The sequence below is a fragment of the Seriola aureovittata genome, chromosome 8 (assembly GCF_021018895.1).
Source record: "Seriola aureovittata isolate HTS-2021-v1 ecotype China chromosome 8, ASM2101889v1, whole genome shotgun sequence".
Classification (NCBI taxonomy): domain Eukaryota; kingdom Metazoa; phylum Chordata; class Actinopteri; order Carangiformes; family Carangidae; genus Seriola; species Seriola aureovittata.
This window is the reverse complement of record NC_079371.1, coordinates 8079243-8315949: the sequence shown is the minus strand read 5'-3', so window position 1 is coordinate 8315949 and position 236707 is coordinate 8079243. Positions and strand designations below refer to the sequence as shown.

The following is a 236707-nucleotide window of genomic DNA, read 5'->3' as shown; positions in this document are numbered from 1 at the left end:
GTATTTGCTCAGGTGAATGGATGAATTCTTGTTTCCTCAGTCTGTAACCTTTCCCCCAGAACACTGACAGTGTTTCTATCAGGAACACCAGCTTGTGATCTGTCCTAGCATGCCTCTGTGTCTGTCTGTCTGTCCTCCCTTCACTGAGCTGTTACAGTTAATACGTTTTGTTGACATGCTGTTAGCCCGCCCACCTAGAGATACAATCTGTTGAAATTAAGTTAGGAACTTAGCCAGTAAGGGCAGAGGAGAAGTATAAAATATGGTGGCAGTTGGAGCTGAAACAATTAGTTGATTAGCTCCTAACTATTTTGAGAACTGATTGTCATTTTCAAGCAAAAACTGTGGGAAAAAAAGTCAAATATTTGAAGGTTTCAGCTTCTAAAAAGAGAAGACTTGCTGCTATTCTATGTCTTATATCACTGTAAGCTGAATATTTAGGTTTTTTGGACAATTTTATTATTTAAATTTTATAATTTTAAATAATCGATTGTTTACTCGATAATGTCAATAATTGTTAGTTGCCGCCTTAGTGACGACACAGAACAAGTTTAGGTCAGTAAAACATCAGGAGGAGGATTTTTCCACTTTAGTCAATCATCTATTACCTGAATTAATCACAAGATAAGTTGCGACGCAATGTACAGTTACTGAAGTATTTGAGAGTAACCTGAGGCGCTGAGCCTCCTGTCTGGAGTGTCTTTTAGTTGAGTCTTGTCTGTATTTACAGATAATTCCCCTGAAGAACGTATTATCAGTCAAAGTAAAGGACAGGGCTTTTTGCAGTTAGAGAGAAATAAAACATTATTTATTGAATATAAAGTCAAGTCAAGTCAGTTTTATTTATATAGCACATTTCATAAGGCAAACTCAATGTGCTTTATAATAAAGGTTCATTGCTGACATGAGAAATGGTTGTTTGGTTTGGAAATCTTGAAAGTAGAGCTTGATCAACAAAAAAAATTAATATTTTCTATGAATGGATGGTGGATCTGCTTTTCAGAGAGCTTCCTTTTCATGTTGATAGAACAAGAGCACTTCAGCCTGCTGCTGCCTGTACGATCGTTATCACCCAGCAGGGGCAGGCATTAAGTGAGGTGGGGGCAAACACTGTAAATCAAAGTTATCCCAATAGGGGTTACCTCACAGCCTCAGGGAGGAGTGGGGGAGGTTACCAGAATACTGCAGAAACATTTCATTCACTACATTTTCTGTTAAATTTTTAAAACTAAGTTTCACTTTATATTGCCTTATTTGCTTTTGATATGTGGTGTTTTTAAATACAGTAAATGCAATATATTTTGCAAATGTACCTGCTCAAATTAGGCAGCTACATGTCCGTTTCTGTTTATCAGTGCATTTCATCTTAGTTTATTTGGATAGTGACAAAATCTAGAAGCGGAATCATAAGAGGACTAAACTCATGTACCATGAATGTACCGATATGCTGTTGTTTGGAGGAATTCAGGCTAACGTCGCTCTGATCTCTATCAGTGGGCATCTCATGGGAGTTAACAGTTGAATTGTCACAGGAACTAAAATAAACTGTGCACGAATCTGCAGGAATCACTTGCCACCGAAACTGTCAACATAAACTCCTGAAGGGAAAGTGGAGAAATGTCTTTATGACTGAAGATGACATCATTTACTTTGTGTAATTAAAGAAGCCACTTAGCCAACACTTTGACCCATGTGGTTCAATGATGTATGAACTGCAGTCAACATTTTTTGTCAAACAGTTTAGACTTTGTACCTATTTTCTCTCCTCACCTCTGTCCTTCTACCGACCCCCAAATTCCTCGTCACCTCTGTCAGGACAGAGCGAGTGAAGAAGTGAACTTGTTGACAGACACATTGACACATGTTGAGAAAGGTCAGCTGAGGACCATTCAAGGCCCTGCAGCCTCGATCCATTACTGCACCTGCAAACTGGTTTGGCCGACATGTGGCGACAGTTTTCCTTTCACTATCCGTCCATCTGGAGGCGACAGGGTGGAACATGAACAGGACGTAGCTGAACCGATGAACTGAGAGCTGACCCTGCATTGCTCTGGGTTGCTCTATTCTGACTGTCAGGGGCGAGCACAGGGACTCCAGTTGCATTTTTTCAAATGGTCCAGTCATTTAAAGTAACATCTTTTGCTCCTTTTAAATCGTTTTTCATAACATTACAAATGAACTAATTACCATAGCTTGATATTGAGTATCAAGTACTTTGCCTAATGAGAAACACAAATCACTAGGACTTCCCCCGACCAAAGATTTTCGTGGTCGACTGGTAGTCGTTAGCTCAAGCCATAAGTCAACTAGTCGTTGCATGTTTATGATATTCATTTAATTATTTAAATATTTATTATTCTTATTATTCTCATTATTATTTAATAGCATCAGGGAATGTATTCAGTCCTGAGAAAGAATGTGGTAAGTAACATTGCAAACACTTTGCTACATTATAAAGAAATGCAACCCAGACCAGAAGAACATAAAAACACATAGGAAACAGCACGTTCAAGTAAATCCAGATTACTTTTCTCATCTTAATTGTTGTGCATTTCTCCCGATGTAGTTATATATAATTCATACGGATAGAAATATGAAAGCAAAACACTCCAACCAAGTTAATTACAATAACAATGAATTATAAATTCCTCCAAATCTCTTTATACATGAGCTTAATTTTCACATTATCAACTTTTTTTTCTTATGTTGTTTTCAACAGCTGTTGGAAGTAAAACACATGTAGGAAAAACACATGTACATTTATAACATAGACACAGTTGTGACTGAAGGCAATACAGAATCTTAATAGAGTCAGAAGAGTCACCACACTACCAAAACACATAATTGATTTCAATACTTCAACTAACTCTATATGAGGAAATTCTGTTTGTATGAAGGTTTACAGATCTGCCCTCCATGTGGTGCATGCTTGTAGGAAATGATTGAAAGGACAAAATTAAAACAAATCACGCTCCATTGCTTGACAAAATTAAAGCACCTGTACAGACTCAACCCTCTACATTTTAAAAATATTGAATGATGGATTTATGATTTTGATATTTTTCTCTTCCAAAATAGAGGTGTAAAATTTTGAAAATAAACACAGTACATTGTGCAAATCGAGTCTTCAAGAATTGATTTATGTAGAGAAGACATATAGATTAAGTTATTATCCCTGACAAAATCTGTAATAAGTTAGTTGATATTTAAACTCTACTTTGTCAAATTACATGCCTCCTGGGATTTATGTACATGTTTTTCCTAACATGTCACGGCAGCTCAGATAGTAACGATAACTTTCCTGGGTCAAGAAAGATGATAAAAATGCTTTATTCTTCTAATCCTATACTGCAATAGTTGGCCAATTCCCTAACAATTTCCTCTAACGTCCTCGATAAATACAGGCCATAGTCCATTTCCTTTGCCTGTGGACATAGCAGTTGGTCTGTTTCCTCTTCTCTGATGGATTTATCCTTGTACGACTGTTGAATATTAAAAACCAGTAATTGGTCTTTGATTCTTAGGGACAAACACCAAAATCTGACATTTACTCATGGACATCTTAAACTGCTGAGACATTTTGTTCTACTGCAAGTCGGTCAGGACAGAAGCGTCGGCTGAATGACCCTGGTGTAAATGTAAATGTTGAGCGGTATGGATTGGACAGCATGAGACATCAGCAGTGGGTTACATAAGGTGGATTTTAGCTTTCATTTCCTCCAGGCTCTCCTGCTCTTTGCTCAGGTTCACCTGCTGCCGGTGGCTTCATGCCCACCTTCTGTTGGTGTTTATTTCTGGACCAGACCTCCTCCCTCCTTTTTTTTGCTCTCTCCGTTCATCTGTTTCCCTCTCTCTTACTCCATTTTATCTTCTCCACCTCTATGTCCATCTCTTTGCACCTTATTTTTGGATTAATTTCACTGTCTCGTTTTACTTCCATGCATCCTCCAGCTACTCTCACTCCCCTTTCTTTCCATGTTCACCTTTGCCTCCTTTCTGTTTTTCCTTTCCTTTGTAACACCTTGCATCCATTTCTCAGTCACTCTTTCTTCATCAACATTGGTTTCATTTGTTTACCTTCATCATCCTCCTTTTTCTTCTCATCTCTCTTTTCTATCACCACCCTCCCCTGTAATCCTCCCTTTTTTTCTTTTCCCCTCTATTGCTTTCTACCTCTTTACCCTTCTCTTTATTTTCATTTATCTTTATTTTCATTTATCTTCTCTCTCCCTGCTTTTTAACTCCCCCCCATCCACCTGCTCTTTTCCACTGGTCCATGTGTTCTCTCTCTCTCTCTCTCTCTCTCTCTCTCTCTCTCTCTCTCTCTCTCTCTCTCTCTCTCTCTCTGTATCATAGGTCTCTCTACCTTGGCCTTGAAATACTGGACATGGAGCCTCAGGGAAGCATCTGCTCACCTTCTGTTCTGGCTTTAAAGGGACATTACAATATTTTATTCAGCCAAAAGTTTAATGTATGACATCTAATTTCTGTTTTCTACTTCTCCTTCATTTAGTGATTTCCTACATTTCCCAGAATACCTTTGACCCCCTTAGAGAAGCGTGAACTTGTTACCCTAGCTTGTAGTTTTCTGCTTGTATGAAAAGTGTAATTCACTGACACACATCACTGGTTAAATGCTTTTTGTAATAACAGAAGTTAATCAGTGTGTGTGTTTTGGAGTAAAGAAGGAGAAGGGAGAAAAAGCTGTGTTGTCATGTCTCCAGCAGTGGAGAACAACAAAGCCATTGTAATCCAAAACACTGTTCGTGTGCAGAACTGTGGAGAGAAGTTATTTTCTTTGCCCCACTAGAGTTGGCTGAAGCTTTGAAAATAAAATAGAAAAGGCTTTATTGTCATTACACATTTCCAATACAGCAAAATGGCTTTTGCAACACCTGGAACTGTAGATACGATTATTGAAAGTCCTGCAGTGCGTATTGGTCTGTCAAGCCATTTGATTTGATCTGTGCTGGAGTTTTGTGCTCCACTCCACTATTGTTAGTCACCTGTCTTGCAAATGATGAAGTTAATAATGAAATCCAAATTATTCGTCCACCCCCAACATTACCCTACATGATCAGCTGCAGAAGTGCTTTGTATAATCCAAGGCAGACCCTTAGAGCAGGAATACCTTGGGTGTTACTTACAGATTATGTATATAGAACAGAATAGATCTTTATCTTTTTTGCTACGTCCCAGCATGCTATTAATTATCTTTAACAACTTAGCTGCTGCAGGTGATGTGACATTGACTGTATTTCCAAATCCCAGTTGGTTTCTTTTTCCAAAATCATTCATTCATTCCCTGTTGTCTACTCATCATACAAGGAACTCAGTCCAGGAATGTATAATGTGTCTGATGGCAAAATCAAATTATACACAGCATCTGTGGCAGGTTTTTTTTGGATTTTGTTCAGGCTCACACACATGGCTCTCACAAAAAACCACAGACTAGTGTTGGATTTTGTTCTCAGACACAATAACTTAATTATTCTTATATTTATCATGATGATGAATTACCTTGTTATTATACTTTTTTGCTGGATCCCTACTCTAATCTTATGTCTTAACTTAAACAATAATCAATTGTAACTTTTAGATTTTTGCTACTTATAGGCTAACTGCAGTTCACTGCTCTTTAAATTTAGATAAGACAGAAATTACTTAATGCGTCTTTATTCAGTCACGTACTATAGATTAGATGCCACTACCACCACCCACATTATTCTCCCCCCTTGTTCTTAACCACATTCATGGCCCAGGGCCAGGAGTCGGGGAGCCGTATGCAGTGAGTTTGTTTCCAGTGTTTACACAACAGCAACATAAAGCCTGTTGAGTTTCTGCTGCAAAAAAACCCATCACAGCTAATTACCTGTCTCCATTAGGCTGCGATGGTTAGTTGCTGCTGAGTCAGATGGTTACACCCAGACTGGACAGTAAAAAACAAGGAAAGGGTTATCATCAATTAAACCCACAGTTAGTTAATTGATTAATTAAAAGTCTACATACTGTAAATGTGTTTTTGTTAGAGCTGAAATGATTAGTCAATGAACTGATTAATTGATTATCAAGCAAAAATGTCAGAGCCTTTCAAGTATGAGAATTGTGTTTCTTTTTTTCATATCATTGAAATTTGAATATCTTTTTTTTTTTTTTTTTTTTGCAGTTTGCAGTTTGGAGTCTTTCCTGCTCGTGAGTCTGACCTTTAATTTCACTCCTTAACTTAATTTACTGTTTATAAAAAAATACCTTAAACATAAAATAATTATATATTATAAACCCCCCCTCACGATAATATCATATAATACGATATTCGGGGCTGGACTGTATCAACATATTACATTTTGGATATTGATCAAGCCGAGTTGTAGCCCTACTTTTCATGGTTCCCCACTGCTGACAGAAAACAGTTCCCAACGAATTGCATAGCTCTCAATGAATGAACAGTCCAGGATGAATTATGTGGATTATGTATATTAACAGGAACATTATCTCTGGCACAGGAGTAGCCTCAATCAGAGAGTCAGGCCCGTCACAAAAGGAGCCTAAATTTTTATTTCAATGAAAAAGAAGGATTTTCACAGTTTATAAAAAGTACTAATGAATTGAAATGACTTTGGTCTTGTTGGCCGTTAGTTTTCAGTTTCTGCTGTTGAACCTTCTAAACTCAGTGCCCTGTTAGTGTCACTCATAATAACCGGAGAAGAGAAAGAGCTCATTAACTTGACAGTAGCTTTAATGTTTCAGCAGTTGGAAAATGCCAAAGTTGTAGCATAAGTTTTCATAAACGGCACCAAAAATAAAATTCTATCTGCATCCATTGTATTGAGGAAACATCAGATGTCTCAGTAGCAGATATCTCAAAAAAATCAGCCAAAGAGAAAGAGATGATCAGTTTTCTCTGTGTATAGAAAGATAAATACATTTTCACTTTTCCACCTTTTGCTGTAGTGAATCATTGAACACTGTTGGTCAGCAATGTACTTCCCATGGTCATTAATTAAAAAACTTTTTTCTCCTGTTTTCACACTAACTTATTAAGTATTTTCAGATCATTGTTCATATTTGTGAATGATTTGTTTGTGTGTTTATGTTTGCTATCAGCTTTACTCAAATAGTCCCTTGAGGGGCAAATAAACAGTTTTTTAACTGAAATGGAGAGAAAGAATTATCTGTATTTCCAGATGCTTCCAGTGGTAAGTGGGTATTTTGTCTCTAATTTGGTTGAACTGACCCTTTTTAGTGTTTTGTTTTTTTGCTGCAGCTGTTCTGTCCATACATGTCCCTTTAAGAATTTTGTTTGTTAATTTGTTATTTCCAGTAAATGTGGATATGGGGTTTGTGGCTGTAGTGTCAAGAGAGTTTCACAATAATTCACCATTTAATTATTTGATTGAATATAAAAGAAAGTTCAGAGTTGCTAATTTGAGACCTTTGTGAGGAGATTTTATTATTAAATGAATATACTGTCGTTATTTCCCCAGACTACTGCATCATATGAGGCCATAAGCAAAGCTGTACAATTGTATGCGAAACTTTGGGTCCCCCTGGGGAAATTACATAACATTTTTGATTATATTGTGGAAAGAACAGACATTAAAATTATCCTTTCTTCAAATTTTAATGCTCTGTTACTTTTTATGCCATGAATTTAAAAAACATAAAAAAACAGTAATGGTGGTGTGTGCAGAAGGACAGGGTTCAGGTTGAGGCACCATACTAAGTCTGTGCTTATTACTTATTACTATTACTATACTACTATATTATTATTATTACTTATTACTTATTGAGGATAGAAAAATATTCTGCTTTTGGGTTAGTGTGGCAGCGAGTGCAGAAAAAAACACTGCACAGACAGAGGCAAGAATGAATTCAACTAGATGAATATCAGCAGATTCTGGAGGCAGACGTTCTGCAGTCAGTCAAAAAAGGGTAAAGGCTGGTTTCTACAAAAGGACAATGATCTTAAATCTAGCATGAACCACTTCAGTAAACACAAGCTGAGGCTTTTGGCCCTCACAGCTCTCTGATCTGGACATCACTGAAAACCTGTGGGCAGATCGTCAACCTGCTGTGTGAGCAGGAAAACCTAAAATATCTCAGAACCTGAAGTGATCTTCCAAAGGGGGGGGGGGGCAAGCACTTACTTAGTAGGGATCCCAAATTTTATACATGCCACTGTTTAATTCTTTTTTAATGAAATAAACAGTAATAAAGTATTAACATTTGAAGAAGGGTTCATTTTTAATGTCTGTTGGCTGCAGTGTTCGCATTAGCATTCAGTACTTTTCATTTAAAAGAAATATGTAATATTATATGTAATATTATAATATTGCCCAGGGGTGCATACGACTCTCATCAACTTCTGTTTGTGTGTGTGTGTGTGTGTGTGTGTGTGTGTGTGTGAGAGATGTGGTTTGTTTTGTTTTTATATAAACATTTTGTTTTTAAATTATTTATTGTGCATAGTGGCACTTCTGAATCAAATCAGACCAAAATTGATTTAACATATTGCAGAGACACCACACACACACACACACACACACACACACACACACACACACACACACACACACACACACACACACACACACACACACACACACACACACCCCCTAGGAGCACAGTGCTGGCCAAGGCCCAAAGGTTTGATCCCACAGGCAAGAGCGGGGGAGCACAGCCCACAATCTGGGCACATAGAAGGTGTGTGTGTGTGTGTGTCACAGAAAGAGAGGAGGGACAGTGTGAGAAGTGGGTGGAGATGTGACTCCTGAGGGAGTGTTGAAGTGTCTCAGCAGCACTTTGGTTCAGAGCCTTTGAAGGCGCTGAAGTTGAAGTTAGCGGCAGTCGAAACACATTCCTACAACTTTGTGTGTATGTGTTTTTACTGTTTCTTTTCTTTTTCATCGACTTTACAACAGACCGTTATGGGAGTACACCGGCTGTCACCATCCTGTCAAAGGATTTTTAAAGTTCCTGAAGCGTGAGGGGAGAAAAAGACAGATATTCCTGGAAGAGTCACCTAGCTGGACCTCAGGTAAGCTTTCCCAGTCGCTCACCATGCATGCTGCTTCACTCCACTTCACACCGCTGTTTATTGTGGAGAATGACACCACTATTTAGTATTACAATATTACTAAACATTGCCCTGAAGAATATATAAACAGAGTAGAAGCGCCTCAGAAGGAAGAACTAAACTTTCTTTGCAACACATAAATCAGGCAAGTTCTGGAAGATATTTTTTGCACACGATGCATCTTTTATCATTTAACTTGTATTTATAATCGTGCACTTACACTGTGTAACTGAGGTTCTCATGATACTTTATAATGTGTTTTAAGTGTCAACTGTTGACGAAAAGATATTTAAAATTTAAGAGTGTGTCAATCAAGAATTTACCTTACTCAGAGAGAAGAAAGTGTTTGTTAGCGCAAAAGTACGTGCATGAGTTTTGTAAAGGATTTTTAAGCCTTTATTTGTGACAGTTTTTGCTTGGAGCATTTGCATGGGAGGAGAGGTAAAGAGCTGCAGTAGAGGCACATGTCAACACATGCAGCCCAGCTTTTAACGTTTGAAAGCTCTGGCCAAAGAGTCCCTCCCTTCTTTTTACTTCTTCTTCTAGAGCTGGTTTCTTCTGCGTGGAATTAAATTGCTCAATCATATTTCTGCAGCAGTGATGGTGCATGTACATGGATGTTTTGCAATGGAGTGACAGGAAAAGAAAAGATGCTGAGTGAGTATTGTTGTGTTTAAATGACTCAGGTCAGGAGATGGTTTTTCTCTCCTGCTGAAATTGTAACTTCTCAGTAAGGGTGGCTTGCACAGTGCGCATTTTGAAGTGGATGATGGCATTTGTGATGGATAGATGCCAAGATAACCTCAAAGGAATCACCACTTTATTTCTTTAAAGGTGACTTTCCATAATGGAAAGCAACACATAGGTGCTGAAAGAAAACAACTCACTGATTTTAGTGAACCTCATTTGACCTGAAAGTTGCTTGAGGTTATATTGTGTTTAGATTTTACTTTCAGTTAATGGTTTAATTTTAAGGCATGTAGGCAAATAATTGGTTTTTATGACCCTGGAGAAATGCCATAGCATAATTTGTTAAAGTAGGATTAAGTCGGTTTAGTTTTCCTGTAAAGTTTTTAGAAGAGTAAAGTTTCTGCAGAAATATTGCCGCCAAATTGGTGCAGATCATTCAATTTGGACTGAGAGCTTTTTGAATTATCTGTTGGGTAATTTGGCAAAAGGTGAGCCTCATTAATGACGGTGCTGATAACACAGCTGTTTGGAGTCATTGAGATAAAGTCTAGACTTAGCTGGAAGGATGGATGGAACTGCCTGCCATAAAGCAGAGATGGATATTACCCTTGTGCAATTAGGCTGGCCTGTTGGCCTCTTCAGCTCACTGTCTCATTGTCTGAGTTGCTGAGCGTGAGGTGCAGAAAATCACCAAGCAAAGTAATGAAATTAGCCAGGAAAAGGCTGAAAAATAGAAAACACCATCAAAGATAGTGTGATGTGAGTGGAAAATTGGATTAAATGCCACTGAATCCAAGCAAACACACACTCAAAGACATTTACACCCATGACTCATCCCATACAGTCAGGTCCAAACGAACTGTCGGACCACCTGAGTGAATGACAGGCTGGGCTTGCTAACAGGGAATGCTGCTGAGGCATTTCTGACCCTCCCTGTAATTATGGTATTTGCTGTGAGGCCTGAGTGACCCTTTGGGTGTGGGTGGGTGTATGTGAGTATGTGTGGAGGGGCAGTTTTTATTTGAAAGGACACCCCCGACCCCCGACACTCCTCCTTCCACCCCTCACATGACATGACCTAACCCTGCAGACAGCAGCTCTGAGAGGAAAGGCTCAGGCTGAAGTGTTGTACAGTATGGTGGTACAGAGAGGAAAGAAAATTCTAACAGTGTATTTGTGTAATCTGGTTTTGGCAGCTTATTTTACTAAATGCTCTACTTTTATAGCCCCAAATTAACATGAAGGGGATAAACAAATGTCAAAGCTGAATGCAGTTTTATTATCAAAGTATTCCCCACAGTCACTTTAAATCTCACCCCCAGAACGTTTCCGTGACTTCATACAGAATTTTTATGACTGCCTGCAGCTTTGCACAACCACAACTTTTACAGATGCTCTGACAGTAAAATTTTATCTTATTGTTGAGTAGAGATTAAAGAATTATCCAGTCTGTCTTTAAAAACAAGTTGTAGGCAGTGGGTGTGTGATGTGGTGGTTGTGGGGGAGCTAGTTTAATGAGATGAAAGGGTTCAGTTGACATCAGTCAATTAACTTTTTTTTTATTATTGGTTGATGACCCAGACTTGGAAAAACAGTGTATTGCTGTACAAACCTGCTGCATTGTTACATATTGTATATCATAATAACATAGTGTTGATTATACAGTATATTAGGTCTGCTATATTGTGTTAAGCTACAATATTGTAAAGAGCAGTGTGATACTGTAGCATATTTATGAGCATGGATCTATACTATGGGCCAGTTGTACATGGGGTTTGGTTACATGACAGTAGATACTGTGATTGGATAAATATTTGCCTACCATCAGAGATTTTTCTATACTTTTTATGCCAGGGTCTCTGCTTCTAGGAGGCAATTGTGGCCAGTGTTGCAGTATTGTTAAAGTAATTTTGTATTTTTATGTGATTTTCCAACAATATGATGCAGTACCTGAGATATTTAAGTGCCTGCATTAAGCAAAAACAGATTCCTTGTCTGGTTGTTTTACACATTAAGAGTCTTGAATGGTTTTCCAGAAAATTTGCATTACTACAATATGAGAATATTGCAGTATAAAATTATATATGTCATAATAGAGGGTTTTTATGCTTACCATCCATCCCCGGATATCGCCCCTGTACTCCAGCATGCTGTGGCTTGATGTGTAGAATTGTATAGCAGAGTTTATCACCACAGTATTGAATAGAACTTAGTGAAATCTGCTGAGATAAAGAAATAAGTCAATAACAGTCAAACCTCAAACATAAGATTTAATGCGATGACACTCACATATTTTGTTCCAGCTGCTGTACACTGAAGTCTTGATTTGTATTAATTTAAGAGAGACAATTCCAGTTCTGTGTTTTCAAAGTGTCTGAGTTTTGTCAGAGCTTCTCTGGTGTCCTGACAGGGTTAACTGCCTCCGAACTAGAGCAGCACAGTGCTGTTAACTCATCCCAACATAACCACAAAGCTCCAGTTAAAGGCCTCCATGTCCCGACTTCGTGCTGTGGGTGTGAGAGAGGTTGGTTCGGAGGCCGCGCCCTTCCCAACCCTTGAACCCTTCCAGACTGGGGGTTAGCATCGTAACCCCACCCTAACATAATCCTGGACGTCTGATCTGAAATTACACTCCTGTAAAGGCATTAGCTGTGAAAGTTTCAGCAGATGGCATTTTGACTGAATTAAAAGTTTAGTTTGCAGTCATGTTTTTATGCAGTACAATTTACAAACAAGCTTTACTTCTCAGGATTAGATTAGATTAGATTAAATTAGATTAGACAAACTTTTGTATTAGGGAGGGCTGGGCAGACAGGTGGCTTTTGCAGAACATGTTAAAGACAGTCTGTACTGTTGTAAAACTCAAACCTAAAACTGTGACACTAATGCTGCATGAAATGTAGAAATAATGTCCCATGAATAATGTATTGTAACACTAGGGTATGAATGAGAACAAAATGATTTTGACTGCTGGCTGGAGCCGGTTGTGCAGAGGTCAAAGGTCAGAGCCATCAGGCGCTGATAACAGTCATGCAGGAAAAAAGTAATAAAATGAGAGCAGAGCAGAGAGCTTGGAGGCAGTTTCTATAAATGAGAACAAGTCAGAGTGAGGAGAGGACAATGAAGGATTCTCGTCCAGGTTATCTGGTCCCACCTCTGACAGCGCCCTCCCCAACCCTGCCACTGCCTGATTCTAATTGGTACCTGGATGCGGGCATAACTATCTGGGAGAAGAGAGACTTTTTTATCCTTATTTTTTCAGTTCATATCACAGGTTGTAAACGGTTGTAAACACCCCTCCTAACATCAGAGGGAATAATTTAATGAGCTATATAATGTTAGGGTTATTATGCTTCAGTGAACACAAGCAGTGCTGACCACCTCTGCTAACCAGTTAGCTTGGGGTAACCCTGCAACATTAACCCTTCATACACCTGGCTAGATGAACACAGCAGGGCTGTTGTTGGACTCTAATCTTCTTAAACCAGCATTAATGGTTTTTCTGGCCACTTCGGGGCAGTGCTACAAGGTTTTAAAATAACACTGATTATAAGTTTAGGCAATATCCATATTTCGGCAATGTATTTTTTTTTAAATTTTTTTGCAAGGTGGAGTTGTTTATGATACTACTATACTACTAATTTTATCTTTCATTATGAACAATATTGCATATGGTTGGAAATATCAGGAAATTCAATAGCCTAAGAGATTATGTCATCCCTATGCCTGGGAATCCTAAGCGATCTCATTTTGGATTCTTGGTGTCACAATTTGATTTGATTCATAATTTTTTCAAGTCAGTAAACTGAAAGGCAGGCACTATTTTCAGGCTCTTACGCTAATGAAATCCAATATGAAACATAACTTGCAGTCAGAATAACTGGCCTTGATGAAGGTCACCCAACAGGAAAGATAATAAGAAAAGTGAGTGCAGCTTTTTTCAAGTTAACTACATTCATTTGGAAACATTATATGCTCCTCTGCCTGTGTTGGAATGATGATACGAGCTGTTTATTGGTTAAATGTTTTTTTGTAAAAACCAGTAAATGGTTTGTGTGGTCTGGAGTAAGGAGGAGAAAGTGGAGCACTCCTCTGTACTGTTACTAAAGTGATGTCTGGAGAAATGGAGAAATGCCTCCCTGCTGTAATGTTAGTTCAGGGGAAAGCTGTTGTTTTCCAAATTGCTGTATGGGCGCAAAAACAAAAACAGACTGTGGATCAAGTTATTTTCTTCACCCTGACCAGAACTGGCCACAAATTCGTAAAATGCTGCAGCACTAACATTAGTGAGCCACGACAGTGAAGTTGCAAACTGGAAAACAAAAAAAAATGCTGTAACATTCAGTAGAGCTCCAAGAGGAATTGATGGTCTTTTTTTTTCAGGTTTAATTTTCTCCTAATCAATTCATGAATAATTCTGAGGCAAAAAAACGGCCATGCATAGTTTTATATCTGAGTATCAGTAGTAGCTCCAAGTCACATCATCATGTGTACAGCCCCTGATTGTTTGGTCCAATACAAATCAATACAGCTCAGTGAATTATCAGTGGATGTGCTCCAGATTTGAGTCAACAATATAAAAATGAATCTCCCCCAAGAATAAGGGACATGTATACTTGAATGGTAAATGTAATCTGTTGCAGTGTGTTGTCTGGCATCATCATATTGTATCCCACAGGGGATGTGTATGGGAGAAAAAAATGACATCAGGATATCAAGACTTCACATTGTGCTGAGGACAACAGAAGATGTTGTACAGACAGCAGGCGATTCAAATAACTTCTGACAATTTACTGAAACCTTGCAGCTAATATAGGGATTAGTGGGGATTAGAGTGAAGCCTTGAGGCCAATTCATACAAACTGTATGTCATATGAAACTGATTTAAGCTGTAAGTCATCAGGGTCTTTGTCTGACAAAAGCTTGTTTTTAATTATCAATTCCTGACTATAATGATAGCTGTGATGACTTAAATTAAAAGGTCACATTTATACTTAACCTTTTCCTTAACATTCAGAAACTGTAACCGTCTTAATTTGCTATTTTACCAATTTAGTTTTCTACAACCTGCTATGGCCCTCTGATCTGCTGCTGAACACTTTCCCAGACACCTGAAAACTTAAACCAGGCTTGAAATGTTAAAGACCCGCACGTCTCACCAAGTGCCTTCAGAAATAACCTTTTATCTGAATGGGACCAGCTGCTGTGACTCCACGTTGTAGCACTTAATTGTCAAATTTGACATTTTCAGGTTATTTCACTCAGTAAATCTTAAAGGAGGAGCGAGACATCACTCGTGCTTTGTTGTCAACAATTCTCTGGTGTTTTTTTTTTCACCATAATACAAGAGTAAACACTTAATAGACTGACAGCGGGTGAAGCCTCCCCATCCATCATGGCTTAATGCTGCAGCACAAACTCATTACCGTGTTAGATTGAACCAAGGTACAAGCTATGGATGTTGTTTTTTTTTTTTAATGGGTAGGCAGGATTTTGAACTAGTTGATTATGCAAATGAGAGAGTGTCTGAAAGTAAGTTTAGTTGCATGTGGAGGAAAACATGTTTGCACCGTCACGAAGAAGGGGCAACAATTTAACTTAACCCCCCCCCCATTTAGCATTTACAGGCATGATATAAACACTTAATACATTGTTTACTATTGTTTTTTACATCCTATAATGTTGTTGTAAGCGACCACAATGACATGTATTTGTGTAAATGGTTAATGAACGACTGATAACACAGGATACAGAATAACAGCTGTAATATTAAAAAGTTTAACTCGTGAAGACATGTTGCGCTTGAATGGTCATTCTTGATCTTAGAAGTAATAGTTTCAGAAAGAGCTTTCAGGTGCATCTTATGGCCTTCATCAGTAGGTGGAGTTTGGCTGGTTGTAATGCAAAGTGTAAAGTATTTACAAATCCATTGTTCAATAATAAATATAATTATAATACATAATTATTTAATACAAGTAAATAATGTATCATAATATTATAAACTATCTTGTTAATTGTACAAATAAAAATGAACTAAACTAAAAATGACAAGTAATGAACACAATGTGTCAGAAAGCATTTATGAGTTCTTTATATACTACTCATAAATGTTAAATATACCAGTTAAGATAATGTGTTACCAAGTAGGATGCAGTGTAGGTATGGAGAGGTGAACAGGGCACAACTAATGTCTTCCACTCAAGTTACTGCAAAGATGTGTAGTATTAAAAAAGCTTTTTAACACTTCATTGAAGCTGTATTTTCATTTACGGAAATGTTCTTCAGTCCTTATGGTTTTTAGTGATTCCTTTTAAACTCCCACATTCAGACCAGCACTTTGATGTGCTCACTGGTATCACAGACTACAGATGTGATTACTTGGATATTATATTTCAGCTGAATCCCAGCACTGCTCTCTTCTCTCCTTTCTTTTTAAGAATGGGGCTAAAATTTCTGAACAAAAACCAGGAAGCAGGTTGATGGGATGAATGCAGTTGGAGAAGGAGCAGGAGGAGAAATAATGGCGTATAGTTTTCAGCGACAAAGGGAAAATCTTAAAATCCTTTAATTCCCTGACAAGACCACGCTCTACCATTAGTCCTGTACCACAATTTACTGGTGGAGCACCTTTGTACAAACATATGGAGATAATTACCTGTATGCCACTGGGCCTGGCAGGGCCTGCTGTGTGCTGCTCCCTGCCCTCCTATTATAAAACACCCCTGGGTTTACAAAGCCAGATTGGCAGCTATATGGATCCATGATCCAACTTGTCTGTGTTGCAAAAGTCATCATACAGGAAATGGATGTGTGCTATGAGTAAGTGGATAAGTCATTGTGAAAAATGATAAGACCAAGAATGGACACATTGTTGACCGATGATTAATTAAGTTCATTCTTTTGGTTCATCTCATCCTTATGGACAAATATGTATCATAATTGACCAAGTTAATATTTGTTGCAACTGAAAAACAACAGGAGGATATTTAAATTACGTATTTGACAGAGGGAAGAGCAAGCAAATCTTATAAGAAACTTTAAAACTTCTCTATTATATAAAAATTCACCCACCGTACAGAAGTTGGAAATTAGCTATAGAGACCAAAACCATTTTTTGTAGCAGGCTGTAAACATGTTTATTTCTGCTGTAAAGTTGGGCATTTTAACACGGGAGTCTTTGGGGATTGACTCGCTTTTGGAGCTGGAAATGCTCCATGGAGAGGTGATGAGCAGCAGCTATTGCATGTCTTCATTTTGTAGCAGAGTGCTGGTAAACAGAAAACCCTCCCTGAGTTGTGTTTAAAACTTTGTGGGTCTTCAGTCGATTTCAACACTGTCAAGCTTCCAACAGAGAGTGACGACCCAGTCAGCTTCACCCTGACAGACAGAGGTGTAGTGACGAGGAATGAAAAAAAAGCTGCAGATAGTGTTCTCTGTCTGTACTGGGAGCCATAGGGGCGGTGGTGAAATGTGATCCAGGAAGCTGGAGCTTAACATGTGGCTGCAGGTTGCTACCTGGAGCACACTGCGTGTGTGACTGTGAGTGTGAGATCATGCAGGTGTGATTGTGAAGTTGTGTGTGAGCATGTCAGAGCTGACCTCCGTAGCAGCAGTCATGGCCTGAGGTTTCTGCCCTGCAGCATTGGATGTTTGGATGAAAACATAAATTTTTTTCTTTCAGTCTCAATTTCAGGTTCAGTCGAGTTTACTGACAAACTGAGTGACAAGTCTGTTTGGAGCAGTCACTAAAAGCTTTTCGCCAAACACTGTCTGACTTGGTAGAAACTCAGCTTTTTCACAATTTGGAAAAGAAAATCAATCGCTCTTACTTTTATTTTAAATGTAGCACAAGTCCAGAGTGCAACACAAAGGCGCGCTTCCACAACAAGTACCTGCGTGTGTGCACCATGAGTATTAACGAGTCTGATGTTGAGGCAGGTAATGCTGATTTGTGGGATTCATTACATGTCTGGCACAGCGGTCATTATATTGAAATGGAATTCATTATATTTCTGTGTTTTCAATCAGAGTGTAATCCATCCTCATCTCTAACTTTAATCAGCCTCCTCTACTCGCTCACTGAAGATTTAAGCCACTGATTTACCTTTATCACGGCCTCACAGGAAACACTACGGGAGTAAATATTTACAGAGTATTTCTCCTTTGACTTATGATGCTGTTAGATTGTGTTCAATCCTCTGTATCTTTAACAAATTACAAAAAGTTTGGGGTCACCTGTGATTTCTTCCAATAAGACAAATGTTTTCAGGTTATTTACTTACATTTTTTATGGCTGATCCACATATACAGAACATTTAATGCTTGTTACAGATTTATCAGTAACAGGTTTGGTGTACAACTTACATCTTGACATAAAGCTTCTTTTTCTAACAGAGTAAATGTGAAACAGGTATTTGGGTTAAAATTGTATCAGAATCAAGTCATATTGCCATATTATACAAACTTATTATGTGACTCATTTCTACATTGCTTTTACCTGAGAACAGATCATTTTACTTCTAATGAATCTGATAAAATAGTTTTAGTTTTTAAAATCGTGTATTAGCTTTGTATCATCCTCCTCCTGTTTTTCCATGTAAAAGTCCTTGTTCACTTTCTACAAAAGATGTAGGTGTGAGGTGAATGACAGTTGGAGCTCCTCAAGGCTTGGATGGACTGAGTGGGTCATCAGTAAAACAGATAAACAACTGAGTGATAAAATATCAAATTCTTTAATGGAAAAACTCAAAGGTACAAGTCTGCGGGCATAAAAACACGAGTAAATAGATTAACTACGACTCCCACGGTGCCTTTTTCTGTAAGAACCACTATCTACAGAAATTACAGCAAGACACATTATTTCTCAGAGTAAAAGCTGAAATAATTAAAACTGCTGGCCTCTTTTAAACCAACAGTATTTTGGTATACTCCTGTATTTCAATGTTTAAGAAGATTGAGTTTAATTTCACCCAAACCACAGAAGGATTTCTGCGCTGACGCCTAGCGACGAACCAGCTGTGCAGCAAGTTCTATTTTGTTTGCTGATGTGCCAAGAAAAATATGTTTTTTAATTTGGGTGCACTGACCCTTTATGAAAAACCTGGATTGCAGTGCTAATTCCTGCTTGAGCCAGATTTGTTCTGTCTACAGGGATGAGCATGTTAAAGTGTTATTCAAAGACAAAGTCCCTCTTAAACCTGTAATTATTACACTGAGGATTACTTTATACCTCATTATGCCAATCCTGTAGATCCATATCCTTGAGAGTGAGTCCTGTGAAATTTGATGGACCGTATATGCACATATTATAAAATAGGAGCCAGACACATTGCCAGATAATGTAACTATTTCAATGTTGCAAGCATTTATTCAGTGAGACCTGCACTGTATGGATTATTTTATTCATATTTTAGTACCTCATATGAAATGTCTTGGACCTAAAATAGGCCCATAGACTATATCATGCTTAAACCTATTTTAATCCGGCCTCGGTGATGTGAAAGATAGAAAAATCTGGAAAGATCACAAGATGCCCTAATTCTCTCCAGAACCCAAACAGTGGGCCTGGCCATTGTAATCTGATTATCTGTCACCAAGTGAGTGGAGATAAAACCCCACATACCTGTCACCCTCCAGTGAAACCTCCAGCGCCAGTAAACCTGGAGACGGAGACCTGAATGTTCAGTACATCGTATACCTGGGGAGATCTGTTTCATAAACCCATATAAATCATCAGACAATGTATGACACTGGTATTCATAACTTTGTGGCACAATATGAAGACATCTTTTGTCTTGCCTCTTTGTACGTTTGCATTTAACTAGACACCAGGACTGTTTATGGACTAACAATGGGGTTAAATGGTTTAGATTTTCTTTCATAATACCATCTGAACAACCTTATTTTTGCAGCGGAGCGAAAGGAGGGGGGGGAATGTGACACATCTTTTCAACTCTGATCTCAGGGAACGGTATTTCTGCCCTGCAGATTGTTCTATGCTGATTGCTTTTAGCTGTGGATGGGCTGTCAGAGAGGCAGTGAAGGGCAAAGTGTTCTGCCCTCCAGTTCTCTCTGCTGTCAGTTGTAGCGAAATTCAAGCTGGCATGGTTTGGCCGTGCATCAGCTGGGCTCAACGTTACCTCATGTATTTCCATTTTTGTTGTGCACATTTGGGTTTGTGTGGTTTCAGTTGAAGAGCGTGAAATACCCATGCAAATGATGCACCTTGAAGCATGTGTTAAATCTGAGACTGTCTTTCATTTAGTTTCCTCAAAAAACAAAAACAAATGAATTGCAAAAAAGGAGCTTGAATGTATAAAATATCTTCAATTTCACTTACAAAATTACAATTTACAATTTTCTCTTGCATGCTGTTTTTTTTCACTTGAGGTCGATCCATCAGTCCAAAACAGAAAAAGCAGCAAATCTTTACAATTTGTAGCTAAAACCAGAGAATGTTTGATATTTTTTGCTGAAAAATTACTGAAAAGATTAATCAATTACCAAATAGTTTCCAAAACATGGCTAATTGATTATCCAACTAATCGTTACAGCTCTAAAATGAATTATTTTAGTTTATTAATCCATCCTTGCATTAATGATAACTTATAATAACTTTTTTTTATATACTGTTGGAAACCGCTAAAATATGTCGACATCTTCCCTACTGGTTTTCCATCATACATACATTCACATATACTGTCGTATTAAAAAGGTCTTAACCGGCTTAAATTGAACTTGGTGAAATTTTGTGCAATTTTTTATGTTCTGTTTTTTCAGTCCTCCTCATGTACTTAAGTGGAGACAGTGATTATATAGAATTTCATGTACTTTGTCATTTCATTTCTGATAGTTGAAACGTTTGAGCCTCCATGTACTTTACCATGTAGCTACAACAATGAAGTATGACAAACATGGATTAAAATGTAGATTAGGTTCAATGAAAGTTTGTGGGAATGTCATAAAACCATTGAGTCATCTCTGAAAGAAAACGAAAGTGAGATTAAACCAGAAAAATGTATTAAAATTCCACTTAGTGGGTATAGCATTTGTAGTCGACAGAAAAACTCAAATAGATTTTACTCTGATATGAGTTTTTGCATGATTTAAAGTCACATCATCCAGGTTTAGTCCACTGATTCATCTTATTTTATGCATGTTTATAATGTTCTCTAAGAAAATCTAATTTTAAGGAAAAGCTGCCAGCTAATTAGATATTTAAATGCTATTTAAATTTCAAGAAATGTTTTATGAGCAGTTTAAATGTTTTAAATAATCAAGGCTTTGGTTTTCATCCATGCGGCTTCAGCTTTAGCTTGTGATCTAAATTGGTCTCTGTGTTTATTTTATAACAATTTATTGTGCACTTTTGGTCAGGTCTCCCTTGTAAAAGACATATTACAATTCCATCTGTGTGGGATTCTTATCCTTTGTTGATTATGAAAGCTGCAATTTGATGGCTCATGCCTCCAAGGATATTTAATGCACATACAGCAAATACCAGCTCAGACATATAGTACACATGCAACTGTTTATACTCAGATCAGGACTGAACCTCTTACTATCATCAGCATGATACCAAGTCATCAAACAACAAATCCCTCCTCATAGCTGTGCAATGACACAGGCTTAGAAGTAAAACATTTGATGAGCACTTGTTGCTTGTATTTGGCCACTAAAGGAATAATTATGGGGAAGGGTTTAGGCTGCCACCTGTCTGAAAGGGCTCAGAGGCAACTTTCTGTCGCTGAAACAATGTGTTGCTTAACTTTTGCCTTTTTTTCTGGTGAAGGCATGTTGAGACAAGAGTCAGATACCTTGCCACAGACTTCCCTTTGCTGTTGTGTCATTGTGTATTCTGTGTCCATTTTGTATTCTTTGTAGAGCTGGAGCTCGGGGGAAATGATTGGTCTATTTACAAAACAGTGTAGGTACATGATTTATCTCTGTGTTACGTGTTTTTCTGCACATAGACAAGACTGTTTACTCAAGGAAACTCAAGGACAGAAGTTTTTTTTCCAATAAAGGATCAAATGTATATCTCTCTTTCTTTATTTTCACAGGTCTGTGGATGTTCATGTAGGTATTAAAGATGGCAGCTTCAGGAACAACCCTCCTCACTTTAGCAGCAGTGCTCCTGCATGTGGCGAGATGTCAGGGAATCATGGGAAAAGGAAAGGACAGCTCGCCGCTGAGGTTCACACACCATCTCTACAACGCCACCATCAACGAAAACTCGGCCCCGCGGACGTACGTTGAGACACCACTGAAGATGGGTATTGAAGTGACAGATCTGTTCTGGGAAATCACATATAATGTTGTCTCAGGTGACGATGATGGCCTTTTCCAAGCAGAGTCAGTCAAAGTTGGGGATTTCTGCTTCCTCAGGATCAAAACACGCAGCGGTAACTCAGCTCTCCTTAACAGGGAGGTCAGAGACACTTACACTCTCACTGTGGAGGCAACCGAAAGCATCTTTGACTTCCAGGTGAAGACAAAGGTGTTTGTCCAGGTGCTTGACACCAATGACTTAAAGCCTCTTTTCTATCCTGCCTCATACAATGTGGGCATCAGGGAGGATACTCCACTTACGTCAAGTGTGGTCAGGGTTAGCGCTACAGATGCCGACATTGGCAGCAATGCTGAATTTTATTACTCTTTCACCAGCAGAGCTCATCCTTTTGTTGTTGACCCTTTCACAGGCACAGTCAGCCTCATCAAAAAGCTCAATCACACCCGGTCGGAGAGATATGACCTCACTGTTTTAGCTGAAGACAGGACAAAGAAGATATCTGGTGTGCAGAAATTCGGTAATGTTGCCAGAGTCACAGTAAATGTACAAAAGATGTCTATGGGGTCTCCAGTTATCACAACTTCCCCCAAACCCACAGTCTCTACAGATGGCAAAATAACTATCAATGTCCACGTGGAAGCAGGAGTTAAGTCTGTGGAATCCCTTAATATTGTTGAAGGGGATCCTCACAAGTGTTTTGAAATAATCCCCTTAGGTGTGCAGGGCAGTGACTTCCAAGTGATCTCTACAAAGAGGATTATCTGGTCTCAAACTCCTTTTGGGCTGAATCTGTCCCTTCAAGCTAAAGACAGGAGCGCCCCAAATTTAGTCTCTCCAATTGCACAAATCCACATTCCGGCCTATCATTACAGCCCATTGGCATTTTTGGAAGACACCTACATTGTCACACTGAGTGAGTTTTCACCTCCTAAAACTCATGTACTGAAGGTTTCTGTCACCGCAGTACCTTATAATGTTACCTTTAGTATCAAGAATAATCCAGAAAGCTCCAATTTCAAGATAAATCCCAAAACAGGGATTATCATAACAACTGAAAAATTTGATTATGAGAGAAAGGATCGATATGAGTTTGATGTATTGGCCAATCATGGTGAAGCAGAGACTCACATAGTGGTTGAGATAACAGATGAAAATGACAACAGCCCACAGTTCAGCCAGACTTCATATCAGGCCACAGTGGACGAAAACACCCCTGTTGGCAGCAGTGTTTTAAAAGTAGCAGCCACAGACAAAGATAAAGGCAAAAATGGCTTTGTGACGTATGCTATTGCCAACTCAGGCCCCTTACCTTTTACAATAGACCCCTTTACAGGTGTCATCTCAACCTCCGAACACCTGGACTACGAGCTGATGAAAAGGCGGTACCACCTGAGAGTTTGGGCTTCGGACAGCGGTAGCCCCTTCAGTCAGGTCAGCGAATGTCCCGTGACGATAACCCTTAACAACATCAACGATAACATCCCTCTATTTGAGAGGGTGGGCTGCAATACAACTGTACCTCAAGACTTACCTGTGGGGCACACAATCTGCGAGCTGTCAGCCATTGATTTAGATGAGCTGCAGCAGCTGAAGTATGTCATTGAGTCAGGGAATGAGCTCCAAGTGTTTGGTATTGACTCATTGTCAGGAGCCATCACCCTTAAGCAACCAATTCCCCTGCGAGCGGGTTCGTTCACTTTGAGAGTTGTAGCCACGGATGGGAAGCATCACTCGGATGCCTCAGTTGTCAGGATAACTGTCACTAACAGAGGTGACGAAGTAACGCTTCGCTGCCAGGAGACGGGCGTTTTCAAAGAGCTAACGGATAAACTGATTGAGTCAATCAAACCTATTTTAACCAGTCAAGAGGAAGACACGTTCTCTGATATACACATCACCAACCGACACTCTCCCAAGTTTGACCTTAGCATTCCCAGTTCAATTGACCTCATTGAGGACCATCCATTGAATTCCACCATACTTCAGTTCAAAGCAACAGACAATGACACTGGGTTTAACAGTAAGCTGGTCTATGCCATATCAAGCGGGAATGAAGATGGCTGTTTCTCCATTGACACTTTTTCTGGTGACCTTCAGTTAGTTTGCCCACTTGACAGAGAGAGTAAGGAGTTCTACATTTTAAACATCACTGTTTATGACTTGGGAACACCACAAACATCTGCATGGAAATTCATCGCAGTGAACATCATGGACGTCAATGACAGCCCTCCTGTTTTTGATCAGCCCAGATATGTGATACGGGTGCCTGAAAACACAGAAGTTGACTCTATTATTTTTACAGCTCGTGCAATTGATCTGGATGCAGAGACAAGTGGTAATGTTCAATATTCCCTAATGACGTCTACTGACATGTTCAGAATTGATGAATTGACTGGCGAGGTCATTGTGACGCGTCATTTGGATCGAGAAACCTCACCCAGGCATGACCTCCAGATTGAAGCCAGAGACCAGGCCAGAGTGAGCCCGCAGTTGTTCTCCATGATTGACCTTGTGGTTGTTTTGCAAGACATAAATGACAACCCACCCAAATTTGTACCCAAAGTTTACAAAATAAAAGTTCCAGAAGATGTCCCTGTGGGTACCCTTCTTGTCTGGGTGGAGAGCGTCGACTTAGATCTGGGCAGCGGAGGCCTTGTCACTTACAACCTCAAGAACACAGAGAGCGGGATCTTCCACGTCGACTCCTCCACGGGTGCCCTGACCCTTGAGAGGGACTTGGACTTTGAGAGGCGGCCATTTTACAACCTCACAGTCCGGGCCGTCGACCATGGCCTCCCTCGCTCCCTCTCATCCTCCTGCTTTGTGGAGATTCAAGTTCTGGATGTCAATGAGAACCTCTATAGGCCAGTGTTCTCAGAGTTTGTGTATGAAGCCAGAGTGATGGAGGATGCAGCAGTGGGGACATCTGTGGTAACACTTACAGCTGCAGATAAAGATCTGGGCAGAGATGGAGTCGTCAGGTACCTCATCCATGAAGGCTCTGGTCTCGGAGTTTTCACCATCGATGAGGAAACAGGTAATAAACTGTGTTTTTACTATATTTTAATAGTAGTGGGTGGGAGGGATATGACCAAATTCAAACATGTAATTTGTCCAGATTAAATCAAAATCATCCTGTTTAGCCTGATACTATCTATATTATTGAAATGCCTGACTCAATCTGCCTGAATTGAGTGACCAGTAGAGCTCATAGAAGTGGATACAAGCTAATAAAAGACTCAGATTTGTTGTCATGTTGCTGTAATGCAGCTGCATTTTAAAAAGTAGAAAAAGAGCCTTTACTTTATTAATAATTTATGGTATAAATTGCTTCTCAGATGTAGTAGTATTGTGATTATTCATTCAACACAGTTCCCCATTTTACAGAATTTTACAATGTTAAATACAACAGGAGTAGCCTACTTTACCAATAATCAGCAGGTTAGGGTGACCTATGAGCATGCATGTTATGAAAGCACCAGCTGGAGTACTAGACAAACTAATTCAAACCATCTATTGTGCCTCATAGGGTCCATTAGTAGCTGTTCTTGAGCTTTGAAATTTAGATATTCGATTTCCATTTTTCTAAGAATATAAAGACCTCTCATCCATGTTGGCATGCACGTTGAGATTAAGGTTAATACTTGACTTTGGAAACAGCGGTTGATAAAAGAATCTTACCGCAGGATAGAATGTTGAATGGAAGACAAAACGGACATTTCAAGAGCCATAATTTTATACTAGAGACAGCTTTTGAATGAATCCCCCGGCTGTTTGCAAGGTTAAGAGGGATCTTTCAATCCCTACATGGCTTTAATGTTTTCTTGTGTTTAAATAATAGTGCAGATTTTGAATAAATGGCAGCATTATTCACCTCTAGTTAAGTCACAGCTCAGACTCGGGTATATCAATACAATGACATGCCTACACCATACTGTCATAGAAGATCTTCACAGCAATAAATTTTCTCATGTAGGTTTCCTAAAATGAGACACGTGCATGGTTGTATGACATGGTATTTCCTCTGGGGTAGTTAAGGTGGTTTGTCTGTTTTACCATTAGCATATCCTTTGCAGAGGACACCTTGCGACCTCTCTGCATATCATGTCAAATTCCATTATCCTGCTGCTGCACTTAAAGCTAAAGATATAATCAGGGCAAGTAGAGTTCTCTGTCAAAATGAAACCGTGCTGAAATATATCCCTTTTCCTGTGTTGCTGGTTTTTGAGCTCTCCTTCAGGGTATCCATATTTAAACTGTTTCTGAAGGCAAATGTGAAGAAAAGTCGATTTCCCTTGTTTTTACCACAATTACATTGTGGTAGCCTGCTTTGTGTATACCATAAGAACTTGTGTAAGTTTTGGCAACAGAAATATCTCCCAGGTAGATAAGCAGAGAATGTTAAATATGTCCCAACCCACTTTTGGGCACCAATCCAGACTTTTTATTATGCAAACAGGCACTTGAAGCTTGATGACAGCCAAAGTGATTGATATTTCCTCCAGGGTGGTTACAGTTATTAAATATAAAGAATATGATAAGTAATTAATTCCAGAGCCACAACAACAAGTTTGAAACAAGTGAATACTGCTGTGCTGTTCATAAGTAAAATCAATGTTCTATCTGTTTCCCCACGCTTTCATGTGTCTCAGGTGTGATTCGTACAACAGAGACGTTGGACCGTGAGACGATGCCTCACTACTGGCTTTCTGTCTATGCCACCGACCTGGGGACTGAACCTCTGATCTCCTGGACTCACGTCTTCTTGGAGGTCCTGGACATTAACGACAATGCTCCAGAACTTTCCCAGCCGGTATATTTCGCGTCCGTCCAAGAGAACGTGGACATGGTCAAATCTGTCGTCCAGGTGTCGGCCACAGATGTAGACACATCTTCTGAGGGGAAGCTTTCCTTCCAGATGCTGGAATCTCACCGGACGTATTTTGACGTTGATCCCAAAACAGGTAATTGAGAGTGAATGAGCATAAACGTTACTGCTACAAAGTAGTTTCATTAAACATAGGAATCTACAAATTTGCAGTGTTGCCATTACAGCACAAGGCTTTTCATTGTAAAACAGCTAATGCACATACTTTCCACTATTACGCCTTTGCTTGTTTACACTGAACTAAACAATGGTATAATGCCGCCCCATTGTATGATTTTTAGATAGCATGCCGGCATTCTTGAATCAGAGGCATGACTGGTAACACAACAGCTTTAGCTTCCTGTCCCGCCAATGGTCCTGTCTTGCCAGCTCTCCATTTTACGCAGACATGGATCCGACTACCTCCACTGCCAGCATAAAGGCAGAACAACAACGCCCCCCCATTCCTTGTACCTTTTATACAGAACAGCAAGGTGATATATAATGCAAAATTACTCTCATTTTGCCTGATGCTCATCCCCTACTCATCAAACTCTGAATGTAAGCCTGCTCGCCAGTTAAAAAATCTAATATTATATAGGATAATTAATAAAGCCTGCACTGCAAAAAAGACATTGCATGATGATCAACAGGTAACTTGCCTATTCCCGATTAATAGCATAATAATTTAGATTACATTTTGAAATGAAATCATCTAAGCAGCTTCACCTCCACCTATAGATGTTGACATATTCAGCTCAGCCCTGAATCATGTAAATGAAGATTTTATTGAGCTAACATACGGACAGGGACATATACATTAACTCTGGGATACAGGATGTAATTTAATCAGCCGTCACAGTGACATCCTCCCGTTTCACGAGCAGTTTGGACAGAAATACAGGCAACATGCTCCCCTCTGATTGATTTACATTTTGATTCAAACTCCCTTTGTGAATATAAGACATCTGGAGCAGCTCTTTGCTTTGTCTTTCACAAATAGCTTTGACATGTCTCTATATGTTGCCGTGTCCCTGTGGCAGATTTACATTTTGATTCAGGGCTATTACTGCAGCTGTAAAACCTAACAGTGCGTTATTTCTCACAAGGGAAGAGGTTGAAAAATGGTTGATATTTCCTAATGCACTGTTGCAAGTCTGAGTAGAGCAAGTGATGCAGAACCCCGGCAGGTCACAGAGAGCGCAGAGCTGAAAATAAAACTTCATAATGAGAAACTTCTGAAGAGGTCACTCACAAACTCACTCATCCGTTTCCTGATGGATGTGGAGTTAAAAATCTAAAACAGCAGGAAAAAGAAAGGAGAGAAAGATGCCAGTAACCCCCTCAGGTATTTGCATGCTCATCTTTGACAGTTGCAACTGAGTCACCTCCAACAGACTTTGATGTTCAATCAAATGAGCGCTACATGCTGCTACAAGCCCTGTCCTCCTCTTATAATCTCCAGGTTGGTCTAGTGTTTGCCCACGCCCTAAGGCCAGTATACTGAGGGATTACAGAGAGGGAGGGCAAATTGTTTTAATACTGAGACGTCACACAAAGGCAGGCAGGACAGGAGGTGTTGAAACAGCTGGAGAGTGTCACATTAAAACAAGTTTTTTTGTACCAAAGCAGGTGTATTTGATATTCATTTACTCATGCATACAAGCCCAGGATGAAAAGGGATATTGTGTCTGTGTTTACTTTTTACAGTCTGAGGATTTCCTAATGGCAAGTCTCATCTGAAGACTGAGGTCTTTTGAATGTATATGACCTAAATTCTTGTAAAAAAAAAAAAAAAAAAAAAAAACCCAAAAAACTACTGAACTTTTTACTTAATTCTTCACTTACATGGGTTTGCATGGGACAATTAAAACAACACAGAACTGGCAGAAGAAAAAAAGACCTCACTAACCACAGATAAATGTCAGGTAATAATTGAACTTCTTTCACAAAAGAAAGAGTACAAATTACAAAATACACAATAAAACTGAAAACTAAAGTAAACTGATTTAAACTAGATTGTTTCTTGTAAAATTAGGTTGAAATTACATGAAATGCGACTTAAACCACATGCAAGCTCCACGAAGACACTATATGGACAAAGTCATGTGGATACCCGCATCCACATATTTGTGCACTTTTGCTCTGAGGCTGTTTTTCATAGTTGGTCTAATGAAGGGAAATCATACAGCATAAAATAATATTTTAGGCAACAGTGAATGTCCAACTTTTTGGAAAAAGTCTGTTCGTGTCCCTTTCCTGTTTCAACATGACAACACCTAAAGAAATGGATCTCCTAGTTAAGTGTAGAAGAATTTGACTTGCCTTTACAGAGCCCTGACCCGAACCCCATCCAACACCTTTAAGATGAACTGGAATGAGCTCACGCCTTAAAAATCAACATCACTGTTGGACCTCAGTGATGCTCTTGTGGCTGAATTCAGAACAAGGTCCTGCAGCCAGGTCCCAAAATCTGGTTGAAGAGTGGGGGCTGTTATAGCAGCAGATTAATGCCCACGGTTTTCAAATTAGATGTTCAACAGCCAAACGTGAGTGTAATGTTTTAGTAAATAGTTTAAAGTGTCCACATACTTTAGGCCATGTAGTAGGCAGGAAAGGCATTCAGAGGATACGCTGAAAAACTATAGCAACTACTACAGAAAATCAGCAGACACTTAAGATTAGAAAAAAAAACTTGATATCAACATTCACTGGTCAAATAAGTCCATGTCAAGGAAGGATATTGTGTTTTTTTGCACAAATGTTCTGTTGAAACCAGCTCTTTCGAACATGATCCACCTTGTCTTATTTTCACAAATGCACCCACTATTACTAATGTACAGGGTGACTGGTGTAGAAACCTCTCATGCCTCGACAGGATGAAGATGACTCATGACTGTATGAAGGTTTCTGTCGAAGCTTTTTACTCTCCTGAAGCGAGTATTTACTTCATACTGCAGCATAGTCAGTCTGATTCAACCTAGAGGAATTACTTGAAGTAAGTCTCAGGAGGGAAGGATATTTGCTGAGTGACAGAAAGGAAAACTGAATGAAATCTAGTCCGTTCTGAGTTTTTTTTTTCGAGCTGTTGTTGCTTTAAACAAGTTGTTGTCTGACCCTGATAACAGGTTTGTGCAGGGAACAAGGGTGTGCCAAATTACCAAAATGACCGAAATTTGGTGTGTCTTTGGTTATGTAAGTTCAATGATGTGTTATGTTGGTTGTTGGCAAGGCCAGGCAAGCCAGGAATGTTCCCAATTCATTAGCATTTTCAAGATCAAATTCCTCAAATCACTGCACAGACTCTAAGATCCCCAGACTGATATGTCGTGGAGCAATACTGAACAAACGGAGAGCTGGTTATCATGAAAGATTAAGTCTGGTGATATTCCATATTTTTCATATTGTCAGTAAATACACTGAAAAGATCAAAACCAACAATGTATCTGCCGCTGAAAATAGTCCCCAGCAAATGCCTTCCTCCTGTTTTCCTCCTGTATGAATAGCGTTTGATAAAAATGACTATAAATGTATAAGCTAGCAAGTTAGGATAGTCATAAAGTGTTGAGAGACGGACTAATACATTGTATTAATGCGATATGTTGACAATAAGAAAAACACTGAATAACACCAGCATTATCCTTTAAACATTTTTGTTGTTGTCAGTTGACAAAATAGAAATAGTTCTCTCACTTTGATGTTTTTAACTGAAGTCGATGGGTCATTGTGGTCCATATCAAGCAAGTCATTTTATATCACCCTGCGTGCATCTCTCCATGGATGTTTGAAACATAACAAAAACTTGCTGTTTGCTTCTGAATGCACCTTGAGACAGTGTGTCTGTTCAGAATGGCTGCAGCGATCAGATATCATTGTGAGTAATTCCGACAAATGAGGCTGAGTGTTTTCCCATCCCAGATCTCTGATCAGATCAGATAGTTGTGTGATAATGAAGGACTTCTAAAGACCCAGTGTTGGCAGCTTGGCTAGATTAGTTCAAAACTGCCTGCTCCTGCAATTAGTAATGAACTGGGCCGTTTGCTGCTCTTTTCAGGGGCTGGTTTACCCACACAATTTCATTTGCATACATTTGTTATTGACAAAGTGCTACTGCATTTTTAGTTCAAGAAAGAAATTCCCCTTCTAAACCAACTCAACTGAATTTTGACTCTTTCCTTGCAATCTTGATATCTTGAACGGTTTTTCTTTTCCTAGGAGTCTTAGTTTTCCTCCCCCTCCCTCACAGATTTAGTTGCTTGTGAATGCCAGTGTGTAATTTAAGATGTCTCCCTCGAAAATGTGACAGAGCTCACCGAGTGAAATAAAGGCAGCGTTAAAAAAGTTAAAAAAAAAAAAAAGCAATGATGGGAAGGGAGTTGTAGACTGGAAGTGAATCCAGAGAGAAAGACAAGGAAGCAAACAAACCGGGCCTCAGCATTGCCAGACAACACTGTTTATCTTCACGTGGTTTTGACAGCCGTCCAGCATGGCTGAGTGAAAACAGGCGACAAGGGAGAGACGAGGCTTTACCCCTGATTCCCATGTCTACGCTAATGACAAAAACACACTTTCTAATGTGTCCCACCTGTCCTAATGATGCCCTCCCAGCGGGGCTTGTTTGCACTGTTGTAAAAAGGACTCAACGACCCTCAGCAGGGTCTTTCACTCCACTTACGACCCCAAACTCTGTCTACAAAGAACAATTCCTAAATCGCCTCTTGCACAGAGTCCTAACGTCTTAACATTTTCTACTTAAATTCCTCAAAACTTGAGTGACTCCAGTGCTCAGAATATTCTGTAGATAATATGGATGCACACGTTGTATTAATTAAAATTAAGAAAAAAACTTGTTTCCTTTCAACTTATTCCTTTAGTTTATACAGAAATATTCAGTTCTGTTGATCTACCTGGCAGTCTTCATACTTTTTCTGTCAGGCTCTGGCACTGATATTATAATAATACTTATCTTTGAACTACTTGTAATTAAAATTTATGACATAAAGAAGCTCAACATGAAGCTGTAATTATGCTTTCGTGTCCGCATTGCTACGACAGTTCATGTCACAAAAATGTTGTCAATAGTTCGCATCCATGAAGTATATCAGACCCTAACTCTGCAGATGACATGTTTTTCTTTTGGAGGTTCCCTGCTCATCTCTGTTCATCCAAGTACTTCCAGCTACTTATTATAGAGAAAGTTTTCTGGGGGAAATGGTGACCTGTTAGCACCACCTTCATTAAACCTTCACCCTGATCGAAGCCTTTTTGATCAAACTCAATTGTCTTGACAAAATTTGTTGTAGCTACATTTGATGGTGCGGGAAGAAGGCGGGAAGGAAGGAATTACAAAATTACCACGTACCTCTTGGCACAAGAGATAATAGGAATAGGAATAAACAGCCCATAGATAATAAAACATTGTGAATGCAGGAAGCTGTTGTTTGCACCTGGCCAATCACAGCTTGAGGTGGGTCTTACACAGACTTTCCCAGTTCTGACTGGTAAGATATTTGACCAACCTACAAAAACGTCTGAAGAAGCATACTGGCACCTTAAGGACCTGAGTTTGTTTCTAGTGAAGTTATTGTCAGATCGTATAACATTATCTGAAATTGCCTGTTTGAAAAGTTCTTAGTAAATAAAGCTGCCTTGCCTTGACAGTGAGAGACTAATGCTCACCAAAAAAATCAAATGATGATGAAATGATACATTAAATATATTAAAGTCAAAAGAAAAAAATTAAAAAGAAAAATGCTTTATAGTCATTATTTAATCAAAAGTCAAGGTAAACAAGTGCGTTTTAAGATTATATTTAAATATATAAACCGTTTTGCCCGCAATGCAGATGATTTTTCATAATGACCTTGTACAATTTTGATAAAACTTGTGAATATGTACTTTACTTTTCTTACATTTCTTTATGAGGTGACAGTCGATTAAAGCAGATTTTCATGTGTGTGACGGCAGGAAGTTGCACAAAGGCACTATAATGATTCTGTTGCTCCTGTTGTCACTACAAAATCCTCTCAAAATCTGCACAAGCTGAAAAGTGTCAGGTTGTCATAAAACCATGAACAATAGCAGGATCCATAATCATTTCACACACTCCTCCACAGTCTGACCCCCATTATTATCCCCCCAGCAATATTGGCAGCCCTCCCCTGCCAGCGTGTCTCTGCTGTCCCTATTAGAGCTAATAGCAGCCCTAAAACACTTCACTTAATTTATTTAGATTGGGTGAGATGAGGTCAAAAGAAACTCTCATCAGCACAATGGGGAAACTGACTCACTGCTTCTGGAGAAAAAAAGAAAAATGTCGAAGCAAAATTAAACAGAATATGAAAAAGTGGCAGCTTTGAATACTAAGCTTCTGCAGCAGAAAATATTTAATGAATTTATTATTTTTTTTTACTAATCAACTGGTTTATTCTGTCTCCAGTGTTATTCTGCAGTTTTTGCATTAATATATTTAATTATGGCATATTTGTGGATATAATTGTGATGCCAGAGATGCCCATCATTTCCTGCTAATGACCATTGCTCTCCTAATTAAAAACAAAAAAGAAGAAGAAATATATATATTTGTCTACTCGTGAAAATTCTTCAACTAAAGAAGAGCCTAACAGCTGATTGGTCAGTAAATCTAATAGGAATATTGCAATTTACATCAGTGTACAAATCCAGATGTTAAGCAATAAAACATGTTGAATATGTAGAATACATCCAACTCCTAGTTGTTAGCTGCTAGTTTTCAAAATGTTTTAACTTTCTGAGCCTAAAGTGAAATCTGAAAAGTTCAGATTTCCCAGTGAACAGCTCTGCAGCAGCCAAATGTGTCTGGATAACCTGCTGAGCCACATAATTTATGTCTTATAGCAGGAACAAGCAAACTGTTAGAGATACAGACACGAACGCTGAGTCAGCCGCCAATTGAACAGCCTGTATTTATTTTGGTGTGTCAGGCGCTGTGGGCTCTAATAAGCCCGTATCAGTGGCAGATGTGGTCAGTCATAAAGAATCTGTGAATGGCTGTGACGATAATTTCCCCTTATTTCCTCTCCAGGCTTATTTCATCTTATCCCGCTCTCAAGTAAACACCACAGGGACAGTGAGAAGCAAAACTTTAAAATGGCAGTTTTGAACTTTAATCAGACATGTTCCTCATTTTTATTTTATAAAGTAAGAACATTTCAACAGATCCACTAAAGTGTCAAAAATGGTAGTTTATATAGTTTTGTTTGATCAGGAATATGTGGAAATTTATTGACATGATCAAGTCTTCTGAATAGTCGTAATCTGCTGTGTGCTGATATTATCTAGTTTGTAGTATATACAGTTATATTATGAACAGACTCATGAAAACACTGATGTACACACACTCGCACTGTACACACACAGGAGGACGTGCTTTTAAAAGGTGGACATACATAAACACACACAAACAAACCAGCGGAAACAACAATAACAACAGCAGAAACAACATCAACAGACCTAAACGTATTTGCTTAGGTGTGATCAACACTGTTGCTACAGACACACACACACACACACACACACACACACCTACAATAACAGAAGCAGTAACACTTCTGTCTATGTTTATTTGTTTAGGTGTAATTAGCTCTCTCACTTCACACACTAACAGCTTTGATTCTTTCTTTCTGTCCGTGTGTGTGTGCGTGCGTGCGTGTGTGTGTGCATGTGCGTGCGTGTGTGTGTGCGAACAGGTGTTATCAGCACTCTCTCAACCTTGGATCGGGAGGATAAATCTGAGCACAGTATCGAGGTGAGACTCTTATAAACAACATTTCGACTTCCCTTCGGATTGAAGCTAAAACAGGGAAAAACAAATCCTGCTGTTCTATAATGCACCAGGGGCTCAGAGTATCACTAAATCCTTAACAATACACATGTTTCAGGCTGCTAAAGACAAATTGATATGTTTGTGTTTCATACTTTTTTATAACAATAGTTTGAGTTAAAACAAGAATATAGAACATAAAGGAAAAAAGGCTTTAAAGGAACCCTTAAAAACTGCCCTCATTGGGCTATGCAGCAATATTTTGGCAAATAAAATATAAAGTCAGTTTAAATCCCAATGAAAATGACATGAATTTACCATGTAATATTCATCTTGTCTGTGTTGAGAGTAAAGTGCATGAAGGTTTATTCTTGAGTTTTATCTCACACTCTCTAGGTTCACTTAGTAGTTGTTTCCTGATTTTTTTTTCCTCAGTGGATTGAGTTTAAAATTAGTTATTAATTAAAGTATGGACAGAATATCATGACTATGATTTCATTAACGGGTAATCTTAATATTACTAATATAAAATGACCATAAAAATGCTAGAAACATTCAGAAAAAAAGTCATTTACATTTTCTCAGAGCCTGCAGTTGATGTCGACCTACAGTCAAAACACTTAAGAGTTTTAATTTCCTGTCATGTGACAAAGAAAAGCAGCAAATCCTCATATCTGAGAACCTGCAACCAGAGAATATTTGGCCTTTTTGCTTAAAGTGACTGAAATGTTTCGTCTGTTATTAAAATAGTGTCATGGTTTGCTATGGCAGACACCTTTTGTTAGTTTTGTTTGGACTTTTTGCACTTCCTGTTTTATTTTGTAATTGGTTTCCTTGTGTCAGTGTTTTGCTTCCTGTCTTGGTCCTGTGTCTGTGTGGTGATTGTCTGCCCCGCCCTAATGTGTTTCACCTGTGTTCAATCACCCTTGCCTCCCTTGTCCATATAGTCTTTGTGCTTCCCTTTGTCCGTGTCGGTTCGTCTGTTTAGTTCAGGGTTTGTTCACGTCGTCTGTTCATGTCTGTTATTTTGGTTAATAAACCTGTCTGCACCGTTCCCCAAGTTTTGGCTGCATTTGGGTCCTACTTACCTCAAAACCCTTGACAAATAGTTAATGATTAATGTTGTGTCGATCAACTTATTAATTAATGGACTAATCACTGCAGCCCTAATTCCCAGCATTTTGAACCATATATGAATTTGCGTTCACCCCCACTGTTTGCAGATGCAGAAAAAATCTTAACAGAGAATATCTCAAAACATCATTAAACAAAACTTATTATCCTCTTTCCTTAGCAGGAGCAACTTTTGTGTTCTACAGGTAGAGTCGGAAAAACAGCAGTAATTTCTGGGTAAATTACAAGGTTCCAGTCAATCAAATGAATCTTGCCTAAGCAGCAATATGTAGTTTGCCCATTAATACCACAGAAAATCTCTCACAGTCCTTTTTTAATTTATTTTTTCTTAACAGAGAATCTAATTATTATGATATTGACCCTCTTCTTTTGAATTCTCAGGTAATCGTTTCAGATAATGGATCTCCGTCTTTGCGCTCCACCGCCACCGTTGTGATCCGAGTTCTGGACGCCAACGACAAGCGACCAAAGTTCACAGACAAACTTTTCCACGTCAGGCTTCCCGAACAGCACCACCAGGCGGGTAAACAGGAGGTCTGCAGGATGGTCGCCCGTGACGATGATGAGGGCTCAAATGCTGTTGTAACCTACAAGCTCCAAGACAACACGGATGAGCGTTTTGAGATCGACCCAGTGACAGGCGTGGTGACATCACACGGTGATTTCTGGCCTGGGAACTACAGTATTCTCACGGTAGGTGTCTGGAAGTATTGACAGGTAATAGTTGTCTACTTTTTACACTGAGGTCAAGCAAACTGAAGCCAGATCTAATAAACACTTTTGTGCCTTTTGTCTTTCATCAAGAGAGTTTGTATTTCAACACGCTTGAAGTAAATACTTTGTCTGAAGAGTTGTGCTTCATTAACGTGTCTCTGTGGAAGGTGTGGAGACTTTAAAGCCTTGACCGTGCCCACCAACACTGCTAAAGAGGCTAAATTACCCGTGCTTAATGCGCTGAAAGGCACTTCACTAACACCTGCTCTGGGACCAGTGAATATGTTCTCAGTCCTTGTCATCACTCTGTATTGCTGAAGCCAGCAGGTTAATCAGCTACAGAAAGGCTCTGTAGGATTTCAGAAACATCAAAAGACTGTTTTTTTTCTCCTCCTCTGAGAAAGTTTCTTTCTCTCCATGTTGAGCATATTTACAGATAAAGCAGGTGTTTTTCCATGTTTTCTTTGTGAACGAATCCCATGAAAAGAACAAAACCAACAGGGTTTGAGTCCGTCCATCAATACTTTCACACTTCTCCAGTTTGTCTGTGACACTGGTTGGTACTGAAGACGTAAATCAGCAGTGGATTACTCCACATTACTCCATATTTTGGGCAGCAGAACAGTGATCATTGATGTGTTTCTAATAGTTTTTTGGAAACAATGGCGCTCAGAGGAATGAGATATATTAGTTCATAGGATCACTTTATGGGAATTGTGATTTGCCGGCATATCTGAAATAAATATAAAACATAGTAATATATTGCCAACCTTACCCTTTACAGTTTAACAACATCATGAATAATGTGCCGTTATTTTCGTTTTCAGTTTGTAAATAATATCTATAACTCATTATAATTATCATAATAAGACAAATTAGTTTATCCATTTTGATGAATGGGTAAAAATTTTATTTAAAAACTTCTTTGTGTCCGTTTCTTAATTAATCGATTAAACATTTCATCTTTGAAATATCAAAAAGTATTAAAAATGACAATCCTCACTTAACCCAGAATCTAAGGTAACGTCTTCAGATGTAATATTTTACACTTCTACACCTGAAGATATTTCATTTACTGTCATATACATTATGATGAAGAAGAAGCTGGAATCAGAACATGTCTGGCATCTTTGCTTGAAAAATTAAACAACTAATCAATTATCAAAATAGTCTTTTTGATCAACTAATCGATTAATCATTTCAGCTCTTCTCAAAATACATCCATGGTCCAAACAATTATTTTTCAGAAATGTTAATTAAATTTCCATTTGAATTTCCAGATTAAAGCCACAGACCAGGGCAGCCCGTCACAATCATCTACGGCTCGACTCGACATCGAGTGGATGGGCCACCCACCCCCCTCTGCTGAGCCAATCACATTTGACGAGCCCCACTTCACTTTTGCCGTCATGGAAACGGAGCCTGTCACTTACATGGTGGGAATCATCATGACGGAGACTCATCGGCTGAGTTGGTTTGATATCATAGGTGAGGGAAAATACACACACACACACACACACACACACACACACACACACACACACACACACACACACACACACACACACACACACTCCCTGGCGTGTATTGAGCTGAGTATTGATCAGAAGCTGTTTGCTGTGCAGGTGTGGCGAGAAAAACAGAATAAACTTCAAACAAGCATCACACAAATGAGGGTAATGATCTCTGAAAGAAGCGAAGAAGCAAACGATGGATAAAAAATATATTAATATTTATTCCCATAATACGCTCAATTTGACAAGAAAGGGCAGAAAACAAAACAGAAAAATCGACCTAAAATCAGAACTCAGTCGTCACAGAATAATAATTTCTCATAGATCATCTCTGCTTCTGTCTGACTCCTGCAGCCAAGGCAAACAGCACAACATATTAGTAAATGATATCTGACATTTACCATATTGCCACTTACACCAAAGTGCTGACTTGTAAAGCGTCAGCTCACACTGGAGAATACAGCGGGGTTATAACCATCATCCATCCTTATGAGTCTCCATATAAACTGGAGACAAGTTATTTTCTAAAGGTCAGCAAAGTCCTGCAACAGTGAGTGATAATAGAGGCTGAGCAGGGTGGAGATAAACAATATGAGTGTGAGTTAAAGGAAGAAAATGTACTCTCTGATGTTTTTACTGTCACATAGCATCAGTCTGTGAATTTCAGTGTTTCCAGGGGTCTTTCTGTAATGAAGTGCTGCAATTTATTTCTTTGAGCAACTCCACTTTTTGTCAATCAGCCTCTTAAACTTCACTTAGTTGTTTCCTGGAACAGTTTTAACTAGTTTGCTAAAACTTGTGACAAGTGCTGTGTTCCTGGTTCTTTAGATCACCTCACTTTGTGTTTGTTAGCTAAACCTGCTGTTGCCTCCCTGTGCTGCCTGAGAGAATCAGGTCAGGGCTCAAGAAGCCCAATCCTCTGGGCTACAGTGTCAGCTGGCTGGCAATTTGTCTTTTCTAGCTTATTGTTAGAAACAAAACGATGGCGACCATGAGAGAAAATTTGGTGTAAAAAGTTCTGCTTTACAATGGGCTTTGAAATGTTCTGTTGGAATGGTAATGGATCGTTTAATCCATAGAAAAGACAGTTTGCAAGACAGATTTTTGACATAAAGCAGTCTAAGGCTTAACAGAAGCGGGGTGTGACTGTTGACTTTGACTGACCCCATTCACCCTACATATCCAAGTATACCCCCACGTTCATGCACATACATGCACATGAACATAGACAAAAGAAGAAAAAAAGAAAAAACCAAGGACATAAAACAGTGAATAAACTGTTTCCTGATGATTAAAACTTTCACAATTTTGCTTTTATAGTGTATAAATATGTATAATAATCGAATTCTTTGACATATGCTTAGTACGCATAGTATTATATATAATGATAGAAACAAACAAAAGCTAGATAAATAACACAATCATGCCACCACACAGGCTTAAGTGTTCCTGGAGTGATGGATGAAGCGAGGGAAAAGGGGGAGGAGGAGAGGAAAAAAAGGTCTTGGTGTCAGTGGTATCAGCAGGACGTTTTCTCTCTGCGAGGATAAATCAGCAGTGTTCCTCCTCTCATCACCTGCCAGATCACTGCAGGAGGGACAATGGCCATTCCTCCTTCTTCCTCCTCTCCCCTCTTGTCCTCTTTATCCTTTTCCCTCCATTCTTGCTTCTCTCAGCCCTGAACACTATGAGAAAGACTTGTCACTGTCAGAGGGCTCTCTGAAAAATAAAACACATGAAAACGTTTCTGTAACTTAAGTGGAAATCAGCGCTCTGACGCCAGAGGTGTAGTTTGTCTTGTCCCCATTTGAGCCTCGCAGGAAAACACACTGGGGTTTGCCAGGCCGTTTCCTGCCAGGCGGGGCAGCATGTGCAGAGAAAGTCCGAGGTTCCTCCTGTTTGCTTTTCTGTGCCAAGCCTGATCCATGCCAGAACTCAACAGAACACAACAGACTCTCTCTGCATCCCTGAGGGGACGTTCAGTTGTCTCATAGCTGCTGCCACCGGATGTCTGTTGACATTCAGGGTGAAATAAAATGCAGCGAGTACTCGACCAGTCAGAAATGTTCAGCATTGCAGACCACACCTCCCAAAGTTCCTGAACCTTTGGCAAGTACTACCCCCTGACCAGGGACATTTTTGGGGTCGATCAATTACCTCTGAACTAAATTTAGACCCTGGTTCCTGCAGTGGAAACGCACATAGTTCCTTTAAAAGGTTCCTGGTTCCTGGGAAAGTTCCTGCGGTGGAAACACGGTTATGTCACGAAGCGAAGGTTCCTGATTGACCTGAGCAGACAGACGCACTGTTCGTTGTCTTGTCATTGTAAGCATATGCCTCGTAAATAAAGTTTTCAAAATGATTTTAATGTGAAAACATGAGGAGAAAACAGATTGTGGTTGCCGGTCCAAGTAGTTTTCCAAGCAGAGTTACGTAACATTTCAAGATACTATCCAATGTTCTGTCCAAGCAAACTTTATCTGCAGAACAATTAGCAGCTGCAGCCACAGGATAAATGTAGTTAAGTAAAAAAGACGATATGATTTATATTTACAAGTACCTCCAAGCTGTTCTTGCTAAACGTACGTCATCTGTTTCCCCCTCTGTGCGGTGTTATTTATTCCTTGGTTGACAGCTCTGTGTTCAGTCAGTTAGAGCTGAAGTGTTTGTTGTAGTGTCTGATAATTGTGCAGCGTTTTTCTCCCTGTGTGGTCTGCAAGCATAACTTGGTAATTATCACTGATGGCTTGTCAACCTTCAGATCAACCCGTCGTCTTCTTCTCTTCTCTAGACTGTGCTTATGAAAAACCTAAAGCACCAACCTAATTTTTAAGCCTTTTTCACCTTATGAAGAAACTGGAGACAGACGGCCATGTTTTTATTCTATTTTATTCTATTTTCTTCCACCCCGGTCTGCTCCACAGTTGGGTATCACTGACCCTAATCACAGCCTTGGCAGATGAGGGCTGTTGTGTCACAGGACCCCTCTCCCATGCAGATATGATCAGATTTTAGTCATCCTGTTTTACCTCCCCCCCTCTCCAGCAGCACAAACCAGATGCCTATCGACGCTCTTTGTCCATGAGATAACTCAGAGAGACAAATTAAGACTTCCCATGCTGTCAGAATAATTCCAACACCTCCTGTGAATCTGCACAAAAACAACACGCTGCATTGAGAGTGGAAGCACAAAATCAGCGACAGGATATCAAGTAGCAGGCGAGGGCTGCTACTTGATAGCCGTTTGTGGATGGATGCAGCGTCCCTCCGGCTTCACTGGACTGCGATCTCGGATCTGTGTGCTGGAGCGGGTCCCAGCTGGGTGTAATGTGGTCAGGATGAGGGTCAGCACCTGCAGGTCCCAGGCCGCGGCTCTCTGCTGGAGGACGAGGTTTGTCCCCTGCAGGGGATGGTTAAGCATCTGCTCTGAGAAGAGGAGTTCAGGCTCGGGGTCTGAATCCAGCAGGGTTTCCTGATAGCTTGTGATAGATACACAATGAGAATGAAAACTACTTACATGAAAAATATAAAATCTTTTCCTTTTGAGTAAACGGTGGGATTTCAGTTTAAGGTCCAACAGGTGGGCAATATGGTGATAAAGTAACATAATAATATTACTAGGTAAATTCAGGAGGTTTTTCTTTTTTGCGCAAAAGTTCCTCATCTTGGAAATAGTAGTCTGACTGAATTTTGACTTTTTCAGGGCTTTCAACCGCCTGTCATGTCCTTCATTAGCAGAGAAAACTGATAGATTCAGTGATGAATAATGTGAGATTGGGTTGAAAGCTTTTCCTCTTTCTCTTTTTTTCTTTTGGAATACAGGATAGTTTAACTTCTTCAGGCATCTTAAAGTGATTAAAATGACCAGTTTGAAAATGCTCATAGCTCACAAAGATGACCTTGATGAGGAGTCGAGGAGTTGAATTTGGATCATTTTAAAAGGTCGCAAGCCAGAAACATTGAGGACAACTGTTATAATTTGAGAGAAAAAAAAAAATTAAGTTCACTATGACCCAAACCTTTAATCTTATAATTTGCAGCTTTTATCTAAACCAAATTTGATGAGATATAATCCAAAATTTTGACTAAGGCTTTTTTCTGTTGATAGATTGACTGACTGGTTTTGGTATGAATATCCAATGTGCCCATTCAAGAAGTTGGAGTCAGAGAATATTTGATATTTTTCCATAACAGATGATCAATGATTAATCAGTGATTAATCAGTTATCAAAATTGATTGGATAATTTGAGATATCTGACTAATTGGGTCTAGTTCTACTGATGAATAGCTGAAAAGCATTTCTATGGTCCATTTATGGTGGTGGAGCATAAATTGTATTTATAGTTTGTGCTAATTCCAGGAAGTTTGACTGTTTGTCACACTTTGGCAGAAGTTATTGCAGCAACATCGCACAGCAAGAGTCAAAGGAAAGAATCGATCTTCATCTCTGACCCTCACCATGTTGTCACAACCTCTGAGCAGTGACTCAAATAATACATCTGCAGATCGAATCGGAGAAGATGATTCTCTCAGCAGGAAAGTTGACCTCATTCTGCGTGTGCAGGGTGAGGTGAACAGGTGCTCAGGTACTCTTGTACTCCTGAGCACAGCTTCTGAGGCAGGTCCAGTACCTGGAGGGGAGACCCTGAGGCAGACACAGGACAAGTTGAGGAGTTAAAGCTCCTTCTATTATGCCTCCAAGCAATTACTGGCGGAAGTAAAAAAGGACATCTGTTTTGTGGTCGTTTCAGCTTAACCTGCTCGACTTGCCCTGAAGGGGAACGTTTGCTGCCGTCTTAACTGATCAGTTATTCTGATGCACTGCCTGAGTTTGATCCTTTGAGGATCAAGGAACAACACATTGTTTCGATCAGTTCCTGTACTGATCCTCCATAATGGAAAAAGAAAATATAATTCATACAAGCCGAGTCAAGCTTATTTCTGTAGCGCATTATAATGTAGGTCTCACTGGGTTTTACAGCAGCAGTTTCAGCCCAGCCTGGGCTCTTCCAGAAGGCTCAGCAAAACTCCTCATTACAAAATGCATGCTCTTTGTTCCCCAAGTTTTCCCCTTTTACCTATACATTTAAAAAATAGATTCATAAATCCTCAGAGATTTTCATATCAGAGTATTATTTCCGCTGACCTTGTATGCCATCACGCTGCCTCTAAAACTCACTTTGCAGAAAGACATAATAAGAAAGATGGACAAGCCAGTAGTGTTTGTGTCCACCTAATACAACCAGCTCCTCACACCTGACGGATGGATAACAATTTCAGTGAAATTCCCCTTTTCCTGTGTCTCATGATGTCCAGCAGAGCCGGAGATGTGCAATGCTGAAGCCGATTAGGTTGTTTTTGTTCTCATGAAAGGCTTCCTGGGTGCTGACGTGGTTCTTACAGGAAGTCAGTCCAGGGATATGGAAATCTAATCGTTTAAATAGACTTGTCAGTGTGGCTGGTTAGTGTGCAGTGTTACAGCTCAGTCATTAAGGCGTGACTAACAGATATAGACCTCTGGATGACCTGACTATCTATTGATTGGGAACAAACAGAAAAGATGAGAGTGGGTTTGTATTCATGTATAATGTAAGAAAAGGAAAGACAACAAGGGAAAACAACTAGAGGCAGAAAATTAGAGAAATTTGTAAAGCGTCATAGCACTTTTCGAATAAATACTATTTACTAAAAAACCAGTGGCCTCAACCATCACATAATAGAAACATATATATGTGTGTGTTTGTGTGTGTTCGGCCCTTTGCAAGGTGGAAATCTTAATAAACACCATCTGGCTGAGCAGGCATGAGGTTTACCTTTCTCGCGTAATACATGTAACCTGCAGAGAGAGAGAGAGAGAGAGAGAGAGAGAGAAGAGAGAGAGAGAGAGAGAGAGAGAGAGAGAGAGAGAGAGAGAGAGAGAGAGAGAGAGAGAGAGAGAGAGAGAGAGAGAGAGAGAGAGAGAGAGAGAGAGAGAGAGAGAGAGAGAGAGAGAACCAGATGGACTCTAAAGTACAGTATGACTCATTTAGATGTTGATGATTCAATTAGATGATGTAAGGAAGAAAAAAAACCAATCATGATTTCAGTCACTAAATGATCAGATACATCAGGATAAATAGAGTATATTAATAAAATGACTATGAGAACATTAATCCATATAAACAAGACACCCAATGTTGGCAAAAACAAGAAGCTGTAAGCAACAAGGCAACTCAGAGCTCAGTTTTCATTTCATGATTTAGAGGGAATTTTATTCATTTTCTTTCCAGAATACACAGTGAGTACCCTTAAAGTCTTCCATATTTACCATGCGATCGTTGTGACTTATGGATGCCGCCGTGATAAATCGTGATGAAATCCTGCCTGATGAGCCTTTTAAAACATTGATCTAAAAAATAAAATGTAGAAAAAAAAAATGTTTCCGTTTTTGGACTTTTCTCTGTTGCTGGAAAAGTATATTGTGCACTTTGGTCCTGTCATGAATGGATTTCTGGTGTCCTCTAGGCCACTGTTGGCTGTGCATATTTATATGCATGACACAATCATAAAAATTCATTCATTCATTCTGTTAGTTAAACTGGATTTCCTGGATCATATTTCAAGATAGATCAGATCATATTCATTGATTAACATTTATTAATTTCCTCACTTTGTCGTCCACCACTATGTTTGGCACTAGGACAGAAAACAGAAGTCAAGGTTAAACATAAACTTTTGAAATCAGATGGAGAAGTAAACAGTCGGCGGGTGTAGCTGCTATTATGGAGCGTCTGAGTGTCTCAGTTGGTTTCTCAGCTCAGTCTGTAAATAAGAGGCCATCAAAATGTCCTGCTGTGATGGATGGATTCATGTGAAGCAAAGAAAATCTATTTTACTCTCCCTCTCTCTCTTTGTTGTTCTATTTTAATTCAATAACTTTAACAGCATGAATTTATCAGAAAAACTCTTAACATTTTAACAAAATGCACATTTTCAGAAGTCAGTTTCTGTTATTCAAGCCAGAGTGAGATTTTTTATTTGTGAAGTCAGTTTTATTTATTTTACATCACAGGACAGCCTCTGTCCTTAGACCCTTAATTCCAATAAGGAAAAATTAAAAAAACTCCAAAAACCAATTTAACAGGACATTTGCATTTTGCTGCAGTACATATTTATATTTACAAATAACCATAAAGAGTTGAAAAAGCTGGAACATGTAGTCAGAGAAATAATTTAAAGGCATGATCTGTAAATATTTCCTCCACCTGGGACTGACGCTGAAGAAGTTTCGACATTTCAAAGTTAGAAAGTGAATCATTAATAATAGTGCCCCCCACAGGGAAATCACAGTGAGTCTTCATATGCTAGAGGATGATGCCAAGATGCATCATTGCTGCAACCAGTCAAAATCAGGCCTGCAGAGTCTGACATATCATCTGAGATATTACATCTGACAGCTGGACACGGTCGGATCCATAACCCCACATACTGTAGCCTCAGCAGCAGATTGAATGAACTTCTTTTTTTATTTCTACCTACCTGTCTGTTCTCCTCATCTTCTGTGTCTCAGGTGGTGATGAGGAAAAAGACTTTGACATCCAGAGGAATAGTGGAACCATTTCGATTGCCCGCCGGCTCGATGCAGCTCGCCGCTCCAACTACAACCTGACAGTGCGGGTCAGCGACGGACACCACAGCGCCACCACTCAGGTGAGAAAAAAGCATAAAAAAACATATGTACTTGTTAAATCTGACCCTGTAAATAAAGGCCTTTATTTAGACTAACTAACTTTAGACTTCTTGGGTTTGAACCAGACCATCCTTGTTTCCTGATCCTGTATTTACAGTCGGCTTATTGGGGGTGCAGCCTGAACCTGAAGTGAACGAGTGATGACACCTCAAAGTCACTGTCCTAATAAACCCACTGAGCTGAACCAGCTGCATTAAACAGAAAACATCCAACAACTTTATTTATGTTCTCATTTGATTTTGAAAATCTCTGGTTTAGAATCTAATCTTAATTCCTGCAGGCAGCAGCGGATCAGGTGCTACATGTAAAGCAGCTTTGAAGAACCACCTTCCATATTTAATGTCTCTCATGCTGAGCATCTATTTTCTCAAACCCTGTGTGTTCCGTCTCAAAACTGCAGGCCTACATCCGCGTGGTGGACATGAACGAACACCGTCCGGTCTTCCTGAAGCCACTGTACGAGGTGAGAATTGAGGAGAGATCCAGTAGATTGTCATTTGAATACAGAATTTTGAGCAGAGTTTACAGGTGGGTTATTACAGCCAGATTACCTAAGACGACATTCTTTACAGGTAATTAACTGTATGTCAGAGAAGCAGCCAGGTGTGAAAAGCAGCTGAGTACTTTTGTCCCTCTATAATCACAAGAGTGAAAGCCTTAAACAAGCTGCTTGTAGGGGCTATTTACAGCAAAGCTGTCTAAACAAACCAACTTTTCATCAAAGATTATGCCAGGATTTCTCAAAACTTGTCCTTGCCATGTCCCCCAGTGGAAACAAAAAAATAATTTTAACAGTAAACCTGAGAGCAACGTAAGATTTGTCATATTTTAGATGTGGCTTGGACGAGCATCACTTGTTCTTTCTCTCTTTCTTTTCATTAGCTCTATTTGGGGGATAATCCTGATCCATTTCCCACAATTTGCGACCATTGGGAGACGTAAACAGGAAGTAAAACATGACCATGTGGTCAGTGACATAGCCGTTTGCTACAACTTTAGCCTTATGTTTTTTTTTAGCTTATATTTGTTTACATTTTGGCAAGTTGGCAACATTTAAAAGTGCGCTGAATTAGGTATTAGCGGTTCCTGTTTGCAGTGTACACATGGATGTACAAACAGTTCTCACTGCATTCCTTTGATACTGTAGAAAGCTTAAAAACGTGATGACTCTCAGGATTTATGGCAGTGGACTTTGGAGATGATGATATCCTAAAACAGTGTAAATCAAACTGGATCTGAAATTATGTGTATTGTGTCTTTGTGTTCAGATTTAACAGGAGTATGATTTTTGATGCAAATTGTGGGTTCTTAAGGTTTTAAAGTGTCCTGACTGTCTTTTCTTCCCTGACAAAAGTCTGTCCGTCTTATACTTCACACCATCTTACAATACACCATACTACTAAAGTCACGCTGAGTGGTCATAGTGTTGCTCATAATCATTCAATTTAATATGCCCCTCCTGTGATGGCTTTATGCCCCCCAGTTTCAGAAACATACAAGAAACTCTCTCTTTTTGAATTTTACCAGATAAGATTTGGTTATTTTTAATTATTTAAATCTTTAGTATTAAAAATGTTATTTTTCTTAGCCTAGCCACTTGCCTAAAGTCTGTTTGGTTTCTTTAACTTGTATATCAGATAGTTAGACTCTAACTCCTAATCTTGATCCTGTCTGGCTATATTGATAATTCCCATTAAGACTTAATTAGCCATGCTTTATTAATTTCTGGGTGGTACTTGTGGTAACCAAGGAACTAGTTGCAGATTTATTTAAAAAATATATAACTTTAAATGTTGAGAGACTGTTAAAATCTCCTGCCACCATTCTTTACTGTGATTATTAGGATGTCCATCAGACAGTATAAGGCTTCTGCATCACTGTATTTTTTCTTAATCACAATAATCAACAACCTCTTTGGTCTCGTCTCTGCTCTTACAGAACAGTTTCTTGTCCTCAAAATGTTTCTGTCTTCAGTCCAACCACTGTTATGAATAAAAAAAAATTGTCTTCAAATTGAAATGTAAAAGTTAAAAAATTCAGTTTCATATCTATTTCTCAAACCCGGTCGTTTGTTCTGTTTTATTATCCTGTAATAAAACTTTTTAAAACCTATTTCCTCATCTGTTCCTGTGTAATTTAAGGTGAGGGTTCCTGAGGATACCTCCCCGTGGAAGGACATCCTGCAGATCAGCGCTCAGGATGCTGACACCAACAGTAAGCTGGTGTACTCCATCCACAGCAGCCTCCATCCAGACAGCACCAAGTTCTTCCACCTGGACCCAAAGAGTGGAGTCCTGGTGATGACGGAGGAGCTCGACTACGAGATGATCTCCGTTCATACTCTGATCGTGATGGTAACGACACAGTGATGCACAATACAGTAGAACTGAGTCTTATGAAGATACCTGTAATGTACACAAGCAAGTTCTTGTTCTAGTAGCTCTTCAGGAGCTTTCCACCGTATCACATGATCTTCCTCAGTGGATTGAGTTTTTCCAGTTGTCACACAATTGTAGAAATCCAATTTTCATTTCTTTTAGAATTAAAAAATCATAGCAATATATGAAATACAGCTCAAACTGCTTTACAAAATCTTTGTCTTGCATTATTCTGTAGTGATTTATTATAATTACTTATTTATTTAATAGTATAGTTTTTTTTAATTTATCTTATTATATTTTTTTTATTTTTCTGTGAAAGCACTTGGTCAACATTACCATTGCTGTCAACTTTTCATGATGCAAGAAAAATAGCCTTTCTCCTTTTTTTTAATTAAACGGCTTTTAAATGGTTTGTTTATTTATTTAGCTGAAGAAATCTTCACCCTATAAAGAAACATGATATTAAGTCTTATGTCAAGACTGAAGTATACTTGAAAAGTTCAAAATCACGACACTGCTGCATTTAAACGTGCTCTGTAAATAAATTAAACTTTATTTGACCTTAGATTAAATCAATTTACCAGAGAGAACAGACATTAAAAAAACTTTTGATCGTTCATAATGCACCTAAAAAGAGGAGACAAGTCAAAAAGACCAGGAAAAAAGCTTGAGAAATAATCTCTTCACTCATACAGCGTAACAACAAATAAAATGCATGTATCAAAAAGCAATGGTGGTGTATTCATTATTTTATCATATTTTTCATTATTTTTGTCCAGCAGTTGTTACTATAACAGCCCTAACAGTCTCTTACCACCACAGACACAAACACTTTTCCTCACTCCTCCTCAGGTGCGTGACCAGGAGATCCCTGTGAAGAGGAACTTTGTGAAGGTGGTGGTTCATGTGGAGGACTGTAACGACCACTCACCATCTTTCCTCAGCCCTCGGTATGAGGCCAGCATCTCCAACCTGGCTCCTACAGGCTCCGAGGTTGTCCAGGTCAAGGCGCTGGACAAGGACATGGGCAGCAATGCCGACATCAGCTACTCTCTTCACTCCGGTGAGCAGCAAAGGGGTTATTTCTATCTTCTATTTATGCCTGCTCATTTTCAGCTTCACTCTGCTTCACATTCATCCACACAAATATTCACACCTGGGAGCTGCTAACTATTTTCTAATGGTGACCACTGGGATCCGCCACCGACAACCACAGCCTTCTAATGTCAACCTGGCTCCACTGAAGGAGCGGGTTGAAGGGCACGATAATGATACCTGAGAAAGGGCAGAGTTTATCTCAATTACCTTCCCTGCCATGATTTCTGTTTTGGGATTTGAATATCAACCTTGTGGTCCCAGTCCTCCGTTCGCCTCCATCACTTCATTGCCTCTCTCTGCTTCTCACACCGAGCTGAAACATCTTGACCTTCTAAGAGAATGGCTGAGGCATGCAACTTGCATTCTCTTGCAGTAGTGTAGGATTTATCCAGGGGATATTGCTGATCATGTATGATCAAAGCGGTTGGAAAATTGGCGCGTGGTGTGGCAGAGGCGCACAGCACCAGCTGCTCTAGAGGAACACATTATGCCCGCTCAGTGTTTTATACAGCAAAGAACATCCATCTTAATAACTAATGCCGTCTCAGATTCAACCGGTAAGACTTTTCTTTCTTAAAACCAGAGAAAAAATGGTGAATAGTGTGAGATAAATGTAGCTGTTTTCAGAGCTGTGTCTCTTGTTGAAATGCAGTAGACAGAATAAAGCTGATCAAATCAATGGCACTTTTATCTATAAAAATCTTGACACAGATTGATATTGAAAACCAGTGAGTTAGCTGAGAAGATAAATATCATTTTCATTTTTGGTTAAATACAAAGCTGGAGCCAACAGCCAATTTATTTAGCTTCGCACAAATCCCAGAAACAGGGGGAAACGGATAACACCTAAAGCTGACTAATTAATATGTTATATCTCATTTGTTAAATCCATACAAAAACCGAATTATAAAGATGACATGTTGCTGTGGTTTTATGAGCTATTTTGTGAAGGACAATTTTTTTTAGCCGGTAGCAGTGTCTTCCAATCTCTCTCATTCCTGGGCGGCAACTAACACATTTTTTTAATTATCTATTAATCTGTGGATTATTTTCTCGGTTAACTGATGAATTATTTTGTATATAAAACATCACAAAAGAGTGAAAATTACTCATCATTGTATCCTAGAACAGAAGACAATGTCATGAAATGTCTTGTTTTATCTGACCTACAATGTAATGCCAATGAAAGCATTGCATTCCTTAAATTAAATTATTATTAGCCTTAAATTATTTTATTGTTTTATCATAGCCCTATGTAATCCAAAGAATTTCTAATGAAATCTAATGGAAAAGTAGTGGACCCCTGCCTTCGGGATTATGGTTTTTGAGTAGTTAATTTGTGTAACGCATTATTTCCTCCCCTGCAGGTAACATCGACAACATCTTCTCCATAGATCCAGAGGTGGGCTCCATCAGGGTTTCTAAACCTTTGGACCTTCAGCCTCAGGACCAGTTCCACTTGACAGTGAAGGCCACTGATCAGGGCTTCCCTCAGCGCAGTGACATCTGCTCCATCCATGTCCACATCCGCGTTTCCGACCAAACCCCACCTGCCTTCCCTTCGGACGAATACTTAGCAGAGATCAGTGAATTAAGCACCTTCAGAACGCCAGTGGTCACCATCTCAGCTTCCAGTCCTGCTGCACTTCATTATGGGATAGAAAGTGGCGATCCTAACGGGACATTTCACATAAACCCCTATACTGGGCTGATTTCAACACAAAAGCACCTTGATTTTGAGAGCTGTGCCTCCTACAAGCTCAAAGTTACAGCTTCCACCACAGCTGGAGCCTCGTCCAAGACTGTCGTTTACATCTACGTGATTGACGAAAATGACAATGCTCCTGTTTTTCAGCAGAGGGAGTACTTGGGACAAATTAGTGAATCATCTCACATAAACAGCATGGTGATGGGAGAAAGAAACACCCCTCTGGTCATCCAGGCTTCAGATGCAGACAGAGATGCTAATTCTATGTTGGTGTATCAGATCCTTGAACCAGAGGCTCTGAAAGTCTTCAAGATCGACTCAAGTATGGGCACCATCTCTTTAATTTCACCAGTTGACTTTGAGGCCAGGGCCAAATATCACTTCACGGTGCAGGTAAAGGACTCAGGGGAACCATCACTGTATGCAGCAGAGCCTGCCAAGGTCACTGTTCACATCCTGGACCTGAATGACTGCCCGCCACAATTCACCACCCCAGTGTACGAGCCATCCATCATTTTCCCAACTGTCAGAGATACAGAGGTTGTGCGCGTCATGGCCCATGACGCCGACTCGACAGTCTCATACAGCATCACTGAGGGGAATCTTCACAATGCCTTTTCAATTCACCCCAGTACTGGAGTCATTAGCGTGAGCAATGTATCTGAATTTAGGCCATTTTATCAACTGGTTGTCAAAGCCTCTGACGGCCTGTACAAAGACTCAGCTATTGTCATGGTAAATGTAACAAACCTAACAGCAAGTGAGCTTGGATTTGAGCAGAAAGTGTATTCAGCAAGTATTACAGAAAACCTGAAGACAGTCAAAATTTTGGCGGCTCTAAAAGCTACAGGTTGTTATTTAAATGAGCCTCTTTTATATTCTGTGGTAAACCCAATGGAGAGGTTTGCAATTTCCCAGACATCAGGCGTACTTGAAACAACAGGTGTCCCTTTTGACAGAGAGGAAAAGGACCTGTATGATGTAGTGGTGAAGGTACAAGACATGAGAACACCAACCAGAACGGCTACAACTCAGGTCAAGGTTTTTATAGATGATGTCAATGACAATTCTCCCCAGTTTCTAAACTTGCCATTTTCAATGATGATATCTGAAGACTCTGAACCAGGCGATGTTTTGTATCAAGTAACTGCCATCGACAGAGATTTGGGAGAAAATGGATCCATCATGTATTCACTGGAGGAGGACTACGACCTCTTCAGAATAGATCCCGATGTAGGCGACGTGTCTCTTCAGAGGCCTCTTGACTTTGAAGCACTGAACAAGTATGCATTGACGGTCTTGGCTATAGATGAGGGTGAGCCCACTCACAGCACAGTGGCGCAGCTAACTATTCAAGTGAGGAATCGAACCAACCCAGTTTTCCAGACTCTTCTTTATCCGCTGAAAGTCCCTGAAAATGTCCCTCCCTTCACCACCATCTTGCACGTTCAGGCCAGAAATCCAGAAGGCTATCGGCTCATCTACAATCTTGAAGAGGAAAATGCCTCAAAACACTTTCACATTGATTTCAAAACAGGCGTTCTGACCGTCACCAACCCCCTCGACTACGAGAGTCAGACCATGCATGTGTTGACAGTTCGAGCTACTGACTCTGTGACCGGAGCTTTCTCCGAGGCCTCAGTGGAAATAGAAGTGGAGGATGTGAATGATAATCCACCAGTTTTCTCGAAGCTAATGTACAGGGTGAGCATTCCTGAAGGGCTCCCAGTTGGCACGTCAGTGATCCAGCTCTCTGCCTCTGACAGGGACTCTGGCAGAAATAAAGATTTGACCTTCAAGATTGTGAAAACAGAGGGGAATGAGACTGATTTCTTTGAGATTGACCCTCAGAGTGGGTTGATTTTCACAAAACAGGTGCTCGATCATGAAAACACAAAGCACTTTAATTTGAAAATCAAAGCCACTGATAACGGCACTGTTCCTCTTAGTAGTGAAGCCAGTGTCTTTGTAAATGTCACAGATGTTAATGACAACCCACCCGATTTTGTCAGCTCCCAGTATGAAGCCACACTGGATGAAATGGCAAAATGTGGCCACATAGTCATCAAAATCCAAGCTTCAGATCCCGACACTGGCGACCTGAATAACCTCAAGTACAAAATCCTGTCAGGGAACGAAGGCCGTTACTTCAACATCAACGAATCCTCAGGAATCATCTCTTTTTCTAACGTCTGTAAGAGGAATCTGGATCCTTACTATAACCTGACAGTGGCTGTGTCTGATGGGGTGTTTCAGAAAACGGCACCAGTCAATATTGACATGATTAACAGCAACAGGCATAGTCCGTACTTCAAACAGAGCATCTACGAGGCAGAGCTGGCTGAAAATGCAGAAGCAGGAACTCGCGTGATCCGATTAGCTGCCATTGACCCCGATGATGGGCCCTATGGCAGCGTAGACTACACCATCATCAACAAACTTGCTGATGAGAAATTTGCTATCAATAACAATGGGCAGATTGTTACGACACAGCCGTTGGACAGAGAAAACCCAGCCCAGAGAGTCATAGCTATTAAAGTGATGGCAAAAGATGGCGGTGGAAAAGTGGCCTTTTGCACGGTCAAAATTATTCTCACAGACGAGAACGACAACATACCTCAGTTCAAAGCGTCAGAATACCAGGTTTCAATTCAGTCCACTGTAAATAAAGGCTCCCCTGTCATTCAAATCATGGCTTACGATGCAGACGATGGCAAAAATGCCGATGTCACCTACACTGTAGACGAAACCGAAGAAGTCACAGAAGACATCATCGAGATCAACCCTTTCACCGGAGTTGTGAGTGTCAAAGAGAGTCTTGTCGGCATGGAGAACAAGATCTTCAACTTCAAAGTCAAGGCTCGTGACGGTAGCCTCCCGTTCTATAACTCCACAGTCCCAGTCCAAGTCAAAGTGGTTCCTCCTGAGGTCCCTCTTCCGAAGTTCTCAGAGCCCCTCTACACCTTCTCAGCTGCTGAGGACATCCCCATAGGGACGGAGATAGGCTCTGTTAGGGCCGACTCCGACATGCCTCTCATTTACAGCCTGGTGAACGGCAACACAGTTGAAAGCAACAAAGACAAAGTTTTCACCTTGGACAAAGAAAGTGGAACTCTGCTGTTGCAGAAGACCATCGACCATGAAAAGACAAAGTGGTACCAGATAGACGTGATTGCCCAGGGGAACCACAACGGGACCGACGTGGCATCGCTGGTGTCTGTCAGCATCCAGGTCCAGGATGTGAATGATAACCAGCCAGTGTTTGATGCAAGCCCATACAGGGCCTTCCTGGCTGAGAACATGCCCGCTGGAACCACCGTTATTCAGGTGAGGTATCGATTTGGCTAGAGACGGAGTTTAACCGTGTGAGTTATAACGCAAAAGGCTTTTAAAAGAGTCTTTTTCATACACATTGAGGAGGAGTTCTATCTAAATAAAATCCAATATTAACAGTTGATTGATTAATTAGTTGATTCAGTTGATTAAGAAGGGAGCCATTTGCTGTTTTTATCTGCTTTTACTTGTAAACCGCTACATAAATGTAAACATTGCTTGCAAGTCAAAATGCAACCACTAACCGTTGTTTATATTGACCCGCAGGTCACCGCCAACGACCCGGACACAGACACCAATGGTCTTGTAACCTACAGCTTGGAGTCACTGCCTGACGGCACCGCGACCGACATCACCAATGTGTTTTCCATCGATGGCGAGAGCGGCTGGATCACAACAGCACAGGAGACGGACTGCGAGGCAACCAGAGTCTACAGGTTCAGTGTGGTCGCTACAGATCATGGCGGCGACAACAAGCTGTCATCCAGCGTCCTGGTGGAGGTGACGGTGACGGACGAGAACGACAACCCGCCGAAGTTCTCAGACGAAGTGTACCGCGGCTCGGTGGTGGAGAACAGCAGTCCGGGTGAAGTCATCATCTCCATGACGACCACAGATGCTGATGTGTCTCTGGAGAACCGGCTAGTGACATGTTACATCACAGGTGTGTTTGTCTGAATATGTGTTTAGGAGTATGTGCGAGTCAATGGATTTGAGACTGTGAATGTTGTTGTTTTTAAGTCATTTGTGCAGGTCACTAGGTGTGTGTGTGTGTGTGTGTGTGTGTGTGTGTGTGTGTGTGTGTGTGTGTGTGTGTACTCGCCCGTCACCATATTTGCGTGGTCTTATCTGAGAGTGAGCGAGTGTGTCTGTGTTTATCAGCCAAATTACTTTCCCGTTGAAGATTCGCTGCACTGTGGGATTTATCAAGACATTAATGAGGTGACATGAAATATCTGTTAATTGCGCAGTCATAATTTTAGATTACTCAGTCACAGATAAATCACAAAGAAACATAGGTCGACAAGCTGACAAGGCAGGAATACAAACTGGATATCCTGCGGCTAAAAAAACAAAAGAAAAAAAACAAAAACAAAGCCTTGAATTAATGCAAAACTTCTATTTTCCTCCAGTCAGTTAAACTCATACCCTTCTAGAGGAGTTTGCTGTCACAACATTGTTTTTGGAAAGTATAACAGGAATATTGGCATTGGAATTATTAATAAATGGTAGGGTTGGTCTGATGCTAACATTGGCTTGTCAAAAAGAAACAAAAACAGAAGCAAACATTAAAGTTGCCCTTAACCAGAATGATTGATGTGATGATTTTATTTATTCAGGAGTCTGTCTACAATGAGGCTGCCTCACACAACAAAATTCAAAATTCATTGCTGTCATTTTTCATCAGGAACGTTGGCAGGGTTTTAAAAGTACTGAGGTCTGGACTAAATTTCTCCCTTGCAACTCAACCACTTGAGAAAGTTTTGACTAAGCACAAAAATCCCCCATTTCATTGTTCAGTTATATATTCAGGTTTTTTTCTCACAGTTTTCTTACAATGATCTCATTGCTGTTTTAAAGACATCCCCACAATTCACAAAGTAATACAAGAGTCGGCTTTAAAATACCACCATGGGGGGGGGGGGGTAATGTGTTTGAAGTTGTACCATATAAACCCCTCCTCTGATTACAGTTACAAGTCTTGATCTCCTTAGTGGTAGTTTTGATCTACGTTAACATGTCTGTGAATACTACTGTAAACATTTGCCACCGTATTTATGGTAATATTTCCATCATTGTGACATTACCCTGACTTACAATGAACATGTGTTTGAAATTATTGAAAATTTCATCCATTTATCTTAAAATTTTGGCCAAAATCTGAATTTTATTCTGACTGTGAATAAAGTGATCATGCAAGATTTTTTTAAAACAGCAAGAAATTTCAGAACAAACACTAAAACAGTGCAACTTTGTATGAGGGAAAAGTTATATTTTTTTATTTATTTATCCAGTACCGATACCGTAGTGAAATAACCTCAATTTTTGACCTTATTTCTTTTACCTTTTGCTAAAAAGTGTGTATGAAAATGCACCAAACCTTGGATCGACTATAGCCACGTAGATTTTAAACCTTCCATTTATGGAAGTTTTATTTTGATGGTCTAAGTAAAGTTTCAAAGGCTTTTCTACAACGCAAAGAGTAAAAAGTTTGGGGAATCCCTACATCATTGTTATGTGATAGACTCAAGTACAGCTATAGTTCGAAAACTCAGAATTAGCCTTCAAGAGTCTATAGCAGTTAAACTTTAGTGCCTAACATCCCAATCCACTGCAGTAGCCTGTACTAATTCCTTACTTTACTATTCCTTCTAGTGCCGCAGGCTGTTTATGGACAGCAGCACCTAACAAGTGTTATGTCACTGCCAAAGAAAACCCACGCCACAGTTTAACACATTCGTCACAAGACCTGTGTGGCAACTTTTGACAGCTGTCAACTTTCCTTTTTGAGGTTGAAGCATTTATTCAGTGAGCAGAACCGACATGTAGTGGCTCCATCTGCACAGGTCACGTGTCAAACAAGGTGGCTGACTGGCAATGATGCAATCTTCTGTAACATACACACTGATGGGCATATTCAGCAGCCAGCTTCAGCTGTCAACAGTTAAAGTTTTCATTTCAACGATAAAAGTTTGTGAGAAAGGAAAAGAAAACAATGATTGGAAAGTACTCGGGTGAGTCAGTCTAATGTTAAAACATCACCTACAACAGAAAGCAGAAAAATTACTGAATTATTCATCAGGAACAACATGGCTTCAGTACTTGATATCAAAGACTCTTTTGTATCACATAAGCTAAGTGTGAATTAAAAAAAAACACATTATATATACTATATGTACATATACAGTATATATATTACTCAGAATGTAATGTAGTGTTACAAAGACGCTATAACAAAAGCAACAAAGACAAACAACAAATAAGAACTCTGCAGTTTTACTTTTTTGTTTGTTGTTTTTTTGTTCATCTTTCTAGGAAACGATTCGAGGATATTGATTCTATTTTTCACCCACTGGGTGAATTCCTTTTTTTTTTCTTAAAAACTTAAATATGACAAGTACGTACTTAATAACTGTAGCAATTAACACTCTCTCAATTTCCCTTATAATTAGTATCAAGCCAGCATATTTTTAGGAAATTAGAATGATTTTTTCTGGCAAATTATCTAGAAAATCCAGGATTACCTCTCAGTTCTTCATTACTCCTGCAGGTGGGGACCCGTTGGGCCAATTTGCCATCATCCAGGAGGACGAGGGCGAATGGGGATTGATCGTGAAGGAACGTCTGGACCGAGAGACCAAAGACAGATACACACTCAAAGTCACCGCCACTGACGGGAAGTTTGAGGCTCCAGTCACTGTGGATGTCCATGTGCTGGACATCAATGACAACAGTCCACTGTGTGAACAGGTGAGGAGGTTATTTCACCCTTTCGTTCACAGATAAGACTCATCACAGTTACGTTCACTATCACTGTCCAACAACAGCTTGTCAGACACACTCCCATCTGGCAGCAGCTCTGTACAATAGTCCTGTTGGCCACCAGCAACTCTTAAGGGAAATTAAATTCTTGAGCTGTTGCTTTTAATGGAGTAAGCCAAAAAAGGTAGTTTCTTTCTTAATTTATTCATTTATAAGAGTAGTATGTGAAATGTAAGCCCAGCTGAATTATTTTTTTATTTTGTAAAAAAGAATAATAATAATAATAATAATAATTTTAATTTAGAATCTTTTGTAGTTTGTTCCTATTTTACCAAAACTGATCAAGTAATTTCTGTACTTGGTTTAAACAAACTGATACTGTAACACATAAAAAGGCCATAAACTGACTAAAAATGTCAACATGTCATGCTTTCATAGTTTAGGGAACATTAATCTTTGATAAATTATATAGGGACAATGCTGTTGTATGTGGTATTGGTTTATGCCCTATACAGTACCTGTCCCTATACAAATAAACATTGAAATCAAATAGAAATTAATTTGACCAGCAGAGACTTTGTGGTAGATGTGTTGTGGTTAATCTTTGAAGTTCAACTTTAAATTTTATTGTTGTATTTTGCCAAAACATAAAAAATCCTGAAAAATATTTAACATAATTTGGTATAACTGTGAGTATTCATATCTTAATAAATGTTAAAACCTTTTCTGTCTTTTTTTCAGACACCTTTGTCCAATATGACTTTAAAGCTACAGTCATTATTCTGCTCTACCTCTTGATCCACAGCTGCCTAATGCTGCTACTTTGTGGGAACTGTTTTTCTGATGTTGGCTCTATAACAACCATCTGAATTTTAAATTCATCATTCTTTGAAAATAACCTTTGATGTGAAGACTAATCACTTCTAATGTAACTCTAACAACAATGCTGACCACCTCTAAAATGTTTTAATATCACCTTTTCTCCCTTCATTACTGTAAACCCGAGCCCTGTTGCTGGTTTACCGCTCGCAGCTATATATCATTTTATTTATCCAGCTCTCAGTAGCTTCACCTAGAAAAGTGCTATGCAAATGGAGGCCTGATTATTGTTATTATCCTCCTGTTCCAGCTGGTCTACACAGAGGTGGTGATGGAAAACTCGCCCTCCAGCATGTTTGTGCTGAAGGTTTCAGCTTCAGATCCGGACGTGGGAGCTAATGGCCAGATCTCCTACACCCTCCACGGCCCTGACGCAGACAAGTTCCATCTCAACCACAGGACAGGTATGATGGTGTCTGTTTGGGGTCAAAACATGAGCGCACCCTCCAAGTGAACTGCGCTGAGTGTTTGAGTTGGCGATACCATCGGCGCTCTGCAGCAGCTACTCACAGAGGCTCTGTGCTGACAAGAGCAAAAAGCATTTCTTTTGTCATTAGTTATTTCCCCTGTTTTCAGAGGCACCTCACTGACATCCATCACACTTTATTTCTGTCATAACATCTTCGTCTCATTTCCTCAATGCCAGCTGATTACCTGGAGGATATCAGAGAGTTTTAAGCCGCACTAACAGAGAGGTTGTAGAGACGGTAATGTTACTCATTCAGTGGCTCGACACTTTGGTACAAATATCTTGACCGTTATTTGATCCCAAAGGTTGAAGTAACTTTTCAGTCAGCGCCACCAGCCTAACACTTAATGATTGGAAACATGTAAAACTAAAGACTGAATTTATAACAGCCTCACCTTTACTTTGACATTCATGCATATACAGCAAGGAAGCATGCTAAACAACAGCAGTCTACTCATCATTGTTGGTAATGTAGTGACAATTTAATATTTGGTGAACTGGTGAGCTAGCCGCTAACATGATCGCAAACTGTGAACATGGTAAACATGTTAGCTCAGGTGCTAACAAGACAGTAAGTTACCACAGAGTTTATTCAGGAAACACTTCTGTCCCATTTACCTCTGACTCACAGACCATTCATCTTTTGTGGGGCTGTTCTCTGGAAGAGCAGGGTTACATGACATGAAGTCTATGATGCAACACAGCTAACAGGCTATGATAGCATCCGTGACGTCCTTGTTGAATATTGAAAAAATTAAGGAAAATGTTGTTTGGACACATTTTGTACATTAATATTCAGTTCTCTTGTAAGTAAAAGATATTTTGTGTACTTGTATACTCTTCCCGCCTTTCCCCAGGTGAGCTGTTCACTCTGGCTGTGTTGGACCGTGAGAGGGAGGTTGAATACAACCTGGTGGCGAAGGCGACGGACGGTGGCGGGCGGTCCTGTCAGGCAGACATCCTGCTGATGATCCAGGACATGAACGATAATCCGCCTCGCTTCTCCTCCAGCCACTATGAGGTCACTGTGTTTGACAACACGACCATCCGAACGCCCATCGCTGTCATATACGCCAAAGACCCAGACACTGGTAGGCTGCTGTTGAGTTTTACTAACACTAATGTGTTGTAATTATTGCCTGCCCAGGGATTTTAACTCTTAACCCTGGGACTCTTACAGTCTCTCCTACTTATTAGGCACTAAAGGAAAGACCATAAGGTGGATTAATCAAAGTGTTTGTCTTGTTTGTCTTCATGATACCAAGCGAAGTCACGCAGCCTCAGGGTTAGGGCTTCAGTATGCCCCGGACAGCATGCCTGTCAGGTTGTCGACATATCAAGATAGGGCTTCAGTTTTATGTTATTATAAATAATATATATATATATATATATATATATATATATATATATATATATAGATATAGATAGATATATATATATATATATATATTATATATATATATATATATATATATATATATAGATATAGATATATATAGATATAGATATAGATATATATATATATATATATATATATATATAGTATATATATATTATTATTGTTATTATTATTATTATCATGCTGTATTTTTTTTTGTTTCATGTTTCTGCGTGTCCATATTTTATGTTGGTTCGAATGCGTGTGCTTTGGGTTGTGTTTTCATGGTGAGTATGTGAAACAGTGTGTATAATGTGCAAGTTGTTTAATGAACCAAATGGAACCAAACAGACTAATAATAGTAATTATGTTCTTTATTTTTAAAGCATTTTACAAAACTCAAAATGTGCTTCACACAGGGTAGCAAATTAAAAACAAAATCAAGTTACAGCAGGGCAGCAAAATAAGTTCAAAATCATATGATAAAAGACAAAAAAGAAAAACCAACTCCAGTGATGTAAGATAAAAGAAATGATGAAAAGGGGATTAAAACTGAATAAAAACACAAACAAAATAGATTAAAAACTCTGTCAAGGGTTTAAGAAGCTCTGCTCTGGTGGAAAGGTGAAGGCTTGAAAACAAATGTCATGGAAATGTGTCAATTAATTAAGGTCAAGAAAAGAGTTTGAATTAAAGAAATCAGTTTAGGATCACTATTACTTGCATAAAGTTTGTTCAAGTGTTCAGATACAGACTTTAAATTCTCTTCTCACATTAATGGACCAAACTCCTTGTTCAGTTCTGATTCAGTGTTTGTTTCTCTCTTTCATCCTTGTTCATTTATCTTGTGCTCACTCCCTCGTGACTTTTCTTTCTTGTATTTTTCTCTTTCCTGTGATTTATATAAGCCGCATGTTTTGTAGCCCCACTTTTACAAATTTGTCATTTTGAGTCTTTTAGCAGACAATTTGATCTCACTGTCTTTTTAATCACGTCATGTTTTACCACTGAACAAATACAAAACAAATCTGAACCAGTCTCTCATGACTGAAGTGAGCCGGCACAGTGTGGTGCAAATTTCCGCTGCACTGTTTGAATGTTTTATTAATTTGTTGCCTTTGATGGTTGGTTAGTTTTTAAGTGTCGGAATAGTTAAGTCAGATAAAAGTAAAGTAAAACCGAGACTTTCTTCATTGGAAACAAGTTGTAGAGCTCAGGCAGAGTAGGCGTGTGTGGTGTTTGATGTGCCAAAGGATGGTTTTCTCACACACACACACACACACACACACACACACTCACGCACACATACAGTATATTCATTTTAAGTAATTTATACAAACAAACACATGTATTCACACTTGGATAGTCAGAGTTCACACCTAGCTGGATCAATAAAAATGCACAAAGACATCTACGAATACAAATATTCTGCCCATACAAAGACTGGTACACACCTACACAGTAAAGATAGACAAATTCAGACAGGTAGAAATTCACACACACATTAGACTTACACACACACACACACACACACACACACACACACACACACACACACACACACACACACACACACACAGTTGGGTAGGGAAGCATGAGCAGACAGAACAGGTGAGCCACTCCTTCAGATGTGCAGCAGCTTGTCCTCTTTCTTTACACCGGCAACTTTTCCCACAGAGAACAATGACGACTTTTTTTTTCTTTTTCTTGGATGTTTTATTTGCCAAATAAGTTTATCAAGAACATTTTGACACGTTGGAAAAGAAGAGAGTGAAGACACAAAAATACACAAAGTGCGTGTTTGGCAAAAGGTTAACAATCTGTTCATTCAGATGGTTTAAATCTGAAGATTTGAATGTAACACTGAGAAATTTGCTGGTAGATCTGTATGTAATAAGATAGATTTGTATCATTATCATTCTTTCCTCGTTCATTCAGAGTGAAACTTGTCTGAGCAGTTATTGTTTTTCAGAATTAGATTTCTTTTTTGGCGTTTTGCCTCTTGAGCATCAGGAAACATGAGAAAAGAGAGAAACCATCAATAACATGATGCATGAAGTTAAACCACAGCTGCTCTAAAAATCAAAGATTTGAAGTTTTGACCTTTTACTGTAGCGCCATCTTTAGGCCAATTAGTTTGTTAAACTCAGTACAAAACTCCATCACCCCCCCCCCCCCCCCCCCCCCCCCCACGGCTTCTCACTGTCAAACCACCTGTTTGTCGAAGCTTTGTCTGAGTTAAAAATGTTGACCTTTAATCACGGCACTCCAGTGAGTCTGTGTTATTATCCGAAAACAGAAGTTTCCAAACGTTTTATCTTGTAATCACAGAACAAAACCTGACAGACTACATGTTCCTGTGAGCTGCAGGGGCGTGTTTACACTATTTTTAGCAGGGGATCAAGTAAAGGCAATGATTGAGGCAATAATCATTGCTTCATGGTTTTTCTCACCAATAATAATAAAAAGGCAAATTTTTGCATAATCAGAATTTTGGTGAACAGTTTAGGTAATTATCACAGGTTGGAAGAGGTTAAAATATTTACCCCCAAAAAACAAAAACACAAACAATTATGGAAAAGTCAAAACATTTTGTTTAGTTTGCACAGCACATTACTCGAACATTACTTGAATTACCGGCGCAGCGTTTCTAGCCTTTACAACAATGGTCACGTGACGCTACTCAGCCAATGATTGCGACACAAGTCAGTGAGTGAGATACACACACACACACACACACACACACACACACACACACACACACACACACACAGTGCAAGAAGAAGAAGTCGGAGGGATAAGTGTGGAAAGTGGGATAGAAGAGTTGTGTTGTTCTGGCCTCCAGGTTTAAAACTACACTCCCAAAGTAAAGACCATTGGTCTTGTGTTACCAGTTGTGTGTTAACCAGCCTCATGTCGTGTTAGTTAGAACTTTTCTGCAGGGTCGTTATCTAATGGCTCCACCTGTCTCTCTTTCCATCTGTGCAACACTTTAGTCGAGAACAAAACATCCAATCATCTAATGACCAGATTGTCATTAAGTTTGCTCTGAATATTCATGGTCACAGTTGTTCGACTTCTCTCAGTTTTGGTGATCCTGTGACCTTTCATCGAGCACCATGATCAAATTCAGTGGACAGATTGCCTTGAAAATTTCCAGGGCACTTTTATGCTCCAAAAGTAGTAAACCCTTGATTTTGTTGACCTTTGAACTGTATGACTTGTTTTACTCCAACTTTAGAGTGTGCCAGTCAGTCCATCCAAAAAACTTTGGTTTTGTGGAAATAATGAACGTTGCAGCCTCTTTGATACAAATCAACATAGATGAGAAGACAGGATCATACCTTCAAGTTTTGTTAAATTCATGTCTGACATAAACAGTTTTATCTATTGGACATGAATAAAGAGAGCATACATTTCCTTAAATCAAATACTGATGATTATTTCAGTTGAAGTGTCTATCCAGTATTTTTTTAATCAATGTTTTTGGCACACACATGAAAGTTTCTTCAACATCAAGATCTCATGATTGCTGTGTTGAAAGTTGTATGTTGTTTTTGGTTCTTTCCCCAGTGCTTTGACATCATGTCCTGACTTTTAAACATAAACACACCTTGTGGAAATCCAGGTTTGGTTTTGATGACAGTAGCAATTTCTCGGCTGATTTGTTTTCCCTCAGAGATAAGACTCCAGGTGTCACACCGCAGCACGTCTGTCTGTGCCAGTATCCACCTCATACACTGAAACCAAACACAATGACATATTAGAAGTGTTATGTTTGTCCTTTTTGAATAAATATTGAATAATCAAACAGAATCAATCGTCGTTGCTGCTGCTGCTGCTGCTGCTGATCTAATTTTAGATTTGATTTTGTTATTTATTAGTTATTTCTCTCTGTATTCGTTCTCTCCAGGTATAAACTCTGAGGTGAAGTACTCCCTCCTGGCGGGCGACGGTGGTTACTTCTCTCTGGACGAGTTTTCTGGGATCCTGCGGCTGGAGCGACCTCTGACCCCCGACACCCCGCCCACCTTTGAGCTGAAAGTAAAAGCCACTGATCGCGGCCTGCCCCGTCACCTGTACTCCATCGCCACTGTGACGGTGGACGTGGTCTCGCTGGACGACTACCAGCCCGTCTTCCTGAGCTCGGAGTACACCGCCCAGCTCCGAGAATCCTTAGCGGTTGGGTCGGAGGTGCTGAGTGTCTCTGCACTCACCAGAGACGGTGGAGGACCGGATCATGTCGTATATCGCATCATCTCTGGCAATGAGGACGGGCGGTTCCAGCTGGACTCACAAACAGGTTAGAGTAGTTTTACCCATCTTTCTCACACTTTATTTACAGATGTGCACATCTGGTCAAGCTGAAGCATGACATGAAATAAGTGAAATATTCGGTTTTTGGCTCATAGTTGAAATGGACCTAAACATGTGGAGCTACAAGACTTACCATTGCCTTTTTTTTTTTAAATTTAACATTATCTGTCAATAATCCCCTGCCCTACTTATCTCAGTTTGACTTTCTGTCAGTGAAGGAAACACTGGAAGCTTAAGTGAATATATTTGCTTTCTTTCCAAGAGTTGGATGAGAATATTAATCCGACTCTCATGTCTGTAATGCACCTCATATAGTAGAGATGGGAAAGACCTCCATGTGAATTCGATCACATTATCACACTTAAATTTTGGTTTAATTACACCGACTTTAATGGTGGGAATGTCCATGTTAATGTGGCTGAGTATTTATTAAGTATTATTAAACTCCGCGTTGGATAAATTGGAGGCTTCTCAGCAGAGTTACATCTTGAATTCTAATGTGAACATTAATTAGAAGTCAGAAATGTATAACTATGATACCTCTGATATGGCATGAGTGTTTCTTGGCCAGTGGTCAAGTGCATGGCTCCCCGCAGCTTTTCATCATGGTGAAGCTCCACAGAAGAGCTGGGCAGATAAATAAACTTTAGTTTGACAAGAAATATTTGCAAATATTCGCTTTATAATCACAAATAGCTACATTTGTTTCCTGATCAAACAAACTAGATATAATGTGTTTTAAATTAAGTCTTTATGCTAAGCTACGCTAATCGCCCCATGGCTCCAGCTGCTGGACAAACTTAACACACACAAACAGAAGTGGTATCAATCTTCTAATTTCATTCTAAAAAGAGAAGCGATTTAAATTAATAAGATACTGAACTATTTCAGTAATACAGTCTCCGTTTGTGTAGTAACAGTAACAACTATAAAATAAAATAAAATAAAATAAAAAAAACAGATTTCAAAATAGAAATTCATATTTAAAAAAATTCATATAATACCTTTTGTTGCTGGACCTCACAGCTGCAGCTGTTTTTGCTCTTGAAAAGCAGCTGCCTGTTTTCTGCCATAAAGCAGAATTTTTACATCAGTTCTTGTGGTATAAATCCACTTGGACTGATCTAAAACTGGTGGCGATAAAAAGCAATAATGATTTAATCTAGTTTCCCTCCAAGGTGGCTACAGGCTGACAGTCTACTCATCAACTGTCTATAATGTGTGTAATGTCTTTAAAATTAATAACTGCAATGTTTTTTGCATATTAATATGCAACTTCCCAGATGAAGGCCACAGTGTGAAACCCTGTGGGCACAGTTATAAATTATAGATATAATTAACCACATAATTTCAAGATTTTACAGATAATTAGAGGAAGTTCCTGTCTGTTTTCTGTTTAAAAGAGTTCATTTTCTATATCGTAGTTTTGTTTTTTGAGAATGAAAGTTTGATTATTTTCGTTAAAAGTTGAAGTTAGTTAGTAATTGAGCATCTGACCTAAAGTTTGTGCTCTGTCCCCTGCTGGATTTAAAACTTGCAGAGTTTGGGAGTGAACTGCAGTCTGCCCTTTGGACTGTGAGGGACTGTCTCACGGCTTGCTGCCAATAAATCATTAAAGACCAGCTGGTCAGAAGAACCACTCTCATTGATCACTGTCCACTGCATTTGGTCTCATTACTTGGGGAGAGCAGAGGGTTTAAAAGTTTGAACAGCCGGGGTGTGGCAACCAGAACCTCCAGCTGAACCCAGCAGCAAAAGAAAAACTAAGCTGGACTAATACACAGACGTTTGTAGGAATACATTACACATAGCGGGGTTCTTGATATTCTTGGTACATGCTTGGGCAGAAGATTTGTATTTATTCATGAGACACATTGAACTAGAAGTCACAAAGTGGTATGAAAAAGTGTCTGATTGCATGAACGTCCAGACTGAGAAGTCTCTGTAGGGATAAAAACCTCAGGCAACGTTCTGATGTCGGTGCTGGACTGAGACAAGAATCAGAAGTGAAATTGTTTTGGCTCCACTCGGAAACTAACCCCAAACTTGTAGTAATTACAGCAGACTTCAAAGAATTTGTTGTTAAGGTAGTTAAAGTTTTGGTGTTGATTTAAGGGGGTTTATTTAAAGTGAGACCTCCTTGATTTGTTTTGGGAAACTGCTCTGATGACTTTTGAATGTGAAAATCAGGACAGGAAGAGGATAGTACCTTTACAATCTAGGACATTTCCTGTTCAATTGTTTCTGTCTGTCTCTCTCTGCTTCCACTAATCACTATATCCCCAGGTCAATTTACACACACTGCTTTTTTCTTTCTCTTCTTTGTTCATTCACTCACTAACTAACTCAGGTGTTCAGGAATGAAAACCTTTTTTTTTTTTCCACAAGCATCATGGCCAATATAACCAGATTTATTTCACTGCCAATGTGCAGTACATGCACACATTCACAGCAGTTGTGTGTGTGTGTGTGTGTGTGTGTGTGTGTGTGTGTGTGTGTGGTGTGTGTGTGTGTGTGTGTGTGTGTGTGTGTGCGTGCGTGCGTGCGCGCGCGCGCTGATGAAGCGTCAAAAAGCCTGAACTGCAAAGTCAGCATTTGTGCAAAGAAATGTCAGTGATAGGAATGAAAACTCGAACAGATCCCATTATAACCAGCTCACACTACTGCCCTAGAAATCGATTCAAGGCCGTGAACTAGTTCCAGAAGTGGTCTGTCTCAGAACTGTTGTGTTGTTCTCCTGTTTAAACTTTAAAGAACTTTCTCTCAACTTGCATCTAGACTCGATTAATACACCGATCAGTATATATGATTACTGCAGCCAAAATGACTGAAATGGCAACTGCTTTTCTGAAAAAAGATGATGCAGTTTACTGCAGACTACACTATTCATATGCTGACATTTATAACTTTGGCTTTGATAATGGAAGTAGAAGTTACGTTATATTTTTGAGCGTGAACCCAATGAGATCATGAGCATTTAGTCATGAACAGTTGGTAGTTAGCTTAAAGCATCTACTATCAACTATCCCTTTAAGAAAGTTGACTCTCATTCAGGGACTATTTTGTCCCAAATTCACGACATGTTTGCTGTCAGACCACGCACGGCTCCCAACAACCTGGATGAAAAGGTAACCTTAAGACTTAAGGATACAGATGTTGAAGTTTAAATTTAAATTGATGGAGTCAGTTGAGGTGAAAGGCCTGAGAATTAAAGGGGGAAAAAGTCCCACATGGATTAATTTATTTATTGGCTGAGAAGTTGAGGTTTGATTTTATTTGATCTTGGCTCCTAATACTGAAATGAATGATCTGTGACATTTTTAGCCATTCTGCAGAAATTAGATCTTGCAAAGCTTTGACAGAAAAGATCTAAAAGAAATACTGTTAGACTGGTTGAATTTGTGGTCATTCTAATAATCACCAGACTGATCAAGGAACCACATGATGGAGCGTGGTTATAAGAACAGAAATGAAAAACTTGTTTGTGTTTTGTGAAGAGCTCACTCTGTCCCATCTGTATCACTGCTGCTCTCTCATTATCAGAGGCTGAGAGGAATTTGATTCATCACAAAGTTGATTAAAACACAGACAGTAGTACAAAGTTCTCTTTGTTTTTGTTAAAGTTAATTTTTAATTAGCTTTCCTCGTCCTCATGATGAAAAGAGGATGACTCACTGGCTTGTTGAGACCACTGCTGATAATTTATGAGTTTTGTTTTTTGATGTCCACAGAATGATTAAATATTATATAAATAAATTATGGATGTACTGCGTCATCTGGAAACCTCTCTAAGGAAGCCGTTCAGAGTGCAGTTGTAAACAGTATATCTGACACTGGCCCTCAGTCAGAAGGTGTTTTTCAAAACACTTGACACACTGCAGTCGGTGCTGAGACACTAGGTTTACCCAACATGACAGTGTAAGTGTTTCTGTGAATCACAGAGAAGTGTTTCAGTCCACACAAGGTTCGCTGTCAACCCCTCACATCTGAGACACTGATTCACAGGGATGAACAGTGGAACATGCAGCATGGAAAATGTAAAACTTCTCAGTATTATTGTCACTATGAGTACATCAGTATAAACATTACTTTGATGTTTGTGTGTGAATTTTAGCTTGTAAGACTTGTTGTCATCAGTCATATTCACAGTGATGTGCATTCGTGTTCAGATGAAAGTTTTTGGAAAGTCGAGCTGCATTTATAGTTGTTTTTTTAAGGAGCTACGGCACATGCGTGTAGCTGCTGTACAGTATCTTTGAATTTGAATCCTAACTGGAACCATTTTAGACTCAGATTGAAACAGTTTTTTAAAGAGGGATCAGTCGTCTGTTCCTGTTGAGTTTCGTGTATTTTCTAGCTCAGGTTTCAAATGCTGAGGCATGTGGCAGTGGTTAATGCTGTTTCCTTGTCCTTGATAAACAAACAGTGGATTAAAAAATCTAACTACAACAACTGCACTGCAGCAGTTTCCCGATCGGTACTGAGAGACGAGCTGCTGGATAAAGAAATCTCCCCCTTGTCTTACATGAATGTTTGTAATTATTTCAGCTAAGAGAGAAGAAGCAAATGGCATAACTAACAAGAATCATCTGACAAAGAAACAAACACATTACACTTCAGTAAACAAGGCGCACTCCCATGTAAAGAGGAAACACCTGCTGTCTCCTAATAATGGAGAAGTTGAACAAAAAGTTACGTTGAATAGGAATGAGGTTTAAGGTCAGAACTGGGTTTAAGTTCAGGTTAGGGTGGGAGCTGGACTTGGACATATAGCTGTGATGGTCAAGGTTAAACTTAAATGTTACTCTCTGCACCAACAGAGCTGCAATCTGTATTTTATCACCTGCTAACTTCATGTTGTACACGTCCGTGTTTGGTTTCAATAATCAAATCAGAAATTAAGTAGAGACTTAGAGTAGGGAAGAGCAAGGGAATACTTTATGGTAATGAGTATCGTGTGTGTGTGTGTGTGTGTGTGTGTGTGTGTGTGTGTGTGTGTGTGTGTGTGTGTGTGTGTGTGTGTGTGTGTGTGTGTGTGTGTGTGTGTGTGTGTGTGTGTGTGTGTGTGTGTGTGTGTGTGTGTGTGTGTGTGTGTGTGTGTGTGTGTTGTGTGTGTGTGTGTGTGTGTGTGTGTGTGTTGTGTGTGTGTGTGTGTGTGTGTGTGTGTGTGTGTGTGTGTGTGTGTGTGTGTGTGTGTGTGTGTGTGTGTGTGTGTTGTGTGTGTGTGTGTGTGTGTGTGTGTGTGTGTGTGTGTGTGTGTGTGTGTGTGTGTGTGTGTGTGTGTGTGTGTGTGTGTGTGTGTGTGTGTGGTTTGTACTGTGGCCCAGTTACAGTCCAAGAAAAGTTAATGTTGTTTATGTTATTTGAGTTTTAAATTGTTGTCAGTTTGAATCACTTTAAGCATTTAAAAGTCTTGAGTTTGAGTTTCTAAAGCCTGCACTTGGTGTGTGTGTGTGTGTGTGTGTACACAATAAGATATGGGAAAGAGAGTCATTTAAGTTGACAGTGATAAATCACCTGCTCCCAGTTTCTTCTTTCTGAGAAGTTGCTTCACGCTGTGCAGAATGAGCTCAGACTGCTTTGAGCAAAACACAAAACACAGATAGGAACCCTTATTGACAGGAACTTGGGAAGCACGAGCTGCAGCACACTAACCACATCTCCGTGTATATTAAAGACACAACATGCAGGAGCTTAACAGCTATAAGTCACTGCCACAGTAAACCTCACACATTAGCATAATTACCTACAAAATCACGACTTACAAAGAAGAGAGCCAGCCTCTGGTGGTCTCTGCAGTTCACAATGTGACACGTGTGAATGTGGAGGGAAATGTTAAAATGGAAATTATGCCCAGTAATAGTACAAAAGGGCACAGTTTTGTCTTTATAGAACAAAAGGAGCTTTTTGAACTTGCAGCAGTGACAAGTGTTGGAAGGAGGGAAAGGTCGATGGGAAATCGGTGCAGTGACAGTCTCACCTCTTTGTTAAAGAGGGAATGTGTGTCAGAGGGCATTTTGAATTTTTGCAAGGTTCCCAGCTGAGGTTAGCTGGATGGATCTTTACTTTGACTGTGTTTTTATAGGTTGTTTTTTTTATATAGCAGACAATAAAAGAAACAACATGAATACCAACCTCCTCCGCCTTCTCCAGCCGACCACACACAGCCAGAGAGACTCGCACCAATAAAACCCAAAAGCTCAACAAAATTTTGATAGATCAACAAATAAATAGATAAATAGAATAAAAAAAAATTGCCGTCAGCTTCTCCCGGTTATGATTCCTTCCTCCTCTGCTTCTTTCTCTGATGACTTAAAGATCCAGATGTCCGATCACCAAAATTCTTCATCTGGTTAAAATACATAGTTAAAAATGACCAAGATCTAAAAAGTGTATTGTAATAATCTTTAAAAAATCGTCACAAATATATAGATTGAGATTTCTATATATTTTACATTTGGAAAAAGGCTCAATAATTTCCAAAAACAGCAGGTCACCATAGTTTTTAGCAAATGTTGCTCAAACAGGAGGATGTAGCGCATTCGATTGGGGACTATTTACAGCGACGGATTAATCCACACATGGTGCTCTAGTGAGCATTTGGGACAACAGATCAGTGTGTGATCACAATCAAACTACAGTGTGTGTGTGTTCATGGTAATGAAGGAACATGTAGCAGTGTGTCTCACTGAAGTTTTTTTAATCATTTTAGGAAACAGTGGAGCTCTACAGCTCAAAGGAATAAGATACATCAGGCTTTTGATACACACAGTACTTGTTAGTAGGATACATTCATGTTTGTTTTATCAGTCTTCTTAAGGTTGGGGTTAAGATTTAGGGTTTAAACGTGGCGGATACACACCTTTAATTCATGTTACTCTGGGTCAGAGTCTCATAACTATGAGTCAGATGTGACTCAAACGTGATGTGAATGTAGAAACTGTTTATTCATCCTGTCTGCTAGAAGTGTGTGCTCTTAATCAAGCCACTCAAACATTAGCTGGTGTCTAAATATGTAAGAAATAATAAGGAGAGCTGCTCCGTGATAAAAAAAGATTTTGAATGTAGTGGCCAAGTAAGAAATAACAGAAGAGTATGAGTGAGATGCAGAGCATTGATATGAGCTCCAGTTTCTCATTCAGCTGTCTCTCAGCAGAAGGTAGAAAAATAAGCAAATGAATAAATAGCAGCTTGGATCATTCTGACTCAGGCTGGCTGTGCAAATCTCCTTGATCTCAGAAAAATCAATAAAGTCAGATCTGTGCTGTGTGTACGTGGTGCAAATAATTTACTTGTTGAAACCTGGAGGTGTTTAGTTTGTGGGGAATGGTAGATGGTTGTTTTTGTTGGATCCCATTTTGTTTTGTCGTAATGAAGTGTGGTTCAAGAGACTGGCTGGCAGCCCAGGAAAACAGGCTGTGGGTGTTTCATCCACACATTCTGCTGGATACGACGAGCTGCAGCCGACAGATACTCGGGCTTTGTGTGGTACAGTAAGCTCGCTGTCAGAGTCATCCAGTCTTTTCAGAATTTGTTCAGCATAATACTCTAAAGATTGAAACGTTATTAGTCGACCTCCTGCCTCCAAGCAATCGTATCTATAAAAGGTGGCAAGGACAGTTTCACTACGGCACAAATTACATGTTTAGATTTGGTTTGTCGGCAGTTGAGCAATATGTGATTTAGATTGGAGTTTACTAGTGAGTCACGCTTTATTATTAAGGGAAGAAGAGAGGAGCGGGAGGACTGAGAGGGGTACGGAAAGGTGTTAGAGAGATTGTATGAAGAGGGGAAAAGCAACTGAAGCAGGAATTCTGCTGTTGTCATAAATGTAATTTTCTTCATATGTTTGATTCTTTTAATCCAACAAAGGATGAATGAGCATTGTTTACTCTTCTTTCTTAAAGGATAAGGCTGCAGTTATTATTGTCAACAAATCCCCAAAAAAAGACCAAAACCAACAATGCATTAGTCCGTCAACACTTACTGACTTTCCTACTCTGTCTGTGGCTTTCAGCTCCAAACCCATTCGATCCTACTGAGGATGTAACTCTTTACAAATGATTCACAAATATATGGTTTCATTTTATAAAACAATCAGTCATTTCCAAAAACGGCTGCTCACTGGTTTCAGCAAACGTTACTCAAACAGGAGGAAATAGTGGATTTGTTTGGGAATACTTCAGTGGTGGATTAATCCACATTTGATGCTCTAGTGAGTAGCAGCAGATCAGTGCATGTGGTATTGAGTCAAAATAAACTACAGTGTGTGATCGTGATAATGAAAGAAAATGTCACCCAGTGCAGCAGTGTGTCTCACTGTTGTGTTTTTAATCATTTTTGGAAACAATGGAGCTCTGAAGCTCAGAGGAATAAGATACAGTATATCAGGCGTTGGACACACAGACAATAGGGGATTAGTTGATTATATGAAAAATAAATATATATATATAATATATATATATATATATATATATATATATATATAAATATTGCCAGAATTATCCTTTAAAAAAAAAAAAAAGAAACACCTCAGAAGAAGCTTTTCAAGAGAAGACAGCCTTCTTTACACAAATCTACTATCAGCTTTCTGCCTTTGCTCATCAGATTTGTTTCTTTTAGCGAGGTGAACCTCTACGCCAATAATCAGCTGAAATAAAACATGTACCTTATTTTAGTCCGATAAAGGTTTGAAATAATATGTTACATTTTGGAAGAAGAAAACAAGAATGTTACTAGTGGCACTGAAAGTAATCATTTTTTAGTTTTTTATTTCTAATTAATTAATCTGCCAATTACATTTCACAGCTCAATCAGTCAGTTTATCCGTTAATTGTTTGGTCCATAATATTAAAATTAAAATTTGTAATAAAATAAATGAAATACTTGGGGATGTAACTCAGGGTCGGCATTTTTGCTTGGAAATTGGATTAAATGATCAATCAATTATCAAAGTTAATTATTTAATCTGAAGTAAGTAGTTCGACTAATATTTTCCAGATCTAGTAACCAGCAAATTGACCCATTCTTTCCATAGCTTTTCCACTCTTTTATAATAGTATTAATAATAATGTATTAGTCACTCCTCCGGTGCAGAGTCAAGTTATTTATAACCAATAGAAAGCGCACACTCCAAATATCCAGGAACACGGCTGTTGATGAAATGACCAGAGGAGGATGAGAGCAGGAGGTGAAGAGGTGACTCTGTTAAAGTGGAGCAGCTTTACAACAGGTCAGGTGAATGAGGACTTCAGCCCATCTGGACTGAGAGGAGTGATTCAATAACAAACAAAAAAAGTGGACATGACACAGTATATCCCTTTAAGAGCTCTGACGCCTCTTTTATCGCTGCCATAAACTGAGATTAGACTTCACATGTGGATGACAGATAACACATGGAGACGGCAGCCAGCTGTGGAGAGATTTATAGTTCCTGAAAGGTTAAACTCACAGCTTCACTGAGCTGACAAAAGTGAGAGTTCATGCGATATGTCACGTGATCACACACACACACACACACACACACACACACACACACACTGTGTGTTTGACTTATGGTGGATATTATCATTCACAGCGGCTTGCTTGTACCATAAGAACATCCATTTTAAACAGCATATTACGTCTGTCACTACATAATATTCATCCTGCACTCCAAAATGATGGGCATTCAAGCTGAGCAGCGCAACAGTAGTTTACACAGAGGGGGGATGATGACAGTTCGGATGTGCAACTGAAAAGCAGCAGCCGTGAGAGTCGCTGATCTGAATCAGGATTCTTTCAGCTAAAATCTCGTCCTGTACAGACGTTTCCTTTGTGAGTCATTCGGTCATTCTTTGTGTCTGTCTCTTGACTTTTCATGCAGCACAAACAGTTTACACTGATCCAACCCCTTAGTTGTCTCAGCAGCATGTTGAGCTCAGTGCTAAGCTGGAGAAAGGATTAGTCAATTAATTAGCAGATCTGCAGAAAATAATTCATCAGGCGTTTTGATAATAATTAGTTAATGAATCATTTTAGTCATTTATCAAGTACAAAATGTCTCAAATGTGAGGATTTTACGTTTCCTGTGTTTTATCTTGCTAAATCGTGTTTTGGACTTTTGATTAGAAAAATAACAAGAAATTTGAAAACATTATCTTGATCTGTGGGAAATTGTGTTGGACATTTGTGACTTTTTTGTGACAATATTGAGACTAAATGATTAAAAAAATCAACCGATTAATCAACATGAATAATAATTGTCAGTTGCAGCCACTATGCCGGATTACGTGTTAACATGCTTAATTTGAAGCATGTCTACACACTGCAGTACAAGCTACGGCCTAGACTGATGGAAGTTGAGCCGATGCAGAGCCGTGACAGTTTCAGAACATCTCAGTCTCAGCGCCTCCTACCGGCCAAACTTAAAACTCTTTGCCACACAGGTGGTAACTACAGATCTTAATATTGCAAACTTCCCAATTTTGTTATTTTCCCTTTTTCATCCATCCAGTGTGTTTTTCCTGGTGAAAAAAATAGCATTACAGCCTCAGTGTTACTGTTTACCCCTCTAAAAAGTCATGGAAGCTCTGGGAATGTAAACTGAAAGAATAACTTGAACCTCAGATGTTTTATATAGCTGTACCATACTCTGTGTGGTGTTTAATGTGATCCATATCTTCCCACAGTTCAGCCTGAAATATTTGGTAGCCAATAAGAAAAACTTGGGATCTTGACTTGAATTTGAAACAAAGTTGTGTGACTCTGACGAGTGCTCAGCCAAGCAGCATGTATTTGTAATGATGGACCCACCGGTGAATCTGATGAGGGTGAAGAGGTTGTAGAACCACACAGAACGAAACCAAGACCATGCTCATGTGTATTATGAATCCCGCTGTGTTTCTGCTCATAAACTGCTGCAGGCAGCTTGGTGAACTCTGTATGTTTTGTATCAGAGGTGAGTGTTTAAAATTCAAGGATTTTATCACCTGTGACAAATCCTGTAACATTAAATCACAACACTGCACACCAGTGCACTTGTGTTAAGCCACCTGGTCAATAATGCAAAATAAAACCTAAAGTATCTAACAGGCCTGTGAGTTGAACTTCCTCTGATTTAATTTCGATCATGCAGTCGATTTTTCCGTTTCTCATTTAGATTTTGTACAAATAGGTCAAACGAAAACAGCATCTACTTATACTTTTCAGTAAGAATAATTCAGTGTTCACTCTGTGGACTGCAGGTCTTCTGCTCCTCATCGCACCGCTGGATTTTGAAGTTTCCCGGGAGTACTACCTGTCTGTGGAGGGAAGTCGTGGGAAGTCGTCTCTCAGCGACATCACCACTGTTATCATCAACGTGACGGATGTGAATGATAACACACCGGCTTTCGGACGGGGCGACTACAGCACTGAGATATCAGAGGATCTGACGCCTGGAAGCCTGGTGATGAAGGTAGAGATGAAGGCACATACATATGTAGTTACACAAAAAAACACTTGCAGAAATGGACGCCAGTATTTGTAGATATACAGTACATACAAAAATGCTGCACTCGTTGGGATGTGATGGTATGCTGAATTCACAGTTCCACACGTGCCTCAGTTTTGGGGTCACGGTTTGCTGGTTGAGTGTAAAGGTTCGTAGCTCATTGGCCAAATTTCATACAGCTGTTTACTTACCAGTCTAGAAAAAAACGTTGTGAGTTCAGCGTCAAACTTTTACCCCCCCCCCCCCCCCACTCGCTGAGAGCTGTCTCCAGAGGTGGAAAGCAACCCCCTTGTTTTGCTTCTATTTCTATGACTTCTTTTCTTCTGCTGAGGTTAGCATGCTAACCAGCTAACTCCAGCCCTGCCAGCCCATCTCGTCACTGTAGCGTCCAGTCTGAAGAAGTAGCTGCTCAGAGGACGTATTATAACCTCTTGTACTGTAACACAACGATAGCTGAAGATCTTGTCAAAACTGGTAAGTAAACAGCTGTTAATGCTAAGGCCTGATATGTAGCAAAAACAACTGGGGCCTTCGTGTACAAGGCTGATAAAACATTTAGTTAACACAACTACACGAACAGTTTGGGAAGAATACATGTACCGTTACACAGGATGTATACAAGACGTTTTAGGGTAACATTGGTGTTGGACCTAAATGTTGACAATAAGCAGATCATTGAGAAAACTTTACTTCAACACCAGCAACTGAGCAGGTGAGTGACAGTAAACGTCCTCAGAGCACTGCACAGCAAGCAGGGACAGAAAATGTTGAAGTGAAGGTTACATTACATAAATTAATGCACTTTATCATGAATTCTTCAAGTACACACACACACACACACACAGAGCACACGGCGGCACATTCATACATCATAGACACAGAAACGTAAGTAATCTTTAATTGAATCACTGAATTGAATTTTACTTTAGATTAAATATATTTCCAAAGTTCAATTTAAAGGATATTTCTTCATTATCTGTCACTTCAGAACATAATTTTCTGTGCCCCCCCCCCACACACACACACACACACACACACACACACACACACACACATATTTCTATCTTTGTGAGGACACTCATTAACATATTGCATTCCCTAGCCCCTTACCTTAACCTGACAGATAATAAAATAAAAAACAAAGTTCAGGCTAAGGCACTGAATTCAATTCAATGCAAGATAATCACAGAGATTGATAATTCACACCGTAACAATAAGGCAGAATTAGATGAACTGGCAACCTGTCAATGACGTACATACACAAAAAAAACTGGTGAAACACACACACACACACACACACACACACACACACACACACACACAAAGTTATCCGACAACATGTCAGCCATCATGTCAGGCCAGCAGCAGAGATAACACAGCAATAACACAGCTCAGTGGCTCGCTGATGGTCAGACCACGGCTGGATGATGAGTCTGTAATCACATGGTTTCATATTTGACATTTTTTCTTCTCCTCATCCCCTGTTTCTCTTTCTCAGTTTTTACCATTTAACTGCACCATGTCACTGTTTGAAATGTTGAACTGTTTTCCCAAGATTGTTGGAGAGGGTCCTCTGTCTGGAGAAAATTATAGGATTCATTGTTAGGAGTTAAAGAATGAAGAGGAAAACAAGGACAGGATGAGCTCAGACCAAAGTCTTATTGTAAGAGGTCTCCATTTCAGTTAGTCATCTTTCTCTATTTTTAAGCCAAAAGTCTTTTAAACAAATGAAACCGTCTACCATTGAAGATTATTGTGCGAGTTCTGTTTGAAGAATTATCACAAAATAAATACCATCATTTTAAAACAAAACAAGGTGGAGAAATCGCTCTTATTTATAGATTTTTCATTTGTTTTAAGAAAAAAAGACAAGTAAAGGAAAATAAATGTTGATGATTAAATGTTGATCTTTGTGTTGTGGCAAACAGAAAAAAGACAAAAACAACCTAAAACAAAGGGAACAACCCGTTTTTGTTTTAAAGTTAAAGAAAAGAAGAAAAAACAATTTTAACGTAAAGTTAAAAACAAGATTCAAACAAGCCAGTGTTGTCATCAAGACGGATGAGCTAAAACAAGCTAATAATTTTGTCTTGTTGAAACCAAGATTAAAACAGTCTGGTGGTCAAGGTAAAGCTACAGCAAGCAATCATTGTAGTCAAGGTAAAGCATAGGCTGAAACAAACTAATAAAGTCCTTGTGTCAGTGTTTCAGAGAAAAACTAAGCTAATACCTTTTTGTTGTCAAGTTAAAACCAAAGCTTGAACAAGCTTACATAGTTGTTGAATTAAAGTCTAAGTTGAGCAAATATCATCATCCAGTTAAAGCTGATGCTAAAACAAGCTATTATTTTAGTTTAATTTAAAGTTGTGGCTAGAAAGAAAATATTCTAGGTCATAATTAGCTACAGAATAGCACTTTTTCATTTTCACATCCCTCAGAAGGAAGCAAAACAAAAGAGAATTTCTATATCTGGAATATATATATATATATCCCCTGTCTTTTCCTCCAGGTAACAGCCACTGATGAGGATGGTCCGATCAACAATCTGCTGCGTTACTCCATAGTGAGCGGAGACCCTCTGCAGCAGTTCATTATTCACCCTCGCAGCGGAGAAATCACTGTCCGGACTTCAGTGGACAGAGAGGAGGTCAGTGTGTTTCTGTGTGTGTCAAATAAACAGAAATGATCAAAGAAAAATGACAGATATAAAGATTGATTTTATATTGTTTCATTTCACAAACACGAGAAATAAAGGATGATTGATTAAACAGACATAGACAGAAAAAGAAATGCAGAGAAACGAGTCAGAAAGTAAAAGAAAACAAAACCAAATACACTGGGGAAAAAATGTACAAAAAAAGAATAAAAACAACTTCACCTCTGTCTCCTCTCCAGATCACCCATTACTCTCTGACAGTACAGGCAGCCGATGAAGGAGATCCTCCTCTGTCGTCCGCAGTCCTCATCACCATCACCATCACTGACGTTAACGACAACCCGCCGGTCTTCTCCCAGGTCAACCACAGTCTGCTGCTGCAGGTGTGTCACCCTGAACATCTCCACCATGTTTATCTACACGAGTACAGGTCAAACTTGCACGTAACATTCAGATACTGAAAGGTGGACCAGCAACCTTGTTGCCTTTTGACAACTTGACAACAAGTTATTTTTTGGGTCATTGTTGGCTTTGCTACGATAGGGACAGTAAGAGGGAGACAGGAAAGTTAGGGAAGAGATAGAGGGGATGACGTGCAGCAAAGGGCCTGAGTCGGAGTCAATCACAGGCTGCTGCTGCGGTAAGGACTGAGCCTTAATGGTATGTACTCTACCAGGTGAGCCACTGGGCACCCTCAACATTTGCAATTTCTAATGAAAAATATGGCACCCACGTGAAATGTGTAGATCCAAAGATTTAACTTATTGATAAGGAGCCTGTTTGACCACATGTTCAGCTGTTCAGTCCGTAGCACAAACTGTGGTGAGCCCTTTTGTTTTCCGTTAACTTACAAGTTACCTTGTTCAAATCCACTGAACATTAAGCTCGGCATTTGAACATGGTGCAGTCAGACCTTTATTCTTTGGGATTCTATTTCTTTCAGATGGAAGTAATTCATGACTCAAAACATTGTACCCAGTGGCATATCATGAGCGTCAAAACACCCCCGCATTTTGTTTTTCACTGCAAAATCCAACACACAGATGGCATCTGTTGAGCTGTTGTCAAATAGAAAGTGGCAGGGAAGCAGGTACATCATGGATGAGCAGCAAAAACAAGCAAGTGAAAGCTTGGCTCAGGACTAAAGACTGTAAAATATGCAGAGAGTTGAATTACTCTCAACAGGGTGTGAGAGTCTGCTTATGTCTGCTCAACAGGATGGATGTGTTGCCATGGTGCTACAGCCTTTAAAAACTTTGATTTATAAAATCTGAATATGTTTCTTCTCCGTCCATTTTCATCTCAATAGTGCATCAGAATGCTTCATTTACAACTTATAAAAAATGTTTCATCCCATTTGACTTCTGAAAAAAAATCCATCAAATGCGTTCCCCCTGGTGATTAGAAGTACACTTTTTGCCCTTTAATTCTGTCATATTAATTGATTTGACGCCTGTGGGACACCGTAGGCGAGTCTGACAGATTCTTTTCAGTGTGTTCTGGTTGAGAAAAACAGCTTTGTTTTGTGTTCAGACACCAACTCCATTCATAGCCTGGAGCAGTTGAATAAAATGTTGGCACCCCACTGCCTGCGGTAGAAAAAAAAGGCCAACCTCACACAAACCACTGAATCAACAAAAAGTCAACACGCGATATGTAAAATAACAAATTCACCCAGTGTGGCCTGTTCATAAGCTCCCGCAAATAACCCTCGGTGTCCAGAGGGGGGAAGCAGCAGTCGCATTCATGTGTGAAATTTGACAACTCAATTAAAAAATATGAGCAGAGGGGACTCGCTTTGACTAGTTTGTTCACCTTTAGTGACATGAAAAAGAATATACGGTATTCGCCAAATCAATCAGTTGTGCCAAATCATCCTCAAGTAAGGCCGCTAACATCTGCCCACTCTGCTCCTGACTACATCATGAGGGTGAGGGTCAGGTGATAATGAAGACAGATGAATGAGATAATTAAAGAGAAACCACTAAAGATCAGATGTTCTCTATCAATATGTCTGTCTCTCTGTAACATTATAACTTCTCCAACACACTCTGGTGAGAACATGCTGATCTGAAAGTGCCGCCTGATCATGTCTACGGCGCCCAAAGCTCATTAAATCTGTGAGTTCAAGAGTGAAACTCTTCAGAGAGGAAAAGCAGAGCAGTGTTTCTGAACTTCGTGGGGATCAAAGCAGCAGACAGCGGTCATGTTTTGATGCTGTGTGTGTGTGTGTGTGTGTGTGTGTGTGTGTGCGTGCGTGCGTGCGTGCGTGCGTGCGTGTGTGTTGCTTGCAGGACATCAGTGGCACCTTTTCACCTAAAACCTCTAATTACAGGGACAAGTGTGCCGGTGTGGAAAAACTTTTAACAGGCAATTTAACCTCTGCTTCTGTGTGTGAGAGAGATTGTGTCACTGCGTCCTTCAGTGTGAGGTAGTTGCCGTAGGTCAGTGCATACATACGTTTGTCTTCATACATGTGTGTTCATGCCGCTGGCAGGGCGATCACCACACTGTTCCAGCCACACCGGATGTTGCTCACTGACAATTAAAGTCACCATCACTCCACCTGCTGCAGCTCCCCCGGCTCTGAAACTCCCATCCAGCCACAGGGAAAGTTTGTTCACAAGCCATGGCGTCGGCTCTGTGTGGTGATGAATCCAGACTCTGTGATACCGTCCCATCTGCTGATGTCTGCCACAGCCAGCTCGGCCTGATGAAGAAAGCTGCATTAAGCAGATGGATGCTATTCAAACGGGGAAAGGAGCTGTCACTTTTTTTTGCAGGTGCTGCATGTCGGTGGCAGCATCCTCTCTTTGACTATTTGTCACTGTTGGATGCCCTCCTTTATGACTGGCACAACTGTTGCAGGAGCTCCGCATTAGGCTGCAGTCAAATTTTAGTATTTCACTAAAAGCAGCAGATGGACAGGTAATTCGTTCTGTTTGAGAAAGTCCTGAAAGGATCGAGTGATAAATCATGCTGCATCTGTGTTGATACCTTTACTTCTGGAAACGCTGACTGAAGTTTGTCTTCACTCCAGCATCCACCGTGACACATGAATAATCAATGTGAACGTGTTTCACCCCCAAATTTAACTCCACTTAAGTATTCTCTGTGCTGCACTGCATCTGTCACATGTTTCTGTTGAGGAGGATGAATTAGAAAATAATATCATATCACAGATATTTGTTTAACAGAGCAATACTGGAGTATATGAAGGATGCTCTGATGGTAACGGCTCATATTCGCTACAGAGAGGATGTGATACATGACTCTGCCCTTTCCTCAGTACTCTGTCACAGAGCAGTGTCATCCTGTGCTGTTGTTCACCTGTAATCTAAGTAGACATACTAACAATCTTATTAAGTTTGTTCTCGTTTACTATGGACAGTGATAAATACAAAGCTTTAAAACAGAAAGGCAGATTGCTCTCCACAGATGACGGTATGTGCCCTAGACATTAAACTTAAACTTTAGCGTATTTCTCCATGCACAGAAGTTAAGCGGTAAGTGAAAACTCACTGCTCAGACACCGTGTCCAATCCTTAATTTAACATTTATTCTCTCCATGCGGTCACCCCACAGAACGACTCCCTGTTGTATCACACTTACCCCCTAGCACCCACTTTAGTCCCACACTAGGTCCACAGGGAAAACCTGTGCAGGGAAGGTGAATCCCCTTCATCATCAATGCCTTGCTCAGACCACTGACCTGTACAAGGAATCAAACTCCTAACCCTGACACACACACTTTCAGTATTACTGGCCAAAAAGCTGCACCAGTGCTTTCCTCGCACTCTGATCTTTTCTTGACAAAACAGGACTGTGTTTTGTGCTGCATGCTCTAATTGAAAGTTGAAAAACCCCACTGGAGGTGTTGCGTGTTTTAGTCCATTAACTCCAAACTGTGTGTACTTTATTGCTGCCTAACTCCCAAAGCCCGCTGTAAGTTTTTAGATTGATAACCTACATTCCTATTCAGTAGGCCATGAAAATCAACTTCCAGAGCTTTTTAAGATGGCTTTGGGTAGGTAATCCATCACAGTGGACAGATGTTGTGGTAAGAATAATGAATTTCAGTGGGTTTTTATGTTTTTTTTGTCCAGCAGACCACCTTCAGATCTCTGTTGTTGGAGCATTGAATGCACCATGTTTCCTGTCATCCTCGACTGTCAGTAAAGGGTTAAAAATTGCCCTCCTCAAAAAAGAAATTGACAGTAATACAGCTGACTTAATGGCTAAAATATGCCAAACAATAACTGTTAAGTGTATCTGGATACTACAGCAGATTTTTAGTTGTATTTAAAATAAATAACTACAAAAATAATTGAATTTAATGAAAAAGATGAATTAATAAACCTCATCTCCCACAGGAGGGCGAGTCACTCGGTAGCAGCATCCTCCAGCTTGTGGTTACCGACAAGGACACGCCGAAGAATGGCCCGCCTTTCTCCTTCCACATCGTCAGCGGCAACGAGGAACGCCGTTTCCATATCGACCAGGGTGGCCTGCTGTCACTTTCTGCTCCACTCAGGAAGAAAGTCAAACCCTACCATCAGCTCAAGATACAGGTCAGGAAGCTGTGAAAACAGTATATGATTTATACACAAGCTCCTAGTCGTTTGTCTGTCATCGTCCTTCCTACACTGTTTCCACCCAGTGGGAGATAAAAACAATGCAAAGCCATATGTGACAAATCTCAGTATTTCATCTTATGACTATAAAGTGAAAATCTCACAAATTGTCACACTATAAAAACAAAGTGTTTATTGTAATCCTGTTTCAGCGAGAAAGTGCTGATGCAGTGCAGAGTGTCCCTCGTGGCCTCAGTTGCTGCGTTGCTGACACTGCTGCTGCGAACACACTGGCCAACATTAGAGAAAGTGTTTAAATAATTTTCATTGCCAACTGTGGATCAGAAGTCGTCTGGCTGACACAACAATTTGCTGATTAATTACCAATTTGACTGCCAATAATTGCCTTTTCTATTAGTTCTGATAGGAAGTGGAGTCACACCTTCTCAATATTAGCATCACCAAGGACGGGCGTGAAACCGGTTTGAATGTCCAGCGCTGTAAATTAATTTCACAAGTGATAATATTATAAGAAACCGTTCAACCAGAATCCTTAAGTAGTGTCATAAAGTTTACTGTTCCCTTTAGAAATAATAATTAAAAAAAGGTTATTATGAGGTCACAGTGTTCAAGGCTGTTCAAGATGATGACCTGAAGGCATTTTGAGCACAGCTGAATATGCATATCAGTGGATTGTATTGCATGAATTTCTTTTGGCTGGTGAAAGTGTTTTTTGGGGTTTAAAAACTGCTGAGTTATGATTTTTTGATAAAAATAGCTGCATATTTCACCATATCAATGCTTTAAAAAAATCTGTTTTATCCAGGGATTCCCTCTGGTCAGTGTGTAAAGCATTTAGAGTATCACTAGACACAAACAGTTCAGAAGGAAAGAAGAAGCAGTGAAAGTAATCCAACAGCATTATTTCTATTATCTCTTTGTGCCTGTAGAGTTGTGACTCATGACCCATTAACTGATCAGGTCATTTTTTCTTCTCACATTAAAGACCTTACACTGTGCAGTGTTTTACCAGAACAAAGCAAAGGAGTGGATGCATGTGGCAGATTGTTGCTTCGTCTTATTTCCTACTCAGCTAATGATCTAGTGCAGTGGTTCCCAACCTTGGGATTGGGACCCTCACGAGGAGTTGCAAGATAAACACGAGGAGTCACATGACGATTAACATGATAGGAAAGCAGAAATATACGTATTTGCAACACAAAATGAGGCTACTCTTTCAGACTTTCTTCTAATCTTTGCTTTTCTTCTTGTTAATAATAATTTATCTCTAAAAAGTATTCAAGGAAAAAACACACACCTGGTAGACGTGAAATTCAGTGTGAAATCCCTTGTGGGCATGACCTTCATGATGGGAATCAGTCTCTTACAAAATCAATTGTGATTTTTCAAAAAAGATCAATATTGGTATATCAGTCCATTCGATCGTTGTGATTCGTACTAACTGTGATCGTTGCTCCGTTCAGGTGACAGACAGCGGCCACCCCCCCCTCTCCTCTATCTGTGTGGTCAACATCAACGTCACAGAGCAGAGCAAGTATCCTCCCTCTGTGGTGCCTTTAGAGGTCTTCATCACTACCTCCGGAGGGCTGTTTGCCAACCGGGTCATTGGGAGACTCCATGCTTCAGACCAAGACCTGCAGGACGTCCTGACCTACAAGCTGGTGTCAGAAAACCCGGATGGGGGAAGGTTCTCGGTCGACCTTGCTGATGGTAAGATCTGGGCAGATGAAAACCTGAAGGAGGGCTCGTATTCACTCAACGTCAGCGTGACCGATGGGAAGTTCAGCGTATGGACTGGGGTCAAAGTTCACGTTTGGGCAGCTGATCAGAGGGCGTTGGACTCTGGCCTAACGCTGCAGCTGGTGGGGATGTCACCGGAGGAGTTTCTGGGCGATCACTGGAGAGGCCTGCAGCGCAGCCTGGGTCAAGCTCTCGGTTTGCCCAGACAAGAGCTTCACCTGGCCAGCCTGCAGCAGCAACACGACACCCAGGTCCTGGAGGCGCTGCTCATCTGGAAGCCTCAGAGTGGACTCGTCCAATCTCTGCCAACCAACAGACTCGCAGGTGATCAATCATTGTTACAATGTGGGTCTTATAAAATACTTAATTATTCCACTGTAAAACTGGTATTAATGTATTAGCACTGCATGATATTGAGAAAATATGATGCGTGATATATTTTAAATTATAAAAAAGCAACCCAAAAGGCACAACTCTAAATCAATTCAGTTTTTAGGAAGAAAATAAGGTTTTAATGGTTAGCCCAAACCTTCACATCAGCAGCTGCTCTATGACAAAAATCTTCCAGTGAGCCAGTGTCATTGTGTCATTAAGCTCCTGGAGGCTCGAAGGTTTTAACTGTGAAAATCTTGTGTTTTTATTATGATTTCCACACCAAAGACAGAAATTTTTCTCTCAGACAAATTAAATCTGTGTCCGTTTTATTACCTTACGAGATCAAGGGTGAGACAATAGCGGTCACCATAGCAACAAAAGCCATCACATACAGATGAAATACAGGAACAGAAGAAAGTCTTTTTTGCTCATATCCAGCAAAGATTTTGTGGCTCTGTGGACAAACAGAAACATTATAATCTATACCATCCTCGTTTTATTTATTTCAGTTTAGAAGAACTCAATATATATATATGTTTTATTGTAAAGTTGGAGTTGGAGACTCCATTGCTGACAAACTGCACAAAAAGAAACAAACTAGAACAAGAAGAAATGCAATATTTTCTTTGGGATTTGGTGTACATTTGGCAATTCCTGTGCCAAATTGGATACACACATTTTTCACACTTAAATTTCAGTTGGAAACCAGCATGCAGCGACTTTAAATACTGGGAAACTCTGCAATGCAGGATTAAACCCTTTCAAAGGACAGCAAGTTCAGGAGCCACAAGTTTAATGAGTCTGAGCCGTTCTGATATTTCACCCTGTTGCAATGCGGACGGTGTAGAAAGTAGAAATTGTGATGATATTAAAAATATGAAATTGTGCAGCTCTACGCAATGTGTAGATTTGCAGAAGGCAATGATGGAAAGTTGATGAGATTTTAATGTTGAGGGTTGACCGGGACTGGAGGGATTTAACAATGATATTCAATAAACTTCTAGATTTATTTAATTTGCAGTTAGGCATCTTCACCAGCTGAGCCCTAGAACACACAGGCAATTATCTTTTAATGGAAAAATAATAGCAATTCATACCAAACATATCTACTAGGCTGAAACACAGGTCATCGGGTCAGTTTCTACAATAGATGAAGACTCTTTGGAAAAAAATTTGGCAGCCATTATTTCTGACACAAAGTGAGATGAAGAGTCTCTTTGAATGTGCCGTCTGAAATGTTCCCTTTGATGTAGGTATTATATCAGACATCGAGGACTCTCTGGGCCTGAGCATCCTCAGGGTGAGCCACAACGGGTGTCTGGGTACCAGCTGTCCGCCACGAGGCTGCAGGAACGCAGTCCGGCTGACGGGAGAGAGACTGGGCCATTTCACCACCGCCAGAGCTGGTTACATCACCCCCCAACACACCTGGGAGAGCGTATGTCCATGTAATGGTACGTGTGTGTGTGTGCGTGCGTGCGTGTGTGTGCGCGTGCCTGACATCTCATCTAAGTGTGGATGAAGTTATTCAACGTAATACCACTTGAAAGCATAACTGACGAGAACTTAGGTGAAGCCAGGTTTACTTCCACCTCCATTTTCACCTTTTCTTTGTTCCATCATGATGGAAAAATCTTCTTTTTTTTTTTTTTTAATATCTTCATATAAGTACAGCGTTATATTAGGAGATGTACAGTAAATTAAAGGAAAAAGCATATGCATTATAAATAATAATAGACAGAACAGCAATAATGGGACAAAATAATAGAAGGAAATACGGCGAAAAATGCAATGTTGTACCTTGGAAGTAACCGTGCTGTATTAATGCAAACAAACCAGGATTTGCATAGTTACTACTGAAGCTCTATAAAATGACTGGGCTTGTCCAGATTGTAATTTAAATGATTTTTTATCCATCAATGCTCTTCTGCCGTAAGATCACATCTTTTGAAAGTCTCTGTCCCATTTCCACAGTACATACTATATAATTGTATACAGCATGTACTATTTGTTGTAGTATAATTATCTTTGTTGTTAAAAGTGTTTTTCCAAAGAGTAAACTTTTTTTTTTCTAAGATTTCCGGAGCTGTCCCATCACCATCTGCAAATTTATTTTACTCTTTTTTTGCAGCTGCTGTGAGTAGCTCCTCCATGACAGTAGTGTGTGTTTGTTAACAGCACACTGAAAAGTCAACCGATTTGAGTGTACAAACTGATTGTTTGAGTATACTTAACTGATAGCGTGGAATTAACATGGAATATGGATCTGTCACACGGTGTGCAATTTTGCAACCCCCCTTTGTAATCTTGAGTTGAAACGAGATGCTTTTTGAGAGGTTTGGTTTCTGTGATGGTTTATTTTGTCTGGTGCTTTGTACTTTTTTTTAAACTACAGCGTAGGATCAATGACTACTGGAGCAAAAAGAAGTGGTAACTATATAGTTCCAATGCACAGAGCAACTTAAAGGTCGGTCATTTCTTTTAGTAAAGGGCTGAAGGGATGAGGTGAGTAAATGTCATCTGGTGATGTAGCAGCCTGGAACAGAAGAAAAAACAATCATCCCTTTTTAGCAGAGTGCAATACACTTTTCAGGCAACTCGATGACGATATCTGTTGCTGCCTGAGATCAAAGAGCCTTCGTCTTCATACCAGTTGAAACTGGTGGAGTAAATCCCCCAGATTTAATTTAAGAAAGAGAACATCTGAGATGTAAATGTGGGCCCACCATTGTCTTCGATTACAGCTGACAGCACATCTGAACCGCTGATCAGTGGCGCCACCTCGTCAGATTGTCTTCAGTGATTTGAGTTGGCATTCCTGAGAGTGAGGATTAGTGCTGCAAGAACAAAATAAAAGTCAGCTAGGTTTTCTCCCAGAGATACTTAGTATCAGCTTGTTTGGAGTCCTTTTCCTCTAGAACATCTTCTGAACCGATATCACAACAATATTTTGACTGTATCAGAGACTGTACTGCTTTGGATTTAAGAGTTTCTGAGGCTTGGGGATAAGACGGTGGCGTGTGAGGAGCAGAACTGACAAGAACAACAGACATTCAGTCATTGGTTCACTGCAGTTCCAAGGTGGAAATACTCAGTCATGGTGTGGGCTGCTTAATTTGCTCATGATATGTCTTGTATTGTATATATAAAAAAAAAAAACACCATATGGACATGATAACAAGAATAAAAGCAGGATTTTCATTGGAGGAGGAAAAGAGCCAACAATGAGAAGAAATTAATAGATAATTGATTTGTATACCTGAATAAATTTACTGAATAATCAATATACAGTTTGTATTCAAGTCACTTTTTAAAAATAGGTCTAAAAGTACCCACTTACCCTGGCATGACTTTTCACATATTGTTGTAAATGGCCAGCTATTGTGTTATTCATGAGGACAAAACAGCACGGCGCAGTATGTGATGATCAGTTGAGTCATTTGTTACACACAAATACCAAAGATTCTCTGGTTCCAGCCTCTCAGTTTCGAGGACCTGCTGCCTTTCTCTGTTTTATGTGTTTTGATCTTTAAGACACCAACAAACTTTAACCAAACTGGTGTGTTTTCTTCAGAGAGCGGTGTGGATTCAAATCCCCCCCCCCCCAAAAAAAAAAAAAAAGTTGTTTTTCACCAGCAGACTTTGGGAACATGTTGATACTGAACCTTCCCACAGGCATCATTAAAGTTTCATCCTAGAACCACAAAAAAAATCATAGGCGAAGTTTTGTCTGAAGACTAATACGCTCCCTTTGCTGTTGGAGTCATCACTGATCCGTCCATTCATGAATTCACCCATCCTTCATTCAGTCCTTCCTCCCCATGTTTCTACGCTTGATGCTTAAACTTGTTCCAGACCCTTCACTGATTACTTTGTTGTTGTTTTTAATTTTACTTTTTTGTCTTTGTGAATGTAGTTTTTCAGCTTTTAGCGATTTTCCAGTTAAAAAGATCAAACAAAAATTAGAAAAACATGTTTTTTTATTTTCTGTCTTCGTAGTCGTTTCTGTCAGCAGCGTGTTTCATCTGCAGATTCAGCTGTCACATTTGTCAAGTTGTCAAACAACTTATAGATGTGTAGGTGTACTGTATGTGTGAGTGTGTATGTGAACATTGAATGAAAACATCATCATATCATATCTACGAGTCTTTGACTGAAAGAGGATGTTGTTCTGTGTGTTTGAGCTCCACTGTTAGTTTGTTGCTAAAGGAGGGGGTCATGTCTCCTTTAATATTTTTTAATTGGCAGATTATATCTGCAGAGAGCAAGGCCAATTATGCATTTGAATACAGTGTATTGTAGTATAAAGAGTTGTGTTAAAATATACAAACCAGCAGAGAAGAAACTCATACAGGTAAGACGAGCACAGTTTAGTGTGACTTTTTAGTTTTTTGTCTACAACTCCTGTAATGTACATTGTGAGGTAGGTGTGTCTGCTCACAGTTGTTGTTTCTGTGTTTCAGAGTCGGCAGTGAGGTTTGATGGGAAGTCCTACCTGAAGTACCTTCACAGGATGGACGAGGATAACCAGAATTTCAAACTGTCACTGAGGTTCAAGACTTTCCAGGAGCAGGGCCTCATCGTGTCCACCAACAGCACCAACGACTGGGGGCTCTTACAGGTATTTCTCTCTCCGAGGCTGCGTTTCTTAAGGACAGAAAACAGGATTTCTCTTGAACCGTTTGTGGCAGATGTACTGTTCTCATGGTTTCCTTAACAAACAGATGCTGCTTTATTGTGTTTGTTCCCAGACTTCAGCCTGTAACAGAGTGTTATTAGTACTCTTTCATCCAACAGCTGTTCTGCTGTAGTTTGTCCCTAGAACACACTGGGACCGCAACAGTTTATTTTAACCTCCTCATTGAGCTTTTTTAACAAGTAAATACACATTTAATAAACAGTTTAAAACACATTTTAATACAGTTTAAGTGTTCATTAATGTAGTTGTCAACAACTTGAACTGTTGCCGTAAAACATCCATAAACAGAAACAATGAATCACAATATAACACAGTTGTAATAATATAAAATGTCTTCATAGGAGAAGCTATAATTCTTTAGAAATGCTTTACATTATAGAAAAAATTAAATGTCCTGATATCTGCTCATCACTGCATCATGATGTATTAGAAAATGTTTCATTACTAATTATAAATGCCAGACAGTGGAGGTTAAAGTAAAGTTTTATGGCTTGTTCACATTACATAATGTACCTGCAGCAGCAGAGAACAGCTGCCTCATTTCCAAGAATTACACATTTGTTTTTTGAATACAATGTTACACAAAGATAAAACACAATTACTGAAATGATTTAAAAGTCATTAGGTCCCAGTGGAGAAAGACAGGTGTGCTGGAGGATATCAAGTTAGCTGTGAAGCATAAAACCTCAAATGAAATTTATAGTTTTTAAGCTCATTCAGTGGTATTGCTAGTGGCAGTTCACTTGTAGCAGTATGTGTTGGCTCTCAGCAGCACTGCAGCATTCATTTAAAACTGGTCCAAGGACAAACCAGTAAACAAAACATATACGTCAGTGTTTTGTTCTGTTCATGTGAGAGGAATTGCTCTCCTCATTGTGTGTTAGTTGGAAATGTCACAACAGCTCAGGACGATGAAATGACAAGAAATTGCAGAGCACAGGGAACAATTCAATTACAACTACAGGAACACGAAAATGATTATTTTCATTCATTTGCAGGAAGTGTAAGTATTTATTGTGTTCTCCTCTGAGCGGGCAGCTGATTTATTTTGCTCTTTGAGTATTGCTACTGCAGAGAGATTAAATCTCTTCATAATTTTCAGACACTGTTAGTGTAATGTTGTTTGACACTAATTTACCGTCAGAGCGATAAAATCTGAGAGCTGCTGATTAAATCTATGGGGGGTTCTCAGTAGGGAACAGCAACAATGAGTGACGCTTTTCAATATAAAATGTTTCCAGCTCAGATTCATGATACTATTGGATGCTCTACTTCAGCTGTGCTAACTGATACCATCTCAAATGTCAATATTTTATTTGCTACTTGGTGCCAGCTGTCATGTTATCAGTACAGGTGTCATGCTTTTTGAATTATTTGATATGGTCTTACATTGCGTCTAATCTGTTTGTCCTTTTCTGTGTTTACTGCAAGCGCAGATCCCAGAATAGCATGACACTCTTGTGTATATGGTCAACACTGGCAGAATCACACAGCACCTGTTGACTCCCTGAAAAGTTGGCAAATAAATCAACCTGATTTAAATTTGATCTATTGTGGCAACGCTGACATTCAAGACAGTGTGCCCTTCTTCACCGTGAAATAGCAGCTGGGCGTCTTCACGTTCACTGCTGATAAGAAAAGTCGACGTGAGAGTGAGAGAGTTTGTTGTTAGTATTTTTTTTTTTAAACCCTGCAGCTTCTGTTTTCCCAAATCCTGCAGATGATCACGTGTTTTAGCATATCCTGCATGCCTCTCCTTTATCTCTGCATGGCAGATTGCTTCACGTGTTCATGTGCTGGATGCCTGACTGAATATCAGAGCTGGCGGTAAACTCCCGGCCTGCGCACTCACAAAAGTTCCACATTGGATACTTTGGCCTGCAATATCTGGTTTATTATTCCCCACTTTTCCAGTCTAATCAGCTCACTAATGCCTTTTTAACTCAAGTAGTGACGACTGCTGTTGGCTATTAACGTAGCATGTTGCATATTTCCCTCAAAATGCGCAAAGAGGGAACCAGCAAGACTTCTGCAGGAGCTGTATTGAAAAACTTGCTGTCTTCCAAGATTTATTGACATGCTTTTTTGGAATTGTCAAGGGAAAGAAAGATTCATCTCTGCTGTGCCATATTAAAGGGACACGTTAAAAGAGAATAATGAATTGTTGTATTCTTTGAGAGACATGAATAATTCTCTAAACAGATAACAAAAAAAAAGGCTTGATATGGCCTTCAATGCTGCGTGATGCTTCCCCTTGTGGGCTCTGCTCATTTGTGTGACATCCGTGTGCACTCGGTTGGAATATTCAATCATCTTGATTCTTGGAAAACTTCAAAAGCAGCATTCAGTCTTTCCCAAGGTTCTTCCTCCTGGGTTTTGGATCTCAGCTTGCACATGCAAGAATGGGTCCCTGCCTGATTTATTGTGAGGAGAAATGGCTTCAAAAAGAATTTCTATGCGTGGTCATCTGAGAAGTCCCTCGCCTTGTTTTTGTGATGACTTCAGAAAAACTTCCTGGAGATACAAGGCGCTATTTGCGCACTCTTTCCCCTTGGGACAGGAGCTACCGCATCTCTGTGGCTTTTCATATAACCACAATATCACATTAGTATTCTCCATCAACAGCCACATCTTTGAGAAAGGAAAAAAAAATACAACTATAAGTTCAAACCTATTTGCTGCTGGTAATTTTATTTCTGCACACATCTCACTTGAAGTCATATTTGAAACAAAGATGGTGGCTGCTTGAATGAAAACCCACTGTGACAGACAGAGAAAAAGAAGTAAAGGTGACTTGTCAGTGGAGGGAAAACACCATCCTTGATGAAGAGTGACAGTTCAGACCTGACAGCAGAGCAGTTTGCAGACTCGACAATGAACAAAGACTTGGATACACGCTGGTGTGGAATCAGTGGACCAACACTCAGCCCTCATGCTTGCTGCAGTAACACAAAGTGATTGACTTTCATGTCGATTCAGGCTTTTATCTTCCCACGAATGAACAGGAAGGAGTTCATTGCCTTGCTCCAGGACACATTTTATATTTATATTTATATTTATATTCATATTAGAAGTCAAGAGAGTAAAACACATGGCCTTTCATTAGTGAACTGTAGAAATGAGCTTTAACCTTGCCAGCAGCGTGGCTCTGTGGATGACACTGTGTGTCATTCAGTCTCTCTGTCAGTCCGTTGGTCCACCACTTTGTTCCAGACTGAAATATGTGATGGATTGCCATGCAGTTTGGTTCAGACATTCATGGTCCCCAGAGGATGCATCCCTCTGACATTGGTGGTCCTCTGACTTTTCCTCTGCCACTACCATGAGGTTGATATTTGTGGTGTTAAGTGAAATATCTCTCTAACATTTGGATTGCCTTGAAATTTGGTCGGCATTCATGTACACCTCAGGATGACCAAATACCTGCAATACTAAGGACATACCTATCAGCCTCAACTGTCCTTTTTATTTAGTTAAGTCAGTTTTATTTATCTAGCCAATATAACAAATCACAGATTTATCACAAGAGGCTTCACAATCTGTACAGCAAATGACACCATCCGTCTCAGACCCTTGATAAATGGTCTTACCAGAACTAGTCTACCAGAAGGCGTCTGTTCCTGTCCATCAGTTACCCTCTACTGGACTGAATGACTTCCCATCTCCGTTAATGAAACAGTGAATGCAGACATGCACTCAGCCTTATTTCAATTTTATAGTAATGAGCATGTAAATGTAGCCACAGACACCGATGCTATTCCCATGTTACCCAGTTTTATTATGTACAACCACAAACCAAGTGAGCTGCTCAGTGAAGCTTTAATCACTACAGAGGTGCTGGCTCCTTCATTCACTCAGTGTAATACCTTTGTTTGTGTGTGCACATACATCACATGCAAGCAGAGTACATCAGTGTAGCAGCCGTTGTTGCATATTGAACTTTGCCCAGCAGCATTAAAGCTCCCTGCAGGAAGCTCGCAGCAGTTGTGTTGGTGATTTATGGAATCATGAAGCACTAATGCTGTGGAGCTCCAGTCCCTGTGGAGTTTGACTTGACACTGTGACCGTGCAACATCAGCTGTGCTGATACTGTGAAATCCTTGGTGCGCCAAAGTACGCTATCTATCGTCAAATATCCAGCATAAATCACACCAGAAGTCACACTAAGTCATGTAAAATAGATTAAAAGACAAGCGACCAGCACCTCAGATGGCTCAGGGTTTTCACTTGTTCTTGTGCCAGCGCTTCAGCATCTTCCCATGATAAGCCAGAACAGCCCTCATCTCCCTCCCCTTTCCCTGTGTGCTGTCATTGATCCATGAGAAGAATTTTGCAGGTCTGTCCCTCCAAAATGACCCCCCCCTCCCCCGCAGAGAATCAGAGAGAAACCTCTTGCAGGGACAGAGAGCAAACCAGCATTGCTCAGATAACGGCCTGAATGCTGAGCAGCCTGATCATGTGTAACATCAGAAAAGATAATAAAGAAAACAAAACAAAGAGGCAAAAAACTCATCGTCCTGCAGCCAATTAAAGAAGCAGGAGCCAAGCAGATCTCTATCAATAATGCATCACATCCTTAGGTGTCCAATGGGGTGATGCTTTGCAATTTGCAAAACACACACTCGATCTGTATATTTAATAGGGAAGATATAAGGAGTCTTCAGTTACATAAAGAAAACATGAATAGATAAAAGGTACAGGAAAAAGCTGCTGCCTTGTTAGTTTGTGAGAACGCTGAGCGGGCAGAAATGTTAAGGGGCTTCTGCTGACGTTGATGAAATGCTGAATAAATGTGTGTGACTCACTGTGTGCACTGCGTGGTGTTGCACACAGGGAACATCAGCGACATGGGAAGCTAACAACAGATTTTATTTGTAACACAAAAGACTTGTCAACAAAAACACAGCCATGATTATCTTCTTAATGCCCACAGTCTCTGCAGGCTGAATGTAAAAAATTACTTCAACAAGTTACTGTAGTTGCTGGAATTGATTATATTTGGTGTTTTGAGTTTATTATTTGAATCTGTTGTTTAACTTTTACTCAAAAGCTTATGCATTTTTCATTTTGGTTCATAAAAACTGACCAGATTTTATCTCCCAGTACTAATGAGATTTTATGTTAAGACCAGTACAACACAAATAACAGAAGCCCTGAGTTGGTGATTTACCTCAAAACCTGGCTACTTCTAAACATTGTTTCAGCAACAGCTAGATATCAGTATTTCAACACAAAGTAAGACCTATCTACCAGTTAAATATGCTCATTTAAAAAACAATTATGTAACCCAAACATCTAAAAAACCCTTTCAGTTTCAACACTATTTAGCCCCATTTCAACTAGACGTCTAGACATCTTCTGACCTGTAAACCACCAAATCAATGCCTCTGGGGGAGTAATAATACCGACACTGAACACTACCAGAAAAATGCTACAATTGAACATGATTCGAAACCATAAAATAACAATGTCTAAAATGCTTGTTACTCATGTCAACTGATTGCAAACAGAAGATGACAAATAGGGATGTGTTTAACGCACCGGATATTTGAAAATGTAAAACATTAATATCTGAATAGTTTGGGTCTTTGAAAAGAAAGATTTTTCACTTGGTTATTTGTAAATCAAAAAGGTTTCAGCTCTGTTACCCTGAAGGTAAACATCCATACACAAGTCAATATCACTGTGAATAAATACATAAAAACAATATCCGTGATAAGCACTTATATTTTATGATTCAAAATGACAGTACAAAACAATATTACCTGAGAAATGTATTCTCAGGTAATATATATAAAAAATATATTTTATTAAAAAATTGACTTAAATTAAAGTTACAGTTGTGGTGGTGCCAGTGGCACACCACAAAAACCATGGCCCAGTACATATGCAGTCGCAATGGGAGTAACTGAAACCAAACTTATCAGGAAAATGAGCACTTGAACATATACCAGCATGAGAAGAAGTACCTAAAATGACAGAAACCATCCTTGGGAAAAAATAATTTGACGTTTCCTTTGATTTTCTAGTTTGTTTTTTCCCAAGTCCCATCTGGGTTTATGATCTATGCTACAGCCAGCCACCAGGTGGAAATTGAGATGTTTTGGCTTCACTTCTGGGGAGCTGTCATATCATCCATCTTTATATACAGTCATTGCTTTCATGGTATAGGGTTAAATTCATTCATTAAACCATAACATGAATGGGGACCTCTATAAAAACGTTTGGTTCTTATCTTGTTGTGTTAAAGAATATGTCCATAGTTAACCCTTTGGTGACTGACTTGTTTTCTGTCCTCAGCTGACCAGTGGAGAGCTGCACTTCAGCTACAGTTGTGGAAGAACACCCCCTGGTTCATTAGTCATCAGATCTGATCCAGTATCAGACGGCCGGTGGCACAGTATCCTGCTGGAGGTCAACTCCACCACACTGAGGCTGACCCTTGACGAGCAGCATCCAACCTCCACCATCCTAACTGAGCCATGCCGGATGATGCGCTCTCATGGTGCTTTGCTCTTCGCTTCGCTCGCTCAGGACTCTGCTCCAGAGGTCCATGGGCAACCGCGTAGTTTCATTGGCTGCCTTGAGGGCCTAGAGTTCAATGGGGAGCCAATCAGAGTGGGGGACATCGCGGAGTGGAAAGGGTCGGGGAGCAGGAGGGTGTTTGGGGTGTACCAGTGCTGCAGCAGGGCAGGAGCCTGTGACAACAACCCATGTCAGAACGGAGGGGTGTGTGAGGAGGACGCTATCGGAGGTGAGTGCACAAATAACGAAATGTGAAATTTGTTTGTCTTTTTTTTTTACTTACATTTGCTACTGATACTTTAAAAAAATAGAATATGTTTGTGAGCTCTTTTTAATGATTTATAGTAGGAAGAAATGGGCATGGGGCTGACAGCCACTGACAGAGTAGGGTAGTCAGAAAGTGCTGAGACAAACAAAAATAATAACAAAAATATAGAATAACACGTAGTAATTTATTCTTGAAAACATCCTGTCAGGTACACCCCTGTAAATAATATTCAGGTTATTATTAAACAAGGAAGAAATAGTAAAGTACAGTAGCTGCCTCGCACAATATATGTTAATTTTACGGCTCACAGAACTGGCTCCGTGAAAAGTTCTTCAGGCTGCAGTCCATGCTGTTATTCAGAGACGAACCACAACTCTGCCATGAAAGTTTGACCTGAAAATCTTATCCCACCCTTGGCCCTTCATGTTATATACATGCTTATTGCCGTTTTAGGTTACCACCAATTGGTCAAAAAACATCAGTTCTTGGTAAAACACAAACGTTAAAAGATTGGTATCAGGAAGGCTTGCAGTTACAATTTATTATTTTTTTTTTTTTTTTCATTATGTGTCACAAAAGAAAATGTCTGGCAGCTTGACTTGGTATTTACTCAGAATTGCAGCTGATAAGCACACCTGCAATTTTACAGATAAAAGAGCAGGAGCTTTAAATTAATATTATTCTCACGAGTCTCTGTGAGACTGTGGAACTCAGTTGTTTTCCAGGAAGGTGGATATGAAACCAAACATAAAGCCGGAGGAGATACAGATCTCTGTGCTTTAGAAGAACAGTGTAAACAAAGGAATCCCAAAGCTGTTATCAAAAACCAGCCCGTTTCTTTAATATAGGTGTGCCTGATGGGTCACTGAACTACATAAGTCCTTATTCTCCTGTAGTACAATAAGAAAATGTCCACTGTTGCTTCATGGGCAGAAGGTTCCTGCCAGGTATTACGTTTCTCAGGACTTTATTCATCATCATGTCAAATCACATTTCAGTCAAGCTTCGGGCACAAATTCTGGGGTGCGATGCTGAACAACAAATAAATATTATTTCCCAAAAGATTCCTCCCGGTCAAGGAAATTTAAGCAGACATGTAGCAAAAATGATCTGGGCTGTGGATGTTTCCTTTTTTTTTTTGCAGAATATAAAGTTGTTCCTGTTCTCTTTTACAAAGGCTTCAATTTAGGTTGCCCCCAAAGAGAGTAAAAATAGATGTGAAGTAAAAGGAAAACACAGAGCAGATGAAAACAGTGAGATTTAACTTGTAATCTTCTTCTTATACCAGTTTTGGGTTTTTTAGGTCTTGGCTTGTAATGTCAAGTTAATAAAGAAACACCACAAAAAGATATGTAAAAAAAACAAAAACCCTTCAACCAGCAAACGGTCGTCCCTAATGTAACATACACGAGACGCGTAACATAAATTGACATATATGGTAGGACAACATGACTCCTGTCTGTGTTTAAGAGGAAAATGGGAGTGGTGTATGACATCACGGGCAACAAATATGTCAAACACTACATTGGTAAGATTGTAAGAACCCTGGAACCCAGATAACATCAGCTGTCTATAAAATCCCCAATCGCAAACCTAGGAAATATAGGTCCACCTAAGACCCAAGACACCTGGACCAGAAACTAAGCAACTACTTTTGATCACCATCCCTTAAATTTGTTTAAGGTAATATCTTTGCCATTTTTGTACTGCAGTTTCCTGACACATCAGCACACACAATACAGCAATACATATAGATCGGTGATAAGCAAATATCGGGCTTAAAGTATTTTGTTATAAAAAACAAACAGATTACAGGTTACTACTAAAGTGACTCATTTCAGAGATTTTCACACAGTATAACGTTGGTGGTTCAGTTCTCAGGCCTTACACGTCAGAGTGCCCTTGAACAAGACACTGAACCAATTGTCAGTGTAAGTCTCTCTGGACAAAAGCATCTTCCAAATGACTGTAATACAATGAAAGCAAATAAGCAGAAGGATCCCTCAGCCGGGCACGATATCAGTGATAAAGCTGTTAGTAACTGGTTTCTTTCCAAATCGTCACCAAAATGTTTTTAAGTTATTAAGCAGAACTGATAGAATCATCCTGTAATATAAAATAATGTTTTTTTTCTTAATGCAGCAGATCTTGTCAATTTGATGATTGTTACATTGTTTTTCCTCCTCCTATGGATGAAGAAATTGGTCTGTTTCTTCTTCTCTGATGGTTTTCTCCTTGTGTGGTTGTTGAATGATAATGCAAAATGGCAAAACATGATGTTGATGTTTTACATCATTGAAACTATTTGTAACTCTTTTGTAGCTTCTGAACTGTTTGACCAGTTATGAGCAGGAGGAAGAAAAACAACAGAAGCATTGCTGTTAAGCAGTGCTGAAGTATTTTAGGGTTGATTTTTCCCTTTAAATATCAAGCACACACTTGTGTTCTCTGGTTAGATCATGTTGACCTTTGCTTTGATTTTTTTTGCTGCCTGTAAGGGAGACTTGCCGTGGCTTTGATCAGTCGCACTTGTCTCAGACATTTGGATGTGTTTTATTTGCTCTGTAGAGCCGCGCTGCAGGTGTGCAGGACTCTTCCACGGCGCCAACTGCGAGCTGCCCGACAACCCGTGCGCCTCCCAGCCATGTGCTCACGGCAGGGTGTGTGTACCCAAGGCTCATGGTTACATGTGCAACTGCTCTCTGGACGACGCTGAAGCACGGTAAATGCATACATACACATACTTTGTTTATTCACTGTTTTCAATCAGTAAGGTAATTTTAAACATTATTTTTGCTTAAACACAGTGGTGTTGAGCTAATCCCTCCCTCAAGAGCTGATAATACTAATTTCTCTTTTGAATTGTCTGGTTTTCAGAGTTTTTGTGTCTGATATTGATCCCAAAAAAAAAGAAAAGAGTAAGATATATTAAGATAATTATGAATTCTGGTGATCAGGAGGAATGAAACAGTCATAATTAGATGGAAAAAAGTATCATCATAATTCCAACAAGGCCAAGAAAACAAAATCCAGCACAACCCTGATTATATGCAGTATCACTTGCACTGAAGTACATGCTCGAACCTGAAAATCAACATGCATGGCCTTGAATTTGCATGTATATGTGATTGGACTCACGTACTCTTAACTATATCACTCACACACACACACACACACTCACACACACACACACACACACACACACACACACACACACACACACACAGAGCATACAACCAACTAGTTTTATTCTGCTCACACCATCAACAGCCACCAAAGAGAAGAGTCACGTTCAAATGAAATTACAGCTGCATTTGCATATTTCTCCGTTCATTAAGACCTCTTGCCTGTGGAATTGCATCACTCCTTGCGGGTATTAGCAGTGGACCATGTTCCAGTTGGGGTTTTGATTAACTCAACGAATGAAAAATGACCGCTGGTGGATTGTAATTGCAGGAAGTGGGAGTTTGCCGTGTGACTTGCAAAGCACAGAGATAGATGTTTGATGCGGTCTGATAATTATCTTAACATGTGCGTCACATTTTAATCAGCATCTGCAGCGGACAGCAGCACATAGGAGAATGTATTGATAATGTATGCTGTGTTTTCATTTAATATCATATTCAGGAACAGTCATCCATCCAAACGGCGTTCAAAATCAATCACACAACTTTTCTCTCTTTCTGAAACCCGAACTCCTTGTCCAAGCAAAAAGTAATGAATGTTGTATTTTGCTATGCAAGTGGTGGAAGGTACAGCAAGGGAATTTTACACCTGGGAAATGAGTGAGTAAAGCTGAATACCAGGCAGTGTTATGTAAAACAAAAAGATAGGTTTTTGTTGGTATCGCAGCAGCAGCACTCCCACTCACAACAATAGAGCTCTGCTAGTAAGTCCTCCGGGTCCTGTTTCGTGTCTGGGCCTGGAAGATGGAGGGCCGCAGTGATGCTCTCAGTATCATCAGCCAAATTAAACTTTCACTGACGGGCCACTGAACGCTAACTGAGAGAGAAAATCCTTGATTGATTGATTGATTTTTTTTTTTTGGGGGGGGGGGGGGGGGGGGGGGGGGATTTGCCGCTTCTTCCATTTTACTATACTAAATATAGTTGCGTTTTTTCAAATATTAAAAAATAGGGAATTTATCTTTTTTCATATTAAATAATAGAAGATACTGAAAAACAATCATAAATTTAATTTTAAAAACATGATGCAAAACAAAATACAATCCTAAATAATAAAAATATAAAAAGTAAAAAATAGACGACTTCAGTTGAAACATCTATCCATCCATACCACGATATACAAGTTCCATTAACATGTTAGTGTTAGTGTGTTAGCATTAGCACATTACCACGTTAACATTATCATTCAGCTCAAAGCAGTGCTTAGCTTACATACAGCGGAGGTGTTAAATGACTTGATGAAAGTAAAACACTACACATACACTACATTCACACTACAAAGCTACAGCCTATTAAAATAACAATCCTTCTGTTCCTTTACTCCTGTAGGTGCCACAATCAAATAGAAGTCTGTTCACCCAATCCCTGCCCTGGGGGCTTTGATTGTAAAGTCACTGACGGCTCCATCCACTGCGACCCCCTGCCTCAGGTCAGTTGGAGCTGCAAATAATTGATTAATGTGCTGTTGTTTGTTTTTCTTGTTTGTTTTGTTTTTTCAGAAGTGACACTTAATCTGTGCCTTCTATTATACTAAATCCATCTATCCTCTCTAGAAGGTAATCCCAATGATTGGCTATGTGGAAATCATGGAGATCAGTGCCAGCGTGCTTGGATTGCTCTTCTTGGTTGGCATCTTCGTTTGCATCAGGAAACGTTACGTTCAGCAGAAGAAGAAAAAGCCGGTCTGTGTCCAGGACTCCAATGGGTAAGAGTGATTTCTTTTGTCTAAAAAGAAGTTCAGAAGTCGTATCACAACGGGCCAGGTTGTAGTCTCTGAGTCAGCTAATTGGACGTAGCCAACCAGAAATAGGAGAATCTGATTCCAGCAGAAACAGAATTTCTTCAATTAAATATAAAGTGTGGAGTTGTACAGGGACGTCAACAGAAACTCTCTTCAACTCCAACCCTCTCCTCTCTCACTCTTCTCCAACTTCCCAAAAAATAATGAATTACAGATAAACAGTGAAACAGATGATCGATATTAAGGGAATTTGGGTGTCTGCAATTACTCTTCTGTCATCCACAGCTATTTCCAGCCCAGTCTGGCCAAGAGCCTCAAAGCTGACAACCAAGACATCAAACCCATCGAGATGAGCTCACTGGTCGGTCCTACCAACGACCTTGACCACACGCCGTTCAGGTCGCTTCGCCCACACAGCCAAATTGGTTCGTCAGGAGGCGGGGTTTGTGCAAAGACACAGGGGCCGGTTGTGTGCAGCGTGGCCCCCAACCTCCCCACCAGGCCGCCGTCCAGCTCTGACAACGACTCCATCAGGAAGAACCACTGGGACATGGACTATGAAGGTGGGTTTATGTGTTTGTATGATTTTAGGATGATTAGCATGGCAACAAGTGCACTTTACTTTGGAAGGGTAAGGCTCAGTCATATTGCAAACCAGTGTTCTAGAAAGAACAATTCTCACACAGCGAGATCATCCATGAAAGACTATACAGTAATGTAGCATTTATTTATTTTTCCACAAATATATTCACATGATTTACATGTACAACAGTTCAATGAACTTTTGGATTTGAACTACTAAATGGCCACTAAATCGGTCAGGCCAGTATATCTGTTGATATCAGCTTATTTCAGATAGATCTGTATCAGCATATCTGTCATCCTGGTATGGTAACAAGAAGTTGCACAACAAAAATACCAATTAATTATTTTACTAATCAAATAATCATTTTTGTCACATTTTTAAAGCAAAAGATTTTTTGTTTCCACTTTCTCAGATGTGAGGATCACTTTACTTTGTGACACAAGATAGTAAACTGAATATCTTTGGATTTTGGACTGGTTGGTTGGACAAATCAAAAATCTGAAAACTTCGGTTCAGGCTGTGGGAAATTACAACAGGCATTTTTCACTATAACCTGTAATTTTCTGGATAAAAAGATGAATCGATAAGTTGAAAAAAAATTATCGGCACACTGATAGATGAAGAAAATGGTTGTTAGTTGCAGCCGTGTTTTGTATCAGGATACAATAGCGGCCATTAAAATTCAGTATTGAGTAGGTTTTGTCTGTGTACTGACATTTTAAAGGAGTCTTCATTTCGTTTCCAGTGTGAACGTACGGCGTTGGCATATTTTATTGTCAAATTTATGTTTTTACATTTAGGGCAACATTGTTAGTTTTAGCATTAACTGCATCACTAACTTACTAACTGCAACACCATTTTCAAACAAAATCACAGTGTCAGTGAACTAAATGAACAAACTAAATCACCCCAGCTTTCTCTGTTGTGTTGCAAAGCCACACGTTGGGACAAAAGGTCAGAGCAAACTGAATGATTCAGTCAATCAAGGTCACCGCAAACATGTAATTGTCATGCGGAGTCTGGGAAACACCAGACTGCCTGTCAACAAGCAACGTTGATCAAACTGTGGAAGATGAAACATATCACTGATTACATGTGATAACATCAGGAAAAAAAGTGATTTCTCTGTTTCATCTCAGCATCTTTATTTTCCACTTTCTTTTCTATGAATGCTTCTCTCTTTCATATCTCAGTCATTTTTTTCTATATTCTGTTACACCCTCCCTCATCATCATAAATGCACTGTTAATCCAACAGTGGTTTGATTCAGTTGTTATTTTTAATATTATGTTATGTATTATGTATGTAATAATATGTTAAAGTTTCCTTGTGGAGTTTTTGACCTGTAGTTGCACTATGGAGTTTGTTTTATCTATGAGTTGGTGTCTACTTTTTTTGTTGATGGACAGGACAGATGGACAGCAAAATCAGAGAAGAAGAAAAAAATTATAAGAGGTGTTAGATAAAAATACAAAAATGTTTTTGCATGAGGCCCATTATCTTCCTTCCCACCCTCTTCATTCTTTCTCGTGTTCCCCCGCTCTCATCTTGGCTTCTTTCACCTCTTCTCTCTCATTCTCTATAGTTTTTTCTCTGTTACACCCTCTCTCCCCTGTTCTCTACCTTTCTCTCTTCATTTATCCCTCCCTCTATCTCTCTGTAGACGATTTGTCTCTTTCTAATCCTCCACTTTTGGTCTTCTGTCATGCTCTCTCTCTTTCCTCTTCACCTTTCTGACATTCTCCCCCCAACACTTTTGTGGGCAGCTTTTTTTTTTCCTTCTTTCATGCAGCAGATCAATACAGCCGTGAGTCATACATTCACTGCTATGTTCACGAGACAGATGAAGAGACAAATTTGGCGTTCGTCATGCCACCGTTCCCCAGGCAACGCCAGCTTGGCAGGTCATTCATCTGCTTGACCTTATCACAGAGAATAAAGGACACATTCCTGTAGTTCTTCTTGTTATCCCACTCATTCTTAAAGGGGACTCCGGCTGAATCCTTTACACTTTGCTTTCAATTTGCCCTGTGACCCCAGCACTTAATCTATTGACTACACCTCACCTGTTGTATGATTCTGCTGCCTGACATGCCCAAAATTTAAAACAAAGAATAAACAATAGTTTCTCAGTATAAAAGAAACTCAGACTCAAAAAAGACACTTCATAGAGCCTCCCTCTTCTGTCATTATCACTATTAATGAATTGATGAAGCACCCAATCACATGGCCCCATCAAACTGTCAGCCACCATGAAAAATATTAATAGCTTTGTTCAAAACTCCCCAAAACTGCAGATGGATGAATGTTGACACCAAATGATTTTATTCATTTTCTATATTTTCTGAATTAAGTGGTGCAGCCACAGTGATCTGTAGTTAAAACATGCAAGAAAAGCAAAGTTTTTGCATTTAGGTTTGTTGGCAGGGTTGTGTTCTGGGTTCTGGCAAGAACATACGTGCAGATACCAATAAGTACACATCGATAACAGCTCAGCAAGGAAACCCAAAGGAGTTTTATCTAAAAAGACTAACCTACTTCATTTGTCCAATTGCGACTTTAGGAAGCATTTTGCACAGAAACAGAGCTGTGGATTTTGTCCCTAATCATTTAGAGGTGGGTTGTGCAGGGTAGGAACATTAGTATCTAACCTGTCCTAAAAACTACAAGATTATGGTTTTGGTTAAAAATGGAAAAAGTAAACACATCCTGTCTCAACCAAGATGATAATATTTCCCCAGCCTTAACCAAGTCCTTTGAGTTCCCTAAACACAACAATAAAAACATTCATCATGCTTTAGTTGCACGCACCTTTACACACGAAAACACAGCTAAGAAATATGTTTTAAGTGAAAGTTTTGCAGATACACTCATTAATATTTTGCGACTTGGAAGTTTATTTAAAAAGTTTTCTCAGTATGTTAATAAGAAACTTCAAAAACATATTTGTTTTGTAAAGTAGGAGTATATTAACGTAATGGTAAGACTAGGCTTGCAGAGTGACAGCCAGTGGAAGGATTATAGCCAACGGTAACTAACTCAACATACATGTGGTAATGTGACCAGTGCATCAAGATAGGTTTGAAAAAGTCTTTAAGAGTAGCTCTGCCATTTGTTATCAGTGTTGCAGCCTGTGGAAATTTTTGTTTTCTGCAGCATTACAATAAAAACAGCTCTTGTTTTTAACAAGTTATTGAGCTGTGCGAAGTGTGGAAATAATACAAGCAAAGAGCGTGAGCCGAATGTCTACCTTTGATGTCTGTTGTTAGATCTACAGAGATAGATTTAAAGATATGTCAGTTTTTCATCTCTTTAGACTGGAAACATTGTGAAAATACTAATTTCTTTATTCACTTTGTCTCCTCTCATCTATTCTGTCTGTCTCTCTTCCTTCCCCTCTTGTTATCTCCCTTTGACCTCTATCACTCTTCCACACTCTATCACTCACTCCGTCTTTCTCTCTACTCTTCAGTTTTTCCCCTGCTTCTTTCTTTCCCAAATCTCTCATCTGTTTGTCCCTCATCCCTTTATTTTGTTTCCCTCCATCTTTTACTCTTTATTTTTCTCTTCCTCCACCATCTGTCTCTCAGCGTCATTATCTCTCTCTCACTCTTAGTAGCTCTCTGTCTTTGTTTGTTTCTCATCTTGTTTCCAGTCTCTCCTTGTAACTTCCTGTCACTTTGTCTCATTTTCTCTCTGCTTCACAATGCAAGCAGCTGGGAGACTGCTCAGTATTCTCGGTAACTCAAGTGACAGCAGGAGGCTTTTTTTTAATGTTGTTTTGTTTGAACAAACTGTATAATGCGTCGGCCTTGTTAGCTGAAGATTTTGGGGATGAAGGGCAGGAATCTAAAGTGCTAATCCTAAAGAATCCTCAGTTTGTTTTCTGATATTGGCTCCATCTTTTCTGCTAAGCGCTGATGGCTGCAGGGTGCTTGCTGTCAGACAGTGTGAGCTGAGCTGCATTTCTCCTTTCGATTTAGTAGTTGTAGTTCTTTATTGTTAATATATTTATACACTTTCATAGGTTGAATCTGGGGTTAAGTATCGTTAACAATTTGTCAGTGCCCGTGTCTCCGTTCCAAATTTCAGGTACTGTAAAAAATATATATAACTGTAAAAATGTGTGATTATTGTAGAAATAACAGCATCAAGTGTGTAGGATTTTTAATAGTTACAAATTTAACAAGATTTATCAACCTGTGAGCCCACAGTGGTCAGTCACAATATGTAATCAACTCACCACAAAGACAACCAAACTCTGTGTGAGATAATGCGCCATTATAACAACAATCCGCCAAGGTGCAAGCGTGCCTGGCTTTTAAAGAGAATGGGAGATGGCACTGTGATTGTTTTATTAAATGTTACGCCCAAAACACTCCCATGCAGATTAAGTACAACCCTTTTGAACCGTGCACCTGGTGCAGCAAAAGTGACATTGACAAACAAATGTAGACCATGTGCTTTGGATAGTTAAAATAGAGCCCAGTGTTTCTAAATGACCACAGACATATATTTAGTGTTTCTATACTGAATTAATTCATGGTTAACAGCTGGCATATATGCTCATACAGTCTGTGGCATTGAGTAGGTTCTACTGAGGGACAAAAACACATCAGATGCCAAGCATGAGGTTACTACCACTTTCTGATGACACTGGAACTACTGATAAATCCATTGATTGTGTGGTCTTTAAAATAAAATACTGAAAAATGAACGTTACATCATCAAATGTCTTATTCAGTGAAATATGAAAAACGGCTACCTTATTATCTATAGTTCATGTTGCTTGTTTTGTCCAATCAAAAGAGGCAAATCCTCACAATGGAGAAGCTTGAACGAAAGAATGTTGTCACTCTGTTTGAGAAATTACTACCAATACTCACTGTTAATTGATTAACTAATCAGTTCTGAATGATATAGTGACTAAATCATTTGACAATATTTGGCTATGTGTCACACAACCCAATTTGAGAGACTGTTCACAATAAATGAACGCAGGTAGGTGTGTGTCAACAGGTTCAAGTTTCCTCACTGAGGCATTGAATAATGCTGATTTAGACCATTTTCCACAAGAACAAATGATACAATACAAAGGGAACAATGTCACAGAGGCAGAAAAGTCTCTGAAAGGGAAAATAACTGAAGTATGAATCACTGCAAGGTCGTCAACAAACTGGGTCCCCAAGATCAAACTGAGAGAAACAAGTATTCCACTGTCTTCCTGTGGTTAAATCTGCAGAAAAAGCTTTAAAATGTCTACTGGGTGTAACTTCTTATTTAGGATTAGCACATTGAAATTAATCATCAAATAAGTATTTCAAGGTTGGGGGATTTAGCTTGAGATTAGTTTCAGGAAAATATTAAAATGATAAAGAAGACACAGCGGCGTACAAAAAGCTAGAGGAGGTTATCATCAAGGTTGCCCTTGCATTGTCTTAATGTTGGTTTATCCAAAGAGGGAGGATTATTCTTTCGCTGTCATTAGAAGTGGTTCTGCATCAGTCATCTCCCCTCCCAGTAAAATGTGGTTAGTTTAACACATTTTAGCTTTCTTCAGACATCTCCCCCCCTCCTGTTCTGCTAATCAAACCCACACCATTTCAAATCTACAGTTAAGGATTTAATATGCAAATCGTCAAAGCCTTTTTTTTTTTTTTTTTACAGTTTTCCTATGATCTATTCATCCAAATTTGAGCTAGACTAATGAATAAGCCGGCCCAATAGCCAGCAGCTGTTAATAGCTTATTGCAGATACTGTACATCGTATCAGTGAATATGTCAGTCAATTATTATTGATCAATCAGCTCTAATCCAAATTTGAGAAAATTGCAAGCTATTTCATTCTATTATTATGGAATTTGATGATCAACAGATATAAAACAAATCTACATAAAATATGAAGACTAAAAGAAAATGCTGATGTTCCTTTGTGTCTTCTATCCTCAGTCTACCCTGCAGACCCAGACTACTACGGGCGGCCAACAGTCCAGGAGTTCCCGCAGTTTGACATCGTAGAGGACACTTACTCCACCTCCACCATGGAGTCGCGGAGGAACTCTCGATTTGGTGGCTTCCCATTCCCACTGGACCGCTGTGACCGCCGCGCACCCCTTCCACCGTGTTACAGCAACCAGAACCTGGACGACTTCCTGGGTCCTGACGGGTTACCTCTTCCCAGCTCCCAGTGCCCCAACGAGTACACCGCCATCAGCTACTACCCCACCCAACACACTCGCAGCCTTGACAACGTCTCAGGAGGCTACAAGAGACTCAGCATGCGTCTGAGTGTGGCTATGCCATCATATGCAGAACAGGCCAGCCCGCCACCAGCTCCAAACCCCGCCCAACCTCAAACACGACCCACTGGGCAGAACCCACGAAGCTATGATGGGTCAAGCATGGTGGGGAGCGATTACGGGAGCTGTGAGGAGGTGATGTTTTAAGACCAAGTTTGGCTCAAGGCTTACATCCTTCCACAGCTGTTTGCATCCTCGCTGGTGATTATTCACTTTTAGTTTCATATGGAAACCTAAACAGAACAAGTACATGCCACCTTTCTACTGTTCCCCCACTCTACGGCAGCTGTATGTACCAGTACACTTCTCAGATGGGACTCTTGGAAACTACTGAACAGCAGCTCGTCGGTCTCTCACTGCAAGATCTGAGTCGTTTTTTCCATGCAGATGGAGATAAAAGCACCGTGTGAAACAATATTTCAGATATCTTTCAGTAGTCTTGCTGTGCCAGACTAGATGGGGGTAATTCAGGACTCCTCGGTTACTTCACCGGAAGTTCAGCAGAAGTTCATGTTTTTGTCCAAGCTGCTGAGAGCACTCGTTAACAAAGGTTGTGAAATCGTGAACAGTATTACTGACTTGACTGTGGATTGTTTCAAAGTCAAAACTCAAGACTTTTTTTTAAGCCTCAATGAGGGAGAATCTGCCTCAGTGGAGGGGTCTGCTTTCAAAACATGTCCTGTGAGGCAAACTACATCTCCTGCATTTCAAACACGTCTGACAAGCCAGCCACTCTAAAGAAATTTTTTTAAGCTCTGCCAAACATTGATAATGGTGTGGATATGTGCAGTGTGTGATAGAACATATGACAGCAGGCACGAGGAAAACACTGCTACCATGACAGTGGCTGTGACATTCAGCCAACAACGCTCATTTAGAAATGTCTTTGTGATTAAATCCTGATAAAAAAAAAAAAAGCTTTGATTGCATTGTATGAAAAGTGAATAACCAGCGAGGTTTATCATGTCTGCATTCTCCTGCTGCGTGTTGGTGTTCATATGAAATTTACTGGGACAGAAAAGAACCACAAGAATGTCAGAAAACAGATTTAAAATGCGTCAAACATCAGCCCACTACTTCAAATCAAGCACATTTCATGCAGGATGAACATTTCACTGGACTCGTTAATCAGCTTAATGTTGTTTATTGTTGCTGTCTGTTATAATGAAGGAGGCTGGATCCTCAAAAAAAAAAAAAAAAAAAAAAAGGAAAAAACAAACATAAAAGCCATAAACACAAGGTGATGTTAGTCGTGAAGTAGATGTATGATAACTTTAACTGTTACTGTTTCCATGACTGTAAATTCTGTAGATTCTTAATCTGTAAGCATCTCCTCGTCGATTTAATGAGTGTGAACGAGATCACAGTATTTTCTATAGAGGAGATGTTAGTGTTTGTGATCAGGTTCTGCTCAGCAGTGTTGCTGCCACCGATGATAAAAGAAACACTTAATGTGGAGTCGTTTTTAGCAGTGGTAAAGAAATGTCTATGCAGCCATTTTAAATGGTGTAAATATGCAAGCTTCAGATAAAAGAAATGTTTGTTTTGGTCCAGAGCTGGTTGTGCAGTATGCAGCGTATGAAAAAGTGAATGTATTATACTGAATATTAAAGTCTATGTTTAGCCTGAACAGCATTTTCTTAAAAGTAACTGTTTAACAGTGAAGAACCACAATAATCTCAATTAAATATCACTGCAAACAAAATCTCTTAATCAGGATTTCTCTTATAAATAATTCAGAGCAACAACTATTGTTAATCATTATTAATCTGCTGATTAGTGTCTTGATTAATCACCTAAAGATTTTGGTTTACGAAACATCAAAGACTAGTAAAAGTGGCCGTAACATGTCTTTGAATTGCTTATTTTGTCTGACCGAGCATTTATCATTTCACTGACAAGACAACAAATCATAACATTTGAGAAGTTCGAATTAGTAAATGTTTACAATTTTTCCATAACAAATGAAGCAATAGTTACCAATTGATTTTCTGTATTAGATTATTCGTTTAAGATGTTAATCACTTCTTTTTCAGTTCAGCCTATAAAAAGTGGAAAAACAAAAAAAATCAATTACAACTTGCTTCAAAATTTCTTATCAACAATTATTCAATTCAATTGTTCAATTTAGCATATGAAATGGACTAAAACAAGCCAACCTTAAAATCTGAGGTGCTGGTATCTGCATATTACCTAAAACCATATGCGGCAATGAATGTAATGATAACAGATGCTTTAATTTGGCCACTCAGTAGTTACAGCATTCTTCAGTCTATGTTCAAACATGAAGCTGAAACTGATTTGTTCTGTCGCTATAACAACCAATGTAGGCAAGTGATTGTACTGTGCAAACAACATACAACCTTGATCGGTTGGCTTGTGAATTCCAGCACCGGTAGACGCCTCAGAGATCAGATCTGAGAGACAGACTAGATTTGTGATTTGTTTTGGCAAACGATGGAGCGAAATGTGTGTGTGTGTGTGTGTGTGTGTGTGTGTACACAGTGTTTACTGCTGCTGCCTCCATGTAAACATGTTGAGGATGCAGATCATGCTTGTAAAAATCGAAACCCGCATCAATTGGATTTTTACACAGCTCTCAGAGGTCGGGGAGATGCATGAGACATAAGGGCACTGTTTGTACTGGGAAAATACATTTGTTGTAACGTGTTAACAGACAGATAGGGCCTGGATAGGTTGTCAGCTTCTCTGCAACTCTCATTTGTTCTTAATGTCCTGACTGCCACATCTCTCTCGGTCTGCAACCATAATAGGCTAAATCAGAGCACACACACAGCAAATATTAATACATATTCAGTCACTGCTGGTTTTGCTGCTGAGTTCTGACACTATCTGAGACAAAGGAAGACTGACAGGAATTAGGGTTTGTAAGAATTTGCAGCACAAAACTCAGGATGCATTCAGAGAGACTTGCATGGCTACCACTGCACGTGCTTTATCTGCACACAGGCCCCTTTTTTGTCTGAAAGGGGATATTTGACTTGCAGCAAAGGTTAAAGCACATTTTTCAGTCACAGCAAACAAGAATATTAAAACTTTCAGCCAGGATATCCTTAAATACTATAATTATGAACCGGAAATATTTGATGAGAAGATCGATATTGGTTTCATCTCTGTAAGTTCAATGAAGACCTGTAGCTTTGTCATGTGAGTAACATTGGCACAAATACTGGTAGCAGAAAAATGCTAGTATCCATAATAATTTAAAAGAAAAATGCTCTTCAGCACTATATTTATACATTGTGTTATAGTAAGTGATTCATCAATCCATTAAAGCCTCTCTTAAACATGTTTGGTTTTGTGTTAAGCTTTTACTGTTTCCAACTGTTCTTGTTCCGCTTCAATTCATGAGGTATCTATTTTAAACTAGAATATCTCACTTTATATTCACAAATACACAACATGTAATATGTGCACTTGATGGAGCTAGGCTAGCCATTTACCCCTGCTTGCTCTTTGTGCGTTAATACAGCCACTTCTGTATTGAACGGCAGCTTGCAACGCTTGCTGCAGATTATTCCCTTAACCTCCTAGGACCTGGCGTCCACATATGTGGACCTCACATTTTGGGTTCTCTAGACCACAATACTAACTTTTTCTCAACAAGGGCCTGGTGACCACATATGAGGATATTATACTGCCACTCAGTAATATAAAATTTAAAACTAATGTCCTCATATGTGGACATCATTTTTCTCAGGTCCCAATCAGCCTAAATAGCAAAGAGAAATTAAAAATGCACGCCATGCAAGAGTTCGGGTCTTAGGAGGTTAAATGAGAACAACAAAGTTCAAAATGCATCCTCAAGATTTAAGTTCATTTTTATAACATGGATCTCGTTTTACTTAGCCAGACACTATTTTAGACAACGCTGAGGCCATGTCATCCCCATTTTATTCAGCTTTTCAACTTATTTTAGTTAAATCTGAGAACATGTCACTATATCCTCCTGAAACGGTGTTCGCTGTGGGTTAATGTAGAACATCTGTCCATCTCTGGTTGTTGAACTGTGACTGTTGTTTTAGTTAAAACATTTTTTCCAGTCCTTTGTACAAAAAAGATCTTATCTACAAGTATTGTGTTGTATATACAGTCTGTACCTGTGTTTGTGTTGTAGGTTGTTTGTGCAGAATATGACATCACTTGAATGTACGTTACATTTGTTTTAATTCATAAAGTTTATTTTTGTATCAATGTGGGCCTCCCCATGTTTTGCTCTGTTGTTTCTCTGTGAGAGATTTTAACAAGATGCCATCTTTCTGTTTTTGGTTTTCAATATTGTAAAGAGAGTATGAATAAAGATATTATCTTCTATGAACACTGACCGGCAATATCAGACTTCCTGTTGCTTTGTGTTCTTAGCTTCCGTTGAAACAGACGACGTCAAAAATCACATCTGTGGGTTTCATCGCTGCCTGAAGAGAAAACTGAAAAAACTTTAAGCCCTCTCCAGACAGGATTAATGTTATCAGAGGAAATCATGGGTAATTTGAATCTGCCCATGCACATCGGTGATGTAAGTCACCCAGACAGTAAAAGTTAATCTGAAACACATCTACTGAGAAATGTCTCAGCTCAGACAGTTAGAAGCCACATCAATCAGCATTTCATGGGGGATCATCACAATACTGATAAGCACTTAACTTTGAATTGATCAACATCTTGTAAAATATTGAGCCACATTTTAACATGAGCAATTCAAACTGAATAAACACATCTACGTGACTCTTTTGTGCCTTACAATATGATTTTTTATGCCCTACTATACTATTATATTTATTCCTTAATATACTATGACTTTTCATACTTTACTATGACCTTTGTATGACTTACCATACCATGACTTCTTGACATACTATAAATCGTTTTTATGCCTCATTGTACTATAAACTTTTAATACCTTATTATACTGTGACTTTTTTTTCCTTACTATACTATGACTATTCATGCTTCTCTATGCTATGACTATGTATGCATTACTATACTATGAAATTTTTATGCCTTACTATACAGTGACTTTTTTAGCCTTGCTATGCAATGGCTTTTTTATGACTTACTATACTATGACTTTTTATACTTTTCTATAATGACTTTTTGTACCTTACTATAATATGTCTTTTTTATGCTTTCTTTTTTTTTTTTACTTACTATGCAATGACTTTTTATGCCTTACTATACCATGATTTTTTATGCCTTACTATACTATGACTTTTTGACTTGCTATAATATGGCTTTTTGACGTACTATACTATGTCTTTTTTATGTCCTACTATACTGTGACTTTTTTGGCCTTGCTATGCAATGACTTTTATGACTTAATATACTGTGACTTTTATTTGACTTGCTCTACTATGATGTTTTTATGCATTACTATACTATGTCATTTTAATGACTTACTATACCATGACTTTTTGACTTATTATACTATGTATTTTGTATGCCTCACTGTACTGTAACTTTTTAATGTGTCTTTTTTTGCCTTACTATACTATGGTGTTTCGAAGCCTTGCTATAATATGACTTTTTATACCATACTATTATACTATTGTTTTTATGCCTTACTATACTATGACATTTTTATGCCTTACTATACTATGACTTTTTATGCCTTACTATTTTACTATGGTGTTTTTATTACTTACTATACTATGACGTTTTATGACTTATTTTACTAATCGCTTTTTTAGGACTTTCTATGCATTACTATAACTATGTCGTTTTAATGACTTACTATACCATGACTTTTTGACTTACTATACTATGTATTTTGTATGCCTCACTGTACTATAACTTTTTTAATGCCTTGTTATACCGTGGCTTTTTTATGCCTTAATATAATATGACTTTTTATGCCTCACTATTTTACTATAGTGTTTTTATTATATTACATACTATAATATGACTTTCTATGCATTGCTATACTATGCCGTTTTAATGACTTACTATACTATGACTTTTTGACTTACTATACTATGTATTTTGTATGACTCACTGTATTATAACTTTTTGATGCCTTATTATACTGTGACTTTTTTTGCCTTACTATACCTATGGTGTTTTTTATGCCTTACTATTTTACTATGGTGTTTTGACGACTTACTATACTATGGTGTTTATGCCTTACTATAATATGACTTTTTATACCTTACTAATATACTAGTGTTTTTATGACTTACTATACTATGTTGTTTTGATGCCTTATTACTCTGACATTTTTATGACTTACTATACTATGACATTTTGTGCTTTATGATAACTTTTAAGCCATGCTGTACTGACTTTTTTTATGACTTACTGTACTATGACTTTTTGACTTACTATACTATGTCTTTTGTATGCCTCACTGTACTATACATTTTTAATGCCTTATTATACTGTGGCTTTTTTATGCCTTACTATACTATGACTTTTTATGACATTTTTTGGCATTTTTATACCTTACTATACTATGACCTTTTTCTGAAATTTTATACCATAGTATACTATGATGTTTTTTGGTATTTTAATGCCTTACTATACTATGGTGTTTTTATGCCTTACTATACTGTGACATTTTTATACCTTACTATACTTTGACTTTTTTTTTTAATTTTTATGCCTTACTATACTATGACTCTTTTATGACATTTTTTGGCATTTTTATACCTTACTATACTATGACCTTTTTCTGAAATTTTATAGCATAGTATACTATGATGTTTTTTGGTATTTTAATGCCTTACTATACTATGGTGTTTTTATGCCTTACTATACTGTGACATTTTTATACCTTACTATACTTTGACTTTTTTTTTTAATTTTTATGCCTTACTATACTATGACATTTTTTTGGGCATTTTTATACCTTACTATACTATGACATTTTTATACCTTACTATACTATGACTTTTTTTTTTATTTTTATGCCTTACTATACTATGACATTTTATACCATAGTATACTATGACGTTTTTTAGTATTTTTATGCCTTACTATACTATGATTCTTTTTTGACATTTTATGCCATAGTATACTATGACATTTTTATACCTTACTATACTATGACTTTTTTTGAATTTTTATGCCTTACTATACTATGACGGTTTTTGGTATTTTTATGCCTTACTATACTATGACTCTTTTATGACATTTTTTGGCATTTTTATACCTTACTATACTATGACCTTTTTCTGAAATTTTATAGCATAGTATACTATGATGTTTTTTGGTATTTTAATGCCTTACTATACTATGGTGTTTTTATGCCTTACCATACTGTGACATTTTCTTTTTACTTTTTATGCCTTACTATACTATGACATTTTATACCATAGTATACTATGACGTTTTTTGGTATTTTTATGCCTTACTATACTATGACCTTTTTCTGAAATTTTATAGCATAGTATACTATGATGTTTTTTGGTATTTTAATGCCTTACTATACTATGGTGTTTTTATGCCTTACTATACTGTGACATTTTTATACCTTACTATACTTTGACTTTTTTTTTGTTAATTTTTATGCCTTACTATACTATGACATTTTTTTGGGCATTTTTATACCTTACTATACTATAACATTTTTATACCTTACTATACTATGACTTTTTTTTAAATTTTTATGCCTTAATATACTATGACATTTTATACCATAGTATACTTTGACGTTTTTTAGTATTTTTATGCCTTACTATAATATGATTCTTTTTTGACATTTTATGCCATAGTATACCATGACATTTTTATACCTTACTATACTATGACTTTTTTTTTAATTTTTATGCCTTACTATACTATGACGGTTTTTGGTATTTTTATGCCTTACTATACTATGACTCTTTTATGCCTTACTATACTATGACTCTTTTATGACATTTTTTGGCATTTTTATACCTTACTATACTATGACATTTTTATGCCTTACTATACTTTGACCTTTTTCTGAAATTTTATAGCATAGTATACTATGATGTTTTTTGGTATTTTAATGCCTTACTATACTATGGTGTTTTTATGCCTTACTATACTGTGACATTTTTATACCTTACTATACTTTGACTTTTTTTTTTTTAATTTTTATGCCTTACTATACTATGACATTTTTTTGGGCATTTTTATACCTTACTATACTATAACATTTTTATACCTTACTATACTATGACTTTTTTTTTTAATTTTTATGCCTTAATATACTATGACATTTTTATACCATAGTATACTTTGACGTTTTTTAGTATTTTTATGCCTTACTATAATATGATTCTTTTTTGACATTTTATGCCATAGTATACTATGACATTTTTATACCTTACTATACTATGACTTTTTTTTAATTTTTATGCCTTACTATACTATGACGGTTTTTGGTATTTTTATGCCTTACTATACTATGACTCTTTTATGCCTTACTATACTATGACTCTTTTATGACATTTTTTGGCATTTTTATACCTTACTATACTATGACATTTTATGCCTTACTATACTATGACCTTTTTCTGAAATTTTATAGCATAGTATACTATGATGTTTTTTGGTATTTTAATGCCTTACTATACTATGGTGTTTTTATGCCTTACTATACTATGACTCTTTTATGACATTTTTTGGCATTTTTATACCTTACTATACTATGACCTTTTTCTGAAATTTTATAGCATAGTATACTATGATGTTTTTTGGTATTTTAATGCCTTACTATACTATGGTGTTTTTATGCCTTACTATACTGTGACATTTTTATACCTTACTATACTTTGACTTTTTTTTTTTTAATTTTTATGCCTTACTATACTATGACATTTTTTTGGCATTTTTATACCTTACTATACTATAACATTTTTATACCTTACTATACTATGACTTTTTTTTTTATTTTTATGCCTTAATATACTATGACATTTTTATACCATAGTATACTTTGACGTTTTTTAGTATTTTTATGCCTTACTATAATATGATTCTTTTTTGACATTTTATGCCATAGTATACTATGACATTTTTATACCTTACTATACTATGACTTTTTTTGAATTTTTATGCCTTACTATACTATGACGGTTTTTGGTATTTTTATGCCTTACTATACTATGACTCTTTTATGACATTTTTTGGCATTTTTATACCTTACTATACTATGACATTTTATGCCTTACTATACTTTGACCTTTTTCTGAAATTTTATAGCATAGTATACTATGATGTTTTTTGGTATTTTAATGCCTTACTATACTATGGTGTTTTTATGCCTTACCATACTGTGACATTTTCTTTTTACTTTTTATGCCTTACTATACTATGACATTTTTATACCATAGTATACTATGACGTTTTTTGGTATTTTTATGCCTTACTATACTATGACCTTTTTCTGAAATTTTATAGCATAGTATACTATGATGTTTTTTGGTATTTTAATGCCTTACTATACTATGGTGTTTTTATGCCTTACTATACTGTGACATTTTTATACCTTACTATACTTTGACTTTTTTTTTTTTAATTTTTATGCCTTACTATACTATGACATTTTTTTGGGCATTTTTATACCTTACTATACTATAACATTTTTATACCTTACTATACTATGACCTTTTTCTGAAATTTTATAGCATAGTATACTATGATGTTTTTTGGTATTTTAATGCCTTACTATACTATGGTGTTTTTATGCCTTACTATACTGTGACATTTTTATACCTTACTATACTTTGACTTTTTTTTTTTTAATTTTTATGCCTTACTATACTATGACATTTTTTTGGGCATTTTTATACCTTACTATACTATAACATTTTTATACCTTACTATACTATGACTTTTTTTTTAATTTTTATGCCTTAATATACTATGACATTTTATACCATAGTATACTTTGACGTTTTTTAGTATTTTTATGCCTTACTATAATATGATTCTTTTTTGACATTTTATGCCATAGTATACTATGACATTTTTATACCTTACTATACTATGACTTTTTTTTAATTTTTATGCCTTACTATACTATGACTTTTTGACTTACTATACTATGACGGTTTTTGGTATTTTTATGCCTTACTATACTATGACTCTTTTATGCCTTACTATACTATGACTCTTTTATGACATTTTTTGGCATTTTTATACCTTACTATACTATGACATTTTTATGCCTTACTATACTATGACCTTTTTCTGAAATTTTATAGCATAGTATACTATGATGTTTTTTGGTATTTTAATGCCTTACTATACTATGGTGTTTTTATGCCTTACTATACTATGACTCTTTTATGACATTTTTTGGCATTTTTATACCTTACTATACTATGACATTTTTTGGGGCATTTTTATACCTTACTATACTATAACATTTTTATACCTTACTATACTATGACTTTTTTTTTAATTTTTATGCCTTAATATACTATGACATTTTATACCATAGTATACTTTGACGTTTTTTAGTATTTTTATGCCTTACTATAATATGATTCTTTTTTGACATTTTATGCCATAGTATACTATGACATTTTTATACCTTACTATACTATGACTTTTTTTTAAATTTTTATGCCTTACTATACTATGACGGTTTTTGGTATTTTTATGCCTTACTATACTATGACTCTTTTATGCCTTACTATACTATGACTCTTTTATGACATTTTTTGGCATTTTTATACCTTACTATACTATGACATTTTTATGCCTTACTATACTGTGACATTTTCTTTTTACTTTTTATGCCTTACTATACTATGACATTTTATACCATAGTATACTATGACGTTTTTTGGTATTTTTATGCCTTACTATACTATGACCTTTTTCTGAAATTTTATAGCATAGTATACTATGATGTTTTTTGGTATTTTAATGCCTTACTATACTATGGTGTTTTTATGCCTTACTATACTGTGACATTTTTATGCCTTACTATACTTTGACTTTTTTTTTTAATTTTTATGCCTTACTATACTATGACATTTTTTTGGGCATTTTTATACCTTACTATACTGTGACATTTTTATACCTTACTATACTATGACTTTTTTTTTTAATTTTTATGCCTTACTATACTATGACATTTTATACCATAGTATACTATGACGTTTTTTAGTATTTTTATGCCTTACTATACTATGATTCTTTTTTGACATTTTTATGCCATAGTATACTATGACATTTTATACCTTACTATACTATGACTTTTTTTTTTAATTTTTATGCCTTACTATACTATGACGGTTTTTGGTATTTTTATGCCTTACTATACTATGACTCTTTTATGCCTTACTATACTATGACTCTTTTATGACATTTTTTGGCATTTTTATACCTTACTATACTATGACATTTTTATGCCTTACTATACTATGACCTTTTTCTGAAATTTTATAGCATAGTATACTATGATGTTTTTTGGTATTTTAATGCCTTACTATACTATGGTGTTTTTATGCCTTACTATACTGTGACATTTTTATACCTTACTATACTTTGACTTTTTTTTTTAATTTTTATGCCTTACTATACTATGACCCTTTTATGCCTTACTATACTATGACTCTTTTATGACATTTTTTGGCATTTTTATACCTTACTATACTATGACCTTTTTCTGAAATTTTATAGCATAGTATACTATGATGTTTTTTGGTATTTTAATGCCTTACTATACTATGGTGTTTTTATGCCTTACTATACTGTGACATTTTTATACCTTACTATACTTTGACTTTTTTTTTTAATTTTTATGCCTTACTATACTATGACATTTTTTTGGGCATTTTTATACCTTACTATACTATGACATTTTTATACCTTACTATACTATGACTTTTTTTAAAATTTTTATGCCTTACTATACTATGACATTTTATACCATAGTATACTATGACGTTTTTTAGTATTTTTATGCCTTACTACACTATGATTCTTTTTTGACATTTTATGCCATAGTATACTATGACATTTTTATACCTTACTATACTATGACTTTTTTTTGAATTTTTATGCCTTACTATACTATGACTTTTTGACTTACTATACTATGACGGTTTTTGGTATTTTTATGCCTTACTATACTATGACTCTTTTATGACATTTTTTGGCATTTTTATACCTTACTATACTATGACATTTTTATGCCTTACTATACTTTGACCTTTTTCTGAAATTTTATAGCATAGTATACTATGATGTTTTTTGGTATTTTAATGCCTTACTATACTATGGTGTTTTTATGCCTTACTATACTGTGACATTTTTATACCTTACTATACTTTGACTTTTTTTTTTTTAATTTTTATGCCTTACTATACTATGACATTTTTTTGGGCATTTTTATACCTTACTATACTATAACATTTTTATACCTTACTATACTATGACTTTTTTTTTTAATTTTTATGCCTTAATATACTATGACATTTTATACCATAGTATACTTTGACGTTTTTTAGTATTTTTATGCCTTACTATAATATGATTCTTTTTTGACATTTTATGCCATAGTATACTATGACATTTTTATACCTTACTATACTATGACTTTTTTTTAAATTTTTATGCCTTACTATACTATGACGGTTTTTGGTATTTTTATGCCTTACTATACTATGACTCTTTTATGCCTTACTATACTATGACTCTTTTATGACATTTTTTGGCATTTTTATACCTTACTATACTATGACATTTTATGCCTTACTATACTATGACCTTTTTCTGAAATTTTATAGCATAGTATACTATGATGTTTTTTGGTATTTTAATGCCTTACTATACTATGGTGTTTTTATGCCTTACTATACTATGACTCTTTTATGACATTTTTTGGCATTTTTATACCTTACTATACTATGACCTTTTTCTGAAATTTTATAGCATAGTATACTATGATGTTTTTTGGTATTTTAATGCCTTACTATACTATGGTGTTTTTATGCCTTACTATACTGTGACATTTTTATACCTTACTATACTTTGACTTTTTTTTTTTTAATTTTTATGCCTTACTATACTATGACATTTTTTTGGGCATTTTTATACCTTACTATACTATGACATTTTTATACCTTACTATACTATGACTTTTTTTTTTTATTTTTATGCCTTACTATACTATGACATTTTATACCATAGTATACTATGACGTTTTTTAGTATTTTTATGCCTTACTATACTATGATTCTTTTTTGACATTTTATGCCATAGTATACTATGACATTTTTATACCTTACTATACTATGACTTTTTTTTGAATTTTTATGCCTTACTATACTATGACGGTTTTTGGTATTTTTATGCCTTACTATACTATGACTCTTTTATGACATTTTTTGGCATTTTTATACCTTACTATACTATGACATTTTTATGCCTTACTATACTTTGACCTTTTTCTGAAATTTTATAGCATAGTATACTATGATGTTTTTTGGTATTTTAATGCCTTACTATACTATGGTGTTTTTATGCCTTACCATACTGTGACATTTTCTTTTTACTTTTTATGCCTTACTATACTATGACATTTTATACCATAGTATACTATGACGTTTTTTGGTATTTTTATGCCTTACTATACTATGACCTTTTTCTGAAATTTTATAGCATAGTATACTATGATGTTTTTTGGTATTTTAATGCCTTACTATACTATGGTGTTTTTATGCCTTACTATACTGTGACATTTTTATACCTTACTATACTTTGACTTTTTTTTTTTTTAATTTTTATGCCTTACTATACTATGACATTTTTTTGGGCATTTTTATACCTTACTATACTATAACATTTTTATACCTTACTATACTATGACCTTTTTCTGAAATTTTATAGCATAGTATACTATGATGTTTTTTGGTATTTTAATGCCTTACTATACTATGGTGTTTTTATGCCTTACTATACTGTGACATTTTTTACCTTACTATACTTTGACTTTTTTTTTTTTATTTTTATGCCTTACTATACTATGACATTTTTTTGGGCATTTTTATACCTTACTATACTATAACATTTTTATACCTTACTATACTATGACTTTTTTTTTTTTAATTTTTATGCCTTAATATACTATGACATTTTTATACCATAGTATACTTTGACGTTTTTTAGTATTTTTATGCCTTACTATAATATGATTCTTTTTTGACATTTTATGCCATAGTATACTATGACATTTTTATACCTTACTATACTATGACTTTTTTTTAAATTTTTATGCCTTACTATACTATGACGTTTTTTGGTATTTTTATGCCTTACTATACTATGACTCTTTTATGCCTTACTATACTATGACTCTTTTATGACATTTTTTGGCATTTTTATACCTTACTATACTATGACATTTTTATGCCTTACTATACTATGACCTTTTTCTGAAATTTTATAGCATAGTATACTATGATGTTTTTTGGTATTTTAATGCCTTACTATACTATGGTGTTTTTATGCCTTACTATACTATGACTCTTTTATGACATTTCTTGGCATTTTTATACCTTACTATACTATGACATTTTTTTGGGCATTTTTATACCTTACTATACTATAACATTTTTATACCTTACTATACTATGACTTTTTTTTTAATTTTTATGCCTTAATATACTATGACATTTTTATACCATAGTATACTTTGACGTTTTTTAGTATTTTTATGCCTTACTATAATATGATTCTTTTTTGACATTTTATGCCTTACTATACTATGACATTTTTATACCTTACTATACTATGACTTTTTTTTTAATTTTTATGCCTTACTATACTATGACGGTTTTTGGTATTTTTATGCCTTACTATACTATGACTCTTTTATGCCTTACTATACTATGACTCTTTTATGACATTTTTTGGCATTTTTATACCTTACTATACTATGACATTTTTATGCCTTACTATACTGTGACATTTTCTTTTTACTTTTTATGCCTTACTATACTATGACTTTTTATACCATAGTATACTATGACGTTTTTTGGTATTTTTATGCCTTACTATACTATGACCTTTTTCTGAAATTTTATAGCATAGTATACTATGATGTTTTTTGGTATTTTTATGCCTTACTATACTATGGTGTTTTTATGCCTTACTATACTGTGACATTTTTATGCCTTACTATACTTTGACTTTTTTTTTTAATTTTTATGCCTTACTATACTATGACATTTTTTTGGCATTTTTATACCTTACTATACTGTGACATTTTTATACCTTACTATACTATGACTTTTTTTTTTTAATTTTTATGCCTTACTATACTATGACATTTTTATACCATAGTATACTATGACGTTTTTTGTATTTTTATGCCTTACTATACTATGATTCTTTTTTGACATTTTTATGCCATAGTATACTATGACATTTTTATACCTTACTATACTATGACTTTTTTTTTTAATTTTTATGCCTTACTATACTATGACGTTTTTTGTATTTTTATGCCTTACTATACTATGACTCTTTTATGCCTTACTATACTATGACTCTTTTATGACATTTTTTGGCATTTTTATACCTTACTATACTATGACATTTTTATGCCTTACTATACTATGACCTTTTTCTGAAATTTTATAGCATAGTATACTATGATGTTTTTTGGTATTTTAATGCCTTACTATACTATGGTGTTTTTATGCCTTACTATACTGTGACATTTTATACCTTACTATACTTTGACTTTTTTTTTAATTTTTATGCCTTACTATACTATGACCCTTTTATGCCTTACTATACTATGACTCTTTTATGACATTTTTTGGCATTTTTATACCTTACTATACTATGACCTTTTTCTGAAATTTTATGCATAGTATACTATGATGTTTTTTGGTATTTTAATGCCTTACTATACTATGGTGTTTTTATGCCTTACTATACTGTGACATTTTATACCTTACTATACTTTGACTTTTTTTTTTAATTTTTATGCCTTACTATACTATGACATTTTTTTGGGCATTTTTATACCTTACTATACTATGACATTTTATACCTTACTATACTATGACTTTTTTTAAATTTTTATGCCTTACTATACTATGACATTTTATACCATAGTATACTATGACGTTTTTTAGTATTTTTATGCCTTACTACACTATGATTCTTTTTTGACATTTTTATGCCATAGTATACTATGACATTTTATACCTTACTATACTATGACTTTTTTTTAATTTTTATGCCTTACTATACTATGACGGTTTTTGGTATTTTTATGCCTTACTATACTATGACCCTTTTATGCCTTACTATACTATGACTCTTTTATGACATTTTTTGGCATTTTTATACCTTACTATACTATGACCTTTTTCTGAAATTTTATAGCATAGTATACTATGATGTTTTTTGGTATTTTAATGCCTTACTATACTATGGTGTTTTTATGCCTTACTATACTGTGACATTTTCTTTTTACTTTTTATGCCTTACTATACTATGACATTTTATACCATAGTATACTATGACGTTTTTTGGTATTTTTATGCCTTACTATACTATGACCTTTTTCTGAAATTTTATAGCATAGTATACTATGATGTTTTTTGGTATTTTAATGCCTTACTATACTATGGTGTTTTTATGCCTTACTATACTGTGACATTTTATACCTTACTATACTTTGACTTTTTTTTTAATTTTTATGCCTTACTATACTATGACCCTTTTATGCCTTACTATACTATGACTCTTTTATGACATTTTTTGGCATTTTTATACCTTACTATACTATGACTTTTTATGCCTTACTATACTATGACCTTTTTCTGAAATTTTATAGCATAGTATACTATGATGTTTTTTGGTATTTTAATGCCTTACTATACTATGGTGTTTTTATGCCTTACTATACTGTGACATTTTTATGCCTTACTATACTTTGACTTTTTTTTTAATTTTTATGCCTTACTATACTATGACATTTTTTTGGGCATTTTTATACCTTACTATACTATGACATTTTTATACCTTACTATACTATGACTTTTTTTTGAATTTTTATGCCTTACTATACTATGACGGTTTTTGGCATTTTTATACCTTACTATACTATGACTTTTTTCTGAAATTTTATAGCATAGTATACTATGATGTTTTTTGGTATTTTAATGCCTTACTATACTATGATGTTTTTATGCCTTACTATACTGTGACATTTTCTTTTTACTTTTTATGCCTTACTATACTATGACATTTTTATACCATAGTATACTATGACGTTTTTTGGTATTTTTATGCCTTACTATACTATGATTCTTTTTTGACATTTTTATGCCATAGTATACTATGACATTTTTATAACTTACTATACTATGACTTTTTTTTTTAATTTTTATGCCTTACTATACTATGACGGTTTCTGGTATTTTTATGCCTTACTATACTATGACTCTTTTATGCCTTACTATACTATGACTCTTTTATGACATTTTTTGGCATTTTTGTACCTTACTATACTATGACATTTTTTATGCCTTACTATACTATGACCTTTTTCTGAAATTTTATACCATAGTATACTATGATGTTTTTTGGTATTTTAATGCCTTACTATACTATGGTGTTTTTATGCCTTACTATACTGTGACATTTTTATACCTTACTATACTTTGACTTTTTTTTTTAATTTTTATGCCTTACTATACTATGACATTTTTTTTGGCATTTTTATACCTTACTATACTATGACATTTTTATACCTTACTATACTATGACTTTTTTTTTTAATTTTTATGCCTTACTATACTATGACATTTTATACCATAGTATACTATGACGTTTTTTGGTATTTTTATGCCTTACTATACTATGACCTTTTTCTGAAATTTTATACCATAGTATACTATGATGTTTTTTGGTATTTTAATGCCTTACTATACTATGGTGTTTTTATGCCTTACTATACTGTGACATTTTTATACCTTACTATACTTTGACTTTTTTTTTTAATTTTTATGCCTTACTATACTATGACTCTTTTATGACATTTTTTGGCATTTTTATACCTTACTATAATATGACATTTTTATGCCTTACTATACTATGACCTTTTTCTGAAATTTTATAGCATAGTATACTATGATGTTTTTTGGTATTTTAATGCCTTACTATACTATGGTGTTTTTATGCCTTACTATACTGTGACATTTTTATACCTTACTATACTATGACTTTTTTTTAAATTTTTATGCCTTACTATACTATGACGGTTTTTGGTATTTTTATGCCTTACTATACTATGACTCTTTTATGCCTTACTATACTATGACTCTTTTATGACATTTTTTGGCATTTTTATACCTTACTATACTATGACATTTTATGCCTTACTATACTATGACCTTTTTCTGAAATTTTATAGCATAGTATACTATGATGTTTTTTGGTATTTTAATGCCTTACTATACTATGGTGTTTTTATGCCTTACTATACTATGACTCTTTTATGACATTTTTTGGCATTTTTATACCTTACTATACTATGACCTTTTTCTGAAATTTTATAGCATAGTATACTATGATGTTTTTTGGTATTTTAATGCCTTACTATACTATGGTGTTTTTATGCCTTACTATACTGTGACATTTTTATACCTTACTATACTTTGACTTTTTTTTTTTAATTTTTATGCCTTACTATACTATGACATTTTTTTGGGCATTTTTATACCTTACTATACTATAACATTTTTATACCTTACTATACTATGACTTTTTTTTTTAATTTTTATGCCTTAATATACTATGACATTTTTATACCATAGTATACTTTGACGTTTTTTAGTATTTTTATGCCTTACTATAATATGATTCTTTTTTGACATTTTATGCCATAGTATACTATGACATTTTTATACCTTACTATACTATGACTTTTTTTTAAATTTTTATGCCTTACTATACTATGACGGTTTTTGGTATTTTTATGCCTTACTATACTATGACTCTTTTATGACATTTTTTGGCATTTTTATACCTTACTATACTATGACATTTTATGCCTTACTATACTTTGACCTTTTTCTGAAATTTTATAGCATAGTATACTATGATGTTTTTTGGTATTTTAATGCCTTACTATACTATGGTGTTTTTATGCCTTACCATACTGTGACATTTTCTTTTTACTTTTTATGCCTTACTATACTATGACATTTTATACCATAGTATACTATGACGTTTTTTGGTATTTTTATGCCTTACTATACTATGACCTTTTTCTGAAATTTTATAGCATAGTATACTATGACGTTTTTTGGTATTTTAATGCCTTACTATACTATGGTGTTTTTATGCCTTACTATACTGTGACATTTTTATACCTTACTATACTTTGACTTTTTTTTTTTTAATTTTTATGCCTTACTATACTATGACATTTTTTTGGCATTTTTATACCTTACTATACTATAACATTTTTATACCTTACTATACTATGACCTTTTTCTGAAATTTTATAGCATAGTATACTATGATGTTTTTTGGTATTTTAATGCCTTACTATACTATGGTGTTTTTATGCCTTACTATACTGTGACATTTTTATACCTTACTATACTTTGACTTTTTTTTTTTAATTTTTATGCCTTACTATACTATGACATTTTTTTGGCATTTTTATACCTTACTATACTATAACATTTTTATACCTTACTATACTATGACTTTTTTTTTAATTTTTATGCCTTAATATACTATGACATTTTATACCATAGTATACTTTGACGTTTTTTAGTATTTTTATGCCTTACTATAATATGATTCTTTTTTGACATTTTATGCCATAGTATACTATGACATTTTTATACCTTACTATACTATGACTTTTTTTTTAATTTTTATGCCTTACTATACTATGACGGTTTTTGGTATTTTTATGCCTTACTATACTATGACTCTTTTATGCCTTACTATACTATGACTCTTTTATGACATTTTTTGGCATTTTTATACCTTACTATACTATGACATTTTTATGCCTTACTATACTATGACCTTTTTCTGAAATTTTATAGCATAGTATACTATGATGTTTTTTGGTATTTTAATGCCTTACTATACTATGGTGTTTTTATGCCTTACTATACTATGACTCTTTTATGACATTTTTTGGCATTTTTATACCTTACTATACTATGACCTTTTTCTGAAATTTTATAGCATAGTATACTATGATGTTTTTTGGTATTTTAATGCCTTACTATACTATGGTGTTTTTATGCCTTACTATACTGTGACATTTTATACCTTACTATACTTTGACTTTTTTTTTTAATTTTTATGCCTTACTATACTATGACATTTTTTTGGGCATTTTTATACCTTACTATACTATAACATTTTTATACCTTACTATACTATGACTTTTTTTTTTAATTTTTATGCCTTAATATACTATGACATTTTATACCATAGTATACTTTGACGTTTTTTAGTATTTTTATGCCTTACTATAATATGATTCTTTTTTGACATTTTTATGCCATAGTATACTATGACATTTTTTACCTTACTATACTATGACTTTTTTTTTAATTTTTATGCCTTACTATACTATGACGGTTTTTGGTATTTTTATGCCTTACTATACTATGACTCTTTTATGCCTTACTATACTATGACTCTTTTATGACATTTTTTGGCATTTTTATACCTTACTATACTATGACATTTTTATGCCTTACTATACTGTGACATTTTCTTTTTACTTTTTATGCTTACTATACTGTGACATTTTTATGCCTTACTATACTATGACATTTTATACCATAGTATACTATGACGTTTTTTGGTATTTTTATGCCTTACTATACTATGACTTTTTATGCCTTAATATACTATGACATTTTTTGGCATAGTATACTATGATGTTTTTTGGTATTTTAATGCCTTACTATACTATGGTGTTTTTATGCCTTACTATACTGTGACATTTTTATGCCTTACTATACTTTGACTTTTTTTTTAATTTTTATGCCTTACTATACTATGACATTTTTTTGGCATTTTTATACCTTACTATACTGTGACATTTTTATACCTTACTATACTATGACTTTTTTTAAAATTTTTATGCCTTACTATACTATGACATTTTATACCATAGTATACTATGACGTTTTTTAGTATTTTTATGCCTTACTATACTATGATTCTTTTTTGACATTTTTATGCCATAGTATACTATGACATTTTTATACCTTACTATACTATGACTTTTTTTTTAAATTTTTATGCCTTACTATACTATGACGGTTTTTGGTATTTTTATGCCTTACTATACTATGACTCTTTTATGCCTTACTATACTATGACTCTTTTATGACATTTTTTGGCATTTTTATACCTTACTATACTATGACATTTTTATGCCTTACTATACTATGACCTTTTTCTGAATTTTATAGCATAGTATACTATGATGTTTTTTGGTATTTTAATGCCTTACTATACTATGGTGTTTTTATGCCTTACTATACTGTGACATTTTTATACCTTACTATACTTTGACTTTTTTTTTTTAATTTTTATGCCTTACTATACTATGACCCTTTTATGCCTTACTATACTATGACTCTTTTATGACATTTTTTGGCATTTTTATACCTTACTATACTATGACCTTTTTCTGAAATTTTATAGCATAGTATACTATGATGTTTTTTGGTATTTTAATGCCTTACTATACTATGGTGTTTTTATGCCTTACTATACTGTGACATTTTTATACCTTACTATACTTTGACTTTTTTTTTTTTTTTTTTTATGCCTTACTATACTATGACATTTTTTGGCATTTTTATACCTTACTATACTATGACATTTTTATACCTTACTATACTATGACTTTTTTTTTAAATTTTTATGCCTTACTATACTATGACATTTTATACCATAGTATACTATGACGTTTTTTAGTATTTTTATGCCTTACTACACTATGATTCTTTTTTGACATTTTTATGCCATAGTATACTATGACATTTTTATACCTTACTATACTATGACTTTTTTTTTAATTTTTATGCCTTACTATACTATGACGGTTTTTGGTATTTTTATGCCTTACTATACTATGACTCTTTTATGCCTTACTATACTATGACTCTTTTATGACATTTTTTGGCATTTTTATGCCTTACTATACTATAACCTTTTTTCTGAAATTTTATACCATAGTATACTATGATGTTTTTTGGTATTTTAATGCCTTACTATACTATGGTGTTTTTATGCCTTACTATACTGTGACATTTTCTTTTTACTTTTTATGCCTTACTATACTATGACATTTTATACCATAGTATACTATGACGTTTTTTGGTATTTTTATGCCTTACTATACTATGACCTTTTTCTGAAATTTTATAGCATAGTATACTATGATGTTTTTTGGTATTTTAATGCCTTACTATACTATGACGGTTTTTGGTATTTTTATGCCTTACTATACTGTGACATTTTTATACCTTACTATACTTTGACTTTTTTTTTTAATTTTTATGCCTTACTATACTATGACCCTTTTATGCCTTACTATACTATGACTCTTTTATGACATTTTTTGGCATTTTTATACCTTACTATAATATGACATTTTTATGCCTTACTATACTATGACCTTTTTCTGAAATTTTATAGCATAGTATACTATGATGTTTTTTGGTATTTTAATGCCTTACTATACTATGGTGTTTTTATGCCTTACTATACTGTGACATTTTTATACCTTACTATACTTTGACTTTTTTTTTTAATTTTTATGCCTTACTATACTATGACATTTTTTTGGGCATTTTTATACCTTACTATACTATGACATTTTTATACCTTACTATACTATGACTTTTTTTTGAATTTTTATGCCTTACTATACTATGACGGTTTTTGGCATTTTTATACCTTACTATACTATGACTTTTTTCTGAAATTTTATAGCATAGTATACTATGATGTTTTTTGGTATTTTAATGCCTTACTATACTATGATGTTTTTATGCCTTACTATACTGTGACATTTTCTTTTTACTTTTTATGCCTTACTATACTATGACATTTTATACCATAGTATACTATGACGTTTTTTGGTATTTTTATGCCTTACTATACTATGATTCTTTTTTGACATTTTTATGCCATAGTATACTATGACATTTTTATAACTTACTATACTATGACTTTTTTTTGAATTTTTATGCCTTACTATACTATGACGGTTTTTGGTATTTTTATGCCTTACTATACTATGACTCTTTTATGCCTTACTATACTATGACTCTTTTATGACATTTTTTGGCATAGTATACTATGGTGTTTTTATGCCTTACTATACTGTGACATTTTTATACCTTACTATACTTTGACTTTTTTTTTTTAATTTTTATGCCTTACTATACTATGACATTTTTTTGGGCATTTTTATACCTTACTATACTATGACATTTTTATACCTTACTATACTATGACTTTTTTTTTTAATTTTTATGCCTTATTATACTATGACATTTTATACCATAGTATACTATGACGTTTTTTGGTATTTTTATGCCTTACTATACTATGACTTTTTGTCCTTTACTATACTATGACTTTTTATGGCTTACTATACTGTGACTTTTTATGACTTGTCCTTTACTATGATGTTTTTATGCATTACTTTACTATGACATTTTTATGCCATAGTATACTATGACTTTTTTTTTTTTACTTTTTATGCCTTACTATACTATGACGTTTTTTGGTATTTTTATGCCTTACCATACTATGACTCTTTTTTGACATTTTTATGCCTTACTATACTATGACCTTTTTCTGAAATTTTATAGCATAGTATACAATGATGTATTTTGGTATTTTAATGCCTTACTATACTATGATGTTTTTATGCCTTACTATACTGTGACATTTTCTTTTTACTTTTTATGCCTTACTATACTATGACATTTTATACCATAGTATACTATGACGTTTTTTGGTATTTTTATGCCTTACTATACTATGATTCTTTTTTGACATTTTATAGCATAGTATACTATGATGTTTTTTGGTATTTTAATGCCTTACTATACTATGGTGTTTTTATGCCTTACTATACTGTGACATTTTTATGCCTTACTATACTTTGACTTTTTTTTTTAATTTTTATGCCTTACTATACTATGACATTTTTTTGGGCATTTTTATACCTTACTATACTGTGACATTTTTATACCTTACTATACTATGACTTTTTTTTTTAATTTTTATGCCTTACTATACTATGACATTTTATACCATAGTATACTATGACGTTTTTTAGTATTTTTATGCCTTACTATACTATGATTCTTTTTTGACATTTTATGCCATAGTATACTATGACATTTTTATACCTTACTATACTATGACTTTTTTTTTAATTTTTATGCCTTACTATACTATGACGGTTTTTGGTATTTTTATGCCTTACTATACTATGACTCTTTTATGCCTTACTATACTATGACTCTTTTATGACATTTTTTGGCATTTTTATACCTTACTATACTATGACATTTTTATGCCTTACTATACTATGACCTTTTTCTGAAATTTTATAGCATAGTATACTATGATGTTTTTTGGTATTTTAATGCCTTACTATACTATGGTGTTTTTATGCCTTACTATACTGTGACATTTTTATACCTTACTATACTTTGACTTTTTTTTTTAATTTTTATGCCTTACTATACTATGACCCTTTTATGCCTTACTATACTATGACTCTTTTATGACATTTTTTGGCATTTTTATACCTTACTATACTATGACCTTTTTCTGAAATTTTATAGCATAGTATACTATGATGTTTTTTGGTATTTTAATGCCTTACTATACTATGGTGTTTTTATGCCTTACTATACTGTGACATTTTATACCTTACTATACTTTGACTTTTTTTTTTAATTTTTATGCCTTACTATACTATGACATTTTTTTGGCATTTTTATACCTTACTATACTATGACATTTTATACCTTACTATACTATGACTTTTTTTAAATTTTTATGCCTTACTATACTATGACATTTTATACCATAGTATACTATGACGTTTTTTAGTATTTTTATGCCTTACTACACTATGATTCTTTTTTGACATTTTATGCCATAGTATACTATGACATTTTTATACCTTACTATACTATGACTTTTTTTTTAAATTTTTATGCCTTACTATACTATGACGGTTTTTGGTATTTTTATGCCTTACTATACTATGACTCTTTTATGCCTTACTATACTATGACTCTTTTATGACATTTTTTGGCATTTTTATGCCTTACTATACTATAACCTTTTTCTGAAATTTTATACCATAGTATACTATGATGTTTTTTGGTATTTTAATGCCTTACTATACTATGGTGTTTTTATGCCTTACTATACTGTGACATTTTCTTTTTACTTTTTATGCCTTACTATACTATGACATTTTATACCATAGTATACTATGACGTTTTTTGGTATTTTTATGCCTTACTATACTATGACCTTTTTCTGAAATTTTATAGCATAGTATACTATGATGTTTTTTGGTATTTTAATGCCTTACTATACTATGGTGTTTTTATGCCTTACTATACTGTGACATTTTATACCTTACTATACTTTGACTTTTTTTTTTAATTTTTATGCCTTACTATACTATGACCCTTTTATGCCTTACTATACTATGACTCTTTTATGACATTTTTTGGCATTTTTATACCTTACTATAATATGACATTTTATGCCTTACTATACTATGACCTTTTTCTGAAATTTTATAGCATAGTATACTATGATGTTTTTTGGTATTTTAATGCCTTACTATACTATGGTGTTTTTATGCCTTACTATACTGTGACATTTTATACCTTACTATACTTTGACTTTTTTTTTAATTTTTATGCTTACTATACTATGACATTTTTTTGGCATTTTTATACCTTACTATACTATGACATTTTTATACCTTACTATACTATGACTTTTTTTTGAATTTTTATGCCTTACTATACTATGACGGTTTTTGGCATTTTTATGCCTTACTATACTATGACTTTTTTCTGAAATTTTATAGCATAGTATACTATGATGTTTTTTGGTATTTTAATGCCTTACTATACTATGATGTTTTTATGCCTTACTATACTGTGACATTTTCTTTTTACTTTTTATGCCTTACTATACTATGACATTTTATACCATAGTATACTATGACGTTTTTTGGTATTTTTATGCCTTACTATACTATGATTCTTTTTTGACATTTTATGCCATAGTATACTATGACATTTTTATAACTTACTATACTATGACTTTTTTTTGAATTTTTATGCCTTACTATACTATGACGGTTTTTGGTATTTTTATGCCTTACTATACTATGACTCTTTTATGCCTTACTATACTATGACTCTTTTATGACATTTTTTGGCATAGTATACTATGGTGTTTTTATGCCTTACTATACTGTGACATTTTTATACCTTACTATACTTTGACTTTTTTTTTTTAATTTTTATGCCTTACTATACTATGACATTTTTTTGGGCATTTTTATACCTTACTATACTATGACATTTTTATACCTTACTATACTATGACTTTTTTTTTTAATTTTTATGCCTTATTATACTATGACATTTTATACCATAGTATACTATGACGTTTTTTGGTATTTTTATGCCTTACTATACTATGACTTTTTGTCCTTTACTATACTATGACTTTTTATGGCTTACTATACTGTGACTTTTTATGACTTGTCCTTTACTATACTATGATGTTTTTATGCATTACTTTACTATGACATTTTATGCCATAGTATACTATGACATTTTTTTTTTTACTTTTTATGCCTTACTATACTATGACGTTTTTTGGTATTTTTATGCCTTACCATACTATGACTCTTTTTTGACATTTTTATGCCTTACTATACTATGACCTTTTTCTGAAATTTTATAGCATAGTATACAATGATGTATTTTGGTATTTTAATGCCTTACTATACTATGATGTTTTTATGCCTTACTATACTGTGACATTTTCTTTTTACTTTTTATGCCTTACTATACTATGACATTTTATACCATAGTATACTATGACGTTTTTTGGTATTTTTATGCCTTACTATACTATGATTCTTTTTTGACATTTTATGCCATAGTATACTATGACATTTTATACCTCATTATACTATGACTTTTTTTTGAATTTTTATGCCTTACTATACTATGACGGTTTTTGGTATTTTTATGCCTTACTATACTATGACTCTTTTATGCCTTACTATACTATGACTCTTTTATGACATTTTTTGGCATTTTTATACCTTACTATACTATGACCTTTTTCTGAAATTTTATACCATAGTATACTATGATGTTTTTTGGTATTTTAATGCCTTACTATACTATGGTGTTTTTATGCCTCACTATACTGTGACATTTTTATACCTTACTATACTTTGACTTTTTTTTTTAATTTTTATGCCTTACTATACTATGATATTTTTTTGGCATTTTTATACCTTACTATACTATGACTTTTTTTTTTAATTTTTATGCCTTACTATACTATGACATTTTATACCATAGTATACTATGACGTTTTTTGGTATTTTTATGCCTTACTATACTATGACTTTTTGTCCTTTACTATACTATGACTTTTTATGCCTTACTATACTGTGACTTTTTATGACTTACTCTACTATCATGTTTTTATGCATTACTATACTATGTCGTTTAAAATGCCTTACTATACTATGACTTTACTATGGCTTTTTTTGCCTTACTATACTGTGGCTTTTTTATACCATACTTTACTATGACTTTTTATGCCTAGCTATAAATTAATGTTGTATACCTTACTATACTATGGTGTTTTTTATGCCTTACGATAATATAACTTTCTATGCATTACTATACTATGTCATTTTAATGACTTATTATACCATGACTTTTTGACTTACTATACTACGTATTTTGTATGCCTCAATGTATTATAACTTTTTAATGCCTTATTATACTGTGACTTTTTTTGCCTTACTATACCTATGGTGTTTTTTATGCCTTACTATTTTACTATGGTGTTTTGACGACTTACTATACTATGGTGTTTATGCCTTACTATAATATGACTTTTTATACCTTACTAATATACTAGTGTTTTTATGACTTACTGTTCTATGTTGTTTTGATGCCTTACTACACTATGACATTTTTATGACTTACTATACTATGACTTTTTATGCCTTACTATACTATGACATTTTGTGCTTTACGATAACTTTTAAGACGTGCTGTACTGACTTTTTATGACTTACTGTACTATGACTTTTTGACTTACTATACTATGTCTTTTGTATGCCTCACTGTACTGTAAATTTTGAATGCCTTATTATACTGTGGCTTTTTTATGCCTTACTATACTATGACTTTTTATGCCTTACTATACTCTGACTTTTTATGCCTTACTATACCTATGGTGTTTTTTAGGTCTTAATATAATGTGACTTTTATGCCTCACTATTTTACTATGGTGTTTTTATTACTTACTATACTATGACGTTTTATGACTTATTTTACTATCGCTTTTTTATGCATTACTATACTATGATTTTTCATGCCTTACTATAACTATGGTGTTTTTTATGCCTTATTATAATATGACTTTTATACCGTACTATTATACTAGTGTTTTTATGACTTACTATACTGTGTCGTTTCTATGTCTTACTATACTATGACTTTTTTTATGTCTTACTATACTATGACTTTTTATGACCTACTATACTATGACTTTTTGACGTACTATACTATGTCTTTTGTATGCCTAACTGTACTATAACTTTTTAACGCCTTATTATACTATGACTTTTTTTGCCTAACTATACTATGGTGTTTTTTATGCCTTACTATGACTTTTTATGCCTTACTATTATACTATGGTGTTTCGACGCCTTAGTATAATATGGTGTTTCGACGGCTTAGTATAATATGACTTTTTATACCGTACTATTATACTAGTGTTTTTATGACTTACTATACTGTGTCATTTCTATGTCTTACTATACTATGACATTTTTATGCCTTACTATACTATGACTTTTTTTATGCCTTACTATTGTACTATGGTGTTTTGACACCTTAATATACTATGGTGTTTATGCCTTACTATAACATGACTTTTTATACCTTACTATTATACTAGTGTTTTTATGACTTACTATGGTGTTTTTTATGCCTTACTATAATATGACTTTTTATACCTTACTTATTTCTTACTATACTATGACATTTTTATGCCTTACTTTACTGTCATTTTTTATGCCTTACTATACTATGACATTTTATGCCTCACGATAACCTTTTATACCATGCTGTACTGACTTTTTATGACTTACTGTACATGACTTTTTTATGACTGACTATACTATAACTTTTTAATGTCTCATTATACTGTGGCTTTTTTATGCCTTACTATTTTACTATGGAGTTTTTATGACTTACTTTACTATGATTTTTTATGACTTATTTTACTATAGCTTTTTTACGCCTTAGTATACTATGGCTTTTCATGCCTTACTATACTATGGTGTTTTTTATGACTTACTATAGTGCGTCCTTTTTATGTCTTATTATACTATGTCTTTTGTATGCCTCACTGTGCTATAACTTTTTAATGCCTTATTATACTGTGTCATTTTAATGCCTTACTATACTATGACTTTTTATAGCTTACTATACATTAATATTTTATACCTTACTATATTATGGTGTTTTTTATGCCTTACTGTACTATGATATTTGTGCTTTATTATACAATGACATTTTCATGCCTTACTATACTATGACTATTTATGCCTTACTATTTTACGATGGTATTTTTTATGACTTACTATACTTTAACTTTTTATGCTTTACTATACTATGCTGTATTAATGCCATACTATACTATGACTTTTTATGCCTTACTATACTATGATGTTTTTATGACTTACTCTACTATGATGTTTTTAGGCATTACTATACTATGTTGTTTTGATGCCTTACTATACTTTGACTTTTTGTCCTTTACTATACTATGACTTTTTATGCCTTACTATACTGTGACTTTTTATGATTTACTCTACTATGATGTTTTTATGCATTACTATACTATGTTGTTTTGATGCCTTACTATACTATTACTTTTTGTCCTTTACTATACTATGACTTTTTATGCTTTACTATATGATGACTTTTTGACTTACTATACTATCTTTTGTATGCCTCACTGTACTATAATTTTTTAATGCCTTATTATACTATGACTTTTTATGCCGTACTATTTTACTATGGTTTTTTTAATGCCTTACTATACTCTGACTTTTTATGCTTTACATTATGACTTTTTGACTATACTATGTTGTTTTTGTGCCTCACCTTTTAATACCATGACTTTTTGCCTTACTATATGACTTTTTATGTCTTACTAAACTGTGCTGTTTCTTATGCCTTACTATAATATGACCTTTTATGCCTTACTATACTATGACTTCTTTATGCCCTACTATACTATGATATTTATTCCTTACTATACTATGACATTTTCATGCATTACTATACTATGACTTTTTCATACCTTACTATACTATGACTTTTTCATACCTTACTATACTGTGACTTTTTATGACTTACTTTTCCATGATGTTTTTATGGCTTACTATACTATGACTTACTATGGCTTTTTATGGCTTACTATACATTAATGTTTTATGCCTTACTATACTATGATTATTTATGCTTTACTATACAATGACATTTTTATAATTTACTATACTATGATGTTTTTATGCCTCACGATAACCTTTTATACCATGCTGTACTGACTTTTTATGACTTACTGTACATGACTTTTTATGACTGACTATACTATAACTTTTTAATGTCTCATTATACTGTGGCTTTTTTATGCCTTACTATTTTACTATGGAGTTTTTATGACTTACTTTACTATGATTTTTTATGACTTATTTTACTATAGCTTTTTTACGCCTTAGTATACTATGGCTTTTCATGCCTTACTATACTATGGTGTTTTTTATGACTTACTATAGTGCGTCCTTTTTATGTCTTATTATACTATGTCTTTTGTATGCCTCACTGTGCTATAACTTTTTAATGCCTTATTATACTGTGTCATTTTAATGCCTTACTATACTATGACTTTTTATAGCTTACTATACATTAATATTTTATACCTTACTATATTATGGTGTTTTTTATGCCTTACTGTACTATGATATTTGTGCTTTATTATACAATGACATTTTCATGCCTTACTATACTATGACTATTTATGCCTTACTATTTTACGATGGTATTTTTTATGACTTACTATACTTTAACTTTTTATGCTTTACTATACTATGCTGTATTAATGCCATACTATACTATGACTTTTTATGCCTTACTATACTATGATGTTTTTATGACTTACTCTACTATGATGTTTTTAGGCATTACTATACTATGTTGTTTTGATGCCTTACTATACTTTGACTTTTTGTCCTTTACTATACTATGACTTTTTATGCCTTACTATACTGTGACTTTTTATGATTTACTCTACTATGATGTTTTTATGCATTACTATACTATGTTGTTTTGATGCCTTACTATACTATTACTTTTTGTCCTTTACTATACTATGACTTTTTATGCTTTACTATATGATGACTTTTTGACTTACTATACTATCTTTTGTATGCCTCACTGTACTATAATTTTTTAATGCCTTATTATACTATGACTTTTTATGCCGTACTATTTTACTATGGTTTTTTTAATGCCTTACTATACTCTGACTTTTTATGCTTTACATTATGACTTTTTGACTATACTATGTTGTTTTTGTGCCTCACCTTTTAATACCATGACTTTTTGCCTTACTATATGACTTTTTATGTCTTACTAAACTGTGCTGTTTCTTATGCCTTACTATAATATGACCTTTTATGCCTTACTATACTATGACTTCTTTATGCCCTACTATACTATGATATTTATTCCTTACTATACTATGACATTTTCATGCATTACTATACTATGACTTTTTCATACCTTACTATACTATGACTTTTTCATACCTTACTATACTGTGACTTTTTATGACTTACTTTTCCATGATGTTTTTATGGCTTACTATACTATGACTTTACTATGGCTTTTTATGGCTTACTATACATTAATGTTTTATGCCTTACTATACTATGATTATTTATGCTTTACTATACAATGACATTTTTATAATTTACTATACTATGATGTTTTTTATGCCTCACTATACTATGACGTTTTTATACCTTGCTATGCTATGACTTTTTATGCCTTACTATACTGTGACTTTTTATGCTTAACTATATCATGACTTTTTGACTTACTATACTATGTATTTTGTATGCTCACTGTATTATAACTTTTTAATGCCTTATTATACTGTGACTTTTTTGCCTTACTATAATATGACCTTTTATGCCTTACTATACTGTGACTTTGTTTTTGTCTTAGTATATGATCACTTTTTATGCCTTATTATACTATGACTTTTTATGACCTACTGTACTATGCTTTTTATGCCTTCCTATGCTATGGTGTTTTTTATTCCTTACAACAATATGACTTTTTATGCTTTACTATAATATGACTTTTTATGCCTTACTATACTGACGTTTCTATGACTTACTATGCTATGTCATTTATATGACTTACTATACTACGTCCTTTTTATGCCTTACTATACTATGACTTTTTGCCTTACTATACTTTGATGTCATTATGTCTTACTATAACACAACTTTGTAATGGCTCAGCAGTGGGACAGAGGTTAGAACTGTTGCCTCACACCAAGAAGGTTTTAGGTTTTGAACCCCGGGGCTGGGGCCTTTCTGTGTGGAGTCTTTATGTCTCAGTATATTGCGATGTTTTTATGCCTTACTATGAGATTTTTATGTTTTATTATACTATGACTTATTATGCATTATTACACTATAATGATTTTATGCCTTACTATAACATGACTTTCAAATAGAGTGGCTATAGAACTGTCAGAAAGATTATATCATCACTGAAAAAGCTACATCTAGTGGCTTCAATTCAAGCTAAGTCACTTATTGAAAGCACATTTTAAAAAGCACATACAATTTGACCAACAGCTACAGTGTGCTTTAAGGAAAGACTACAAAGCATAGAGCAGCTAAGACATAAAATTATTTTCTGAAGTACTTTGAAGTTAAAAATGAGCCTGAAGTTAAACGCTTAAAAAAAGGTTAAAGGCTAATTCAACTGCTTGAAAAGGATTTTTGATCTACACCCATTGATGGTGTTCAAGCCAGTTCCTCTAGTCTTTTAACAGAGCAAAGCAAAATATGCGGCAGCGTGATACTACATTTGGGCAAAGTCAATGAACAGAGCTGTTTGAGTAAGAAGTGGAATGATTCAGAGGAATCATTCAAGTGTTTTTGGCGTTTCTTGCTGATATCTCATTTCCTAATTAGCTATAACACACTGCATATCAAAGACCACGCACACTTTCCACTGCTCTAATTTCCGTTGCCTAGAGGCATGATGTATATGATCAGTCTGTGACCATATACTGCATTTATTTTTACTTGAAGTTAGTAATTCTCATTTCTAACAATCAACACTTCCTGCTCTAAAACTCTTTTATAGCAGCTGCAAATATCTGGATCCAACTTCATAGAATCTACATTTGCAGCAATCTGACATAGAAATTAAGTACAAGTACATCAGGTTTCAACAGGATTTCTCTGTTACACAAATGTAAGAAAATCACCACAATCACAACCCGATGCAAAGGTGCAAGACGGTCAGAAACATCAAATCTTGAGAAATTTCCAGGCAGGTAGAGAGGCTCAACAATTAAGTCAATTCATCAATTAGTCAATCATCAGAAAAATAACTGGTAACTATTTTGATACTCAATAATGTAAGTCATTTTTCAAGGATAACTGCCAAAAAACAGCGATTTTCAGCCTCTCAAATATTAAGATTTTCTGTTTTTCTCTTGGAAACTGGGATGGATATGTTTTACATTTATTCCTGACATTTTATCCAATAAACAATCAAGAAAATAATTGTTAGTTGCAGCCATAATGAAAACAACTACTGACAGGCGAATACAGAACGCTAACAACATTAATGGTTCATGACAAAAGAAAAATGGGGTCTGCAACTAATGATTACTTTTATTATCAGATAATCTAAAGACTTATTCCCTCAATTAATCAATTAATCTTTTCTATCAAAAATATCAGAAAATAGTAAAAGATGTTGTTATACTTTCACAAGATATTCAGTGAATATTCACAGTGAAACAAAACAGAGAAAAGTCTCACCTCCTCACTTTCAGACGCTGGGCAAGCAATTTTTGTTTGAGAAATGACAATAATGATTAATCAATTACCAACACTCTATTTTCCCCTCTTACACTCAAACACACACACCAAGTGTGTAATGCCAGTTCCTGTCTTTAGACCCCAGCTGTGAGGCTGCCTGTCCTCTCCAACCCACTGTCAATCACTCTTTCCATCCCTGTCTCTCACACTCTCTCACACACACACACACACACACACACACACACACACACACACACACACACACACACACACACACCTCTTGAAATCCATGGTGTCAGACAGCAGGGATGTTAGTGTGTCAGGTGATAAGTTCACAAAGGAGGTCAGAGAGGCCAGACACCACAACATGTTTTTACCTATTGTGTTTGTGCCCTGACAGGCATATAGTCTGCACCGCAAGGCTGATAATTTATGATTTTCATGCTGGATTCAGCCAAAACAAAGACATGCAATTAATCTTACATTGCCTGGGCTCACGGCAGGGCAAGACCCATGGCAGACAATAAAAAGCAACATACAAGTTAGGAAATGGTTGTGATGGTAGTCAGCCAATCTGCAATCTGGTAATTATACAAAGCACAAACATTCAACCAGCTCCCTAACACAGCATGAACATCAGACTGTAAAGAGTTTCATAGTGTTGCTTCTGTTACATTTGCTGTTCATCCCTCTGAATAAAATCAGTGGATATTCAGGTTTTATTTTTTTTAATCCCCGAAAAATGGATTAAACCCAGGGTTAAATCCTGACAGTTTGAAATGAGGATTAGAAAAGAAATAAATATGTCACATTTGTCATAACACTGAGGTGCCTCTGTGTCTCTGTTGCTACAATATTATCACCAATATATACAATATTTTCAGCTTTCTTTTCCACGAGTTAAAATATTTTGTAGTGACTGGAGGACCTTGGTAGAAAATGGACTGAAATTAATTTGTTCAAGTTTAACAAAGAATTGCTACACAGGCTGCTATCTGTGAGATGAAGTATAAGATCAACTGGTATCTTACTGGTAAAGCTGCTTCACTCTTTCACCAGCCCTGGTCATTCTTCATTTGTACCACTGCCACCAAAAGCACAAAATACACAGAGGATGGAAGGAAAATTATGACCTTGTGATATGGCTGAAAGTTAATAATTGGACCTTGAGTTAGGAATGCCAAAGAGGTTATGTTATCACCCGTGTCCGTTTGTTTGTCAGCAGGATTACACAAAAAAAAAATGATTTGAACTGAACTTGGTGGAAGGATTGGGTATGGGCAAGGGAAGAACCCATTACATTTTGGGGCAGATCCGGATAATTTACTATGATATTGAATTTTTTTCTGTGAAGTCTGATATACAGTATATTGTTTGACATTGGCTTTGGTGGAGGACTGCGCTCCCTGAGTGCCCTTCTAGTTCAAAATATAATAAGAAATAGGACTTTGCATGTGGTCATTTTACATTAACTATTTATTCATTGAATTTACCGAAAATGTGCTGTATCTTTATGTGTGTTACTACCTTGATATGAAATTACCTACATCGAAATATTAGATTTTGTCATATCGCACAGCCCTACATGAGGATGCACTTAAAGAGGAAAAGAGATGGATGAAAGTCTTCCTCTAGATAAAAATGTTGGCTATTTGTGCGCTCATGCTTCACTTCCTCTGTGTCTGTCTGCAGTCTCAGCATGTTTACTGTAATCAACAGACAACATGCTCCTGTTATAATAGAGATGACAAGAATCCAATGGTACTACAAATGTGTTCTGCTTGTAAACACGTGATGTACTAAAAAAAATCTTGAGTGCACAAGCTCAGTAATTTCGCATACTGTCAATCAATAATCAGTGTTACATACAGATGGCCACAGTAGAGGCTGAAGGAGTTAAGAGTCACATTGGTGTTTTGGGAAGACCTGGACTATTGCCACTAACACTGTTGTGTAAGAAAGTGATAGAGGACGGCTGGTGGGTGATGCCCTGAAGGCAGAGGCAAACACCTGATACCCTCATAAAGATTATCATATCTTCAGGGACTATGTTTTCACCAGTTTAGAGGAAAAGCAGTGAGGAACACTGATGTATATTTTGGGTATTTAAGATGAGATTTAATTTGAATCCTGCAGCTGTACCAATAACTGAAATCAAATCTGCCAAATGTGATTCTGTTTGACAAAATGCTCTGCAAATTTAAGGGGTGAAAGTCACTCAATATAAAATATCTTCCTTCTTTTATTATCAATGATATGCTACCAATTCCTGCTGCTCATCATGTATGGATACAATTTTGTTTTTTAAGAATATTGAAAAATATTACAGATCCCTTTTTCATTAATACTCTGTACATAGAATTATGAAAAAGAAATAATTATTTATAGCCTTAACCTAATTAAACTACAGTTCAGCACACAGTGACAGAGCAGCTGCCCCGGACTAAAAGCTATCAAGTTACACCCATAAAATCTTTTTAGTTCTTTTATTGGAATGACATATTATTGAGATCTACACATTCAAAAGTGGAGCTTAAACAGTGCCAAAGTCTGAACAGGTTCAGGACTGGTGTTGTATGACTATGCTGCCAATCAGCACGAAGCTGTTTACTTACCAGTCTAGAAGAAACAATTGTGACTTCAGCATCAGACTTCCCCAAGAACTGTCTCCAGCTGTGGAAAACAACATCAATGTCAACTTTTGTTTTGTTTTTATTTCTATCATTTCTTTTCTTCTACTGAAGTCAGCATGCTAAGCAGCTAGCCACAGTCTGGTCAGACCAGGACTAAATGACAAATTGATTAATTGACAAATTAACTGCAGATTAATCCATACAAATAAGTGTTTGTTGAAGCCCTAGCTGCAATGATCAAAATCATACAGCTATTTTTAGATCATTCGTGAACATTCGCCAGTTCCAGCCTCTCTTATGTAGGGCTTCACCTAATGATTATCTGTTTATCGATTATTTTTTTCGATTAATGTATCGATCATTTTTTCAATTAATCTAACTATTATTTTTTTTTATTACTCCTTTAATATAACAATGAATTTACCCAAAATAAATTTTGAAAACTGGCAATTTATATTTCAATATCTTCATTCTTCTTCTACTACCTTTGTGTTTTTCCTAATAAAATTGTCATTTTTAACAGTTTCACCAAGTGCTACACATATTCAGAATCAGCATAACCCAAGCTAATAATAAATGCCACTCAAAGACTTCAGTAATACAAAAAAAAGAAAAAAATAAGCGAACCTTGAATTTTTCCTTATTTTATATGATGAAAACACTGTAAACCATAATAAATAAGAAAAAATTAAATACAGAAAGTTGTACATATTTGTTTGAGTTGTTCTAGGGGTGATTTGAAGTTTCTATCTTTATCTGTTCATGAGATATGCTCATTCATGCCAGAGAAGAAGCTACAGAAGCAAACCTCTCATCTCACTGCGCTGGAGAACAGAGAGGTTCAGGAGATCTTTTGTTCCCACTGTCATCAGGCTATACAACACCTCAGCCAAAGGAAGTGGACTAATCTAATTATCATTGTTTATTTATTATTAACAGTTTTTATTATTATCATCATCATCATCATCATCAACTATGAGCTAAGACACATTCATTTCCCCTAGGGGATAAATAAAGTATCTATCTATCTATCTTTCTCTGGAACAGCATTTATGGGCGTTTTTTGTCCAGTCCTTGAAAAATCCGCTCCAAATCCTCCGCTGCACTAAATATACGCTTCCAAGGACTTAAGAGGGTTAAAACAAGCAAATATAACAAATGTGCACTGCACATTATTCTCCAACAAAAAAATGCCCTGTCTTAACTGGTAATGTGTGTTTTACAGTCCTACATAAAGTCTCTCCAAAATAAAGCTCCGCTCCAAGTGCTCAAGCATGGCGGTAGTAGTACTGCTGTGATGAGCCATTTCTAATTTGCTGAGATTGCAGAGCACCATGTTGTTCAGTCCCTGCTTAAAATACTCCCACACTTTAGATGATCGTGGGCGAGGTTTTCTTGCTTCAGTTCGCTCCTCGATGGAGTCCATGCTCTGACTAGGCACAGCCATCTTATTTCCTCCTTGCGACACACGTTACATTAATCAACTTATTTACATGATCGATTACATCAACGCGTCGCCCCAGCCCTACTCTTATGTGAGGATTTGCTGCTTCTGTGTTGATTTTTTTTTAATCCTTGTGGAATGAAATATAATATTTTTGGGTTTTGGGACGTTTGAATAAAACAAGAAGACACACAGTTGCCCACCACCGTCATTATCTGTTGATATAAGATCAGTTGTGACATCGGGTGACCAAAATTCAGTGTCATGACAACGTCTAATGCCCACATCAACTCAATTATTGACGACAACTGGGGCCAGTTTCACAAAGATATTTCAGACTGGTCTGTAGTGTTGGCCCAGTCTTAATTTTGCTCATAGATCAGTCTAATGTAAGTAAGACTGTTTAACAAAATAAAGACTGACTAATTTTAAGTCAAAAACATTAGATACCTTACCCCCAGGCTAACACAGCCTAAAACCAGTGTTAGTATGTTAACAATCAATGACATCTGCGCTGACCAGTAGCACCCAACAACAAAAACAGGAGAACATGGCTCATAATTTGTGGTTTCCTAACATTGTTATGGAGAGATAAAAGAGAATGGAAAGAGCTTTTATAGATTGCAGAGATTCTTTTCCAAATTAGATTTTTATTTTGATTGTTTCACTCTTACTTTTCACTTCTTAACTGTTGAATTCTTGCAAAAGACAAAAATGTTCTGCTGGGGTAAGCAGAGCTCAGCGGTTGGATCATGGATGTATAATGCAATCCATGGGTTGGATGCAGTTCCTCAGTCAGCCTTTTTTTTTTTTATTATTGGAAAAAAGTCTTAATTTACCCAGAATTCATTGTACCACACCAAGGTAGTCAATAACTACATTGCGTTGTGCAACAGATGAATTTAGACGCCTATTTAAAGTGTGACTATTTGTTACACTTGAGACACAGCCAAAGTTTGTCTTCGTGAAACCAGCCCCTGATGTTGATATTCCGTTGGTTTTAAGTTGTGTTGTTAAGCAACCAAAATCCAACGTCCTACAAATGTCTCATGCTAACGCCATCTTGACATATAAAATACTGACATTCTGGTCGTGAACAACAACCAACGTCTGTTTGAGGTCTGCGACACGTCACATGTCAAGTAGCCAACGTTTTTAACGTCAATGCAAATTTCATTTCCAACCGAAATGTTAACGTCTTTCCGACGTTAGAGTCGTTAAGAGTCCAACGTCTCTCTGACATTACATTGATGTTTACTGCCTGCTCAATTTATTCTGACATTTTATAAACAAAACGATAAGTCAATTAACCGACAGATTAATAGTGAAATAGTTGGAATCCTAAACATTATGGTCGTTTTAGCAGCTGTAGTTTTTATTCTAATATACTGAAACTTCATGTAGGATTAATTGAAGGGCTGTTGTGTCAGCCTGTAGTAATCTTACCCAGGTGTGTAGGTCAACCTGATAAACCGGCAGCAGAGTGAAAACAAAAGCTAATGTTCCGTTAAGAAACAAATATCTTTTTTCAGTGTTTTTTTATAATATATTTGTCTCTTATTGTCTCATATGATATCTTTTCAGCCCTCTCCTTATATTAAGAGGGTGGCTTTGGAAACCATTTTAATTCATCTTACCTGAGAGATGCCGCGGTTCAGCCGTTAGCTTTGTTCCCGGTAGTAAAAACACACTCCATGGTTGTGTGGAGCCTGGCCTCTGTCCCGTTGTTACACCGCCGGGTCAATCCCATGGATGTATAGTTACTCCTTCCAGAAAAACCCGGATTTAAGACCGACATACCCAATTTTACGACATTTCTAACTGGGTTTTTAACTGAACATGGCCGACAGGTGACGCATGTACGTCAAATATTGCCTCACCCCCGAACAGTCCCCCCAAAAAACTTTTTTTTTTTCAACCGCAGCAAAGGAGAAAAATTGAATTTATGTTCATGTATTCGTGAAGCTTTAAAAAACAATATCATGAATACTTTTTATTTTAGAGCTGTAGGTTGGTTAATCAATTAGTTGATCAACAGAAAGTTAACCAGCAATTATTTTAAATTTTCATTTTGGTCTTTTTTTAAGCAAAACTGTCAATATTTCTTGGTTCGAGTTTCTCAACTGTGAGGAATATGTATATTATTGTGAGGTTTTTTTTTTGTTTGTTTGTTTTTTCTAATCAGACATGACAGTAAACTCAATATTTTTGGCTTTTGTACTATTGGTCGCACAAAACAACACATTCAGAGACAGTGCCTTGATTGTAATAATGAATCGATGGTGAAAATAATCATTGTTGCAACCCTATTTTATTTATGAATAGGACCAGTTCATTAAACTACCACAATAAATTAACAGACAAACATCACAGAGTGACAACACAGACAATTCCCTGAATAGTGAATATTTTTTGGACACAAACAATGAGCACATTTATTATTGAAATTGGCTAAAACTGCAGCTGTTATAGTGGCAGTAAACCAGACGATTAAGATACTCATAACGTACTATTCACTTTCTAGCTTTTTCCAGAGGTTGCATAAATATCCTGAGTATAGAAAGGCTGTGAACAGAGATCATACTTTCCTTGTTACAGAACATGTTATATGGACAAAAGCTCCATAAAAAGCTAGTAAGTGAACATTGAGTTTAAAATATTTAATCTCAAACGGATATATATATATTTATTTTTTTCAAGGTCAAAACCCCCATACTCAGATTACTTAAAAACAGCATGGTTGTTAGTTCACACATCTTAAAACAACCTACATTTAAATGCCAAAGCCTGAAGTATTGAGATGACTTTCAGTGAATAGTTGTAGGGAGGAGGTGGAGGACAAAAGGATGTCTGGGCGTACAAAGCACTGATCTACATGCTTATCTTAACATGCTGAGCGCTGACATTATTACGGATGTGAATCATTTCCTTTGTATTGCCATAGCTAGTGTCTGCTGTTGCCATGGCTGGATTAATCTGCAGTAAAACCTGGGGCAAAAAGGAGATGTGACCCCTGTTCCTACCACTGACTGTGCATTGGGTTTGTACCCTGTTAGTTTCAAGTACCCATAAGTAGAATGTACAAAGCAGCCACATGGCAGCTTCAATTTATTCTGCCCACATCCTCAAAAACACCCAGTGCTTTAAAGCTACTTGGTAACAGCTTTGCTCTGTGACAGTTCCTGTAGTTTGTGAGAATTTGATTTAACAAAAAATGTTTAGGATTATGCACCATGTAAGAACAAAAAGGTCTCAAATCTACATTTTGACACAAGGCCTGCCTACTACACGAGACAGATCACCACTTTATAGTGATTATGTTCACTGGAGGTTAAATTCTCCCGACAAATTTTAAATTAGTCAAATTACAATAACCGAATTGACTCTAAGTAAATTTTATTTTTTCCTAGGACCATTTTAAAATGACTCAGCCTGAAACCTTGTTTTTCAACAACTCTGTGAGGCTAGAAATGAGAAGCTGCTAAGGCTATCCCCGTGTGAAATCAAGGACCTAATTTTTCAGAAATCACTGTGAATTTCAAAGGTATATCTGCCACCGTTCTCATTTTAAACTGATGCAAGAACAGAAAGTAACTAAAGGTCAATTTATCACTTAAACATTTTTGTTGCACCACTGCTACTTGGTGCAAATGTGTAATCTATACAGGAGTGCCAGTGTAAGTACATACTTGTCTTCTTTCAACCTAACTACTCTTACACAAACACACACGCACTTCACACTCTTCACACACATAAATACACACTCCTGTCAGGCCTTATTAGATGCTTGTCCATTGAGCTTCCCTGAGCAACATCACAGATTGGACATCTATCAAGCATTGTTAAGGGGTGTGTGTGTGTGTGTGTGTGTGTGTGTGTGTGTGTGTGTAGTCCTGCTGTGTATTTTAGTGTGATTATGAGGAAAGGTTAACATGTGTGTGAGAGTGAGAGGTGAGTGCATGTGTGTGAATAATATTTCATGAGACATCAAACAGCTTCAATTATTTCATCACCCCGGGTGTCGTCCTCATTATCCACTTAGAAGGATCAGTGTGCCTGAATGTGTGTGTGAGTTTGTTTCATGAAAGATGAGTTAACAGTCAGAGAGAGAGCCAGTCAGCCCAGTGATCAGATTTAAGCAGAACTGGAGAAGAAGATTTACTGTATTTATAAACCCCAGTTTGTTTGTGACTGGCTTCAGATGATATTTTTTTATTTTGTTTCCAATCTGATAAGTGTAGGGGACTGATTGAGGATTTTGCACAAATTGATCAATAAGAGTTGATGTACTTGTCATTTTTCTTTGAAATTGAAGCTGCATTATTGGAAAAACAAAGACAATTTGCTGGTTAAAGGATAAGTTTGGCATTATTCAACAACAGTCATTAAAAACAGGTCACAAACGTGTAGTTTAATGTCTGAACAGTTGGATGCTGTAGGTTTTTATCAAACCTTACTCAAATGGGAGGAAACTATTTTCACATGCAAATGAATGAGGCGGAAAGCCTTTTCTCTTTGTATTGTGTCAGAGAAGAATCATATAAATGTTGTCTTACACAAAAACAAAAGTCTTCGAAACAAAAATCATTCAACTATTTTTCAGTTTTCCACAGTCACAAATTTTGGGCTGCACACGGATGTCAAAATGGGTCCATTTGGACCCTCAAGGACATGGGCAGATGCCGATATTTACATCACAGGGATCAAAGCAGACCCTTGCAGACACGTGAAAGGTATGAATAGGAACAACATATGAATGAGAACAATACCGGGAATAAAACCGTGACGACAAAAATGTTAGTTTACACCATGTAAGAATGGAAAATACAAATCACACTGAACAGAAAAAAAGAGGTTTATAATGTCCATATAGTTGAAAGATTAAAGGAAAAGGCCATCATGTGTCTCAAGAATCACCCACCGGTGCTCAGATGGGTAGAGCAGGCCAGAGCACGATTCACGTACTTTTCACATTCATCAAACCATCCACGAACCCCATGATCTGTACATTCATTATGTTTCGACACACCTAATTAGGTACTTTCAATTCATAGATTATGAATGGTTAACAGGTTAAAGAATGTACATAGATATGCAGATTCTGACATGTGCTTCAATATCTACTTATCTTAAGCAAAAGGTAAATGTGTGTGTGTGCCTGTTTTATATGTGTAGATGCTTTGGCATGAACAACCTCCCCCCTTCTCGCACACATACACACATCTGCACAGAAAGATAGAGTGCTTAATTTATTCCAAAAAGAAATCGCAGGAATTCCTAGAAATCAACAAAATCAAACACCCTCAATGTGACCCACGAGAGCACTAATGTAGTCCAAATGGCTCTGTAGTGGCATTTTTAGCTTGTTTATGTATATGCCAGACTCTGTGGCAATGTGTGTGTGTGTGTGTGTGTGTGTGTGTGTGTGTGTGTGTGTGTGTGTGTGTGTGTGTGTGTGTATCTGCACATGCATGTCTAAAAATGTGTGCGTGTGTGTTCCACGTGTCTGTTTGTTACATGTGGCCGAGCCTCACTGTGGTAATTTAATAAATCTGTTTTGCGGAAACAGCGCAGCAATTCACACTCAATTCTGTTGTGACAGTGGGCAGTAAGGAGCTGAGAGGACAGAAGGAGGGGTCAAAAGTCAGAAAAAACCTATTTCACAGCCCCACACCACTCAAGCCTGGTTGCAGGGATTTCTGGGAAATACACCCTTAAAATGCACCTCATTGTTCTGCACATACAGGACTGAATACAGTGAAAACAACAGGTGATTTAATGCAGAAAAATGGCCCTGAATTACATGAAACACGTGGAATCAATAAGAGAGGTTACTAAAAGGGTCACAGCACATAGAAAATTAATTCATAAGAAACTAGATTTATTGTTGAAACCTACAATGTTAGATATTACTTTATTCAGCTATGTTCTGCACAGCAAATACAATGGCTACGTTTGGTTTGAGTTGCATCTAATAAATAATTGTGCTATATAAAGAAATATGGTATCATCATTAATTTTATTGGTATTATTTATTTTATAATGTGTATAATGTGATTCCATAATCTGACAGTTCCCCATATTGATGCAATTTATACAGTTTAAGTAGGCGTACTAATTTTCATTTTCATGATATAAGTTTATTGCTAAAAAAAAGAAAAAGAAAGAAAAAGAAAAAGAAAAACACGTAACAAAGCAAAAAAAAAATTTAATTTGCTCCTATAATGAGAACAAATTTCTAAACCCACACCAACCAGAAAGATATAATGTATTAACAGAACAGGAGCCTCTTTGAGAAAGAAGCATCTTGAGTTTACCACTTCACCAAATAATAATCATGTGATGTTAAGTAGTCCATTGATGGATGCTTTTTTTTTTTTCTACCACTGACTAAAAACAAAGTGAAATAACTTCATAAATGCCTCACTAGATACTAAATAACTAGATGAACTTAGAGAAGGTGACACTGTATGTCTTCTGCTGCTCTGCTGTCAGCATATTGGCGGTGCATGACTCCACCTAACTCCTAGCTAATCCACAAAAGGGCAAAGAGGTGGGGCGTATGTGGAGCTAAGCCTTAGGTGTATGCTGGTTTGTGGCGAGCATACGCTCACCCACCTGTCACTCAAAGTGGCCACGCCCTCAATCATGCAAAAAAGGGGTTCGGCAGAGTCAGGTACTGGCAAAATGGGAATGGTAGGGCAGCCCACTCTGAGCTTCAAAACCGCTCTTCAGAAACCTATTGGTGACATCACAGAGGCTACGTCCATCTTTATATACAGTCTGTGCTTTTTACATATAGAGTGCACTGCTTCCTTCCTGCATTAGCACCGGACAGAACTAAATGTCAGTAATGTTGGTTTCTTTTAACCATGACCAGAACCTGATCTTTCCCTTCTAGTTTCTGTTGCCCAAACTTTACCAAACCTTAACCAACCATATGTTGGATCAGCAAACAGACATGAACTATCTCTGTAATGGTCATTTGTAGCAATTTGGAAAAATACGGATGAAGGATTGTATCCTGCCAGTGGAGGTGTTATATCAGAAAAGGGCAGCTACAAGAAACTTGTTTTATCATTTAGTTGGTAGGACTCCGAGGTAAGAGTGAAGTAGCTACTACGTAGTTACACGCCTCCAAAAACCAGACAAGTTGCAGGTAATATGGTCACAATCTTCCATTCCTGAGTTGCAGTGTTGAATCATGGCAGAACATTATAATGTCACAGTGAAGTTGACCTTTGACCTTTTGGGTATAACAAGTCATCACTTCATCATTGTAATCTATGAGACATTGGTGTTAAATTGCACCATAATTGGCATATGAATTTGTGGTCACTGCGATTATGACCTTTGACCACCAAAATCTAATCATTTCATCCTCGAGTCCAAGTGAATGTTTCTGGTAAAATGCCAAATTTGAAGAAATTTCCTCAACATTTTACTGACATATTGCATTTACGAAAATGGGATGAATGGACAACCTGAAAACATAATGCCTATTGCCCTGGCTGTAGCTGGCGAGGAAGCATAAAAATAAATAACTAAGGAAAAGATAACTTTTGGAATACTCTGATTTGAAAGTGAACTTTTAATCAGCTTCAACTTTTGGAGTTTTTCCAAACACAAACTACTGGTCATTACACATCATTTTCTCATTTCCAGGTGTGTCTGTGCTGCTTTCTGACAGGAGGGAGGGAGTAAATGCCTCAGGGTCTAAATAACCCTCAGAGAACCGTATGTGTGAACGTGCCCTGAAATTACTGGTAGAGTTATTTATGCATGATGCATGGACAGATGGGATATGTTAATAAAAGAACAACTAGTTTGTGTTTATATCTCTTTGTGTGTGTTTTCCTTTACGCATGAGGCTTCCTGCGCCTTTGTGCATGAGATTGTGCACATGTTTCTCGCTTTGTGTATTCACAACACTTCAGCAATATATATAAAGCATGCTTCACAGTGTCTGGTCAAACATCCCAAAGAAGCGCAGGTGTATTTGCATATGTTGTGTGAGTAATGCGTGTGTATGTGTGTGTGTGTGTGTGTGTAGATCCTTCATGCACCCAACACACACTGAGTCACATTACTCACAGCGGAGACTCGGGTGTTTCAAGCACCAACAAAGTGCATGTCAGATGAGGGAGAGGAGAGAGTATTTGCCCTGTTTGGATGAAAACCAAAAGACTTGGTGAGCGTTGCGTTTGATGTGGAAATGAATGATTAAAATTCTCTGGGCACCATCTTGTCTTTTTATACACCAGCCTCCATCCTCTTCTTCTTCCCCTTGTGTTTTGGACCAGCGCTGATGATCTAAATCCATCACCTTGTTCACTCCACCACGCACACTCCTGTGTTGAATTGTTTAAATCTGAGCTGCTGTGAGGTTATTTTTCGGTCTATTCCTGTGCTATGTGGTCCAGTTCAGGCAAAAAGTAGGTGATGTTATTCTTTTTTTGGAATATAATATAATAATATATCAACAAGTTTCTATTCGTCATTGTAGAATTTCCTATGTATATCAGGCTTGTGAAAGCAGTTACATTCCTTATTCCAGACTTTCGCTGTCTGCTAGCTCCTTAGATAGAAAATGATGCTGTAGGTTTAATGTACTGGCTTTGTTTGGGATGAACAGAAGAAGGTCGGTATGAGCATTAATGTGAAGGCCACCAAGGCTAAACTGAGAAAGAACAAGCACCACCTTCAACAACTCACACTGAATCAAATCCAAGGAAAATGTCACAAAAAGACAGTTTGGAGTCATGGGCTTCCTTGTGTGTGGACTGGTCATAAGCAGATTTTAAAAGCCAATAACATTCAAGGATATTTTAAATAATAGCCTCAACATTTTTTTTTTATCTGCCATTAGCCGACTGGCTTTCATCCAGCAGCCAATATTATCACCCTACAAATCTGCATAATGTGTCTGAGGCACTCAAAAGTGAGTTTGGTCTGTGAAATTTCTTTATATTTTAAATGTGATATGATATCACTAAAAACCCCATCCTATAATAAATTGAATTAAGGTTAATAAAGACCACACAAACATCCTTTGATGTGCATGTTTTAAAGCCTAAAGTAAGTTCACTGTTGAGAATCACAGATGTCACATGTCAGAGGAATGTGAACTGTCCGACGATGCGTTCATGAAGGACCGTGAAGCGCACCCGGGGAGGCGAAGGCCCGCCAACATCATCTGCAGAAGGCGATAAGAAGCCAAGCAAAGAGAAAGCATCACCGGCGGATCAGATGTAACCGTTTTGCGCTCAGGTGAAAAACCTGTAAAGATGAAACCTTGAAGGGATGGCCAAAGAAAAAGAAGAAAAGAAAGAAAAAAAACACAGAGAAGGAGAGAAAAAGAGAAAGGAAAGAGCAGAGAAAAGGACCATGGAGAGCGCATCACTGGAGGATCATGTGGACAGTATATAACAGAGAAACACGGCAGCCAGAGAGAGAGAGAGAGAGAGAGAGAGAGAGAGAGAGAGAGAGAGAGAGAGAGTGAGCAAAGGAGAGAAAGGGAAAGAGAAAGAAAGAGAAACAGAGAGAGAGAGAGAGGCTACGTCACTGTTGGATGCTATAAGGCTCGACGAGGGCTCAGACGCTCAGAGTTGAGTCTGAATGACCATGAAACCGGCAGCCTGAGAGACAGAGACTGAAAGAAGTTGGAGTCATGGATAAAGGCGCGGATTTGTGAATGAAACCTCAGCGTGGAAACATCACTCCAGCTGCACCAGAACAGCACGACTCACAAAATGAAGCGGGTGACCCAAGAAGCTGCAGTTTTGTTTAATTTCTTTTAGTTTAAATGGGAACAAACCGGAAACTGCGTGGCATCTGCTTGCATTTAAAATATTTTTGGTGCGTTTTCTGTCCCTGAATATTGGCCACTGAAGATTCCTTTAGCACAAAAGTCCAGATTAATCTGTCGCGTTCGTATTCTTGCAACCGGTGGCAGTTGAACCCAGTTAATCAAAGATAAAATCGCACTTGACTCACAGAAATGTCCTGCGATGTCCCGTTTGGAGACTTCGGCACATAAAGGACGCGTCGCTCCGGTGCCATTGAGCGCAATGATGCGCACAACTCCCCGGTGCGCGTAGTCTGACCGCCGTGCGTTATGCTGAATGGACAGACCTTCCGCGGCCACGGCCGGATGCGACTTGTCGACCCGAGGCACCTTCCGCAACTGATGTCCCTGGAGGACCATGAGCCCACCATGGTGGGAGGGACCCTGGGGCCCGGCAACTCCACGCCGGCAGGGGAGGAAGGGGCTCCGGGTCAGCAGCACCAGTCCTTCCCCTGGGTGGTGACCCTGCTGGCCGGCGTCCTGATCACGACCATCGTGGTGGATGTTATCGGGAACCTGCTGGTCATTGTGTCCGTGTTCAGGAACAGGAAACTCAGGAAAGCAGGTAGAGGTGTTGCGTCCGTGTTAGTCAGTTCATCTGGAGATAGATCATCAGAAACTGTATGATGTATAATTAGGTTTTCCTGGAGTTGTCACTATGAACTTAGGTTATGTGCTTGTAGTGGTTCGACTTACTTATGAACTTAAACCAAAGCTTAATAAACTTTAGTGATTGTGTAATATTTTTAAATAAATAAAAGACATTAAAATCTATTTATCACATAAATTAATTTTTAATTTACTGCAGGAATATTAAAAGAAATTTAGAATATTTCTGAACGGAATTATTCAAATTTCACTATATGTGAAACAGAAAGGATTATTATTGGAATATATACCATTACACACCATATACTATCCTGTATTATATGAAGCAAATGCAAGTTGGTGTCCCCTGCTGCACCTGCTCTCTGATTATTTTGTGTGAACAGCAGTTTTAGTCCCTCCCTGCTCATGATGAGATTATTAACAGGTCACATCTGGTCTGAGACGTTTCACTCCTCTAGGACTCAGTTCTCTGGTACGTTCTCCATCTTTGAATTTTTCTGTCACTGCCTTGCTGAGTGAATTGAATGGATTACTGCTTCATGTGTTACTCAAGGACACTTTGACAAAAGGTTTGGCTGTTTGACACATTGTAATAGTTTTATAAAAATGCAGCGCTGACAGAAAATTGTTAGTGTGACACCAGTGACAGTCCAGGTGTTTGGAGCAGCTCTGCAGCTGCAGACTGGGAGATTTGCCATATTGGGTTCGGGTCAAGGACTTTTGTAAACTAAAATTAGTCGAGCCATAGTTGGTGACACATTGTATTTGATGTGTAAATCTGATAAAAGCCTCAGATTGATGCGGACTACAAGCTAAGAGCACCATAAATAATGCATAAATAACCCAGGCACTTAGGAACCCTCAAACAAACAGAGAGAGAGAAAATCAATCCTGGCTCCTAATTGTTATCTCTCACTCAGCAGCATGCTCCCACAGAGCCATCTCTAGTGGTAAATATCGCATTAAAAGCACTTAGTAAGGACACCTTCTATGCACTCATATGACAATATATGAATATTGATGTGTTTTTTTGCCTTTTACAATCCTCGCATAATGGAGCAGTGAAGCCCAGCTTCCTGTGAAGCTTCAATATTAATAGTCCAGGCAGGAAAATCAATTCACTGCATCCCCCCCATCCTTTACGTCGAAAAACTGTTGGTGTTAGAGAAGCTTGTCTGTGAAAGGTCAAAAAGCTGCCAGGTCAAACCCAAATCAGCTGAGAGATTATGGAAGAGGAAGGTTACTGTCCCCTCTTTGAAAGCCTGAATCAGCTGCGATTAAGGGAAAGCACTTGCTCCAGTTTCTGTGTTAATGGACTCAACAGGAGGTTGAACTGAGAAGATCCTGCACAGAGAAACTAATGCTGCCAAATTTTATGGAAAGCTGTGAATCTGCGGGTCTTGGCAAGCTTTGGCCAAAAAGTCTAAACATAACAGCACTTTTAGCTTTCTGACAGACACAGTAGCAGCGACCGTGATGTCAGATATGATGTTTTGCAAAGTTTTCTTTCTGTGATTTGGTTCAACAGCTGAATGTGTGGATTGAGTTGAAAAATGTGCTGCTGTCTAGTGTACAGAGACTCTCAGGTCTCTTAGTGGGTCAATTAAATCTGACAGATGATAGTTACACCTGGATACTGTGAAAAAAAAAAAATCTTTTCTACAGTTTTGTTAAAGTTTCTGGGAGAATTGAAATACCAACAAAGACCTGACTGGAGCTGGTTGATCAAATGCTTTTTTCCCTATTCCTGATCCTGTTTAAATGTGGGCATAATGGTGCACACCTTCAGACAGCCTCTGCTTAAAGACATCCATAGTGCTGCATTCATTTGTATGCATGAAAAGTGACTGAAATAATTGTGTGACAAATGAAAAAAGAGAGAGAAGTTCAAACTCTGGCTCCTCTCTCACCTCTGCGTACCTGGCCAATCAAAGCGTGACGTGGGGGTCAGTTTCGGAAAGTTATTCCCTTAATCTAAGAAGGTTGTTCAACCATCTGCCATGCTGTTCTGATGAAGTCCACTGGCAGCTCAAGAGTGGAAAGAGATAAGACTATCAGCTATTTTGATACTTGGTTGATCATTACTTAAGCAGAAAAGTCAAATAGTTGCACTTTCCTGCAGCTGAAATGTTAAGACCATGAAAAGATGTGCTGCTTTTCATGGTCATACTTATTATTAAACTAAATATCGTAGGGGTTTGGACTGTTGGTTGGTCGGGCAAAACACACCATTATACAGGCAAAACAATTCGAAAAATGACCAGGAGATGAATCGACAATGAAAATAATAATTAGTTGCAGCACTACAGGACCTGACGAACAAAAGAAGAATTGGAAACGAGACAGCAGCGTGACATATTTTCTTTTTCCTGTTTTTTATATAGATAATTGTTACCCAGAATCTGCCACGAATTAATGGATGTGCTTGTGCTCCATCTTTAATTTTCTGCACTTACTACATTAGACGTCTGGGTTAAAACTGGACTAAATTGGGCCGACAAGTGAACATTATCGCACGTCAAGGTTATTGTATAACTGTTGTTTCAACAGCATTTCAATGACTTTGCTTCAACTTGTAGTTAGGACATTGAATAAATGTATTCAAATTCTGTTGGAAAATTGTTATATGTAACCCAGACAAATTTTTATTGAAACAATCCTTCAACTAGTTTGAGTTCTGCAACATAACATGAACTTCTTGACTGCAGAGTTGAAGGAAATGTACAGGTCCATCTAAATTGGATGTAAGCATGTAACATGATGTAAAGGCAGTGAATTTAAAGAAAAAGAGGTAAACAAACATATATGGGAAGGTGGAGTTGCCAGGGTTTGTAAGTTAATACTTACAAACTTAATAACATGACAAAAAATGTTCTGTCACCTTAATCTGGAGCTCCCAGTCATCTGGTCACAGTCATGCTCTAGAGCCTCAGACTTGTCATGGTGACAAATTGGCATTGCCATGAATCAATACATAAACAACCATATTCTGTCTTTCCCTGCGATCATTTATTTCCTGCTTTTCCATCAGTCCGCGGCAGATCTCTGGAATCCCTGAGTTAGGATATAATGATTGGAGCTGGAAAACTGGATGATTTGTTCACCTTTTTTCATTTATTCTCCTCACCACCTCCTCATTCATTCTGATCTCCCTTCCTGTCCTCTCTTATCTTCCCCCAACCTCCGTCCCACTACCTTTTCTATGGTTACCCCATCTTCCCAACTTTCGTCTCAATTCATCTTCTGCCTTTCCAATTCTCCACTCTCCTGTCCTGCCTCTCTTGTCCTTTCCATTTGATACATTCCCTTAGACTCTTCCCTCACCTTTCCTCTACTCTCGTCAGTGCCCTCTCTTTTCAGTCACCCTCCTCTCCTCTTAATTATTCTTATCTTTCATTCTTCTCCTTTCGATTCCTACCCTTTCTTCTCTGTACCTCTTCTCTTCTACCGCTGAATTATTCTCCTCTTTCCCCTGTTTTCCTGTCCTCCCACTCCACCCATCCATGCTCTCTCCATCTGCCCTGTCAGAAACACATTACCTGATCATCAGTAAAGTCCCGTCACATTTCATCATGTCAGTGTCAACAGATTGGCACAAAACCCAACAGATTATTCATTTATAATCTACGCACACTCAGTACTCCTGCTTGGGCTGTGAAAAATACCTGTAAATACAACTCTGCTAATATATTCTGAGGTGAGCATTTAGTATAGTATGGAAATAGCAATTATCATGTCTGTGCAGAGGCTTGTTTTTACTTGTTTTACTACTCTGCTCTTCTTTTTGCCTCTGTCTCTAAACATTGAAGAAAACTACTGCAGTCCCATGAAGCGTAAGGGTTTCAATCTCGACAGTGGGCCATCCAAAAAACTTCACAGTCCACACTGCACTTCCTAAGGTTCTCAAGAAATACACATGCAAAGTTTGAAGGCAGTCGGATGAGCAGTTGTTAAGAAAATTGAAGGCCAGACGATGAGTTCATGGTCATGCAAGTTAAGACATGTTTGCTTTTTGAGTTTTCACTTTAAAAAAAAAACCCATTTTCAGACCTGTACTGTTTACATCCATTTATGTTTCTTGGCACATTACTGCCACCAAACAGTCAGTGGAATAGCGTGAAACCTTTAGCAGGGATGTGTACTACATCACAGCGCATCTTTATGCACATTCAAGCCAAACAGAGAACCAGGAACCAGGAACCCTGATGGATCTCAACGAGCCCTGAAGCTCTCAAATGATGAAACTTATTATTACTTATATGTAAATCAGTGAACTCTCTGCAAAAGGTGGCAATGGTCTGTGATGAGCAGATTACATGAAGAAAAATACATACAGTGGCTATAATTAGGTTTGGGGATTGATAGCATGTTATAGTATTGACATCTGTAATCAGTGTTTGCTAGTGAGAGGCAGAAACACTACTTTAAGTGGTAGCCTAAGTAATGTTCACAACCAGCAGCTAAAACATGAAAATAAAATAAATATATAAAGATGTGTTATTATAGATTAAGCTAAGACTATGAGTGCTTTGGCTTTTGGTACTTCAACTACATTTTGATGCTGATATATGTGAACTTTCCTGTGGATGTTCTGATGTTTTTCGCTGTAAGTCTGGTTCAATCTTTAAATGAATTGCACCTGCTGTTCATCTGACTACTACTGCTGTCCTCAATGGCAAAGAAAGCTACAAACTTTTAAAGCCCACATTTCAAACTGACAAATGTGGGCTAACTAACTGAAAAGTCAGTTAATGCTTCCTCTTTGTCCACAGGATCTTTGACATTTGACAGACACTGGCTTGCAGAAAGTAAATCCACCAGAAAACACTGATAAGTTTCATGTCCCATCATTGTCCCAAGTTATTTTTGTAATTAAATCTGCCAAGAGTCTTGTTTGGGCTGTTAAGCCATTGCAAAATGGATTGACAATGGAGAGAGGTTGCAGCATTTTAACTCAGCATTATTATTTGTCTTCATGAATTGATTTCATACATGACAAGTCTCAATGGAAGATATCTAAGGTCATTTTCCTTTTTTTTTTTTATCTTGCTGACTGAATCCTGTTAGTTAACTATAGATTTTAAGGGAACACGAGGAGTGCAATGTAATCATTAAACCTTCACAGCTTCAGTATTGGGTGACTCGAAGCTTGAGCAAGGTCACAGCTGGTCAGCAAGCAAAAGGAATATTTATGGAAACTCCCCAGTGGCTTTTCAGATAATACACCTTTTGAAAATGGTGCGTGCCATTTGCTCTGCCAAAAGCATTTTCAACAGCTTTTAATGCAGGATTATGTGTCATGGTGGGATGACAATGTTTGCTGTCACTTCAACCAATCACTGCACAACATGATTTCAGTGGGATTTGAGGAGTGAATAATCTGCTGGGCCTTATTCATGAAAGAATATTCTGCTCCACTCAAGAACTGGAATTTGAAACTTGGGAGTTGTAGTCTGTCGCTTGGTCCAAACGTGAGGGAGGGATTTTGCTGTATTTGGGCTGGGTTTGGGTCAGGTTTCACGAAAAAAAAAAAGGAAAACGTTTTTTATATCATTATAAGTTTGCACAAAAACCCAGTTCAGCCTTCACTATAATGTAGAGAAGGATTAGCCTGTCAATAGATTGCAGTTTAAGGTTTAACACCAGGCAGAAGGACAGTGTGTCGCAGCCTATGACCACACCCCTGCTCTGATGTCACCATGTACTGACACACCCTGGAGTACAACTGTGCATCACTGCAGCAAGGTGAGAAGTAAAACAACTGGATTAACTATATATATCAAACTTCATTTGTAGCACCTCTCAAAAAAGACAGTAAAAAAAAACCCATGGAGTGGATCAGAGCCTTTGGTATGGCTCCTAATCTGCTCCATGGGCACTAACAGCTAACAGTTGCATCCAAGTAGTTTCTTTTTTTGCCTCGTCTCATTCCAGAACAAGAGACCACTCAATGTATCGGAAGTTGAGTTAGTCTCTCTCTGTAACAGAGAGCAGGTGATCACAGTGAGCAGGAGGTCTGCAGTGTCTCTGCTTTGTGTGTTACTGAAAAGCACACGATGATTCAGCCTCCTTAATGTTGTCTCTACTATCAGCAGAAACCTTTAGGAGAAATGAAAAGCAGCCCCAGATGACCAATTCCAGTTATGCAATCTCTGTAGCCGCTCTTTGCATTTTTGAGGAGGCACACCTCAGTCACAGCGGCTATGTGTAGCTATAACTATAAATCCCTCACCAAGTTGTGCTTTGGAATAGGCTGGGAACTCATTTAGAGGCTAATGGCATGTCTACACAGGAAGTGTTTTGGACAGATCAGATACTCATTTGTTTAGATCAAGACAGCCGTCTACAGAGGCTGTGTTTGCAACTTCAACCTGAAGTGTAGTTTTACGTTTCAGGTCTGTTTTCCTCCTTTCCTTTTACATGGATAACTACAGCTTCTGCTCCGAGCGCTGCGGGTGTCTACACTCTGCTTCTCACATAACCTGCACCTATCAGTGCAACTATAAAATATTCATTCCAATCAAAATGACATGTTATGATGCAGACTGATGGTCACAACTTATAACAGCCCCTACTTTGTCAGGTAATTTTGTATGTGATCATTAGGCCAGTAAATAGTGATTACTTTTTAAGTAGATTTTAAGTAGATTTAGGTAGATCCACAGAGACCAAGAGGCAGAATTCTAACTGTGTAGTACAGGACTATGTACAGGTAAAGATTACAACCTCAGAGACTGAAACCAACACGGGGAAAATAAGCAAGTCAATCTCCATGGACTCCCATGTTAAAATGCCCAGCTTTAGAACAGAAACATGTTTACAACCGGCTAATTTCCTCCTTCATGACAACTGTATGGGTGAATTTTTATACAACTCACTCATTTAAATTCTATTAAGGCTTAAGGTTCTGCATTATTGAGGGCGTGCCACATTGAGTGACAGTTGGTTGAACGTGCGCCTGCCATTAGCCAGCATGCATCAAAGTCTCGGCTCCGCACACGTTCCTCTTCTTTGCCCATTTTGGATTAGAGGAGTGTGGCGGAGTCAGGTACTGCCAAGATGGCAACAGCAGGGCAGCCCACTGTGAGCTTCAAAACCGCTCATCAGAAACCTATGGGTGACGTCATGTAGGCTAAGTCCATCTGTATTTACAGTTTATGTTCTATACCCGGAGTTTATTCTGAATTTGGTAAAATAGCAGCAGGTTAAATAGCAAGTGTATCATTTGTTTCATGTCAGGTCCTATTTTATTGTGCTGTATATTAAAACTGTTCATGTTGTGTTTGGGAAGGGGTGTTAATGAGGTATTCAAATGAGTTTTCAACATTTTGAGATAAAATAAATTGGATTTTTTGGATTGGTGTGCGGGTGGATATTCACTGCGTAAAACTTAAAATCGTGAAACATTGTAAAACTCGCTGATCCACGGAGAGCAGAGGTGAGCTGTCACAACAACTGCAACAGGTGGCAGGAGGCTTAACAACCCAGCAAGCGTTTGCTGTAGCGGGGAAAGCATGTGCTCTGCTGCAGCATATGACATGAAGTCACGGCCTCTCTTTTCCTCTCGACATCATGTCTGACGAGCCTGACCCGATCCCAGCCACCTGTCTGACCTCTTCCTGCTGAAGCACACCTGCCTGAGGATGCAGACACTCTGGTGAGCTGCCACAGCACAATGATTTATTTCGTCTAATTTCCTTTAGCTGCTCAGATACTTAGTCATTCGATGTGAATTTGTGATTTCCAGCGTTGGAGAGGACGCGGCTGCTGCTGGACGCATTGAATACACAACAAACCTGGTCATCTTTAATCTCACACCCTGAGATCCTGACTAAAATAAATTGTCAGTAAAAGATTCTCTGCTGTTTGTTTTTTTATCATGGGAGTGATATGTGCAATGTACTGTTTATTGCACTGAAACCCCACAGCCATTAAAGTGGCACACAAGTCCAACTCTATCTCTGAGTATCAACACTCACCTCCTGTAGGCTTAAAAGGCAGCAGCACAAAGTTTGAGGCTTTGTGGAACAAGGAGTTTGTGCTCATTTTGGATTTTCGCTGTGGAAAAACAAAAAGTATGAGCCAAAGGCTTTTATCAGACTGTCTTGAGTCTGGTGTTTTGCTTATTGGAGGAAGGAACTGTTTGATTGACATGCCCATGAGCCAAGTTGAACGATTGCAGAGTTGGTTGTGTGAGGGTTAGAAAGACTGGGCATTAAACACTAAACACATCGCTCTGCCACTCTGCAGGTGAACAAAGCTGATTTTTGAGTAGCATGGTTGCACAGAAACAGGAAACACGCTCTTGAGGCCCGTCACATGGGAGGGAATATTAGCAGGGACTGGTTCAAGAGTGACTGAGCTTTAACAAACATAAACGGATGCATGAATCTGCTCAGTTGGTTTTGAGGACTGAGCAGAAGTTGTGTATTTAGCCACATTTTGATATATGAACAAATCTGGAACACAGTGAGTATGGATGGACATTGGAGAAACAGACTTCTACAACTAGTTTTTTTATGGTCATACAATGAAAAAAACATTTTGAGTCCAAGCTCACTGTGTTTAGGTGTTTGATACTCAAAATATACATGTAATCAAATACATGTAGTCCTTTATGTTTTGCTCCATCACTAATAATCACTTCACAAATTACTGACGCAAGACATTAGTTAGCATCCAGTTTGTTTGCATCAGCTCTGATCTGTCATCATCAAACTTTCCTAGCTGGAAGTAATGCTGTGACAAGTGGCCTCATGATCAGGTCACAAAACAACATCTGAAGACATAATTCATTCATTTACATCACATCAAAACACAAAGTGAAATTTCACATTCACCATTCACACATCATCCATATTCATGTAAGGAGTTATTAGTATGAGCCATCATGTTAAATGCTGACACATTTTGAAAAGAGTGTGGTGATGTGTGTGGTTGGACCAAAGACTTGTAGACTCTGTGGAAGTTTTGTCATTGTAGTTTTAAAGAAATAGTTCCCAACCAGGAACCCAGGAAACTTTTCTAAAGGTAGCTTGTATTTTTGTTAAACACTGACGCACTGAGCAGTTTTATATATTTAGAAAAAAAAGTCTCAGTACATGTTTATTTTCATTTGCCCTTGTTTTTATTTTATGTTGGACAAAAGTATTGTGGGTCAGGGGGTAAAATAACTCCCATGTGCAAATTTTGGCTACAGCCCTGAATAATCTAGACCCTTGCCAAAGTCAGTCTTATAACCACTATCTCTTGTTACTTTCCAATACTTCAGTATGATCCGGAAATGTCAGTTGAAGGGTGAGTCAGACAGAAAAGGTGTCTATTTTTTCCTTCAACCTGAAACCTGATATCTGTATCTGTCTGTGGGTGACAGCAGTGTTTGCTGTTGTAATTGAACAAGGTACAAGCAGCGGAAGTCAGAGCTGCAGCGTCAGGATCAGACGCCTCGGCAGCTGCTGCGGTATTGAACACACTCACACTGCTGAGAGAAACAAATAAAACCCACGAGCGGAGTGAAGGCACGATGGCGAGACTCTCACTTCAAAACTGACTGTGGTTATGAGATGCTCCACGATGCTGCTGTCTCTCGGTCTGTGGGGGGACACGCTGATACAAATGCTGTAACTCGAGAACACCAGACTACAGGAACTCTGAAAAGTTCACAACGCTGCTCCTACAGAGCAGATGATCTGATTAGATTTCAGAGCGATTCGCTGAATAAATTTGCATTTCAATGTAGAAAAACCAATGTCTTTGAAAGAACTGTAACTTCTCAGTGGGTTCAAGAGGCAAAGATCACACCACTGTGATAGAAATCTATGCTAATTAGCTCATCATTTGTCTTAATTAACAGGCTGATTAGCATAGCTGGCTGGGTTCAATTCATCATTAGGTACCTTAGTAAGGTTCCTTGTTATTTGTCTATGTTGGGAGGAACTACGTTTAGGATTAAAGGCGTAGCTACCACTTTCTGATAAGGCAACATTTATAAAGGCTTGTAAGTCATTAATGGTTAATACATTGTTTGCTAATGCTTTAGTGATCAGTTATAATTACATTAATAAGTTTGTGGAAATTCCTGCTCCAGCACGATACTTTGAGCTCTCTGGTTAATTATGGACACCTAGAGATTAATGAAATAACTGTTTCACAGTGTGAAAGATCTCAATGAATATCTATTTATTGACATTTACATCACATTTTCAGTCCTTCTCAGCTGTTAATAAGAATAATTACTAATAATATCATTAATTATTCATTGCTGCATGATGAGCAGGAAGGATAACCTAATTAAAATTATTAAAATTATTAAATTATATTATTTAAGGTCCACATACGAATTTTACATAACATGACACAACGGCAGTGGAGACACCAAGTTTGTGCTGCAATCACAATTTTTTTTGATTTTTTTGGTTTCAGGAAACTGAAACTAGTGCTTCTTGAGACTTTTTTAGACCTGCAGATTCCCTGTGCACAGTAGCAACATGCAGCCACTGTAATCGTTTGAACAAAGAACACAGGTCCATTTTCTTCCAGTGGACTTCTTGCTATACCGTGATCTGGAATGTAGTTTAAATGTTGCTTTTCAGATAAAATGAGTCAATGAGTGAAATTGAGGACGTTGATGAAAACCTTTATAGAACCGTTGTAAATAACTTACATCATCATGCTCTATTTACATTCTGCAGTCAGCCAGTTTCAACCCTTCTTTCAAGCTTCTCTTCTACTCTCCATGCTCACTTATACAGGATTTTAATACAGCTAAATTCACAATAAAGTTGTTCTTATTTATGTTTTTCTGTTTATCTTTCTGTTGTCGGACAATAGAAAGATGATGAAATAGTCACTGAAAAGCCGCCAATTAAGACTACATGTTAACTTCCATGTAATTTCCAAAATCCTGATTCTGTAACTGCGATGTCGTCTGACAAAATCACCAAACACATAAATTAAAGACAAAGACTGCAGTGATTTCGGTAATATTTACTTATAAAATGATCAGTCAGTGAGAAAGTTATAACCAACGAAATATCTTTCTTATTTTGTCTCTAACAGTGCACAACGTCTGTCTGGGTAACAAACTGATGCTCTGTGCCGCTCAATGAACACAGTAGAGAGTCGTAATACTGGCAACTCGCTTCTATGTAGCCAAAGTTTGTCCAAAAAGTCCCTAGATTTGTTGCTGAGTTTAGCAACAAATGTGCTAAGTTGGCAACACTGCAGGCTGTAAACGCACCCCTAACAGAAACTGCTTGCGTCAATTCAAGAGCAAAGGCCAATGAGGAAATTTCAATTCAGTCACGTGGCATTCGACTGACCAACGGTTGGAATATGATCTCTCAGACAGTCAGTCAGTCAGTCAGTCAGTCAGTCAGTCGCAGACATTTGCAACTATAGGGATGGCCCAGCTGTTGCAGTCCGGCCGAGAAAAAAAAACTTATTCCAACACATGAGCAGCATTAAAAAGCTTACAAGATAATGCATCAGTAGTAATAACTAATAATAATATTTATGTTTAATATCAAGGCCCCATTCTGCACTATTGGACACATTTACTTCTGATATTTAAGTACATTTTGCTGCAAATACTGACATTACATGACAACAGCTGATACTTTCATCAGAAGCACCTTAAGGCAGCATGAATCTATACATTTAAAGAATGAACGGTTCTCATGAGACCCACTCTGGCAGTTTTAATGTCTTCCTCAATCATGGTACTAGACAGGGAATTGAACCACTAACCCCGGCAACATTTCTCTTCTCCGCTTATCAACATGGGGCTCCCGCTTACACAACAAGAGGGATATTGTGGGGAATAGCTGCAAAGGGCAAACACAGTAATAAAGACAGAACAATGGACTAATACATATTGACTGGCGGTTAACAAGTCCCCCGTCTCTGTGCTCCGAGCCACAGCTCTTCCCTAACTAGCCTTCTGTGACGTGCTTGAGACGAAGAGTCGTCCAGAATATTAACAATGAAGCTTCTTCATAATGAAGACAGAGTCAGGGGGTGATACATAGTGAATTGTGCCGCATAGTTTAGCAGGTAGAACAAGGTGTTATTAACGCTGCCACAGTTAACAACCACGCTCTGCTCTAGGTGTGAAGATGTTTGCACTTTGATAAATGCTCCCACCAAAACATATCAGTTACAGCAGCTGCAGCGTGTTGAAACATATCTCTCAACCACTCATGGGTTTCAACCTGACCACAGCCACATTTCAGACACACTTAGTCCTGATGGGTTTGTCTGCTGAAGGCCTGTGGAGTGTAAAATTTTGATGCACATGGATCACAGTTAATGTGAAGGGCAGATGATGCATTTGTAGTGTTGCTATCTGTGAGGCTGGGGCAAGAAGCTGGATGTTATGCTGGTAGGGAAAGTGAGAGTATTTGCTGTTGGTAAAAGTGATGGATAAAGAGGTGACAGAAAAACATTTGCATTTACCTCTAATGGCCTCTAGTATCTGCAGATAGTTCTGATTTTATGATTAAGTACATTAGAAAAAAAACTTAATGGAAATGGTAATTTATTACAAATGGGACATTTGTGTGAGATAGTGTTGATTAATCAGCACAAAAATTAGGATTTACATGGGAATTTACCTGCTTTTATCTATCATATCAATATATAGCCTGATTCTAGTTATCCTGGTTTTATCTAGATATTTCCAGTGATATTTCCACTTACAATCAGAAGCCTTTAAACTAACAAATGCAACCAAGTGGCTGTTTTCTAAATGACCACCTTGACCTCACACTTTTATAGTTAATAATAATAAAGCAACCCTTTTTTTTGGAAGGATCATCTTCCTGAAGTTGGTTCTTTATGTCAGCTGAAACTTCTTCACTAAAAAACTATCATCTGGGATGTGAGGAAAACATTGGAATACAGAAAATTTAATTTGGCAACAAAAAAGCTTGAGAAAATGAAATCTTTACTCAAAAGAAAATGCCTGAATTGGATACTGAATTACTTTCATTAGACTGGAGGGTGAATATATGTGAGATAGAGAGTCTGTGCATACCATACAAATGCAGCACAGACACTGGAGAGTTTCATAAAGGGAGCTATGTGCAATGGCTACAACAGTGAGAAAACATAATTGAAATGCAGCACGGTTCGCTCACGACGTCAGGCCCTCAGACTTAATTTTCCCCACGTGGGAGACCTTTACAGCACATGAGCGGAGTGAGATTTTGTTACCATCATAGAAAACAGTAGTCCATCATTATGAACTTTTTTGGACGAGGTGTGTGTTTAGAGTGTGTGTGTGAGCTGTCTGAAGTGGTTAAAGTGCCGACTGTTGGACAGTTTGGACAGTCTGTGTATTAAATTGTCTACAATAGCCTGTAATGATGCTGGTGGAATTAAAATGGAAGTGATGAGGTTTGGAGAGCTTAATGATCCAGATGCTATTAAAGTGAATTTGGAGGGGAATGTGATCTGACTGCAACTTTGACTTTATGGTCTACTGCTTTACCTCGTTTTCTTTTATTTGTGGTTTGCTGTTTTTTTTTGAAGGAACTCGTTCCTTTCTATCTAAAAAATGCCAGGAAATATCCTATAAATTAACAAGTTCTAAGACCCAGAGACAACATCTTTACTGTACTGTTTTGTCCACATAAGACACCAACCATTGTCCAAAATGTATGATAATCAAAATTACATTTATAAAGCACTGTTTAAGATGGAAGGGCATAGTGTTTTCCAAAGGAATGGAAAGAAAGTGTAAAAACAAGAAACCGTGTTGTAGACTTATTTCAAGCAGCCACTGGTTCCAGTTCTTTTCAAACTTCGAGTTGTAAAATTTGACCCAAAGACATAAAGGGCCTTACAACTGGTGCAAAGAGAACCGGGTGCACAATGCACATATACTCTGCCTGTTACCAGAGTGTGCTGAAAATGTGCTTCAGATGTTTGGATAAGTCAGGTGTAACATTACAACACAGTCTCAGAAGATCGTAGCATTCTGTGTGACATGAGTGTCGCACAACATTTCCATGCATCATGGAATCTGTTGGACATAAATCAGGCTCTGCAGAGAAGCTTTCTTTCTTACTACCTGGTAAATCTGCCAGTGTTTCCCATCCTTCACTTTGACTAAATTTGTCCTAAGTTTCATAATGAACCGAAAATGTATTTACACTTCTCAGAACATAAAATATTCCTAACATTGTGATTTGTGCCATTACTTTTTTGTAGAGCTGTGCACAGTGTACTGATTCGCTCAACCCTTCCTTGCTCCTCGGGCACACAGTCGGGCCTGGGCTCACTGGGCAGTCACAATATGTAATCAACTCGAATTTAATTCTTATTCTGAAACACTGCGCGAGTATAAAAGCATGATGCCAAGGTGGAAGTGCCTGGCTTTTAAAGGGAATGGGAGATGGCACTCTGATTGGTTTATTGCATGTTACAGCAAAAACTAACAAAATCAGGCCTTAAATGCACATGTGCTTTAGACCGAGTGCTTTGGACTGATAAAATCAAGCCCAAAAAGGACAATCCCACATCCAGAAGCTGCTGATCATCTCCCAAGAAGAGTTGCATTGACAACCTTCTGTAGCTATATGGTTAGAAATCCAGACCCAGGAGACCAACAATAATAATAATAATGTTGTTTCTTCTATTAGAAGAAACATTTCAGCGTTCATGCTATGTGATATTTTCCATATCACATAGCATGTACGCTGAAATGTTTTTAACTTGTTTTTCAGTCATCCACCAGATGTCCACTTAAACCTTTCCACTTAGGTACATACTACACATTTGAATCCTCTGGCCACAGCCTCTCTGCTTGAAAAGCAACATTTCGAACACAAAATTGGTTTTCCACCACTGTATTGTACTGTATTTTCCACACATGCCATTACCTTCCATCAAAGGGCAAAAAGCCAATGACCAAGAAACTTTTTTCTTTCCAACCCTCTTAACGGCCGTCTTTAGATACACATTTTGATCAGTGGAGGCTTATTACTAAATAATTGCACTCTGTCGAGCGAGATGCCCATCAATATTTACACAGGGATCACGGATGTGGAGGGAGGAAGTTTGTAGGAGGCTTTGTACACAAAAAAAGTGTCTTAATGTGCAGATAAACTTTAGATAAAGTTTATATTCAACAAGTGGTGGAGCACTGTTAAACACAACAACATTGAGCATTTCAGAACAATAATCAGAGACTGAATGATTTGTTTTTTTGGATAGCCTATCATTTATTCTATTATTTTATTTTATATGGACATCACAGTAGCATTAGAACTGTGACATACATTTATGTACAGCTACCAGATGCATGTCTGTTAAGTGTTTTTCTAGCAAAACACTACAACGTTCTGTATAAATAAAACGTTTAATACATGTGTAATATTGTTGGATGTTTTTACATTTAATCATTTTATACCAAACATAATGTAAAATTATGGAATTATGGAAATTATAAGGTTTAGTATAATTACATTGAATAATTTAAGTGATATATGTGTACACATACTAATTATAGGTCAAAACATTGCTAAATTTGGCTGAATTATTTAAGGCAGAAGTGGTAAAATGAAGAGCCATTTGGGAGCCGAAAGAGCCGGTTCTTCTTGGTGACCTGAGCCGGACTCCCCGTAAATACTTGACAAGTTGATTTAAGTAGAATATGAAGAGAAAACAAATGGCTGTCTGGAATGAAGAGAGTCATTCAAAAATGTTCATAGTTATGTTTGTCAGTCCTGCGAAATAAATGCAGTTGGCGGTAAACCAAAGTAATTACACACCTTTCACACTGTCATGCCTGAAATCTCATGTCATACCTTCCCCCTCTCACTCTGCAGGAAACGCCTTCGTGGTGAGCCTGGCCCTCGCTGACTTGGTGGTCGCCATCTATCCCTACCCGCTGGTCCTGACCGCCATCTTCCATGACGGCTGGATCGCCGGCTACATCCACTGTCAGATCAGCGGCTTCCTGATGGGCCTCAGCGTCATCGGCTCCATCTTCAACATCACGGGCATTGCCATCAACCGCTACTGCTACATCTGCCACAGCCTCAAGTACGACAAACTCTTCTCCAACAGCAACACCATGTGCTACGTTGTGCTCGTCTGGGCGCTCACCATCCTGGCCATTGTGCCCAACTGGTTCGTGGAGTCGCTGCAGTATGACCCTCGAGTGTACTCCTGCACCTTCGCCCAGTCGGTCAGTTCGCTGTACACCATCACAGTGGTTGTGGTGCACTTCATCCTGCCGATCGGTATTGTCACCTACTGCTACCTGCGAATCTGGATCCTTGTCATCCAGGTGAGGCGGAGGGTCAAGCCGGACTCGCGACCCAAAATCAAGCCGCACGACCTCCGCAACTTCCTCACCATGTTTGTGGTGTTCGTGCTCTTTGCCGTCTGCTGGGCGCCGCTGAACCTGATCGGACTGGCGGTGGCGCTGGACTCCAGGCTGAGCCGGGCCATACCGGAGTGGCTGTTCACGGCCAGCTACTTCATGGCGTACTTCAACAGCTGCCTCAACGCTGTCGTCTATGGCGTCCTGAACCACAACTTCAGGAAGGAGTACAAGAGGATCGTCCTGATCATCTTTAAGTTTCACTGCTGAGATGATTTACCGAGGGGAGAGGCAAGGAGCGGAGGCTATTTTTAACTTTTATGACAAGGCTATTAAAAAGCCATGAAAGAAAGAAAACAAACTTGACCTTGACAGAGAGAGGAAAGCAGTAGTAATGAATGGGAAATAAAACAAATGAAGGTAGAAGAAGAAAGAAAAAACACTTTGTACAAGAGAGAAAAAGAGAAGAACTTTAATAGCTGGAGGAGGAGGAGGGGTGGAGGGTAAAGTGAAATAAATGATCTGAGCGTTATCAGTGATGCCTTCAGGGAAACTGAGAGACTTAAGAGAGAGAAAAATACATTGATAGGGAAGAAGAGACCACAGTATGGAAGTAACTCTTAACTTAGTAATGTGTTTTATCATGACTTTCTTTGTTAATGAGGTCATGAATTACTATTTGAATTAAAATACAAGTTGTAACTTTTTACCAACTTCATGCTTTGATCTTGGATTATCCAAACATTGATCACCTTCTTCCCCCTGATGCATTAACTCCTCTATAAACTAGTTTCAAGACAGAAAATCTCCAATGCTGTGATCTGAAGGACAGAAGACTTTGACTCTTTTTCTGTCTCCTGATTGTTCACAGGAGAGAAAACTGACTCGTGCTGATTTCAAAATGATGAGAGGGGTTTTTACAAAACAGGTTATTTGCTGAAAAGAATAACAAATTGGTGCTTTTTAGGAATATTAAGTAGTGTGATGAACTTTTGAACAACACATGAAGATTTAACATGAGCTCTGATAGAGGCGGGCGGCCCCATTTGTTTACAGTAATTATTTTGATATTCTAAATTTGACATTGATGGTGTTTTGAGGAATGAACCAAACTCTCAACGGAACAAAGAAAGAAAGAGGGAAGGATGGATGGATGGATGGATGACAAGACAGACGTTGACAGCTGGACCAGAGTCAGCGTCAGACTTTGACTTGACTTGGACGTTTACTTGAAATGACTTGACCCCCAGCCCCCTGATCTGAGACATTTCTGTTGACAATTTAATACTTTTTTCCCACTGAAAACTCGTCTTTCAAACCAAAAACTGATCTTCAAGAATAACTTACCATCAGGCTGAAATGCAGTGTTTTGCTTTTTCCTGTGGTTGAAAGCTTCAAGCCTGTTTCATGAATGGTGGGGGTGGCTGAGTGTGGTCAGAAATGTGTTCTGGTGCACCTGTAGCCACACCCAGCAGTGATGTCATGGGGTCCTGGACTACACCTGCACATCACTGCAACCGGGCGGAAAGGTAAAGCACTGGAGGTCAGTAAAGACGGGATTTTCAGGGGGTTCAGCTCTCCACACAGTCGCAAGAATCCAGTCTACACCTCTTGCCACTGTAGCTAAAAGCACTAATCGCCTCTCAAGGTTGCTTTCAGATCAAAATTAGCACAAAATTAGCACACAGCCTTCTCACAGATGTCTCTTTTATCATATCAGTGCGGTGTGTGGAGAAAATCCCTTCTGGACCACAGAAGGGAATCGCAGCACCTCCTCAAGGGCACACTGGCAGCAAGATTGATCCACCGTGCCACATTCATATCTATTAGTAAATCCATGGTCTAGATGCAGAAGCTCTGGCAAAAAAAATGCACATAACCAGTAAATTACCTTCTAATGGGAATGCTGAAGCATCTACCTTACAGTCATTAAGACTGTCTTAAACCACGTCTAATAGTCTGCTGCAGTTCTTTGGAGTCTGAACTTTATACACCACTTTGTCAAGACACCAATATAAGTAAATGAAAAGAAGACAGACACATTTGACAGTTGAAGAATTAAAAAGTTAAAGAAAACAGTATCTGTTAGACTGTGATAGCCCCATTCACAGACCCTCAATATAACATTGTCAAGCAGATATACATTATATCCTGAGAGCATAAGCACCAACAAAAAAATTGAAATAAATGTCAGCACAAAAGTCTACGATCTGAGCGTGCACCTCGTACACCTGATAATAACAGGAATGTAAAAAACAAGACTGAAACCTGTTATCACATTGTACTAGAAAATCAACTGACTAAATGCTATGAAACAATTAACTGTAATTAATTTATATTTACATTCATATAATATATTTACTGTATGATGAATAATTTTAAATTCTATTATTGTAATCTAAAAAATATGAACTAATAACTAATTAATCAGTTATTGTTATTGATTAGTTAATACCCATGCTTTTGGTCCTGGAAATCCTATGTTTTGGTTGTAATAAAATGTAATCGTAATAAAAAATACTTTTAATCTATTTTAGGGAAATTGTTGCATATGTCAGACCATGTCCGACAAAAGTGTGTCCAAACTTTTGACTCTATGTTTCAAACATAATACGCTGCTGGAGCTGCCGTCAGTTTAGGTTTTACATTATTTCTCTTTAATACATCCATGTTTCTAACAGACAGACCTGATTTGATGTGAAAATGTCTTTCATAGTCTCCACGATGGTGGATAGTATCGTATTGGCCTAAATATAAGACATTTTCTTCTGGGAATACGGTTTAAAAAGTGGAGGTAGTCTTGTATTCAAGGACTAGACTAATTATGTGTTCACAACGTCAGAGTCAGTCAGTCCTAAAAGTGATTCGTTAGCAGTCTTATGATCAGGTTCATCCTATAATGGGGCCAATATCGTAATTATTTATTTCCTGTTGCTATTTCTCTACCACAGCACCAGTGTTTTTTATGCAGTGGTATTTTTAGCAACAACTGTCTAACATAGTCTAACAGCTATGGTGTCTTTCTTTCCCTCCTTTGTATCATTTCAGAGAGGGAACATGACTTGTAATGACTTGCTAAGAACCTGAGACTCAAAAACAAGTTTAGGGTTTGGACTTGACTTTTAGTGCTAACATTTTGGGACTGAGACTTGTGACTTGCAAAGACTTTGTCTCACCTCTGGGGTTTTTCCTCTGGTGAAAGCTGTAAGCTGTGTTGGTGGTGTTGTTTTTTGCTGCTGACTGACTGTCTCACCTCTTCACATCATCAGTTTCTCCTAACGTGGACATGAAAGGAACAGGTGGGAGGCAATCTGCTCCTCCTGCAATAATCCGCTCAGACGATACGAAGGCGTTTCCTCACACTCATGAACCGAACTTGTCTGTGTATAAGACTCAAATGAACAAAACCAGGAGGAGAAAAAAAAGACAAAAACACGGTGTCTCTGCCATTCAGAAGCAATACTGTGTGCACTTCCATTTCTAACTTGTCCTCACACATTAAAACTGTTCATTTCAGCTCCCAAAACACATCAGTGTCCCCACATCACACACCATCCCATCAGTGGGTACAAAAAACAAAAAACAAAAAAGAGATGTGAAAATTAGTAATGAAGTTGTGGTTGTTCTGAACAGTATTCTGACCACATCACTGTGTTTCACACTCCTGGAAAGTGGAAGATGAATGTTGCATATGTATGAATTAGCGGATTGCTGCTGTGATAATCTGCCTGTGTGCCAGTCCCATTTTAATGACCTTGTGTGTGTGTGTATGTGGATCAGACAGTTCTGGGACCAGTTCTTCCCAAATTTAAAGGTCAAACAAGGACATTTAAATTGGGTCCAACAAGGACCTTTAAATTGGCAACAGGGCCATTTGTTGGAGGGAGAGTGTTTATGTCTGTGTTTCATTTTTGTGCCAAAATGTTCCGGTTGCAAACACAGGGAAGGTTTTTCTTTTTATTCCTCATTTCCCAGGAGGCTTTTACTGGATAATTTGCAGGTCAAAAAACATCTACACATCCAAGCAGAATCTGAGAAATAACACAATTTAGAGGAGAGCTTTCCAAAGGTTGTTACCTTTAGACAAAACCGGGCTAGCTGTTTCCCCCCGTTTCCAGTCTTTATTCTAAGCTAAGCTAAGCTAAGCTAAGCTAAGGTAAATAAGATAAAGTAAGTCATTACTTTAACTGAAAGGAAGAGTTTTACCTTCTTGGAATGAGTTTATTTGCTTTCCATCTTTCATGTCCATACAGTAAATATAAAGTTACAGCCAGCAGCAGGTTAGCTTAGCTTAGCATACTGACTGAAAACTGAGGGAAACAACACATACACAAAGAGAAATGTAAAAATGGCAATTTGTGGCTTTAGGAGCCGGGTGCAGTGACTTCTGGGAGGCTTGTTGTCACATCTTCAAGTATATAGATAATATTCTTAGATTACCAGTATGAACAATTAAAAACCTTCCAGAGCACTTCATCTGTGTACGGAAACTGCTCAGTTGTTATTGAGTTATCATGTAAAACAAATTTTGACATTTTCAGTCACGTCTTGTACCTGAAAGCACATTTAAAAACTTTCTAATTTTAAAGTCAATAATATATTTTCATGCTCAAGTAAAGTAGGCTTAATTACATGAAAAGTAAAAGGTTTTTACACAGCTACATTACATTTAACTTTTGTTTCACATGATTAAATGACTAGATTTATAGTGAATATTGAAATATGAAACAACAGTTATAAGTAACCTAGATGTCTCAAAAACATCCAAAACTTTACCCGGTTTTGATTTAGAAGCAGACATCCTCTTTTCACCTGCAAATTACCAGAAACTGCCTACTGTATAACAACTGTGTGATTCCCCAGTTCCCAGGAGAAAATGATCATATGGGTGGAAAATATGTTGAGATCTTTCTTTAAAAAAAAAAAAAAAAGAAGCCAATTGTCCAGCTCAGTTTGTCCCAGTCCAGACAGATGTGAATTTACATTAATATGAGGTGCAGTTAGTGAATGGACGCCAGGTGTGGGCTGGTTACAACAGTCTGCTGAGGACAAGTAGAAAATATAATTGGCCTACTGAGGGTTAAAAAAGATACAGTACCAGCCTTTTACCTGTAGTAGTGTAAATCGAAACATCTTATGTTTATTTATGCAATTAACTGAGCTTGTTGTTGTTGTTAGTGTTTTTGGAACAGATACAAAAAAAAAAAAGAAAAAAAAAGAAAATATAAAAACAAAGCCATCCAGTTGCATTGGAAGCCAACACTAAATGAGAATGTACCTGCTTTCCTTTCATACGCTGTTTTGCACATCGCCGTGGAGAATGTTTCCTCTGAATGTCTGTAATATTGACGAGACAAAAGAAACCAACCGAGCCCTGGTAAACATGTCTTAATAAAGGAACGTTCACTGTGAGCCGGCGCCGCCTCTGTCTGTCGCTTTATTTCACACACAATCGCACTTTCATGTTGAGGCATGACAGCAGGAAAACATACTTTTACATGATAACTATTTAATGTCATATGCTAGAAATGTGCAGAAAATGCACATTTTTTAGGCTCATTGTCAAGATAAGTGCAGAGACTTTTCCTTGTAGTTATTAAAGATACAACAACTCACTCACTGTGGGTGTTATTAAAGCCAACTACAGTCAGTTTTACAGTCAGGTGGGAGACAATTTTCAGATTTTATGGCAAACCGGATGCTAAATAAATCTGGTTGTGCACTCAGTTGACAGTTAGTAGTATTAAGTACACCAGGCTAAAACTAATGCAGTCTAATACAACAGTCCTGCAGTAAATCCTCCATCATGAAGGTTACACTGTTCAGTTTGTGTTCAAACTGTTTTGTAATCTGAAGTGCTGTTACTTGGTGATTTCTGAGGCTGTTAACGCTATTGAACTTATCCTCTGCAGCAGAGGTAAGTCTTGGTCTTTCTTTCCTGGGACGGTCGTCATGAGAGCCAGTTTCATCAGAGCGTTTGATGGTTTTTGCAGCTGCACTTGAAGATACATTCAAAGTTCCTGCAATTTTCCAGATTGACAGACTTAATGTCTTAAAGTAATGAAGGACTGTGGTTTGTCTTTGCTTAGTTGAGCAGTTCAGGTAAGATAATGCTGATATTGTGCAAAGCAGTCATCGAGGTAAAAGGGAGCTGCTTTGAAGAATCTTAAATATGAAACATCTTTTTACGGCACAAATCTGTCTGTGTTATTTCACAGCTCTGATGTCTCCAGTGCTGTTCTGCAATGTAGAAAATAGTCAAAACAAAGAAAAACTTATGAATGGGTAGGTGCGTCAAAAGTTTTGTCATTTCATTTTCATTTCCTCTTCTATTGACTCTAAACACTCTTCATCTCAATTCTGTGGACTTTTTATTTCTTTTGTCTCCCAAATCTTCTTGTTTTTCTCTCCAGATTACCTCTTCATTTTTTATCTGTGATCCAACTCATTCCAAATTCTGTTCATATCAAACTCATCTCCTCTCTTTCTATGTCTCAATCCATTTCAAATATATAAAATAACTTCACCTTCCATCCGCTGACAGAAAATCAAGTGAATCATCATGCCTGATCCAGTCCAAGCACAAACTACGGGCTCCAAGCTTCACCAAGAACGGAAACAAGGCAGGAGAGGAGAGAATTACATTTTGCTTTTATTGACGCACTTTAGCGAAACTTTGCAATGTTTCAATTTATGGTTTAATTCTTTTCAAATTCACACGTTTCCACCCACAGGTTGTCGACATCAGGTAAAATGCCAGTTAGCAGTTATTTTTTTTGAATGTGCAGAGCTCCATAGTTACAGCATCTGACGTTATTTATTATTATTCCTAGGAATAAGAATCTGAATAAGAAAACGGATGAAAAGAAGCCACTGCTTCTTGCTGTGCGTCTTCCAGCACCAAGGACACGTGAGTGGCAAGGAGGGAGATAGATGCTGTTTATTTCAGTAATAACTGTACTACACTTTACTAATCCACCCTCCTGTGTGGGATAAGTACATCTTCTTATTCCTGAGTGCTACGATTCATACATAAATTAACTTTTATTTTGTGTTTTACAAAGACAGGAAAGAAACCAAGTCACGTGCCTCGAGGAGAGGACTGACTGCGACTCTCGTTGCAACTATACGGCCTCAGAAAGCAGGGCACAGCTTCCACTAGGCTCATATCGAATAGTCTTCTGTCAGCTTGTCCTGCATTGTCACTCCAGGTGCTGACCTCAGTCTCAGCAGGCGCAACATTAGCAATCACATCGGTGCTAACATTTGTGGTATAACACGTCTCTGGTTCTGGTTGTTCTGGCTTAGACTCTTTGGTCAATCCAAAATTTGCAAATAAGCTGCCTTGTTTTCCTTTTGACTTATCTGTATGCTGACTATAAATCAGAGAAATGAGTAATGGCAACTCGGCACACAGACGTGGGGGAGTTTGTTCTTCTTCTGTTTTGTTTTGCGGCAGTTGCCATCAAGAAAGTTTTCCCTTCTGATCTTTGAGTTAATGTGTGTGAAGTTTATGATATTGCGCCGCCACGCTTCATTGGTGAAGAAGATAGCATTCAGGCCAGTATCTTTATTAAAGTGAAATAATTGATGACTCAACCTCATGCGTGGACCTGACATCAATAATAGCCTGCTGGTAATTTTCCACATGATCTATGATGCTGAAGATACAGAAAGATAGAAATGCATTGTAAACTAGAACGGCACTCAGACAGTGCAGACCCCCGGCAAGGCCAATGTCAACAACATACACCAGACTCCGGAGAGAAAAATTCAAATTCATAGAAAATGATCCGGATCTTCACCAAAATTGAATGGGTTCTTCCATAGACAAAGGCCCACCCCTCCACTAAGTTTGGTGCAAATCCTGTAATCTTGCTGATAAACAAACAAACATGGGTGAAAACATAAACTCCTGGAGGTAAAAAAAAAACAAAACAAAAAAAAAAACTAACATATTGTCAATATTTTAGAGACCCCCCCCCAAAATTTCACAGAGCTCATGTGTTATTAACAGAAGCCAAACTCCCCATGGCAACTCTGTTATTCACATCCTGCTCGCTCTCTCACACACACACTCACACACACACTCACACACACACACACACACACACACACACACACACACACACACACACACACACACACACACACACACACACACACACACACACACACACACACACACACACACACACACACACACAGAACGATGCATCCTTCAAATCTTACTGATGAACTTTAACAACATAGTAACCCACACATTGGGCTTCTACAAGGGGGGGGGGGGCTTCTCTGTAGCTCTGTAGGGGTAAAGATGCTGACCATGAACTACATGTCTCCGGTTCGACTTAGGCCAGAAACCACTGACCCTCACCCCTCGTTTCCAGTCAAGTGGTCTTTGCAATAAGGGTATAAAATGCACAAAACAGAGAAACAGCTAGCCTACAGGCATTTCTCTGGAAAATGTATTCAATGAATAGGTTTTCTCTAAATATTCCAGTTCCTATTATACATTCATATATTTCAATGTTTGTATGTTATGCTATTTGCCTCTGGGAAACAGATCTGAGACACGTTTTAATTACACGAACCTTTTTTGCAAGCATAATAAGACACTTCTTAGCCATCCTATCTGTGTACTGAGCTCAAATTATCTGGAGTTATTTGAAATATTAAAAACAAGTTAAAACGTAGTGTCATTCCAGTCTGACCTTTACTGGGACAATGAATCTAAAGGTTATCTTTGTGATCTTATATTAAAGTGCAACCTTCAAAACATGGATGTAGCAACTTACAGTATTCAGAAAAAGTGTTATACCTGTGTATTTAATTGCAATGTGGTCACAAGACTTGGGCGTTTTCACTGCGTGCTTAAAGAATCCCTGCTTCCTATTTATAAGATTTGTATTTAATTGAATGGGTAAGTTTTGGAAGTTTTGAAGTAATTCTCATGACAAAGAATTTTGCATCTTATTGATCAAATGCTCCAAACTTGTATTCTGATGGTTTGGGTTGTAGACTGGCTGATACATTTTTTAAAGTTTTGCTTTAAAAGTCAGATTTCTGTTCCCTGTCTGAAACAAAGCCTGTTGAAGGCAAACAAAGGACTTAAGGCATGAATAAAGCATTGACAATATGCCATAAATATTTTTTTAAGAGTCAACATCAAGAAAGTCGAAGAATGCAGATTCAGTAAACACATCAAACACGTCTCCAGCGCGGTGCAGAATCACACCACAGGACGGTGTAAATCCTCGCAGGCTTTTTAGCAACATTTGATGTGATGGTGCACAGATCAGCTGCTGCAGCCAGCGGTGTGAGATGAAACACACAGCAGAGAGGAGTGATGAGGAGATGCAGTGAAGACAAGAAACAGGAGAGAAGGCGGCAAGAGATACTGGGTGAGGAGAAAGGGAGGACGAAGTGGTTGAGACTGGAGGGTGGGAGGGGAAGAAGATGAATGAGAGGAGAGGAAAGAAGCATTGAAATGTGGACTAATGTTAGGAAGTTCCAGTGTTATGTTGCTTTGGCATTTTTCAGGTTTTCAAGATGTTGTGTACATTTTACTCTCAGAGGCTGTAAATTGAAGCCAGCACAGAAGTGCCAAAAACTGCACTTCTCCAAATGGCCACCTGAGGCTGGCTCCAAAAGCGAGTCATTCGCCATAGACTTACATGTACATAAAATAGTTTTGGTCTGTACAGATAATTTCCTCCTTCATGAAAACTGTATGGGGATGAATTCTCATATAACTCACTCGTTTAAATCTTATTAAGGCTTAATGATTGTTCTGCATAATTGGGGGTGTGGCCCGTTTGAGTGACAGTTGAGTGAGCGTATGCCTGCCACAAGGCGGCATGCACCAAATTCCCAGCTCCACAAGTGCCCCTCCTCTTTGCCCATTTTTGTATTAGCCAGGAGTTTGGCGCGGTCAGGTACTGGCAAGATGACGACGGTGAAACAGCTTCAAAACTGAGCTTCAAAACTGCTCTTCAGAAACCTATGGGTGACGTCACGGAGGCTACGTCCATCTTTACATTGAGCCCTTACTAAGGCCTAAAAGTAGCACAGGAATGGATATGCACTACAATATAATAGTGTGCATTAATAAAGACAGTTTAGTTAAAGACGACGTTAGGTACGCTCAGGGAGGACAGAATAAACAAGGGTAAGTTTTAGGAAAACAGCGTAACAATTAACATATAATCAGAATCAATGCCTTCAGTGTAAGAGCTCATACATCAACAATGTATACTGAAGTGTCAGTTCATTGTTCATTGTTCAGTCAGCGTCCATCTAACCAGGTAGTGTGGTTTTGTTTGTCAAAGATCTTAGCTGAGTAGAAGAAGGGACGAGCGTGCTCCTTTACCTGGACACAGGATGGAGCAAAACCTGGGACGCCACATCCTCCTCCGGCTCCTGGAGGCTCACTGGCTTGTCCCCTGGGTCGCTATTTTGGTTCACAATCAACTCTTTCAAACCAACCTGCGTACAGCAATAGTTGTGTCTTTGATTAAAGTCTAAATCTCTTCAGTACAGTATAATTTTTGTCTCTGCTTATGAATTCATTGACACAACAAGTCGCATAAAGCTGTGTAATAATAACTTTAGCCTTTCAAGTGCAACATAACAACAATATTAATAAATAAATCATGAACTCAAACATATCACATACATTAAGCCTGTCTCCAGTAGGTTTTCAGAGTCTCTAACATACACACAAAAACGATGTATCCACGAAAATGTAAACTATACCAGAGTGACATTAGCTAGCATCTTTAAGCTAATATCAACAACATTTTAACCGGTATGAATCTCACCGGAAAACACAATGAAAGGATCGACGCTCACGGGTCAAACTTTAGCTTTCAATGGTAGCAGTCTTCTTTGTGCTGAATCAAAAAAAAATAGTACTTGTTACAGACCGAAAGAGAAAGTTATAGGCTTATTAAAGTCCACAACGGATTATCCCAGCTCTTGTTTCCTATATACGTCAATCGACAGCGACCTGCAGTGTGAATGCGCCCTCTACTGGTGAGAGCGGGCAACTACACGGAGTTAACGCCAAGTAAATTCACTGTTTACATTAAAATGGTAAGTTAATGGAATAATACAGAAAGCAGTAAATAACTAAAAACCTGCAAACTAGGGTTGGGTGATATGACTAAAAAATTTGGATATTTTGAGTTTTCTAGTTTTCTGTGCTGTGCACACTTTCAGGCCTCAAGAGTGAAAGGCACTCTAACATGTATCAGGTAATTTAAAACAATATGCACAATATGCATGCAACATTAAGCTGTGGGATACATGAAGCTGATGAAATCAAGAATTGTTTTTACTTCACTTACTGTGATAATTGTGGGGATGCTATTAGTGTATTCTTACAGTAAATAAACAAAACCTTACCAACTTGTATGTAGGTTGTATCAGTAGAAGAAATGAGGGACGACCTGAGGACAATAAACTTATTTAAATCAAACTGCAAAATAATTATTAACAGTAACACACACTACAAGTTGTGTAATGTAACTGAATTGCAGCAGTGAGGCTCTCCAAGGTCCACAGACAGCAGGAAACAGGAGTAATATCCGCAAGCTAATGAGCACTGTCTACTGTGACTCTGACAAATGAACAATTCCACCCAACCCTGAGGCTACCAGGCGCTCCCTATGGCATTCCTCTGCGGTGTCAGTGTAAACTCAATATGTATCAAACTCACAAAAATACCGGTAGAAAAGATTTGTTTGTTCATGTTTTCATTTCATTGACCTGGAAAAAATATCTGTAAAGATTTGGTTGTATAGTTTTTTTAAAGCATTAATGTCGAGAGATAAGAACTCGAGAAAGCAGTATAACTGTAAGAGAGAAGGGTGTATTTGGAGGCCATAGGGCAGGAGGGAAGAAGATGGGAAAGGCGATGGCAGTAATGGAGAGGAGAGATTATGATGAAAAAAGGGATAAGACAAAAGATAGGGAAAGAAAGAGAGAAAGGTAGGAAGGGGAAAGCATAGTAGGTGAAAGGAGATTAAAGGGGGAGGGATGAGAGGAAGTGAGGTGTCGTGGATTCACAGGATGGAAGGAAAAATTCTCTGGCATTGAACAGAGGTAGAAATGTATTCATTTATTAAACCGAAAATAGTCAGAAGAGGCGATACAAAATGATTACATCTGTCTTCTCTCCCTCTTTATCTATGAATTCCTCTCCTCGATCTACCTCCCACTTTCATCTTCTTTTTTTCCACCGCTCCCTCCCTCTGTATAAACAAGTATAAATCATACAAGCCTGCGCTTTGCAAAGTAGCTGCTTTTTACATGTCAAAACAAGTTCAAATATGCATGAAAAATCCATCTACTGCAATAAAACGAAAACAACCTCTGTGCATGTTTCATCTTTTAGGTGAAATTCTGCTCATATTACGATTATGTTATCAGCCGTGAGCTTCAATTTCAGTGTGGTCAGAGCCGATCGAGAGGAGAGAGGGTGAGGGATGAGCCCTGGATGCAGAAAGCACCGCTCAGGTCAGATCATTAATGGACTCATGTGAGACATCCATTCATTGTTCCCCACACGTTGCAGCTTGAGGACCCTTCATGACGGGAACTGAAGGCCGCTCACATGAAGTAAACCCTTACAAGAAACAGGAAGTATAATTTATGTATGCAATTATGTTTGCCGAATTTCACATGAACAACTCCTTGTTTGCTGTGTACCATTGAATGTACTGACAACTATCAATGAATTATTTTGATACCGAAGTAAATGTGATGATTCTAAGGAAAGTTCTGTCGTTAGAGTTATAACAAAACACACCTCTCCGACATTCATTATCACTGGCTGCTTTATTTGGAATAGGCTTATATTGGACATGGGCCTTAATTACAAATTTCAACATAAAAACAACACACTTAATACTCCTTCCATGCTTTCCTGTTGTCTCAGTAAATTCAGTATAATGTCCATTTCCAAAGCACTAATTCATCAGTGCAGCAAGCTGTTTTTCAGTGAACTGTACGGTGGCTTTTAAGGGCGCTCACTCACTTTTTCATGGTCAGAAACGAAAGACACAACATTTATAAAGCACTTGATGTAGTTTTTATTCATCATTATTCATAATAATTAGAATATGACTAACAAAAATAAGAAGACAGATGAAAAGTAGCGTCTTTCAGCACCATGGAGGCGTGGAGACACTGTTTATTTCAGTAATAACAGCAGCACACTTTATTGCTGATAGAGAGAAAGAGCATTTTACTGATGGCTGCCATGCTTCGATGGTGATGGCAAGAGAGCATCCATGCTGGTATCTTTATTACAGTGAATAAGTGATGAATCACCCTCATTTATGAATCATACATCACTAACAACTTAATTTCACACATGATCCATGATCATAAAGATACAGAAAAAGAGAAATACATAGCAAATGTGGTATAACATCTTGTCAAAAATTTCACAAATCATGTTTTCAGGGGAGCTCATGTCCCACTGGTTCCCTGAATGATTTTAACTACCACAAATTAATCTCCACATTAAAAGACCTGCATCATAGGAAGCCTTTTAATGTGAAAACACATCAGGAGGTATTGAGTTTTGTCGGCGGTAGCTCAAGTGTTTGCCATTACTTCACAGTTTGAAATCTTCAGATTTTCCCAAACAACTGCAGAAAAAGTTCCTGGCTCCGGATTAAAGTGTTTTGGTCAGGTGTGAAAACAGCCTTAGTCACAGTTCACAGTCAGAGCTGTGTAACAGCTCAGCCGGTGGGAGCTGAGAGGTCAAAGCTCACAATGCTGCTGACGGGCCATATTTCAGAGTAACTGTAAAACTGTGGGTGAGTCATAGTTCAGACTTTTGTATCCACCAAGATCCTGAGTCAGGTCAGTTTTAGATTTCACTTTGATGACATGAGTTACGCCTGCTGCATCTTTATCCAACCAATCAGAAGAAATAATACTTTGAATGAGGCTTCACTGTGCTGGTGTCCATACCTGTTGCTTCATGAGTGCTGTATTTGGACCAGGAGGAAGCTCCGTCAGTCAGCCCCAGTGACGCAGTGAGTCTCACCACAGGCCTTTTACATATTAGAGGACAGTTTATGTGCGTTACTACAACCAAAGTTCACTGATATAGCAAAGCACCAGAAGAGAAATTCTGTATATTGAAGTTGAGTGGGTAATGGAAGTTATTTTTTACCATGTCAGTCGAGTCCCTGGTCCAGTTGCTAATGATTGTATTCTGGTCCCTAAAGGTTGTTCTTGACCCACAGGGCCAAAAATGTCCAGTAGCTCCTCAGTGGAGAGAGGACTGGTTCCACTGGGTAGTTTCCAGTGTAAATATGTGGAATTGAAAATGTTTTCTTGTGTTTCTATACAAGGAAAGGATTCAAGTAATAATTCCATCACCAATTAATTACAAACACCATTACATATATTAGAAATGCACTTTTTACATTAATCATCTTGCAACAGCAGTGAAATCGTCTGTGTCTGGCTGCTGCTTTTCAGTTAGGGAGTGATTGGCCGTACTGCTCACGGCAAGAACTGATCATCCTCTTAGACAGAAAATACACATTATTCTCCTCTCAGCTCGGCTCGCTCAGTTTTGAAATGGAAAACAGCTTTCCAAAGATGAGAAATAAGAGCAGAGAGTCCTTTAAGCAGAGTGTCCACAGGGAAGCTTCTCCTTATCTCCCTGTTCTCAGTGAAAGGTGGTGCAGCTGCATATTCCTGACAGCGCTGAGAGAGCTCTCTGCTCTCCGAACTTCAAACTATTTCAGTTTCATCCAAAACAAGAGTCTAACAGGTTTTCAACAGTCTGAAGGAAACAGCAGGATCCATGATAAACCCTTAACACAAGCATCTGTTCAATTTTGTAAAAGCTTGGGGTGAGGCACTTCAGGTGAAAAACCATGGCCTTGGTTGGACAAGTCAGTGTTGCACTATGATATTTTACATTTATATCTATTTCAGTTTCTGTGATTTCATAAAATATTCCTCAAAAACTATTTCTATGAACTAAGGTGAGTCAGTGAGCGAGTCGTGGAGCTGTGTGTAGTATATTCAAATTTGTTAATCCACCCAAACATTCATTTTCTGCTGCTTATCCAGATTTATAGTGTTTAATTAATGATTAATGATAATATTAGATAGTATGACTATACTGTAGAAAAACAATTACATAATGACAGAAATATGAAATGTCAATAAATTTATGGACTTCAATAAATAATTCTAAATAACAATCAGTTTTCATAGCTATCATTCCTATTTTGACCAGAAACTGGTATTTAATTGTGATCTACCTTTTATTAAAAATGTCAGTTAACCTGGAGAAACCCTGGTATTGTTCACTCCTAACTCAACGCAACACTCACCTGCAGATTAATCCGCTGACGACCTGTTTTGAGTATGAAATACTCACCACACAAAGGCTCAGAAGTTTGTAATTTGCCCCTTCCTGAAGCTGTTATTATTTTACAAGTAGGCTTTCAAACAAAACACTAGACACAGATGTGAGCATGAGGTAAGTAACATGGTCATGTTATACTCAAGGTGGAGAGAAATTACCTGTAGCGTGCACATAAACATTAACTGACAGCTCGGGGTAGAAGCACAGAAGTCCCTCAGAGCTGGTTATTAAATTCATGTATGAAAAAATCTGCATGTTACTCACAATACACCAAACATATCTGCCAGATATGCTCCATTAATGCAAACAGCCTCATTACAGACGACTGCAGTGTAAACAGGCAGAGCTTCCCTCATGACAAACTGTCAATTCAGGATTTAATCAGTATTATTGATTAGCCACACAGGATGATGAAAAGAGACTCTCCTATACGCCTGTTTCATGCGTGTTTTAAGCTTACAGCAATAACACGAAACATCAGTCTGCTCCTCCGTCATTTTCTGTGTGACAGAGCGAATGGCTTTGCAAGGCATTGTTTACCTGGTGGAAGAGCAGTGGTTCGCCCGAAAACTCATAACAGCAACTCGCTTCAGCGATGAGCCGGTGGGTTTAGTGTTGACCTGCTGCGGATACATGTCTGTGGAGGAAAAGATATTTGTTGTACTTTCAGGGATCCCTCTTTTCTTTTACTTTGAAAGTATTTTTAAGCTGCTGATGCCATTGCAGCAAAAAACACAATGTTATTTATTTACAGGTTTGCTAGCTAGCTGTGACACTGCTCTTCACCTTCAGCTGTCAGCGATTCCCAAACTCAACCTGTAAACATGTCAAACTCAGAACCTCAGCAATATTCATTTACCAGCCTTAAACACACAGTAACAGTGTGAAGCTGTTGGTCATTTATTTTCTGCCTCCTGCTTTTACTCACTGATGGCGTCATTTTAGAAACCTGTCGATGGTGAGCCACGTTTCTCTGCAGGAAAAAAAAAGGATGAAAGTAGATCAATTAATAATTGAATGAAAACTTTCATAAAAACCTTTCAAACCGCTCTTGTAGAACCACCCAAAGTTTGTCCAGTTTATCTGCTTTGCTCAGTTTTCTGGCCTCAGAGAACAGTCGGGGGAACCAGGAGGAGCTGGAACATGTGGCTTAGCTGTATCCACCAGTGATGGAAAGTACTTTTACTCAAATGCTGCACTTGAGCACAATTTTAAATACTTGTACTTTACTTTATTTTCATCGTATCCGACTTTATGCTTCTACTCCACTACATTTATTTAACAGCTTTAGTTACTAATTTCTATTCAGATTAAGATTTTACATGCAAAACATATTGACCAACAACAAAAATATCCTGAAAATATCTAATGATACTGAAATACATTTTGCACAAGTGCTATGTGTAAGTTTACGTACATAGCATCTTATTTTGCTTCTGTTTCTGTCACTTCTTTTCTTACCAAAGTTAGCATGCTAACCAGCTAGCCCCGGACCGATCAGACAATTCCATATTCATTCCCTTTTCACTACACTACACGCAGGCATGCACGCAGTCAATAATGACCAGCTCATCTAAAATGCATGGTGCTGTTGTTTGAATACACCGGCCTACATCAGAGACTCCCCTGCTCCCACATGGGTTAATGAAATTCCATCTCTGGCTGGCCGTAAGTGCAGCGTTACGGAGGAAAATTAACCCCAATGGACGTTTTTCTCCCCCATCCCAATCCAATTGGCCTCCCTCTCATTTGTATCATTTAGGCAGCCAGTGAGATTACCCAGGCTGTTTGTGTGGCGAATGTTGAAAAGCATTTGTACTTCAGGGACGTGGAGAAGAAGAATACAAACCAAGCAGAGATGGTCCAAAAGGCAGCTCTCCGCCCTCTGAACTCCACGGTCCATAATTTGGTCTGGGATTTACATTCTGCAGAGTGCTAGCACAAAGATTAAATCCACATTTTAGTTTTAAAATGCTTCACTTTAGCTACTCGGGAGTCTTCGAACCTCTAAAACAGAGACTCTTGAAAATGTGGTATAAGCTTTCAGGCATGTTGGTATGGACGGAGATTATTTCTGATAACATTAAGCTAAAACACTCGCCTTCGTATTCATTTTAAAACGCAGTTAAAAATGAAAATGTGTAAGTGTGGACACAGCCAAAGCCTTAAAGGCCCAAAGCTGACAGCAAGGTATATAAGTAAGTATATAAGTATACAACTGGTAAATGATTCAAAATTGTACCATTTTACAACAAGTGTATGTGCAACCTCAAAGCAACGAGCGATCCGAGTGCGCTGCGAGTGTAAAATCAGGGCTAAAATCGTGTGTGTGAACAATTTGGAGACGCAGGTTGAGATGCGGAGGGAGCGTCAGGTTGCTGAGGCAGATGCAACAGACTGCGGTGTCGACTGTGAAACATGGAAGGAGTGTGCATGAGTGCAAAAGGTGTAGGGGAGATGATTATAGATGGCACTCTGAATGCAAGACACGCAAATACTGAATGAAAAAATGACTCCGAGTCTCAAGGTCCAAACACACTGTGAAAAAAAATCTGAGTTTGTAAAGAAGAAAAAAAGTGAAAACTGTTTTTTGACAAAACCTGTCCCGACTTGAATCCAATAGAACAACTTTGTAGTATTTTAAAGCAGAGGGTAAAGAAGCAGACGCCCTCCGACAAAGAGCAACTGAAAAGAATCATCTCTGAAGACTGACACAACATCTCTCCACAGATTTTTGTTAGACTGGCATCATCTCTGCCCCGGAGGATCCAATCTGTCATCAGGAATAAACTCTTACAAAATATAACAAAAATAAAAGAGAGGAATAAAAGAGGGGTGAACTGACTTTAGTTGCTGTTGGTTATTAAATATGGAGCTTTCATTATAGATGAATCAGTCAACGTTTGTTTTTCAAATGGCTTAATTCTTCTTGGACTTGAATTAATATTAACTTTACATTTTAAAAGATGATATACCAACCAGGAGTTATGTTGTATACTGCACATACACACCACTGATATTCACACAAGTAATATATAAAAGTAATAAACCACAGAATTTGCATTTACACATTTACAAATGTCCACATGTGAACATGTGAACATTTGGTAACATTAAAATACAGCCATTTAACGGACAGTGGCCTTCCTCCAGTGTATTAGCGTCTGGGATGTGACTGTACAGCCGAGTCTCTCCATGCATTTATCCCGCTGCATTAGGACGGGTAACAACCCAATCAACAACAAGGTGTTTATTATGACTTCACTTTCACCAGGTTTAAAACGACCCATCCTGGGTGTTTTCAAGTGAGCCACAAACCTTTTGTTTTTTTCACCACGGAATTACAGTCATATTTGCATCATCCTTAAATTACCAAAAGGGGGAGAGATGCATGTAAGATCGGGTGTTTTGAAACCTTAGCAGTGGAGAAATTATTTCAGGAGCAGATCAGTGCTGCTTTGAATATTTAAATGCAGCTTCATCAAAGCATTTGTCATAAATTATATTAAACTGAATTTTCTTTCTTAACTGGATCAATTAATCGAGAAAATACTAGGCAGCGTAATTGATAATGAAAATAATCACAAGTTGCAGCAATGAAATGTGAAATTGTTGTTCCTTAAGCAGAATTTGTGAAATGGTCTGTTCTCCAAACCAAACTGAAGACAGGAACAAGTGAGGGAGGAATTAGCGTCGCAGTTGAGCTGCGGTGATGAACAACTGCCTCCGATTTCAACTGTCTTTGAATTGGATTCGCGGAAAGTGTCAACTCTGCTCTTATGTTTTAACAGCACAATCAAAACCACAGTTACAATAATGAAAAAATACAACAGAAGTCATTTGAATAATGTTACTACAGAGCAGAACAGATCTTAGCTTTTTGATAAATCTTTTAATTAACTGTAATAGTTTCACCTTAGTTATAATAAACTGAAATGGTCATCAGTTGTCAGTCATTGTGTCGAGCTGAGCTGCTGAACTCAGTGCTCCGTTAATCTGTTGGAAACTGAAAACTGCTCTAAATTTAGTTGTAATTTTTATCTTCCTAATTTAATAAAGACCGTCCAGTCTGGAAACACTGTCTCTGGATATATTTCTGTTGCTACTTGTGGCTTCCGATGTGTAAAAAGGGAAATAAAAGAACATGTTATTGCTGAGTGTGGAGAAAAAGCTCTGCACAGTCCAGTGACTCGAGGGAAATTCTGCAGCCAGAGCTGAGACGAATGAATGTTTCTTGTGTTTCACTTTAACCCTCAGAGGAACCAGTACTTTGACACAAGAAATTGTTTTGACAGCTGCCTGAAAAAGACAGTAAAACACATGAGGACACTTTGAATGTTATTTATTCTGAGCAGAGAATAAAGAAACCAACGAGTGCTAAAAAGAAAATGTTCATTTGTTTAGTTTTCTGATGAACTAAATGGTTGACTAATTGAAAAATAATGAACTAAATTAGTCTTCTTTGGGCAGCTGCACATCATCATCAGCAATATAATCATCATCACCATCATCATCTTAAAGTGTCCAGTAGCAAATTTGGAGAAAATCTAATTTAAACAGTTTTAGCACATGAATCCATCCATAGGTGACGGAGAATAATCATTAAAAATAAGATGAAACATCTGTGCGGATGCTCACATGTGTATACACACAAACACAGCTTAAACTGTGACGTAAACCAACAGCTGTTACAAATCCTTTACACATAAGGCTCAAGCTGTCACATCAACACTGGAGACATTCAACAGTACAGAAGCTTGATGATGATCTTACAGTACATGTGTTAGCCTGTGTCTGCCCACTGAAGCAGACGTACCGTCTATCGTATGAATCTTAGAATACCTACAACTTGTGGTTTAATCATGTTTTATTTTACATACATATTACATTATATTACATGCAGAGTCTCTCTGTAATTAAACTGAAATAAAAGTTAGTGAGAGTTAGTTGTAACTCTTCAAAATGCATGCTGTTTGAATTTAAAAAAAAAAACTATTCAAAAATACAGAATCGTTAATTTAGTAAATACATTAAAACATAAAAACACATAAAAAAAAAACAAGTGGATAAAAAAAATAAAAGTTTTAAAGACAAGAATGAACAGAAGAGGTCCCACATAAACACAGAAGAACTAAGTTTATAAAAATCTGTGTTTTTGTTTTGTTCAATGGATTGGGTATCAGTTAGGATTTGATTGATTATCATTGTGCTCATCAATTTGGGTTCGTATCAAAGCCGGTTTCTTGTTTGCAACCAAAATATGTGCAACAGTAAAAAAAAAAGAAAAACCTCTTTATTATAACTTAACATAATTATCTTGTCATGAATAAGTTAAATTGATTTTGTGGTAAAAACTCCTCCCTTTTGTTTTATTATTTTGTTGCTTCGTTCGTACGAGTTCACCGAAGAAAAACCTTTTCTCTAGTATCCCACTTCGTATCTCACGACGAGTTCCATCGCTCGTCATTATGAGAAATCTGGACCTCGAAATTAAGAGGTACAGGTCTGATACGAGACTTATGAGTCAGTGTTCAACTAATAAAGTAAAAATGAAGTGACAGTTCAGTTTGATTATCAGGCTCTTCAGGTCTCCTAAATCGTTGGTAATATTTAGGCACAAACAAACCCACAAAGATCTACTTTTTGTCTAATGTTTTTCATCCACCAGTCCAAAGCTGATAAAACCTCAGTACTATGATTGGCCACTTCATGATAATGTGGCGGTTTTGTACGTTGCTGTGTAAGATCACACTGATGAACTCAAAACGCAAAGACAGGTAAAGCCTCTGTGTTCCCTTTTGTAAGTAACCAGCCCGTCCTGCAACTAATACGACAGTAATGTAATGATACAGTAACGACAAGATTTGTGTGTTTATGATTATAAGATGAAGGTCTTGTTATTATGAGATATGAAGTAATTATTACATGATGAGGATAAGGTCTCCTCTGTATTAGCTGCTCAGACACATGTAGCTGATGTAGACCGACGGGCAGCAGGCACTAACCTCACTGTCGGGATTTGATAAAGCGAAATTGAAACGCACAATTCATAAAGAATCTGTGGTTCTTATTCCTTTCAAACTGGTTCCAAGTCCAAACTATTTCGATACCCAACACTGTTTAAAAAGAAATCTCTGTTGACTTTTGCAACATTGATTTTTAAGTTACAGTTACTTGATTTAAAGTTTATGTAATGCGCTGCCTAAAACTACTGTCGAAGAAGTGCGCTCTCTCGCTGAATAAGGCATAAATCAAAGTGCAAGAAAATATGTTGTTTTTTTTCTTCTTTTTTTTTTTTTTTTTTAAATGAGGTGGAGAAAACGTCTAAGAGAGATGTTGTTTGGGCTGAGGGTCATAAGTCCGCACAATTTCTGCAACAGCGTCTAATCTGGATGTTAGTTTTAAAAGACCGAATTGATACCAGTTTGTGAGGTAGTTTGATTTTTTGACTGAAACATTAAAAGCATTAACATATTCAGGCAGTAAAATGATAACAGACCTCTGAAAACCCATTATTCTGAAAATCTTTTCATGACAATCTCCTACTTGAAGGAATAATTGAGCTTTTCCCATAACTATGTTACTGTTAGATTGCACTAAATGGCTGGATTTGATCAAATGAGAGTACTACAGGACGCTGTGGTACAGCAGTGACATAATGAAACACAAAATCAAGCACCATGAATCCTTACACCTTCATACTGCTTCAACAATTTTACAGATTAACCCTAATATGGCCGACATGTCCAACAGCAGCAAATCAAGGAAGATAAAAATTCAAATGTGCCCTAAAATGGTTTCTAGATGTCCTGGGTGGGTTACCTCCACCTGCCAAGAGTCATTTCACGTCATCACTGGACCAAGTAGGAGGAGAACGTCTCTTCGTGTTTCTGTGCGTTGCGGTTGATGATTTCCACGATGGCGATGTAAGTTCCTGTGAGGAAGCCGACCAGCCCCACCAGGCTGATGACGACGTTCTTGCCGGTCACCAGCGGTGACAGGCCCTCCTCGTGAAAAGCTAGGATCTGGAGGATGGGAGGGAAGATCAGCGCCAGGAAACTGCTGCTGACCGAGCCGACCAATGAGATGACGAGGTCCAGCTCCGGTATCAGGACGGCGAGAGCACCTGAAGGAGGACAGACAGAGGGAACGGATGAGAGGGAGGCTTGGCTGAGAGGTGGGCCCAGGTACAGTATTAAATACATTTTAGGCTTGGGCAGTATACAAGTTTAATATCAGGATACAGTCCAGTCCAAATATCGCAATACACAATATTATATCACTGACTCTGGCCGTTTCTATTTCAAACCCAACTTCTTGGTAAAAAATAGGAACCGTATGACTACCTGATTACCGATCTGTGCACACCTTATAATGCCCTTTGCAGACTTTATACTTAGACTTTAGAGATAAAAATGAAGAAGACCACTTACATTTGGTTCATTATGTTTAAATAACAAATCCTTAAAAGTTGCTTTTCATATTTGATTTTCAGATTTTGTGCCAACTGCTCTTCAGAATTAACTACACTGTGAACTGGTCCCAGCATAAGGAGGCACATCTTGAAGTAAGTCTGAATCAGCTTGTGAAACTGAATGACAGAATCATCACTGCTTAAGGTCCAAGGTATTTTATTTTGTAGGAAAGATTTCCGACAAAACAAACAAACAAAAACCTCAATCTCAAAAGAAACATTCAAGACTCAATGTTACTGTGTGTTTACACATGCACAACACATGCAACCCATGGCCTTTTTATGTTGGTAATCTAGGAATTCAATCATATTCTACCAGTTCTCTGTCTCCCTGTTACAGGAGAGTGATCATGTCTACTAGAAGAGCCTCATTAGGAGGAAGAGACAGGAGGGACAATTTCTCCATTCTCGTCTTCCTTTACAGCACAGGAGCGGTAGATGACACAGCAGAGAAGGTTTAACAGACGAGAAAGGAAAAAAAAAAAAGGTTTGGATGAGAAATGAGGTGAAGCGTACTTGGGAATAAAGGGAAGGTGAGAGAAGAGGAGTAAAAGTGATGGATGAAGCCGGCAGGATGACAATGCAATGAGAAGAAGGGGGAGAAAGAGCGAAAAGACTCCAGCTGTGAGAAAATAAAGCTGCGACTATAGGGATTGTTTTTCACGTGTTGGGGGCTGTGACCACGCTGCTACAGACACCGGGGACCCGAGTCGTGGAGACGGGCAATAAAAACAGCTCGGAGCAGGCATGATCGGACAAAACAAGCGTCCGCTCCGCCGCGACGCATTGTCACAACCGAGGTGTGTGTTTCCGTTCCCGCCGACACACCCCGTGGCGAAGCTTACATCTTGAAATGTCTGCACATGAGCAATGTTACACGCATGGACACACCTGAAATGAGAGCGGCTTGCTTTGCTGCACACACACAAAAAAACACACTCTTCATCTCTCGCTCTGTCCATTACCATCTTCTCCCAGAGTGAGTAGAGAGGACGAGTCAGGTGCTCTTGTTCTCTCTGTATGTTGGACACCCATTGCCAGCGGCTGATAAAAGACTCTTTGAACCATTATCAATTGCTTGCCGCTGCGTGTTCACAAAATCTGTCAAATTAACCTACGGGGCGACGGCAAGGTCGAGCTTTCATGTGACAAGTACGGCGAAAGCACCTCGCTGCCACACGCTCCCGGGGAGTAAACCTGTCACTTCTAGGGAAAGGCCCTCGCCGTTGAAGGGTGCTCTTCAAGCCGCATTTGAAGCTTTCCAAGCCATCAAACAAGGCAGGCGAGGCCATGAAGGAGGAAGGTGATGGAGGAGGAGCAGGGCATACCTAAAGACGTTGAGCCTTCATAGCAAATAAAGGCTGTAGCTAAAAAGCCTGGCTGCTGTCCCCTGAGAGAGAGAGGCAGAGTGTGGATCATCAGGCAGCTTCAAAGGACTGAAGAGGGAACGCTTCGAGCACACTAATTTGGCCTTACAATCTTAGATATTACAGAAACAAAGAAAATACTCCACTTTCTTCCCTTCAGCCTGCAGGGCTTTGGCACGCCAAAGAGCACTCTACACAGTGGGACACTCCTTCAGAGCATGACATAGATGCTGCTGAGGGAGAAAACGTGATGATGATGATGATGATGATGGTTTTATGTTGTTGGGTAAAGTTTGAAGTATTTCATATAGTAAACAAACGGTGCACCTCAAAGGTCAGATGCATCTGCAGAGTTTAAAGTGTTAATGAGGTGAGCACCATGAAAACAAACTCATTTAAATATCAAATTATCAACAACTGGTATATTTTAATAACTGCTTCGGATGAACAATAAATAAACTAGTAAATTGAATAAAAATTAAAACCTGCAAAAACTATACGCTTTTATCAGATAAAAACTGCAAGCAGATGCTTAAAGGAGCTATTTGTAAGTTTTACAATTGTGACATCCAACATCATCATTAACCGCTGTTTGCTTCCCAGTTCAGCATCAAACTTCCTTTACTCACCAAGAGCCGTCTCCAGTGGTAGAAAGCAACCCTCTTGTTTTGGTCCTATTTCTATCACTTCTCTTTTTCTGGCACTTAAGTTAGCGTGCTAATCAGCTAGCTCCGGCCCGGCCCGAGTCCTGAGTAGCATCAAGGCTGACCTGAAGAAGTAGCTGCTCAGAGAACGTATTCTAACCTTGTCTTGTAAACACAACGATCGCTGAAGCTCTTGCCAAGACTGGTAAGTAAACAGCTGTTATTGCTAACGTTGGCTATGGAGCAATAGCGAAACTTACGAATAACTACTTTCTAAAGTGAGAATTTAAACTTAAAAAAAGTACAATGTCAGAAAAGAAAAACCACACACAAAACAAACACCAAAATGGTCAACAGTTAAAATCCTGGTGACCATACAGGGACATGGCTGGTTATGATCATCTAAGTGATAGGGGATGTAGTTGAGAATAACCCTCTAAAATTCTTCTTCTGGGAAACTGGGACATTTCCAAATTCAGAGAAAAACAACAGAGAACACAATACTCAATATCATGGATTAATACAAGGTCAGTTCTGCCATGATGATTGATTCAGGAGCAGCACAGCTTCTGAATGAATGTATAATCTAAATAATTAAGTCAGCATTTTGATATGTGCTCTACACTGACTGATCCATTTGGCACTTGGATCAATTGTGTAAAATAAATGCGCATCTGAGGTCCTGCAGGCTACAACCAAGGAGGCAGGTGTTGTTCATTTGTGACTGAGGCATCAGTCACAATCTCCCATCTCCAAAAGAAGTTCAAGTTAAGAATACAATCCAGTTAGCACTGGAAATTTACAGGCCAAAAAAAGATCATAGACCTCTGGATGTCTTTTAAAGAGTGGAGGCCACTTTCATCCAAGATGGATCTTTGAAGAACCAACCGAAACCAAATGAGCATAAGTTAATTTTCAAATCAAATGAGACCTGATCCAAAGAGACGCCTGGATAATCAGACCTGATTCAAAATGCGTCCCCAGACCTTATCTGTCTTGCATCAAAAACATCTTTCTCTTATGATGAATATAAGACACTATATAATCCCATCTTGTAGAGAGTCTGTATTACCAAGATCAGCAGCAATATCACAGGACCTATTTGACCCAGTTAGACTGGTTTGGGTCTTGGGTCTTAAAGTCTTAAGTCTTTAGTTTAGCCAGTTACATATAACTGGCTTCAACAGCATTTTAATGACTTTTTTACATTGTGAAGCAGGTCTTATCTACATGCTGATATACAGTAATTGAAATGCATTTGAAGCAAAGGTTATGTCCAACTTAACCACATTTGCAGATGAAACGGTGTCTAGACATCTGCTGATTTGAAAATCTGGGCCAAATCGATGCTTAATGGGAAGGTAGGAAAAGCCATGAGCCAGTCAGGGAGTGCTGGACAAGAACGGGGACTGTCATTCTGATTTCAGACAGATCGAGGGTTTGGTATCTATAAATGTCTCAGAGCTGTAATGTAGTCATTTTACTGTCATTTCCTTGGACACCAGCAGCGACCAAAGGTAAATCAGGCCAGAAAGGTTCATTAAGATTCAGAACTTTTGCACTGGAAAAGCCGGAGTTGTTGCTTTCACTTAGGATAACACGCTATCAAACAACTGCAAACTCTGAGCTTTTATCTTTACACCCACCAGCATCAACTGGGGGTGGGTGGTGGGGGAGCAGGCCAATTCAAATAAACAGCTGAAATAAGAAAATAAAGGACAGACTCAGAGGGAAGGAGGAAAGTGGGGGTCTGGCTGCCATCAGACTGTCAGCAGGCAGTTTCTTAACCAAGCCCACAACTTTTAAATCCACTACAAGAAACAGCTCCTCAGCCAGGTGAAGTCAATTACCTCCAGAGCCACAAAGCTATGGCCGACAGTGGGGGATGCTCCAAGGTGAGATCAAAGATGGGTAGGGAGGGTTTTAGTTTCCTTTTCTCCACAGTCAACCAAAATGTACAAGGCGACGCCCTACTGTCTCATTTCTTCAACTTGCCTCCAGCAAACACCACACAGGAAGGAGCCGCAGGATCCGGCTACCTCCAGCTCTGGGAGCCCACTTTCATCTGCTGGCTGATCTGCTGCTCAGTGGACTATAGCTCATTAAAGATGGAGGGCAGCTCGGTCTCCCCAGCAACCTCCCAGGCCGTTTTCACTGAGACAAACAGCAAGGGAACAGTCGAGGTCTGCAAATATGCTAATGTTAATTAGCTTGGAGTGGATCTGCTCAGCGTGGAGCCACAAGCAGCAGCGGCCAGACTAAACTTCTCTGACACTCAAAACATACAAAAGTAAAAACAGCAGCCAGTAAACTAAAGAACTATTATATTATATTATATAAACCATACTAACGAGAATTTCCTCTCAATTCTCCAATTACAGCGGAGCAAGAACTCAGACAACTCCAGACAGTTGAGGAGAGGTGGTCAGCCATCTGTGCATCATGTCTCATGAACAATTTAATTAGGAGATGACGATCAAAACAAAAGTCACAATCATTAAATAAATGGCGTGCACTTAGTGAAATAACACGTCTGCGCTTATTCTCTTAAGGTCAATGTATTTCAGCCGATGTTAGACTGATATAACAAACTCCCAGGAAACTTCATGTCTGCTCCACCTCTTTAGACTTTTCTGCTTGCCACTCCCATTTATTAATTTAAATTGGGGACAATTATTCATTCATATCTTACACTGCAGCTGCACTATAATTGTTTTTCTAGTTTAACCTGTCTTATTATATTTTAATTTATTGTTACCTATTCTACTTTACTCTTTTTAAATCATATTTCTGTGTGTGTTTATATTGCTTTGTGCTTCTTTTATATCTTGTCTTAATGCCTTTTATGTAATTATTATGTTATTTTATTTATATAAAGCACTTTGAATTGCCTTGTTGTTGAAACTTGCCTTACCTTACAACTTTTAATAGCTGTAATTGAATATGGCAATAACTGTAACTAAAAGCAACGTTAATCTATATTCTCATCACAGAGCTGCTTCCTGTTTTTTCACAGAGCAGCATGACTTTGCCTTAAGATAACATTTTGCAGTGTTGCAAAAGTTATTGTTCCATTTTGCATACATTCTGTGATGGGGAAGTGAAGCCTTTGCTGTCGGCTGCTATATGATGGCTTGCTGCATGTCATTTAAAAATGACCTTGTTGTTACCCTGCAGAAGATACTCTGCAGAATGGATGGCGACATGTTGCGGTAACTAGGTGGTGGTGGTGATGGTGGTGGGACTGGGATTGGTCAACTGGAGCCTGCGATTCTCTAACTACTGGATAGTTTATTTGTCAGTCCGACCCAGTCAATGACAAATCTATAAACCATCATGCTGGAAAGCGGAAGTAATAAACTTCTTAAATATGCTGATTTGCATTTTCTCTGACACATTCTCATCATTGCCAGCAAAGTATATAATTTAACTAAACAGCCCTGAACCTTAATGATCATTAACTTGGCATCAAACACACCTCCTCTGCCACTTTGCCTGAGTAATTCCTCTCGTTCTGTCCCTCCTTATTGCCCTCCATTTCTCTATCAACATAACCTCTGGCTCGCTTCCCTCTGTACCACCACTTCATCACCGCGTTGAGTCAGCAGTCAGGGTTTTTCCTCGCCCCGATGAGCCAACAGAGGTGGACAAACTCCTCCAAACAGACATAACTCTGGATTCATCACTTGCTGTAACACTGTTGCTTTAAATAGCGATGTTTCAGATGTGCTCAACCTTCGTCCGTCCTGGGAAATGACAAGAGGGATGAAACTGTTTCAGTGTCTGTATAAGGTCAACGACATTTCCTAAAGACAATAAACATCCAACCAATTAGAAGCGCTGACTTAATGGTGCTACAGTACCAGGCAAATTCTGCTTATTCTAATAGCTAGTTAATCAATTTGTTGACTGACAGGAAATTAATTGCCAATTTAAAGTAAAATGTTTAATATTTCAATGATTTATCAAGGAAAATTGCCAACCATTCTCTGGTAACGGCTTCTCAAATGTGAGAATCTTTATTGTGTGACCCTGTAAATTGAACATCTTTGGGTTTTGACTCATGGCTGGACAAAAACAACACATCCAAAGTATGTTGAATTAGCTACCTGTCTGCAGTCCTATCCTACTGTCTGTTTCCTGTACTAAAAAAATAGGCGGAAAAATGTGTTTTAAAACAATATAGGCCAGAATTGACAAACCCTTGTCTAATATTCACACGTATGATACAGGAAGCAGGACAACTCTGTAGGCGGTTTCACAAACTTTCTTTGCATTTTGCTGTTTCACAAGAAAGTGGTGTTAATTTTAAGACCTTCAGTCCTTTGTATATACCTCCAGCCAACATGAGTCACTGCAGCTCCAGCACTAAATATATTTTCACTTGACTAAGACACATTATATGTGAGGCTGAGGAAGGGGTCTATCTACTGGGGGCCTGTAAAAAAGTACAAACATATCCCTGCTATGCAATTATAACCTTTTGTTGGAGGGGGTGGCTGTCCTCACTTAACTCATCCTTCTAGATCCACTACAAATGGCCAGAATTTCTTAGGAAATTAAATGGATTATTCCAGACCTTAGGATACATTGCAACGAGCAATCAAAACCCCTGGTCAAGTGGAAACAAGATGTACACTCAAAGTTGCCAGTTCAAATTATGGTGGCTCATGGTTGTTTAAAATGACAAAGAAATATGTGGTAGCAGAAGCTGTCATTACAACTCTTCCCTACAAACGTGCGTGAGGATTCATTTAATCAGGAGGTGACAGTCTGCTGGAGGGGCTGTAATCAATTTGGACAGTGATGATTATCTATTTAATTTTCATGTGACCTTTATTTAACTAGGAATAACTTAATGACATCTAAAATCTGATGTTAGGCAGCAACATCACTGAGTTAGAAACGAGGCACAGAAAATACACAAAGAATATGTTTCAATATGCCACATGACATTTCTTTATTTATTCATGACATAATGTATGTTTGGGAAAAGTTATTGTACTATTGTAGTTATAGTTAGTGTCTTACTGAACATGTGTGGCTTTGTTTGTGATTACCGAGATTTGGGGTGGGGGGGTTGTTTTTATAAGGTAATTCTATTGTTGTATTTTTTGTGTATATTTTGTATTGTTTGTCGTATGTTTCAGTTTTTTTATAATATTTTACTGTGCAAAACTGGGGAAAAAAACAAAAAAAACAACAGAGAAAAATGGGAAACATTGCGATATTCAATATTATTGAATATGGAAAGGTTGTGTCTCCTGCTTTTGTCACGGCCTTATGAGCCAGGTTTTGACAATAAAACAAAACATAAAATTAATCTTTTCTACCTGCTTTTACTTACAAACTATTTCATCCTCAGTATTAATTGTCATTTTATTTACTATTCATTTCATTCATGTTTTTTTTGTTATATTTTTTGGGCATTTTTAGTTTTAGATAGAACAGTGAGAGGTAGACAGGAAGGTCAGGGAGAGAGAGTGAGGGGACGACATGCAGCAAATGGCTGTGGGTGGGATTCGAACCCATGGCCACTGTGGTTAAGACTAAGTCCGTGTGGTACGTGCTCCAACGAGCCACTGAGGCTTCCCCATTTCATCATGTTTAAATAGCTTTTTCTTTTTTAAAATACCCTGTGCTATGTTGTTAATGTTCCTATTATCTGTCCTTTTATGCGTTTTATTTTTCCTCTCAGCACATTACACTGCAGCTTTTTGTATGTTATGTACTACGTAAATAAGGCTGTGGCTTTGAGTTTAGTTTCACACTCATGATCTTTTTCATACTTTCAGATATAATTCCTGTCACTGTTCACCGATTGCCTTTCAGGCCCATCGTTTTCAGCATCATTCTAAAAGACGGATTCAGTGGACACCTGTAGGTTAGTCGCTGAGTGACAGAAAGATTGTTGTCATTTCTTTACCTCTCTCAGACTTTCTCTTTCTACAAATTTCAGCTTACTCCTGTCACCACCTTAAGTCCACCACAGCCCGCCCAAGCCTAGTGACCACGTTGTCCTCATAATGTGATATGAACATTTCCATCTTATACAGAGAACATGCGTCACGCTTTTCATTCTGCTCAAGATGTACGTTTGTTTCTCCTTTATTTCAAAATCATAGTTTCAGAAGAGGTTGATATGTATTTATTCACGAAGCCACGTTCTTAACATCCTTACTTATCATACTTTTCCTCACAGTCGAACAGTTTACTGCAGCTTGACAAAAAGCGTTCCACAGGAAACCAGAGGGAGTCTTTTCCAGCTGAGCTGAGATTACTTAGTGGAGCTATTCGTCCACAGACATGGATGTATTTAACAGACACAGTGAGCTGTTAGATATAACTTTTTGTAAACTAGCACAACTCCATGTTGTGCTGTCTAGTAAAAAACATTTGCACCATGTCAGCACGGCTTGAAGGTCTTGACTGCTCATGGCTCAGCTCAGTAGCTCACTCCTACAAAATGGTATCTTTAATAATAGATACCTGCTTCAGCTGCTAAGGAGCCCCACCTGAAGGGTTCAGGCTTTTATCCTCTTGCTCAAACTCTACATGACCAGCGAAAGGCAGCGGGATGTAAGTCATTCTTTTTAATTCCTTAACTCTTTTATTCTCAGATTTACAAGCAGTAGATTACATTTTATTTGCTATTAATTGTTTTTCTCTTTGTATTTTTGTGGAAATTTCTTGTTTTCAGTCTCAACTTTCAAGTTTTACTTGCTCAAATAGCATTAATCTCACCTGACCAAAGTAAACAACCTGTGTGCGTCTCTATCAACTGAGCAGCTTCAAAGAGGGAAAAAAAGCACAGAGGATGATGGATTAAGTAAAACAGCCAGTGGTGCTCACAGACTTTCTTGCCTGCTCAAACGAACACGTCAGCTCATTAAAAAAAAAGAAAACAAAAGCTAATGAGCATTAGTGTGCTTTTCTGAAGATTTGTACTGATTTTAACTTCAAGTGAATGGAAACAGCTACGCAAGAAGCCCATGGTCAAACCCTGAAGCACTAATTGATCCAAAGTGTAACCAAACCGTTCAAAGCATGCTGTGTGTAAAACGCATGTTATTTTACTGTTGCACTCATTTGTGAGGCACAATACAAATGCCAAGTGATAACAATAATGTATGAACACCACATGGAACAAAAGCTCACATTAAATGTCAAGTAAAAGCAAGGACACACTATTTTACAGCATTCTAACAATCTATGAAAGCTGAATTACCCAGGCGCACGAAAACACACCTCTCAGTGTTGATCTTAAATAACAGATGTTTGGCTTTGAACAGCCGCCTGGGTTTTCTGCCCGAGCAGGGAAATGAGAGGCAGCAGAGAGAGTGGAGAGAGAAAGCACAGCGTGGCCTTCAGGGTGGAATTACAACGAATGTAGATGACTGTTTACCCTTCTGAGAGAAGGGCCAACAATTGTGGAAAATGATTGCTCTTAATTGTGCGGCTACGAGGGAAAGTATGATTGACAAGCATGTTAGCTGCTTGTTTAGAGTGTGGCTTCATGAATAAATCCATATCAATCTCTTCTGAAACTATGATTTTGAAATAAGAAAACACACGTCTTGAGGAGAATGGAAAGAGGGATGCAGAGCTAGCAAACATGTTTCTTGAATAAGATGGAAATGTTCATGTCAGATTATGAGGACAAACTTGGGGGTGGGGCGGGTGATTTCATAATATAATTATATTCTTGTATGTATGCATCTACATGATGCTAAAAACGAACATGGCTCTAAATCATCCCAAAGGGAAGGGATAAAAAAAAAAAATAGAATAAAATAAACTCACACATGTCATGAACAGTTTAAAGGGGCAAAATCACATACGGTGATGATTTTGATACACAGCACAAAACTACACACCACTGCTGCATGATGGGCTGCCATTCTTGCTTTGTGGTGCATTGTAGAGCATCAAACTGTTGTAAAGAAACCTTTCTAGCCTGCCATGTCATTTGCTGGAAATGTAACATTGTGTGATACCTGACGGATGGCCCCCAAAAAATGAAACAAATACAAAAGACCTGCAGGAGTCATTCAAACGACGTAAACCTAAACTAGTGAGACTAAAAAGTCTCAGCTGGAGAGTGTCATGTTCATAACTGCCTCCCTAAACTTTTATTAAATATACATGAAAGGAAAGGGTGCAGGGATGTTCTCAGCATGTAACCAGACTAACTACCTGTTAGATATCTAGGTAAGTTGAGTTTATTTTTACCTGTAAATGGTGCTACAGGAAAAATCTCAGAGCTACTAAAATATTTCCTGTGCCTGAGTGGAAACTTTGGCCTGACAGGAGTGCTGGAGAAAAAGGTCAACATTCAAGGACAACATCAAGCATAATGATTCATCCTCAGGGCACAACAAACATCCTTATAAAACTTCATGGCAGTTTTTTTCAGTAATTGTTAAGATATACGACTCTGGACCCAAGTGTTGTACAGATGGAGGTTCCCAGTGGATTCTCAATTTTATCTCCTCACAAAGAAAGGAGGAGGATAAATAATAGGAAAAAACAACAGGATCAGAGAGAGTGACTGTTGTCCTTGACTTGATATCATGCTGACCTGACCTGTCTGTATATAAGAGCTCTCAGGTGCAACACCAGGATTTTTTAGGTGCAGGACAGACTTTAATGCCAACAGCAATTTCAAACAGCCAGTGTGTGCCACTGTTTTTGTCCTGTTGTGTGGCAAAAAGCCCTGGTTGCCATTGAACAAAAAGAAAAACTGGTCAGGGTCACAGTGTCCCGTCTTGTCCTGTTTTTGTCCTTTTGTCCCATTCTACTAACTCTCCTCTGTATAAAGCTGCTTTGCAGCTGCTAAGCAGTTCTCTTGATGTGAATGTGCAAACTCTCAAAACTTGAAAACTCAAAAGTCCCGTGATGTCATGGTACTAAGCTGGACACAGCATGCTCATATTACCCATCTCAGCCAGTCTGTGATGCTTTATACCAGAGGATAGCAAGAGGATGAGAGAGTCAGAGATCAAATGTTGCTGACTTAAGTTTTCTTTTTCCTTGACAGAATGCTTACTTTATGGTGTAGGGAAGTTATGTTTCTTTCTTGTGCTGCAATTCCTTGATTCCCGTTCTATAGACAAGATCTACCACCACTGACGATAGAGTCTTCCAAATAAATTTGGTCAGATAAAGAAATCTTAAGCTTCTATATAAGAGGCTTCAGGACAAATTTCAATATTACACCTCTCTGTGATTTATGCCCCCCCCCCCCATTTATTTATGGTATAAAATCCATTAAATATGTTTTTCATACATCACAATTGAGCTGAGTTGCTGCTATGAACTGAAAATAAAATTCAAGGACATCCAGCTTCCTTTACCCTCTGGTGTCGTTACCGTTTTTAGGACCTAAAAATGAGGTCACAGGCCAGAATATGTTGGGCATCCCTGATCTAGACGCTGACAATCAGAAAACAGTGACAAAAACTATAAGGGAAGGAATGCTGAGAACAGAGAGAAAACAAAGGAAGACTGAAAGTGAGGGAAGATGGAGTTGGAGGGAGAGGCTGACCTTCCCCGCCCAGCAGGAGGTCCATGCTAAAGACAGAAATCCTCAGGCTGACTTGTCTGCTCGCAGTCCGGCTACACTGGCTGTGCTTCTTTTAGCTCGACTGACACACTAAGTGAGCTGGTGGTTTCGATGTTTGCAGACAGAGGTTGTCATTCAAAGATAAGGCCAGTTTAAAAACGTGACTTGCACATTCAGATGCTTGTGTCGTGATTCGTTTCTCAGATGTGACCTTTAGGGCTGACTGTTCTTCTTGTCAACTCCCAGTGATCAGACTCATGCAAGAACTGTTGCCTTATCTTACAATCAGTGCTGTTATAATGAATGTGTGTGCAACAGGTGGAAAATAGGGATGTAACATCTCACTATTGAGACAGTGTTCAACTGTTGTGCTGAATCACACAATATCTCAAACAGAGGTTTAATCCAAATAACTGGAGTTCTTTTACCTTACCATTAAACCAGGGTTACCTTCTGTGAAATTTATATTCACTTTATGGACTCCTTAAAACAAAGCCATGTCTAGCGACCACTTTGGTCATTTGAACAATTTTTACAGGCCTGAAGAAGTAAGGCTACACAGTAAGAGAAAAATGTATATGTATAACAGAATTATATTATGTCTTTTTCTAGCCCATTACTAAATTCGTGATCCCTTAAGATTCGTCTGAAAACACCTTGTGGGGGCCCTGGCACCAAAGCTGGAAACACCTTTGGGATGAACTGGAACGCCAACTGTGAATCAGACCTTATCACCCAGCATCAGTGTTGGACCTCATGAACGCTGTTGTGGCTGAATGGGAGCAAATCCCTGCAGCCAGGTTCCAAATCTGGTGGTGGAAAGCCAAAAACCAGGAGAGTGGAGGCTGTTATGGCAGCAGAGTGATGCCCGTGGAGTCTGAATGAGAAGTTCAACAATCAAATATAAGTGCTATGTTTGGATGTGGCCATGTGGGATTTTGTTCTATTAACTTAAACCAGATTTTCTTATAACTTGAAAGTAACAGAAAAAATGCACAGATCTTAGAAAAATTATTTTGTAGTTCAAAAAATAAACAAATTGTGAAGAAAACAACCAAGAGTCCAAATTTACCCATATTTTACTACTGTATTTCTTTTCTCTCTATTCATGTAAATTATTGTTGCTTCTTAAATATTATTATAGAGCCTTTCTGAGAGTGCTTTCTAAAATAGATCTTTGGACCTACAGTGGGTTCATCACATCACATCTGATCTTTGATTCACTGCCTCACAAGGTAATTTAGACGAGCTGAAACAGGCACAGAAAGCAAAGGCCAAACAGCAGAGATGAATCAGCTCCACAAGACATAAAGGTGAATGTGTGCACACATCATGTTTCTGAAAGGGTAAAAAATATGACAGCACTACAGTCCGACAACATGCAGCATGCATTCCCAGTGGCATGCCACCTTTGTGCCACAGTGCTCCAGGATGAAGTACAAAAAAAAAAAAAAAGAAGAGGAGAAGGCTCACGCGACATCCTCACGTCCTCTCTTGTTCCCATCAACAGCTTAACAACACACGCTAGCTGCTCAACTCAAGCCTGTGGCAAAGTGACTCAGACAAAAGAAACACTTTCAAAGAGAAAATGAAATGACGGGTGCAGCCAATATAGCTGCTATACAGGCAGGAATAAAAAACTGAATTTGTTTTTGGCTTATTTCTCAGTAAGTATGGGTGTATGGGTGAATACGACTTGTGTATTTAAAGCTCCATTAAATAGGGGTTTTATGGAAAGCAAGAACTGTCTAGACTTGGGTTGGCGTTCCTATTAGAGTTGTAATTGAATATTTGTGTCATTAGAGCATATTTCAAATTATTCTAATAGCAATGGTTTGTATTTGTAGAAAATAAGATAATGATTTTGAAAATTAGTTCAGTCTTTGTGTTGTTTACAACCCAGTCATCTGAGTCCTAACTTCAGACTGGAGGGGTGAAGACGAGGGGTGGTGGGTTTTGGTGTGAATTGCTCTCTCCTACAGTGTCTTTTCTGAGGTTGTTTCATAAATCAGCACCTGCCACTGCCAGCAAAGATCACTTAATCCAACTGTACCAAGGGGTTAAACCATAAGAATTTATTCTGAGTGCTCATTTGAGATTTATTAACTCATCAAACAGCAATGGAAGGACTCAGCCTTGAGGCGATCCTTGTCAGACCCTGTAATATAATGGTATCATGGCAAGTACAACAACAAGAAACAAGGCAAAGCCGTGTAGCATTCCTACAACTGCCACTCAGAGGCTCTCTGATCCAAAACAACAGTAACAGCAACAGTAAGCTCCTCCATCCTTCAGCCTATCTCTAGTGAATTAGAATAGAGAATTCAAAAGAAATCTCCCTGCATTGAAATGAACTGACCTTTCGAGCAGGAGTATAAGTCTCGGCAGAGAGAGGGAGAGTTTGCTCAAGGCTGTCCTCTTTTTTAACTCGTATCTGACTGTTTAAGCTCAAACTGAAAGAAATGGCGGGGAAAGACAAGGGTTTGTTGTTGTAGCAACTGGGAAAACTAGAGTAACATCAAGGTTAATTTTAGGTAAAACCATGAGAAATGAACACATTTTAAGGCATCAGTCAATACTGCAGTTCCTGTGACATTTTCCACCATCATTTGAAAGACATTTTGACATTGCGGATGGTCTTTCGGACAATTGATCTCACATTAAGTAAAATATTTGAAAATGTTAAACAACAAACACCAAGTAAACAAATATGTTCCAGGCAGTCAGAGTTAACATGACATGAAAATAGTACAATTCCTTCTCACATTTAAGATTGAGACATTCAATATCCTTTAGGGCTACTGTGAGGGCCCCACTACTTTTCTAACTCACTCACAGAAGTCTCTCTGGTTATTAGTTGGAGTTTTAGTGTCTATGTGATGTCGTTTCATCGTGAGTTTTATACGTATTATTAAATCTTTTTTGGACATTCAGAAGAAGATTAAAAAACAACGCAAAGAGTGATGCAACTGCTCTATATAAAGCTTTCGTTTCTTTGTATGCTATCGGGCTGTCTTTCTCTGCACACTCATAACTAGCTTTGCACCACAGACCAAGAGAAGCAAACTCACACTGGTAAAAATACAGCAGCCGTAGTGCAACAAAGACAAAAGCTTCTCCCTCCTGACAGTCAAGAACCCACATCTGCTCTCTATTCAAAGGGTGAGAGTCTCACAGGCATTCTCTTCAAGATTTACTCTTCACATACGCAGACGATGATGCGCCGCTTCAATCTCATCTTGTATGCGGATTTAAAATCAAACGCAATCTCCCATTCCTAGATGTGCATGTAGGAGCAACATGATCCCTCCTCTAGTCCCCTGCTCCTCGCCTCGTTCGTTCGAGTATGCATCAGTGGGATCTCACTGGAAGCAAGTCTTTTTTATTGTTGCTGCACCATCTCCACATTCACAACACACACTCTGCTCAGTGCCAATGAAACCACAGGCGCCCTTGCAAATGACCTGCAGACATGAAGTGGCACATGTATGCATTTATTCCCTTTTATTAGCTTATCAACATGCATGTGCAGAAACCTGTGCAGTGTGGCAAATGTCATCTGCATAATTCTCTATAGGTTCCAATCACAGCTAATGAAGGAAATGAAGATCCTGGGGCGAACAAGAGCTGTGATTTTGTAACTCAATAACTCTGCTGTGACTTGAGGGTTTATTCCATGTGAAGTGCAGCGAGGAGAGAGTAGCAATGAACTGAAAATGGACATTTCTTGGTGTAATAGGAATAAGGCTTTCACATTTACCCATTTGTAACTGTTTATCTGTCAAATTATGTAGTGGATAAAACCTGCTCTAAATTCACAAACGCAGTATGGAATAGCAACGTCCATCATTCGATGGAGGCTTTTATGCAAAGCACTTCACATCACCGCAAGTAGGAAAAACTACCTACCAAGAAAGTAAAACCGATTGTTTATTGTCAGCAGCATGAGTTACATATTTTACTATATATATATATATATATATATATATGAGCCTATGTGTGACAAATACAAGAGATATAATTAAAGTCAGAAAAATACTAAAAACTACCATAATTCATTTGAGAAAAATGTGCCTTTGAAGAGGCTAATCTAGTAAATTGACCTTTAAGTTGAGGTTGTATAGCTACAATATGTTTCCATCAAAGTGTTTTTATGCACATTTTCAATTTGTGCAGTCAGAACAAGCTCTTGAAATATTACAAAAAATCTTTTATGTTGGCCTCAGTAAAAGCAAAATGTGACTTTAACATTCCTTAAATTAATACATGAAACAAATATGCATGCTGTTTGAGATTTGACTGTTTTAATTACATCATTTTGTTCCTCATTCTTCTGCAATGGTTTAATGGCACCCAACTAGAGAATTAGTGCCACCAGCCGTTCCTCTTGACGACCTAACTCCAAAAATTTGCAAATCTATGTTAATCTTCAGCAAACTGCAATTTGGAGCAAAGGATAAAAGTATCAGTACAACACACCACTACGCTACTGATATGATACTCAGCCTACACATATGTGTTCTTTGTAAACACAATGAAATGTGGACGTGAGCTTCCAGCCTCCTCATTACTTGTAGATTGGCCATCAATATCAGTGCGCCTGCTGCAAACACAATTACTCCTTCAGTTCCTTGTTTCTGACAAAATAAGCTGCTTTGAAGGCCTCCTTTAGACTTTTTTTCTTTAAACAGCATCAACACGGACAACACTGACCCTTGCTCATTTTAAAAATTAGTTACGGGGCGGTGTCATCCATTCAAAATTAAATTTGTGCCATCGATCACATTTTGCTACAGAATGTAATCAAAGCAAAAAATCAGGCTCACTGGAAGGATCAATGGAACGCCTCTTGAATTGGTTTCTGAGTGTGCTGACTGGATTAAACCATATAGCGGCTGCTTTAGAAGCTCTTTGTATCTATCCACTAATCCATTCATTTTTCTGTTAGAAGGTAGCCGAAATGTCTTTTCCTGCAGCAATGTCCTACAGCACTTTCTGGGGGATCCTGAGCTGATCCTAGGCAAGGTGGAATCCAAACTGTGTTTTGGGTCTGACCTGTAGCCAGCTACCAATCGGTCGCTACCAACCTCCATGATGATAACTGACTCTTTTTAATACAAAGGAGTGGCAGTGCTACTCAGACCTCCCTCAAGATGTGCTTCTCGTTCTGTACATAAAAAGAGAGTCCTGAAATCCCGTGAAAGAAACTCATTTCACACACTTGTATCCATTATCTCATTTTTCCAGCTGCTCTCCAAAGCTCATGGGGAAAAACTAGGTAAAGTGTAGCTTCTCCTTTATTGTGACAGTCTGGTACAGCCTGTCTGTATCACTGCAGATACAACACCAACCTGCCCTTTAATACTCACTCTTACCTTCACTCTTGAACAAGACCACAAGACAAATGGGGCAAACAGTTTTTCCAGAGAAGTAAAGAATTCAAACTTGGAGTCGATGTTCTCATACGAACAGCTTCACACTAAAGACCCTTTGGTCTCATGTCTGAATAAGCACCCTGGTCACCCTGGTTTATGTCACGACAGCAATCTTTCTAAGTCAGACCTTATCACTTTCAACACAGAGCACGCAAGAAAAATAACGCTCACCTTCTAAATTGAGCAAATAGGAATTAAACATGGGATGTGATATGGTATAACAGGCAGTGGTATTCAATCTGTAATGACATAAATGACACAATTGATGTGAAAATGTATTAATGAGTCAGCATGATAAGTGGTTTCAAGCATTCATTGTGCTCACAATGGTCATAAATTACAGCTTCAAGAGCAAAATAAGTTTTAAAATCCATCAGTGATGCAGCCTGTGAGAGAACAGAGTACACTCTTCTTGTTGTCCTAACATCTATAACAAACTGTTGTTTGGTCTGAATGACAAAAATCACTTTCACAGATAGCTGAAGCCAACAACGTTGTGTGTCCCATGTCTGGAAACGGCTTAAGTTGCCAACTGCTTCACTGTGTGCTAGAGGTCAGGGTCTGATAAAGCCAAAAGAACTACATCATCAGCAAAAAGCAGGGATGGGATCCTGAGGTCACTAAAGTTGACACACTCCACTCCTGAGGTGCATTCAGAGTTCCTGTTCATGAATAATTGGTAATAACGACTGAACTTGGCAGTACCGACCAAAAGCTCGCCTAGACCTATTGCCAAGAACATAGACGTAGACATATCTCTCACTGCACCTCATATTCCTGATGAACTGTCCACAAAGCACAATCATAAACCTTCTCTGAGTCCACTTGGACCAGGCAGACTGGATAAACAAACTACTTTAGTATCCTTACATGAGTACACAGATTTGAGGTTCAGAAATTGCCTCCAGAGCAGACTAAGCAGTGCGATGACCTGATAAATGTAGCACATCCTCTAGTTGCCCTTTTAAAAATGGTAACCGCCACCTACATCTGCCAGTCCACAGGGACTGTCCCGAACTGCTTCTGCAGATGTATTATACCTTATACTTACACATTTCCCCTTTGATTTAGTCTGACAAATTTGGTATGTCTCCAAGTTCATTGTGTTTGCACAATGGTAATTTTTACAACAGACGCAACTACTAGTGGGCACTTCAGGGGTGAAGTGGTTAAAGGAGAAATCAAATCTAAACAGAAGTTTCCTGGAAAATTAAAAGTAGTAAGTAAAGTAAGTAAAATTAAAGGTTAACTTCTAGTATAAGGAAGCATGTTTCCATTGCCTGATAGAGTATGAGCAGATTATTTAGTTGGTAAAACTTTGCTAACTGTTCATGAGCTCTTTAAAAATCATACTGATGAAGTCTAGCCTGACTTTCAATGCATTTGTTTTATCACTTAGTTAAACATGGATTGGAAATCTCAACCCGGGCAGCTTTAATGTGAACATAATGATCTTTAAATGAGTAGAAGTCTGCCCCCTACTGACCTCAACATGCTTCAGCACCTCCACACTGAATCACAGCAGTCTAGACCAGGGAGGCACGAGAAAGCAGAGTTAAAGGATCAGCAGTCCTGGCTGAATGGGAATCAATAGCAATTGGAGGATTATTGCTGCTGAATAGCTCAGCAGAGCTATTACAGGGAACTGTTTGCCGCCACCGCCTGAAAGTAGGGGGGGGTGCGCGTTAACAAAACACATGGCTGTTAAGTTACTGGGTTTCATTTCCATTCACATGACACCTACTCCATCATAGAAAGGCCAGGGGACAAGTGCCGCACACATACATGTCTGGGTGAACATGCAGGCAACTGCAGATGCACACTAACATTTTCAGAAACACACACAAAGGTTCAGAGGCAATCAACTGTTGGGCTACAGAAACACACACCTGAAGAAGTACTAACCCAGGCATCCTCCCAACCATGAAGAGTACACACACAAACTGCATTGTGGTGTTGTACAAAAGGAAAAATAAATAATCATAAAACACACAACAGATTGAGACAGGCACTCTGGAGTCTATAGTGTTTTTTAATATGTTCCAGGACTAATTTGCCTTACCGTCAGAGTTCCTTAGATGTGGAGGAAACGCTAACAGGAAAGCACAAAGAGGGACGTTTAGTTCCCAGTTTAGCTCCTGCTGCTCCATATTACTTGGAAATAATTGGTAGCAAAGGGCTGGTAATAGTAGTAGCTCAGTAATTCCTCAGGGACTGGCTCCCATCACCCTCAGTTTAACTGATGGAGATCAGCTGAAACTATTGTTACTGATGGATAAGAAGCATCTTGTCTTTCAACAGACTTTCTTACTAATTCTAAACCAATCAAAGATACAAAACCAGCAGCAGAGCGTATACTGTATTTGCTTCTCTGATCTCAAGGTTTGTGGGATGGGGACCAACATGGATGCAATTATTCAATTTTCTCTGTTAAATTACTTCATTTCTAGACAAAGGCGAAAACAAGAAGAGAGAACTGTAAAAAGAACAGGCAGACTGTAGATGTGGTCCGCTTGCACATTTTAAGCTGGATGTCATTTTGTGAGTCATTCAAAAAAAAAAATCATTTGTTGGCTGGAAACCCTTTAAAGTGCCAGATGGCATTCAGATCGTCACTGCTCAATTTTTGTGTATATATAAATCTAATAAAAAATACAATAAAAGAAAAAAGGCGCACCACAGAAGGAAGTTCAAAAGCTCTACAGCAGCCAGGAAGGAAACACAAAACAGAAGGCAGTCTCCTGTTCCTGCTCAGAACTGGTGAGCTGGGTTGAAGCTTGAGACCACAGAATGCTGCTTGGCAATGAAGGATGATCATAGACCATTCTGCATCTATGCACTGTTACTTAAATGATGATACAGGTGGAGACCAGGTAGATTCTTAGCGCCCTCTGACAATTGTTTTTTTGTTTGTTACTAATGCCACAATCGCTAAGCCAAACCAGTGGATTATGGGTAGGAAAGTTGAGAACTTGCAGTCATCTTCTCCAACCAGAGGAACACAACCTGTACATCAGCGGAACAGTTGGAAACCATTGGCAGGTAGGCCACATCACCTGACCTGTGTGCTCATGCACGTGAATGTGCATCATTGTGCATGTGTACAAGAGTAAACAAAATGGGAACTCTCTACCAAAAACATTTCACCATAATGCTGCTGGAGTTCAAACACTCCACTCCAGAGCGTCTGTAAATGAGAGTGAATTGTGGCTCAGGTGGTTTAGTCAATGACTCAATACAGTTTAATTATTCTGTACTAAAATAAAGACTTTACACATATAACTTTTATATTAACAATTTAAAATGAGCAATACAAAATACATAGATGAGCAAAGACATAACTCACAGATTAAACGAATAACACTGATTATCTCGTTACGACGGCGACAATATTACACGGTAAGTGAACAGTCAGTTTTAATAGTCAGTGTGTTGGATGACAGAGAAATATGCAGGTTTAAAGAACTGAACCACTTTGACAAGGGCCTCATTGCTACTGCCAGATGACTGCATCGGAGTGGCTCTATGTAGCTGCTACCCACAGATTGTTCCCCTTTCTCTTTTTAAATGTCAGCAGTATTTCTCTCCTTGTTTCCTGCTGCTCTAAATCCAAATCAAACCACATCATCACAATGCAGGTTTGACTTGCGTAAAGAAGAACCCTTTGAAATTTCAAATAACTCAAGAAAGGAAAAATACATAAATAAATCATTTTGGCAAGATAATTCTTTGATCTTGATCACACGATTCATCCTATTGTATGGTATCAGGCGCTAACTGGTTTACACTTACATGTGAAGATGACCAAGACGGTGCGAAGCAGAAGGTCGACAGCTGTCTCCCATCTCTCTGACACACGGGCCACTACTGGTGGTATCAGGATCTCTGCTGGAACGTAGAACTGCAGGGCGAAGGTGATGAAAATACCAAAGCAGTACAGAAGCTTTACAGCCTGATAGGTCCTAGAAATAATGATAGAGGAAGAAAGAATCAGAGAAATGTAAGATAAGAAAACAGAAACAGACTTACACAGACAAAATAAAAACTGTTGTATAGTAAAGTTATAGCTCAAAAAAACATGAATCATGTTCACTGAAATGAAGATAATCAAATCCTTTAATAAAACACAAAACTAGCATCAGCACTAGGATCCATCAAAAACATATTAGAAGGTGAAGAGGAATCAATTGGTAGTCCTTGTAAACACATAATAAACACTGACTGTCTGCTGCTCACTTTTTTCAAATACAGATACTGGTAATTACAGTCTTTCAGTTTTCAACCTCATTAAACAGCCTATTTGTTTCGCCAATTAGTGACATCAGTCCAGGCACTGGAGGCATTTCAAAAGACGCTGGTTTCCTGCAGCTGTGACGATAGTAACAAGTAATGAGCAAACAAATCTAATCGAGCATTTGGTTTTACTAACTTTATTATCTCTAAAAAAGAAAATGAGCACACAGAAGGAATAAAATGAGGACACACCATGTCCAAGCTTTTTCATCACAGGGATGAAAATGAACGGTGTTAATAACAGCTGCTGGGAACCAGACCAGACGACACACCACAAATTTGTCTAAGAAGTCAGTTTGCTCTGTGGATGTAAGTGAAGATTATTCCGAACGTATTTTCTGTGTGCACTTCCTGGAGATGTATTATAAGCTCCCATTGATTGAAGATGTTTCTATATCAATAGTATAATGATACACTAAGATTTTACAGACTCGGACTCGACTTGCTCAGAGTCCTGGGGCAAAAGTGACCAGCTGGGCCCCTGTAAACCCCCCCCCCCCCTCCTCATACTCCCTGTGCAGTACGTTTGGTGTTTCTTTGCTCAGATACGACCTATTCCCAGGTTTGCTGTGTGATCATTTGTTCAATCGAAAACCTGTTAAAAGAGGTTAAATTAGCTGATAGAATCATCTTTTGTGGGCGAACTGACTGACTTTTTAGTAGTAAGTTCTTGGAATACTGTCCTACTGTCTTGTATGGAGCTGGAGGGAGTATCTACTTTTTCTGCAGCCCACCACCAGATGGCATCATAGGAGCACGCTCCTCCAAAAATTCACCTGTATTGTTGTTGATGTGACATTAATGTTTGTTGAGCAATGGTTGCAGCTACAAACTATATAATTTTTCACATATAATGATATAGTCTGACTAACAGTGATTAAAAAAAAACATGTTTGTGTTTGTATGTACATGGAACCAACATCCAACAGGTAAAGTAAAGAGAGTGGTGAGACAAAAACTCTTGTAACTTCATCAATAGTATCTGCATCTGTGTGTCAGGAAAATCTACGACTGTGGGACAGTACACAGACACCGTGTGTATGTGCCAACAGTGCAGACAACCAGCGTAGACTAAAAAGAAGCAGGTGTTTCTGGACTGTATCTGCACCTTTTTCAAACTGAAGATTAGGCCTCAAATTACTGGCTATGAAAGTTTAAAAGCTTTCTGTTTTGCCTGTTGAAACAAAGATAAACATACATAGAAAAGAGCAGCATACTATCTAACATCAAGTCAAGGTACTCAACAGCTGCAAATCAGCACCAACATCTATGTGTAGTCTGGTGAATGTTGATGTTTTCTTACCAGCAGTTTGGCAGGTTGAGAGTGATGCTCCCTCCTATCTGCTCTCCAAAGCACATGTATCCTATGGTGCCGAGGCTGATGTAGAGGAAGGTGACGATGCCCATCCCCATATACAGAACCAGAGTGAAGCTCTGAGGCCTCTGCATCTTGTTCTCCAGGGGAAGAACCTACCGACCCACAGAGACAAAGACACAACCAGACTGTTAACAGGACAACGGGCCGAAATGATTCAATGACATTTGAACTACATTAGAGGTAACAGTCTGAAGGAGTGAAACAAGCCTTCACAGTGTTCCTGTGAGTTTTCCATTTTAAAATGTCACTTCCTCTCAGCCTGTGATGTCTTGATTTGGGCTGATGGATGTTATAATGAAAGCTAAATTTGTTTTGACATTTCAGAAAAAGACTGAGGCTCTCTTGCGCTGCACTCAACATTTTGAAAAGTGTAATTTTCTCTCCAGTACACAGGGCGGTAATAATTGAATACCAATGAAGAGATTGCTTTTGCCTACATAATATGACTGCTTCACATATTAGCCGAGGGTGAAAACCATCATTTAATAGGTAAGGTTTACTCTCCTGTAAGGTCTGACTTCATTCCCTACATCAAAGCTTAAAGTTCCACCCTGATGTAAGTGATATGAACACATGGATTCTCATATGGAGCAAAAAAACCATAAATTAAACATGATAAAGCCAATAGAAATTCATACTTTGTTGATTTTAGATGACTTTCCATTCTTAACTGCCAAAAGAACCATGAGATATCATGCTGAATATCTGCAACCGGCATAAACATGCCATCTGCACCTGAATATTTCATCTGGATTAGGACAAACACCTGACTCATATTGTTAACAGACCTCCATTAGGTGTAAATGACATCTCTGCAGTTTGGCCACATTCTTAAGAAAAAAACATCTGCTCAAGTTTAAAGGTCACCTAACTGTGTGTGTTGCTGCTGTCCGAAGCTGCCTGGCAAAAAGCTAAAAGATGTGTTCCTCAGTAAAGGAAAAATAAGTAGGAACCCTACAGGAGCATCCCCTCTCCTAACCCTCTAAGATCCAGGTTCAGGTTCTTGGTTCATTTTTAAAGATGCAGATTCTATGCATTCATTTTTGTCTTTGTTTAGCAAAGACAAAAACATTTAACCGTTCTTAAAACAGTAGATGTCCTTTTTTCAGCACAAACTGAAATATAAGGACCTCTCAGTTTAACACGGTATAAAGCTGACAAAATGCAAAAAAATTATAAAACTATTTCAATATTTATGCACACAAATACAGCAAAAAAATGTAAGAAATATAACTGTAATAAATTTTATTTACATGTAAAGTAGGGCTGTACGATATGCAAAATAATTAAAAAATATTGCAATAATTTTGGCAGATATTGCAATTGTGACATGCAATTTCAGAGGGAATGGTTGCTCTTGCATTTCACTTTCACTGAAAAAATGATGAAGATGTGATTTTTGTTGAGTCTTGTATCAAACAAACATGTTCTTTACATCTGGAGAATATGATTTGTAGGCCAGGGCGTCTCTGCAACAATTTGGATATGGCACTTGGCCATATTGTGATTTCGATTATATTTCGATCAATTGTGCAGCCCTAATGTAAAGTGGTTTTATTCTATTTGATGTTGATCACTGATACTATTCATGATTTACCATTTTAAGAGCTTCTCTCAAAAGGATGGTTTATGGCCTACTGCCATAAATGATATATTGTGTGAAAGCTCTACGTCTATACTCTCTCAGTGTGTCCCTACATGATATAGAAATATATTAGTGTATTTTCTGATGAAGAGACAGTGTCCACTGCATGTTTGTTGTTAAGTACACCAACTCTTCCGACACAATTTGCATGATTAAAATTCAGTCCCCTGACTAGGTGTCATAATCCAGATAATGTATGCAGTTACATATTTCATGTTAATACCAGCTGTAAATGGATGTTAACTGTGTAGATGTTAATGTGTTTGACCCCTGATTTTAGCAGCTTCACCGAGTTATCATCAGTTGGTCACGTACCACTCCAATCCCTTCGAAGGCAAAGATGGCCGTCCCAAAGAAGAGAGGGTAGTCTTTAGCTCTGCCCACTTTTGGTAGGTTGAAGGGGTATGTGATGTTCTGCAGGGAAAATGGAGAAAACATAATATAAGCATTGATATTCTGTAAAATATCCCATCTTCTTATTTGATATTTCAATCCAAAGCTTTGTTGAATGCTCTCTTCTGACTGGCTGGTTTGTACAAGGGTTCCAAACCTAATCATCACTCCTGCAAACAAGAGATCCTCTCTATGGATACTAAGTATTCACGTTAAGTAGCAACAGCATTGTGCCAAGAGAACACCTCTCCTTGGTCCTGTTGGACTCATCTGTTGCCCAATGTTTGCAAATTACATTAGCTTGTAATAGAATCAGTCAACATGATTAGGGCCTTTGATAAGTAGTTGTGGAATAATAACAATAACATACAGGGATCCGCCATGATTGCAAAATAAACCCAAATGGGAGATTACAAGACAATGTGAGTTGTTGTACTCACTCTTCACTGGAAACAGTTAAACAATGACTCTGAATGAATCAGATGGGGGGACATCAGTAGAGTCTGCTGGACTTACAGCTGCTGACAATGTCTTTGCTCTTATGGGGAAACGTCCTTGTGATTTCACTTTGTATGATCATATTTTGCATTACTCTTAAAATAAAGGTCAAACTAATGAGCCAAATCCGTAAAATGTGAAGTCATTAAAGTGAAACTGAACCAAGGATACAAGAGACACATTAATGTTATTATATATTCTGGGGTGAAATGCAGAGCTGAACCAGGGAGTCCAGACTCTTTTTGAAATATTTGGAGCCTTTATGCTCTAGTTTTCCCAAAATTCTTTGCTGGGGTGATTCATCATTCACAGAAACACCTTACAGGCCACATGTATCTCTTAGTACAGAATCTTTGTAAGGTTTCTGATGCAAGAAATTGCTTTTTTCCAAGGCAAGGCCATTTCTCAGGGACTGCTATGTATCTGTAAAGGGAAGAAGCTGCATGATGAAATACTCAGCGGTAAAACAGGTAATCTGGAGACTCTGTCACTACCAGTTGCCCTGTTATCCATAACCTCACCAGAGAGCAATCAGTAAAGTAGAAACAGAGACAGAGCATAACACGCAGAAAAAAAGTTTTAAAAGAGTTTTTTTTGGGGGGGGGGGTGGGGGGGTGTAAAACATAATAAGGAAGAAATCAAGCTATTTTGGAGAAAACTAAATTTTTCACTTGTGAATGTGAGTTTGTAAAGGGTGTGTTGACGTGCATGATAAAGACACAAAGGGGAAAGTCTTGCTGTGGCAGCAGAGCAGCAAAAAGTAATAAATCAATCCTCCAATCATGTTGATGTATGCAAATCAAACAGATAATAAAACTATTTAAAGTGAAAATAAAAGTAACTAATTGAAATTAAAACATTTCAGTTGTTTTAAGGTATAAGTGATGCTGCCACTGCCAACAGCAGTTCAAAGTTTTATTTGTCACATGCCAAGGCGCAATGTACAGTAAGCAAATCAGTGAAATGAGGGTTGACTCGGCAGCAGGGCAGAAGATCTCACAATTTTATCTTAGTGATATCGGATATTATTGATATCACTCTTTAGTGTGAACTCTTACTGCTAATGCAAAATGAACATTTCATACTTCTGCTGCTTCACATTAAAAGCCTTTAACTGGTGAAACATGGGGTGGCTTTTATTGTGAATCAATCATATACCAATATATACCATGCCCTCTAAATGAGTCAGTGTGACAAAAGGTGGAGTTGCACAGAGACGATGATGGTGAGAAACTAGTGATAAATGTGGTATTTACCGTGAGGGAGTAGAAGTAGATGAGGATCAAGCTGGCGGTCATGACCAGGTTAGCCACCAGAGACAGAGGAGCAAGGTATTTCAGGTTGGGTGTGAAAACCAACAAGATGATGGCGGGCAGGAAGCAGAGCATGTAGAGACGGGAGTCGAAGCTCGGCACCAGGGTCTGTGTCTGGTTGGTGTGGTTCATTTGGCAGCTGAAGGTGGTGGCATTGGCTGCCTCTACCACCTGGTAAAGGCAGAAAAGAGAAGGGGAGAACATTTCTTTTTAGCTCTTGTGTGCATTAGTCTCAAATTGTTGTTTTCTGTCCAGATTTGTTCTGTTTTATTAGCAGCGTGTCAGTCATCTGTGTCATAATTATTATTATTATTATTTATCTGTTTATTGTATCTTAATTAAATTTTCTCTGTGTATGCTGGTAAACTTTTATCCGTATTCTTCTGCAATTTGTTATTATTGTTTGTATTATTTATCTATCTATGTAGATTTTGGAGTTAGGAGGATAATGGTTGTTCAAAAGTTAAAAAAGAAATGTTTATATCTCTGTTTTAACAGACTGCTTGATACAAATGTATTTTTTTTTTTAAAAACCCTCAATATTCAGTATTGGATTCTGCTTGATATGGTTGATGTGTCAGCTGAGGTAAGAGCACCACAGCAGACAGACACCACCATCTAGTGGTAAGAAACTATGCTACACAAATTATTTAAGCTATTTCACTAGCCAGAATCCAGGGATCGAACGATAAACAATGCAGAAAGAGTTCAATTATTTTTAATGAGATACTTGGCATTACGTAAACACACAAAGTGCAAACTACACTTTTCTGTACTGTTCTCTGCTTTAACAATGGATTAAAAACCAGGTGTGAAAAGTTCCCTAAAAGCCCTTCAGTCAGTGTAACTTTCTATATCTTCAACCACAACAAGGGGTCAGTTGGTGGTACATAGGTCAGGGGTCAAAGGTCACAGTAATCATAGACAAAGCAAACATTCCTGTGACCTGTCAACAACCATGGATGATAGAGAACTGTGTGACTAGACCAAAAAGTAGAAGAGAGGACTTGAATGATAATATTCTGATCTTGCACAACTTAATCTTAACAATCAAGCATGTTTCATGGTGTTTTGTTGTTTCAATATTTTGTTTTTTAATCACATAAAAATATGTTTTGGTGCCTAAAATTTAAGACAATAAAAATAAAGATACTTTAAAAATATTATGAAGCAGAAATGTGACCATCTCGATGTTTTCCTATGTATGAGAAAGTGAAATTGTTCTAAAGTTCCTACAAATCCTGTAAAGCTGCATCTCAGTTTGTTTCTATTTCAACCACATGTACAGGAAATTATTTTGTAGCTTTATGGGTGCACGCTGTGAGATTTAAAACAACTGTTAGATGTGGACTGGGGTTATTTTAATTCTCTCTGTTGATGCTGGTGCATGTAAATCCTTCCTCCCTGATGTTATGGAAATCACTGTTATCCCTCCACTGCTAGTGACCTACTTCTTTGTATCTAGTGTGGTATGTGTAAACTTTGGACACATTGAAACCTACTCACTCTCTCAGTGAGCACATGTACATACATGGGCAATACTCTTGCATAACTATGAAAACTGCCGTATAAACGAAAATAACCTTCATGTGACCACCCTAACTGAGGTGAGGCCACAAGTCCACAAGAAAAGTAAACAGACACCGGTTTATACACTGTCATTCATGTTCAGATTTTTAGGGCTGTGCAGGTAAAAGACACAGTAACCTGTTTGTTACTCTGACACAACAAACAGTCTCAGAAGGAGCAACATGTTTCAACACGTGTAAAACGGAGGAATCATGCGAGAGCACGTTGTTTGAATAAAGGTTCAGTTAATGCCTTTTCAGTCACATGTGGTGTGTGTGTGTGTGCGTGAGAGTGTGTGTTTGTGAGAGAGAGAGATCATGACCTGCTTGACATTGTCACTGAGGAAGACAAAGTAGACGCAGCAGAAGCCCAGCTGAGTGATGATGAGAAACAAGTTCACTGTCCGTCTGAGTGAGACAAAGAGTCATAGATGTAGAGGAGAAGAGGTCAGACAGAGGGTAAGAATCCTTTTACAGTAAATACTGAGACTGGCACAATAAGTTCATGAACCAACACACAGATAAAGCAAATGATTTTCTGCAGTATTTTGTGCCTCGAGTATATTGAGTGCCTGAAGGAATAGTTCCACGTTTTGGAGAATATGCTTTAATTAGTGAGCTTTAGCAGTCGGTAGGTGTATTTATTTTTACCTTTGGACAGACGCACGTTAGCTGCTTCCAGCCTTGGTACTAAGCTAATCTAACCTCCTGCTGGGAGGAGGTTCCTATTTACTACACAGATAAGAGAGTGTTATCAATGTCAGTGCCAAGACGTTGAACTATTCCTTTAATTTTGGTTATTTCCATGCTAAAATGTTTTTAGTTACACTTTATTTTACAAGTCTGTATTATAATTCTGAATAATTACCTGGAAATGTAAGTTTGTAATTTGGTACCACTTTTAGACATGGGATATGAAAACTCAGCATTAAAGGTATTAAAAATGTCAACTAAATACTTATTTGCTAAAATGCATACATGACCAAGTAAGTTCTCTTTTCATAATCATGCTTTAAAAACAAAAAAAATCAACACTGTGATACAGTTGTCTTACTTTCCCCATTGTGAATGCCTCCTCAGCCACGAAACGTTTTCCATCCCATACTGCACCGCTTCACCGTAGGTTAGAGACTGCCTGTTCACCCTGGATGAGAAACACATTCACATTGCTGTCATCTGTTTGAGTACAATTTTTAAGAGAACTGCAGCTGAGAAAACCTCTGAACACAGATCTTATTCTGCATTACTGTTTAGATATTAGATGCATGTTCTTAATGTCTCCTTATTCATCTTCACCATCACACTTTGCAGTCACACAGTTACAGACAACCACAAAAAGCCTAAAATTTAAATTTGCAAGTTGTAGTTGTAGTTGTAATGAACAATAAGTGAATACAAAATGGTTCATTACAGATGCTAAGAATAACAGACATAGGTTGGGGAAGAAAGAGTAAAACATCTAATGAAGTGTAGAGGTGGAACATTTTTTTTTCTTCCATGCGTGGATGGATAACTGCATATTTTGAAGTTATAGTCCTTAATAAATGCAACCTGCAGCTCCTGCATGTGAACAAGGGAACAGGAGGAAGTGATGATTTTGACTCTCCTGTAAAGGACCCTCAGAAAAAGCGCATGAGCATTTATTCACTGCATTTCTCAACTGATGTGTGACTTTTCTGTGTAGAATATATTCCTGACTGAGGCTCCTTGTAAGCGCTGTTCATTCATGCTCTATCTATCTTCTTAATCCTCTTTAGCGTGGCGGGCGGGGCTGGAGTATAACCCTGTCTGAACTGGGCAAAGGGCAGAAGACACCGTGGACGGGCAGGTTCACTGTCACAGGCAGCATCAACTGCAACACACACTAATGGGATTCTGATAACGAGTGTGTTAATCACCTCAGCTGTAACTCACTATGATGGATCATAAATAATTTATGGTCTCACTGGTTCAATTACATAATCTAAGGGTTTGAAATTGGACTGGTGACAAAGCTTACTGCAGCACCACCTCTAATTGGTGGAGCTGATGACAGATCACAGTTACATTACGTCTTGTCGGTGGAGCTGATGACAGCCTCAGTGGGTGAACTGCAGAACTCCGTGCCCATATGCCACTGATTACACAGCAGAAAAGGGTGGAGACACGCTAAAATAGAGTGTAACTTGTCAGCCAGCTACAACAAACAAGTCACTGTTGGCACAGTGGACAGCTATGTAAACTAATGACAAACGAATTCAGAGCAGAGGCTGTGGTTTTACAGCACATACAGAGTTAGATTATTCAGCAGAAACAAGCCACAGTGGACCTGCTGTGAGGAAACAGAAGTAGTGAAAAAAAAAAAGATTATTACAGGGCTGGATTTTAGAAACAAACATTTTCAGCTGCATCTACAGGGAAAGACAAAATAATGTAAAGCCTCATGGATAAGGAATTTAAATGGAACCCAATTTATTTTGACCTGTCAAATGTCTGTGTAGCTTAGTAATAAAAAAAAAAAATCCAATATTTCCCAAAAACAAATCTTCTGCCCCCAGAGAAGAGGAGTGAACTTTTTCATTAAGAGGCAGGTTTAGGGTTTGGTGATTTGACATTATACAGAGATTTTTCTGTATCGTTTATCCAGTGGTAACTACCCTTTTATTATCTGTTGATCAGCGATGAAAAATATGTACTTGAGTATTTTCCATTTTAAACTACTTTATACTTCTGCTCCACCACATTTCAGAAGGTTCATTTTACCCCCCCATCACTTTATGAGAAAGAGACAATGTTAAGAAAAAACATTCCTTCCTTAAAAGGCAGCAAGACAAATACTGCATTGCATTGTGGTCTATTAGTGTGCATGATGAGTACATGAAGTCCTTTGCTTTGCGAGAAGGTGCTGACATCAAACCTCAGTGTTTACGATCGAACTTTCAGAGCTGAAATCCTTTCTGTTATTCAACTCCACTTTATCAGCTGGAAGTAGGTTAACATGAACGAGACAGATATGCAGTGTTAAGACTTTCTGAGGTGTGCTACTTACTTTACACTGAGGTGGTGGGAACAGCTGACCAGCAACCTCATACAGTGGACTGCGATGATACCCATAACCAGCAGACTGACTGGTCCAAGCTAGACAGAGAAAGACAAAGGGAGGGAGGGAAAGCCGAGTGAACATGAAATTGTCCTGTGAGTTGAAATAAATTATGTCAAGTATCATTATATGTCCGAATGAGTACATTAATTAGTGATTTACTAATATGGCCTGAGAGGCTGCTATCTAGATCTAAAATAATTAGTTGATTGGTCGATGAAAAAAACTGAATCGCCAACTATTTTCACAAATGACTAATCATTCAAATCATTTTTCAGGAATAATAATAGTCCGAGGTTCAAAAAAATGAGGATTTGCTGGATGTCTTGGTCTTACATTATGAATAATTGAATATTTTGGGGTTTTGGATTATTCTAACATGTTTTTAATGGTTTTTATACCAAATGACTAATTGATTAATTGAGTAAATAATTGGCAGATTAGTCGATAATTGTAAATAACTTAACTGTAGCCATACTGCTGTCTATATTCAATATTCTGTTCTTGCCTCTGCCATTGTTGTTATTATTGTAATTGTACTGTATTGTAGTGTTATTACTGTAAAGGAGGTGTGAGGATGTTAATAGTCTTAAACACTTGTTCCATGAACATGTTCCTGTAATTTCACTTTTTGTTAAACTTTTCTTGAGAATCAACATGATGAGTGTTGTAAAGTTATAATTTTATGATGTTAGGTTTATCACGTTCTTTTTTTAGCAAGGCTTTAACTTTGTCAAGAACACTTTCATAAATATCAGCTTAGTAGGCAGAACAAAAAAGGGTACAAAGGTACAACATACTGGCTTTTGTTGTTTTATTTTAGGACACCATGAGAATATGTTCTATCCTGTGAGCCCATCTCACTGCTTTGACCACAGTGTTTCACTTTGGTGCAACATACAAAGGGAAATAACTAATATCCCCTGATGGTACTCCCTCGCTGTACATATTCTACATCAAATTCAAACTTAAGCAAAGGCCTGACCACGTCTGTATCATGTCATATATATCTGGCACGACTGGTGACCAGACCTGCTGAGTGACCTGCTGTGATAAGCTGATAAACTCTCTGTGTACTTACCACCAGACCTGCATTCTTGACAGCTAGAGGCAGACCCAGCAGCCCTGTACCAATGTTCCCCTTCAACAGGTGGATAAGAGTCTGACAAAAACTGGGGGAGGAAAAAAACATTTACATCTGGCACTGATGTTACTGTGCATTGGCTATTAACTGCATATTAGATTTATAACACTTACGATGTTCCTGTCCGCCCTCCAATCCTCTCATAGTGACGTTGGGGTCTGGATGGTCCAGGAGGAGAGGGGCACAGAGCATCCATTTCTGATGGATTCTGGTCAGAAAACAAAGAACCTACAAGGAGAAGAATGAAAAAATGCCACAAATTACACACTTTACAGGGACTTCACAAAGGTAACGAATTATTCAAGAACCTATGCATTTGACAGACTTGGTGTGATTACAGCAGACAAAATTGGTAATATGGAAAACAACATTAGACTGAGATTTTTAATCTCTGTCACTTTCTGATTTAAAAAAGTCTGATTTAACACTACAAACAACAGTTTGCAGGATATACAGCTAAGTAGCTGCTCAACTGCAGCACATTAAACAGTATCTCAACATCCGGTTGTGGTTAGATGCTGCTGTGCTCCTTACTCTTCAGTTTCACTATCAACATAGGGTCTGTCACATGACATGTAGCTACAGTGCAAGTTTGTCTATTTTGTGTCCCTCCACCTACTTGTTCCTTACTGGCAATTATTGTCTACATTTCACTAATGCCTCCATTTATTTCATAACAGGAGAAAAACAGAAATAATGCATCTACAAGTAATTTAGATATCCTGCAGCAAAACCAAATTACATATGAACTGAGGAATAATTATTATATTCCTAATTAATATAATTATGATCAAATAATTATTTTTTGGCCACCATATTATCCCCTTATAAGGTTTCTATGACAAACTTGTTAGCAAACAGTTGCCTATTTACAAATGCAACAGATCCACAGTAGCATTATTATTCATTTGGAGTCATGTTTGTATCTAAGTCACTCTAAGTATCTAAGTAGATACAGAGCATTGCAGCTTTGCCAGGGCTGCTGCCGATAACTGGCAATGTGACAAAGCACCACCTGAGGAACCTGCATGTTTTGGAACAACAAGTGGTACCGATCTGTTAAAATTTGTCACTTTTGCAGATGATACAAATTTATTTTGCTCTGGGAGAAATTTAAAGGAACTTTTGCATGTTGTTGAAAGGGAGCTGAAAATTCTCAAAACTTGGTTTGATGGAAATAAATTGTCAATTAATATTAAGAAAACTAAATTTATGGTTTTTGGAAATCAAAAACAAATTGACAGGGATACTGAACTAAAAATCTGTGACGTTGAAATTGAAAGAGTTTTTCAGACATAATTCCTTAGGGTACACTTATATTTCCCTATATAAGTTATTGTGCAGAAGTGTGGGGGTAAACCTTAAAACAACAATTGATTCAATAGTCTTATTACAAAAACAAGCCATACATATTATTAATATGGCTGGTTACTATGATCACACAAAACCATTGTTTCTAAATTCTCATGATTTAGTATATTATCAAACAATGCAAATAATGTTCAGACCGAGATCAAAGTCACTCCCAGACTGTGTACAAAGGTCTTTTTTCAATACAGGAGATCAAATATGATCTGTGTGATGATATGTGTTCGTAAGTTTACTGTACAAAAAGCTAAAAAGGGATTAAAAGGAAATGTGTTTCTATTGTTGGGGTTAAATTAGTTAGTGTGTGAACAATTTTATTTTCTTTTTGGGCGGTGGATTAATTGATAAGGATGTAAACAGGCAAATATAAGCATTTTGCTTCAGCCGGAACCTGTTCAGTCACTACTTAATACATATGCCGCTGACTTTGTTTTTTTGTGTTTTAGTTTTTTTCTGTCTATGTTGTTTATATTTACTGTTATGTGTTATTATGTGTGATGATTGAATAAAAATTACTACTACTCAAACTTAATCTAAAATCTTTTCACAGGCCCTGGAAACTTTTTATGGTATTACAATCACTAAAAAGAAGAGCTGTATTGAGTCTCTTCAATCTGCTATCTGCTATGCACCTGGCTCATGCCATGTAAAAAAAATCTTGTGACTTTTAAAGTCACAGTGTGCTAATTTGATGGAGATATTTCTATAAAGCTTTCTCCTGTAAACCAACTGACGGTAATCAACACATGACAACAATTATCAGTGAAATATAGTCTCTCGTGACTCTTATTACATTTTTACAAGCAGAGAGGAACTGTCTGGCGATATTTTCAATATAGGAGGGATGAAGAGCAGAGTATGTTTTGTTTTTTTTTTGCATCAGCAGGCAGAATGTCTCTTTACTATGTGAAAACTAATACTAAAGTGAAACTGAGAACATCTTTAAAACCCACAGCTTCATTCTTTAAAACCTCTCAGCTAGACACCCATTTAACATGACAATGGCCTCGATTATACCTGTCTACTAACCAACAAATACTGATGATGGTCATGTTTTTTAAGCATGAAAGTCCAAGTGAAATTACACTGCATGTTTTTTGTCTGCTACAGGATACATACTGTATCTGATGTAAATCACCCGTCCTGTGTTTCTCTGAGAAAAAAAAAAATCAGAAACCATAAGGGAGATATATATATTTTATATTTTGTGGTTTCCTGATGGAGCCCTCTTGTTTTGCATTAATTCAAATCATTCTGGTACCTGTCTATGTCCATGGAGAGCTCATTTCAATACAGCTTATCAACTGTTGCATAAAGCAGTAATGTCAGTGTTTCTATCATCGGCAGAGCAGACAGTCAAACTGAGCCAGAAGGCAGCAAATAAAACACAAGAGCCACAGACTCTGAACAACCCACATCTCCTGCTACATTCTCCCTCAGAGCTAACAAACTAGAACACACATCTTGTCCTGCACTTTAGCCTATTGAGTGCACACCTAAAACACCTTATTACATGCTAGATAGCTAAGTAGCTGGTCAGCTGCAGCACATTAAACAGCATTTAAATTTACCTGCAAATGTCACTTGATGCTGCTGTATTCCTCGCTCTTCAGCACCACTAACAGCAAATTGTTTGCACATGACACGTAGCTACAGTGCAAGTTTGTTTACTTTATCTCTTGTTCCGTACTGGCACTTTGCTAGCCTACCAGCTGCTGTCAATCAAACAGCAGCTGGCCTGCGTATAAAAAAACACATTGACTGATCAAAACTGATAACTGGACTTTAAGGTTTTTGTTTTTGAATGGGCCATTTACTGTATGAGCAAAAGGTAGAGGACAAAAGGGGTCAAACTGTCCTTTCAGCATATTTTATATTATTATTATATTACACAAAACCAAAACACGCACACATGTGTTAAAAGAAAGAAAAGCGTAAATATAATATTTACATGATTCACTTTTTAAGATCGTGGTCCAACAACTAAATGCAAATATTACATTAGCAAAAACAGTACACTTGATTTTAATACCTTCACCTCGGATGTCTACATCACTTGAGGCCATCATGTTGGGTCAGGTGGTTTTGTGGACGGATGGGTGTTCTCTCTCCCAGCCAAACGGATCTTAATGCTGGGAGATCAGGGAGTCCAGCATTGACAGCTTCCTACGACAGAAGAGACAAAAAATAATTTGGTGTAAGATTTGGCAGCAGCAGGGAAAACAAGATCACAACCTTCACGATGAAAGGAAGCTACAGTCATGGCTTGATCTTTGAATAACAGGAGGGAGTGGCTGAAATGGACAAAATAATCTATCATGACACGTGATAATATGTTGATCATGATATGATGAATTTGTTTTAAAAAAATTAAAAAAAAAAATGTAATTAAGACACTGTTTATGGTTAAAATTACCAGCTGGCAAAGTTTGACTGATACAGCAAATTCATTACTGGGCATATGATCAATCACTGGTAAAATTTTGCTTAATCTATAAAAAGTAACTGCATTTTATCTACACTTGCAGCTTTAAAGATTCCGCACAGACATGTAAAAAAAATCTCTGCTTCGAATAATAATAAAAAAGGTTATATCAACCATTTTGAAATTGCATATACTCCTTACTCATTGGATATACAAATATTTTTAGTTTCAAAAGTTTAACTTCTGGGCAAAATATGTGAAGAAAAGTCTATTCTAAGTGTGTGTGCACCTCTGTATGTTTCATGTTGAACCCTGACTGGCCATCATTCTCCAGAGAGAAGCTCAATAAGCAAAACGCATTTTTGAGTACAGACCATCCAATCAAACTCCCTCTGATGCATTATAGTCATTCTGTGATTATGAGGTGAACTTTATTGCTAGAGAAAAACAGACTTTATTGCTCGAGGTGCAATAATTCTTGTTATGATTTGCTGTTGCCCTTTTTCTCACATGTGACAGTTGAGTATTTTAAAGTTTTGTACAGTTGGTCAGACAAAACAAGCTATTTGTATACACTGTGTTCGACTCTGGGAAATTATAATAGGCATCCTTCACAATTTTCCTACATATAAAAGACAAAATAATTAATTGAATAAATAATAAGCAGATGTATCAATAATGAAAAGAATTGGTAGTTGCAGCCTGTGCCAACACCAACACACAAAATCCGATCCTCTCAAAATATTCTCTGCTGTTTCTCTGCAACGTTTTCTCCCTCAAAGCTTTGGGCTGACACACTGGTATGTTTGATGGTTTTTGAGCAAGGTACTTAACCCAACCCACCTAGTCATGATGTTATGTAAGAGCAGCATAAGAGCTGTCAGTTCAAACAGGGTGTGTGAGAACATCGCTATGACCTGCTGCTGTTTCTAATCACAGATGGATTTGTACTAAGGCTTTGCTGACCACCTGCTGATTAGATGGTTCAAAGACTACAGAGAAAGTTCATAATATACAGAAATTTTAAGGAACCAAAATTCGTATTTCCCAGCAGTCAAACATTGAGTGGCTACACTTCCTTAATCTTCACGTTGCAGCATTGCTTGTTTAGTGTATAATAGGATCAGAACAACTTCTTAAATTGGGTGTCTGTTTTCATATGAAAAATTACAACTTGGACTTCTAACTAAATAATACCCCTGCAAAAAGAATTTGGTTTTACGATTCCCCTTTGAGGCATTTATCCTGCATCTACCTTACATTAGCGCTGTAAACTATTGATTTGTGAACATTACACTGTAAAACTAAATAGGGATATATTAAAGAAGAACTACTGTCCAAATAAAGTGAATCTTGATTGCCCCTGGCAGTTCAACTTGCGGATGAGACGTTGTTCACTAGTGGTTCAGTGAGCATGCAGAAAAGACTTGTGATTTCCACAACTACAGTGTAACTGTGTGCAGGCCAAAGTCTCTCAAGTACGAGCGACTCAGCCATTTTCATGACATGTGCCATGACATGAGAGAACTAAACTAAGTACCATGGAAATGCAAATAACATGGTGTTGAATTTCTGTCATTAAGAGGTTAATTTTAGAATAACATGATTATTTCTGCCTTTTTAAATGTGAAACTGAAATTTATACTTTCTGATTCTCACACACCAGTTTTCTTGTTTTTGTTTCTTTCATTCTATAATGGAAGAAGACATGAAGTCGTTTTAGCTCAAGCAACAAAAACTACACAGGCTACTGTGGAAATAGTGTCCTTTACCTTTAAAGTTTTGAATATCAATATTAAAGCTGATAGTCGTCCCGTGTTTAGTAATCAACAAACACACAGCACCCTCCAGTTTAATCAGGGTGCGGCCAAACTAAGTCAACTGTGTTTGTCCGCCTTCCTTTGTTCTTTAAATGTTTTCAAATGCTAAATGTTGTCTTTTCATGGCAGCACACAAATATACTGCAGACCGACCAGATCAACCCGATAATCCCATTATTTTAAACTAATCTTTGGCCAGGAGACGTGTGAGTGTCTCTGTCGCCTCAATGGACGCGGTGATAAGGCAAACAGTCGGGACAAACATCACTGATGGGATCTGGCCAGGAAACTACACCATCAAATGAGCTTATGATTAATTGTGCTGTGCTAAGAAAGCAGTTAAATAGGGCTGTCCACAAACGGGTTAGTTGCTATTTACTTCCGAGAAAGACACAATCAGAGAGGATACTGAAATAGCAAGAAAGGGCGACGGGAGCTAAAATGGGAACAGCTATACTCTAGTAATAACCTGTTACCTTTATTTCACCGCGGGTTGACGAAAACATTAAAGCTAGCTCGGCTAACGTTATGTGTGATAAAACTAGGGTTAGCCAACGTTAGCTATATGTCCCGATGCCATATTTGTGTCCGTAAACACCCACCAACACAGCTCACCACGTACACCAACCTACCTCAGGGCAACCTTGTCTTCTCTTTCCGGTCCTGGCTGGCTCTACCAGAGGCTAACTTCGCCGCAGACCTCTAATTTTCATATCGTAATCATGTCTGGTGATTGAACACAGCGCGGCGGCAACACTGCACCGATTGAAAGCCAAACAGTTCTCCGCTGCTCGGCTCTCAGCGTCAGTGAGCCAGCGGGGTGGTCACGTGACCGGACCAGTCGAGGACGTAGTGTAGTCGTGGTCAGGCTCTGGTCTTAGTGTTCGACGTCTTGTTGCCATGGAGACGGTTTGTAACTGTCAGCGTTAACGTTAGAATGTTTAAAACTCGAAACTGATGTGTTTCAGCTCTATTTCCCCTTTTGAACCCTCTTAATCTTGTAAGGAACAGAGATGGTCATACTACGTATGGAGATTTATGTGAAATACTACTACTGTCAACTACTCATTTAAAAAATATAGCTAAAGGAGAAATGGAATTGCCTTTATCTCTTGGATTCAGTCATGAGACCACTATCTATTGAAGTTATCAATCTAAATAACAAGAAGTTCACTAATATGCTTATTATCACCCTTATCAGCATGGCTGGATTAACCTCTTATGCCCTCTTTGCCCCTGAGGGTCAAATATTTGTTGTTGGACCCTGTTGACGTCCGTTGTAAGTTTCATTATTTCCCAGACACTCAGAAGGCAATTTTTTTTGTCTTCCCTTTATTCTATCTTTAATACTGCTCAACATGAATGTAAGATGAAAATGTAGTTTGTATGCCTTAAAAATCTGTAAAAGTGTGTACTTGAATTTTGTACAATAAGAACAATCTGAAACAATAAGAAATATAATAAGAAAAATAAAATAAAATAAATAAAAAATTTGTCCAACCTGTTAACAAAAGCACGTTTTGTTTGTGTTTCTTTGGTCGAGTCTGTTTTCCATCGGGCTTTTATTTTTGGAAATGAATGGAAG

General features: G+C 37.8%; 3 protein-coding genes and 2 long non-coding RNA genes across 7 annotated transcripts; 2 read left to right on the top strand and 3 right to left on the bottom strand.

Annotated features, from left to right (window-relative positions):
- Nucleotides 1–8818: 8818 nt before the first annotated feature.
- On the top strand, nucleotides 8819–113752 carry fat2 (FAT atypical cadherin 2). Of its 2 annotated transcripts, none has more exons than XM_056383333.1 (29): nucleotides 8819–9037; nucleotides 21829–25095; nucleotides 26711–27022; nucleotides 34653–34711; nucleotides 36242–36553; nucleotides 37855–38062; nucleotides 45639–45778; nucleotides 46219–46281; nucleotides 47960–48172; nucleotides 49052–49262; nucleotides 50665–54332; nucleotides 54606–55002; nucleotides 57610–57809; nucleotides 58951–59104; nucleotides 60027–60260; nucleotides 64461–64850; nucleotides 76090–76301; nucleotides 78847–78984; nucleotides 79233–79376; nucleotides 83367–83564; nucleotides 85052–85652; nucleotides 86957–87157; nucleotides 90167–90324; nucleotides 96703–97156; nucleotides 99764–99917; nucleotides 101710–101809; nucleotides 101937–102085; nucleotides 102407–102684; nucleotides 108657–113752. In XM_056383333.1, exons 2-29 carry the CDS (start codon nucleotides 21858–21860, stop codon nucleotides 109151–109153), a joined length of 13083 nt encoding a protein of 4360 aa, XP_056239308.1. In that variant the 5' UTR covers nucleotides 8819–9037; nucleotides 21829–21857; the 3' UTR covers nucleotides 109154–113752. The 2 variants fall into 2 exon arrangements, with proteins under 2 accessions (XP_056239308.1, XP_056239306.1); XM_056383331.1 differs by having other exon boundaries at nucleotides 101934–102085.
- LOC130173837 (uncharacterized) lies at nucleotides 90262–149350 on the bottom strand. The gene is made up of 3 exons (XR_008828504.1): nucleotides 149153–149350; nucleotides 146054–146111; nucleotides 90262–90350 (listed from the first exon to the last, which is right to left on the bottom strand). It is a non-coding gene; the product is annotated as an uncharacterized LOC130173837 (long non-coding RNA).
- A 7825-nt stretch (nucleotides 149351–157175) lies between these two features.
- On the top strand, nucleotides 157176–179720 carry mtnr1al (melatonin receptor type 1A like). The gene is made up of 2 exons (XM_056382154.1): nucleotides 157176–157927; nucleotides 173805–179720. Exons 1-2 carry the CDS (start codon nucleotides 157633–157635, stop codon nucleotides 174572–174574), a joined length of 1065 nt encoding a protein of 354 aa, XP_056238129.1. The 5' UTR covers nucleotides 157176–157632; the 3' UTR covers nucleotides 174575–179720.
- Nucleotides 179721–190263: 10543 nt separating this feature from the next.
- On the bottom strand, nucleotides 190264–191224 carry LOC130173311 (uncharacterized). Its single transcript, XR_008828393.1, has 3 exons — nucleotides 191175–191224; nucleotides 190642–190686; nucleotides 190264–190350 (listed from the first exon to the last, which is right to left on the bottom strand). It is a non-coding gene; the product is annotated as an uncharacterized LOC130173311 (long non-coding RNA).
- Nucleotides 191225–194038: 2814 nt separating this feature from the next.
- On the bottom strand, nucleotides 194039–235931 carry slc36a1 (solute carrier family 36 member 1). Of its 2 annotated transcripts, none has more exons than XM_056382916.1 (12): nucleotides 235755–235931; nucleotides 232916–233043; nucleotides 229623–229737; nucleotides 229447–229537; nucleotides 228315–228403; nucleotides 226341–226430; nucleotides 225610–225694; nucleotides 223662–223889; nucleotides 221830–221928; nucleotides 219795–219961; nucleotides 217991–218160; nucleotides 194039–196839 (listed from the first exon to the last, which is right to left on the bottom strand). In XM_056382916.1, exons 2-12 carry the CDS (start codon nucleotides 232944–232946, stop codon nucleotides 196565–196567), a joined length of 1440 nt encoding a protein of 479 aa, XP_056238891.1. In that variant the 5' UTR covers nucleotides 232947–233043; nucleotides 235755–235931; the 3' UTR covers nucleotides 194039–196564. The 2 variants fall into 2 exon arrangements, with proteins under 2 accessions (XP_056238891.1, XP_056238890.1); XM_056382915.1 differs by having other exon boundaries at nucleotides 232910–233043; nucleotides 235755–235930.
- Nucleotides 235932–236707: the final 776 nt, after the last annotated feature.

Bases quoted from the DNA above. Each gene is read 5' to 3' on its own strand.
- mtnr1al (XM_056382154.1), top strand. From the start codon at position 157,633: ATGCTGAATGGACAGACCTTCCGCGGCCACGGCCGGATGCGACTTGTC. The intron at 157,928-173,804 runs GTAGAGGTGTTG...CTCACTCTGCAG, and splicing joins CAGGAAACTCAGGAAAGCAG to GAAACGCCTTCGTGGTGAGC.
- slc36a1 (XM_056382915.1), bottom strand. From the start codon at position 232,946: ATGATGGCCTCAAGTGATGTAGACATCCGAGGTGAAG. The intron at 225,695-226,340 runs GTAAGACAACTG...TGTCTCACTCAG, and splicing joins AGGCATTCACAATGGGGAAA to ACGGACAGTGAACTTGTTTC. The intron at 218,161-219,794 runs GTAAGAAAACAT...CATTATTTCTAG, and splicing joins CTCAACCTGCCAAACTGCTG to GACCTATCAGGCTGTAAAGC.
- fat2 (XM_056383331.1), top strand. From the start codon at position 21,858: ATGGCAGCTTCAGGAACAACCCTCCTCACTTTAGCAGCAGTGCTCCTG. The intron at 46,282-47,959 runs GTGAGAATTGAG...GTGTAATTTAAG, and splicing joins TCCTGAAGCCACTGTACGAG to GTGAGGGTTCCTGAGGATAC. The intron at 85,653-86,956 runs GTGATCAATCAT...CCTTTGATGTAG, and splicing joins GCCAACCAACAGACTCGCAG to GTATTATATCAGACATCGAG.